General features: G+C 43.8%; 1 protein-coding gene across 2 annotated transcripts; it reads left to right on the forward strand.

The window, feature by feature from the left end:
* The first annotated feature begins 50,926 nt into the window (after positions 1-50,926).
* On the forward strand, positions 50,927-218,173 carry LOC143815530 (amine oxidase [flavin-containing] A-like). 2 transcript variants are annotated; one of them, XM_077294819.1, is made up of 15 exons: positions 50,927-51,082; positions 87,298-87,392; positions 109,269-109,406; positions 113,872-113,976; positions 121,628-121,719; positions 124,138-124,279; positions 129,436-129,585; positions 133,749-133,908; positions 144,847-144,943; positions 156,135-156,188; positions 158,518-158,575; positions 185,472-185,569; positions 188,408-188,519; positions 212,322-212,384; positions 217,853-218,173. In XM_077294819.1, exons 1-15 carry the CDS (start codon positions 51,037-51,039, stop codon positions 218,018-218,020), a joined length of 1,578 nt encoding a protein of 525 aa, XP_077150934.1. In that variant the 5' UTR covers positions 50,927-51,036; the 3' UTR covers positions 218,021-218,173. The 2 variants fall into 2 exon arrangements, with proteins under 2 accessions (XP_077150934.1, XP_077150935.1); XM_077294820.1 differs by lacking the exons at positions 212,322-212,384; positions 217,853-218,173 and adding an exon at positions 189,176-189,408 and having other exon boundaries at positions 50,933-51,082.
* The last annotated feature ends 540 nt before the right edge of the window (positions 218,174-218,713 follow it).

A 218,713-nucleotide genomic window follows, 5' to 3' on the forward strand; every position in this document is an offset into this window, starting at 1 on the left:
ATACCGTTCATTTTACCACAAAGTGTACTTGAAAACGGGAAAAAATTCTAAGTGAGGTGAAACAACATTTTTATTAGTACCATTTTGGGATAGATGTGACTTTTTGATCACTTGTTACAGCATTTTTTTGTGGAATTGCTGTGAACCAAAAAAAAAATTAATTTTGGTGTTCTTGATTTTTTTCCGTTTACGGTATTTATCAATCAAGTTAATTATTTTTATATTTTAATAGATTGGACTTTTTTCAGCAATACCAAATATATGTATTTTTTTAATTTTTTTATATCTTTATATTCACTGGGGTAAAGGAGTGTGATTTGAACTTGTATTTATTTATTTTTCATATTTTTTCAAACTTTTTTTTTACTTTCTACTCATTTTGTTAGTCCCCTTAGGAGCTTTGAAGATGCAATCGCTTGTGCTATATGGAGCGATGCTGAGGCATAATGTAGAAATCACAGTCTCTTTGAAGTTCTGCCACAGGCAGGGTTTCAAAGGAGTTCCATATTGACAGTCACGGGGGTCATCAGTTGACACCCGACTGTCATGACACAACATCGGTGACCTGCGATCACGTCACGGGCATGCCGATGGGCAGAAGGACACTCACACTCGTCGGCACAAGTTAAATGCCACTCTCAGATATTGATAACGGCATTTAACAGGTTAACAATACTGATGAGTGAACGTGCTCGCCACTACTCGGTACTCGCCCGAGTATCACTATGCTTGTTAGGAAGGCAGAGGAGTCTATGTGCACATATCCACATCAGTGCAAGGCATGCAGGCACTATATGTGTGTGTATAGATCTCACTGCTTACCTCGAAAAACTCCATTCCTGTCTGCTGCTGCATATTATATATATGTACTGTGCGTAGCTGCAGGTATCCGTGGCTATTTTATTAATTTTTTTGCACCTTATACCTGCTAATTTTAATAGACAGCAATCCATAGCCCCCTTTTTTCTACATTTATTTGCTTGGTCACACTGCAGACTACAGCCAGGTCATTGCAATAAAAGACAGTGAAGATCTGACAATTAAAAAAAAAACATTTTTGTCCCAGGCATCAAATGTGAGTGCGCAGAAAAATCTGGTCTTTTTTTTGGGTTCTATATTATTTTTTGAAGTGTCTTACAACATTTTTGGACACCATTTTGCGGTCCAAAAAATCTGTAGCTGGCCCAAAAACATTTAGCTACAGTTCTTATATTTATCACTGTGATTTGTACGCCACACGCATCGCATATCATTGCGCTAAGTATTATACAATTTTAATACTCCAATTTTTTTTGTGTCATAGCCTACTTATTGACACAATTTTGGTGGGCCAAAATAAATCAAGGCCACATTTTGATTAGTCTGTTATCTCCGTCTGACGCCTGGTCTATCTGTGGTGTCCAAATCCTCGCATTGCAGGCATACATTGCATTTTTTGGTCTGCTAGCCTTGGTCTATGCAGTATTTTGTGGTTAAAAAAAAACGCCACATGTTGAAACAGTCTGTTATCTCCGTTAGACGCTCGGTGTATCTGTGGTGTCCAAATCCTTGCTTTGCAGGCATACATTGCATTTTTTGGTCTGGTAGCCTTGGTCTATACAGTTTTTTGTGGTTAAAAAAATATTAAAAAAAAAACAGGCCACATATTGAAACAGTCTGTTGGTATCTCTGTCAGATGCCCGGTGTATCTTTGCAGGCACACATTGCATTTTTTGGTCTATACAGTCTTATGTGGTTAAAAAATATTTTTAAAAAAACAGGCTACATATTTAAACAGACTGTTATCTCCGTCAGATGACCAGTGTATCTGTGGTGTCCAAATCCTCGCTTTGCAGGCATACATTGCATTTTTTGGTCTGCTAGCCTTGGTCTAAACAGTATTTTGTGGTTTAAAAAATTTTAAAACAAAAAACAGGCCTCATATTGAAACAGTCTGTTATCTCAGTCAGACGCCCGATGTATCTATGGTGTCCAAACCCTTGCTTTGCAGGCATACATTCCAGGCTTTTGTATGCTACACTTGGTCTCTTCAGTATTTTTTGGTTATAAAAACTGAAAAAAATACAGGCCACATATTAAAACCGTGTGTTATCTCCGTCAGACACCTGGTCTATCTGTGGTCTCCAAATCCTTGCTTTTCAGTCATACATTCCACTTTTTGGTCTGCTATTCTTGGTCAATACAGTATTTGGTGGTTAAAATTTTTTTGCAAAATCCAGGCCACATATTGAAACAGTCTGTTATCTCAGTCACGTCTGGTCTATCTGTGGTCTCCAAATTTTTGCTTTTCAGGCATACAGTCCAGATTTTGTCTGCTAACCTTGATGTATGCATTATTTTATGGTTCAAAATTTTTTACAAAATACAGGTGACATATTGAAACTGTCTGTTATCTCAGTCACACGTCTGGTCTATCTGTGGTTTCAAAATCTTTTCTTTTCAGGCATATATTCCAGTTTTTGGTCTGCTACCCTTGGTGTATACAGTATTTTGTGGCTCAAAATTTTTTACAAAATACAGGCCACATATTGAAACAGTCTGTTATCTCAGTCACACGTCTGGTCTATCTGTGATGATGGTGGCCATCCCAAGGTACTCAGTCCCCAGTTGCCACTATTTCTCCCAGTGTGCCATATGGGTATTACACCAGCACGTGTCCCACAACATTACCTGTGCCCTCAATAATGCTGTTACTGGGAAAGTCCACCTAACCACGGCACATGGACAAGTGTTGTGGGTAGGGACGGTACATCTCACTGACTGCACACTGGGATAACATAGTGGAAGCTGGGACCCAGTCGGACCTTCAGATGGAACACATCCTCCCCACGCCGAGGATTGCGGGCCCTATGTCAATCAGGGTTGCCCCCACAGTCTACAGCTCCTACACCTCCTCCTCTTCAGCCTCCATCTCTGAAATGAGCACATCAAGCAGAAGCTGGAAGCACTGCAGCACTGCCTCAGGCAAGCGGCAACAGGCTGTGCTGAAGCTAATCTGCATAGGTGACAAACCGCACAATGCAGAAGAGTTGTGGACAGCACTTAAAGAGCAGTCAGATTTTTGGATGACACCACTGAAACTACAGCCAGGTATGTTCATGTGTGACAATGGTCAGAAACTGGTGGCGGCTCTGAAGCATGGTGAGCTCACACATGTACCTTGCCTGTCCCATGTGCTTAACCTCATCGTTCAATGTTTTCTCAAAAGATACCTGGAGCTGCTGCATCTGCTAGTGAAAGTACTCTGCCTGTCTGCCCATTTTAGAAAGTCACCTACAGCATCAGCCGCCCTTGCTGTGCTTCAGCAGAATTTGCAGCTTGTGGCTCACTGATTGGTGTGTGATGTCCCCACGCATTGGAACTCTACACTGCATATGTTGGAAAGGATGTGTGAGCAGAAGAGGGCAGTTGTTGACTACCAGCATCAACAAGGCCGTCGTTATTCAGTTCAGACTCCACACATAAGACCACAGGAGTGGACATGGATGTCAGACACATGTACCATCCTCCAAAACTTTGAGGACTTCACCAAGATGGTGAGCGGTGATGATGCCATAATTAGCATCACCATCCCGCTTCTCTGCATTCTGAAAACCTCTCTGCTCACAATTAAAGAGGATACATTTCAGGCGGAGCACGAGGACATAGAGCAAGGAACCATACAGGGTGATTACAATCAGCCCAGCATCATGTCGTCCCAACAAGCATTGGTAGATAATGAAGAGGAGGAGGAAGAACAGGAGTTACTTTCATGCGCTATAGACAGTACTACAAGCACAGCTGTCATACTGTCTGTTCAGCATGGATGGCCTGAGGACAGGGAGAAGGAGGAGGATGAGGAGGAGGAGGACAGCATGGTCAATCATCCTGTTGGTGAGGACACAGAAGTCTTGCCTGTTGGCAGTCTGGAACGCATGGCTGACTTTATGTTGCGCTGCTTTTCCCTTGACCATCGCATTATAAAAAAGTTTGGTGACACTCATAACTGGTAGGTGACACTTCTAGAACCACGCTACGAAGAGAACTTCAAATCTCCTCAAATCTTCAAATGGCAGACAGGTGTACTAAAATGTTGCAGTACCAGGGGTCCCTTGTAGCGGAATTACTTAAAAAAATTCCCATCTGTGAATGCTGGCAGCAGACGTCAGAGTTTGTTGTACAACCAAAGAGTCCAAGAGAGAGAGACAGAAGTTCAATCCAGCACAGGCAGGGGAACAATGGCAAAGTTCTGGGACAGTCATCTCAGACCCTTCCATATTGCCGCATCAGAGGCAAGGGGTGCTGTCACAAGAAGTGCAATGTTTGGGAAGATGCTGAGAGAGTACCTTGCAGATCGTACAAACGTCCTCCATGATTCCTCTGTGCCTTTTAATTATTGGGTACCCAAGCTGGACACATGGCATGAACTGGCTCTCTATGCCTTTGAGATTCTGGCCTGCCCTGCTGCTAGCGTTCTGTCAGAGCGGGGTTTTAGTGCTGCTGGTGGAATTATAACAGATAACCTCATCCGTCTGTCAACTGAAAATGCTGACAGACTGACTCTTATAAAAATGAACAAGGGCCGGATTGGGCAAGACTTCTGTACACCACCAAATGAAAACAGTGAAACATAACCTCAAATAGATTGTCTTTTTTGTGGAGGTGTATTCTTATGCACCTCTTCACAACCACACATGGGTATACGCTTCTTGATTTGGTCTGTTTGGTGTTATCCTCCTTCCTCAACATCTCATCATCTACCGCCACTAGATGACCAGGGTTGACGTGTTCCTTGCTGCTACAGCCTGTCCAATTCTTGGCAAGGGTGTCTGTGATGCCCATAAAATATTTTTTAAAAATGTACCCCTCATGGGGAAATATTTGTCAGCCCATGCACTTAGTGTATGTGCATTACAAATCTAGGAGACCCTGTTGTGAATTTGGTTTCTGGGCTCCCCCGGTGGTTACTGGTGGTACTGAACTTGTGTGCTTCATCTCCTCTGTTCACCTGTTTCCATCAGGATGTGGGAGTTTCTATTTAGCCTTGCTCCTCAGTCATTTCTATGCCGGCCAACAATGTTACCAGAAGCCTTTCTGTTGCATGTTCCTGCTCCTAGACTACTATCAGCTAAGTTGGACTTGTAGTCCTAAGATTGTTTTGCATTTTTGTTCCAGTTCTCTGTTTTTGAATATTTCTGAGGCTGGAAGCTCTTGTGAGCTGAAATTGCCACTCTGGTGTCATGAGTTGATATTAGAGTCTTAAAGTAATTTCAGGATGGTGTTTTGAAAGGGTTTTCAGCTGACTGTGAAGTTCCCTTTTCTGTCTTCCTACTATCTAGTAAGCGGACCTCAATTTGCTAAACCTATCTTCATACTTCGTATGTCATTTTCCTCTAAAATCACCGACAATATATGTGGGGGCTACTGTCTGCCTTTTGGGGAAAATTTCTCTAGAGGTAAGCCAGGTCTGTATTTTCCTCTGCTAGGGTCAGTCAGTCCTCCGGCTGGCGCTGGGCGTCTAGGGATAAAACGTAGGCACGCTACCCGGCCACTGTTAGTTGTGCGGTAGGTTTAGCTCACAGTCAGCTCGAGTTCCCATCTTCCAAGAGCTAGTCCTTTTGTATGCTTTACTACGGTCTCTTGCCATTGAGAACCATGACAGTTTGGCCAGCCTAGAGTTAAAATAATTGGCAGAAGAAAGGAGAGAAAAGAAGTCTGCAGAGAATTTTTTTTTTTTTTTTTTCTGAGCTTGCTCATTAGTTGATTCACTTGCATCTCTGCTTACTGCAGCCTTCGTCTCTCTCTCCTTCTAATCCTTGAATGGTTCTGATTTCACCTGATTAAAATGGATCCTCAGAGTTTAGCTATTGGTTTGGATAATCTCGCTATGAAGGTTCAAAGTTTACAGGATTTTGTAATTCATGCTCCTATATCTGAACCTAGAATTCCTTTACCTGAATTTTTCTCCGGGGATAGATCTCGCTTCCAGAATTTCAAACATAATTGTAAATTATTTTTGTCTCTGAGATCTCGCTCCGCTGGAGATCCTGTACAGCAGGTCAGTATTGTAATTTCCTTGCTCCGGGGCGACCCTCAGGATTGGGCATTTGCTTTGGCACCAGGGGATCCTGCGTTGCTCAATGTGGATGCGTTTTTCCTGGCTTTGGGGTTGCTTTATGAGGAACCTCATTTAGAGATTCAGGCTGAAAAAGCCTTGATGGCCCTGTCTCAAGGGCAAGATGAGGTTGAAATATACTGCCAAAAATTTCGTAAGTGGTCTGTGCTTACTCAGTGGAATGAGTGCGCCCTGGCGGCGAATTTCAGAGAGGGTCTCTCTGATGCCATTAAAGATGTTATGGTGGGGTTCCCTGTGCCTACAGGTCTGAATGAGTCCATGACAATGGCTATTCAGATTGATCGGCGTTTGCGGGAGCGCAAACCTGTGCACCATTTGGCGGTGTCTACTGAGAAGGCGCCAGAGATTATGCAATGTGATAGAATTCTGTCCAGAAGCGAACGACAGAATTTTAGGCAGAAAAATGGGTTATGCTTCTATTGTGGTGATTCAACTCATGTTATATCAGCATGCTCTAAACGTACTAAGAAGGTTGATAAGTCTGTTTCAATTGGCACTTTACAGTCTAAGTTTATTCTATCTGTGACCCTGATTTGCTCTTTATCGTCTATTACCGCGGACGCCTATGTCGACTCTGGCGCCGCTTTGAGTCTTATGGATTGGTCCTTTGCCAAACGCTGTGGGTTTAATTTAGAGCCTCTGGAAGTTCCTATACCTCTGAAGGGTATTGACTCCACGCCATTGGCTAGTAATAAACCACAATACTGGACACAAGTAACTATGCGTATTAATCCGGATCACCAGGAGATTATTCACTTCCTTGTGTTGTATAATCTACATGATGTGTTGGTGCTTGGATTGCCATGGCTGCAATCTCATAACCCAGTCCTCGACTGGAAAGCAATGTCTGTGTTAAGCTGGGGATGTCAGGGGACTCATGGGGACGTACCTTTGGTTTCCATTTCGTCATCTATTCCCTCTGAGATTCCGGAATTTTTATCTGATTATCGTGACGTTTTTGAGGAGCCTAAACTTGGTTCACTACCTCCGCACAGAGATTGCGATTGTACTATAGATCTGATTCCGGGCAGTAAGTTTCCAAAGGGTCGTTTATTTAATCTATCTGTGCCTGAACATGCTGCTATGCGGGAATATATTAAGGAGTCCTTGGAAAAGGGACATATTCGTCCTTCGTCATCTCCCTTAGGAGCCGTTTTTTTCTTTGTATCTAAAAAAGATGGCTCTTTGAGGCCGTGTATTGATTATCGGCTTTTGAATAAAATCACGGTTAAATATCAGTATCCTTTGCCACTGCTTACTGATTTGTTTGCTCGAATAAAGGGGGCCAAGTGGTTCTCTAAGATTGATCTTCGTGGGGCGTATAATTTAGTGCGAATTAAGCAGGGGGATGAGTGGAAAACCGCATTTAATACGCCTGAGGGCCATTTTGAGTATTTAGTAATGCCTTTTGGTCTTTCAAATGCCCCTTCAGTCTTTCAGTCTTTTATGCATGACATTTTCCGTGAATATTTGGATAAATTTATGATTGTGTATCTGGATGATATTTTGATTTTTTCGGATGACTGGGACTCTCATGTCCAACAGGTCAGGAGGGTTTTTCAGGTTTTGCGCTCTAATTCCTTGTGTGTAAAGGGTTCTAAGTGTGTTTTTGGGGTTCAAAAGATTTCGTTTTTGGGGTATATTTTTTCCCCCTCTTCCATTGAGATGGACCCTGTCAAGGTTCAGGCTATTTGTGATTGGACGCAACCCTCTTCTCTTAAGAGCCTTCAGAAGTTTTTGGGCTTTGCTAATTTTTATCGTCGATTTATAACTGGTTTTTCTGATGTTGCTAAGCCGTTGAATGATTTGACTAAGAAGGGTGCTGATGTTGCTGATTGGTCCCCTGCTGCTGTGGAGGCCTTTCGGGAGCTTAAGCGCCGCTTTTCTTCCGCCCCTGTATTGCGCCAGCCTGATGTTACTCTTCCTTTTCAGGTTGAGGTCGACGCTTCAGAAATCGGAGCTGGGGCGGTTTTGTCGCAGAAAAGTTCCGACTGCTCCGTGATGAGACCTTGCGCGTTCTTTTCTCGTAAATTTTCGCCCGCTGAGCGAAATTATGATATTGGTAATCGGGAGCTCTTGGCTATGAAGTGGGCTTTTGAGGAGTGGCGTCATTGGCTTGAGGGGGCTAGACATCAGGTGGTGGTATTGACCGACCACAAGAATTTGATTTATCTTGAGTCTGCCAGGCGCCTGAATCCTAGACAGGCGCGCTGGTCGTTATTTTTCTCTCGGTTTAATTTTGTGGTTTCTTACCTACCGGGTTCTAAAAATGTGAAGGCGGATGCCCTTTCTAGGAGTTTTGAGCCTGATTCCCCTGGTAATTCTGAACCTACAGGTATCCTTAAGGATGGAGTGATATTATCTGCTGTTTCCCCAGACTTGCGACGGGTCTTGCAGGAGTTTCAGGCGGATAGACCTGATCGTTGCCCGCCTGGTAGACTGTTTGTTCCGGATGATTGGACCAGTAGTCATCTCGGAGGTCCATTCTTCTGCGTTAGCTGGTCATCCTGGAATCTTTGGTACCAGGGATTTGGTGGCTAGGTCCTTCTGGTGGCCTTCCCTGTCGCGAGATGTGCGAGGTTTTGTGCAGTCTTGTGATGTTTGTGCTCGGGCCAAGCCTTGTTGTTCTCGGGCTAGTGGATTGTTGTTATCTTTGCCTATTCCGAAGAGGCCTTGGACTCACATCTCCATGGATTTTATTTCTGATCTCCCTGTTTCTCAGAAGATGTCTGTCATCTGGGTGGTGTGTGACCGTTTCTCTAAGATGGTCCATTTGGTCCCCTTGCCTAAATTGCCTTCCTCATCCGAGCTGGTTCCTCTGTTTTTTCAAAATGTGGTTCGCTTGCATGGTATTCCGGAGAATATCATTTCTGACAGGGGAACCCAATTCGTGTCTAGATTTTGGCGAGCGTTCTGTGCTAGGATGGGCATTGATTTGTCTTTTTCGTCTGCTTTCCATCCTCAGACTAATGGCCAGACCGAGCGAACTAATCAGACCTTGGAGACTTATTTGAGGTGTTTTGTGTCTGCGGATCAGGATGATTGGGTTGCCTTTTTGCCCTTGGCGGAGTTTGCCCTCAATAACCGGGCTAGTTCTGCCACCTTGGTTTCTCCTTTCTTCTGTAATTCGGGGTTTCATCCTCGTTTCTCTTCCGGTCAGGTGGAGTCTTCGGATTGTCCTGGAGTGGATGCTGTGGTGGAGAGGTTGCATCAGATTTGGGGGCATGTGGTGGACAATTTGAAGTTGTCCCAGGAGAAGACTCAGCAGTTTGCCAACCGCCGTCGTCGTGCTGGTCCTCGTCTTTGTGTTGGGGACTTGGTGTGGTTGTCTTCTCGTTTTGTCCCTATGAAGGTTTCTTCTCCTAAGTTTAAGCCTCGGTTCATCGGCCCGTACAAGATATTGGAGATTCTTAACCCTGTGTCCTTTCGTTTGGACCTCCCTGCATCTTTTTCTATTCATAATGTCTTCCATCGGTCATTGTTGCGCAGGTATGAGGTACCGGTTGTGCCTTCCGTTGAGCCTCCTGCTCCGGTGTTGGTTGAGGGTGAGTTGGAGTACGTTGTCGAGAAGATCTTGGACTCCCGTGTTTCCAGACGGAGACTTCAGTATTTGGTCAAGTGGAAGGGCTACGGTCAGGAGGATAATTTTTGGGTGACAGCCTCTGATGTTCATGCCTCCGATTTGGTCCGTGCCTTTCATAGGGCTCATCCTGATCGCCCTGGTGGTTCTGGTGAGGGTTCGGTGCCCCCTCCTTGAGGGGGGGGTACTGTTGTGAATTTGGTTTCTGGGCTCCCCCGGTGGTTACTGGTGGTACTGAACTTGTGTGCTTCATCTCCTCTGTTCACCTGTTTCCATCAGGATGTGGGAGTTTCTATTTAGCTTTGCTCCTCAGTCATTTCTATGCCGGCCAACAATGTTACCAGAAGCCTTTCTGTTGCATGTTCCTGCTCCTAGACTACTATCAGCTAAGTTGGACTTGTAGTCCTAAGATTGTTTTGCATTTTCGTTCCAGTTCTCTGTTTTTGAATATTTCTGAGGCTGGAAGCTCTTGTGAGCTGAAATTGCCACTCTGGTGTCATGAGTTGATATTAGAGTCTTAAAGTAATTTCAGGATGGTGTTTTGAAAGGGTTTTCAGCTGACTGTGAAGTTCCCTTTTCTGTCTTCCTACTATCTAGTAAGCGGACCTCAATTTGCTAAACCTATCTTCATACTTCGTATGTCATTTTCCTCTAAAATCACCGACAATATATGTGGGGGCTACTGTCTGCCTTTTGGGGAAAATTTCTCTAGAGGTAAGCCAGGTCTGTATTTTCCTCTGCTAGGGTCAGTCAGTCCTCCGGCTGGTGCTGGGCGTCTAGGGATAAAACATAGGCACGCTACCCGGCCACTGTTAGTTGTGCGGTAGGTTTAGCTCACAGTCAGCTCGAGTTCCCATCTTCCAAGAGCTAGTCCTTTTGTATGCTTTACTACGGTCTCTTGCCATTGAGAACCATGACAAGACCCGCTCCTTTACATTGGGCCTATTTTTTATTGAGGCCTTCTTCAACATCTCATCATTCACCGCCACTAGATCACCAGGGTTAACATGTTCCGTGCTGCAACAGCCAGTCCAATTTTTGGCAATGGTGTCTATTGTTAGGGCTAGCGGAATGCATCGAATAAATAGATGAAGTTATTGGTGCGTTCGCAGCCCGGGGTCCACTGTGCAGGAGGAACCTGCTGCTAGCAAATGGCACTATATGGCGGTATAAGCAAACTCAGTTGCTTCACGGAGTCGCCGACAAAAGAAAGCACTGTGCCCTGTTAGACTCACAGGAGTACACAGCTAACTGCTGAGCTGATAGCAGTCAGTGGTCTTGCACACACACAAACTCCTCACCGGAGGTGCTGGTATACTAGGGGCTTATTTCAGCCGGGACCCTGAATACATACACACAAAACTCCTCACCGGAGGTGCCGGTATTCTAGGGGCTTATTTCAGCTGGGGCCCTAAATACATACACACAAGACCACACTGGCGCAAAGCACATAACATAGATTGATACTAGCATATGGCCGTGCGGTCATGCGAACCTTTTATAGCTAGTAGAACAAAATTCCACTGGTGCATATAAAGGTATCTCCAAAGGGAAAAATCCCACTTTGGTAGACCAAACCACATAACTCTGGACACTCCAAAACTACCATAGATCCTACACAAAACTAAAGGAGTGTATTGTCCAAACCAATTATAATAAAATCAATATTTTATTAATAGATACAAAATTCTCATAATAATAATCAATATATAGAAACAAACATGAAAAGGCACAAACGTCAACTCATGTGGAGAAAAAGCACTACAACTGTAAAAACAGAATAGGTTGATGAACTAGTCAACAGGGGTGTCTCTAATATATGCAGCACTGCCCTATACAGTATGATCTAAGTATAGCCTAGTGCACATGGTAAAGCATAAATCTAGATGTCAGTATTTCCACATATATCATGGGCATAAATACCCCTCAATCCAATAGTGCACAAGATAAGGTATAAAGAGTAACAGAAAATCCCTTTAACCCCTTCATGACCTTGGGATTTTCCATTTTTCCGTGTTCGTTTTTCGCTCCCCTCCTTCCCAGAGCCATAACTTTTTTATTTTTCTGTCAATTTGGCCATGTGAGGGCTTATTTTTTGCAGGACAAGTTGTACTTTTGAACGACATCATTGGTTTTAGCATGTCGTGTACTAGAAAACGGTAAAAAAATTCCAAGTGCAGTGAAATTGCAAAAAAAGTGCAGTCCCACACTTGTTTTTAGTTTGGATTTTTTGCTAGTTCACTAAATGCTAAAACTGACCTGCCATCATGATTCTCCAGGTCAGTACGAGTTCATAGACACCTAAAATGTCTAGGTTATTTTTTACCTAAGTGGTGAAAAAAATTCCAAACTGCTAAAAAAAAAATAAAAATAAATAAAAAAAAATTGCGCCATTTTCCGATACTCGTAGCGTCTCCATTTTTCATGATCTCCGGTCGGTTGAGGGCTTATTTTTTGCGTAACTAGGGGGCGTTTTTAATGATTCCAATTCGGTGCAGATACGTTCTTTTGATCGCCCGTTATTGCATTTTAATGCAATGTTGCGGCGACCAAAAAAACGTAATTATGGCGTTTTGATTTTTTTTCTCGTTACGCGGTTTAGCGATCAGGTTAATGTTTTTTTTTTATTGATAGATCGGGCGATTGTGAACATGGCGATACCAAATATGTTTAGGTTTGATTTTTTTTTATTGATTTATTTTGATTGGGGCAAAAGTGGGGTGATTTAAACTTTTATATTTTTTTTATTTTTTTCACATTTTTTTTAACTTTTTGTTTTAACTTTTGCCATGCTTCAATAGCCTCCATGGGAGGCTAGAAGCAGGCACAGCACGATCGCCTCTGCTACATAGCAGCGATCTGCTGTTCGCGGCGGGTTCAAAACAGGTGACATGTCCCGGCTTTGATGTGGGCTCACAGTGGAGCCCTGCATCAAAGCAGGGGAGCTGACCTCGGACGTACTATCCCGTCCGAGGTCAGTAAGGGGTTAAAGACCGTTCATCTTACCCATGTTAGTATCTGCCAGTGTGTGCTCCACAGCAGCCCTGACGTGCGTTTCGTAAGGGTAAGATGAACGGTCTTTAAAGGGATTTTCTGTTACTCTTTATACCTTATCTTGTGCACTATTGGATTGAGGGGTATTTATGCCCATGATATATGTGGAAATACTGACAGAGGCGGGAACTCGACCCCTAACATTACCCCCCTCCTAGGGCCCCCTCCTTGGACCCCGCTACGCTCGAAGGCAGCAATGAGCTGCGGAGCCTGAATGTGCTCAGCAGGCTCCCAGGACCTGTCCTCAAGACCATAACCCTTCCAGTCCACCAAATAAATTTTTTTTGCCAGGTACCACCTTGCACCGATGTCCCAGCAGATGACTCGGAAAACCGGGACATGTATACGGGCTTCAAGAGGGACACATGAAAGGTGTGGCGGAAGGGCCAGACGGTAGACCACAGGGTTAACTTGTTTGACTTCATTGAAGGGGCCCAAGTAACGAGGTGCAAACTTAGTGGACTCAACTCGCAGCCTGATGTTATGGGCGGAGAGCCACACTAAGTCTCCAGGAGCAAAGGTCGGAGCGGGGCACCGATGTGCATTGGCGGAGGACCTCATTCTCTCCTTGGAGGCCCGAATGGCATCCTGAGTACGGTCCCAAATGTCCCGTGCCTCCACAGCCCAGTCTGCCACCCTGGAGTCGGCAGAAGACACGGACATAGGCACAGGAACCCGCAGATGCTGAAGGTAGTTAAGGAGGAATGGGGTCTGTCCAGTGGAGTCAGCTACAGCATTGTTCAGCACAAACTCCACCCATGATAGCAAGGATGCCCAGTCATCCTGCCTGGCTGAAACAAAATGTCACAGATATGTGACCAAGGTCTGGTTGGCCCTCTCTACCAACCCATTCGTCTCGGGATGTTATGTAGAAGAGAGATTCAACTCAATGCTGACAAGACAACAAAGCTCTCTCCAGAACCGAGACGTAAACTGGGGACCCCGGTCACTGACAATTTTGTCCGGCATACCATGTAGGCAGAAGATGTGTTTTATAAACAACGCTGCCAAAGCCCATGCAGAAGGTAGCCGTGGAAGCGGCACCAAGTGCACCAATTTAGAAAAATGGTCGGTGATAACCCAAATGATGGTGCAGCCATGAAACTTGGGTAAGCCCACCACAAAGTCCATCCCGACCATCTCCCAGGGCCTGTCTGCCACCAGTAAGGGATAAAGTAACCTAGCTGGCCGTTGTCGAGGATACTTATTTTTGGTGCAGGAGACACATGCCCGAAAATAATCTCCAATGTCACGGACCATATGCGGCCACCAGTATGTCCTCGCCAGCAGCTCAGATGTCCTCTTTATCCCAAAATGTCCACACACCCTGGACGAATGAGCCCAAGAGAGAACCTCTGGTCGCAAATTAGTAGGTACAAAAGTCTTGCCCGGAGGCACTGACTCTAGTGAAACTAGAGCCACGGTTCTCAGGCTCTCAGAAAGGGCAATAAGCCTAGGCTCCCCTTCCTCCTCATCAGAAGACACAACTGAGTGAGAGAGAGCAGAGAATGTTCTTCTCCCCAGAGAGATAATTGTTATGATCCGGTGACCTTGGAGCCGCATGAAACTTTCTCTGGAGTCGTTGGAACCTGTACTGACCGCAAATCCTGAACTAACACTGCAACTAGAAGTAGCCGTGGGGTGTGCCTAACAAACCCTAGACACCTCGACACAGCGGAGGACTAAATACCCCTATAGATAGAAATAGGAATACTACCTTGCCTCAGAGCAGACCCCCAAAGGATAGGCAGCCCCCCACAAATATTGACTGTGAGTAGGAGAAGAAAAGACAGGTAGAAAACAGGATTTAGCAAAAGAGGCCACTCTAGCTAAATAGGAAAGGATAGGACAGATTACTAGGCGGTCAGTAATAAAACCCTTTCAAAAATATCCACCGCAGATAATACCAAAAATTCCACAATCTAACTAAAGATGTGGAATGAATATCTGCAACCCCAGAGAATCCAACAAGACTAAGAAAATACTGACACAATCTAAGCTGGACAAGAAAACACAAAGAATAGCACTGAATAATGAAGCACACAGCATGTGTGCCACAGAAAAAAAAAACAGACACTTATCTTTGCTGATTTGGAAGAAAGGCAGGAGGAACAAGGCAGAGGTCAACACCTCCCAACAACAATTGACAACTGGCAAGGACTAATGAATCCTGCACACCTAAATACCCCAGTCAGAACTGCAATCAGCAGACACACCTGACCAGGACTGCAACCCAGGGACAACTGCATTACCACCTACTACCATCGGAGGGAACCCAAAAGCAGAATTCACAACAGTACCCCCCCTTGAGGAGGGGTTACCGAACCCTCACCAGCGCCCCCAGGCCGATCAGGACGAGCCAGATGAAAGGCATGGACCAAATCAGCAGCATGGACATCAGAATCAAAAACCCAAGAATTATCCTCCTGGCCATAACCCTTCCATTTGACAAGATACTGAAGCCTCCGCCTCGAAAAACGAGAATCCAAAATCTTCTCAACCACATACTCCAACTCCCCATCAACCAAAACAGGGGCCGGAGGATCAACAGAGGGAACAACGGGCACCACATATTTCCGCAATAAAGATCTATGGAAGACATTATGGATAGCAAAAGAGGCCGGAAGCGCCAATCGAAAAGACACCGGATTAATAATCCCAGAAATCCTATAAGGACCAATAAACCGAGACTTAAACTTAGGGGAAGAAACCTTCATAGGAACATGACGAGAAGACAACCAAACCAAATCCCCAACCCGAAGCCGGGAACAAACACACCAACGGCGGTTAGCAAAACGTTGAGCCTCCTCCTGAGACAACACCAAATTGTCCACCACATGAGCCCAAATCTGCTGCAACCTGTCAACCACAGAATCCACACCAGGACAGTCAGAAGGCTCAACCTGCCCAGAAGAAAAACGAGGATGAAAACCAAAATTACAAAAAAAAGGCGAAACCAAAGTAGCCGAACTAGCCCGATTATTAAGGGCAAACTCGGCCAATGGCAAAAAGGCCACCCAATCATCCTGATCAGCAGACACAAAGCATCTCAAATAAGTCTCCAAAGTCTGATTAGTTCGCTCGGTCTGGCCATTTGTCTGAGGATGAAATGCAGAAGAAAAAGACAAATCAATGCCTAGCACAAAAGGCCCGCCAAAACCTAGAAACAAACTGGGAACCACTGTCGGACACAATATTCTCCGGATTACCATGCAAACAAACCACATGCTGAAAAAACAACGGAACCAACTCTGAAGAGGAAGGCAAGTTAGGCAAAGGCACCAAATGAATCATCTTAGAAAACCGGTCACAAACAACCCAGATAACCGACATCCTCTGGGAAATCGGAAGATCAGAAATAAAATCCATAGAAATATGCGTCCAGGGCCTCTCAGGGACCGGCAATGGCAAAAGTAACCCACTAGCACGGGAACAACAAGGCTTAGCCCGCGCACAAGTCCCACAGGACTGCACAAAAGAACGCACAACACGTGACAACGAAGGCCACCAAAAGGATCTACCAACCAAATCTCTGGTACCAAAAATACCAGGATGACCAGCCAACACAGAACAGTGAACCTCAGAAATCACTCTACTAGTCCATCTGTCAGGAACAAACAATTTCCCCACAGGACAGCGGTCAGGTCTATCAGCCTGAAATTCCTGAAGAACCCGCCGTAAATCAGGGGAAATGGCAGAAAGGACCACCCCTTCTTTCAAAATGCCGACCAGTTCAAGGACCTCAGGAGAATCAGGCAAAAAACTCCTAGAAAGGGCATCAGCCTTAATATTCTTAGAACCCGGAAGATACGAAACCACGAAATCAAAACGGGAAAAAAAACAAGGACCGTCGAGCCTGTCTAGGACTCAGCCGTTTGGCAGACTCGAGGTAAATCAAATTCTTATGATCGGTCAGGACCACAATACGGTGCTTAGCTCCCTCAAGCCAATGTCGCCACTCTTCAAATGCCCACTTCATAGCCAACAACTCCCGATTGCCGACATCATAATTGCGTTCAGCAGGCGAAAACTTGCAGGAGAAGAAGGCACACGGTTTCATCAAAGAACCAACAGAATCCCTCTGAGACAAAACAGCCCCTGCCCCAATCTCAGAAGCGTCAATCTCAACCTGAAACGGAAGAGAAACATCTGGTTGGCGCAACTCCGGAGCAGAAGTAAATCGTCGTTTAAGCTCCTGAAAGGCAGAGACAGCCGCAGAGGACCAATTCGCCACATCAGCGCCTTTTTTGTCAAATCGGTCAAGGGTTTAACCACGCTGGAGAAGTTAGCAATGAAACGGCGATAAAAATTTGCAAAAACCAAAAATTTCTGAAGGCTCTTCACGGATGTAGGTTGAATCCAATCATGAATGGCCTGAACCTTAACCAGATCCATCTCCATAGATGAGGGAGAAAAAATAAAGACCAAAAAAGAAACCTTCTGCACCCCAAAGAGACACTTAGACCCCTTCACAAACAAAGCATTGTCACGAAGGATCTGAAATACCATCCTGACCTGTTCCACATGAGACTCCCAATCATCGGAAAAAATCAAAATATTGTCCAAATGTACAATCAAGAATTTATCAATATAAGTCCGGAAGATATCATGCATGAAGGATTGAAAAACAGATGGAGCATTAGTGAGCCCGAATGGCATCACAAGGTATTCAAAATGGCCTTCGGGCGTATTAAACACAGTTTTCCATTCATCACCCTGCTTAATACAAACAAGATTATATGCCCCCCGAAGGTCAATCTTCGTAAACCAACTAGCCCCCTTAATCCTAGCAAACAAATCGGAAAGCAAAGGTAACAGGTATTGAAACTTGCCCATGATCTTATTCAAGAGGCGATAATCAATACAAGGTCTCAAGGAGCCATCCTTCTTAGCAACAAAAAAAACCTGCTCCCAACGGTGAAGAAGATGGCCGAATATGCCCTTTCTCCAAAGACTCCTTAACATAACTCTGCATGGCGGTATGTTCAGGCACAGACAGGTTGAAAAGTCGGCCCTTAGGAAACTTACTGCCTGGAATCAAGTCAATGGCACAATCACAGTCCCTGTGCGGTGGAAGGGAACTGGACTTGGGCTCATCGAATACATCCTGAAAATCAGACAAAAACTCTGGAATTTCAGAAGAGGAAGAAGAGGAGATTGACATCAAAGGAACATCATTATGAACCCCCTGACAACCCCAACTAGTCACAGACATAGACTTCCAATCCAACACAGGATTATGTACCTGCAACCACGGAAAACCCAGCACGATAACATCATGCAAATTATGCAACACCAGAAATCGACAATCTTCCTGATGGGCTGGCGCCATGCACATGGTCACCTGTGTCCAAAACTGGGGCTTATTTTTAGCCAAAGGTGTAGCATCAATCCCCCTTAAAGGAATAGGGTTCTGCAAAGACTGCAAGGCAAAACCACAACGCCTAGCAAACTCAAAATCCATTAAGTTCAAGGCGGCGCCTGAATCCACAAACGCCATGACAGAAAATGATGACAATGAGCATATCAAGGACACCGATAACAGAAATTTAGGTTGTACTGTACTGATGGTAAATGAACTAGCGATCCTTTTTGTCCGCTTAGGGCAGACTGAAATGACATGAGAAGCGTGCAATTAGGCATTCAGGACCTGAAATTACGTCACGGCTTGCTGTGATTGGTCGCGTCGCGGTCACATGGGCGGCACGCAACCAATCACAAGCCGTGACGTAATTTTAAAATGCGTGCGTTTCCTGCCTCCCGTGACATCACGGCTTGTGATTGGTCGCGTCGCCCATGTGACCGTTACGCGACCAATCACAAGCCGGAACGCAATTTTAAAATCCTGAATGCCTAGAATTAGGCATTGAGGACCTGAAAATTACGTCACGGCTTGCTGTGATTGGTCGCGTCGCGGCCACATGGGCGGCACGCGACCAATCACAAGCCGTGACGTCACGGAAGGAAGTAAACGCGCGCATTTTAAGCAAAGAGCGCTGCCGGTTCCCTCGGTGAGGTCCAGGCTGCGTCGGAGAGGTGAGTATAGCAATATTTTTTATTTTAATTCTTTATTTTACACATTAATGTTGTTTCGATACCGATACCCGATACCACAAAAGTATCGGATCTCGGTATCGGAATTCCGATACCCGCAAGTATCGGCCGATACCCGATACTTGCGGTATCGGAATGCTCAACACTAATTGGGACATAGCCTCCATTTCTGGGAGAGAGAGGGGATAGACCCGTCCCCGAGGAGGTTCTGCTCCAGGCATGAGATCAATAGGACAGTCATAGGGGCAGTGAGGCGAAGTGTCTCCACAGCCTTTTTGGAGAACACGTCTGCATAGGACCAATAGCACTTGGGAAGGGAAGTAAGATCTGCGGGTATCTCAGTAGTGGTAACCTGAACGCACTGCCTCACACATCTGCCCTTACATGATTCACTCCAACCAAATATCCTCCCAGAGGTCCATTCAATATGTGGGGAGTGGAAACAGAGCCAGGGTATTCCCAGCAGAATCTCGTCTATTCCATGACAAGAAGGGAAATAATCTCCTGATGGGAAGGGGACATGGATAATGTGAAAGGGATAGTCTGATGTGTGATTTGTGAGGGCAGTGTCGACCCATTCACTACTCGAACAGTCACCGGTTTGGCGAGCATCACCAGAGGTATTGCGTGGCGGTGAGCAAAGGCAGAGGACATGAAATTCCCCTCTGCTCCTGAGTCCACACAAAGCTCGACTGTTAGAGTGGATGAGCCTAAAGTGATTGTCCCTTTAAAGGACAGCTTGGAGGAAAATGTCACTGTGTCTAGTGAACCTCCTCCAATGGTTACTAGACACGATCGTTTCCCGACCGCTGTGGACATTTATTAGCATAATGTCCTACCTGTTGGCAAATATTACAAACCATGGGTACTCGAGCGGCCCGAGACTTAGGTCTCACTCGAGAAACCTCCATGGCCTCTTGGGACTCGGACACCTGAACGGAAGATTCTAGAGGTCTGGCGAAGGTGGGAGCCAGCCGGAACCTCTGCCTACACTGGGCCACTCTAACCTCCGCTCGTTAAAATGGAGGTTGATGCAGGTAGATATTATAATGAGCTCCTCCAGTGTGGCAGGAATCTCCCTGGTGGCCAAAGCGTCCTTCACATGGTCTTCCAGTCCTTTCCAGAACACCGGAACAAGGACTTTATCTGGCCACTCCAGCTCTGAGGCCAGAGTCCGGAACTGGACGGTGAACTGGCTGACCATGGACGAACCCTGTGTTATTGCCAACAGTTGGAGCGCCGTATTGTAAGTGACACGAGGTCCTAAAAACACCTGTTTCAGAGAGTCCAGGAAGAGAGGAGCACTCTGCACCACATGATCATTGCGCTCCCACAGCAGCGTTGTCCACTCCAACACCCTGCCCGACAAAAGGGATAAGATAAAACCCACTTTCGCCCGTTCCGTAGGAAAGCGTGCAGTCAGAAGCTCTAGATGTATGGAGCACTGACTCACAAATCCCCAACATTGCTTACTGTCACCAGCAAACTTGTCTGGAAGCGGGAGACGGGATAAAGTCGGAGCAGGGGTGGCAGAGGACAAACTGGCTGCAGCCACACTAGCACCCTGAACAGCGACTGCAGTAACATCCACAGCTGAGGTTGTGCGTTCTAGAGCTGCCAACCTACCCTCCAGCTGCTGGATGTACCGCTGTAGACGCTGATCATCTGCCATTTCCTAGCCAGATCCTGGCGCTAGTATTCTGTTAGGGCTAGCAGAATGCACCGAGTAAATAGATGAAGTTATTGGTGCGTTCGCAGCCCCGGGGTCCACCATGCAGGAGGAACCTGCTGCTAGCAAATGGCACTATATGGCGGTATAAGCGAACTCTGTTGCTTCACAGAGTCGCCGACAAAAGAAAGCACTGTGCCCTGTTAGACTCACAGGAGTACACAGCTAACTGCTGAGTTGATAGCAGTCAGTGGTCTTGCACACACACAAACTCCTCAACGGAGGTGCTGGTATTCTAGGGGCTTATTTCAGCCGGAACCCTGGATATATACACACAAAACTCCTCACCGGAGGTGCCGGTATTCTAGGGGCTTATTTCAGTCAGGGCCCTAAATAAATACACACAAGACCACACTGGCGAAAAGCACATAACAAAGATTGATACTAGCACATGGCCGTGCGGTCATGTGAACCTTTTATAGCTGCAGCAACTTCAGAACCTTCCCAGAGGGATCAATGGGAGGCTGCCACGGAACATGAGCAACTTCAGGACCTTCCTAGAGGACCAATGGGAGTTGCTGCAGTACCTGAGCATGTGACAGTTGATCTCCAATGAGAGGTCTCTGGGCATGCTCAGAAGGGGAAAAGTAGGGCTTAGTCCCAAAGACGTCTGCTTGCTGCTGACCAGTAATGGCTACAATGGCAAAAGCTGGTAAGGCAGCAATAACCCTTTGCACAGTATCAGACTGAGCGAGACGCTGGGACCGATGCTTCCACTGAGCAGGCTCCACTGCGGCAGGAAAAGAATGGGAGACCGCAGCAGAGATGGCTTGAGATTCCCCCTGTGCAGAGGAGGGAACTCGACCCCTAACATCTATGATGCCCCCCAAATTTTTTTTTTAAATGTACCCCTCCATGAGGAAATGTTTGTCAGACAATGCACTTTGTGTATGGGCATTACAAGTCTAGGAGACCCTCTCCTTTAACCCCTTCACGCCATGCGCCGTACTAGTACTGCGCTGCCGGCACTGTATTTGTGCCAGCCGCAGTACTAGTACGGCGCCGCGGTGATCGGGTGCGGGTGTCAGCTGTATATGACAGCTGACACCCCGCAGCAATGCCCATGATCGGCGCTAGCGCCCATCGCGGGCATTTAACCCCTCTGATGCCGCTGTCATTAGTGACAGCGGCATAGAGGGGGATCGCGCAGGGACGGGGGCTCCCTGCGCTCTCCCACCGGAGCAACGCGATGAGATCGCGTTGCTCCGGTGATCCAGAAGGAGTCCCCGGATCCAAGATGGCCGCAGGACTCCTTCCGGGTCATAAAATGACCTGGCTTGCCGGCGCCTGCAAGAGCTGCTGAGAGTAGGCGCTGGAAAGCCTCCTAAGGTTGCCTTTCAGATCGTTGATCTGACAGAGCGCTATGCACACTGTCAGATCAACGATCTGATGTAATACAGTGATGTCCCACCCTGGGACAATAGTAGAAAGTTAAAAAAAAAAATAGAATGTATAAAAAAAAAATAAAAAAATCCCCAAATAAAGGAAAACAAAAAACATTTCCCAGTAAATCCATTTATTTATGTAAATTAAAAAAAACAATAAAAGTACACATATTTGGTATCGCCGCGTCCGTAACGACCCGCTCTATAAAACTATCCCACTAGTTAACCCCTTCAGTGAACACCGCAAAAAAAAAAAAAAAAACAAGGCAAAAAACAAGGCTTTATTATCATACAGGCGAACAAAAAGTGGAATAACACGCGATCAAAAAGACGCATATAAATAATCATGGTACCGCTGAAAATGTCATCTTGTCCCGCAAAAAAAAGGATACAGCATAATCAGCAGAAAAATAAAAAAGTTATAGCTCTCAGAATAAAGCGATGCAAAAACAATTATTTTTTTTATATAAAATAGTTTTTATTGTGTAAAAGCGCCAAAACATAAAAAATTATATAAATTAGGTATCGCTGTAATCGTACTGACCTGAAGAATAAAGCTGCTTTATCAATTTTACCACACGTGGAACGCTATAAACGCCCCCCCCTAAAAGAATTTCAGGAATTGCTGGTTTTTGTTCATTCCGCCTCCCAAAAATCGGAATAAAAAGCGATCAAAAAAATGTCATGTGCCCGAAAATGTTACCATTAAAAACGTCAACTCGTCCTGCAAAAAACAAGATCTCACATGACTCTGTGGGCAAAAATATGGATAAATTATAGCTCTCAAAATGTGGTGATGCAAAAACTATTTTTTCCAATAAAAAGCATCTTTTAGTGTGTGACGGCTGCCAATCATAAAAATCCGCCAAAAAAAATGCTATAAAAGTAAATCAAACCCCCCTTCATCACCCCCTTAGTTAGGGAAAAATAATAAAATTTAATTTTTTTTATTTATTTCCATTTTCCCATTAGGGTTAGGGTTAGGGTTAGGGCTAGGGTTAGGGTTGGGGTTAGGGCTATGGTTAGGGCTGGGGTTAGGGCTAGGGTTAGTGTTGGGGTTAGGGTTTCAGTTAGAATTGGGGGGTTTCCACTGTTTAGGCACATCAGGGGCTCTCCAAACGCGACATGGCGTCCTGTTGTGAGCTCTGTTTTCAGGCGCCCTCTTGTGGTCACTGGTGGTATGGTGTGACTTTTGCTTTGGGCTCCCCCTGGTGGCTTTGTCTGTTATCCTGCTGGTCTCTGGCTATCAGCTGGTTCGTTATCCTCCGGGAGGTTCCTATATAGCTCTGTTTTACTTCCACTTGTTGCCAGCTGTTGATGTAATCAGTGCTACTCAGATTCCTTCTGACTACCTTGCTCCCAGTCCATCCAGGATAAGCTAAGTTTTGTTTGCTCATTTTTTGTTCAGCAGTGTTTATCATGTTTTCTTGTCCAGCTTGCTAAAATGTAATGCCCTCGCTTGCTGGTTGCTCTAGTGGGCTGAGTTTCTCCCCACACACCGTTAGTTGGTGTGTGGGTTCTTGAAATCTCAGGATAGATATTTTGTAAGGGTTTTTATTGATCGCATAGACCCCTGCTCTATTTTCTGCATTCTAGTACTAGTGGGCCTCTTTTGCTGAATCTGATTTCATCCCTATGTATGTGCCTTCTTCTTACTTCATCGTTAATATTTGTTGGGGGCTTCTATATCTTTGGGGATTATTTCTCTGGAGGCAAGCGAGGTCTTTCTTTCTCTTTAGGGGTAGCTAGTTCCTCAGGCTGGCTCGAGACGTCTAGGAATTTTTTAGGCACGTTCACCGGCTACCTCTAGTTGTGTTGGATAGGTTTAGATTTGCGATCTGTCCAGTTATCTCCCTAGAGCTCGTCCTTAGTTTATTCACTTGCTGGTCTATTTGTGATCCTCAGCCATTAAGGATCATAACAGCGTCCGATCTCAATTCCAGCCAATTCTGCTTTGAACAAGTAAAACAGTGCTCCTTCCCTTCCAAGCTCTGCCGTGCGCCAAACAGTGGTTCCCCCCCATATACGGGGTATCAGCGTACTCAGCACAAATTGGACAACAACTTTTGTGGTCCAATTTCTCCTGTTACCCTTGGGAAAAAAAATGTGGGGGCTAAAATATCATTTTCGTGGAAAAAAAAATATTTTTTATTTTCACGGCTCTGCGTTATAAACTGTAGTGAAACACTTGTTGGTTCAAAGTTCTCACAACACATCTAGATAAGTTCCTTGGGGAGTCTAGTTTCCAATATGGGCTCACTTGTGGGTGGTTTCAACTGTTTAGGTACATCAGGGACTCTGCAAATGCAACATGATGCCTGCAGACCAATCCATCTAAGTCTGCATTTCAAACGGCGCTCCTTCCCTTCCGAGCTCTGCCGTGCACCCAAACAGTGGTTTCCCCCCATGTATGGGGTATCGGCTGACTCAGGACAAATTGGACAATAACTTTTGTGGTCCAATTTCTCCTGTTACCCTTGGGAAAAAAAAAATTGCGGGCTAAAACATCATTTTGTGGAAAGAAAAAATTATTTTTTAATTTTCACGGCGCTACATTCTAAACTTTAGTGAAACAATTGGGGGTTAAAAGTGCTCACCACACATCTAGATAAGTTCCTTAGGGGGTCTTCTTTCCAAAATGGGGTCACTTGTGGGGGGGTTTCTACTGTTTAGGCACATCAGGGGCTCTCCAAACGCGACATGGGTTCCGATCTCAATTCCAGCCAATTTTGCGCTCCTTCCCTTCCGAGCTCTGCCATGCGCTCAAACAGTGGTTTATTCCCATATATGAAGTATCAGCGTACTCAGGACAAATTGCACAACAACTTTTGGGGTCCAATTTATCCTGTTACCCTTGGGAAAATAAAAAATTGGGGGCGAAAAAATCATTTTTTGTGAAAATTAATATGACTTTTTTACAGCTCTACATTGTAAACTTCTGTGAAGCATTTGGAGGTTCAAAGTGCTCACCACACATCTAGATAAGTTCCTTAGGGGGTCTACTTTCCAAAATGGTGTCACTTGTGGGGGTTTCCACTGTTTAGGCAGGGGCTCTCCAATCGGGACATGGGTTCCGATCTCAATTCCAGCAAATCTTGCATTGAAAAGTCAAATGGCGCTCCTTCCCTTCCGAGCTCTGCCATGTGCCCAAACATTGGTTTACCCCAACATGTGGGGTATCGGCGTACTCAGGACAAATTGTACAACGACTTTTGTGGTCCAATTTCTCCTGTTACCCTTGGTAAGATAAAACAAATTGGATCTGAAGTAAAAATTTTGTAAAAAAAAAGTTAAATGTTCAATTTTTTTTAAACATTCCAAAAATTCCTGTGAAGCACCTGAAGGGTTAATAAAATTTTTGAATGTGGTTTTGAGTACCTTGAGGGGTGCAGTTTTCAGAATGGTGTCACTTTTGGGTATTTTCTGTCATATAGACCCCTCAAAGTCACTTCAAGTGAGAGGTGGTCCGTAAAAAAAATGGTTTTGCAAATTTTGTTGCAAAAATGAGAAATCGCTGGTCAACTTTTAACCCTTATAACTCCCTAACAAAAAAATTATGTTTCCAAAATTGTGCTGATGTAAAGCAGACATGTGGGAAATGTTGTTTATTAACTATATTATGTGATATAACTCTAATTTAAGGGCATAAAAATGAAAAATTTGAAAATTGCTAAATTTCAATAATTTTCGACAAATTTCTGTTTTTTTCACAAATAAATGCAAGTCATATCGAAGAAGTTTTACCACTATCATGAAATACAATATGTCACGAGAAAACAATGTCAGAATCACCAGGATCCGTTGAAGCGTTTCAGAGTTATGACCTCATAAAGTGAGTGAGTTTTTAATGAGGCCCTCCTCAACATCTCATCATCCACCGGAACAAGATCACCAGGGTTAACGTGTTCTGTGCTGCTACAGCCACTCCAATTTTTGGCAAAGGTGTCTATGATTCCAATAAAATATTTTTTTTGAATGCACCCCCCCATGGGGAAATGTTTGTCAGCCCATGCACTTAGTGTATGAGCATTACAAGTCTAGGAGACCCGCTCCTTTACATTGGGCCTAGTTTTTAATGAGGCCTTCATCACTGTTTCATCATTCTCCACCACTAGTTCACCAGGGTTAACGTATTCCTTTCTGCTACAGCTAGTCAAGTTTTGGGCAAAGGTGTCTATGATCCCCATAAAATATTTTTTTTAAAATGTACCCCCCATGGGGAAATGTTTGTCAGCCCATGCACTTATTTTATGGGCATATCGAATCTAGGAGACCCGCTCCATTGTAATGGGACAGGTTTTTTTAGGAGGCCCTCCTCCATGTTTCTTCCAAGGGGGGATTGTGTTGCATGCAAATTTGGGTCAAGGCGACCCTTGCATTCAATGTATAAGGAAACAGTATGGCAGGACCAACTGAAGAATGTGAAGTGGGTTTTCCTGTGGCCATCCAGTATCTGGGTTCAAAGGCTTATTGGCGTGCATATGACTTGGTAGCATGGCAGGCCTTGCAGTCAATACATAAAAAAACAGTATGGGATTACAAAATGAATAATGTGAAATGTATTTTCCTGTGGCCATCCAGTACCTGGGTTCAAAGGATTCTTGGGGTGCATATGACTTGATAGCAGGGCAGGTGTTGTGAAATTGGATTCTGGGCTCCCCCGGTGGCCACTTGTGGAATTGTACTTGTGTGCATCATCCCCTCTGTTCACCTGCTCCTATCAGGATGTGGGAGTCGCTATATAACCTTGCTCCTCTGTCAGTTTCATGCCGGTCAACAATGTAATCAGAAGCCTTCTGTGCATGTTCCTGCTACTAGACAACTCCTAGCTAAGTTGGACTTTTGTCCTTGTGTGTTTTTGCATTTTGTTCCTGTTCACAGCTGCTGTTTCGTTACTGTGTCTGGAAAGCTCTTGTGAGCGGAAATTGCCACTCTGGTGTTATGAGTTAATGCTAGAGTCTTAAAGTAATTTCTGGATGGTGTTTTGAGAGGGTTTTCTGCTGACCATGAAAGTGCCCTTTCTGTCTTCATGCTATCTAGTAAGCGGACCTCGATTTTGCTAAACCTATTTTCATACTACGTTTGTCATTTCATCTAAAATCACCGCCAATATATGTGGGGGCCTCTGTCTGCCTTTTGGGAAAATTTCTCTAGAGGTGAGCCAGGACTGTCTTTTCCTCTGCTAGGATTAGGTAGTTCTCCGGCTGGCGCTGGGCATCTAGGGATAAAAAACGTAGGCATGCTACCCGGCCACTTCTAGTTGTGCGGCAGGTTTAGTTCATGGTCAGTATAGTTTCCATCTTCCAAGAGCTAGTTCTCATATATGCTGGGCTATGTTCTCTCGCCATTGAGAATCATGACAGTTTGACCGGCCCAAAAAAGGGTTAAATTACTGGCTGAGAAAGGAGAGAAAAAAGAAGTCTGCTACAATTTTTTTTTTTTTTTTTTTTTTTCCTCTAGTTCTGAGTGTGCTCTTAATTGAATCACTTGCTAGTTTGCCTATGCTGCAGCCTTCCTCTCTTTCTCTCCTTCTAATCCTTGAATGGCTCTGTGTTCACCTGTTTCAAATGGATCTTCAGAGTGTAGCTACAGGTTTGAATAATCTCGCCACAAAGGTACAAAATTTGCAAGATTTTGTTGTTCATGCACCTATGTCTGAGCCTAGAATTCCTTTGCCTGAATTCTTCTCGGGGAATAGATCTCACTTTCAAAATTTTAAAAATAATTGCAAATTGTTTTTGTCCCTGAAGTCTCGCTCTGCCGGAGACCCTGCACAGCAGGTCAGGATTGTAATTTCCTTGCTCCGGGGCGACCCTCAGGACTGGGCTTTTGCATTGGCACCAGGGGATCCTGCGTTGCTCAATGTGGATGCGTTTTTTCTGGCCTTGGGGTTGCTTTATGAGGAACCTCATTTAGAGCTTCAGGCGGAAAAGGCCTTGATGTCCTTGTCTCAGGGGCAAGATGAAGCTGAAATATACTGCCAAAAATTCCGCAAATGGTCTGTGCTTACTCAGTGGAATGAGTGCGCCCTGGCGGCGATTTTCAGAGAAGGTCTCTCTGATGCCATTAAGGATGTTATGGTGGGGTTCCCTGTGCCTGCGAGTCTGAATGAGTCCATGACGATGGCTATTCAGATCGATAGGCGTCTGCGGGAGCGCAAACCTGTGCACCATTTGGCGGTGTCTACTGAGAAAACGCCAGAAAATATGCAATGTGATAGAATTCTGTCCAGAAGCGAGCGGCAGAATTTTAGACGAAAAAATGGGTTGTGCTTCTATTGTGGTGATTCAACTCATGTTATATCAGCATGCTTTAAGCGTACTAAGAAGCCTGACAAGTCTGTTTCAATTAGCACTTTACAGTCTAAGTTTATTCTATCTGTGACCCTGATTTGTTCTTTGTCATCTATTACCGCGGACGCCTATGTCGACTCTGGCGCTGCTTTGAGTCTTATGGATTGGTCCTTTGCCAAACGCTGTGGGTATGATTTGGAGCCATTGGAGGCTCCGATACCTCTGAAAGGGATTGACTCCACCCCATTGGCTAGTAATAAACCACAATACTGGACACAAGTGACTATGCGTGTTAATCCGGATCACCAGGAGGTTATTCGCTTTCTGGTGCTGTATAATCTACATGATGTTTTGGTGCTGGGATTGCCATGGCTGCAATCTCATAACCCAGTCCTCGACTGGAGAGCTATGTCTGTGTTAAGCTGGGGGTGTAAAGGAACTCATGGGGACGTACCTTTGGTTTCCATTTCATCATCTATTCCCTCTGAGATTCCTGAATTCTTGTCTGACTTTCGTGACGTTTTTGAAGAACCCAAGGTTGGTTCACTACCTCCGCACCGGGAGTGCGATTGTGCCATAGACTTGATCCCGGGTAGTAAATACCCTAAGGGTCGTTTATTTAATCTGTCTGTGCCTGAACACGCGGCTATGCGAGAATATATAAAGGAGTCCTTGGAAAAGGGACATATTCGTCCTTCGTCATCTCCCTTAGGAGCCGGTTTTTTCTTTGTGTCTAAGAAAGACGGCTCTTTGAGGCCGTGTATTGATTATCGACTTTTGAATAAAATCACGGTTAAATATCAATATCCGTTACCACTGCTTACTGATTTGTTTGCTCGTATAAAGGGGGCCAAGTGGTTCTCTAAGATTGATCTCCGTGGGGCGTATAATTTGGTGCGAATCAAGCAGGGGGATGAGTGGAAAACCGCATTTAATACGCCCGAGGGCCATTTTGAGTATTTGGTGATGCCTTTTGGTCTTTCAAATGCCCCTTCAGTCTTCCAGTCCTTTATGCATGACATTTTCCGCGATTATTTGGATAAATTTATGATTGTGTATCTGGATGATATTCTGATTTTTTCGGATGACTGGGACTCTCATGTCCAGCAGGTCAGGAGGGTTTTTCAGGTTTTGCGGTCTAATTCCTTGTGTGTGAAGGGTTCTAAGTGTGTTTTTGGGGTTCAAAAGATTTCCTTCTTGGGATACATTTTTTCCCCCTCTTCCATCGAGATGGATCCTGTCAAGGTTCAGGCTATTGGTGATTGGACGCAACCCTCTTCTCTTAAGAGTCTTCAGAAATTTTTGGGCTTTGCTAACTTTTATCGTCGATTTATTGCTGGTTTTTCTGATGTTGTAAAACCATTGACTGATTTGACTAAGAAGGGTGCTGATGTTGCTGATTGGTCCCCTGATGCTGTGGAGGCCTTTCGGGAGCTCAAGCGCCGCTTTTCTTCCGCCCCAGTGTTGCGTCAGCCTGATGTTGCTCTTCCTTTTCAGGTTGAGGTCGACGCTTCTGAAATCGGAGCTGGGGCGGTGTTGTCGCAGAGAAGTTCCGACTGCTCCGTGATGAGACCTTGTGCCTTTTTTTCCCGTAAATTTTCGCCCGCCGAGCGGAATTATGATATTGGGAATCGGGAGCTTTTGGCCATGAAGTGGGCTTTTGAGGAGTGGCGTCACTGGCTTGAGGGGGCCAGACATCAGGTGGTGGTATTGACTGACCACAAAAATTTAATTTACCTTGAGTCTGCCAGGCGCCTGAATCCTAGACAGGCGCGCTGGTCGTTGTTTTTCTCTCGGTTTAATTTTGTGGTGTCTTACCTACCGGGTTCTAAGAATGTTAAGGCGGATGCCCTTTCTAGGAGTTTTGAGCCTGACTCCCCTGGTAATTCTGAGCCCACAGGTATCCTTAAAGATGGAGTGATATTGTCTGCCGTTTCTCCAGACCTGCGGCGGGCCTTGCAGGAGTTTCAGGCGGATAGACCTGATCGTTGCCCACCTGGTAGACTGTTTGTTCCTGATGATTGGACCAGTAGAGTCATCTCTGAGGTTCATTCTTCTGCGTTGGCAGGTCATCCTGGAATCTTTGGTACCAGGGATTTGGTGGCAAGGTCCTTCTGGTGGCCTTCCCTGTCACGAGATGTGCGAGGCTTTGTGCAGTCTTGTGACGTTTGTGTTCGGGCCAAGCCTTGTTGTTCTCGGGCTAGTGGATTGTTGTTACCCTTGCCTATCCCGAAGAGGCCTTGGACGCACATCTCGATGGATTTTATTTCGGATCTGCCTGTTTCTCAGAAGATGTCTGTCATCTGGGTGGTGTGTGACCGTTTCTCTAAGATGGTCCATCTGGTTCCCTTGCCTAAGTTGCCTTCTTCTTCCGAGTTGGTTCCTCTGTTTTTTCAAAATGTTGTTCATTTGCATGGTATTCCGGAGAATATCGTTTCTGACAGAGGGACCCAATTCGTGTCTAGATTTTGGCGGGCATTCTGTGCTAGGATGGGCATAGATTTGTCTTTTTCGTCTGCTTTCCATCCTCAGACTAATGGCCAGACCGAGCGGACTAATCAGACCTTGGAGACATATTTGAGGTGTTTTGTGTCTGCGGATCAGGATGATTGGGTTGCTTTTTTGCCTTTGGCGGAGTTCGCCCTCAATAATCGGGCCAGCTCTGCCACCTTGGTGTCCCCGTTTTTCTGTAATTCGGGGTTTCATCCTCGATTTTCCTCCGGTCAAGTGGAATCTTCGGATTGTCCTGGAGTGGATGCTGTGGTGGAGAGGTTGCATCAGATTTGGGGGCAGGTGGTGGACAATTTGAAGTTGTCCCAGGAGAAGACTCAGCTTTTTGCCAACCGCCGTCGTCGTGTTGGTCCTCGGCTTTGTGTTGGGGACTTGGTGTGGTTGTCTTCTCGTTTTGTCCCTATGAGGGTTTCTTCTCCTAAGTTTAAGCCTCGGTTCATCGGCCCGTACAAGATATTGGAGATTCTTAACCCTGTGTCCTTCCGTTTGGACCTCCCTGCATCCTTTTCGATTCATAATGTTTTTCATCGGTCATTGTTGCGCAGGTATGAGGTACCGGCTGTGCCTTCCGTTGAGCCTCCTGCTCCGGTGTTGGTTGAGGGTGAGTTGGAGTACGTTGTGGAAAAGATCTTAGACTCTCGTGTTTCCAGACGGAAACTCCAGTATCTGGTTAAATGGAAGGGATACGGTCAGGAGGATAATTCTTGGGTCACTGCCTCTGATGTTCATGCCTCCGATCTTGTCCGTGCCTTTCATAGGGCTCATCCTGATCGCCCTGGTGGTTCTGGTGAGGGTTCGGTGCCCCCTCCTTGAGGGGGGGGTACTGTTGTGAAATTGGATTCTGGGCTCCCCCGGTGGCCACTTGTGGAATTGTACTTGTGTGCATCATCCCCTCTGTTCACCTGCTCCTATCAGGATGTGGGAGTCGCTATATAACCTTGCTCCTCTGTCAGTTTCATGCCGGTCAACAATGTAATCAGAAGCCTTCTGTGCATGTTCCTGCTACTAGACAACTCCTAGCTAAGTTGGACTTTTGTCCTTGTGTGTTTTTGCATTTTGTTCCTGTTCACAGCTGCTGTTTCGTTACTGTGTCTGGAAAGCTCTTGTGAGCGGAAATTGCCACTCTGGTGTTATGAGTTAATGCTAGAGTCTTAAAGTAATTTCTGGATGGTGTTTTGAGAGGGTTTTCTGCTGACCATGAAAGTGCCCTTTCTGTCTTCATGCTATCTAGTAAGCGGACCTCGATTTTGCTAAACCTATTTTCATACTACGTTTGTCATTTCATCTAAAATCACCGCCAATATATGTGGGGGCCTCTGTCTGCCTTTTGGGAAAATTTCTCTAGAGGTGAGCCAGGACTGTCTTTTCCTCTGCTAGGATTAGGTAGTTCTCCGGCTGGCGCTGGGCATCTAGGGATAAAAAACGTAGGCATGCTACCCGGCCACTTCTAGTTGTGCGGCAGGTTTAGTTCATGGTCAGTATAGTTTCCATCTTCCAAGAGCTAGTTCTCATATATGCTGGGCTATGTTCTCTCGCCATTGAGAATCATGACAGGCAGGCCTTGCATTCAATGCAACATTTTTTCAGGAAGCCCTCCTGTACCTCTCGTGAAGGGGGTATTGGGGTGCGTCGCAATTCTTGGCAACCCAGCCACTTACTGCATAGGCAATAAAAGCATAGGAGACCCACTGTTTAATAATGGCCCTTTAAGAATATTAATACCGCCTGATGCCCCTCTAAAAATAGGCTTTGTGAATTTAAGAGTCCCTCCTTCATAAATGAAACAAGATGGGTCTCCTTATGTGTCACACAACACATGGCCAGCTAGGGTTGTTAAATGTTACAATAACATTTCCCAGTGAATGCATTTGTATTGGTTGAAAGCAATGTTAAAGTTGAAAAACCCATCAAAAATGCTGTGTGTGAACATAGCCCTAGTGGTGGAGGAAAATTTTGGTCTGGGTTTAATTATTTTGCCTTATTTACATTACCCTGGAAAGGTGTCATTTTAGCAGTGTTTCCATCATTTTCAGACGATTTTAGACCTTAACAGGACCCCCGGGGGGGATCACGGTAAAAATGCTTGGATTTCCCATAGACTTCTATTGGGCTCGTTGCTCGGGTCGAGTACCCAAGTATTCCAATTTGCTCGACCTGAGCAACGAGCACCCGAGCATTATAGTACTTACCCATCACTAGTTAACAACCGAGGGCTCCACTCCGCTACACCCGCAATTGTTTGCAGCAGGTTCTGGCTGTAATACATCCATTGCTTGCAGGGTATGTGGCTGGCTTGCTGCGTGAGCCTGCTCCATACACCTGCTTCCGAATTGCGCCATGTGTTTACGGTGCATGTCATGAAAGAGTTAACATAAAACAACACGTGCCCAATATAACCTATGCTGCTATGCTTATGTCTATGTTTTGGAGAACAGGAGGAGGTGTCATTCAATGCTCTGCTGAAGGAAGTTTGATGGCAAGGTGAAATCAACAGTGTTTTATTGTAAAGGTTACGTATGGTTTCCAAAATAACTTCCATTCCCTGCATTGTGTCACACACAACCCTATTACATGAGCGGTTCTGATACTTCTTTACTAATCATTTATGATGGATAAGACCCTATTGCACTCTTCCATTTCTTTATAGTGCTGTGCTTATACATATAAGCAATTTGAAAATGGTATACTACCTGTAGCAAATGTGCCACAAGAGGTCCAAACTCTCTGTGACCCACCACCACAATGCCGGTTTGCCTAACTTCTTCCAGGTGGGTGTGTAAGGTGAGGGATCAAAAAGGATCAAACACCTTTATTTGAGTGTTTATACTTTTGTAGGAATTTCTGTGTATAATTTTTGGAGTTTTTTCTTTCCCTGGCTTATTATTTTGTATTCGTTTTTATGCGTTAACTTTATAAAAATATTTTTAATATTTACTGCTGGAATCTACAGTAGATATGTATTATTCCTTGGTGTTTTCGTGATATATTTATCTAGTGTCTGTGTCTAGCATTACAATTTTCTTTGGACTATTGTGATTGAGTATAATAGATGTGGACTAGCCAAGGAGTGCCACTTTATGTTTGTTCAGTGTAGGGATAGGAACACACAGCTCACTCCACTTAGAGATTGAAGAAAAAGGCCTAATTTGACTGTGGTGTACCAATTTCAGCACTCAAACAGATTAAACATAGCAGTGCTAGTCTCTGTATGTGAATATTAATCCATAGATGTAAGTGATACTGCATATAGGGAAGTTCTGTAGCTGTATAGTCACTCAACATGACCGAATTGATTGATCTGAGATTTATTGCAGCAACAACACCATAATGACAGCTGGGTCCCAGTGATGAAAAGTAAAGGGGCAGACTCAGTTTTGGCACACGGAGCCTTCGTTGAAGCTCCGCGTAACAGCCATACAGTTCCAAAGGAGTCCCTCTACCTTTTCTGTGATGTGCTGGTGACAGCATAAATGCATGCCACTCCCCAGGAGGATATTGGAAGTGGAGCTGCGCCTGAAGGGGATCACAAGAGGTAAGTATGAAAACTTTTTTTTGTTAATAAAATGAATTAAATGGGCTTGGGGGGAGCAAGTGATGATGAATTCAGGATGTGGGATGGACAGTGAATTTAGGAGGGTGAGAGCAAATAATGATTAATTGTGGGATGGGGACAGCAAATGATGACTTTGGGAGGGTAGGGAGAGCAAATAATGATGAATTCAGGGTGGGGTATAGCAAATTATATTGAATTGATTTTGAGGGTGGAGAGAGCAAATAATGATGAATTGGGGTGGGGGACAGGAAATGATCAATTGAGGGTGGAGGGTGGGGGACAGCAAATAATCAATTGAGGTGGGGAGAGCAAATAATGATTAATTTAGGGTGGGGGACAGCAAATGATGACCTGAGAGGACATGACATAATGAATTGAGGTGGAAGGAGGCATGTAAATATTGATTGGAGAATCGGGAGGTACAGAGTGGGGGTGTTGAGGATGTAGGAGTGTTACTGGTAATAAATGGGGGAAAAGTACAGGTTCTAATTAATTTATATATTTATTGGGTAGGGAAAGTGGTTATTTATGGTTGGTTGGGGGCACAGAGATGCATTACAGTTTATAATTGGAATGGTATGTTGCATAAAAACTAATTATATATTAATGGTGGGTGCACGTTTGTATGTAGCTGTGCAGTATATAAGTTGGGGAAAAAGTGGGGAATGTGCTCTGGAAACAGTGCTCTAGGTAACTGCAGAGACGAGTCTCGGCTGGAAGAAGTGATGGTGGTGTGCGCTGGATGAAGAAGAAAAGCAAAGTCAGTGTGTTACCTGTACGCTGACACTATACACTGTATACTATATACAAAGCTCCGGTATATAATGTCACTGATGTTCACTGTATTACCTGTACACTATATACAGATCTCCTGTATATAATGCCACTGGTGATCAATGTATTACCTGTACACTGACACTATATTCAGAACTCCTGTGTATGATGTTACTGGTGATCACTGTATTACTTGTACACTGACACTACATACAGAGCTCCTGAGTATAAGACCCCTGTATTACATGTACACTATACACTATACGCAGGGCTCCTGTGTATAATGTCAATGGTGATCACTGTATTACCTGTACACTATATACAGAGCTCCTGTGTATAATGTCACTTTTGATAATATTATTATCGTGTCTTGTTTATTAATGATCAGTATTGTAGTATTCAGTCACTTTGTGGTGGTAATATGTGGTCTGGTCATGGTGTGGTGGTATTTATTTCTTTTATATGGTATTATTCAGTCACTATCTGGTGGTAATATGTGTCCTGGTCTTGGTGTGGCGGTGTTTGATTCTCTGTATGTGGTATTATTCAGTCACTAGGTAGGGTTAATATGTGGTCCGGTCAAGGTGTTTTGGTATTTGTTCCTTGTATGTGGTTTTATTCCATCACTATGCGGTGGTAACATGTGGTCCGGCCATAATCTGATTGTATTTGTCCCTTGTATATGGTATTATTGGTCATTTTAAAAAATTTAGAGTTCTGGATATTTTAAGAAATATTTAACCCCTCTCTGACCTCAGACATACTATTCCGTCCATGTGACCTGGGACTTAATTCCCATGGCCGGAATAGTACATTATTAGCGATCAGCCGCGCACACGGGGGGTGTGTGGCCAATCGCGGCTGGGTGTCTGCTGATTCTCACAGCTGACACCCGGCACTAAGTGAAAGGAGCTGTCACGGACCGCTCCCGAGACTTTAACCCACGGAATACTGCCATCGAACACGATCGCAGCATTCCTGGAGCAGGCAAAGGGCTGACAGCCCCTCAGCCTTGGGATCAGAGACCACGCGGCATGACGTGGGGTCCCGATTGCTCCCATGGTAACCTGATGTCGTCATGACGACATCCTGGTTACCAGAGCTGAGAAACTTCCTGTCATGCCCAGTGCATGTTAGGAAGTCTCTCAGGTCAGTGTGGACCCACAAGCGTTTTTGCTTCTTATTACACCTTTTGGAATCTTTCTGATGTTTTTTCTTAAAAGCTGATATAAATATGCATATATTGTAGGGGTTCATAGTCTCAGATAGCAACTTGAAACACAATGCCACAAGGTTTTTAATATCACACACAGAATAATGATTACTTTCACTGGTTGTACAGTACCAAAACAAAACCATGAACATAAAATCCCTAGCCTTGCCCTGTTGCTACCTAAACAATACAGACCCTGGCTACCCAAACACGGCTAGTCTCAGTTTAGTCACACAAAACAGCTATCATCCATAGGAACCAGTAATACCAGATGAAGGCACGCTCGTGGAAATACAAGTAGGGAAAGTGGAAGCATTGCTTGTTTGAGGTACAGTTTCTAGTCTTTTGTACTTTTGCTTTATTTATGGCTTGTTTTTCTTTTGGGTGGGTACTATTTTGCCCTAGCATCTTTGTACATGCACTAAGCACTTTAATATGTGAGTTTGGTCTGCACTAGCTCCTAATAGAAAGTTTTTTTCATGGTTCAATGCCTATAAATTTCCAAGAGTAATTGCATTAGTTCTGACCTTTGTCTATACGCTGCCAACCTGTGGTGCCTCCTGTTTTCATTGATTCTAGGCCACTATTTACCCATCCCCCTTTTTAATATCTTTGTATTTGTATTATTCAATAAAAAATTGTGTTTTTATACTCAGTTAAGTGTGCTTGTCATGATTCCGTTGTCAGGTGTCCTGAGACCATGGGCACCTTACTTGTCCTTAATGCTAGGGGATTACTTCTGATGATGAAGATGCTGGGGCCACATACCTTGCCTTAGCTCCTGAATCCGTCCTCAGTCTGTACCCTTCCCTCACCCACAGAAGAGGAGAGTGGTAGTGTACTGTAATACACCACCCATGCTAACAAGTTAATACCAACAGGGGTAGCAAAAAATACCAAACATACAATATTTTGCACTCCCGTGCGGTCGCCACAGACCTCAAATCGCCGCATGCAGACACATCCGCATACAATGCATGTCCCTGCATACCCAATGTTAAAGATAGGCACGCAGGGAAACGCAGGATGCAGGCGGCAGTAGGCGGAGCCTGGGCGGAGCTTCACGGAGGAAGCAAGGAGGAAGTAGCTGCCATCTGCAGCTCACAGCAATGCAAGTGTGAAACCAGCCTAAGCACTGCATGATTCAATAGGGCCCCAAGATCTAGAGGACAGTTCCAATGTCAAAGTAAGGGTAAATAAAGTCTAAAGTGGCATCTTTAGGGGGAGATATAATCTATGCAAAATATGCCAGATTTAAAAATAGATTATTTTCTCACAAATGAATAAATATATGTAAAAATGTTTATAAGATCACAGTGTGAGTTTGGGAATACCCCTTTAACGACTTTTGTATCTATACTGAGTATAGATATTCATGCATGCTCTCCTGAAGGCCAAAACAATGATTGAATAAGTTTACTCAATTGCTCTTTAAACACACACAATGTGTGTTTTTTTCCAGTTTACGACAGTCTTCTGGGCTCAGTGCCATGTTGTACAAAATGAAAAGCATCAGAGTGGTTTAATTGTGGTTTAATAATTGTACTGAACCACACAACATGAACGGATTCTTACTGTTTGCAACGTTTTGGTTCCATGGCAACTCACAAGCTAGATGACATTGGACAGGTTGAATATATTTACCAATAACAACACAGAATACATACAGCCCTGTGAATGATGAGTGTTACCATGGTGACACCTTATAGAAAACTAGGCTGGTGGATAGGTGTTACACAATTTCTCTGCCTTTTATGTAAAGCAGTAATACAAACTAAACCTGTATAGTATACAGCACTATGCTTGTGTGTTAAAACACCTTTATTGCAGGATTTTAGATACTTATTGATTACACTTCTGTTTCGCATCTATAGCAGATAATGTAATATGCCTTTTGACTAGAGAATCGGTTTGCATACTGCTGAGACACATTTCCTTAAGATATGTAACCAGGCCCATGATTCTCAATCATTAATTTACAAAATAAAATATCATATTAAAAACGATATATAACATACGAGAGTTTTTTATTGTTCAAAACCCTGTATTTCTTACAGACCCCACCTAGAGGGCAAATCGCTCTACGAGAGTTGAGTCCTCTAAATTAAGATTTAAAATACACAATAACTTATTGTGAGTGTCTCATTGTTTTTTTTAATGAGGATTGGATTAATAAAGTTTTATATGGAAGTGAATAAATTACTGGGACAGACTTATTCTGACAACCAGTAATATAATGTCTTGTTTTGTGATGTTAAATTCGCACCAATTTTGTATATTGACACATATTGCTATGTCTCCTCAGGTATTTTGTAAACCTCATACTGCACAAATAAGTTATTTTTTATAACACACCATCCACCTTCTTGTCTCTTAAAAGGGAACCCGTCACCTGCAGAAATGCTATTTTCATGTTGATATAGTGATAATCCCCATGTAAATAGTGTTTTAACCATGTTAGGCTGGTTTACTGAAAGCACAGCTACAGGGAAAAAATAGTTATATTCTCCCTGCAGCCGCTCCAGTCTCCTGGCTGGGCTATGGGAGCTGTAACAGTCACCACTCAGTACATGGTGAGTGTGCTGTAATCACTCCCCGCCACTTTGACTGACAGCCAGTTCTGCACACAGTTAAAGTACAGAGGAATGTTCATGGTTCTCTCACCGCCATGGACTTGCGAGACAGGGACGTGATGCTAACACTTTACAAAGCGTTAGTATGTTTGGAATAAGTGCGTCAGTTCTGGACAATAGTTCACAGTAAGGATTCCCTTGAGTCAGAAACGGTACAAAGAAAAGCCACACAACCTAGGAGAGGCATGTAGATTCACTGGTACAAGGAAAGAGTAAATGTATTTCATTTATTTAGTCTTGAAAAAGAGACATCTATGGGGAGACATGATTGAAGGGAATCTGTCAGCTGGATTTTGCAACCTCATCTGAGAGTAGCATAATGTAGGAATAGAGACCCTGATTCCAGCGATGTATCACTTAGTTTACTGGGTGCAGAAGCTGTGATACAATCAGAGTTTTTAGATGTAGCATATTGTAGAGCTCAGAAGCCTAACCCCACCCACAGCAGAGCTTTCTGTGTACATTGTATATTGACAGTGGCTGCTATCCAGCAGTGGGAGCGGAGTTAGACCAGAATTGGAGAGGGCACCAATTTAGCAGTGATTATTTCCTGCTGATAAAACACTCATTGTTTCAAAGCAATGACACACAGCCCAATAAGTGACACATCCCTGAAATCAGTGTCTTAATCTCTACCTCATGCTATCCTCAGATTACATAGCAAAAACCTGCTAACAGGTTCCCATTAACTAATAAATTCAGGAAAATGGTTCATACAGAAAAATTAGGTCAAAATCTGTTTCATGTAAACCCCCGTGAAAAGATAAGAGGGCATTTCCTACAACTGGAGGAACAAAAGTATCCAAAAGACACAAGGCTTCTTTATGATGAGAACTTTTAATCTTTGGAGCAGACGACCTCAGGAGCTGCTCACAGCAGAAATCATTGATTCAAAGAAAGCTTACATGATTTCTAAGAAGAAAATAAGATAAATTCTTATGTAAATGTATCCAAGAAGTATCGTTTCTCCTTGCAGAGAGTGACATGTTAAGCATGTCAAGGTGAGGAGACTTAAAACCGCAATACTCCTCTGGGAAATATGCAAATTGTCTCTTCAGAGTGGAAGAGGACTAGAACTCTAGTGCCATCTATTGGAAGTAGCAATCCTAACAGTCAATGTCGACCCTTTACCGAGCCTTGTCACATTACTTAGGATAAAAGCCAAACCAGAATTGAGGTGCCGCAGCTCTTCCCCTGTACAGCGGTCACGTGGGACCGCTCATTAAACTTATGAATATGGACTCCACTCCCATAGGGGTGGAGCCGCATATTCATTTCTCTAATCAGCGGTGCCGGTGACCGCTGATAGAGGAAGAGGCTGCGGCACCCGGAGACCAGCTGTCTGGGGGAAGGAGCGGGACGCCGGGAGCAGGTAAGTATCGCATATTTACCTGTCCATGTTCCATACGCCGGGCGCCGCTCCATCTTCCCGGCATCTCTCCGCTCTGACTGTTCAGGTCAGAGGGCGCGATGACCCATATAGTGTGCGCGGCGCCCTTTGCCTGATCAGTCAGTGCGGAGAGACACCGGGACGGGACGCTGAGAAGCTGCAAGCAAGAAAGGTGAGTGTGTTTTTTTTTTTTTATTGCAGCAGCACTAGCGTTATATATGGCACAGATTTATGTGGAGCATCTATGAGGCCAAACTGAACGGTGCAGAGCATATAGAGAACAGATTTATAATGAGCATCTATGGGGCCAAACTGAACGGTGCAGAGCATATAGGGCACAGCTTTATAAGGAGCATCTATGGGGCCAAACTGAACAGTGCAGAGCATATAGGGAACAGATTTATAATGAGCATCTATGGGGCTAAACTGAACGGTGCGGAGCATATAGGGCACAGCTTTATAAGGAGCATCTATGGGGCCAAACTGAACGGTGCAGAGCATATATGGCACAGCTTTATAAGGAGCATCTATGGGGCTAAACTGAACGGTGCGGAGCATATATGGCACAGCTTTATAAGGAGCATCTATGGGGCCAAACTGAACGGTGCGGAGCATATATGGCACAGCTTTATAAGGAGCATCTATGGGGCCATAATGAACGGTGCGGAGCATATATGGCACAGCTTTATATGGAGCATCTATAGGGCCATAATGAACGGTGCAGAGCATATATGGCACAGCTTTATATGGAGCATCTATAGGGCCATAATGAATGGTGCAGAGCATTGTATATGTGGCACAGCTTTATATGGAGCATCTATGGGGCCATAATGAACGGTGCAGAGCATTCTATATGGCACAGCTATATATTGATAATATATGGGGCAATAATCAATGGTATAGAGCATTATATATGGCACAGCTTTATATGGAGCATCTATGGGGCCATAATGAATGGTATGGAACATCTATTTTTATTTTTGAAATTCACCGGTAGCTGCTGCATTTTCCACCCTAGGCTTATACTCGAGTCAATAAGTTTTCCCATTTTTTTGTGGCAAAATAAGGGGGGTCGGCTTATACTCGGGTCGGCTTATACTCGAGTATATACAGTATATAGCCAGCAGCTTTTGTTTTGGCCAAAAGATTTTGTAAGGGTATGTGCACATGCTGCTGATTTTGCTGCGGATCCGCAGCGGATTGGCCACTGCAGATTCTCAGCAGTTTTCCATGCATTTACAGTACCATGTAAACCTATGGAAAACAAAATCCGCAGTGCACATGCTGTGGAAAAAAATGCGTGGAAACGTAGTGTTGTTTATTCCGCAGGATGTCTTTGTGCGGATTCCGCAGCGGTTTATACCTGCTCCATAATAGGAATCCGCAGGTGTAAAACCGCAGGTGAAATCAGCACAAAAACCGCAAAAAAAACTTGGTAAATCTGCGGTAATTCCGCAGGAAATCCGCAGTGCGGATTACCTGCGGATTTACCAAAATCAGTCCGGAAAAATCTGCAGAGTAATCTGCAGCGTGTGCACATAGTCTAAGCCACCAACACAGCAAGGTAGACTCTTTTGGCCAAGCTCTACTCTACTCTAAACTACTAAACGTTTGTTAAAATATGCAATACAATTAAGGTATATTTTTATTTATTTTTCAATTTCTAAAATGACCAATAATATCACATGCAAGGGACAAATACCATCGCACCATGACCAGACCACATATTACCACCACATGGTAACCAATAATACCACATACAAGGAACAAATACCACCACACCATGACTGGACAACATATTACCACCACATAGTGACCAATTAACAGCACATACAAGGAACAAATACCGCCACACCATGACCGGATAACATTACCACCACATAGTGACTGAATACTACAATTCTGATCATTAATAAAAAAAGCACAATACTAATATCACCATAAATGCCATTATACACATCTGTACTTAGTATACACAGGAGCTCTGTATATAGTATATAGTGTAGAGGTACTACAGTGATTATCGGTGACATACACAGGAGATCTGTGTACAGTATCAGTGTATAGATTATACAGTGATCAATGACATACACAGGAGCTCTGTAAATAGTGTCAGTGTAAAGATAATACAGTGATCACTGGTGACATTGTACACAGGACCTCTGTATATGGTATACAGTGTATAGCATCAGTGTACAGTGTTATGATCCTAGTGGCTGAGGATCACAAAACGGACTAGCTAAGTTTATGAACATAGACACGAGCTCTAGGGAGGTGGTAACTGGACTGACCGCAAACCTGATCCTAACAAACACACTAAAGGTGAACGTGCCAAAAATCCTGGACGTCTCGACGCAGCCTGAGAAACTATCTACTCCTGGAGGGAAAGTAAGACCTCACTTGCCTCAAGAGAAATCACCCCAAAGATATAGGAAGCCCCCAACAAATAATAACGGTGAGGTAAGGGGAAAACACAAACGTAGAAATGAAAACAGATACAGCAAATGAGGCCCGCTAATACTAGATAGCAGAAGACAGATAGGGAACTGTGCGGTCAGTAAAAAACCCTATGCAAAATATCCACGCTGAGAATACAAGAACCCCCACACCAACTCACAGTGTGAGGGGAGAAACTCAGCCCCCTAGAGCTACCAGCAAGCAAGGAAATCACATATTAGCAAGCTGGACAAGAAACAAAAATAAACCAAGAAACATATGACCACTGATGGTCAAAAAATGAACCAAGCAAAACTTAGCTTCTCTTGAAGAGACTGATAACGAAGGACTGCAGGAGAGCTCCAAAATAGCACTGAAGACATTGACAGCAGGCAACAACTGAGAGTCCAGGTGAACTAAATAGGAAACCAGCTAACAGATAACGAGACAGCTGATCAAGCCTCAGACCTGCAGAATGACACAAAGAGCCACCAGAGGGAGCCCAAAGAGAGCACTCACACAGTACCAGTTGTGACCACAAGAGGGAGCCCAAAAACAGAGTTCACAACCGTACCCCCCCTTGAGGAGGTGTCACCGAACCCTCATCAAAACCCCCAGGGCGATCAGGATGAGCCACATGGAAGGCATGAACCAAATCGGCCGCATGAACATCAGAGGCGACAACCCAGGAATTATCCTCCTGACCATAGCCCTTCCACTTAACCAAATACTGAAGCCTCCGTCTAGAAATATGAGAATCCAAGATCTTCTCCACCACATACTCCAATTCGCCCTCAACCAGCACCGGGGCAGGGGGTTCAACAGAAGGCACCACAGGCACCACATACCTCCGCAACAAAGACCTATGGAACACGTTATGAATGGCAAACGACGCTGGGAGGTCCAAACGAAATGACACCGGGTTAAGGATTTCCAAAATCTTATAAGGACCGATGAAGCGAGGCTTGAATTTAGGAGAGGAAACCTTCATAGGAACATACCGAGAAGACAGCCATACCAAATCCCCAACAAGAAGTCGGGGACCCACACCGCGACGGCGGTTGGCAAAGCGCTGAGCCTTCTCCTGTGACAACTTCAAATTGTCCACCACATAGTTCCAAATCTGTTGCAACCTATCCACCACAAAATCCACCCCAGGACAGTCAGAAGGCTCAACCTGACCCGAGGAAAAACGAGGATGAAAACCAGAATTGCAGAAAAAAGGCGAAACCAAAGTAGCAGAACTAGCCCGATTATTAAGGGCAAACTCGGCCAATGGCAAAAAAGTCACCCAATCATCCTGATCAGCAGAAACAAAACATCTTAAATAAGTTTCCAAGGTCTGATTAGTTCGCTCGGTTTGGCCATTCGTCTGAGGATGGAAGGCCGACGAAAAAGACAAATCAATGCCCATCTTAGCACAAAAGATCCGCCAAAATCTGGACACAAACTGGGATCCTCTGTCAGACACAATATTTTCAGGGATGCCGTGCAAGCGAACCACATTCTGAAAAAATAGAGGAACCAAATCGGAGGAGGAAGGCAACTTAGGCAAGGGCACCAAATGGACCATTTTGGAAAAACGATCACACACCACCCAGATGACAGACATTCTCTGAGAGACTGGAAGATCCGAAATAAAATCCATGGAAATGTGCGTCCAAGGCCTCTTCGGGACAGGCAAAGGCAAAAGCAAACCGCTGGCACGAGAACAGCAAGGCTTAGCCCGAGCACAAATCCCACAGGACTGCACAAAGGAACGCACATCCCGCGACAAGGAAGGCCACCAGAAGGACCTAGCCACCAAATCTCTGGTACCAAAAATCCCAGGATGGCCTGCCAACACTGAAGAATGAACCTCGGAAATAACTCTGCTGGTCCATCTATCTGGGACAAACAGTCTCTCTGGTGGGCAACGGTCAGGTCTATCCGCCTGAAATTTCTGCAGCACTCGTCGCAAATCTGGGGAAATGGCAGACAAAATCACTCCCTCTCTGAGGATACCAGCCGGCTCTGAAACTCACGGAGAGTCAGGCACAAAACTCCTAGAAAGAGCATCAGCCTTCACGTTCTTCGAACCAGGCAGGTACGAGACCACGAAATCGAAATGGGAGAAAAACAACGACCAACGCGACCAACGAGCCTGTCTAGGATTCAGCCGCTTGGCAGACTCGAGATAAATCAGATTTTTGTGATCAGTTAAGACCACTACACGATGCTTAGCTCCCTCGAGCCAATGTCACCACTCCTCAAATGCCCACTTCATAGCCAACAACTCCCGATTACCAACATCATAATTCTGCTCGGCAGGCGAAAACTTTCTTGAAAAGAAAGCACAAGGCTTCATCACAGAGCAATCAGAGCTTCTCTGCGACAAAACAGCCCCTGCTCCAATCTCAGAAGCATCAACCTCGACCTGAAAAGGAAGAGAGACATCAGGCTGACACAAAACTGGAGCCGAAGAAAACCGGCGCTTCAGCTCCCGAAAGGCTTCCACGGCCGCAGGAGACCAATTAGTCACATCAGAACCCTTCTTGGTCAAATCCGTCAAGGGTTTAACCACGCCAGAAAAATTAGCAATGAAGCGACGGTAAAAATTAGCAAAACCCAAGAACTTCTGAAGACTCTTAACAGATGTAGGCTGAGTCCAGTCATGAATAGCCTGGACCTTGACTGGGTCCATCTCAATAGTAGAAGGAGAAAAAATAAAACCCAAAAAGGAAACCTTCTGTACTCCGAAGAGACATTTTGAGCCCTTCACAAATAAGGCATTAGCACGCAGGACCTGAAATACCATCCTGACCTGCTTCACATGGGACTCCCAGTCCTCAGAAAAGACCAAAATGTCATCCAGATACACAATCATAAATTTATCCAGATATTCTCGGAAGATGTCATGCATGAAGGACTGGAACACAGAAGGAGCATTAGAGAGTCCAAAATGCATCACCTAGTACTCAAAATGGCCTTCGGGCGTATTAAATGCTGTTTTCCATTCATCCCCCTGCTTAATGCGCACAAGGTTATACGCACCACGAAGATCTATCTTGGTGAACCAACTGGACCCCTTAATCCGAGCAAACAGATCAGACAACAATGGCAAAGGATACTGAAATTTGACCGTGATTTTATTTAGAAGACGATAATCTATACAAGGTCTCAGAGAACCATCCTTCTTGGCCACAAAAAAGAATCCTGCACCAAGAGGGGAGGAGGACGGGCGAATATGTCCCTTCTCTAAAGACTCCTTTATATAGCTCCGCATTGCGGCATGTTCTGGTACAGACAAATTAAAAAGTTGTCCCTTAGGGAACTTACTACCAGGAATCAAATTTATAGCACAATCACAATCCCTGTGAGGAGGCAGGGCACCGGATCTGGGCTCATCAAATACATCCTGGTAGTCCGACAAAAACTCAGGGACCTCAGAAGGAGTGGAAGAAGCAATTGATACCAAAGGAGCATCGCCATGAATCCCCTGGCAACCCCAACTTGACACAGACATAGCTTTACAATCCAGAACTGGATTATGGGCCTGCAGCCATGGCAGACCCAACACGACAACATCATGCAAATTATGCAGCACAAGAAAGCGAATCACCTCCTGATGCACAGGAGTCATGCACATGGTCACTTGAGTCCAATATTGAGGCTTATTCTCAGCCAATGGTGTAGCATCAATTCCCCTCAGTGGAATAGGGAATTCCAAAGGCTCCAGGACAAAACCACAGCGCCTGGCAAACGACAAATCCATCAGATTCAGGGCAGCACCTGAATCCACAAAAGCCATAATCGAGTAGGATGACAAAGAACAAATTAAAATAACAGAAAAAATGAATTTAGGCTGCATAGTACCAATGGTGACAGGTTTAGCGATTTTTTAACGCGCTTAGAGCATGCTGAGATAACATGAGTTGAATCACCACAGTAAAAGCACAACCCATTTTGACGTCTATGATTTTGCCGCTCAATTCTGGTCAGAACTCGGTCACATTGCATAGACTCAGGTCTCTGTTCAGAAAACACCGCCAGATGGTGCGCAGATTTGCGCTCCCGCAAACGCCGATCAATCTGAATGGCCAAAGCCATTGAGTCATTCAGACTTGCAGGCGTGGGGAACCCCACCATAACATTCTTAATGGCTTCAGAAAGACCTTCTCTGAAATTTGCAGCCAGGGCACACTCATTCCATTGAGTAAGCACCGACCATTTCCGAAATTTTTGACAATACACCTCAGCTTCATCCTGGCCCTGAGAAAGAGCCAGCAAGGCCTTTTCTGCCTGATTCTCAAGATTAGGTTCCTCATAAAGCAGTCCAAGCGCCAGAAAAAACGCATCCACATTCAGCAATGCAGGATCTCCTGGCACCAGAGAGAAAGCCCAATCTTGAGGGTCGCCACGTAACAAGGAGATAACAATTTTAACTTGCTGAGCGGAATCACCAGAGGAACGAGGTCTCAAAGATAGAAATAATTTACAATTATTCTTAAAATTCAGAAACCTAGATCTATCTCCAGAAAACAACTCAGGAATAGGTATTTTAGGCTCTGACATAGGGCTATGGACAACAAAATCCTGAATGCTTTGCACCCTTGCAGCAAGATGATCCACACTAGAAGTCAGACTCTGAATATCCATGTCTGCAGCTGAACACAAAACCACCCAGAGATTAAGGGGATGAGAGAAGCTGGACAGACTGCAGCAAAGGGAGAGGAAAAAAAAAAAATTGTACTCAGGGCTTCTCTTATCCCACTTCTGCGATGCATTAAACACTTTTCGGCCTGCTGTACTGTTATGATCCTAGTGGCTGAGGATCACAAAACGGACTAGCTAAGTTTATGAACATAGACACAAGCTCTAGGGAGGTGGTAACTGCACTGACCGCAAACCTGATCCTAACAAACACACTAAAGGTAGCCGGTGAACGTGCCTAAAATCCTGGACGTCTCGACGCAGCCTGAGAAACTATCTACTCCTGGAGGGAAAGTAAGACCTCACTTGCCTCAAGAGAAATCACCCCAAAGATATAGGAAGCCCCCAACAAATAATAACGGTGAGGTAAAGGGAAAACACACACGTAGAAATGAAAACAGATACAGCAAATGAGGCCCGCTAATACTAGATAGCAGAAGACAGATAGGGAACTGTGCGGTCAGTAGAAAACCCTATGCAAAATATCCACGCTGAGAATTCAAGAACCCCCACACCAACTAACGGTGTGAGGGGAGAAACTCAGCCCCCTAGAGCTACCAGCAAGCAAGGAAATCACATATTAGCAAGCTGGACAAGAAACAAAAATAAACCAAGAAACATATGACCACTGATGGTCAAAAAATGAACCAAGCAAAACTTAGCTTCTCTTGAAGAGACTGATAATGAAGGACTGCAGGAGAGCTCCAAAATAGCACTGAAGACATTGACAGCAGGCAACAACTGAGAGTCCAGGTGAACTAAATAGGAAACCAGCTAACAGATAACGAGACAGCTGATGAAGCCTCAGACCTGCAGAATGACACAAAGAGCCACCAGAGGGAGCCCAAAGACAGCACTCACACAGTAACATGTCATGGTTCTCAACACACAGAGAACATAGTTGAGCATACAAAAAGGACTAGCTCTTGGAAGATGGGAACTCGAGCTGACCGTGAGCTAAACCTATCACAACAACTGAAAGTGGCCGGGTAGCGTGCCTACGTTTTATCCCTAGACGCCCAGCGCCAGCCGGAGAACTGACTGACCCTAGCAGAGGAAAATACAGACCTGGCTCACCTCTAGAGAAATTTTCCCCAAAAGGCGGACAGTAGCCCCCACAAATATTGTCGGTGATATTAGAGGAAATTGACATACGAAGTATGAAAATAGGTTTAGCAAAATTGAGGTCCGCTTACTAGATAGAAGGAAGACAGAAAAGGGGACTTCACGGCCAGCTGAAAACCCTATTCAAAATTCCATCCTGAAATTACTTTAGAACTCTAATATCAACTCATGACACCAGAGTGGCAATTTCAGTTCACAAGAGCTTCCAGTCTCAGAAATATTCAAACACAGAGAACTGGAACAAAAATGCAAACAAACTTAGGACAAAAATCCAACTTAGCTGAAAGTAGTCTAGGAGCAGGAACATGCAACAGAAATGCTTCTGGTAACATTGTTGGCCGGCATAGAAATGACTGAGGAGCAAGGCTAAATAGAAACTCCCACATCCTGATGGAAACAGGTGAACAGAGGAGATGACAAACCCACGTTCAGTACCACCAGTGACCACCGGGGGAGCCCAGAAACCAAATTCACAACAGTAACAGTTGTGACCACAAGAGGGAGCCCAAAAACAGAGTTCACAACAGTCTCCATCCTGCCCCTATTTCTCTATCCTGCCCCTGAGTTTCCATCCTGCCCCATGTCCGCATCCTGCCCCATGTCTCCATCCTGCCCCTGTGTCTCGATCCAGCCCCTTTGTCTCCATCCTGCTCCCTGTCTCCATTCCTGCCCCCAGTGTTTCCATTCCTGTCCCCTGTGTTTCCAGTCCTGCCCCCTGTTTCCATTCCTGCCCCCTGTGTTTCCATTCCTGCCATTTGTGTCTCCATTCCTGCCACCTGTGTTTCCATTCCTGCCCCATGTTTTAATTCCTGCCTCCTGTGTTACCATTTCTGCCCCTGTGTCTCCCATCCTGTCCCCTGTGTCTCCATCAAGCCCCCTGTGCCTCCATTCTGCCCTGGGCCACTTTCAATAAAAAAAAAAACGTTCTCTTTACCTGGCCGTGCTCCAGCACCGACTTCCACCCCAGGCATTTCAAGAGCATACTCATCGGCAAATGACAATGACATCATACGCCGGCGATGTGCGTTCTGACATCAGCTGCCAGCCTCTGATTGGCTGGCAGCTTTTAACTATTGCCGTGCGGACACCGGTTCAGTTACTGCACCAGCAGAAGCCTGCCACTGGGGCCCGATTAGTGGAAGAGAGGGAGCCCGATGCAGGTCCCCTCTGTTTATCAGACCCCATACAGCAGTCAGGGCAGTAATGCCCTGATGGTGGCCCTGAGTCTATGGAACTTCGTTCTGAAGCTCCATAGACTTACATTGTAGTTGTCTGACCTAGGTATAGGGGCGAAAGACTAATCAAACCATCTAGTAGCTGGTTCCCTCTGAAGTTTCTCTCAGGATAGCTGTCACGCTCCAGAGAGCCAGTTTTATCCGGTAAAGCAAATGATTAGAGGTTTTGGGACCTAAACAATCTCAACCTGTTCTCAAACTTTAAATGGGCAAGAAGCCCGGCTCACTGGCCTGGAGTCAGGCGTGGAATGCGGGTGCCCAGTGGGCCATTTTTGGTAAGCATTGAACCGGCCATTCTGCAGAGCGGTGACATCACTGAGAAGAGGAGAAAAACGGTGCTGGACACTGGAGAAAGCAGTGGTAGGAGAGTATATTAATAAGCTAAATTACATGCATATATACACACATTTAATGAATAAAAAAAGTATTATGGAAGTGCTTTATTAAATCGACACTAAGGAATTATTTTTTTTTTAGGCAGAAGGGTCTTGCATTCTGGTTGTATATACACCCCTTCCCTTTATCCTCTTTCATCCTTCCGTCGATCTTAATAGATGTGTTTCTTTTTTCAATCATACTGACTATTTAACTGTGTCATATTTTAATGTGTATATTTCAAAAAACAAAATTTGTCTTTGCAAATGGCAATTTCATCCAAACGAGCCACCGAGTGGCATGTGATAGTCAATACATACTAATTTGCTTCTAAAGGTACATAGATTTTTTAACAAAGCAGTTTAATCCTAAGCTAAATTCTACGTATACATTACATCCACTTCTATGTCTAGTTTAAGAATTTGCTGTCATTGATAAATGTCTAATAGGATTTCTTAAATCCTATTTCATATATAACTTTTGGTCTACAGTGTCTTTAATTGCATGATCATTTCAAGAGAAACATAATCAATGTGGGGAAGCTGTGAATGTTAATCATTAACCACGGATTCACAATAGGGTTCACTGAATAAAATCTCACATAACCTGATGATTTTAAGCAAACTAAGCATTTACATGGGATTTCAAATGTTGCACCAGAGCAGTTAACATACTCTATAAATTGCTTATATGGGCAAGCTTCCAGATCCACGCTTCCTTCTTACGCCCACTTCTTTAGCAACCAATCCCAAATCTCTGTGCTCCTAAGCTGTAAGGAACTGGCTGTAAAAGAGCAATAACAGGGACTCCACTCCCTTCTGAGAGCCTCAGCCTGGAGAAGACACCCGTGCATTCTAACCAAGGCTCCTGGGGAGAGAAGAGCAGGGACATGAAGGACACGTACGATGTGATTGTCATTGGAGGAGGCATTTCAGGTCTGTTGCATTGCAATTTTAATGAATTAATACTTGTGGCTTCTAATGATTTTATAATGAATATATATACATAACCCTCCACTATAAAAAAAACTTAAGTCCTCAAATCCCGTGTCACAGACTTTTCACTCAAATTGTCCTCCGAATTTGCACTGATGGGTGGCAAAACCCCCACACAGCTGTAGGCAGATGGGGGATTCTAGTTTGGTTTTGTATCCTAAGTGTTGTGGCAAGGCTGTTTAACCCATTAACGACCAGAGGTATTTTTGTTTTTGTGGTTTCATTTTTTACTCCCCTTCTTCCCAGAGCCAGAACTTTTTTTATTTTTTTGTCCAAATGGCCATGTGGGGGCTTGTTTTTTGCAGGATATGTTATACTTTTGAATGATACCATTGGTTTGACATATTGTGTACTGGAAAAATGGGAAAAAATTCCAAGTGCGGTGACATTGCAAAAAAAAAAGTGCAATCCCACAGTTGTTTTTTGCTTTTTTTTTTACGATGTTCACTAAATGCTAAATCTCACCTGTCATTATGATTCTCCAGGTCATTATGAGTTCACAGATACCAAACATGTATAGGTTCTTTTCTCTTTAAGTGGTAAAATAAAATTGCGTAATTTTACAATACCCATAGCGTGTCCATTTTTCATGATCTGGGGTTGAGTGAGAGCTTATTTTTCGCGTGCTGAGCTGACGTATTTATTGGTGCCATTTTGGTGCAGACACAATCTTTTGATCGCCTATTATTGCATTTTAATGCAATGTTGCGGCTATCAAAAAAACATAATCCTGGCGTTTTGACTTTTTTTCTCATTATGCTGTTTAGCTATCAGGTAATTTTTTTTTATATTAATAGATCAGACGATTCTGAATGTGGTGATACCAAATATGTGTATATTTGATTTTATTTATTATTTTGAATTTTTTTACAATATTTTTGAAAACTTTTTTTTGACTTTTTGCATGCTTCAATAGTCTCCAAGGGGACACTAGAAGCTGCAGTACTTTGATCTGCTCTGCTACACACAGGCAATGATCAGATTTGCTGTGTGTAGCAGAAAAGCTCACTTGCTATGAGCGCTGACCACCAATTGGTGCTCATAGCAATCCGTCAATGACAACTATAGAGGTCTGCAGGAGATATCTTGTTGTCTTGTTGTCATGCCAACCCATCAGTGACCCGGGATCATGGGATTGGGTCATCGATGGGCAGGATTTGTTGCGTTTCCATGTGGTCGGCTGGCGCGTCAAGACGACGTATCGGCATACATCTGCATGTCCTGCTTATCTAATGTTAAAGGTAGGTAGGAGGCATGCAGAAGTAGGCAGACCTAAACGGAAGAAGTGCGGAAGTGGGTGGAGCTTCACGGAGGAAGTACGCAGCCATCCGCAAAGCCCCGGTAGGCAAGTGTGAACTTAGCCTCAGATACCTAAGTTTGCCAATGGTAAAGATTTATCTTTTGTCTATATCACAGCCCAGGGGCAGATAAAGACAGAAGAGGGCACTTGTGCAACAAAATATGGCTCATTTACAGACCAATAATGTGTCTGTGACAGAATCTGCTTGCTTCTTTGGAGGCAGAAGTGGGCCCCCTTACACCTTGGGCTCCTGTGCAGCTGCACAAGTTGCACCAATGGTATGTCATAGCCGAAGAGTTCGGTGAAAGCAGCATTGGTGTGTACAGAAGGACATTCCCAGGGACAGTTCTCATGCAAGAAACGTTCTGGTCACTGAGGCTGGTGCTGCTGACTTCATCCTGGAGTCAGCGCAATACAGTATCTGGCTCTGTCTTAATTATTTCATTAATCATTTTTTATTTTTTTATTTTTGTTTTTTCCTCCACTTTTAGAAGAGCTATAACATATAAATTCTTCTATGGATACAACCATGTGAATCAACAGCTGTTTTGTTGGGGATGAGATGTAGTAAATGACACCGTTCATTTTACCATATATTCTACTGAAAAATAGTAACAATTTTCCAGTAAGGATGAAATGGAGAAACAAATATAATTCTTCCATCAAACCTGTATAGTTTTGTACTTTTATTTTGCTGGGTTTAAGTACATTTAGATCTTTATAAAAAAAATGCCTATATTGTTTATTTTCCATTGATGGGTTGTGTGTAATGCCTTTCTCTTTCCATGGTTGGTCATACTTTTAGTTGGTGCCATTTTTGAGTATATTCATTTGGAATGATTTTATTGCATTGTAATTAAAAAAAAATGCTTTTACCATATGGATTAAATAATTTTACATAGTTACATAGGTTGAAAAAAGACATACAGTACCAGAGCAGCAGCGATGTGAGCAGTCAGCGGTGCGGCGCGGCTGGATGACATCATTCAGCGCCATGGGAGTGGAAGGTGCTGGCTGCTATGAGGGAGTGCATTGAAAGATGTTTGTGTGTGTAGTGATGGAGAAGGCAATGATGGGGGTGGGGTAACCATGTGTGGCCATTATACTGTATCCAGCATCATGTGGAGCCATTATACTGTACTCAGAATCATGTGGGGCCATTATACTGTACGCAGCATCATTTGGGGCCATTATACTGTACCCAGCATTGTGTGGGGCCATTATACTGTATGGAGCATCATGTGAGGCCATTATACTGTATGCAGCATCAGGTGGGGCCATTATACAGTATGCTGCATCATGTGGGGCAATTATACTGTACAGAGAATCTTGTGAGGCCATTATACCATATGCAGCATCATGTGGGCCCATTATGCTGTATGGAGCATCACGTGGGGCCAGTATACTGTACGCTGCATCACATGGGCCAGTATATTGTATGCAGCATCATGTGGGGCCATTATACTGTATGCAGCATCATGTGTGGCCATTATACAGTATGGAGCACTATGTGTGGCCATTATACTGTATGCAGCATCAGGTGGGGCCATTATACAGTATGCTGCATCATGTGGGGCAATTATACTGTACAAAGAATCTTGTGAGGCCATTATACCATATGCAGCATCATGTGGGCCCATTATGCTGTATGGAGCATCACGTGGGGCCAGTATACTGTACGCTGCATCACATGGGCCAGTATATTGTATGCAGCATCATGTGGGGCCATTATACTGTATGCAGCATCATGTGTGGCTATTATGCAGTATGGAGCTTCATGTGTGGCCATTATACTGTATGGAGCACTATGTGTGGCCATTATACAGTATGGAGCATCATGTGTTGCTATTACACAGTATGGAGCGCTATGTGTGGCCATTATACAGTATGGAGTATCATGTGTGGCCATTATACAGTATGGAGCATCATGTGTGGCCATTATACACTATGGAGCACTATGTGTGGTCATTCTACAGTATGGAGCATCATGTAGGGCCATTATACAGTATTGAGCATCATGTGTGGCCATTATATAGTGTGGAGCACTATGTGTGGCCATTATACAGTATTGAGCATCATGTGTGGCCATTATATAGTGTGGAGCACTATGTGTGGCCATTATACAGTATGGCATATCATGTGTGGCCATTATACAGTATGGAGCATCATGTGTGGCCATTATACAGTATGGAGCATTTTGTGTAGCATTATACAGTATGGAGCACTGTGTAGCCATTATACAGTATGGAGCACTGTGCGGCCATTATACAGAATGGAGCACTGTGTGGCCATTAAACAGTATGTAGCACTGTATGGCAATAATTTTTTTTGCTTAGAATTATTGTTTATGAAGCAGTGTGATCAGCAGTGCTAAAGGGGTGTGGTTGTGGCGGGATATGGGTGTGACTAGTTGTGAAGTGGGTGTGATAAGAGGCGAGGCCTAACATTTGCTGCAAACTTTGCCCCTCTTTCACTTCTTCAAAAGTTGGGAGGTATGCAAACATGACACAGGTTCTTTGTGCTGCAAATCTGGAGTTAAATGTTTACCTGGGTTTTGTATGCTGCTGGTAAATAAAGTGAACGTGTGCAAAGTGCAATGAGTACAAGTTAGCAGAAAGATTTCATGCAGCATTATCTTATCTGTTTTGCATTTATGTATCGGCCCTAAGCAGAAGTTCATATGTGCAGAGTGCAATGAGTGCTGGTTTACTGTACATGGAGATTTCATGCAAGTTTATCTTCTTTGCTTTGCATATGTGTACTGCCTCTGAGCATAGTTGTCTGATGAAGAGTGTATTGTATAAAGGAGTGAAAAAAAGGTGATATACCTGATACAGTACTTGTCCCGATTATGAATACAGTAGAATAGGAGTTGCGTCCCTCAGCTTTTGGGACATACATACTGTATGTATATAGCATTGTAAAGATGATATAACAACAAAAAGATAGATTTTTATGTGGGAATTGCAACTGCAATGGGATATTTCATCTCGGTGCTAGATAAATTATTTTTTAATGGATAAATTACTGTTATATATATATATATATATATATATATATATATATATATATATATATATATATGAACCAAGTCTAAAGTGGAAAACTGTACAAGATCTGAAAAAAACACTGTTTTTGAATGTTAGACTAGAGCGGCAATAAAACCATTATGTCCTAAGCTACATATAAAAAAAACAACCAACAATAAGCAACCTCGTATCCAACCATACAGGCGCCTATCCACCAATCAAACTTGAAAAACGAGAAACAAGCCGTAGCCATCCCAAACATCTAAACGCAACAGCAACCCGGTAATGTGTATATTCAGAAACTGATGATGGAATATTGTGTGCTACAGCATAAGGGGACAGAAAACAGAACAACACATAGGGAGGACACGGTAACAGTGAAAAATGTAACACGACGTGCTTTCTTAAATTAAGCCCAGATGGTAAGGAAAGAAGGTGCCATAAATTTACTTATTTATTTACATTTTCAACAATTGAAAAAATGTAAAGTATTAATGTTTTAATTTTTCAAAAATATTATCATTTGTTTTTATATAGGTAAAATATGAAAGATAATGTAAAAAAAGTTTAATATTTTCCACTTTTAAACACTAGGAGAGCACATGCTGAAATTTGTCATGAAAGCCTGGTGTAGTGTTAGCTCACAGTATGACTGCAGCAAATTGGGAGAGGGTGTGTGTGTGTGTGTGTGTGTGGGGGGGGGTGGTCTGCACCCATGTGTGTGTGACCTTAAGGTACCTTCACACTGAACAACTTAACAACGATATCGCTAGCGATCCGTGACGTTGCAGCGTCCTGGATAGCGATATCATTGTGTTTGACACGCAGCAGCGATCAGGATCCTGCTGTGACATCATTGGTCGGAGCTAGAAGGCCAGCACCTTATTTCGTCGCTGGATCTCCCGCAGACATCGCTGAGTCGGCGTGTGTGACGCCGATTCAGCAATGTCTTCACTGGTAACCAGGTTAAACATCGGGTTACTAAGCACAGGGCCGCGCTTAGTAACCCGATATTTACCCTGGTTACCAGTGTAAATGTAAAAAAAACCAAACACTACATACTTACATTCTGGCGCTTACAGTGCAGGGAAGCAGAACGCCGGGGGACCCGACAGACACCGGAATGTAAGTATGTAGTGTTTTTTTTTTTTTACATTTAAACTGGTAACCAGGGTAAACATCGGGTTACTAAGCGCGGCCCTGCGCTTAGTAACCCAATGTTTACCCTGGTTACCCGGGGACTTCGGCATCATTGGTCGCTGGAGAGCTGTCTGTGTGACAGCTCTCCAGCGACCACACAGCGACGCTGCAGCGATCGGCATCGTTGTCTAGATCGCTGCAGTGTCGCTAAATGTGACGGTACCTTAACTCCTCTCACTTTGGTGTTTGCAAAAGGATAAGGATAAATGAAGTTTAGGACAGTGAGGGTGGTTTCACACTTGCGTTTTTGTCTGCAGCGTTTTTTGAACAAAAAACGCATGCGTTTTTTCCCTATATTTAACATTGAAAACGCATGCGTTTTTTTGTACGCGTTTGGTCGCGTTTTCAATCGCATGCGTTTTTTTACTGCATGCGTTCATTTTCAGAAATGCTACTTGTAGTATTTTTGAGAGGCGTTTTTTTGCCGCAAAAAAAGCATGCGTTTTTTTACGGCAAAAAAATGCATTGCTGTCTATGTAAACGCATGCGTTTTTAAGCACATGCGTTTGTTTGCGTTAAAAACGCATGCGTTTTTATAGAAAAAACCCAGAAAACACACTGAAAAGTCACCCACCACCAAGGTGATAAAGGGATCCAAACCCTAACCCTAACCCTACCCCTAACCTCACCCCTAACCGTTTAATGAACATTTTCTGACAGTCATAGCCCACGTATTTCAGTGCCACGTATTTCAGTGCCACGTATTTAAGTTCCACGTCTTTCAGTGCCACGTCTTTCAGTGCCACGTATTTCAGTGCCACGATATTTCAGTGCCACAATATTTCAGTGCCACGATATTTCAGTGCCACGTATTTAAGTGCCACGTCTTTCAGTGCCACGTATTTAAGTGCCACGTACTATAAATACTATAACTACGTGGTTATACGTGGCACTGAAATATCGTGGCACGTAAATGCGTGGCACTGAAATACATGGCACTGAAATATCGTGGCATTTACGTGAAATGCCACGTATTTCAGTGCCACGTATTTCAGGTTAGGGTTAGGGTTAGGGGTAGGGGTAGGGTTAGGGTTAGGGGTAGGGTTAGGGTTAGGGGTAGGGGTAGGGTTAGGGGTAGGGTTAGGGTTAGGGGTAGGGTTAGGGTTTTTTGTTTTTTTCTTGTTTTCTTGTGTTTTTCTATAAAAACGCATGTGTCTAAAAAACACATGCGTTTTACCGCGTTTACATGCGTTTTTTCACACATGCGGTTTTTTTAAAAATGCATGCAGATAAAAACGCAAGTGTGAAACCAGCCTGAGTGTTGTGGTGTTGGTGAGTGCAAAGTGATACTGACAAGTAGACAGTATCACCAAGGAGGGCTTGCAGCATAAATTCTGTTAGTTGGTGTTGCTGTTGTATCATAACATGGGGTTAGATACTTGAAATAAGTACGTGAACACTAAGGGTACGTTCACACAGGACTTTTTTGCTGCGTATTTTTGCTGCGTTTTTTTATGCTAATTTTCAGCTGCTTTTTACAGTACCAGCAAAGCCTATGAGATTTCAGAAATCTCATGCACACACATTGGGTTTTTGTTTGATCAGTATTTTCTGCTTTGCTGCGTTTTTTGGACATAGGGCATGTCACTTCTTTCAGCGTTTTTGCTGCGTTTTTGCAGCGTTTTTTCACCCATTGACTTGAATGGGTGATGGAAAAAACGCTGCAAAAACGCATGTAGCATTATTTGCTGCGTTTTTTGTGCAGAAAAATCATGGCCAGCAGGAAGTGATTTCACAGCCAAGAGCTTAGGGGTGTGGTTAGTGAGGTGTGAAGAGCCATTGTGAGCCATTGTGAGGTGTGAAGAGCCATTGTGAGGTGTGTAGAGCCATTGTGAGGTGTCCTGATTGTGATCTATTGGGAGGGAGTTCCTGGTAGTGAGGTGTGAAGAGCCATTGTGAGCCATTGTGAGGTGTGAAGAGCCATTGTGAGGTGTCCTGAATGTGATCTATTGTGAGGGAGTTTCTGGTAGTGAGGTGTTAGCCATTGTCTTGGTATAGGAGGATGAGCATTAATGTTTCCCAACTAATCATGGAGGTAATATTTTTTTTAATTTGTGATATGTCTATTAGGGTTGAGCGAAACGGATCGTTCATTTTCATAAGTCGCCGACTTTTGGCAAAGTCGGCGTCTCATGAAACCAAGCCGATCCCTGTGTGGGGTCTGCCATGCGGTACGCGACTTTCACGCCAAAGTCGCGTTTCAATTACGCTAAAAGCGCCATTTCTCAGCCAATGAAGGTGGACGCAGAGTGTGGGCAGCGTGATGACATAGATCTCAGTCCCCACCATCTTAGAGAAGGGCATTGCAGTGATTGGCTTGCTTTCTGCGGCGTCACAGGGGCTATAAAGGGACGTTCCTGCCGACCGCCATCTTACTGCTGCTGATCTGAGCGTAGGGAGAGGTTGCTGCCGCTTCTTCAGAAGCAGGGATAGTGATAGGCAGGGTACATAAAGCTACAAACCGCTTGTGCTGTAGCGATTTCCACTGTCCAACACCACCTTTTGTTTGCAGGGACAGTGGAAGCTACATTTTTTTTTCCTCAGCGCTGTAGCTCATTGGGCTGCACTAGAAGGCTCCCTGACCCTGATGTTGCTGTGCCTGTGTGTACGCCGCTGTGTAAACCAACTGCTTTTTTCAAAGCACAAATCCTGTTTTTCCTTCCTTTCTGCACAGCTACCTTGTGTGTTTGTCCATACTTTTGTGTGCAGCAGTCCTTTTTATAGCTGCCTGCCATACTTTTCTGAGATAACTGCAGGGAGATAAATATTGGCAAGTCTGCCTCCGTGCCATTGCTGTGGGTGGCATCTGTCTCTCATTGTGTGGCACCGAAAACCACTGTGTAATACTTGGCCATTTTTTTTTTTGTGGGTACATTCTCCCTTTTCAAAAAAAATAATTAGTGGGAGATAAATATTGGCAACTCTGCCTCTGTGCCAGTCCTGTGTGTGGCATCTGTCTCTCATTGTGTGCCACGAAAACCACTGTGTAATACTTGGCCATTTTTTTTCTTTTTGTGGGTACATTCTCCCTTTTCAAAAAAAAATAATTAGTGGGAGATAAATATTGGCAACTCTGCCTCTGTGCCAGTCCTGTGTGTGGCATCTGTCTCTCATTGTGTGCCACCGAAAACCACAATGTAATACTTGGCCATTTTTTTTTTTTGTGGGTACATTCTCCCTTTTCAAAAAAAAATAATTAGTGGGAGATAAATATTGGCAACTCTGCCTCTGTGCCAGTCCTGTGTGTGGCATCTGTCTCTCATTGTGTGCCACCGAAAACCACAGTGTAATACTTGGCCATTTTTTTTTTTTTGTGGGTACATTCTCCCTTTTCAAAAAAAATAATTAGTGGGAGATAAATATTGGCAACTCTGCCTCTGTGCCAGTCCTGTGTGTGGCATCTGTCTCTCATTGTGTGCCACCGAAAACCACTGTGTAATACTTGGCCATTTTTTTTTTTTGTGGGTACATTCTCCCTTTTAAAAAAAAAATAATTAGTGGGAGATAAATATTGGCAACTCTGCCTCTGTGCCAGTCCTGTGTTTGGCATCTGTCTCTCATTGTGTGCCACCGAAAACCACTGTGTAATACTTGGCCATTTTTTTTTTGTGTGGGTACATTCTCCCTTTTAAAAAAAAAAAAATAGTGGGAGATAAATATTGGCAACTCTGCCTCCGTGCCATTGCTGTGGGTGGCATCTGTCTCTCATTGTGTGGCACCGAAAACCACTGTGTAATACTTGGCCATTTTTTTTGGGGGGGGGTAAATTCTCCCTTTTAAAAAAAAAATAATAGTGGGAGATTAAGATTGGCATTTCTGCTTGAGTGCTGGTCCTGTGTGTGCCATCTGTCTCAAATTATTGGGGCACAGAAAACCTAGTGTGTAACATTGGGCCTGATTTTCCTTTCAGTGTCAGGCACCTATAAAGGTATATATAAATCCTACAGAAGTTTGAGTTCACCTTTTAAGTTGTTTTACAGTAACAAATAGCGTTACTTTGGTTACGTTTTGCAAACAATGAGGAAGTCTAGTGGAAGAAGTCGTGGCCGTGGGCGGTCATTGTCAGCTGGTAATGATGGTAGTGGTGGTGGAGCATCAGGTGGTCGTGGTAAAAGCAGTACAGCACCTAAGTCTCGAGTTGTTGAGCCAGGTTCGTTGTCTGGCTACACAAGGCCTCGAACGCTCTCTTTTCTGGGAGTAGGAAAACCACTTTTGAAGCCGGAGCAGGAGGTACAAGTATTGGCTTTCATTGCTGACTCTGCCTTTAGCTCTTTCGCCTCCTCCTCGGAAAGTGTCAAATGTCAGAGCAGTGCATCGTCAGTGGATGCTCCTGGTCAGGAACAAGTCGCTTCCTTGTGTCCTTCACTAAAAACAACAGTGAAGGATGCGTCAGTCGACACAACAGGTTACTCCATGGAGCTCTTTACACATACTATTCCTGGGTTACACAGTGAAACAGTTAACAGGCTATGCCCATTAGAAGTTGAATCGGACATGGAGTGCACAGATGCACAGCCACAGCCAGATTACTATGCTGTTCCTTTGACTCAGACCAGAACATTGCCCTCGCAGTGTACTGAGGCAGAATCAAAACCAGCGGAGACTATGGTGCTCCGTCACGAACGCAATACCACCGGCTTACACGGTGACACAGACGAAGTTGCACACAACATAGAAGAGGAGGTCATAGATGACTCAGTTGTGGACCCCGATTGGCAGCCATGGGGGGAACAGGGTGCAGGCGGCAGTAGTTCTGAAGCGGAGGAGGAGGAGCCGCAGCAGGCATCAACATCACAACAGGTTCCATCTACCGGGCCCGTATCTGGCCAAAAACGCGTGGCAAAACCAAAACCAGTTGGAGGACAGCGTGGCCATCTGGTTAAAGAAGCTCAGTCTGCAATGCCTGAAAAGGTATCCGATAGTAGAAAGAGTGCAGTCTGGCATTTTTTTAAACAACATCCAAATGATCAGCGCAAAGTCATCTGTCAAAAATGTTCAACTACCTTAAGCAGAGGTCAGAATCTTAAAAGTCTAAATACAAGTTGCATGCATAGACATTTATCCACCATGCATTTGCAAGCCTGGACTAACTACCAAATGTCCCTATAGGTTGCAGCACCCTCGGCCAATGAAGCTAGTCAGCAACGCTACATCCCTTCCCTCCCTGTAAGCCGACCATTTCCCACACCACCTGCAGTATCTGTGCAGCTTTCGTCGCCAGGCCAAAGCAGTCAGGGAATCACCAGGTTAGTAGTAGGAAACACTGCATGTAGGGTACCGGCAAGAATACCATCTCCAACCCTCTCTCACTCACCCATGTCCACCGGCACCACCGCTAGTTCCACGATCTCCAGCTCTCCAGTCCAGCTCACCCTACATGAGACTCTTGTTAGGAAAAGGAAGTACTCATCCTCGCATCCGCGTACACAGGGTTTGAATGCCCACATTGCTAGACTAATCTCATTAGAGATGATGCCCTACCGGTTAGTTGAAAGCGAAGCTTTCAAAGCGCTGATGGACTACGCTGTACCACGCTACGAGCTACCCAGTCGGCACTTCTTTTCTAGAAAAGCCATCCCAGCCCTCCAACAGCATGTTAAAGACCGCATCGTCCATGCACTCAGGCAGTCTGTGACTACAAAGGTGCACCTGACAACAGATGCATGGACCAGTAGGCATGGCCAGGGACGTTACGTGTCCATCACGGCACACTGGGTGAATGTGGTGGATGCAGGCTCCACAGGGGACAGCAATATTGGGACAGTTCTGCCTAGCCCACGGTCAAGGAAAGAGTTGGCTGTAGGCGTTCGCCCCCCCTCCTCCTCATCCTCCTCCTCATGCAGAAGTGAGAGCTCGTCCACAGACCGCAGTCGCACATCCACTCCATCCGCAGCTGCCACTGTTGCACACCAGGTGTGCCATTATGGGACAGCTAGTGGCAAGCGTCAGCAGGCTGTATTGGCAATGAAGTGTTTGGGCAACAACAGACACACCGCGGAAGTTCTGTCCGAGTTCTTGCAGAATGAAACTCAGTCATGGCTGTGCACTGTACATCTTGAGGCAGGCAAGGTAGTGAGTGATAACGGAAGGAATTTCATGGCTGCCATAGCCCTTTCCCAACTGAAACACATTCCTTGCCTGGCTCACACCTTAAACCTGGTGGTGCAGTGCTTCCTGAAAAGTTATCCGGGGTTACCCGACCTGCTCTTCAAAGTGCGCAGACTTTGCTCGCATATCCGCCGTTCGCCCGTACACTCCAGCCGTATGCAGAACTATCAGCGGTCTTTGAACCTTCCCCAGCATCGCCTAATCATCGACGTCAAGTCCTTCAGTGTTTTGAGGAATGCACACGGCTGGTTAGTGCAGACAACGCCATAATAAGCATGAACATCCCCCTAATGCGTCTGCTGATGCAAAGTTTGACGCACATAAAGGAGCAGGCGTCTGCAGCCGAGGAAGAGGAAAGCCTTGATGACAGTCAGCCATTGTCTGGTCAGGGCCGTGTAGAGGACGCGGTAGCGGGCGAAGAGGAGGAGGAGGACGAGGAGGATGATGGGGATGAGTACTTTTTGAATGAGGAAGCTTCTCCTGGGCCAACAGAAATTAGTGGCATTGCAAGGCCGGGTTCTGTTTTTTAAAGGGAGACAAGTGACATAGATTTGCCTGTAACTGCCCCTCCAACCAGCACAACCGCAGATTTGACAACTGAAACTTTGGCCCACATGGCGGATTATGCCTTACGTATCCTCAAAAGGGACACACGCATTATTAAAATGATGAGCGATGATGATTACTGGTTGGCCTGCATCCTTGACCCTCGCTATAAAGGCAAATTGCAAAATATTATGCCACATGAGAACCTCGAACAAATATTAGCAACCAAACAAGCTACTCTTGTAGACCGTTTGATTCAGGCATTCCCAGCACACAGCGCCGGTGATGGTTCTCACAAAAGCTGCAGGGGGCTACATGGCAGAGGTGTTAGAGGTGCACAGATCAGAAGTGGCGTTGGACAGAGGGGTTTTCTAACCAGGTTGTGGAGTGATTTCGCAATGACCGCAGACAGGACAGGTACTGCAGCATCTATTCAAAGTGACAGGAGACAACATTTGTCCAGTATGGTTACTAACTATTTTTCATCCCTTATCGATGTTCTCCCTCAACCGTCATTCCCATTTGATTACTGGGCATCCAAATTAGACACCTGGCCTGAATTGACAGAATATGCATTGCAGGAGCTTGCTTGCCCAGCAGCTAGTGTGCCATCAGAAAGAGTATTCAGTGCTGCTGGTTCAATATTAACCAAAAAAAGGACTCGTCTGGCTACCCAAAATGTGGATGATCTCACCTTCATTAAAATGAACCACTCCTGGATTTCAAATTATTTTGCCCCACCTTTCCCAGCTGACACCTAGCTTTCCTATAAAAATTGCTTGCTTGTGGACTGGTCTTACTGAGTGTTCCAATCTCTTAATTTGCAGCAGCTGTTTGTCCAGCATACGACATGTTTACACCTCCCCCAATGGGAAAACTGCCCCCACGGGGCCGTGTTCTCGCCACTTGGCGCAAGCACCCGTTACAGTGCTGTTTGTCTGAAGAGGTGGGTGTGCCCGCTTTTGGTCGACGGCACTGCCACTGGGTCCCTCATAGTACAATGTAGTGTCTCTGGCGGTGGTGGTGCGCACCCAACGTCAGACACACCGTTGTAACATGAGGGGCCCTGGGGCGGTACCGCCGGCCACAAGAGAGTTCCCCCCCCAGCTCAACTGTGCTCTACCACGTTCAAAATTATCTCGCACAGCTCCACCAATGTTTAGTCTATGCGCTGACATCATTCAATGCCTGGCACTGACAATACCAATTTGTTGACATCTATGATGCTAGTTAAAGTAGTCTGGGTCAGTGTCCTATATTGACACCAGTAAATAGTAATTTACTGCCAAATTACTTTGTCATAAACTCTGCAGATGAGCCCACCCCTGTACCTAAGCATGCCACCCTTTTTTAATTTATTGTTGTTTTGCGAGACATTAACATCTATTTATTTTTTGGGAGTACTAACTGTGTCAGACACTCCTTGCAATACTCCTCCACTGACCACAATGCTGCCTGTGTATCCATGTAACCGATTTAAAACTGCCATGAGCCTATTGTTTGTTATGTTAGGCCTTTGTTAGCCTGTCTGCGGTCCCTACTTGCAATACTCCTCCACTGACCACAATGCTGCCTGGAGTGCCTGCCTGTGTATCCATGTAACCGATTTAAAACTGCCATGAGCCTATTGTTTGTTATTTTAGGCCTTTGATAGCCTGTCTGCGGTCCCTACTTGCAATACTCCTCCACGGACCACAATGCTGCCTGGAGTGCCTGCCTGTGTATCCATGTAACCGATTTAAAACTGCCATGAGCCTATTGTTTGTTATTTTAGGCCTTCGTTAGCCTGTCTGCGGTCCCTTCTTGCAATACTCCTCCACTGACCACACCAATGCTGCCCGTGTACCCCTGGAACCTATTTAAAAGTTCATAGAGCCTAGTTATATATTTTATTTACTATTAATAAGGCCATGATGGAGTACGCTGTACCACGCTACAAGCTAACCAGTCGACACTTCTTTTGCGAGAAAAGCCATCCCAACCCTCCACCAGCATGTAAAAGACCGCATTGTCTATGCACTCTGGCAATCTGTGAGTACAAAGGTGCACCTGACAACAGACGCATGGACCTGTAGGCATGGCCACGGAAGATTACGTGTCCATTACGGCGCAATGGGTTAATGTGGTGGATGCATGGTCCACAGGGGACAGCCTACTAAGTCTGTCTGCAGTCCCTAATTCAAATTGTCCTCCACTGTCTAAATCTGAGCTTCAACCTTCTGGCTCTCATTAAGTGCTGTTTTTTAAAAACTTGGTGGTTAGGGCCTACTAACGGTGTCTGCCGCTCCCTGGTGTTTGTCCTCAACTGAATAAAGCTGAGCTTCAACCTTCTGGCTTTCGGCCTATAGTATCAGATATTAAACTGCATTTGGCCTTCAACTTTGGTTACGGCCTACTAACGGTGTCTGCCCCTCCCTGGTGTTGACCTCCACTGTATAAAGCTGAGCTTCAACCTTCTGGCTCTCATTAAGTGCTGTTTTTTAAAAACTTGGTGGTTAGGGCCTACTAACGGTGTCTGCCGCTCCCTGGTGTTTGTCCTCAACTGAATAAAGCTGAGCTTCAACCTTCTGGCTTTCGGCCTATAGTATCAGATATTAAACTGCATTTGGCCTTCAACTTTGGTTACGGCCTACTAACGGTGTCTGCCCCTCCCTGGTGTTGACCTCCACTGTATAAAGCTGAGCTTCAACCTTCTGGCTCTCATTAAGTGCTGTTTTTTAAAAAACTTGGTGGTTACAGCCTACTAACGGTGTCTGCCCCTCCCTGGTGTTTGTCCTCCACTGTATAAAGCTGAGCTTCAACCTTCTGGCTCTCATTAAGTGCTGTTTTTTAAAAAACTTGGTGGTTACAGCCTACTAACGGTGTCTGCCCCTCCCTGGTGTTTGTCCTCAACTGAATAAAGCTGAGCTTCAACCTTCTGGCTCTCATTAAGTGCTGTTTTTTAAAAACTTGGTGGTTAGGGCCTACTAACGGTGTCTGCCCCTCCCTGGTGTTGTCCTCCACTGTATAAAGCTGAGCTTCAGTCTTTAGGCTTTTGGCCTAAAGTATCAGATATTAAACTGCATTTGGCCTATTAATGTGTTTGGGCCCTTAAAACAGTGTCTGCTGCTCCTGGGTTTGCTACTCCACTGAACAAAGCAATGCCGCCTGTTTAGTCCTGTTACCAATTTTGAACTGCATTTAGCCTACTTTATTCTTTGGCCCTATATCTGTTTCCTCCTCATCCTGCCCATTGCCCAGCCACTGCTAGATGAGTCTGCTGGTACATTGACCTAGACCACTACATTCCCCTTGCACTCTACACAGTCAGAATCTGACCCTGCTGAAAGTAAGGTTCCCCTTCCCGCATGTTATAACACCTTACACAGGGACAAAGAGGAAGGTGCAGATGAAAGTGCAGGTTCCTTGATCAGGTGGGGGGGCATACTCGTTGGCGACGTCACTGGCACAGGGCCCCTCAGAGTACGCAAAAGTGTCGCTGCTGGTGGGAGGCGCCCCCGCCATGCAAACACACCGCTGTACTTTGAGGGGCCCTGTGCCAGTGCGAACGAGTGGGCCCCCCCTGCTTGCTCAGGATCACAGCACTTGCAACGTTGAATTACTTACCTCTCCCTGCTCCACCGCCGTGACGTAGTCCACGATTCCTGGGCCCACTAAAACCTTGAACCAGCCCTACCCCCCACAACTTTTGCCAAATGACCCCCAAGTTCCAATGAACAACTATTATTATAAAGTTAATTAAGATTGACAAGCTTCAGAAACAAGAATGGATGTTTTTGGCATTAAAATGGGCACTGTAGGCGTTTTCCTGGCCTCCACTCACTGCCGACTATGCTTCCCCATTGACTTGCATTGGGTTTCGTGTTTTGGTCGATCCCCGACTTTTAGCGATAATCGGCGGACTGCACTCGACTCGACTCGACTCTGGACAAAGTCGGGTTTCACAAAACCCGACTCGATCTTTAAAAAATGAAAGTCGCTCAACCCTAATGTCTATCTATCCGATTGTTTGCAATGGTACACTTTGCGATGCTCATGTGCTGTTATGTACATGTTCATGTGTTGTGCATGTGTATGTTTGTATCTTCCTTGTCATGAATGTTGGCTTCATTTCATCTTGCATTTGGTAATTACTTTTTCATTTATTTTTCCAAGGTGGAAGCAATGCCTGTAATTTGGGATGTAGCTTGCCCAAACTACAGTGATCGTCAAAAAAAGGCCGATGCATGGCATGTAATTTGCCGTAAATTGTTCCCCCGCTGGGATGAAGGTGATGCTAAGCTCCACTGGGGTCACTCAACTTTATTATCATGCACAAATAGACAAAAAAACGCACCAAAACCGCACAAAAAATGCATCTATTATAAGCAGCTGAAAATTGGCATAAAAAACGCAGCAAAAATACGCAGCAAAAATACGCAGCAAAAAAGTCCTGTGTGAACTTACCCAAAAAACGCACCAAATACGCACCAAAAAAATGCACCTAAATTAGCATAAAAAAACGCAGCAAAAATACGCAGCAAAAAAGTCCTGTGTGAACTTACCCTTAGAGTAACACAAACCGGATTTAGATACATTAGATATGCAGTATCTAATGTATGAAATGCGTGACTCCGCTCTGTCTACTTTTATGCGAGCAGTGGTGTAATGTGCAATCCCGCTCTGTCTACATCTATGGGAGCAATAGTGTAGTGTATGACCCTGCTCCGTCCACTACATTACTACTAACATAGAAGTAGACAGAGCGGGATCACATATTACACCACTGCTTCCATAAAAGTGGACAGAGCAGGGTCACACATTACACCATTGCTCCCATAAAAGTGCAAGGAACTGGAGCTGTCTGCTTTGCCTTACCTGGTTATTAAAAATAGGGGCCACCACACACCATTTTTTTACATTTATTCCTAGAAAGCTGCCGGATACCTTCCAGCTATTTCTCTATTTCTCTGTAGCTATCTAAGCTATCTATCTATTATATATCTATATATCCATCCCTCTATCCCTTTAACTAAGCCCTTTTTCCTCAACTAGCTTTAAACAGCATTCAGTGCTGTACAAAAATGCAGGTAAAAACGTGGTAAAAATACAACATGTGCACACAGCTGGGAGACTTTAAGGTTACTGGAGTTCCCAGCTACTGGGACACCTGAAGGCTGTGAACTAAGGTTACAGCAATTCCACCAAGTCACTCGGACTGCCGGTCACAGTGCTCTGTGAGGTTTCCAGGATTCATAGCCTCTAGGTGTTTCAGGAGCTGGGAGTGCCTGTAACCTTAAAGGCTCCCTTAAGTTTTCCGGGCCTCATAGCTGCCGCGAAACCCAGTGGCTGTGAACTCTGGTAAGTTAACAGCCAAAATGTCTAGTTGTAGCTGTGAGGTTTGGAAATCTTAAGGAGAGACTTTAAGGCTGCTGGAGTTCCCAGCTGCTGGAACACGTGGAGGCTGGTAATTAAGGTTCCAGGAATTGCACCAAGTAATGCGGACTGCCGGTCACGGTGCTCTGTGATGCTCAGGTGATTGTGAACTAATGTTACTTTACTGATGTCACTGAGGTTACATCAGTTCATAGCTTGCCAGTATCGTGTAATTACACAGAAAAAAATGTTTCTAAACATTTTCCCTGTAAAATACATTTTATCTTCGTTTTGCATGTTTTAGTTTCAGTCTGTAAAAGTGGCGTAATACTCTGGCAACATTGTTCCCAGCAGCGACCTGGGAGTCAAAGATGTGCCCGAGGGTCTTCTCCATGGTGTTCCCATTCCATTTTAGCCGTTTCTATCCATTTCAGCTATTTTCAACCCCCTCTCTACCCAGACCTCCTGGCAAGATCTTTCAGAAAAATGCTTGAGTTTCCCCCAAAATAGCAAGTCAAACCCCCTTTGTCACCGCTTAGTTAGATAAAAATAATAAAATCAAACAATTGTAATTTTTTCCATTCTTTGCAGTTAGGGTTAGGGTTGGGTTAGGATTATGGCTGGGGTTGGGGTTAGGGTTGTGGTTAGAGGTAGGGTTGTGGTTGGGATTAGGGTAAGGGGTGTGTTGGGGTTAGGGTTGGGGTTAGGGCTATGTTAGGGTTGGAGTTAGAATTGGGGGGTTTTCAAAAGAAAAAAAAATGATGATGATAGGATGGCTAGTGTTGAATGCAGAGGGGTATCTAGCCTTTCCTGCACCCGGGGCCAAGGGTCAGTTTGGCGCCCCCCCAACCTCCCCCATTTGAACCTTAACTCTATTGAAACTGTATGACCAAGCCAAGGTACATTCCTGAATCCCCATAATGTTAAAGTAGATACCAATAAAAGTAAAATTAATTGAGACATCAGTAGGTTAAGTGTTTTTGAATATCCATATTGAATCAGGAGCCCCATATCATCCTGCATAAAGGTTAATAATGGCCCCATAAGATCCTCCATAGACACATTTGCCCAATATAGTGCTGCAGAAACGTTGATTATGGCCCCATAAGATGCTCCGTAAAGATATTTGCGCCATATAGTGCTGTAGAAACGTTAATTATGGCCCCTTAAGATGATCCATACAGATACTTGCCCCATCTAGTGCTGCACAAATGTTGATAAATGGTCTACTAACCTCCCTAAATCTGACATTTCCCTCTCCGTGGGTGGCACCATAATAACACCTAGGCAGCAGGCACACTGTCTGGGTGTCATGTTTGACTCCGATCTCTCCTTCACCTCCCACATACAATCTCTTGCCCGCTCGTGCCGCTTACACCTAAAGAACATCTCTAGAATCCGCCCTTTTCTCACCATGGAGACAACAAAAACTCTCACTCGCCCTAATCCACTCCCGCCTGGACTACTGTAACTCTCTTTTAATTGGCCTCCCCCTCACGCGACTTTCCCCTCTCCAGTCTATCCTTAATGCAGCAGCCAGGGTCGTCCATCTGGCTAATCGTTACTCGGACGTGTCCGCTCTTCGCCAGTCATTACACAGGCTGCCCATTCATTACAGGATACAATTCAAAGTACTTGTTCTCACCCACAAAGCTCTCCACAGTGCGGCACCCCCTTACATCTCCTCCCTCATTTCTGTCTATCGGCCTAGCTGACCGCTGCGCTCTGCAAACAACTTTCGACTAACCTCTGCACTAATCCGTACCTCCCACTCCCGACTCCAAGACTTCTCCCGTGCTGCGCCAATCCTCTGGAATGCTCTACCCCAAGATATTAGGACCATCCACAACTTGCATAGCTTTAGGCGCTCACTCAAAACTCATTTGTTCAGAGCGGCCTATCACGTTCCCTAATCAGTCATTTTATGTTTGTGTGTGTGTGTAGCCCATTCACTATCTCACCTACCCCCCACCCCCTGAAGATGGCTGGACCATCATTGTAAATACATCATTGTAAATACACACCTGTACTTTGTATCTCCCCACCTCATTGTAGATTGTAAGCTCTCACGAGCAGGGTCGTCTTATTTTGCTTTATTGCTGTATTGTTAACATTGTTACCTATGACTGTTGTGTTTGAAACTGTTAAACTGTAAAGCGCTGCGGAATATGTTGGCGCTATATAAATAAAGATTATTATTATTATTATTATTATTATTATTATTAATGGCCCCATAAGATGATCCATACAGACACTTGCCCCATATAGTGCAGCAGAAACGTTGATTATGCCCCATAAGATGCTCCATACAGGCACTTGCCCCATTTGCTGTTGCTGCGAAAAAAAAAAAAAAAAATCTCATACTCACCTCTCCGTCGCTTTTTTTTTAAGCTAAAATACACCGATCCAGCAGGTTTTACGATGTGTATATGTCTCCCGTCCACAACTCCCAAGCAATTGGGAAACTGACAAATTTGTACAAATTTGTCTGCAATCTCCAGCCAACTCTCCGTTGTGGGATGTGGTATAAATTCTGCATGTAGACAGTCCCACAATGCACGGCAGGTGTGCTTGACAATTCTGGATATGGTGGAAATCCCAAGTCGGAACTGGAAACGGAATAAAAAGAACCTAGCACTCAACTTGATGCTTTAGAGTGAATTTTTATTGTAGTGGTACTCAAACGTTTCGGTCCTACACCTGGACCTTCGTCAGTAACGTACTGTAGAGTATAGAGGGGGGACCAAGGGGTCAGTAGACACACAGGAGCGGCGTGAATAGCATCGACATCAAAAAATGGTCCAATGTATCCAGGACTTATAAGCAGGAGAAAAACCCCCAAGAATCTAGGCTGGTGAGCTCCCCCTATGTTTGGAAGTAGGGGACCCCCCTTAAAAAGACCAGTGAAGGGTAAAGTACATACCGTACTGTAGAGTATAGAGGGGGGACCAAGGGGTCAGTAGACACACAGGAGCGGCGTCTGTGGATGTGCAAAACGATCCCCCGGAGGGATATGTAAGATATGTAAAACGGTAGGTGGATGTGAAAAAGGGACATGAAGGATTGCTCATACCTTATATGAGAACCAAACCGGGGCGGTACTAAGGGTGTGCAAACAGAAAGAGCAGAGGGTTGGTTACCTCCTCGCCGTGGCACAGAAGAACAAGCTGAGTGCTAGTGTGACAATTACCTGTGGAGACCGTGACAGCTGAAGACCGGTGCAGACGCGGATTCCACCGCTGGTCTGCCGGTAAGGAGTATAATCGCCGTGATATGGAGGTGGGGCGGGACTGTCAGTGCCGGAGAACCAATCAGCGGGTGACGCCGCTGACCGGAAGTGACGTCGCGCGGTAAGGAACCACACAGTGCGGTTACATGCAGAGATGTGCTGCGTGATGGGCGGAAGTGACGTCCAGTTGTCAGGGTAACAGGGCATCGCACAGTCTCAGGTAACCAGTAACAAAGCGCTATAGTAAAATATGAAGCATGGATGGACACAAGTGCAGGTACATAACAGGATGAATGGACCTAGAGCAGGGGTGCCCGTATAGGATTTTCTGTAGAGGGTGAACGAAATCCATACAAGTGGTGGTCCTACGTTCTATTGTTTTGCCATGTGCCTCGGTGTGAAAAGTGGACTTGGTCCAACGTGACATGCGGAAGTGACACAGATTTCAATACAGTCGATTCTAATGGCAAGAAAGAAAAGCAGAGTTAGCAAATCGTAGGTATACATTATTTAGACGTATATAAACAATAGGATGACTGGAATACACATAAACCAGTGGGTAACATCAGAACATATGGAACAGGCAACAAATGGGGTAGTACATCATCAAATAAAAGAGGCAAGATTATAGTCTCTATTAAGTCCCAGTGGATGAAGTGTTTCCAATGTATGGATCCAAAATGCCTCCCGTCTTTTAAGACGGGCTACCCGGTCACCACCTCTCCTGAAAGGGGGAATATGCTCTATGACTTGGTATTGTAGCTGGGAGACAGTGTGGCCCTGATTGTGGAAGTGGAGGGGAACGGGTAACAATAAATTCTTGCGGCGGATCGTCGATTTGTGTTTAGACACACGGTCTCGTATGGGTTGCGTAGTTTCCCCTATGTATAAGAGTCCGCAAGGACACTTGATTAGGTATATAACCCATGACGAAGCACATGTGAAGTAGTCTGGGATATGAAATGACTTGCCGGACCGGGGATGGTGAAAGGAGGAGCCTTTCAGAACATTGTGACATTGGGCACAATTAAGGCATGGGAAGGTCCCCTTGCGTGGATTCTGCAGAAACCGTTGGCGAGGAGTGGACGAACCTGTTCCCAGATCCGCCCTAACAAGGGAGTCCCTGAGGTTGGGTGGGCGTCTAAAACAGGGGAGAAAAGGATTCTGGAATTCCGGTATTTTGGGGTACCCCTTAGATAATAGGTGCCAATGTTGGCGTATTGACCTATGTAAGATGTACGAGAACGGATGATATGAGTGGACAAATGGGATCCGGTTAGAGGCTCTGTTGGATCGTGGGGTAGATGGGGCTGCAGCTTTTAAGCCAGTCGAAGAGCACCGTTAGCAACTGCTATATGGCGGATTTTGAGGAGAGTCTGATATACCCTCACCCACTTGTCCGCGACAACATCATTATGTGGAAACGGTACATCGATGATGTGTTCTGCATATGGGGGGGCTCGTTGGAAGCCCTAACGGTGCTCTTCGACTGGCTTAATACGGCCTGGCCCGGAATTTCTTTTACCATGTCCCATAGTACAACACAGATCAACTTCCTGGACACCCTGGTCATACTCCAACCTGATGGCTCCATAACCACTGATCTCTACACGAAAAGTACTGACCGCAACAGTCTGTTGCACTTCACAAGCTTCCATCCTCCTGCCACTAAAAATTCAGTACCCAAGTCACAATTCCAAAGAGTCTCCAGGATCGTGTCCGATACAAAACTTAAACCTGTACGCCTCCAAGAGATGGCCACTAAGTTTACCCAACGGGGTTATCCACCCTCGGTACTGGAAAAAGCTGCAGCCCCATCTACCCCACGATCCAACAGAGCCTCTAACCGGATCCCATTTGTCCACTCATATCATCCGTTCTCGTACATCTTACATAGGTCAATACGCCAACATTGGCACCTATTATCTAAGGGGTACCCCAAAATACCGGAATTCCAGAATCCTTTTCTCCCCTGTTTTAGACGCCCACCCAACCTCAGGGACTCCCTTGTTAGGGCGGATCTGGGAACAGGTTCGTCCACTCCTCGCCAACGGTTTCTGCAGAATCCACGCAAGGGGACCTTCCCATGCCTTAATTGTGCCCAATGTCACAATGTTCTGAAAGGCTCCTCCTTTCACCATCCCCGGTCCGGCAAGTCATTTCATATCCCAGACTACTTCACATGTGCTTCGTCATGGGTTATATACCTAATCAAGTGTCCTTGCGGACTCTTATACATAGGGGAAACTACGCAACCCATACGAGACCGTGTGTCTAAACACAAATCGACGATCCGCCGCAAGAATTTATTGTTACCCGTTCCCCTCCACTTCCACAATCAGGGCCACACTGTCTCCCAGCTACAATACCAAGTCATAGAGCATATTCCCCCTTTCAGGAGAGGTGGTGACCGGGTAGCCCGTCTTAAAAGACGGGAGGCATTTTGGATCCATACATTGGAAACACTTCATCCACTGGGACTTAATAGAGACTATGATCTTGCCTCTTTTATTTGATGATGTACTACCCCATTTGTTGCCTGTTCCATATGTTCTGATGTTACCCACTGGTTTATGTGTATTCCAGTCATCCTATTGTTTATATACGTCTAAATAATGTATACCTACGATTTGCTAACTCTGCTTTTCTTTCTTGCCATTAGAATCGACTGTATTGAAATCTGTGTCACTTCCGCATGTCACGTTGGACCAAGTCCACTTTTCACACCGAGGCACATGGCAAAACAATAGAACGTAGGACCACCACTTGTATGGATTTCGTTCACCCTCTACAGAAAATCCTATACGGGCACCCCTGCTCTAGGTCCATTCATCCTGTTATGTACCTGCACTTGTGTCCATCCATGCTTCATATTTTACTATAGCGCTTTGTTACTGGTTACCTGAGACTGTGCGATGCCCTGTTACCCTGACAACTGGACGTCACTTCCGCCCATCACGCAGCACATCTCTGCATGTAACCGCACTGTGTGGTTCCTTACCGCGCGACGTCACTTCCGGTCAGCGGCGTCACCCGCTGATTGGTTCTCCGGCACTGACAGTCCCGCCCCACCTCCATATCACGGCGATTATACTCCTTACCGGCAGACCAGCGGTGGAATCCGCGTCTGCACCGGTCTTCAGCTGTCACGGTCTCCACAGGTAATTGTCACACTAGCACTCAGCTTGTTCTTCTGTGCCACGGCGAGGAGGTAACCAACCCTCTGCTCTTTCTGTTTGCACACCCTTAGTACCGCCCCGGTTTGGTTCTCATATAAGGTATGAGCAATCCTTCATGTCCCTTTTTCACATCCACCTACCGTTTTACATATCTTACATATCCCTCCGGGGGATCGTTTTGCACATCCACAGACGCCGCTCCTGTGTGTCTACTGACCCCTTGGTCCCCCCTCTATACTCTACAGTACGGTATGTACTTTACCCTTCACTGGTCTTTTTAAGGGGGGTCCCCTACTTCCAAACATAGGGGGAGCTCACCAGCCTAGATTCTTGGGGGTTTTTCTCCTGCTTATAAGTCCTGGATACATTGGACCATTTTTTGATGTCGATGCTATTCACGCCGCTCCTGTGTGTCTACTGACCCCTTGGTCCCCCCTCTATACTCTACAGTACGTTACTGACGAAGGTCCAGGTGTAGGACCGAAACGTTTGAGTACCACTACAATAAAAATTCACTCTAAAGCATCAAGTTGAGTGCTAGGTTCTTTTTATACAGTTCAAGAAGGTGTGGGAACCTACCTTAGCACCTTCCTTTCCAGTAGTGCACACGGCAATTTTGTATGGGAACTGGAAACGGAGTGACAAAAAGGATTCTCCAGTTGCAAGGAATCTGTGAAAAAAAAAGTCAAAAATTAGTGCAAAATACCAGTAATAACTTTACAGTTATAAGTCAGCTTTAACAGTTGGAGAGGAGATACAATAAAAATAATATTTAAAAACTATCAGCAACAACATTACAGTTATAATTGTGCTTTAACAGTAGGAGATACAATAAAAATGGCTTACCGAAGAGTCACCATCAGACGCTCTGCCGGTGAAACGGAGAAGCAGCAATAAGTATCACTTCTTGCGATGAGGTGTCCAATCCATTCCACAAATACGTCAAAGTTCTCCGCTTTGATCCGCAAGTAGCTGAAAAACTTCTCAGGGTTTCCTCATAGCTCCATGTATAAAGTTGAATAGACTCCCCGCGTCATTCTCTGTGCTGTGGTGGGGTGTATCCACAAACACCGTCGCCGCTGACGCATGATGCGCTGCTGTCTCTCTCGCTCCTTCTCCAGAACAATCGCTTTTAAATGATTTGCCTCCACAGTAAAATCCACATTAATCTTCATAATCTTCGCAATAATGTCTTCCATCTTGCTCTCCAACCACTTGCTCTCCAACCTATCAAAGATGGGCTGTAGGAACGCAGGATATTTTGTTGGCCTGTTATGGCATTTTATTTCAATGTTGTGGTGAGCAAAACAACGTAGTTCTGACATTTTGTTTTTTCTTGTAACTCTGTTACCGATCGGATTATTCTACTTTAGATTTTGATAGATCAGAAATACCAAATGTGTATTTATTATTATTTATTTATTTTATTCTTTTTTTATAATTAAAATATTTTTTTACTTTTATTTTATACAATAGTCCCGTTAGGAGACTTGAAGCTCCAATCATCCTTCAGCCCTGTTATATGTCACAGGAATCATCATCATGAGCCACAGGCTGAAATTCATAGGAGATCTGCAATGACAAGAAAGGGGGTCTTCTGCAGACCCTCGGCTGCCATGTAAACTCATTAGCACCCCTCTATCACGTGACGGAGCACAGATGGGCGGGTCTTATGACGTGCATCTGGTTTAAGTGAGTTAAATGCCGCTCTCAGAGATTGACAGCGGAACTTAACATATTAACAGCCACAGGTGGTTTGCGATTCCACCAGCGACTGTTTTGGGCACATGACAGCTGATCAAAGGACATCCAAGGTCATAAATGGGTTAATAAAGAGATTAGAAAGAATCGTTTATAGAATGTACCATTTATGACGACTTTGTTTCCTGTTTTTAACCAATTCTTTACCTATCTGCATATAGTGTTCCCCAGTCCCTGCTTCTGGAACTTAAGTATAAGGATGTTATGTGGTACAGTATCAAGTGCCTTTTCAAAGTCCACAAAAATCACATTAACCGTATTACCTACTCTACATCCAGATTTGCACTCAGCTCCTCATAGAAACCCAACATGTTAGTTAGACACAGAAACACATGGGCCACTTGCACATTGAACAAGTCTGTAGGAACCTGTTCACACCACCAGAAAACTTGAAGACACAAAAGAGCACAGTGAGGTCAAAAATACTCTGTTGTAAAAAAAAAAATCACAGTAATCAGCAAGTGCTAGTCAAAAGATGTAAGGAAAACAGGGTATTTAGTTGATACGTTTTTTTGCAAAAAAATGTATACTAAGCTGCTCCACCAAATCGTCAAGGTATACCCTTATAGAGCAGTCCTAACTAATGTATAGAATCCCTATCTGATGTATTTAAAACCTGATCATCTGTATAGTACCTGTATAAGCAGGGTTCAGAGAAGGACTATCCATGTGGACATGCAGGATGGAACAGCTTAAATGCAAATGACCCACAGAGGAGTGTGTTATGACCCCAATGGCGAGGGTCTCAGAGGAACGTGGAAGTCTGCAGAATACAAAAATCCAGCTCATAGGGCAGTGGTAGCTGGGTTGACCATATATCTACTCCTAACGCCAACACTAGAAGTAGCCGGGGATCATTCCTACGTTGATTCTAGATGACACGCTCCAGCCGGAGAATCTAGCTACCCCTAGCAGAGGAAAACAAAAGACCTTTCTTGCCTCCAGAGAAGGGGACCCCAAAGCTGGATAGAAGCCCCCCACAAATAATAACGGTGAGGTAAGAGGAAATGACAAACACAGAAATGAACCAGGTTTAGCACAGAGAGGCCCGCTTACTGATAGCAGAATAAAGAAAGGTAACTTATATGGTCAACAAAAACCCTATCAAAATCCACACTGGAAATTCAAGAACCCCCGAACCGTCTAACGGTCCGGGGGGAGAACACCAGCCCCCTAGAGCTTCCAGCAAAGGTCAGGATATATATTTGGAACAAGCTGGACAAAAATACAAAACCAAAACAAAATAGCAAAAAGCAAAAAGCGGACTTAGCTGATATAACTGGAACCAGGATCAGTAGACAAGAGCACAGCAGACTAGCTCTGATAACTACGTTGCCAGGCATTGAACTGAAGGTCCAGGGAGCTTAAATAGCAACACCCTTAACTAACGACCCAGGTGCGGATAAAAGGAATGACAGAAAAACCAGAGTCAAAAAACTAGTAACCACTAGAGGGAGCAAAAAGTAAATTCACAACAGTACCCCCCCCTTAGTGAGGGGTCACCGAACCCTCACCACGACCACCAGGGCGATCAGGATGAGCGGCATGAAAGGCACGAACTAAATCGGCCGCATGAACATCAGAGGCGACCACCCAGGAATTATCCTCCTGACCATAGCCCTTCCACTTGACCAGGTACTGAAGCCTCCGCCTGGAGAGGCGAGAATCCAAGATCTTCTCCACCACGTACTCCAACTCGCCCTCAACCAACACCGGAGCAGGAGGCTCAGCAGAAGGAACTATAGGCACAATGTACCGCCGCAACAAGGACCTATGAAATACATTGTGAATAGCAAACGACACAGGAAGATCCAGACGAAAAGATACAGGATTAAGGATTTCCAATATCTTGTAAGGCCCAATAAAACGAGGTTTAAATTTGGGAGAGGAGACCTTCATAGGAACAAAGCGGGAAGAAAGCCATACCAAATCCCCAACGCGTAGTCGGGGACCCACACCGCGGCGGCGGTTGGCAAAGCGCTGAGCCCTCTCCTGTGACAACTTCAAGTTGTCCACCACATGATTCCAGATCCGCTGCAACCTATCCACCACAGAATCCACCCCAGGACAGTCAGAAGGCTCCACATGACCCGAAGAAAAGCGAGGATGGAAACCAGAGTTGCAGAAAAAAGGCGAAACCAAGGTGGCGGAACTAGCCCGATTATTAAGGGCAAACTCAGCCAACGGCAAGAATGTCACCCAATCGTCCTGATCAGCAGAGACAAAACACCTCAAATAAGCCTCCAAAGTCTGATTGGTTCGCTCCGTCTGTCCATTAGTCTGAGGATGGAAAGCAGACGAAAACGACAAATCAATGCCCATCCTACTACAAAAGGATCGCCAGAATCTGGAAACGAACTGGGATCCTCTGTCTGACACAATATTCTCAGGGATGCCGTGCAAACGAACCACGTTCTGGAAAAACACAGGAACCAGATCGGAAGAGGAAGGCAGCTTAGGCAAAGGAACCAAATGGACCATCTTTGAGAAGCGATCACATATCACCCAGATAACGGACATGCCCTGGGATAGCGGAAGATCAGAAATGAAATCCATGGAGATATGTGTCCAAGGTCTCTTCGGGACAGGCAAGGGCAAGAGCAAACCGCTGGCACGAGAACAGCAAGGCTTAGCTCGAGCACAAGTCCCACAGGACTGCACAAATGACCGCACATCCCTTGACAAGGAAGGCCACCAAAAGGACCTGGCCACCAGATCTCTGGTGCCAAAAATTCCCGGGTGACCTGCCAACACCGAGGAATGAACCTCGGAAATGACTCTGCTGGTCCACTTATCCGGGACAAACAGTCTGTCAGGTGGACAAGACTCAGGCCTATCAGCCTGAAATCTCTGCAACACACGTCGCAGATCCGGAGAAATAGCTGACAAGATAACTCCATCTTTAAGAATACCAACAGGATCAGCGACTCCAGGAGCATCAGGCACAAAGCTCCTAGAAAGAGCATCGGCCTTCACATTCTTTGAACCTGGTAAATACGAGACAACAAAATCAAAGCGGGAGAAAAACAATGACCAGCGGGCCTGTCTCGGATTAAGGCGTTTAGCAGACTCGAGATACATCAGATTTTTGTGATCAGTCAAGACCACCACACGATGCTTAGCACCCTCGAGCCAATGACGCCACTCCTCAAATGCCCATTTCATGGCCAACAACTCCCGATTGCCCACATCATAATTTCGCTCGGCAGGCGAAAACTTCCTAGAGAAAAAGGCACAAGGTTTCATAACAGAGCAACCAGGGCCTCTCTGCGACAAAACGGCCCCTGCTCCAATCTCTGAAGCATCCACCTCAACCTGAAAGGGAAGTGAGACATCGGGCTGGCACAAAACAGGCGCCGAAGTAAACCGGCGTTTCAACTCCTGGAAAGCCTCCACGGCAGCAGGAGCCCAGTTAGCTACATCGGAGCCCTTCTTGGTCATATCCGTCAAAGGTTTCACAATGCTAGAAAAATTAGCGATAAAACGACGGTAGAAGTTAGCGAAACCCAAGAACTTCTGTAGACTCTTAACTGACGAGGGCTGAGTCCAATCAAGAATAGCTCGGACCTTGACTGGGTCCATCTCCACAGCAGAAGGGGAAAAAATGAACCCCAAAAAGGGAACCTTCTGTACACCAAAGAGACACTTTGAGCCCTTGACAAACAAAGAATTTTCACGCAAAATTTTAAAGACCAACCTGACCTGCTCCACATGCGAATCCCAATTATCAGAAAAAACCAAAATATCATCCAGATAAACAATCAAAAATTTATCCAGATACTTCCGGAAAATGTCATGCATAAAGGACTGAAAAACTGAAGGCGCATTGGAGAGCCCAAAAGGCATCACCAAGTACTCAAAATGACCTTCGGGCGTATTGAATGCGGTTTTCCATTCATCACCTTGCTTAATGCGCACAAGGTTGTACGCACCACGAAGATCTATCTTGGTGAACCACTTGGCACCTTTAATCCGGGCAAACAAGTCAGACAACAGCGGTAAAGGATACTGAAATTTGACAGTGATCTTATTTAAAAGCCGATAATCAATACAAGGTCTCAAAGATCCGTCCTTTTTTGCCACAAAAAAGAATCCCGCACCAAGAGGGGAAGAAGACGGACGAATATGTCCTTTCTCTAGAGACTCCTTGATATATGAACGCATAGCGGTATGTTCAGGTACCGACAGATTAAACAGTCTTCCCTTAGGAAATTTACTGCCTGGGATCAAATCTATAGCACAGTCACAGTCCCTATGAGGAGGCAGTGCACTGGACTCAGACTCACTGAAGACATCCTGATAATCAGACAAATACTCCGGAACTTCCGAAGGCGTAGAAGAAGCAATAGACACAGGCAGGGAATCCCCATGAATACCACGACAGCCCCAACTTGAGACTGACATAGCCTTCCAGTCCAGGACTGGATTATGGGTCTGTAACCATGGCAGCCCTAAAACAACCAAATCATGCATTTTATGTAAAACCAGGAAACGTATCACCTCGCGGTGTTCAGGAGTCATGCACATGGTAACCTGTGTCCAATACTGCGGTTTATTTGCTGCCAATGGCGTAGCATCAATACCCCTAAGAGGAATAGGATTTTCTAATGGTTCAAGAGTAAAACCACAGTGCTTAGCAAATGACAGATCCATAAGACTCAGGGCAGCACCTGAATCTACAAACGCCATGACAGGAAAAGACGACAGTGAGCAAATCAAAGTTACAGACAGAATAAATTTAGGTTGCAAATTACCAACGGTGACAGGACTAACAACCTTAGCTATACGTTTAGAGCATGCTGAGATAACATGTGTAGAATCACCACAGTAGTAGCACAAGCCATTCCGGCGTCTATGAATTTTCCGCTCATTTCTAGTCAGGATTCTATCACATTGCATTAAATCAGGTGTCTGTTCAGACAACACCATGAGGGAATTTGCGGTTTTTCTATCACATTGCACCGAATTAGGTGTCTGTTCAGACAACACCATGAGGGAATTTGCGGTTTTGCGCTCCCGCAACCGCCGGTCAATTTGAATAGCCAGTGCCATAGTATCATTCAGACCTGTGGGAATGGGAAAACCCACCATAACATTCTTAATGGCTTCAGAAAGGCCATTTCTAAAATTAGCGGCCAGTGCACACTCGTTCCAATGTGTCAGCACGGACCATTTCCGAAATTTTTGGCAGTACACTTCAGCCTCGTCCTGCCCCTGAGACATAGCCAGCAAGGCCTTTTCTGCCTGAATCTCAAGATTGGGTTCCTCATAAAGTAAACCGAGCGCCAGAAAAAACGCATTAATATCAGCCAATGCCGGATCTCCTGGCGCCAGCGAAAAAGCCCAATCCTGAGGGTCGCCCCGTAAGAACGAAATAACAATTTTTACTTGCTGAGCAGAGTCTCCAGATGAACAGGGTCTCAGGGACAAAAACAATTTACAATTATTCACAAAATTCCTAAACTTAAACCTGTCTCCGGAAAACAGTTCAGGAATCGGTATTTTAGGTTCTGACCTAGGATTACTGATAACATAGTCTTGTATGCCCTGCACACGAGTAGCCAGCTGGTCCACACTTGTAATCAAGGTCTGGACATTCATGTCTGCAGCAAGCATAGCCACTCTGAGGTAAAGGGGAAGAAGAAAAAAAAAAAAAAAAAAAAACTCAGAATCTTCTTTCTTATAATCCCTCTTCTGCAATGCATTAAACATTTAATACTGGCCTGGCAAACTGTTATGACCCCAATGGCGAGGGTCTCAGAGGAACGTGGAAGTCTGCAGAATACAAAAATCCAGCTCATAGGGCAGTGGTAGCTGGGTTGACCATATATCTACTCCTAACGCCAACACTAGAAGTAGCCGGGGATCATTCCTACGTTGATTCTAGATGACACGCTCCAGCCGGAGAATCTAGCTACCCCTAGCAGAGGAAAACAAAAGACCTTTCTTGCCTCCAGAGAAGGGGACCCCAAAGCTGGATAGAAGCCCCCCACAAATAATAACGGTGAGGTAAGAGGAAATGACAAACACAGAAATGAACCAGGTTTAGCACAGAGAGGCCCGCTTACTGATAGCAGAATAAAGAAAGGTAACTTATATGGTCAACAAAAACCCTATCTAAATCCACACTGGAAATTCAAGAACCCCCGAACCGTCTAACGGTCCGGGGGGAGAACACCAGCCCCCTAGAGCTTCCAGCAAAGGTCAGGATATATATTTGGAACAAGCTGGACAAAAATACAAAACCAAAACAAAATAGCAAAAAGCAAAAAGCGGACTTAGCTGATATAACTGGAACCAGGATCAGTAGACAAGAGCACAGCAGACTAGCTCTGATAACTACGTTGCCAGGCATTGAACTGAAGGTCCAGGGAGCTTAAATAGCAACACCCTTAACTAACGACCCAGGTGCGGATAAAAGGAATGACAGAAAAACCAGAGTCAAAAAACTAGTAACCACTAGAGGGAGCAAAAAGTAAATTCACAACAGGAGTGGTGGACTCCCCAGTCTTGTAGAAACAAGAGAACAATTATAGAACCAGAAACACATGGGCCACTTGCACATTGAACAAGTCTGTAGGAACCTGTTCACACCACCAGAAAACTTGAAGACACAAAAGAGCACAGTGAGGTCAAAAATACTCTGTTGTAAAAAAAAAAAATCACAGTAATCAGCAAGTGCTAGTCAAAAGATGTAAGGAAAACAGGGTATTTAGTTGATACGTTTTTTTGCAAAAAAATGTATACTAAGCTGCTCCACCAAATCGTCAAGGTATACCCTTATAGAGCAGTCCTAACTAATGTATAGAATCCCTATCTGATGTATTTAAAACCTGATCATCTGTATAGTACCTGTATAAGCAGGGTTCAGAGAAGGACTATCCATGTGGACATGCAGGATGGAACAGCTTAAATGCAAATGACCCACAGAGGAGTGGTGGACTTCCCAGTCTTGTAGAAACAAGAGAACAATTATAGAACCAGAAACACATGGGCCACTTGCACATTGAACAAGTCTGTAGGAACCTGTTCACACCACCAGAAAACTTGAAGACACAAAAGAGCACAGTGAGGTCAAAAATACTCTGTTGTAAAAAAAAAAAAATCACAGTAATCAGCAAGTGCTAGTCAAAAGATGTAAGGAAAACAGGGTATTTAGTTGATACGTTTTTTTGCAAAAAAATGTATACTAAGCTGCTCCACCAAATCGTCAAGGTATACCCTTATAGAGCAGTCCTAACTAATGTATAGAATCCCTATCTGATATATTTAAAACCTGATCATCTGTATAGTACCTGTATAAGCAGGGTTCAGAGAAGGACTATCCATGTGGACATGCAGGATGGAACAGCTTAAATGCAAATGACCCACAGAGGAGTGGTGGACTCCCCAGTCTTGTAGAAACAAGAGAACAATTATAGAACCAGAAACACATGGGCCACTTGCACATTGAACAAGTCTGTAGGAACCTGTTCACACCACCAGAAAACTTGAAGACACAAAAGAGCACAGTGAGGTCAAAAATACTCTGTTGTAAAAAAAAAAATCACAGTAATCAGCAAGTGCTAGTCAAAAGATGTAAGGAAAACAGGGTATTTAGTTGACACGTTTTTTTGCAAAAAAATGTATACTAAGCTGCTCCACCAAATCGTCAAGGTATACCCTTATAGAGCAGTCCTAACTAATGTATAGAATCCCTATCTGATGTATTTAAAACCTGATCATCTGTATAGTACCTGTATAAGCAGGGTTCAGAGAAGGACTATCCATGTGGACATGCAGGATGGAACAGCTTAAATGCAAATGACCCACAGAGGAGTGGTGGACTCCCCAGTCTTGTAGAAACAAGAGAACAATTATAGAACCAGAAACACATGGGCCACTTGCACATTGAACAAGTCTGTAGGAACCTGTTCACACCACCAGAAAACTTGAAGACACAAAAGAGCACAGTGAGATCAACTAAATACCCTGTTTTCCTTACATCTTTTGACTAGCACTTGCTGATTACTGTGATTTTTTTTTTTTACAACAGAGTATTTTTGACCTCACTGTGCTCTTTTGTGTCTTCAAGTTTTCTGGTGGTGTGAACAGGTTCCTACAGACTTGTTCAATGTGCAAGTGGCCCATGTGTTTCTGGTTCTATAATTGTTCTCTTGTTTCTACAAGACTGGGGAGTCCACCACTCCTCTGTGGGTCATTTGCATTTAAGCTGTTCCATCCTGCATGTCCACATGGATAGTCCTTCTCTGAACCCTGCTTATACAGGTACTATACAGATGATCAGGTTTTAAATACATCAGATAGGGATTCTATACATTAGTTAGGACTGCTCTATAAGGGTATACCTTGACGATTTGGTGGAGCAGCTTAGTATACATTTTTTTGCAAAAAAACGTATCAACTAAATACCCTGTTTTCCTTACATCTTTTGACTAGCACTTGCTGATTACTGTGATTTTTTTTTTTACAACAGAGTATTTTTGACCTCACTGTGCTCTTTTGTGTCTTCAAGTTTTCTGGTGGTGTGAACAGGTTCCTACAGACTTGTTCAATGTGCAAGTGGCCCATGTGTTTCTGGTTCTATAATTGTTCTCTTGTTTCTACAAGACTGGGGAGTCCACCACTCCTCTGTGGGTCATTTGCATTTAAGCTGTTCCATCCTGCATGTCCGCATGGATAGTCCTTCTCTGAACCCTGCTTATACAGGTACTATACAGATGATCAGGTTTTAAATACATCAGATAGGGATTCTATACATTAGTTAGGACTGCTCTATAAGGGTATACCTTGACGATTTGGTGGAGCAGCTTAGTATACATTTTTTTGCAAAAAAATGTATCAACTAAATACCAACTAAATAAGGAAATTACATCTTTTGACTAGCACTTGCTGATTACTGTGATTTTTTTTTTTTTTTTTTACAACAGAGTATTTTTGACCTCACTGTGCTCTTTTGTGTCTTCATGTTAGTTAGACACGACTTATTCTTCATGAATCCATGCTGGCTGTCAGTTATTATATTATTCTCTGCAATATATTTCTGCAGGTCATCTCTTATAATCCCCTCAAAAACTTTGCACAATACTGATGTCAGACGTACCGGACGGTAGTTGCCTGTAGTTGCCTGTATCCACCCTCTTACATTTCTTAAATACCAAGTGAGCTATCCTCCAATCCTCTGGCAGCAACAGAGAGTGTCTTCACCACATAATGTGGGACGTTCTGATATGTTGTACCTGCTCCAAATTAAATTGTAAAATCTAAATACGTACATTAGAGAAGTACCATGCAGAACACTCTTATGTATCTAAGCAGAACTCTCTTTGTTATATCATCAGTCAGGGTTTAAATAGGTTTATAATGGACATACATTGTAACAATATAATCGGCTCAGCTTATCTCTACATATATGCTGGCATTAGCATACATACATCTAATTGGTTAAAGTTAATAATGTCGACACCCAGCTGAAGAGTTTAGGTGTGGTACCTCTTACTTTCACTTTGCTACGTTATCTCTAAGTCCTGTTAACGAAATTCCTGAGAATCCATTTTGGAGAGAAATGAGATGCATGTAGAACAACCACAATGGAGTCAGGACAGATAAATTAATCCTGCTCTCACAAGAGTCTAAGAAGATGAAAAACAGTGGTCTGTCCAATTACTGAACTCAATTCCCTCAATGTCTGTGGATGAGGATACACATGAATGATCACACCCTAGCTACTGGTATGGGAACCATTTAAAATGTCAATGTAATTGATGATTCATCTTATAACAAAACTAAACTGCAAAAGAACAGAACAAGTAGTACCAAACATGGAAGCAGTCGGTATCAGATAGAAATAAACTAGTATCTACAATTACAGAATCCCATAATGAGACTAATATGTATTGTGGAACATCACCTGCATACGCAGGTAGATACAAGTACACTGTCTCATTAAATCTTTTGCTGGTTTATTAGACAGGTGGAATAAACCAATGTGAAGTAAAAATAAACATGGCCCCTTGGGCAAAACAGAAAAAGAAACAAAACAAAATTGTATACAGTCTCTGCAGCTGCTGGGATCCGCCAGCCCGGTTCCAAAAACCACTTCTCCAGAGCTGCCGGCTCCAGACTCACTGAACACCGAATGCCTCTGGAGGCCTGGTGGCCAACCTCCCACCTAATCTATGGTTGCTCACAAAAACTCAGGCCTTAAAATGGCCGATTAACCTATCTCAACACATAGTGTGCTGGAGGAAACTTCTGGGTTTCAGATCACTGAATAGCCTCAGTGAAACGTATCTCCCCTCCAGCACTTTGCCAGTGACTTTGTCACAGTATCTACAGTACTACACAATAAATTATCTGAATTACAGTACACTACACCAAATACTTCACATTTCCTAATTGTTCGTGAATGTGTAAAGTTTGTAATTGGTTTTGTCTATTTTTTTCAGGCCTTTCAGCTGCTAAACTGCTGGCAAAGGAAGGACTCAATGTCATTGTGTTGGAGGCTCAGGACAGAGTTGGTGGACGAACACATACTATTCGGGTGAGGTATTATTGGTTTAACTGCACATATTCAGTTTTTTTACTTAAAATAAAAATTTTGAAACCCATGAGTTTTGCGGTTTATGGAACTAATGAGAACAATCATGGGCACTTTACATGGCAGAAACGCGGCACATTTTTCTTTGTTCACTATGTGCGATCCATTAAGTGGATGTGTTATAAAAATCCCTGTTTATTTTTTTTTCCTGTAATAACAAGTAATGCTTAATACTGGCTAAAAACACAGAACACACAGCGAATTTTAAAAAAAACTGCATGTTGTTTCAATAGTTTTTAATTTGTTTTGTTTTTTATTCTTTTTTGCTTATGGTATATTCACACAATGGGTATTATAGATATGGGAACATATTCTGCTCAAAATCCACATGAAAAGCCTCTTCAAATACTCTCAAAATAAACTTCCATTTCATGTTAAATGGGAAAACTATGCCCATATTTCACATGGTGCAATCTTTTTATTTCACGTGGAAAAACAAGCAGCATGTGAATTCTTTACGCAATTCTGCTTGAAAAATAAACCCTATTTAAATCTGACTACTCAATGTACTGAAGCAGAAAAAACAACAGCACAATCCCCCTCCCCAAAAAAATTGTATGTTTTTTTAAGTACTTTATATGTAGATTTTTAATCCAGAAAAATCCATGTCGAAAGCTTCCATGTGAATATAAACCTAAACACTTATGGATGATTTATCAATGTAGTCACAAGAGTTTTGTTGCAATGTAAAATCATGTTACTAATTTGCAACAGCTGCTGCTGTTGATCCTGGTCTCTGTTTACAAACAGCCAGCATGTGACTACTGCTGTCAGTCAGTGACAGCAGCAGTCATGTGCAATACTATTTGCATCATTGTTAAGGGCCCAAGCGAGGTAGTCATGGATGAACTGCTGCTTCCACTTGCTCTGGAACTCTGCATAAAACATGTGCCCCCGTCTTGGTGTGCTGCTGTGTGTGGGGTACATCACACTTACTCCTGGCTCACAGGCTTTCATTGGCTCCAGGTTTTTCTCTTCTGGAACCTTGGCAGCAATCAATCCAGGGGACACAGGATTCGTAAAAACAATCTAATTTTTACTTGACAACTGGCAGTCTTTACAAAACGACATAAAGGATAAGGCCCGATGGATTGGTGACTTTCCAACAGGTACCGGACAAAACTTCAGCCCTGGTTCTCCACATGGGTAAAGTGTCCCTCTTGTTAACTTCTCTAGCACTAGGAATTCTTCTCCAACACTAGCAGTGCACCCAGATTGCATCACCTCCCACCTCTTAGAGTTTGAGTCGATCTTTCCCTGTAACTTCACAGACCTTGACATCCATCTCGAGGTTTCCAGGTCAGCAGACGGATTCACATGGAAGGGTTCTTTGGCCATCCACTGCACTGAGTATTAGGCCCACTTTGCCCCTAGCAACCTAGTGCCTGCGACTGCTGCTGTCACTTTGCACAACTCCTCTCCATTGAACTATCACTTCCTGAACATGGCACTAACTCTTAGTCCCCGATCCACAAACTGGGCATATCTAGGCTAGACTGCAGCCCCAGTGGGTGTTACCCTTGACAACATGCATTAATACAAAACATTTAACCATTTGGGGTATCAAGGAGTAGGACATCACCACCACCATTCCTACATCATTGCTCAGTGATAAAACCAATTATGACAGTTGTATGGCACATGGCCACTGCAATTTCTGATTGGCTGAAAAAAAATCACATTCCAGTTTGATGTAAGCAAAGACCAGGTGCACCACTGGAGTGGTCAGTGAGAAACCGTTATGGGTAAAATAGGTTTTTCATAACATCTTCAGCTGTTTATATATATATATATACTAGATGGCAGCCCGATTCTAAAGAATCGGGAGTCTAGAATCCATATATACTTTATTTATTCAAATGTAAGAATAATACAATTAATAAATAATAGTAAGAAAGAACAAAAAATGGCTGCACTCACCAGCTCTTGACAATTCTTGACAGTACGGCACATTTCTGATTGGTCGCTCGCGGCAGGCGGCAACCAATCAGAAAAGTGCCGCGCACCACGAAGGCATATATCTTTGTCCACCCTGAGCGGGTGTAGGACGCTGGTGACGTCACTTATCTCCAGACATTATCTCCGGACAAAGCCACGGAAGTTGGCACAAATTGCCGGAAGTAGTATTCTAGGCAATTATATATTAGATTTTAATGTTATCAGTGTTTACCTTTGAACGTTTATATTGTATTGTCCTGTCACCAGCCATGTGTACGATTATCGGCCGAAAGCCTCTCTGGAACCAATAATCACCCCATGTAAAGGTATCTTTATAAGTTAAAGATTCAGAATACTATGACTTTTATCATATCCTGAACAGTCAAGTTTTTTATGAACCGTTAAGGTTTTCTGGTTGAAGTAAAAAAAACTCTGAGTGTTTACAGTTTGAAACCATAAAATGTTGAAAAATTATGTCATTCTTGAGTATATCACTCAATGGTGCTCATAAACGTGTCAAATTTGATCTATAATATACTTTAATATACGTTACTTTAATCTTTAATATACATAAGAACAGGGCCCCAGACGTGATATCACACAGGGAGTCTGAAACACCGCACAGTGGTCCAAAATATCGCTGTGCTCTGCCTGGGGCCCCATATGCTGCCTGGGGCCCCTGTGCTCTGCCTGGGGCCCCATATGCTGCCTGGGGCCCCTGTGCTCTGCCTGGGGCCCCATGTTCTGCCTGGGGCCCCTGTGCTCTGCCTGGGGCCACTGTGCTCTGCCTGGGGCCCCATATGCTGCCTGGGGCCCCTGTGCTCTACCTGGGACCACTGTGCTCTGCCTGGGTCCCCATATGCTGCCTGGGGCCCCTGTGCTCTGCCTGGGGCCCCATGTTCTGCCTGGGGCCACTGTGCTCTGCCTGGGGCCCCATAGGCTGCCTGGGGCCCCTGTGCTCTGCCTGGGACCACTGTGCTCTGCCTGGGGCCCCATATGCTGCCTGGGGCCCCTGTGCTCTGCCTGGGGCCACTGTGCTCTGCCTGGGGCCCCATATGCTGCCTGGGGCCTCTGTGCTCTGCCTGGGTGTAGGACACTGGTGACGTCACTTATCTCCGGACATTAGCTCCGGACATTAGCTCCGGATATTATCTCCGGACATTAGCTCCGGACAAAGCCACGGAAGTTGGCACAAATTGCAGGAAGTAGTATTCTAGCAATTATATATTAGAGAGATATATATATATATATATATATATATATATATATATATATATATATATATATATATACACACACTGTATATATACACTGCTCAAAAAAATAAAGGGAACCCTTAATCAACAGAATATAACTCCAAGTAAATCAAACTTCTGTGAAATCAAGCTGTCCACTTAGGAAGCAACACTGTTTGACAATCAATTTCACATGCTGTTGTGCAAATGGAATAGACAACAGATGGAAATTATTGGCAATTATCAAGTCACCCCCTATAAAGGAGTGATTCTGCAGGCGGGGACCACAGACCACATCTCAGTACCAATGCTTTCTGGCTGATGTTTTGGTCACTTTTGAATGTTGGTTGTGCTTTCACACTCGTGGTAGCATGAGACGGACTCTACAACCCACACAAGTGGCTCAGGTAGTGCAGCTTTTCGAGGATGGCACATCAATGTGAGCTGTGGCAAGAAGGTTAGCTGTGTCTGTCAGTGTAGTGTCCAGAGGCTGGAGGCACTACCAGGAGACAGGCCAGTACACCAGAAGACGTGGAGGGGGCCATAGGAGGGCAATGACCCAGCAGCAGGACCGCTGCCTCAGCCTTTATGCAAGGAGGAACAGGAGGAGCACTACCAGAGCCCTGCAAAATGACCTCCAGCAGGCCACAAATGTGCATGTGTCTGCACAAATGGTTAGAAACCAACTCCATGAGGATGGTCTGAGTGCCTAACGTCCACAGATGGGGGTTGTGCTCACAGCCCAACACCATGCAGTACACTTGGCATTTGCCACAGAACACCAGGATTGGCAAATTTGCCACTGGCGCCCTGTGCTCTTCTCAGATGAAAGCAGTTTCACACTGAGCACATGTGACAGACATGACAGAGTCTAGAGACACTGTGGAAAGCGATCTTCTGCCTGCAACATCCTTTAGCATGACCGGTTTGGCAGTGGGTCGGTAATGGTGTGGGGTGGCATTTCTTTGGAGGGCTGCACAGCCCTCCATGTGCTCACCAGAGGTAGCCTGACTGCCATTAGGTACTGGGATGAGATCCTCAGACCCCTTGTCAGACCATATGCTGGTGCGGTTGTCCCTGGATTCCTCCTAATGCAGGACAGCGCCACATGTATGCAGTCCTTGACCAGCCGGTCGAGGGTGCATACTGCTGTGCGAGATGTGAGCACATTGTGCATTTGGAAACCCAGATACTGGATCTAAATGTGCAGCTGGCAACACTGAGATCCATAGACAATATGGAGAGGAGTCTTCTGCTCACAGAGCAGACGCTCAATGGGATAGATGAGGAGGGGGATGGTAGGATGGAGCTGCAGGACAGTGTGGCAGTTAGCTGGGTGACAGATAGAAGGCGGGGTAGAGGGAAGAGTACAAGGGAGGCTAGTCCTGATCTGGCACACCCCAATCAGTTTGCTAAGTTGGCAGATGAGGGGGGTGCCAGTACAGGGGTAGCACTGCTGCAGCCAGGCATGTCCTCTGAAAGCCGGAGGAGTGACTGCTCCAGTAAGGGGGGAAATAGGAGAGCAGGGCAGGCCAGACAGGTGCTGGTAGTGGGGGACTCAATTATTAGGGGAACAGATAGGGCAATCTGTCACAAAGACAGGGATCGTCGGACGGTGTGCTGCCTACCTGGCGCTCGAGTCCGACACATCGCTGATCGGGTGGACAGATTACTGGGAGGGGCTGGTGAGGACCCAGCGGTCATGGTGCACATTGGCACAAATGACAAAGTTAGAGGTAGGTGGAAGGTCCTTAAAGATGATTTCAGGGAATTAGGCTGCAAGCTGAAAGCAAGGACCTCCAACGTGGTATTTTCCGAAATACTGCCTGTACCACGTGCCACGCCAGAGAGGCAACGGGAGATTAGGGAGGTTAATAAGTGGCTCAAGAATTGGTGTAGGAAGGAGGGGTTTGGGTTCCTGCAGAACTGGGCCGACTTCTCAGTTGGCTACAGGCTCTACGCTAGGGACGGGCTGCACCTCAATGGGGAAGGTGCAGCTGTGCTGGGGGAGAAAATGGTTAGAAGGTTGGAGGAGTGTTTAAACTAGGGAATGGGGGGGAGGGTATTCATTTTATAGGAGGGGAAGATAGTGCAGATAGAGACCTGGGCACAAATAAGGAAGTTGGGGGTGGCGGTGGCATGGGGGGTGGGGTTAGAACAGTTAGTAATTTAAGAAAGAATAGAGGTACAGAGAGTAACATCAAGTGCATGTATACTAATGCCAGAAGCCTCGCCAACAAAATGGATGAATTAGAACTAATGTTGTTGGAGCATAATTATGACATGGTGGGGATATCTGAGACGTGGCTGGATGAGAGCCATGACTGGGCTGTTAACTTGCAGGGCTATAGCCTGTTCAGAAATGACCGTACAGATAAGCGAGGGGGAGGGGTGTGTCTATATGTAAAATCTTCCTTAAAACCCATCCTGCGTGATAATATAGGTGAATTTAATGAAAATGTAGAGTCCCTGTGGGTGGAGATAAGGGGAGGGGGAAAAAATAATAAATTACTGATAGGGGTTTGTTATAAATCTCCAAAACTAATGGAAGCAATGGAGAATATCCTCGTAAAGCAAATAGATGAAGCTGCGACTCAAGGAGAAGTCATTATTATGGGGGACTTCAACTACCCTGAAATAGATTGGGGAACAGAAACCTGCAGTTCCAGCAAAGGTAATCGGTTTTTGACAACTATGAGAGACAATTACCTTTCACAACTGGTTCAGGACCCAACAAGGAGGGGGGCACTGCTAGACCTAATATTAACCAACAGGCCAGACCGCATATCAAATATAAGGGTTGGGGGTCACTTGGGGAATAGTGATCACAAAATAATAAGTTTTCATGTATCCTTTAATAAGATGGGTAGTAGGGGGGTGACAAGGACACTAAACTTCAGGAGGGCAAATTTCCAACGGATGAGAGAGGATCTTGGTGCAATTAACTGGGACGATATCCTGAGACACAAAAATACACAAAGAAAATGGGAGACATTTATTAGCATCCTGGATAGGACCTGTGCACAGTATATACCGTATGGGAATAAACATACTAGAAATAGGAGGAAACCAATATGGCTAAATAGAGCTGTAAGGGGTGCAATAAGGGACAAAAAGAAAGCATTTAGAGAATTAAAGGAAGTAGGTAGTGAGGAGGCATTAAATAAATACAGAAAATTAAATAAATTCTGTAAAAAGCAAATCAAGGCAGCAAAGATTGAGACAGAGAGACTCATTGCCAGAGAGAGTAAAAATAATCCCAAAATATTCTTTAACTATATAAATAGTAAGAAACTAAAAAATGACAGTGTTGGCCCCCTTAAAAATAGTCTGGGTGAAATGGTGGATGAGGATGAGGAAAAAGCCAATATGCTAAATGACTTTTTTTCATCAGTATTTACAAAAGAAAATCCCATGGCAGACAAAATGACTAGTGATAAAAATTCCCCATTAAATGTCACCTGCTTAACCCAGCAGGAAGTACAGCGGCGTCTAAAAATAACTAAAATTGATAAATCTCCGGGCCCGGATGGGATACACCCCCGAGTACTGCAGGAACTAAGTACAGTCATTGATAGACCATTATTTTTAATCTTTAAAGACTCCATAATAACAGGGTCTGTACCACAGGACTGGCGTATAGCAAATGTGGTGCCAATATTCAAAAAAGGGGCAAAAACTGAACTCGGTAATTATAGGCCAGTAAGTTTAACCTCTACTGTGGGTAAAATCCTGGAGGGCATTCTAAGGGATGCTATGCTGGAGTATCTGAAGAGGAATAACCTCATGACCCAGTATCAGCACGGGTTTACTAGGGACCGTTCATGTCAGACTAATTTGATCAGCTTCTATGAAGAGGCAAGTTCCGGACTGGACCAAGGGAACCCAGTGGACGTAGTATATATGGACTTTTCCAAAGCTTTTGATACGGTGCCACACAAAAGGTTGTTACATAAAATGAGAGTAATGGGGATAGGGGAAAATATGTGTAAGTGGGTTGAGAGCTGGCTCAGGGATAGGAAACAAAGGGTGGTTATTAATGGAGCACACTCGGACTGGGTCACGGTTAGCAGTGGGGTACCACAGGGGTCAGTATTGGGCCCTCTTCTTTTTAACATATTTATTAATGATCTTGTAGGGGGCATTCAGAGTAGAATTTCAATATTTGCAGATGACACTAAACTCTGCAGGGTAATCAATACAGGGGAGGACAATTTTATATTACAGGATGATTTATGTAAACTAGAAGCTTGGGCTGATAAATGGCAAATGAGCTTTAATGGGGATAAATGTAAGGTCATGCACTTGGGTAGAAGTAATAAGATGTATAACTATGTGCTTAATTCTAAAACTCTGGGCAAAACCGTCAATGAAAAAGACCTGGGTGTATGGGTGGATGACAAACTCATATTCAGTGGCCAGTGTCAGGCAGCTGCTACAAAGGCAAATAAAATAATGGGATGTATTAAAAGAGGCATAGATGCTCATGAGGAGAACATAATTTTACCTCTATACAAGTCACTAGTTCGACCACACTTAGAATACTGTGCACAGTTCTGGTCTCCGGTGTATAAGAAAGACATAGCTGAACTGGAGCGGGTGCAGAGAAGAGCGACCAAGGTTATTAGAGGACTGGGGGGTCTGCAATACCAAGATAGGTTATTACACTTGGGGCTATTTAGTTTGGAAAAACGAAGACTAAGGGGTGATCTTATTTTAATGTATAAATATATGAGGGGACAGTACAAAGACCTTTCTGGTGATCTTTTTAATCATAGACCTGAGACAGGGACAAGGGGGCATCCTCTACGTCTGGAGGAAAGAAGGTTTAAGCATAATAACAGACGCGGATTCTTTACTGTAAGAGCAGTGAGACTATGGAACTCTCTGCCGTATGATGTTGTAATGAGTGATTCATTAATTAAATTTAAGAGGGGACTGGATACCTTTCTGGAAAAGTATAATGTTACAGGGTATATACACTAGATTCCTTGATAAGGCGTTGATCCAGGGAACTAGTCTGATTGCCGTATGTGGAGTCGGGAAGGAATTTTTTTCCCCATGGTGGAGTTACTCTTTGCCACATGGGTTTTTTTTGCCTTCCCCTGGATCAACATGTTAGGGCATGTTAGGTTAGGCTATGGGTTGAACTAGATGGACTTACAGTCTTCCTTCAACCTTAATAACTATGTAACTATGTAACTAAGACCTCATGTGGCTGGAGTGTGTCAGCAGTTCCTGCAAGATGAAGTCATTGAAGCTATGGACTGGCCCACCCAATCTAAAGACCTGAATCCGATTGAACACATCTAGGACATCATGTCTCGCACCAGCCACTAACGTCACGTTGCACCACAGACTGTCCAGGAGTTTGCGGATGCTTTAGTCCAGGTCTTGGAGGAGATCCTTCAGGAGACCATCCGCAGCCTCATCAGGAGCATGCCCAGGCATTACATTGAGGTCATATAGGCACTTGGAGGCCACACACGCTACTGAGCATCATTTCCTTGCTTTGAGGCATTTCCATTGAAGTTGGACCAGCCTGTAATTTGATTTTCCACTTTGATTTTGAGTATCGTTTCAAATCCAGGCCTCCATTGGTTAATAAATTTAATTTCCATTAATGATTTTTGTGTGGTTTTGTTGTCAGCATATTCAACTTTGTACAGAACAAAGTATTCAATGAGAATATTTCATTCATTCAGATCTAGGATGTGTTATTTGAGTGTTCCCTTTATTTTTTTGAGCAGTATATATATATATATATATATATATATATATATATATATATATATATATATATATATATATATATATATATATATACACACTAGCTGAAGAGCCCGGCATTGCCTCGGCATAGTAAATATCTGTGGTTAGTTATAGCACCTCACTTCTCTTATTTTCCCATCATGCCTCTCATTTTCCCCCTCACATCTCTCATTTTCTCCCTTACACCTCTAATTTTCCCCCTCACTCCTCTCATTCCCCCCTCCCTCCTCTCATTCCCCCCTAACACTTGTCATTTTGACCTCACATCTGTCATTTTCCGATCACTCCACTATTTTCCCTCACACCTCTCATTTTGCACTCACACCTTTTCATTTTCACCTCACACCCCTCATTTTCACCTCACACCTTTCATTTTCCCCTCCGTATATACATGTTTGTCATCTCCCTTATATATAGTATACACCTGTATGTCATATCCTGTATATAGTATATATCTGTATGTCATCTCCCCTGTAAATAGTATATACCTGCTGTATGTCATCTCCTCCTGTATATTGTATATACCTATGTGTCATCTCCTCCTGTATATAGTATATACCTGTATGTCATCTCTTCTATATATACTATATACCTGTATGTCATCTTCTCCTATATATAGTATATACCTGTATGTCATCTCCTGTATATAATATATACCTGTATGTCATCTCCCCTTTATATAGTATATACCTGCTGTATGTCATCTCCTCCTCTATAAACCTATGTGTCATCTCCTCTTTTATCTAGTATATACCTGTATGTCATCTCCTCCTGTATAAAGTATATACGTGTGTCATCTCCTCCTGTATATAGTGTTTACCTGTAAGTCATCTCCTCCTGTATACAGTATATACCTGTGTGTCATCTCCTCCTGTATATAGTATATACCTGTGTGTCATCTCCTCCTGTATATAGTATGTACCTGTATGTCATCTCCTCCTGTATATAGTATATACCTGCGTGTCATCTCCTGCATATAGTATATACCTGTGTGTCATCTGCTCCTGTATATAGTATATATCTGTGTGTCATCTCCTCCTGTATATAGTATATACGTGTGTCATCTGCCCTGTATATAGTATATACCTGTGTGTCACCTCCTCCTGTATATAGTATATACCTGTGTGTCATCTCCTCCTGTATATAGTATATATCTGTGTGTCATCTCCCCTGTATATAGTATGTACCTGTATGTCATCTTCTCCTGTATATAGTATATACCTGTGTGTCATCTCCTCCTGTATATAGTATATACCTGTGTCATCTCCCCTGTATATAGTATATGCCTGTGTGTCATCTCCCCTGTATATAGTATATACCTTTGTGTCATCTTCCCTGTATATAGTATGTACCTGTATGTCATCTCCCCTGTATATAGTATATACCAGTGTGTCATCTCCTCCTGTATATAGTATATACCTGTGTGTCATCTCCCTGTATATAGTATATATGTGTGTGTCATCTCCTCCTGTATATAGTATATACCTGTTTGTCATCTCCCCTGTATATAGTTTATATGTGTGTGTCATCTCCCCTGTATATATGTGTATTTATTATGTGTGGCGCATTTTGAGTATGTGCAAGTTTTGTGTGAGGCAACTTTTGCATGTGTTGCAACTTTTGTGCATGTGGCAATTTTTCAGCGTGTGCAAGTTTTGCGTGTGGCGAGTTTTCCATGAGGTGAGTTTTGCACGTGTGGTGAGTTTTGCGTGAGCCTAGTTTTGCATGTGGCGAGTTTTGTGTGTGGCGAGTTTTGAGTGGCGACTTTTGTGTTTTGACTTTTATGTGGCGAGGTTGGTGTATGTGTGGTGAAATGTGTGCTGAGGGTGATATGTGTTCAAGCACATGGTAGTATGTGGTGCATTTTGTGTGTGTGTTCATATCCCCGTGTATGGTGAGTATCCCATGTCGCGGCCCCACCTTAGCAACTGTACGGTATATACTCTTTGGCGCCATCGCTCTCACTCTTTAAGTCCCCCTTGTTCACATCTGGCAGCTGTCAATTTGCCTCCAACACTTTTCCTTTCACTTTTCCCCCATTATGTAGATAGGGGCAAAATTGTTTGGGGAATTGGAACGCGCGGGGTTAAAATTTTGCATCACAACATAGCCTATGACGCTCTTAGGGTCCAGACGTGTGACAATTTTGTGGCTGTAGCTGCGACGGTGCAGATGCCAATCCCGGACATACACACATACACACTTACACACATACATTCAGCTTTATATATTAGATATACCTGTAAGTCATCTCCCCTGTATATAGTATATACCTGTATGTCATCTCCCCTGTATATAGTATATACCTGTATGTCATCTCCTCCTGTATATAATATATAGCTGCATGTCATCTCCTCCTGTATATAGTATATACATGTATGTCATCTCCCCTGTATATAGTATATACATGTATGTCATCTCCCCTGTATATAGTATATACCTGTATGTCATCTCCTCCTGTATATAATACATAGCTGTATATCATCTCCCCTGTATATAGTATATACCTGTATGCCATCTCCTCCTGGCTGTCAATTTGCCTCCAACACTTTTCCTTTCACTTTTTCCCCATTATGTAGATAGGGGCAAAATTGTTTGGTGAATTGGAACGCACGGGGTTAAAATTTCGCCTCACAAAATAGCCTATGACGCTCTCGGGGTCCAGACGTGTGACTGTGCAAAATTTTGTGGCTGTAGCGACGACGGTGCAGATGCCAATCCCGGACATACACATACATACATACATACATACACACACACATTCAGCTTTATATATTAGACTAGCTGTACTACCCGGCTTCGCCCGGGGTAATAACTGCTGTTAGCAAAATAGAATGTGTTAACAAAAATTTATTCTGCACAAAAAAAACACAAAACAAATAGATAGAAATGTAATTATTAAAAGGCAAAAACTAAGCTAATAGAAGCATTTTACAACATATATTTCAACACCAGAGATATTCCACACAGATTTAACTAAATTGGCCAAATAATGTGAAGTAATCTTCTACTACTTATTCGAGAGCCTTTTGATAAACGACATTCTTAGTTTTTCCTTCAGGTGCAAAGACAAACAGAGTTTTGGCTGTTCCAACTCTTGAACAGGCCACAAAAAGTTGACCATGAGAAAAGCATGGAGATTGTAAATCTAAGCTAGCTGAAGAGCCCGGCGTTGCCTGGGCATAGTAAATCTGTGGTTAGTTATAGCACCTCACTTCTCTTATTTTCCCATCACGCCTCTCATTTTCCCCATCACATCTTTCATTTTCCCCCTCACATCTCTCATTTTCTCCCTCACACCTCTCATTTTCCCCCTCACTCCTCTTATTTTCCCCCTCACTCCTCTCATTCCCCCCTAACACTTGTCATTTCGACCTCACATCTGTCATTTTCCGATCACTCCACTATTTTCCCTCACTCCTCTCATTTTGCACTCACACCTTTTCATTTTCACCTCACACCTCTCATTTTCACCTCAGTATATACATGTTTGTCATCTCCCTTATATATAGTATACACCTGTATGTCATCTCCTGTATATAGTATATACCTGTATGTCATCTCCCCTGTATATAGTATATACCTGCTGTGTGTCATCTCCCCTGTATATAGTATATACCTGTATGTCATCTCCTCCTATATATAGTATATACCTGTATGTAATCTCCTCCTGTATATAGTATATACCTGTGTGTCATCTCACCTATATATAGTATATATCTGTGTGTCATCTCCCCCTGTATATAGTATATACCTGTATGTCATCTCCTCCTATACATAGCATATACCTGTATGTCATCTCCTCCTGTATATACTATATACCTGTAGGTAATCTGCTCCTGTTTATAGTATATACCTGTGTGTCATCTCCTTCTGTATATAGTATATACCTGTTTGTCATCTCCTGCTGTATGTAGTATGTACCTGTATGTCATCTCCTCCTCTATATAGTATATACCTGTGTGTCATCTCTCCTGTATATAGTATATATCTGTGTGTCATCTCCTCCTGCATATAGTATATACCTGTGTGTCATCTCCCCTGTAAATAGTATATACCTGTGTGTCATCTCCTCCTGTATATAGTATATATCTGTATGTCATCTCCTCCTGTATTAGACCTCGTTCACACGTTATTTGGTCAGTATTTTTACTTCAGTATTTGTAAGCTAAATTGGCAGCCTGATAAATCCCCAGCCAACAGTATGCCCACCCCCTGGCAGTATATATTAGCTCACACATACACATAATAGACTGGTCATGTGACTGACAGCTGCTGGATTCCTATATGGTACATTTGTTGCTCTTGTAGTTTGTCAGCTTATTAATCAGATATTTATTTTTGAAGGATAATACCAGACTTGTGTGTGTTTTAGGGCGAGTTTCGTGTGTCAAGTTGTGTGTGTTGAGTTGCGTGTGGCGACATGCATGTAGCGACTTTTGTGAGATGAGTTTTGTGTGGTGACATGCGTGTAGCAACTTTTTGTGTGTCGAGTTGCATGTGACAGGTTAGTGTAGCAAGTTGTGTGCAGCAAGTTTTGCGCATGGCGAGTTTTGCGCATGGCGAGTTTTATGTGTGGTGCCTTTTGAGTATGTGCAAGTTTTGTGTGAGGCAACTTTTGCATGTGTTGCAACTTTTGTGCATGTGGCAATTTTTCCGCGTGTGCAAGTTTTGCGTGTGGCGAGTTTTCCATGAGGTGAGTTTTGCACGTGTGGCGAGTTTTGCATGTGGAGAGTTTTGCGCGTGGTGAGTTTTGAGCGTCGACTTTTGTGTTTCAACTTTTATGTGGCGAGGTTGGTGTATGTGTGGTGAAATGTGCGCTGAGGGTGGTATATGTGTTCGAGCACGTGGTAGTGTGTGGCGCATTTTGTGTGTGTGTTCATATCCCCGTGGTGGTGTGGTGATTATCCCATGTCGGGGCCCCACCTTAGCAACTGTACAGTATATACTCTTTGGCGCCATCGCTCTCATTCTTTAAGTCCCCCTGGTTCACATCTGGCAGCTGTTAATTTGCCTCCAACACTTTTCCTTTCATTTTTTCCCCATTATGTAGATAGGGGCAAAATTGTTTGGTGAATTGGAAAGCGCGGGGTTAAAATTTCACCTCACAACATAGCTTTGATGCTCTCAGGGTCCAGACGTGTGACTGTGCAAAATTTTGTGCCTAATAACAAACAGATAAACGCATACAATTGGAGGAATGCCACATAATATAGATAAATAACTACCAGTGTAGTAAATACAGAGCATTCACACCCAAATCATTGGACAGATCCGGACCCACCAGTAATCACCAATTCAACCACAAGAACATTGGTGGAAAAAGTCCATACATAACACAGATTGATACAAAATAGAAATACCTTTATTATTAAAAACATACATATAAAAGACCATAAGACAGGGGCATGACTAGAATGGGCGATGAAACCAAGCACATCACAGGTGAAGAACCACACATGCTAAAGGCATATCATAAGCGCAAGTGCGCAGCACAAGTTAAATACCGTGACCGCATGTCAGTACAACGTACCAGAAGTCTGTGAACCAAGCCACGTGTGGACCTCACACCCTCCCCGACGCGCGTTTCGGAAGCGCTAAGCTTCCTTCCTCAGGGGGCGTGCCCCACAATGTGCCAATACAGTTTATAAGCAGACGGGACCGGATGTAGACACGAATGTGAGAGGCTGAAGACACACCTCTCTCCGGTGCTGACATCACCGCTGACGCGGATACACATGGGGCCCCATGTGACCACAATAACAGACGGCGAGCAGCAGCGGATCAGAGGCGGGACTATACAGCGTCGCTACACCAGTAACCATGGTGAGTGTGGGGAAGCTAACAGTGCCTCACCGCGAATAATAGCTCGGCACAATCTGCAGCACCGAGTGTAACATGCGCATAAAGAGGCAACAGACAGTATGGAAATATAGACAATAACCATATAAATACCCACATACATTTTGCAAAGTTACACAGAATGAACCCATCCATTATCTATAGAATACAAGCCATATATATGCTCATACACAAATAACCCAATATAGGGGAAATAGAAGATGACAGACAGTGCATATATAAATAAATCAATAACATCCACAAATAAATATAATTCATATGTGCATATATGCAGAGAATAATAACAAATAAGACCAGATATGGCTAGGACATTTTTGTCATAGCAAGTGGTGCAGAAGTACATATCATTCATCTTCCTCTTCATAGCTTGATAGTAATTCATAGGCATTCAAAGGCAACAGAGTAGGCAAAAAGTCACTAAAATAAGAAAAACACATAAAGAGTAAATAAACAGATAAAATAAAAATAATAATAAAACCACAGGATGTGAATGTGCATCACCGCACATATAAAGCATCAGCAAGAGGACCCCAGAAAGGGAGCAAATGAGAGACACTCATTAAGACCATTGGGATGAACAGTGTTCAGAGCCCAAATCCACCTGGTCTCGAGTTGGGACAGACGCTTTGATAATCCACCACCACGAATATTTATTTTCAAGGATTCAATACCGCGCACCTTCAGGAGGGTGTCATCACAATTATGAAACTCCCTAAAATGGCGCGGTATTGTTTTAAGGGTGGATGTGTCCTCGTGAGTAGCTGCCGCAGATATCCCCAGTACGTGCTCGCGAACACTCACCTTAAGTTGGCGTGTGGTTAACCCAACATAAATAAGGTTACACGGGCACGTAGCATAGTAAATTACGTACCTAGTGGTACATGTGATGCGTTGGCGAATACTGAAAGATTTCGTACCTTCCGCGTTGGTAAAACTATCGCATCGTACAATGTTGGGACATGCGACACATCTACCACACGGAACACACCCACCCCTAATAGGAAATTTATCCAAAAAGGTGGGAATCACCTGCTCAGGATAATGACTAGAGACCAAATGGTCTCTTAGATTTTTTGCCCTCCTGAAAGCTATTGATGGTACCGGAGGGATCAACTTCTTAAGGACAGGGTCCACCTTTAGGATCGGCCATGCTTTTTGCAAGATGGACCGTACACTGTCAGAACGGGAACTAAAAGTTGTTACAAATCTCACAGTGTCAACCACCTTCCGCTCAGGTGCATTGTTGTAAAGGAGACTATGGCGGGAAGCATATTTGGCACGATGGTACGCTGCCTTAACCATCCTATGGCCATAGCCGCGTGTATAGAAGCGTTGCTTAAGCTCCTCAGCTCTGGACTCAAAGTCACCATCAGACGAGCATATTCTGCGGAGCCGGAGAAACTGGCCCACTGGCACAGAGCGAATCATGTGTTTGGGATGACCCGAGGAGGCGAGTAATAATGTATTAGTCGCCGTCTCTTTCCTAAAGATGTCAGTCTGTAATAAACCAGAATAGTCCCGTCTGATGGTGACATCCAAAAAATTCAAGGACTGACTGTCAAAAGTAAAAGTCAGATGTACATTGAGGTCATTGCTGTTCAAAGTCCGGATCAATTCCTCAAGGTCGACGGAACTGCCCTGCCAAATGAAGAAGATGTCGTCAATGTACCGTGTCCAAAAGGGGACACGGTCCATTAACCCCTGTTCACCTGACAGGAAGAGATCCCTCTCCCACAGCCCCAGGAAGAGACCGGCATAGGCAGGCGCAAAGGCCGCGCCCATAGCGGTCCCCTGGAGCTGAAGGTAGAAGGACCCCTTGAAGACAAAAAAATTGTGAGTGAGAGTGAACTCAAGAAGTTCCAGCAGAAGTTCTCTAAGGCCAAGTGGTAAAGAAGAAGTACCCAAGTAATACCGTACAGCAAAAATGCCATCCTTATGCCTGATGTTAGTGTATAGAGATTCAACATCTGCTGAAACCAAAAGAGAATCACTCTCCAGACACAGTCCATCGACCCTGCGCAAGAGATCACTTGTATCCCGCAAGTAGGAGGGGAGGCTCACTACAAGAGGTTGGAGGTGGTAGTCAATCCACTTGTTAATATGGTCCAGGAAGTTCCCTCTGCCAGACACGATAGGTCTACCGGGCGGTGAGGAGGCACTCTTATGTATCTTAGGGAGGAGATACAGTGTGGCAATAGTTGGTTCAGGGACTACCAAAGCCGATGATAGTTCTTTTGTAATAATGCCGTTAGAGAGGGCCCGTTTAATAATAACATCTAATTGACCACAATATGCTGAGAGGGGGTTATACGTAAGACGTCTATAACACGTAGTATTATTTAGTTGGCGATATACCTCCCTCTCATACATACTGGTAGGCCAAAGGACCACATTCCCGCCTTTATCGGCAGGTTTAATCACGGTATTAGGCAGTCCCTGTAGATAATTTAGTCTCAACCTCTCCTCCCGTGTGAGATTATCATTAACACGAAAGTGTGGTATTTTGTATAAGTCCTCCATCACCACCCGGACAAACAAATCGATACTGGAACAAGATGATAGTGGAGGGAACTTAGTGGACCGTGGACGAATGGAGGGTGGAACCTTACCTCCTTCACCTATATGTTCACTGGCAAGTTCCTCGAGTATCCTTAGAGCCTCCTGTTCCTCTTCTGTCGGGAATAAGGAAAGCAAGCTGTTAGTGTTAAAGTATCTTTTGAACAGCAATGACCTCGCGAAAATGTGCAAGTCCTTGATAGTGGAAAATAAGTCAAAACCAGCGGTGGGAGAAAAAGACAAGCCTCTCCCCAATAAAGATAAGTCAGTGGCAGACAGCAGATGCGAAGTTAAATTGATCACCTTATTATCTTTATATCCCCCGGAGAATGATTTTCTTTTATAGGGATGGTAGGCGTGGTCACGAAGTCTCACAGCCCCCGAATTTTCAGCCGCCGATCCTGATACAGAGGGTGGTATATGTGTTCGAGCACGTGGTAGTGTGTGGCGTATTTTGTGTGTGTGTTCATATCCCCGTGGTGGTGTGGTGATTATCCCATGTCGGGGCCCCACCTTAGCAACTGTACAGTATATACTCTTTGGCGCCATCGCTCTCATTCTTTAAGTCCCCCTTGTTCACATCTGGCAGCTGTTAATTTGCCTCCAACACTTTTCCTTTCACTTTTTCCCCATTATGTAGATAGGGGCAAAATTGTTTGGTGAATTGGAAAGCGCGGGGTTAAAATTTCACCTCACAACATAGCTTTGATGCTCTCAGGGTCCAGACGTGTGACTGTGCAAAATTTTGTGCCTGTAGCTGCGACGCCTCCAACACTTTTCCTTTCACTTTTTCACCATTATGTAGATAGGGGCAAAATTGTTTGGTGAATTGGAAAGCGCGGGGTTAAAATTTCACCTCACAATATAGCCTATGACGCTCTCGGGGTCCAGACGTGTGACTGTGCAAAATTTTGTGGCTGTAGCTGCGACGGTTCAGATGCCAATCCCGGACATACATACACACATACATACACACATACAGCTTTATATATTAGATAAACAGATGAAGATGTTATGACAAACCTATTTTTCCCATGACGGTTTCTCACTATATATATATATATATATATATATATATTTTGGATAACCCCTTGAAGACCAGATGTACATTTCATCTGTGCACTTAGCTTAAAGTATACATTGAGAACTTGTCACGACTTATACTGTAACGTGCCCTTAGGACCCAACTAACCAGATGGAAGCCAAAAGTGTGTTTTAATCACCTCTGTCTGGCAGGTGTGCACAGGCAAATTGTTTAACTGGGTAGAAAGTGAAAAAGAATGTGCTTTCCTATAAAGAGACTTGTTATACAATTCTTCACTGTGGGTCCCTATGTGGGATGAATGCCTTAACCCCTTTCTGGCATTAGACATACTATTCCGCCGATGTGACCTGGGACTTAATTCCCATGGACGGAATAGTACATCATAGGCAATCAGCCGCGCTCACGGAGGGGAGCGTGGCTGATCATGGCTGGGTGTCAGCTGATTCTCACAGCTGACACCCGGCACTTTAACCCCCGAAACACTGCGATCAAACATGATAGCAGCGTTCCGGATCCGGAAGAGGAGCTGACATATTTGAATTAAAAAAAATCTAAACAATAAAAGTACACATATTTAGTATTGCCGCGTCCGTAAGACCCAACCTATAAAACTGTCCCACTAGTTAACCCCCTTAGTAAACACCATTAAAAAAAGGCAAAAAAACAATGCTTTACCAATCATGCCGCCGAACAAAAAGTGAAATAACACGCGATCAAAAAGACGGATATAAATAAACATGGTACCACTGGAAAATATAAAAAAGTTATAGCTCTCAGAATAAAGCGATGCAAAAATAATTATTTTTCATGTAAAATAGTTTTTATTGTATAAAAGCGCCAAAACATAAAAAAGATATAAATGAGGTATTGCTGTCTTCATACTGACCCGAAGAATAAAACAGGGGAAACGGTATAAACGCCCTCCCCAAAAGAAATTCATGAATTGCTGTTTTTTGTTTATTCTGCCTCACAAAAATCGGAATAAAAAGCGATAAAAAAGTAATTAGCCCGAAAATGGTACCAATAAAAACATCAACTCGTCCCGCAAAAAACAAGACCTCACATGACTCTGTGGGCCAAAATCTGGAAAAATTATAGCTCTCAAAATATGGTGATGCAAAAACTATTTTTTTGCAATAAAAAGTTTCTTTTAGTGTGTGACAGCTGCTAAACATAAAAACCCGCTATAATAGCCTGCTATAAATAGTAAGTCAAACCCCTTTATCACCCCCTTAGGGAAAAATAATAAAATAAAAAAATGTATTTATTTCCATTATCCCATTAGAGTTAGGGCTAAAGTTAGTTTTAGGGTTGGGGCTAAAGTTAGGATTACAGTTAAGTTTAAGGTTAGGTTTGGGATTAGGGTTAGGGTGGGGATTAGGGTTAGAGGTGTGTTGGGGTTAGGGTTGGAGTTAGAATTGTGGAACTTCCACTGTTTAGGCACATCAGGGGCTCTCCAAACGCGACATGCCTTCTGATTTAAATTCCAGACAATTCTGCGTTGAAAAAGTCAAATGGTGCTTCTTCCATTCCAAGCCCTGCCATGCGCCCAAACAGTGGTTTAGCCCCCACATATGGGGTATCGGTGTACTCAGGACAAAATGCGCAACATGTTTTGGGGTCCAATTTCTTCTGTTACCCTTGGGAAAATAAAAAATTTGGGGCAAAAATATCATTTTTGTGAAAAAAATAAGATTTTTTATTTTTACCGCTCTACATTATAAATTCTGTGAAGCACTTGGTAGCTCAAAGTGCTCACCACACATCTAGATAAGTTTCTTAGGGGGTCTACTTTCCAAAATGGTGTCACTTGTGGGGGGTTTCTACTGTTTAGACACATCAAGGGCTCTCCAAATGCAACATGGCATCCGATCTCAATTTTAGCCAATTTTGCTTTGAAAAGTCAAACGGCGCTCCTTCCCTTCTGATTTCTGCCATGCGCCCAAACAGTGGTTTACCCCCACATATGGAGTATCAGTGTACTGAGGACAAATTGTACAACAATTTTTGTGGTCCAATTTATCCTGTTACCCTTGGTAAAATAAAACAAATTGGATCTGAAGTAATTTTTTTGTGAAAAAAGTTAAATGCTAATTTTTTTTTAAACATTCCAAAAATTCCTGTGAAGCACTTGAAGGGTTAATAAACTTCTTGAATGTGGGTTTGAGCACCTTGGGGAGTGCAGATTTTAGAATGGTGTCACTTTTGGGTATTTTCTATCATATAGACCCCTCAAAGTGACTTCAAATGTGATTTGGTCCCTAAAAAAAATGGTGTTGTAAAAATGAGAAATCGCTGGTCAAATTTTAACCCTTATAACTTCCTAACAAAAGGTATTTGAAGAAAGGTATTCAGAGCAAAGAGCTTGAGACCAACAACCCTCTCCATCACGAGTATAATATTTATTTACAGTAATGTACAATACAGCTTGTATTCCCATCTCTAACTTTTATAGCAAGTCCTCAGGATAAATGGTGAATAATTAGCAGATGCTGGTGTCACCAACGAGACTTGCATCGATTTTTAGAAATGGACACTGATGTGCACCACGGTCACTTGAGAGGTGGTGGGCATTTTAATTTCTGGCTAACTCCAGAACTACTAAGGAACTTGCCCCTCAGACCATGTGGGGTCATCACAACAGAACGAGACCCCAATAAAGCAATCCTTATCTAAGAACTGGATCAATATTTATGGACATAACTGTTTATCACCCATGGTAATTCTGCTTCATGTCACCTGTCTTATCCATGGTTTTTCCCTTTTTTTTTTTTTTCTATGCTGTGCATGAATATGTGATTCTTCAGAATTTGTTTTAGTCTTTGCCTGATGAAGAGACCTGTGTAGTCTCGAAAGCTTGCAATTTGTTACCATCTTTTCAGTTAGCCATAAAAAGGTATCAACCACTGAGGACTCTCAATTCTAAATATTTTTCTATATTCTGGCTAACACGGTACCAAGATATATATCTTTCCTGTTGCTAACTCCATTCATTTTTATAGGAATTCCTAATAATTTCTACTGACAGAAGCGATTGACAGGACCCAGTTCTTAAGATACAAGAGGATCCTATTGGTGTGATCTGCAATTACCATACTTTCTCTGGAATATATTTTATGAAAAAACAAAAAACAAATAAAGGGTGAATTCACATGTTTCACATTTGTCTTATTAATATCTGTCACTGACTCGTTCATCTGAGCTGGATCTGCAAAAATCAAAATTCAGATGAATGGAACTTATTTTCAGATTCACATTTCTGCTCTAATTTGCTGTGTATGAATATACACCCATACTTGTTTTATATGCTGAAACTTTTTATTAAACAATCCCATATATGAACATACCTTTGTGTGATAAATTATGAGTTTGCTAAAGTAAACTTAACTCTTTTATCCTCTTTTTTTTAAGAACAAGGAAGTTCAATATGTGGATGTTGGAGGTGCTTATGTGGGACCTGCACAAAATCGTTTATTACGGATGGCAAAAGAACTCGGTGTGGAGACGTATAAAGTATATTTAAATGGTCATCTCCTTCAGCATACAAAAGTAAGACAAGCAATGGCAATAAGTGTCATTGTATAATGTTATCGTATTCATAACAAACGGACATTGGAAAAGAGGTGCTTTGCATCTTTGCATATTCAATTCATGGGTAATAATGGTGAGCAAGCAGTAAGGCAGTTACTTCTGTCTGTATACATGCATGATATTATGCAGGCATGAACATATTATAAGATCCAATTTATTGTTTAGTGCTTTCCATAGACATTGCTCAGGTCCTAAAAGATCAGGGGCCCAAGCCCTAAAGTGCGTGTCTCCCCATATGACCATCCCATAATTTAAAAGAGGATCCATACATATACAAGTACAGTACACCACCGTTGCTAACCAAAAATACATTATACAAATACCAATATGATCAAAATTACTAATACAAAAGGCCAAAATAATATGGCTACACAACGTCCCCTACCATTACCACTACACAGTGAATCTAATGCAGATCACATGCTTTTCCAGTCTTTTCTATCTGGTTCAGATCTCTTCTTTCAGCCACGACTCGTCTGCAGAGATTACTACAAAGACACATTTAACTTTTCACATTTCCAGCACTGTCCCCATCTAGTCCCAACCTAATAAAAACTCCCCAGTCTGTGTGCACCTGCAGCTTAGAACAGTTATCCCAATATTTAAAAAATTGTGTCCCCCAAAAAATTAAATGGTGTCTTATAGAAAGTTTTAATGCCCCTACTGTACTACCTAGAAAGTTATAAGGCCCCGTCTGCTCCTTTGAAGGATATATGCAAATTGCCTCTTCAGAGAAAAAGAGGACTCTATAGCGCCAACTGTTGGAAGTAGCGATCCTACAAGTCACAATCAACCCTTTAACGAGTCGTGTAATATGACTTAGGATAAAAGCCAAATCAGTATCTCAATTCGCAGACACGGTGTTTCGGGCTGTTGGCCCTCGTCAGTGCGAAGCATGAGAACTACAGTAATTTGGCTAGGTGAGAGTCTCTGGACTGGGGTCTAAGTGGTAAGGTTTCTCCTTATGGAGAGTGACATACCAGCTCTGGCTTGTCAAGGTAAGGAGGCTTGAAGGACATAATATCCCAAGTGCCCTCTTCCAGCAACAAATACCCTTGAGTGTCCACTTAAAGTTAGCAATGCCCCCCTGAAAAAATAATGGAACCAGAATGCCCCAATCCAAAATAATAATGCCCCATTTACATCAAATAATGTCCTCTTAGGTCCCACACAGCTCTGTATATACAGTATGATGGTCCTACTGCTTCCTATAAACAATATAATGGCCCCAAAGCCACTTATTATACATTGAGTATCCCAGAGTTCCCTATTTATAGTAAAATCACTACAGAGATGCCTATATACAATATGATGCCCCAACATCTCCCTATAGATAGTATTATGTCATATCTGCCCCGCCATATATAGTATGAAGCTCTACAGTTTCCTATATATAGTATGAAGGTGCCCAAAGCTCCCCACAAATAGAATGATGTCTCGGCAATCCCCTATATATAATATGATGGTCTCCACAAATCATTATTACAGATATTATGTCCCCCACAGAACCTTATATATAGTATGACGATCCCACAGCCCCTCTCTATATAGTATCATGTCCCTACAGCCCCCTATATAAAATATGATGGCCCCAAAGCCCCCTTATGATGGTCCACACAGTTCCTCTATATATAGTATTGAACATAAATGTACAAAGGAACAAAACACCAGATGTGTTATATGTATCAAAATATAAATATTTAGTGGTGTCGGTATGGGCAAAGAATGGAAGAATCACTCGGATTAACAGAAGAAACCAAAGGGGAAAGAGAGCCGAGGCATGGTTGGATAGATAGATAACAGGACAATAAATAGAATATACATGAAATGCCTTTATTAACAAGTACATGGGCGAGCGGTGGCATGCAAACAATAGAGATAAAATATGTCTAAAAATACTTAGGAAGGTAGTGCAACACCCCAGGTAACCAGTTGTTGCAGTGATGTTGCCTTCCCTTCAGGGAGGGTGATATCATGCTTGGAGGCAAGGGAGATTCTTTCTATCAGGTAAGGCACTCGCATTCAACAGATCTGAATCTAGGCCAGAAGGGGGAGCTCAGGACCCGGATTCAGGGGAGCTTCCTTACACTTTATGTATCCTGGTCTGGAGGAGGAGCTAGATAGTCTGAGGGAGACAGTGGAGGAAGACAGTTGGTCTTCAGGAGAGCAGAAGGATGTCTGGAGCAGATGTAGGGGCCAAGCAGCCACGAGGGAGCTGCTGCCCCTGGAAAGAGTGAGAAGCAGAAGGAGAGTTGAATTGTGGAGGAGCTTAGAGGGAAGAAGCACAGAGGAGGAAGAGGCTCAGCAGGGGAACAGCGGAAGGACACCCTGGGAGCCAGAGTGCAGAACCGGGTACCAGGAGCCCAAGGCTATAGTGGGACTCTAGGACACTTAGCAGAACCGGAGAGCATAGGACTGTATGTCAATTGCCTGCATCAAGTCTGAGGTGAAGCAGTAACTTTAGAGCCCGGGGCATGATAGAGTCCCTATAAACAGGCTCGAACTGCCTATAGTACAGACATCTCTCTTAGGACAGGAGAGAGGGGACTTGCACTGAGCTTCAAGCGGCAGGGACCTAACCAACTAAACAGCGCAAGTAGGAAAGGCTTATGGACCTCACCTGGGAGAGGGATCTCCTATTGCCTCCAAGCCGGCTGGACCACAGCTACCCTGCACTTGGTACCATGGACTGAGGACTGCTACCATCAGTAAACCAGGTACAGACTTTGCAAACCTGTATCCTCGTTCTTTGCTGATTTATCGGCTTACACCATCTTGCCATACACTTGGGAAGCCCTGGGGACCCCGCTTCACCTGTGGGAAGCTGTTGTGAATATGGTTTCTGGGCTCCCCCGGTGGTCACTGGTGGTACTGAACTTGTGTGCTTCATCGCCTCTGTTCACCTGTTTCCATCAGGATGTGGGAGTTGTCTATTTAGCCTTGCTCCTCAGTCATTTCTATGCCGGCCAACAATGTTACCAGAAGCTTTTCTGTTGCATGTTCCTGCTCCTAGACTACTATCAGCTAAGTTGGACTTGTAGTCCTAAGTTTGTTTTGCATTTTTGTTCCAGTTCTCTGTGTTTGAATATTTCTGAGGCTGGAAGCTCTTGTGAGCTGAAATTGCCACTCTGGTGTCATGAGTTGATATTAGAGTCTTAAAGTAATTTCAGGATGGTGTTTTGAAAGGGTTTTCAGCTGACTGTGCAGTTCCCTTTTCTGTCTTCCTACTATCTAGTAAGCGGACCTCAATTTGCTAAACCTATCTTCATACTTCGTATGTCAATTTCCTCTAAAATCACCGACATTATATGTGGGGGCTACTGTCTGCCTTTTGGGGAAAATTTCTCTAGAGGTAAGCCAGGTCTGTATTTTCCTCTGCTAGGGTCAGTCAGTTCTCCGGCTGGCGCTGGGCGTCTAGGGATAAAACGTAGGCACGCTACCCGGCCACTGTTAGTTGTGCGGTAGGTTTAGCTCACAGTCAGCTCGAGTTCCCATCTTCCAAGAGCTAGTCCTTTTGTATGCTTTACTACGGTCTCTTGCCATTGAGAACCATGACAGGAAGCGTCACCATCTTGCTCCATACAACCACCCTAGAGGACCCCTTTAAGCAGCGTCGGTTCCCACTGACCGAACACCACAGGTGGCATCACGAACAATAGACTTTACTCATAATCCCTTAAAGACCTTCCCCTTTAATTGCGCGCCCAGGGCCATGGACCAAGTCGAAGCCATAGTGACATCCCTTTAAGTACCAGACCGGTACCGAGTACCCCACGGCCCAGGCAGGCGACTCAGTAGGACAACACAGCAGCAGATATTAAAGACAATAGTATCATACCTCTGAACGTATCAATAAAGTGCAATGTACCAGCAGCATAAGGAAGTACACATATAATCAGGGGTAAACAATAGAACACTGCTGCCGAAAATGAAAGTGCAGAGAAGCCTAGATTGATACACGTGATGTATGACCACAGGACCTATGGTATAGACATATAGGTAAAAGCTAACCAAGATGTTATAAGGAGTAAATAATATGGTCAAATTCAAAGTTGTAAATGCATCTAGAGGTTAGTAAGGAAAAATGTCCTTAGAAGGGTAACTTGCCACGGTGGCATCATATCAGTAGGTAGCCTGTGGTGGAAGTCATGGATTACTCATGATGTACAGTAAGGCACCTATGTAAATGCGGGTACATACCAAGTAGCTGCTGTGTGCACAGACCGCAGCGCCAAACCCCGACACGCGTTTCGGACCAGACCTTCTGCTATAGGTGGTGAGACACTGCTCTTGAGTGTATGTGCCCAACAGTGGGAGAAAACGCAGTGTGTCCCTAGTCAGAGCTTGGCTACATTGTATGTGGATCAAACCATAGAACATTTTTACTTACGATAAAAATATGTTAATGCATCTTTATTTTCAGGGTAAATCATACAAATTTCAAGGAGCTTTTCCACCAACCTATAACCCTCTGGTTTTATTGGATTATAACAACTTCATGAGAAGTATGGATCACTGGGCGAGTGAGGTATGATACTGTTATTTCTTGGTCTGTATGTAAAAAGTTTGTTTGCATTTACAAACATTGTAGTTAGAAGGTTTAACCCCTTAGTGACCGAGCCAATTTTTGACCTTAACCCCTCCGGTGGTGAACCCACACCTTTTCTGGGACATGACAGATGATCTGATCAGCTGACATGTACCCTGAACAGCCACCGGTGAAATCGCGATTCACCCGCGGCTGTTAACATGTTAAATGCTGCTGTCAAACACTGACAGCAGCATTTATCATGGATGTGCAGGAAGCATGTCATTCCTTCCTCACATCGGCGCCTGTGTCACATGACTGTGGGTCGCCGACGGGTTGGCATGACAACCTGGGGTCAGGAGAAGACCCCTGTGGTTGTCATTACTGAATTGCTATGAGCGCCACCTAGTGGTCAGCGTTCATAGCAAGTGAGCATTTCTGATACATAGAGCAGGGCTGCAGCCTTGCTCTATGTTTTAGAGGCGATCAGACAAGTGCAGATTCTAGTCTCCCATGGAGGCTATTGAAGCATGCAAAAAGTAAAAAAAAATGTTTTTAAAAATATTAAAAAAATGAAATAATATAAAAGTTCAAATCACCCCCCTTTCACCCCATTCAAAATAAAACAATAAAAAAATCAAATATACACTTATTTGGTATTGCTGCATTCAGAATTGCCCAATCTATTAATGTAAAAAAAAATAATCAAATCGGTAATCGGTGTAGTGAGAAAAAAATTCAAAACATTAGAATTATAATTTTTTGGTCGCTACATCAGTGCAATAAAACGCAATAACGGGTGATCAAAATAACGTATCTGCACCAAAATGATATCATTAAAAATGTCAGATTGGCACTCAAAAAATAAGCCCTTAGCCGGCCCCAGTTCCTGAAAAATGGAGACGCTACAGGTCTCAGAAAATGGCAACTTTTTTTTTTTTTTCCAACTTTGGAATTTTTTTTCACCACTTAGACAAAAAAGAACCTAGACATGTTTGGTGTCTATGATCTGGAGAATCATAATGGCAGGTCAGTTTTACCATTTAGTGAACCTAGCAAAAAAGCCAAACAAAAAACAAGTGTGGGATTGCACTTTTTTTGCAATTTCACCGCACTTTTTCTCTCGGCTTTTGTTACACGACATGGTAAATCCAATGGTGTCGTTCAAAAGTACAACTAGTCTCACAAAAAACAAGCCCTCACATGGCCATTTTGACAAAAGAATAAAAAAGTTATGGCTCTCGGAAGAAAGGTAGCAAAAAATGAAAATGCAAAACCAAAATTACCCCTGGTCGTTAAGGGGTTAATGACTGAGCCAAATTTTACAATTCTGACCAGTGTCAATTTATGAAGTTGTAGCTCTGGAACATTTTAACGGATTCCACTGATTCTGAGAATGATTTTTTGTGACATATTGTACTTCATGTTAGTGGTAAAATTTACAATAAGTATTGGGAGGTGTTAGTGTGATAAGGAGGGTATTAGCTGCAAATAGAACAACACCACAGAGCTGTCACAATGTATCTTAATATATACTTACCTTGTAATGTCTTCATATCCTGTTCCGTCCAGATGTTTCTGGATCCCAGAATTCCAAGTGGTGGAAGTACACCGACTGCCATATTGGGATGCCAAAGTGATGGGTGTCTCAATATGGAACCAGCCTCTTGCGCGGTACCACCAGCGGAACACCGTCACACCACACACACACACAAACAAACACTGTATACGCCGTACACACCAGACACAAACACACACTGTATGTGCCGTACTCACCACACACTGTATATGCCATACGTGCCACACACACACACACTGTATACGCCGTATGCAGCCTCTTGCGTGGTACCACCAGTGGAATACTGTCGCGACCACGCTGTCGCCGGGATTAGCCGAATGATTCACTGACCGCCGCCATCTTTGTACAGGAGGAGCGCATGCACAGTTTTAATTTGACCACCGCTATCTGCACAAAGATAGCGGCGGTCTGATCTACTGCGCCTGATCCCGGCAGCAGATGCGTGATGTGTCTACAGGCAGAGGAAGCCGGTCACATTAAAGGGGTTTTCCCACGAACAAAAGTTCATTTTAAAAATTGTCTGTGTCTGACCCTGTACGGAGCATGCCACATCTCCTTGGCAGGGAAGCAAAAGAATATATTGACATTACAGCAGGGGATCATGGAGGATTCATTTTGTCAGGTTAAATATTCCACTGACTGTTATTAAACAACTAGCTATTGAACCCGTTCTACGCCCGGGTGGCGAGCATTTATATTGGTATATGGTCTCCATCCTGGTATGTGCTGCTCCCATCTTGCTCTCCCATCCTGTCATGTGCTGCTCCATCCTGCGCCCCCATCCTGTCATGTGCTGCTCCATCCTGCATCCCCATCCTGTCATGTGCTCCTGTAGCGCCCCCACTGCCGCAGGGCCGAGGGGTACCCGGTACCGGGCCTCTGAGTCTCTGCTCTGGGGTTGTCACGGTGGCTAGACCCGGTCCGTGACCCTGCTGAGGGGCGTACAGTAATAGATGTGGGTAGATGATGGTGGTGTGAGGCTGTAGTGGTGCGGTGCGATAAATAACGAGGACACCAGGTTGCAGTCTCTTTACCTCTTTACTGAAGATCTCTGGGTCCTCAGTCCGGAGTCCAGATAACTAGGCTGCGCAAGTCTGGCCGGTCCAATGGCACCTCCAGAGTTTTCTTAACAGGTGGAAATCGGTGCCTTCCTTCTAGCGCTATGTGTTGCGGTCCTTCCCTGCTGTGCTTACGGAAAGTCCCCACAACTGTTGTGTCCATTTCTTAAGTTCCCTCACAACTCGATTAGATAATGTTCTGCTAATTCTCCGTCCCTCCCTGATGTTACGGTTAGAACGGCACCCGTTTGACGGGTAGGCTCGGAGCTCTTCCGGGACCCTAGAGTCGCCCCTCTCCACTAGTTGCCCCCCAAGACTGCATAGGTGATTTAGGTGAGACAGCCCGCCTTAGACTGACTGTCCTGCCGCTGTTTAGAGTATTGCTTGAAGCTGAATATTGTAATACTCCCTCGGCGTTCCGGCCGCCGGTTGTGCGCCTCAGTAGGATGTTGCCTCGGTCTTGCAGCACGACCCCTACTGGTATTCTCCTTCTTGCTTTGATCTCGTTTCTCACTCAGCACAATCTATCTCGCTTCCAATCCCTTCTTGGGTACCGCCGCTATACTGAGCAGGCACGGTCCCGTTACGTTCGCTCAAGTTGCCCAGTCTCTGTCAGGATCCCACCCCTGACAGAGACCCTACCGAATCTTCTCCCGCAACACCCTCTGCCACAAGGTGTTGCCTGGTTCCAACCCAGTCAGCTTTCTGTCTAACTTCCTGCCTGACCCCCAGTTTTACCAGTATGTGGAGAGTGGCCTAATGAATAGAACCCTTAGCTCCCCCTGGAGGCCCGGCGGTGAAATGTATTGGTGTCTGTGATACCTGATCAGATGAACTCCTTCAGTGCCATCGGACGTACCACAGCTCCCCTTAGTGGCGGAGCCACAGTACTGCAACGACCAGGACTCTGGGGCGCTGCACTCCCATCCTGCGTCCCCATCCTGTCATGTGCTCCCATCCTGCACCCCCATCCTGTCATGTGGTGCTCCATCCTGTGTCCCCATCCTGTCATGTGCTGTTCCATCCTGCGCCCCCATCCTATCATGTGCTGCTCCCATCCTGCGCGCAGAGTGCGGGTGGCTGTGCAGAGTGCAGGCGGCTGTGCAGAGTGCGGGTGGCTATGCAGAGTGCGGGCGGCTGCACGTGGCTGTGCTGAGTGCGGGCGGCTGCACGTGGCGGTGCTGAGTGGGGGCGGCTGTGCTGAGTGCGGGCGGCTGTGCTGAGCGCGGGCGGCTGTGCTGAGTGTGGGTGGCTGTGCTGAGTGCGGGCGGCTGTGCTGAGAGCGGGCGGCTGTGCTGAGTGCGGGCGGCTGTGCTGAGTGCGGGCAGCTGCGCGTGGCGGTGGTGAGTGCGGGCGGCTGCATGTGGCGGTGGTGAGTGCGGGCGGCTGCGCGTGGCGATGGTGAGTGCGGGCGGCTGCGCGTGGCGGTGGTGAGTGCGGGCGGCTGTCCGTGGCAGTGCTGAGTGCGGGCGGCTGCGTGTGGCGGTGCTGAGTGCGGGCGGCTGTGGTGAGTGCGGGCGGCTGTGGTGAGTGCGGGCGGCTGTGTGTGGCGGTGGTGAGTGCGGTCGGCTGCGCGTGGCGATGCTGAGTGCAGGCGGCTTAGCGTGGCGGTGCTGAGTGCGGGCGGCTGAGTTGGCTGTGAGTGCAGGCGGCTGAGCGTGGCTGTGGTGAGTGCGGGCGGCTGTGCGTGGCGGTGGTGAGTGCGGGCGGCTGTGCGTGGCGGTGGTGAGTGCGGGCGGCTGTGCGTGGCGGTGGGGAGTGCGGGCGGCTGTGCATGGCGGTGGCGAGTGCGGGCTGCTGTGCGTGGCGGTGGCGAGTGCGGGCGGCTGTGGTGAGTGCGGGCAGCTGTGCGTGGCGGTGGTGAGTGCGGGCAGCTGTGCGTGGCGGTGGTGAGTGCGGGCGGCTGTGCGTGGTGGTGGTGAGTATGGGTGGCTGTGCGTGGCGGTGGTGAGTGCGGACGGCTGTGCGTGGTGGTGGTGAGTGCGGGCGGCTGTGGTGAGTGCGGGCGGCTGTGCGTGGCGGTGGTGAGTGCGGGCGGCTGTGCGTCGCGGTGGTGAGTGCGGGCGGCTGTGCGTGGCGGTGGTGAGTGCGGGCGGCTGTGCGTGGCGGTGGTGAGTGCGGGCGGCTGTGCGTGGCGGTGGTGAGTGTGGGTGGCTGTGCGTGGCGGTGGTGAGTACGGGCGGCTGTGCGTGGCGGTGGTGAGTACGGGCGGCTGTGCGTGGCTCTGGTGAGTGTGGGCGGCTGTGCGTGGCTCTGATGAGTGTGGGCGGCTGTGCGTGGCTCTGATGAGTGTGGGCGGCTGTGCGTGGCTCTGATGAGTGTGGGCGGCTGTGCGCGGCTCTGGTGAGTGTGGGCGGCTGTGCGTGGCGGTGGTGAGTGCGGGCGGCTGTGCGTGGCTGTGCTGGGCGCCGAGTGCTGGCAGCCTGAGCAGGTGGGGACACCAGCGCGCTGGGGGGGTCAGGTGCCGGAGTCGCCGCTAGCTCAGACCCCCGGCACTTGCTATATTTACCTGTCCAACGTTCCACTCCTACGCGTGGCTCCATCTTCCAGGTCCTCTGCCTGTTCAGTCAGAGGGCGGCGCGCATTAAGCGCGTCATCACGCCCTCTGAACCATTCAGTTCAGAGGGCGCGATGACGCGTTAATGCGCGCCGCCCTCTGACTGAGCAGTCGCAGGCGGAGGATGGAGCAGCGCGCATCACTGGAACGGGGACAGGTAAATATCACATACTCACCCTCCTGGCTTACGCTTACGCATACCGCGATCTCCTCCTGGGAGCGTCACTCTGTGGGGTCCAGACTGCGCCGGCGCTTGCTCAATCTATAAAGGCTTCGGACAGAGTGACGCTCCCAGCGTTATATTATAGATATTTTACCTCTCAAAATGGAGAAGTCAGCACATGGGGAAAGAGAGAGTGTATAGGTGGGTGAGCACATGGGGGGAGAGATTCTCAACGCTGCAAAGCCTGCCCTCATCGTGATATTACCGCCATCCCGGTGCGATTGCATCGGGCCTCCATCTAGTAATACTATGAATAGGAATCAGTAATTGCGCTACAGGTACCTTCTTTATAAATGTGATATTATTAATATGAGTTAATAAATGAGATGGATTGGGATAATTAAACACATGTATTCCAAGCAGTAGAGCAGTAGAAATGGCCGAGTCACGTGACCACCTAAGTCACCCAGGTTCTGCTGGCTCCAGAGATGCCGTAGGACTTTATCGCTTTGGAAGATTCATCATCATATAGTTACCACAAGTCTCTATCTTGTGAGGTATACCCACCGACAACCCTACATCTTCTGTAATCAGAAACGGAAAGGCGCCTCAGCCGATTGGAGAAAGGTAAAATCCTGCTACCGAAAATTAGCAGCCTCATAAGGAAGGTACCTGTAGCGAAAATACTGATTCCCATTTATAGTGGAAAAATTTATTCGATATGACTTGCGCTTATTTATGAAAAAAAATGGAAATTTGCAAAAATTTTAAAAATTTGGCAATTTTCAAACTTTTAATTTTTGCGCCCATAAATCAGAGAGTTGTGCCACACAAAATACCGCAGTTAATAATTAACATTTTCCACATTTCAACATTACAACAGCACAATTTTGGAAAACATTTTTTTGTTAGGACGATATGAGGGTTAAAATTTGACCAGTGATTTCTAATTTTTCCAACAAAATTTACAAAACCAATTTTATAGGGACCATCTCACATTTGAAGTGACTTTTGGGGGTCATTATAACAGAAAATACCCAAAAGTGACACCATTCTAAAAACTGTACCCTTCAAGGTGCGCAAAACCACATTCAAGAAGTTTATTAACCCTTCAGGTGCTTCACGAGAACTAAAGCAATGAGGAAGGAAAAAATTAACATTTAACTTTTTTCACAAAAAATTTAATTTAGACCCAAACGTTTTTATTTTCATAAGGGTATCGAGAAAATGGACCGCAAAATTAGTTGTGCAATTTCTCCTGAGTATGCCGATACCTTTATTGTGGGGAAAACCACTGTTTTGGCACATGGCAGGGCTCAGAAGGGAGGGAGCACCATTTGACTTTTTAAACACAAATATATCTGGAATCGGGCACCATGTCACGTTTAGAGACCCCCTGATGTGCCTAAACAGAGAAACTCCCCAATTCTAACCCTAACCCCAACACACCCCTAACCCTAATCCCAATCCTAACCCTAACCACAACTCTAACCCCAACACAACCCTAACCCCAACCCTAAAAAGCGGCGCTGAGGAATATCTACCCTTAACTGCCGCAGTTAAAAGGCATACTGGCGGTCATTAAGGGGTCAAAGGGGCATCCCCGTTTCCAAGTTCTTATCCCAATATGTAGCAGGTATAATAATAATAACATTAAGAAATACCTCCAATTAGACATGTAGTGTAATATACTACTCATATTCGCTGTTTCACTTACCCCTTGTGCAGGGCATTGCAGTAGCTTAGTTATCCATGACCACTAATGTTGCATCTTTTTCACACTGTGGTTTGTTAGTATTGCGCTTAAGATTTCCTATGCTGAGTAAAATTTTAATAAGCACTACCAAGAAAATTTATATTCCAAAAATCTTTCCAAGTATGTGTGTAGTGTAGTGTGAGTGCAATAAAATACTCACTGATGGTCATTTCCCCCAGCTTCCAGTGTCTCTCCTTTCCTCTTCTGAATCGCATGACTTCAATTCCGACTATCACACTGAGGTTGTGTTATCTAGAAGTCACTTGTATAATGTAAGTCTATGGAGCGTAATTTTTAGACTCATTAATTTACATTGTAAAAGTAACTTCCAGTTTACACATAAATCCCAGTGTGATCCAACAAGTCATAATAGAAGTCGCATGAGTCAGGAGAGGACCGGAGCCGTGCTGGAGACTGGGGAAGACGACGTTCAGTGAGTATTTTATTGCACTTACATTATACTACACTCATATTTAGACAGGTCTAGGGAATACAAATTTTCTTGGGAGTGCTTCTTTAATGTTGATATTGCTGTCAGATTCCTGCAGATGCACCATGGAAAGCTCCTCATGCTAAAGACTGGGACAATATGTCAGTGAGAGCATTCATAGACAAAGTATGCTGGACAAGGTAAGCTTCTTTTAGGGCTAATTATTGCAGTGCATATAACACTAGATGACTAGGGAATTATAACTTTGCACAACATAGCTACAGTGAATTTTCATTTACAGATCAGCACAAAGGGCAGAGTATTTGAAGAAAAATGTTTCGACCTGCATTTCTATATCTCTTCATCTATCTCTGCGTAAAAGATTGGATTATTGAAGGCAAAAATTCCGAGGTGTGCGGACGGCACTAGGATGTGTGGCTATATGTTTCCTTTATTGGCACCGAGGTTCGTTGGTCTCACACAGCAACAACGATGGCAGGCATAAACGGGGGTGCTCAACGTATAATATCAAAAATCGTCCATAAAGAAACAAGAAGAGATGTGGCACTCACCCTTCAGCACTGCTTGATTAATATCCTTTATTCATCTTTACAATAAAACACGTGTCATGTGGAGAGGCGGCTGGGATCGGGAGACAGGATAAGGAGGAAAGGAAAGGACGACGGCCGTTTCGCGCTTATGCGCTTCCACGGGTCCACTTCGCGAAACGGCCGTCGTCCTTTCCTTTCCTCCTTATCCTGTCTCCCGATCCCAGCCGCCTCTCCACATGACACGTGTTTTATTGTAAAGATGAATAAAGGATATTAATCAAGCAGTGCTGAAGGGTGAGTGCCACATCTCTTCTTGTTTCTTTATGAAAGATTGGATTATGTTTTTTCCTTCAATGAAAGCTTCTATTCGAAGACACTGGAGCATTGGCCTTAAATATGGAGGCTTATGCTGAAAAATGGCAATTGAAGTGTAATTTAGATAAATGGAAGGTCATGCACTTGGGCAGAGAAAATAAAATGCATAATTGTGTACTAAATTGTAAAACACTGGGTAAAACTGTCACTGAAAAAGACTTGCTGTATGGGTGAACGTCAACCTCAACTTTAATGACCAGTGCCAGGCAGCTGCTGCCAAAGCAAATAAAATAATGGGATGCATTAATAGAGGCATAGATTCACAAGAGCACAGTTTGGCCTCTATACAGATCACTAGTGCGACCACACTTAAAATACTGTGTACTGTAGTCTTCGGTGTATAGAAATTACATGGCTGAACCCTAGCGGGTGCAGAGAAGAGTGACCAAGGTTATCAAGGAAATGAGTGTATTGCAATACTAAGACAGGTTATCAAGGTTGGGGTTATTCCATTTGGAAAAATGAAGACTTTGGGGCGATCTTATTACAATGTACAAATATATGACAGGACAGTACAGACATCTTTCTAATGATAAAATGATATTTTACACCTAGGTGACATCTAGTGGAAAGAAGGTTCAGTAATAACCACAAATGCTGGTTCTTTACTGTAAGAGCAGTGAGACTGTGGAGCTCGCTGCCATATTATGTTATAATGAAAAAAGAAATAAATAAGCTCATCATGCCAATGTTGTTCAGAATACATAGGAAAGTTGATGAATGGGTGAAAATTCCTACTTGTGATGCTCAGATATTGTAGAACTGTCGAAGAAAAACGGTTTTCGGGTACTTCCATCAATAAAATTAGCCCTTTTATTAGAAACTAGACTGTGGCCCGATTCTAACGCATCGGGTATTCTAGAATATGCATGTCCCCGTAGTATATGGACAATGATGATTCCAGAATTCGCGGCAGACTGTGCCCGTCGCTGATTGGTCGAGGCAACCTTTATGGACATCATCGCCATGGCAACCATTATGACATCTACGTCGATACTGTGCCCGTCGCTGATTGGTCGAGGCGAATTCGCGGCAGACTGTGCCCGTCGCTGATTGGTCGAGGCAACCTTTATGACATCATCGTCGCCATGGCAACCATTATGACATCTACGTCGATACTGTGCCCGTCGCTGATTGGTCGAGGCCTGGCGGCCTCGACCAATCAGAGACGCGGGATTTCCAGGACAGACAGACAGAAAGACAGACAGACGGAAAAACCCTTAGACAATTATATATATAGACAATTATATATATAGATTAATTTAAAATCAGGAGGATCCATCATGAGGATAAAATCTTACCGTTCATTATGACTAATGATGTAGTGTACGCCATAAATGAGTAAGACTTTATCTTTATGATGTATCCTGCGGTTTTTAAATTAATGTCTAAAAAGTGGTTAATTTATGGACTGAAGTTCCCCCAAAAAAGTTTTCTTCATCGTTTCTGTGATCCCCATGACAGATTCCCATTAAAGCTGGTTCATTCGCTTTATTCATTTTTAAAAGTCAAAGTAATATAGTTGCATGATGTTAAGAATAAGATGACAGTGGAGCATTTATGGCTTTTCCATAGGTCTTGGAGGTTCAATTTATTAATTTATTAAATATAATTACAAATACTTAAAAAGTGTTATTATTGCATTTATATTAAATTTATATATATATATATATTTGATATCTATTTGAACAGAGCAGGAAGGCGTTTTGCAGAGTTAATTGTGAATTTGGTTGTTACTGCTGAAACACAACAGGTTTCTACACTGTGGTTCCTCTGGTGTGTAAGGATCGGTGGTGGAACTGCAAGAATGTTCTCAATTGACAATGGTGCGCAGGTAAATTTTTCATATTTACTTTTTAGCTTAGTATAAAAAAAAATACATTATTGAATGTTTGCATGCAATGACGTATCAAGAGTGTTATGGTCCTCAGAGGAAACTTTGGACCTTAGCACCTACCAGAATGTTGTTCAGATGTTAGGGCCCCTGTACTAATATCCAAGTCTTGGTCCCAATCTTGTAATAAAGTTTTCCATCCTGTAATAATGTAATAATGATCCCCAACCTGGCCTCTATACTGCAATAATGGAGTTTGGAGTTTCCAGAAGTACAAGGTGTTCAGTGCTCAGAGTCATAACCATGATATGGAAGGCTGAAACCCGACAACCACTGAGCAAAATACCTAAATTTAATTGACTGAGAAATATCTGAAGACAGATCAGATGGATGGGTTTATGGCTGGATCGGTAATGGTCATAGATTTCCTCATCGACTTGGAAGCCAGGAGGATGGAGGTGGGGTACTACTATGGGCGGGTAGAGATAAGCTAGTTTGCCCTTTTCACATTGAAGATAGACTAAAAATCAACTCCCAAACCTACTGTTAGTTTTTAGAAGACGCTTTCTTCAAACAGTGGTACAGGAAAAAGTCTGCATCTTTCAAGAAAACCTTTATTTTTATGCTGTATAATGCTCCATTGCATGCATCAAAGAATGACACTGCTTAGCTACCTAGTAAAAGCCTAAAACATAAAAATAATGTCTTGGCCCCCTTTCTCATCTAACCTAAACTGGCACCCAGGATAAAGAAGAAGAGTTATGAGAATTGCAAAAAGCAGATTTCTTTGGACAAAAAGCAACAGATGCTCTTTCACCTGAGTTATTTCTGTTACAAAAGTCATTTGTTTTTTTTTTTATTGAACATGTAACCAAGTAATTTTAGTAGTTTCCAGACTCTTGCCAGGAGCTACAGAGATAAAATCAAATCAATAAAAAAGTGCATAAGTGTGCAATAAAATGTTATCTATGTTATAAAAAATGCAGGGAGATTATATGAATAGCATAATGGTTTACTGTTAACTGGGGAGATAGGGTAAGATATGTGCTCCCAGAAGTAAGGGTACTGTCACACAGTGGCACTTTGATCGCTACGACGGTACGATCCGTGACGTTCCAGCGATATCCATACGATATCGCAGTGTCTGACACGCAGCAGCGATCATGGACCCCGCTGAGAATCGTACGTCGTAGCAGATCGTTTGAAACTTTATTTCGTCGCTGGATCTCCCGCTGTCATCGCTGGATCGTTGTGTGTGATAGCGATCCAGCGATGCGTTCGCTTGTAACCAGGGTAAACATCGGGTTACTAAGCGCAGGGCCGCGCTTAGTAACCTGATGTTTACCATGGTTACCAGCGTAAAAGTAAAAAAAAAAAAACCGTACATACTCACATTCCGGTGTCCTTCAGGTCCCTAGCCGTCTGCTTCCCGCTCTGACTGACTGCCGGCCGGAAAGTAAGAGCAGATCATAGCGGTGACGTCACCGCTGTGATCTGCTTTCACTTGACGGCGGCACTCAGTCAGAGTGGGAAGCAGACGGCAAGGGACCTGAAGGACACCGGAATGTGAGTATGTACAGTTTTTTTTTTTTTACTTTTACGCTGGTAAACAGGGTAAACATCGGGTTACTAAGCGCGGCCCTGCACTTAGTAACCCGATGTTTACCCTGGTTACCCGGGACCTCGGCATCGTTGGTCGCTGGAGAGCTGTCTGTGTGACAGCTCTCCAGCGACCACACAACGACTTTCCAACGATCACGGCCAGGTCGTATCGCTGGTCGTGATCATTGGAAAGTTGCAGAGTGTGACAGTACCCTAAGAGGGTGCTAACAAACCACTCTTTAAGGGTATTTAGATAGGGTAGGATATCTCAATTGAAAAAAAATATTCTATTAGTTACACAACAGCCAGTTTCCAAAGATTCACAAGTTTTCTCTGACTAGACATTCTTTAAGTTTAATGGAAAAGACAATTAATTTAAAAGCCTCATTGTGGCAACATGATATCGCGTTTCTACTCATGCAAAGATAGGCGGAAACAAAAGGTTGTTAAGAATTCAAGGTGACCTTAGAAGACTCATTTGGCTGACAGCAATCCCCCATACTCATGGAAATGCATATTGGACTCACTACCGAGCTTCGTGTGTCTATAATATAAAGAAGGAATAGAGTCAGTCAAGCATCGATCATCCTTCACTTCATACCCATTAGATAGATGGCTAACCCAAGCTGACATATATCTGATATGTAATGCCACCTTAATAAATGTTTTGCACAGATTATAGTCCCACTTAGTAAAAATCATGCACTAAAGCTCATTTTAATTCAATACTTTAAAGACCTACCAGCCACTTAATTGCAATGAATAAACGTTACTAGAGATTAAAAGTTTTAAAGAAAAACCCATGAGATATACTGTTTTAAATCAGACAGCAGTGGAATCAATGATGTTGGCAGCAAATGCTAATGATGTGTTCTGTCAAGTACCTGCACACATCGTCTGTCTGCCAGCAAATTATTAATGCTCATTGGATCATGGCAATAATGATAACTTGTAATAGCGTTAGCATTGATTTTCTGGTGCTCAATAAAGCTATGCTTCAATAAAGTTTAATGTGTAAATGTGGCTGTATCTTTAAATTACATCTAAAAGCTATTTCATTGTTAACCTTTGTGCTGAAATCAATGTTTTTTATACTCTCATAACAGTGGAAAATAAAGTATCCCTTCTGATATGTTTCATATCACAACAGACGAAAATATGTGGCCTTTAGTGATGAGCGAATATACTCGTTACTCGAGATTTCCTGAGCACGCTCGGGTGTCCTCCGAGTATTTTTTATTGCTCGGAGATTTAGTTTTCTTCGTCTCAGCTGAATGATTTACATCTCTTAGCCAGCCTGATTACATGTGGGGATTCCCTAGCTACCAGGCAACCCCCACATGTACTTATGCTGGCTAACAGATGTAAATCATTCAGCTGAGGTGATGAAAACCAAATCTCCGAGCATTGAAAAATACTCGGAGGTCACCCGAGCGTGCTCGGGAAATCTCGCGTAAAGAGTATATTCGCTCATCACTAGTGGCCTTTGATTAGATCTTTTTTTTGTGCCAAAAGGCCAACAAATTATGTGCCTTATGTGCTTGAAGGGAGACAAATCCAGAGATGTTGCAGATCATGATAGCATGTCTAGGCCACCTAGGTTGATCACTGTAACAGGAAGATGTGGCTTGTTATTATTGTTCCCGGGGCACTTTAGAGAAATGGGCGTATCACTGGTTTCATAACCAAATCACTTTAATGCAGAGCTTTAGTGTTCCTGAATCCTGAAGTGAAGATTAACGAGGTCCAGTTACCATACACTATGCCATACCGCACTATTATCCCAGAAGTAGATGTGGTGCGACATTCCCTCATGGAGGACTGTTCATGGTGTTTCCCACTTTTCTTCCACTTGTCCGTATATCATTGCATCCAAGACAAAAGCGGGACTCATCGCTGAAAAAGGTAAGACTTTCATTCTAGCCTGCTTTGCCATCTTGCTCAGCATAATTATAGCCTTTGAGAGCACTGGAGTGAAATGAACGAAGAGGCCTTCAAGAGGGAACATCACATCACTCCAATTCCCAGGATTATGGTGTGGGGTAATATAATGTACAGTACTTGGACCTCTCCGATCTTCATTACAGGTATTCCAACAGCATATTTTTACATTGATTTCTGGTGAAGTCACTGTTTTTCAAGATAAAATTGCCAGGCCACATGTTCCTCATGCTACTATGAGCAGTCTGCATGTCCTAAATCTGCTGTCATGGCCTGCAGTGTCTCTGGATTTGTTTCACATCGAGCATATATGGGACATTATTGGTTGACAATTGCAAAGAGAGCTGCCAGCAGTAGATTTTGATGGTTTGCTAGCCCAAGTGCATTTGGCGTGGCAGAGCGTTCCTCAGACAACCATTAATAATCTCACTAATGACATGCAAAGACGTGTATTTCTGCGTGTAGCGCTCATACTAGACACTGAAAATATGATGTTTTGACTTGATTATTTTCTCTTGATTTTTTCATCATTTACATATCATTTACTTATCTATTAATCCTGTGATTCTCATAATTTCACGACTTGGTGTTGGAATTTCATTGCTGAGCAGTAGAGTATATACTGTAGAATATTTATTGAATGCAAAATGTACCGTATTTTTCGCTTGTAAGACGCTCCGGATTATAAGACGCACCCCAAATTTTGAGGAGAAAAATAGGAAAAAAATTTTTAATAAATTGGGGGGCTTATAATCCATGCGTCTTATTGCTTACCAGGGGTTGTGGCTGCAGTGGATGAGGGTCCCAGGGTCGTTGCTGGAGGCAGGAGTGGAGCATTGCTGCAGGCTGGGATGAGGGGGTCTGCAGGGGGGCTCATGTGCTGCAGGGGGGCTCCTGTGCTGCAGGGGGGCTCCTGTGCTGCAGGGGGGCTCCTGTGCTGCAGGCTGGGATGAGGGGGTCTGCAGGGGGGCTCCGGTGCTGCAGGCTGGGATGAGGGGGTCTGCAGGGGGGCTCTGGTGCTGCAGGGGGGCTCCGGTGCTACAGGGCTGTCTCCGGTGCTGCAGGGCTGTCTCCGGTGCTGCAGGGGGGCTCTGCCGACATTTTGTGAAAGGCCAGAGCCCCCGGCAGTTCGTTCGTGCTTTCCTGTGCGGTGGACTTCGGGAAAATGGCCGCCGGGAGGCGGCGCATGCGCAGATGGAGATCTTGGGACCAAGATCTCGAGAGATGATATCTCAGCCCTGAAATCTCATCTCCCGAGATTCCAGCGGCCATTTTCCCGGAGTCAGTCATACAGGAAAGCGTGGACGAACTGCCGGGGGGCTCTGGTCTTTCACAAAATGTCGCCAGAGCCCCCCCCCCGCAGCACTGGAGCCTCCAGCATCACCCGGGGCAGCAGCGGACAACCGCAGCAGCGGTGGCGGGTGGCAGCGGACAACCACAGCAGCGTTGGCGGACGGCGGCGGACACCCCCTCATCCCAGCCTGTAACGGTAAGCGGTATATCCGCTTTGTAAGACGCACCCCCATTTCCCCCCCAAATTTGGGGGAAATAAAGTGCATCTTACAAAGCGGAAAATACGGTAACTATGTTTCTCAATTTGCCTTTGCTTTTAGGAAAGAAAGTTTGTTGGAGGATCTGGGCAGATAAGTGAAAAGATAATGGCACGTCTCCAGGATCGAGTGAAGTTAGAGAGACCCGTGATCAGGCTGGATCAGTCTGGCGAAGTTGTCATTGTAGAGACATTAAATCATGAAGTCTATCAGGTAAATGCAATAAACTATGTATTAAAATATTTTCACTTTTGGACATGTTATCTATGTTTTCAATATATTCCATTCTATTCTAAACAGAAATTTACATTGCATCATATGTTTTATAAAAAAAATTTGAAACATGAAAAACTGTGTACAGGATTAATAGCTTTGCATTAAGCCCGTGCACCGCACTGTGCCCATGCTCAGACCAATTATTTGAATTTACTGGGACTTATGAATTTTATAAAATATTACATAAATTCAAATGGCATTAAATCAATTTGATAATATCTAGCACTGACCTGACGAATCATGTTGTCATGTCAGTTTTATGTCGCAATGAATATCAAAAAGCAGCACTCAAAAAACAATAGCAGAGTTTGTAAATATTTTTGTCATTTCACAACACTTAAAATGTTTCTCCATTTTCTAGTACATTACTGTGTATGGTAAAATGAATGGTATGAAAAAAGCACAACTTGTCCGCCAGAAAACAAGCCCTAATATATAGTGGGGGAAATAATTATTTGATCCTTTGCTGATTTTGTAAGTTTGCCCACTGACAAAGACATGAACAGTCTATAATTTTAAGGCCGGCCTCACACTCAGTGTATATAAATACGGTCCGTTTATTACGGCCGTAATACGCAGAAAAGTCCCCAAAATAGTGGTCCGTATGTCATCCGTAGGCAGGGTGTGTCAGCGTATTTTGCGCATGGCATCCTCCATATGTAATCCGTATGGCATCCGTACTGCGAGATTTTCTCGCAGGCTTGCAAAACCGACATCTAATGGATTTATGTGCTTAAATGTTCGCAAAAACATATATACAGTATATATATATATATATATATATATATATATATATATATATATATATATATATATATATATATATATATATATATATATATGTCATTGAGACACATATATATATTCTGTATTTATATTTAATTCAGCGCGATATATGTGAACAGCCGGTAATTCAATTGCCGGCTTCTCATTTCTCCTTCCCAAACCTGACAGGATATGAGACATGGTTTACATACAGTAAACCATCTCATATCCCCTTTTTTTTTGTATATTCCACACTACTAATGTTAGTAGTGTGTATGTGCAAAATTTGGGTGCTGTAGCTGCTAAAATAAAGGGTTAAATGGCGGAAAAAATTGGCGTGGGCTCCCGCGCAATTTTCTCCGCCAGAGTGGTAAAGCCAGTGACTGAGGGCAGATATTAATAGCCTGGAGAGGGTCCACGGTTATTGCCCCCCTGGCTACAAACATCTGCCCCCAGCCACCCCAGAAAAGGCACATCTGGAAGATGTGCCTATTCTGGCACTTGGCCACTCTCTTCCCACTCCTGTGTAGCAGTGGGATATGGGGTAATGAAGGGTTAATGCCACCTTGCTATTGTAAGGTGGCATTAAGCCAGATTAATAATGGAGAGGCGTCAATTATGTCACCTATCCATTATTAATCCAATTGCATGAAAGGGTTAAAAAAACACACACACACACAATATTAAAAAGTATTTTAATGAAATAAACACACAGGTTTATACAGGTAATATTTTATTGCTCTCTCAATCCACCTGAAGACCCTCGCTCGGCAAAATAATAAACCAACAATATACATACCTTCAGACGAGCTGTCACGTCCCACGAAGTAAATCCATCTGAAGGGGTTAAATCAATTTACAGGCAGGAGCTCTGCTAAAGCACTCGCTCGTGCCTGTAAACCCCGGGTGCTGAAAGGAAAGCTGGGTGATCTGTACTTACATTGAGTCGCGGTGAGGCCCCCTCTGCAGGATGAACTCATATGAACTCGAGCGTGGGAACTTTTCCAAGGCTGCAGTTCATGAGAACATCAGAAGGTACGTATATTGTTGGTTTATTATTTTGCCGAGCGAGGGTCTTCAGGTGGATTGAGAGAGCAATAAAATATTACAACAACCTGTGTGTTTATTTCATTAAAATACTTTTTAATATTGTCTGTGTTTTTTAACCCTTTCATACAATTGGATTAATAATGGATAGGTGACATAATTGACGCCTCTCCATTATTAATCTGGCTTAATGTCACCTTACAATAGCAAGGTGGCATTAACCCTTCATTACCCCATATCCCACCGCTACACGGGAGTGGGAAGAGAGTGGCCAAGTGCCAGAATAGGCGCATCTCCCCGAGGCCAATCATCTGTGCCTTTACAGCCTTAGGCTACTTTCACACTAGCGTTAACTGCATTCCGTCACAATGCGTCGTTTTGCCGAAAAAACGCATCCTGCAAAAGTGTTTGCAGGATGCGTTTTTTCACCATTGATTAACATGAAGCGACGCATTTGTGACGGATTGCCACACGTCGCACCCGTCGTGCGACGGATGCGTCGTGCAGTGGCGGACCGTCGGGAGCAAAAAACGCTACATGTAACGTTTTTTGCTCACGACGGTCCGCTTTTTCCGACCGCGCATGCGCGGCCGGAACTCCGCCCCCACCTCCCCGCACCTCACAATGGGGCAGCGGATGCGCTGGAAAAATGCATCCGCTGCCCCCGTTGTGCGGCCGAGCCTGACGCTAGTGTGAAAGAAGCCTTACTAGGCACTGCTCCTAATAGCCAGATTCCTACTCCACACTGATGAGGGGCAAACACCCCGAAACAGCTGTCTGTGGATGGATACCATGCTTGGCATAGGTGGTTTTCCTGTATTGGATGTTTTCCTTTATTGGATGCTGCCCTTCCCGTGGTTGTTCCTTCCCAGGGAAAGGCCTGGCTATTCACTGCTTGCGTTGAGAAACACGTGATGGTGTCTCCGCAGATATTCTACATGCATGCGCAATACGGTGACAAACGCAGCATGCTGCGATTTTCTACGGCCGTACAAGACCGTATAATACGGATCAGTAAAATACGGCTGATAGGAGCTGGGACATAGGGAATCATTGGGCTGTGTGTAATGCGTATTTTACGGACGTAGATTATGCGCTCATACGTCCGTAAAACTCGCTAGTGTGAGGCCGGCCTAAGGGTAGGTCAATTTTAACATTGAGAGATATAATATCAAAAATAAAATCCAGAAAATCACATTGTATAAATTATATAAATAAATTTGCATTTTGCATTAATAAATAAGTATTTGATCCCCTGCCAACCATTAAGGGTATGTGCACACGTTGCAGATTTGCCTCTGGAATTTTCTGTGCGGATTCTGCTTCTCTTGGCAGAAAACGCAGGTGCAGATTTGATGCGCTTTTCTTGCGGATTTTGTGCGGTTTTCCTGCGGATTTTGTGCTGATTTCATGCATTTTTACCCCTGCGGCTTTCTATAATGGAATGGGTGCAGAAAAGCTGCAGATCCGTACAAAAGAAGTGACATGGTCCTTTTTTGAATCTGCTGTGTTTTCCCTGCAGATTTTTCCGCACCATTAGCACAGCATTTTTTTGGGCATTGATTTACATTGTACTGTAAATCACTTGCAGATCTACAGCAGATCTTCAGGAGTTCTGGCTCCTACAGACCAGTTAGATGCTCCTAATCAACTCGTTACCTGCATTAAAGACAGCTGTCTTACATAGTCACCTTTATAAAAGACTCCTGTCCACAGACTCAATTAATCAGTCAGGATCTAACCTCTACAACATGGGCAAGACCAAAGAGCTTTCTAAGGATGACAGGGACAAGATCATAGACCTACACAAAGCTGGAATGGGCTACAAAACCATAAGTAAGATGCTGACTGAGAAGGTGGCAACCTACCCTTAAAACTAAAGACTGTACATGTCTTTGTCAGTGGGCAAACTTACAAAATCAGCAAGGGATCAAATACTTATTTCCCCCAATGTAGCTTGGATGAAGAGGAGGAAAAAACAATTGCACAGAAGCAAAAATTGGCCACAGCGGGAAGGGGTTAATATACCCTGCTTGAAAACTTATTGCCAGATTTCCCCACAGATTATTGATGATTGCTGAGTTTGAGTCCTATGAATGTGACATTACATAACTTGCTTTTGGTTAAAGGTTCTTTATATGTACAGTTTATCCAGAGCAGACAATGTCATTAAAAGTTCACAGTCAAGACATCAGTAAAGTCAGGACCAGTTCCCTCTAATTGTTAAAATCCGATCCTGTAAATAATATAATCGGTGAAAGTGCAAATTTGTTTTTTTTCTCTTTCAGAGCAAATTTGTCATCAGTGCTATACCACCAGTACTGACCACAAAGATTCATTTTAATCCTGAGCTACCATCAGTAAGAAACCAGCTAATACATCGTCTTCCAATGGGATCTGTGATCAAGTGCATGGTCTATTATAAGGAAGCCTTTTGGAGGAAAATGGGTAAGCATTCAATTCATTTTGCCTGTATGGACTCAACATATTCTTCAGCACTGCACACAGTTTGTGATGACTCATTAGTTCTTGCTCCAAAGTATAATAGAGCAAATTGTATAAGAAAGCAAATGACCTGCCAGTAAAGCTACAGAAAGTCTTCTAAGACCATACATCAATATTGAACAAACCATATACCGTAATCGTAGTTAACTGGAGAAAATTGATGCAACTAATTTCTTAATAAAACACAAATTGTCTTGATTTATTATTATCCAGGAAATAATAGATGATGTAAATCTTAAAATAAAATAATATTAAAACTAATCCTGCTTCACCATACCAGTTTCCAGCATCCCCATATGTTCTCTTGTTAATAGCATGATGTTATATAATATGTCACATAAAAGCTATGAGCATAAATATATAAAAGTAGAGAAAAAACTATAATAAAAATGTAATACTGTACATTCAAATCTAATTGTTCCTATATAAATCCATATGAGACTACATCTCAATATAAAAATAATAAAAACGATATTGTAGAGACAAAAAGTAAACTTCAATGGCTGCCACAAGCGTTACTAGGGCCATACAAGCATAGAGGCACAAGTCTCCCCATATTCGCCATTATGCCAAATAAAATAAAGCTTTAAAAACATACAATTATATTATATATACAGCTCTGGCAAAAATTAAGAGACCACTGCAAAATGTTCAGTTTGTCTGATTTTTCTCTTTATTGGTATATTTGAAGTAAAATATAAATTGGTCTTTTATTCTATAAACTTCTGACAACATGTCTCCGAATTTTCAAGCAACACATTTTGTATTTTTCTTCTGAAAAAGATAAATGGTCTAAATTAAAAAAAACAAACAAACAAACAGTGCTTTCAGACCTCAAATAATCCAAAGAAGACAAGTTAATAATCATTTAGGAACAACAATACTAATGTTTTAACTCAGGAAGAGTTCAGAAATCAATATTTTGTGGAATAACCATGATTTTTAATCACAGCTTTCATGCGTCTTGGCATGCTTTCCACCAGTCTTTCACACTGCTTTTGGTGCAAAAATTAAAGCAGTTCTTCTTTTGTTTGATGGCTTGTGACTATCCATCTTCCTCTTGATTACATTCCAGAGGTTTTCAATGGGGTTCAGGTCTGGAGATTGGGCTGCCCATGACAGGGTTTTGATGTGGTGGTGGTCTCTTAATTTTTGCCAGAGCTGTATATGTGTTAACAATTATACTTCTATACAAAGACTATATACGGTAATCCTTACATACCTGTTCCAAACAAATCCCACTTTACAAAGCCAATATTGCCAATAATACCACAGTACTAAGCTGAAAGAATACTGCCATACCATGATAACAACCACTATCATAACATAGTGAGTAAATATTGCTTCTACAGAACAAAACACACTGTACAAAAGCAATTTTACCAATAATATTACTATACACCGCTATATACTATATACCACTAGAGAGTCACTAAATTGCACTACCAAACTATTATGGAAAAAACTTACATTGACTATCCAGTGGTAAATACTACTTCTGCAGACTGTGTAAGTGAGTACAGTACAGTTATATAGTGACTTACAGCTGATGTTATTTCTTGTTGGAGTCATCCACTTTTCTTGATTTTTCCAACCCACCCACACTGCCATGATGACTTCACTGTCATGATCTCAATGGCAAGAGAACATAGCATAAGCATATATAGGAACTAGCTCTTGGAAGATGGGAACTGAGCTGACCATGAACTAAACCTAACGCACAACTAGCAGTGGCCGGGTAGCATGCCTACGTTGATTCTAGATGCCCAGCCCAGCCGGAGGACTAAATAAAGCTAGCAGAGGAAAATATTAGTCCTAGCTCACCTCTAGAGAAATACCCCGAAAGGAGACAGAGGCCCCCCACATGTATTGGCGGTGAGTTGAGATGAAATAACAAACGTAGTATGAAAATAGGTTTAGCAAATTTGAGGTCCACTTACTACATAGCAGAAGACAGAAAGGACACTTTCATGGTCAGCTGAAAACCCTATCAAAAACACCATCCAGAAATTACTTTAAAACTCTGGCATTAACTCATAACACCAGAGTGGCAATTCCCGTTCACAAGAGCTTTCCAGACACAGTAACGAAACTACAGCTGTGAACTGGAACAAAATGCAAAAACAAACATGGACAAGAGTCCAACTTATCTAGTAGTTGTCTAGGAGCAGGAACAAGCACAGAGAGGCTTCTGATAACATTGTTGACCGGCAAGCAACTAACAGAGCAGCAAGGTTATATAGCGACTCCCACATCTTGATGGGAACAGGTGAACAGAGAAGATGAAGACACCAGTTCAATTCCACCAGTAGCCACCGGGGGAGCCCAAAATCCAAATTCACAACAGTACCCCCCCCTCAAGGAGGGGGCACCGAACCCTCACCAGAACCACCAGGGCGATCAGGATGGGCCCTATGAAAGGCACGAACCAGATCGGAGGCATGAACATCAGATGCATTCACCCAAGAATTATCCTCCTGGCCGTATCCCTTCCACTTGACCAGATACTGGAGTCTCCGTCTGGAAACACGAGAGTCCAAGATTTTCTCCACAACGTACTCCAACTCACCCTCAACCAACACCGGAGCAGGAGGCTCAACGGAAGGCACAACCGGTACCTCATACCTGCGCAATAATGACCGATGAAAAACGTTATGAATAGAAAAGGATGCAGGGAGGTCCAAACGGAAGGAAACAGGGTTAAGAATCTCCAATATCTTATACGGGCCGATAAACCGAGGCTTAAACTTAGGAGAAGAGACCCTCATAGGGACAAAACGAGAAGACAACCACACCAAATCCCCAACAGAAAGCCGAGGACCAACACGACGGTGGCGGTTGGCAAAAAGCTGAGTCTTCTCCTGGGACAACCTCAAATTGTCCACCACCTGCCCCCAGATCTGATGCAATCTCTCCACCACAGCATCCACTCCAGGACAATCCGAAGATTCCACCTGACCAGAGGAAAATCGAGGATGAAACCCCGAATTACAGAAAAACGGGGACACCAAAGTGGCAGAGCTGGCCCGATTATTGAGAGCGAACTCCGCCAATGGCAAAAAAGCAACCCAATCATCCTGGTCAGCAGACACAAAACACCTCAGATATGTCTCCAGGGTCTGATTAATCCGCTCGGTCTGGCCATTCGTCTGAGGATGGAAAGCGGACGAAAAAGATAAATCTATGCCCATCCTAGCACAGAATGCCCGCCAAAATCTAGACACGAATTGGGTCCCTCTGTCAGAAACGATATTCTCAGGAATACCATGCAAACGAACAACATTTTGAAAAAACAGAGGAACCAACTCGGAAGAAGAAGGTAACTTGGGCAGAGGAACCAAATGGACCATCTTAGAAAAACGGTCACACACCACCCAGATGACAGACATCTTCTGAGAAACAGGCAGATCTGAAATAAAATCCATCGAGATGTGCGTCCAAGGCCTCTTAGGAATAGGCAAGGGCAACAATAATCCACTAGCCCGAGAACAACAAGGCTTGGCCCGAGCACAAACGTCACAAGACTGCACAAAGCCTCGCACATCTCGTGACAGGGAAGGCCACCAGAAGGACCTTGCCACCAAATCCCTGGTACCAAAAATGCCAGGATGACCTGCCAACGCAGAAGAATGAACCTCAGAGATGACTCTACTGGTCCAATCATCAGGAACAAACAGTTTATCAGGTGGGCAACGATCAGGTCTCTCCGCCTGAAACTCCTGCAAGGCCCGCCGCAGGTCTGGAGAAATGGCTGACAATACCACTCCATCCTTAAGGATACCTGTGGGCTCAGAGTTACCAGGCGAGTCAGGCTCAAAACTCCTAGAAAGGGCATCCGCCTTAACATTCTTAGAACCCGGTAGGTATGACACCACAAAATTAAACCGAGAGAAAAATAATGACCAGCGCGCCTGTCTAGGATTCAGGCGCCTGGCGGTCTCAAGATAAATCAAATTTTTGTGGTCAGTCAATACCACCACCTGATGTCTGGCCCCCTCAAGCCAATGGCGCCACTCCTCAAAAGCCCACTTCATGGCCAAAAGCTCCCGATTCCCAACATCATAATTCCGCTCAGCGGGCGAAAATTTACGGGAAAAGAAGGCACAAGGCCTCATCACGGAGCAGTCAGAACTTTTCTGCGACAACACTGCCCCAGCTCCGATCTCAGAAGCGTCGACCTCAACCTGAAAAGGTAGAGCAACATCAGGCTGACGCAACACAGGGGCAGAGGAAAAACGGCGCTTAAGCTCCCGAAAGGCCTCCACAGCATCAGGGGACCAATCAGCAACATCAGCACCCTTCTTAGTCAAATCGGTCAATGGCTTAGCAATATCCGAAAAACCAGCAATAAATCGACGATAAAAGTTAGCAAAGCCCAAAAATTTCTGAAGACTCTTAAGAGAAGAGGGCTGCGTCCAATCACAAATAGCTTGAACCTTGACAGGATCCATTTCAATGGAAGAGGGGGAAAAAATATATCCCAAAAAGGAAATCCTCTGTACCCCAAAAACACACTTAGAACCCTTCACACACAAAGAATTAGACCGCAAAACCTGAAAAACCCTCCTGACTTGCTGGACATGAGAGTCCCAGTCATCCGAAAAAATCAGAATATCATCCAGATACACAATCATAAATTTATCCAAATAATCGCGAAAAATATCATGCATAAAGGACTGGAAAACTGACGGAGCATTAGAAAGACCAAAAGGCATCACTAAATACTCAAAGTGGCCCTCGGGCGTATTAAATGCGGTTTTCCACTCATCCCCCTACCTGATTCGCACCAAATTATACGCCCCACGAAGGTCAATCTTAGAGAACCACTTGGCCCCCTTTATGCGAGCAAACAAATCAGTCAGCAACGGCAATGGGTATTGATATTTAACAGTGATTTTATTCAAAAGCCGATAATCAATACATGGTCTCAAAGAGCCGTCTTTTTTTGACACAAAGAAAAAACCGGCTCCTAAGGGAGATGACGATGGACGAATATGTCCCTTTTCCAAGGACTCCTTTATATATTCTCGCATAGCAGCATGTTCAGGCACAGACAGATTAAATAAACGACCCTTTGGGTATTTACTACCCGGGATTAAATCTATGGCACAATCGCACTCTCGGTGCGGAGGTAACGAACCAAGCTTGGATTCTTCAAAGACGTCACGATAGTCAGACAGGAACTCAGGAATTTCAGAGGGAATGGATGATGAAATGGAAACCACAGGTACATCCCCATGAGCCCCCTTACATCCCCAGCTCAACACAGACATAGCTCTCCAGTCGAGGACTGGGTTGTGAGATTGCAGCCAAGGCAATCCTAGCACCAAATCATCATGTAGATTATACAGCACCAGAAAGCGAATAATCTCCTGGTGATCCGGATTAATACGCATAGTTACTTGTGTCCAGTATTGTGGTTTATTATTAGCCAATGGGGTGGAGTCAATCCCCTTCAGAGGAATAGGAGTCTCCAAAGGCTCTAAATCATACCCACAGCGTTTGGCAAAGGACCAATCCATAAGACTCAAAGCGGCGCCAGAGTCGACATAGGCGTCCGTGGTAATAGATGACAAAGAGCAAATCAGGGTCACAGATAGAATAAATTTAGACGGTAAGGTGCAAATGGAAACAGATTTACCAAGCTTTTTAGTGCGCTTAGAGCATGCTGATATAACATGAGTAGAATCACCACAATAGAAACACAACCCATTTTTCCGTCTAAAATTCTGCCGCTCGCTTCGGGACAGAATTCTATCACACTGCATACTCTCTGGCGACTTCTCAGTGGACACCGCCAGATGGTGCACTGGTTTGCGCTCCCGCAAACGCCTATCGATCTGAATAGCCATTGTCATGGACTCATTCAGACCCGCAGGCACAGGGAACCCCACCATAACATCCTTAATGGCATCAGAGAGACCCTCTCTGAAAGTCGCCGCCAGGGCGCACTCATTCCACTGAGTAAGCACAGACCATTTACGGAATCTTTGGCCGTAAATTTCCGCTTCATCTTGCCCCTGAGATAGGGACATCAAAGTTTTTTCTGCCTGAAGCTCCAAATGAGGTTCGTCATAAAGCAACCCCAAGGCCAGAAAAAACGCATCCACATTGAGCAACGCAGGATCCCCTGGTGTCAATGAAAAAGCCCAGTCTTGAGGGTCGCCCCGGAGCAAGGAAATCACAATCCTGACCTGCTGTGCAGGGTCTCCGGCAGAGCGAGATTTCAGAGACAAAAATAATTTGCAATTATTTCGAAAATTCTGAAACCCGGATCTATTCCCCGAGAAAAATTCCGGCAAAGGAATTCTCGGCTCAGATACAGGTGCATGACAAACAAAATCTTGCAAATTTTGTACCTTCGTGGCGAGATTATTCAAACCTGCAGTTACACTCTGAAGATCCATTACAAACAGGTGGACACAGAGCCATTCAAGGGTTAAGAGGAGGTAAGAAGCAGCTAGACAGCAATTAAGGGCTAGGCAGCAAAACTCTGAGGGGAAAAAAAAAAAAATTTTCCCTTCAACACTTCTTTTTCTCCTGCTTCAGCCCAAACAATTAACACTTTGCGGGCCGGTCAAACTGTCATGATCTCAATGGCAAGAGAACATAGCATAAGCATATATAGGAACTAGCTCTTGGAAGATGGGAACTGAGCTGACCATGAACTAAACCTAACGCACAACTAGCAGTGGCCGGGTAGCATGCCTACGTTGATTCTAGATGCCCAGCCCAGCCGGAGGACTAAATAAAGCTAGCAGAGGAAAATATTAGTCCTAGCTCACCTCTAGAGAAATACCCCGAAAGGAGACAGAGGCCCCCCACATGTATTGGCGGTGAGTTGAGATGAAATAACAAACGTAGTATGAAAATAGGTTTAGCAAATTTGAGGTCCACTTACTACATAGCAGAAGACAGAAAGGACACTTTCATGGTCAGCTGAAAACCCTATCAAAAACACCATCCAGAAATTACTTTAAAACTCTGGCATTAACTCATAACACCAGAGTGGCAATTCCCGTTCACAAGAGCTTTCCAGACACAGTAACGAAACTACAGCTGTGAACTGGAACAAAATGCAAAAACAAACATGGACAAGAGTCCAACTTATCTAGTAGTTGTCTAGGAGCAGGAACAAGCACAGAGAGGCTTCTGATAACATTGTTGACCGGCAAGCAACTAACAGAGCAGCAAGGTTATATAGCGACTCCCACATCTTGATGGGAACAGGTGAACAGAGAAGATGAAGACACCAGTTCAATTCCACCAGTAGCCACCGGGGGAGCCCAAAATCCAAATTCACAACACTTCACTCTGCAAATTTTGTAGCCCAAAAACAATTTACTTCTCACATTTCCAGCATCATCCCCACATATCCCCAACCTACATAAACTACCCATTGCACTGTTACCCCCAGTTATGTGGCTCATGTAATAATGCCTCTTGACTGTCCCAATCAAGGAATAATGATCAAGGACCATTTGGATATTTATACCATCCTTACAGTGCTCTAAAACCTTACACTAACTCCACCCACAAAGTATGTCTTGACGCTGGCACTGATGTCATGACGTAATTTTATATTGCATGTGCCTCAGCATTCAGTAATGAATGCAGTGAGCGTGTGCCCACAGACCAAGAAGAAATTGAAAGCCCAGTGGCCCTCAAAACAAAGCTGCTTACCCAAGCCCTGCTGTCCCCAGGAATTCGCTGAGGGCCAGAGAAAAGATAATTGTGGGTCGTAAATGGCCCATGGGCTTGAGGTTCCCCACCCCTGCCTTAGGCTGGGTTCACATTGCGTTATGGTCGTCCGTCTAACAGACTACGTTACACCGCGGCATAAACGCGGTGTAACGTAGTCCGTTACGGCTGCCATTAACTGCAATGTCAGACTCATCGCTAGCGCACGCCCATAATGGGCGTGCGCTAGGGATGTTCCGTCATTGAGTGACGGACCCTGAGACGCGGGCTGCAGCGTTTCCGGGTCCGTCACTGCTAGCGCAGATAGAGCTAGCAGATGCTCTATCTGCGCTAGCGGGATGTAACGTCGGCACTTGCGTTAACAGCAGCCCGTTACTGTATGTGCTGAATGGGCTGCTGCTAACGCAGTGTGAACCCAGCCTTACAATAATAATGCTTGATTAGTGCCCCTCCAGCAATAATACTCCATTTACTCCATTAGTGCCCCATCCATTAATACGGTTTCTTTGGTGTTCCCTCCATTAACAATGTTCCATTCTCAGTGCACCCTACAGTAATAATGCTTCATTAATGCTGCCTCCATTATTAATGCCTTTTAGTTCTCCTTTCAATTACTTCAGTATTAATGCCCCCTCTACTAATACATTTCTATTAGTTTATTTGTGCCTATTGGAGAAAAAATGTCCCTTTAGTTTCCCTTCCATTAATAATGATCTATTAGTGGCCCCTCTGATAATAATTTTCCATTAGTGCCCCCTCCAGAAATAATTCTCTTAGTGCCCCATCCAGTAAAATTTTCCATAAATGCTCCCTCCAGAATTAATGCTCCATTAATATACCCCCCAGTAGTAATGTTAACCGTCTAGTAATACCCTAGTAATAATAATCCATTGGTGCCACCTGCAGAAATAATGTTCCATTAGTGGGCCTTACAGTAATGTTTCATTAGAGCCGTCTCCAGAATTAAGGGTCCATTATTCCCCCAACAGAAATAATATCCCCTTCACCAGTAATAACTTTTTAATTGGTGCCACCCTCAGAAATAATGCTCAATCAGTACCCCTCCATTAGGAATGCTCCATTATTTTGCCCTCCAGTACTAATCTTCTATTAGTTCCCCTGCAGTATTAATATTCCCTCCTCCAGAAATAATGTTCCATTAGTGCCCCCTCCAGAGTTAATGCCCCACTATTCTTCCTCCATAACTAATACCCCAATAGTGCTCCCTCCAGTAATAATACTCCATTAGTGAACCCTCCAGTAGCACTGCCCCATTTTTGGCAATATCAACACCCCTAATGGACTCACTCTTCCTCAGGAGTAAAGAATGTGGTTATTATGTGCAGGTTCAGATATTTACTGCCTAGGAATAGAAAGAATACCAAAGAAAATGAAAGTATAGATAGGTATTTATTACATTGTTTTTGTTTCAGCCAAGGGCAAGGTAAGTGGAGGCTGACAGAGCACATGGATGGTGAAACCCATGCTGTTAGGTTTCACCATGTGCTCTGTAGAGGATCTATAGTAATTGTAACAACTCTGCTGGCATCACTGCATGGCCTCCCATCCCCCACCTGCATTACACTCAAACTCACTTATTTCTCTGGGCCTTGTTGTGACTTCTCTCTGCTGCCAGCTCCATGCTGTGTGCCTCGTGTCTGCTGTTTGCTCTGTGCATGCTCTGTCTGTAAAGGGGGGCGGCACCGGCAACTCCTGTTTCTTATAGAGACTGTGTGCACCTTGTTAAGGTGTCCCTGGCCAATCGCCATGAGGCTTCCTGTATTTAAGACATCCCCACCCATTGGTGGGGGCCTGTGCAACTTATTCCCTCAGTCAGTTCTTAGCTGCTGAGGTGATAGGCCTTGTCTCTGTTTGCTCGTATGTCCGCCACCCAGGGGGCGTTGTACCCTGGTCTGTTTTCTGTGTAGCCACCCAGCGGGGCTTTGTATCCTGGCCTATGTCCGCCACCCTGGCTTGTGTCCATGTTTCTGTCCCTTGTCTCGTTCCTGACTCTGTCTTAGTCTAGTCTTGTTCCTGTGTCTGTTTATATCCCTGTCTTGCTTTGCACTCTGTGTCTTGTTTTGCTCTGCTTTCGGCTCCGCTCTCTGTGACCTTGCTTTGCTCCTTGCTCTGCACTCTGTGGCTTTGCTCTCAGCTCTGCTCTCTGTAGCTTTGCTGTGCACTTTGATCTGTACTCTGACTTTGCTCTGCACTCTGTGGCCCTGCTCTGTAGCTCCGCTCAGCTCTCGCTCTGCGGCTCTGCTTCTTGTGGTTCTACTTTGCTCCGCTCTTTGCGGTTCTACCTGGCTCTGCTCCTTGCGGTTCTACTTCTCCCGCTCTTGGCTCCGCCTCCTGCGCTTCTGCATTGGCTCCACCTTCAGCTCTTGGCCCCGCCTCCTGCGTTTCTGCGCTTGGCTCCGCCTTTTGCGTTTCTGTGTTTTGCTCCTGCGCTTGGCTCCGCCTCCTGCATTTCTGCACTTGGCTCCGCCTCCTGCTCTTGGCTCCACCTCCTGCGTTTTGTGTTTTTGGCTCTAGCTCCTGTGCTTTTGCTCTGCGTCCGCTCTTGCGGTCTTTCTTTACCTATTCTTAAGTCCTCCTGTCTGAACAGGTTCTTGCCTGTTTTACATACCTGCCTGCAGACCGGTCCCTACCGATTCTTCCAGTGTACCAATCTTGTCCACCTGTCCCACCAGAGAGCCAGCCGTACCTGCCTGCCCACCAGAGAGCCAGCCGTGCCTGCCTCCCTGCCATTGTCTCTGTTGTACCCGTCTGCCTGCCTGTGTCCCAGCCGTGCCCACCTGTCTGCCAGAGTGCCAGCCGTTCCCACTTGCCTGTCTATGTTCCGTTCCCCGGTGGGATCAGCAGCCACAGCCAGACACCACCCTGGAGTGTTACCTGGTAGCTTCCTATTGCACAAGTCTAACCTCACCATCAGAGGCTCCAGCGAACACCTAGGAAGCTACTTAGTTACGCCCCTTCCAGGGTAGTTTGGTCTGTGGTCCAGTGGGGCCACACCCCCGCACGCCCGCGCCAACCAGTATCGGCACATGTGTGACAGTAATGGCAGGTACATCATTCATAAAAAGGGCTAGCATACATTTCTGTGACATCCAAGGATACATATATGGAATTTTATTAATACAATAAACTGTGAATCCCTTTTTTTCTATATCTAATAAGGATGCTGTGGATGTATGATGATTCAAGATGAGGATACACCAATAGGATTCACGTTGGATGACACTAAGCCTGATGGTTCTGCACCTGCTATCGTAGGGTATGGATTAATGAGTAGTGAAATCATTTCAACATATGAAGTACAGGTTGAAGCTGCAAAATGCACAATATAAACTATCATTTCATTATTTTAACACAAGTCTAAATGTAACTTAAAATATCTACATACAGATATGATAACTTATTATTTTGTAGTAATCTTGAAATATAGTTTGTACTTATTAGAGGGGTCCTTTAACTAAATACCAGTGACGTTATGTCTCTTTCCAAGGACTCCTAACAATCATCTTAAGGCCTCATTTAAACTTTTGATTTTTCAATGTACAAGAACCCCCCCCCCCCGATAAATCTGATCAGACTCGGATCACAGTTTGATCTGAATGTGATACCAGTGTCATCAGATTTTCTCGTCTAGAGAAATTTAAAAAATAAATTCTCCACCTTTTTTTGTTCTGACAGTCTATGAAAATTGCACTGCATTTGTATGTCTTCCAAATATGGTCTGATTTTTTTCACGATCCCATTCACACACATTGGTGATTTTGATCCAACCCTTGGATCAAAATCGGACATGTCTCTGCAATTTTCCGAGGACTTCTCGATCCTCGAAAATTTCACAGATGTGTGCATGGCTCCATAGACTATCACAAGTACGAGTGCCATCATGAATAATGAATAGCACACAAATATAAAAATCAGACATGTGAATGATCTGCGCGGACACCCGGTAATAAGCTCAGTTTCCCTGTAGCAGGGTGTATTAAGCGTTTCCCACTGCGTCCAATTTTCATTTTTGTGGTATGGGGTTTTCCTTCCCTTTTTCCAAGAGTCATTACTTTTTTCTGTAGTCCTAGGCATATGAGGGATTGTTTTTTGCATCACGAGTTGTAGTTTCGAATTACACCATGAATGTTACCAATGGGCAGTAAATGTGTAAAAAAAAAAAAAAATACAAGTGTTGTGAAATAGTGTAAAAAAACATTTCCACCTTTTTTATTTGTGTTTCATTTTTAAAGCATTCGTAGAGCCAAAAAATGACCTCATTTTACAAGTCAGTATAATAGTGATACCAAACATGTATGTACGTGTTTTAATTCTAATAGCTATTTTAAAAAATTCTGAACTTTGCAAAAAAATTGGTTTCTGTCACTATATTCCAAGACCCACCAGTTTTTTATTTTTCTGTCACTGGAGGTTCATAAATACTTTTGTTTGTGCTTAGCTGTAGTTTTTTAATGCTATTTTGGTTAGTTTTTATTGTATTTTTGTGGGATGTGCATAGAACAAAAAGTGGCAATTTTGTTATTTAAATTTTTTTTTTGACATTTAGCTTGTGGATTAACCCCTCCACGACATGCCCCGTACTAGTACTGTGCATGTCGTGTCTCCCCCTTTGATGTGGGCTCCTGTGGTGAGCCCACATCAGTCGCGACATGTCAGCTGTTTTGTACAGCTATGTGAGCGCATCGCGATCCACCTGCCGCTATTAACCAGTTAAATGCCGCTGTCAAGCGCTGACAGCGGCATTTAACTACCGCTTCCGGCCGCACGGCCAGAAATGCGCGCATCGCCGACCCTGTCACATGATCGGGGGTCAGCGATGCATCGGCATAGTAACCAGATGTCTCCTTGAGACCTCTATGGTTACTGATGCTGGTGTGCTGTGAGCTCCACCCTGCAATTCAGCTACATAGCAGTGATCCGATGATCGCTCCCATGTAGCTGAGCCGATTGAGTGGTGCCAGCTTCTAGCCTCCCATGGAGGCTATTGAAGCATGGCAAAAGTTAAAAAAAAAAGGTTTTAAAAAATATGAAAAAAATAAAAATATAAAAGTTTAAATCACCCCCCTTTCGCCCCATCCAAAATAAAACAATAAAAAAAATCTAACATACACATATTTGGTATCGCCACGTTCAGAATCGCCCGATCTATCAATGAAAAAAAAGCATTAACCTGATCGCTAAACAGCGTAGCGAGAAAAAAATTCAAAAAGCCATAATTACATTTTTTTTTGGTCGCCGTGACATTGCATTAAAATGCAATAACGGGTGATCAAAAGAATGTATCTGCACAAAAGTGGTATCATTAAAAATGTCAGCTTGGCACACAAAAACAAGCCCTCACCTGACCCGAGATCCCAAAAAATGGAGACGCTACGGGTATCGAAAAATGGCGAAAAATTTTTTTTTAGCAAAGTTTTGAATTTTTTTTCACCACTTAGATGAAAAATAACCTAGACATGTTTGGTGTCTATGAACTTGTAATGACCTGGAGAATCACAATGGTAGGTCAGTTTTAGCATTTAGTGAACCTAGCAAAAAAGCCAAACAAAAAACAATTTCACCACACTTGGAATTTTTTTCCCGTTTTCTAGTACAAGACATGGTAAAATCAATGGTGTTGTTCAAAAGTACAACACATCCCTCTAAAAATAAGCCCTCATATGGGCATATTGACAGAAAATTAAAAAAGTTATGGCTCTGGGAAGGAGGGGAGCGAAAAACGAAAATGCAAAAAAGGAAAAAGGGCCGCGTCCTGAAGGGGTTAAACTCTTTTATATTTTTAGAGATTTGATTCCAAATTTTATGCTTTATTAATACTACTTTTTTTTCTGCTTTTAATTTATTTTTTAGTCCCCATAGGGAACTTGAATTTGTAATCTATTATAGTATTGCAATACATTGGACAAATCATAATCTGCAGACTGTTATAGAGCTTCACAAAACTATTGTCTTGGCAGCGACAGGGCCTGCAACCAATGATGCAGGCAGGATCATACGGCTTAAATGCTGATGTTAGTGACTGACTTTTAGGGTACATTTCCACTGCCGAGAGACAAATCGGTCCGTAATCTGGACCGAAAAAACGGATGTAACGTATGCGAGTGTCATGCGAGTGTCATGCGAGTGTCATGCGATTTTTAATCGCATCATCCGTATGACATCCGTATTGCTGTCCGATTTTTACGCACCGGTGTCCTTTGAAAAGCCGGCAAATCAGCGCCGTGTACAGTAAAATCACACTGACAGGTTAGAATAGAGTAGATATATGCACATAGAATGTGTATATATACATATATACATGTCAGTGAGACACCTATATATGTATATTTATATTTAATGCAGCGCTAGATAGCATAAAAGCCGCTAATTCAATTGCCAGCTTTTGCGCTCTCCTTCACAAACCCGACATATGAGACATGGTTTACATACAGTAAACCATCTCATATCCCCTTTTTTTTTGCATATTCCACACTACTAATGTTAGTAGTGTGTATGTGCAAAATTTGGCCGCTGTAGCTGCTCAAATAAAGGGTTAAATGGCGGAAAAAATTGGCGTGGGCTCCCGCGCAATTTTCTCCGCCAGAGTGGTAAAGCCAGTGACTGAGGGCAGATATTAATAGCCAGGAGAGGGTCCATGTTTATTGGCCCCCCCCCGTGGCTAAAAACATCTGCCCCCAGCCACCCCAGAAAAGGCACATCTGGAAGATGCGCCTATTCTGGCACTTGGCCACTCTCTTCCCACTCCCTGTAGCGGTGGGATATGGGGTAATGAAGGGTTAATGCCACCTTGCTATTGTAAGGTGACATTAAGCCAGATTAATAATGGAGAGGCGTCAATTATGACACCTATCCATTATTAATCCAATTGTTTGAAAGGGTTAAAAAACACACACATGATTTAAAAGTATTTTAATGAAATAAACAAACAGGTTGTTTTAGTATTTTATTGCTCTCTCAATCCATCAGCAACACCCTCGCTTGGCAAAACAATAAACACACAATATACATACCCTCTCTGATGAACTGTCACGTCCCACGAGGTAATCCATCTGAAGGGGTTAACTAATATTACAGGCACGAGCTGCGATAAACCACTTGCTCGTGCCTGTAATCCCCGGGTGCTGAAAGGAAAGCAGAGTGATCTATACTTACATTCAGTCGCGGTGATGCGCCCCTGCTGGATGTTCTCATGAACTGCAGCCTGGGAACTTTTTCCCACGCTCCAGGTCATATGAGGACATCCACCAGGGGGCGCATCACCGCGACTGAAGGAAATGTAGGTCATTGACCTACATTTCATTCATTCGCCGGGGATTACAGGCACGGAGCACAGCTGCATTTGCAGGGCTCCTGCTTGTAAATTATTTTAACCCCTTCAGATGGATTACTTCGTGGGACGTGACGGGTCAGCAGAAGGTATGTATATTGTGTGCTTATTGTTTTGCCAAGCGAGGGTCTGCAAATGGATTGAGAGAGCAATAAAATATTAAAACAACCGCTGTGTTTATTTCATTAAACTACTTTTAAATCATGTGTGTGTGTGTTTTAACCCTTTCAAACAATTGGATTAATAATGGATAGGTGTCATAATTGACGCCTCTCCATTATTAATCTGGCTTAATGTCACCTTACAATAGCAAGGTGGCATTAACCCTTCATTACCCCATATCCCACCGCTACACGGGAGTGGGAAGAGTGGCCAAGTGCCAGAATAGGCGCATCTTCCAGATGTGCCTTTTCTGGGGTGGCTGGGGGCAGATGTTTGTAGCCACGGGGGGGGCCAATAACCATGGACCCTCTCCTGGCTATTAACCCCTTCCTGACATCCGACGTACTATCCCGTCGAGGTGGGGTGGGCCCGTATGACCGCCGACGGGATAGTACGTCATACGCGATCAGCGGCGCTCACGGGGGGAGCGCCGCCGATCGCGGCCGGGTGTCAGCTGATTATCACAGCTGACATCCGGCACTATGTGCCAGGAGCGGTCACGGACCGCCCCCGGCACATTAACCCCCGGCACACCGCGATCAAACATGATCGCGATGTGCCGGCGATGCAGGGAAGCATCGCGCAGGGAGAGGGCTCCCTGCGGGCTTCCCTGAGCCCCCCGCAGCAACGCGATGTGATCGCGTTGCTGCGAGGGTCTTACCTCCCTCCCTGCAGCTCCCAGACCCGGATCCAAGATGGCCGCGGATCCGGGTCCTGCAGGGAGGGAGGTGGCTTCACAGACGCCTGCTCAGAGCAGGCACTGTGAAGCAGCCTGCACTTTCCTCAGATCGGTGATCTGTCAGAGTGCTATGCAAACTGGCAGATCACCGATCTGTATTGTCCCCCCCTGGGGCAAAGTAAAAAAGTTAAAAAAAAAATTTTCCAAATGTGTAAAAAAAAAAAAAAAAAAAATATTCCAAAATAATGAAAAAAAAAATAAAATATTATTCCCATAAATACATTTCTTTATCTAAATAAAATAAAAAAAACAATAAAAGTACACATATTTAGTATCGCCGCGTCCGTAACGACCCAACCTATAAAACTGCCCCACTAGTTAACCCCTTCAGTAAACACCGTAAGAAAAAAAAAAAAAAAACGAGGCAAAAAACAACGCTTTATTACCATACCGCCGAACAAAAAGTGGAATAACACGCGATCAAAAAGACGGATATAAATAACCATGGTACCGCTGAAAACGTCATCTTGTCCCGCAAAAAACGAGCCGCCATACAGCATCATCAGCAAAAAAATAAAAAAGTTATAGTCCTGAGAATAAAGCGATACCAAAATAATTATTTTTTCTATAAAATAGTTTTTATCGTATAAAAGCGCCAAAACATAAAAAAAATGATATAATTGAGGTATCGCTGTAATCGTACTGACCCGAAGAATAAAACTGCTTTATCAATTTTACCAAACGCGGAACGGTATAAACGCCTCTCCCAAAAGAAATTCATGAATAGCTGGTTTTTGGTCATTCTGCCTCACAAAAATCGGAATAAAAAGTGATCAAAAATGGTCACGTGTCCGAAAATGTTACCAATAAAAACGTCAACTCGTCCCACAAAAAACAAGACCTCACATGACTCTGTGGACCAAAATGTGGAAAAATTATAGGTCTCAAAATGTGGAGACGCAAAAACTTTTTTGCTATAAAAAGCGTCTTTTAGGCTGGTTTCACACTTGCGTTTTTATCTGCATGCGTTTTTTTAAAAAACGCATGTGTGAAAAAACGCATGTAAACGTGGTAAAACGCATGCGTTTTTAGACGCATGCGTTTTTATAGAAAAACACAAGAAAACAAACAAACAAAAAAAAACCTACCCCTAACCCTACCCCTAACCTGAAATACGTGGCACTAAAATATACGTTTATATACGTATATAAGTGCCACGATATTTCAGTGGCCACGTATATAAGTGCCACGTACTTAAGTGCCACGTACTTAAGTGCCACGTACTTAAGTGCCACGTACTTAAGTGCCACGTATTTACGTGCCACGTATTTACGTGCCACGTATTTACGTGCCACGTATTTACGTGCCACATATTTAAGTGCCACGTACTTAAGTGCCACGTACTTAAGTGCCACGTATTTACGTGCCACGATATTTCAGTGCCACGTATAACCACATAGTTATAGTATTTATAGTACGTGGCACTGAAATACGTGGCACTGAAATATCGTGGCACTGAAACACGTGGCACTGAAACACGTGGCACTGAAACACGTGGCACTTAAATACGTGGCACTTAAATATGTGGCACTTAAATACGTGGCACTTAAATACGTGGCACTTATGACTGTCAGAAAATGTTCATTAAACGGTTAGAGGTGAGGTTAGGGGTAGGGTTACCGTTGGGATTAGGGTTAGGGGTGTGTTTGGGTTAGGGTTTCAGGTAGAATTGGGGAGTTTCCACTGTTCAGGCACATCAGGGGCTCTCCAAACGCGACATGGCGTCCGATCTCAATTCCAGCCAATTCTGCGTTGAAAAAGTAAAACAGTGCTCCTTCCCTTCCGAGCTCTCCCGTGCGTCCAAAAAGGGGTTTACCCCAACATATGGGTTATCAGCGTACTCGGGACAAATTGAACAACAACTTCTGCGGTCCAAGTTCTCTTGTTATCCTTGGGAAAATAAAAATTTGGGGGGCTAAAAATCATTTTTGTGGGAAAAAAATATGTTTTATTTTCACGGCTCTGCGTTGTAAACTGTAGTGAAACACTTGGGGGTTCAAAGTTCTCACAACACATCTAGATAAGTTCCTTGGGAGGTCTAGTTTCCAATATGGGGTCACTTGTGGGGGGTTTGTACTGTTTGGGTACATCAGGGGCTCTGCAAATGCAACGTGACGCCTGCAGACCAATCCATTTAAGTCTGCATTCCAAATGGCGCTCCTTCCCTTCCGAGCTCTGTCATGTGCCCAAACAGTGGTTACCCCCCACATAGGGGGTATCAGCGTACTCAGGACAAATTGGACAACAACTTGTAGGGTCCAATTTATTCTGTTACCCTTGTAAAAATACAAAGCTGGGGGCTAAAAAATCATTTTTGTGAAAAAAAAAAAGAATTTTTATTTTCACGGCTTTGCGTTACAAACTGTAGTGAAACACTTGGGGGTTCAAAGTTCTCACAACACATCTAGATAAGTTCCTTGGGAGGTCTAGTTTCCAATATGGGGTCACTTGTGGGGGGTTTGTACTGTTTGGGTACATCAGGGGCTCTGCAAATGCAACGTGACGCCTGCAGACCAATCCATTTAAGTCTGCATTCCAAATGGCGCTCCTTCCCTTCCGAGCTCTGTCATGTGCCCAAACAGTGGTTACCCCCCACATAGGGGGTATCAGCGTACTCAGGACAAATTGGACAACAACTTGTAGGGTCCAATTTATTCTGTTACCCTTGTAAAAATACAAAGCTGGGGGCTAAAAAATCATTTTTGTGAAAAAAAAAAAGAATTTTTATTTTCACGGCTTTGCGTTACAAACTGTAGTGAAACACTTGGGGGTTCAAAGTTCTCACAACACATCTAGATAAGTTCCTTGGGAGGTCTAGTTTCCAATATGGGGTCACTTGTGGGGGGTTTGTACTGTTTGGGTACATCAGGGGCTCTGCAAATGCAACGTGACGCCTGCAGACCAATCCATTTAAGTCTGCATTCCAAATGGCGCTCCTTCCCTTCCGAGCTCTGTCATGCGCCCAAACAGTGGTTACCCTCCATATATGGGGTATCAGCGTACTCAGGACAAATTGGACAACAACTTTTGGGGTCCAGTTTATTCTGTTACTCTTGTAAAAATACAAAAGCTGGGGGCTAAAAAATCATTTTTGTGAAAAAAAAAAAGAATTTTTATTTTCACGGCTCTGCGTTATAATCTGTAGTGAAACACTTGGGGGTGCAAAGCTCTCAAAACACATCTAGATAAGTTCCTTAGGGGGTCTAATTTCCAAAATGGTGTCATTTGTGGGGGGTTTCAATGTTTAGGCACATCAGGGGCTCTCCAAACGCAACATGGCGTCCCATCTCAATTCCAGTCAATTTTGCATTGAAAAGTCAAATGGCGCTCCTTCCCTTCCAAGCTCTGCCATGCGCCCAAACAGTGGTTTACCCCAACATATGGGGTATCTGCGTACTCAGGACAAATTGCACAACATTTTTTGGGGACCAATTTCTTCTCTTACCCTTGGGAAAATAAAAAATTGGGGGCGAAAAGATCATTTTTGTGAAAAAATATGATTTTTTATTTTTACGGCTCTGCATTATAAACTTCTGTGAAGCACTTGGTGGGTCAAAGTGCTCACCACACATCTAGATAAGTTCCTTAGGGGGTCTACTTTCCAAAATGGTGTCACTTGTAGGAGGTTTCAATGTTTAGGCACATCAGGGGCTCTCCAAACGCAACATGGCGTCCCATCTCAATTCCAGTCAATTTTGCATTGAAAAGTCAAATGGCGCTCCTTCACTTCCGAGCTCTGCCATGCGCCCAAACAGTGGTTTACCCCAACATATGGGGTATCTGCGTACTCAGGACAAATTGCACAACATTTTTTGGGGACCAATTTCTTCTCTTACCCTTGGGAAAATAAAAAATTGGGGGCGAAAAGATCATTTTTGTGAAAAAATATGATTTTTTATTTTTACGGCTCTGCATTATAAACTTCTGTGAAGCACTTGGTGGGTCAAAGTGCTCACCACACATCTAGATAAGTTCCTTAGGGGGTCTACTTTCCAAAATGGTGTCACTTGTAGGGGGTTTCAATGTTTAGGCACATCAGGGGCTCTCCAAACGCAACATGGCGTCCCATCTCAATTCCAGTCAATTTTGCATTGAAAAGTCAAATGGCGCTCCTTCCCTTCCAAGCTCTGCCATGCGCCCAAACAGTGGTTTACCCCAACATATGGGGTATCTGCGTACTCAGGACAAATTGCACAACATTTTTTGGGGACCAATTTCTTCTCTTACCCTTGGGAAAATAAAAAATTGGGGGCGAAAAGATCATTTTTGTGAAAAAATATGATTTTTTATTTTTACGGCTCTGCATTATAAACTTCTGTGAAGCACTTGGTGGGTCAAAGTGCTCACCACACATCTAGATAAGTTCCTTAGGGGGTCTACTTTCCAAAATGGTGTCACTTGTAGGGGGTTTCAATGTTTAGGCACATCAGGGGCTCTCCAAACGCAACATGGCGTCCCATCTCAATTCCAGTAAATTTTGCATTGAAAAGTCAAATGGCGCTCCTTCCCTTCCAAGCTCTGCCATGCGCCCAAACAATGGTTTACACCCACATATGGGGTATCAGCGTACTCAGGACAAATTGTACAACAACTTTTGCAGTCTATTTTCTCCTGTTACCCTTGGTAAAATAAAACAAATTGGAGCTGAAATAAATTTTGTGTGAAAAAAAATTAAATGTTCATTTTTATTTAAACATTCCAAAAATTCCTGTGAAACACCTGAAGGGTTAATAAACTTCTTGAGTGTGGTTTTGAGCACCTTGAGGGGTGCAGTTTTTAGAATGGTGTCACACTTGGGTATTTTCTATCATACAGACCCCTCAAAATGACTTCAAATGAGATGTGGTCCCTAAAAAAAAATGGTGTTGTAAAAATGAGAAATTTCTGGTCAACTTTTAACCCTTATAACTCCCTAACAAAAAAAAATTTTGGTTCCAAAATTGTGCTGATGTAAAGTAGACATGTGGGAAATGTTACTTATTAAGTATTTTGCGTGACATATGTCTGTGATTTAAGGGCATAAAAATTCAAAGTTGGAAAATTGCAAAATTTTCAAAATTTTCGCCAAATTTCCGTTTTTTTCACAAATAAACGCAAGTTATATCGAAGAAATTTTACCACTATCATGAAGTACAATATGTCACAAGAAAACAATGTCAGAATCGCCAAGATCCGTTGAAGCGTTCCAGAGTTATAACCTCCTAAAGGGACAGTGGTCAGAATTGTAAAAATTGGCCCGGTCATTAACGTGCAAACCACCCTTGGGGGTGAAGGGGTTAATATCTGCCCTCAGTCACTGGCTTTACCACTCTGGCGGAGAAAATTGCGCGGGAGCCCACGCCAATTTTTTCCGCCATTTAACCCTTTATTTGAGCAGCTACAGCGGTCAAATTTTGCACATACACACTACTAACATTAGTAGTGTGGAATATGCAAAAAAAATTAGGGGATATGAGATGGTTTGCTGTATGTAAACCATGTCTCATATCATGTCGGGTTTGTGAAGGAGAGAGCAAAAGCCGGCAATTGAATTAGCGGCTTTTATGCTATCTAGCGCTGCATTAAATATAAATATACATATATAGGTGTCTCACTGACATATATATATACACATTCTATGTGTATATATCTAGTCTATTCTAACCTGTCAGTGTGATTTTACTGTACACGGCGCTGATTTGCCGGCTTTTCAAAGGACACCGGTGCGTAAAAATCGGACAGAACTCGCATGGTGCGAGTGCTGTGCGATTTTTTTTTTTTTTTTTTTTTTTTTTTTTTTCTCGCACCCATTGACTTGCATTGGCGAGTCTCGTCCGAGACTCGCAGCAAGCTGCGATTTTTTTTCTCAGTCCGATTTCGGCCGAGAAAAGAATCGCAAATGAAAAGACACCTATTGAATAACATTGGTCCGAGTGCAATCCGATTTTTTTTTTTTTTATCGGATTGCACTCGTCCGTTTTCCTCGCCAGTGGAAATGTACCCTTAGGGGCAGATACCGGTTTTGTAACACAGCTAGTATCTGTCCTATGAATAGCTCCTGTGCCTGCTTCTCACACTCTGACCCACTCAAACATGTATATACCCATCATTCAGCATTAAGGTATTCAATATAAAGGTCCTTGACTGTTTCTAATTTGACTCGCAACAAAAATATGGAAAGATAATCTAAACATTTTTTATACATTCAATTGCTCTATTTAATTGTCATTTTTCTCATAGATTCATTTTGTCAAGGAAAGCATCATTATTTGCAAATCTGAGCAAGGAGGAAAGGTATTTTTGGTTTGGGTATAATATAATGCAAATCATATTGATGAGTCGTAAAATTGTTTCAAAGGAATTGTCTCCTTTCAGAATTGGTAATTGTAAAAGACAAGAATTAACACTACCTGGCTCTAGCACTATCTCTTTCCTGCTATCCCAGTCTCTGTAGTTTGTCTTTAGCGCTGAGCTCAGTGGCTTTGCCTGTGTTGGAGCCCCTAAACTCTCTGATTGGCAGAAAATGCTATTGGCATGATGTTAATTCTGCATACTGACACCATTGATTGGGGCAGTGGCAAAGAGCCAGCAGTGGCCCGAACCAGGGAGGGTAAGAAATATTTGGTTTGTTTTTGTATAACTACTGCAACTGATAACAGAATGCTTTCTGAAAGGCAGAAGCAATTCTGGGTTTTACTGCAAGTGGGGCAAAAATTCAGTTTGGTGCATCTGCTATACATAGCTTAAGTGGTTTTAGTAATCATCATGTGACCACTCATATGCGATTTGCATACATACATTTATGTTCCGAATGGCTGCTCTTCCTAATTCTATTAATGTGAAGTAAAAAACTACGATCGCTGAATCATTGAGAGAAGCAGAAAGAGAAGCTAATTGTGTGACTGTATGAAAATCGTATATGAGTAGTCATGTGATGAATGTTGGAACCAGCAAGCAGAAAAGAATCTTGATGGAGAGTATATTACATGCTGCTAGGATTAGGCATGTAACAGTGCTTGATTTCATAATTAATTCATCTTACACGAATACAGTTGTAGTAACCCTTACCTTATCAGACAGCACAATACTTTATTCATGTCGCCATGTATCATGTTATCTGATAAGTTTTGGATTATATGTGTTCAGGATCAGTTTTAATCACAGAAATTCATTCCTAGAACCACTCACAGTACAGGAATACATTATCACAACCATCAGCAGTACATACTGTAAAAAACAATACTACAACCACCGACAGTGCAAAAATAAATCACCAAAACCACTATTAGCACAAAAATTCATCCCCAGAAAATCAGTAAATGAATACATCAAACTTAGTACAGCAATAAATTCTAATGTCCTTTCAAAAATACATTACATCACCAGAACCACCAAAGTTGCAGAAATGCAGAATTACAGCCACCATTAGTACTGGACTACAACACCAGAACCAACATCAGTACAGGAATACACCACCAGAACCACCATCAGTACATGACTAAAGCACAAAACTTGTACATTAATCAATTGTAATGTCAAGTCGGAAGTACACTACAAGAACTACCATAAGTACAAGAATACATCACCAGTACCACCAACAGTACACCAATACAGCAGCACAACTATAATTAGTACTAGAAGACATCACCAGAACCACCATTAGTTCATGAATACATTACCAGAACTACCATCTGTGCATAAATACAGAAATCATGCTTATGACAGTGATCAATTGTAATATCAAGTTAGCCTTATATACAATTGTATCGCATGAACCTAAAACACCGAGTATATCCATTACCATAAGTGAGAAGGTACTTGGAGTTGGTCTTACCAACCATCATCAGACTATAGATCATACAGGAATTAAAGTACTCATGAGACGCAGGCACAACACAACTATACATCCAGCTGTCTTATAGGTGACATCTTCTCTGACTGGAGTCATTCTCTTTCTTTTCTTCTCCGTCTTGTCCAAATGCCATGATGAATTTTCACATCCACAGCTCATCTCTGCAATCTTTTCTCTGGTCTTCTGTGGCACACTCTGACACATTGCCCTTAAAAATAAGTGTTATTAAAATGGCACAGAATACAAATATCTGTTCTTTGCTGTGCTCCTGAATAATTGTCCCTCACTTTGCACCCTGCACAAAATATAATACCCATAATATGCCTCTTATGCTACATTGTCCTCTTCTATAACGCCTCCACACTGTCCTCTCATTTCCATACTGGGCTCCCTCTTCACACTGTCACCTCACACTGTATAACCCATATACTGCCCATTTTTTAGATTGTACCCCCTCCTCATACTCCTACCCACTCTGTACACTCTCCCCTCTATACTGTACACTCACACTGCTCCCCATGCTGTCCCCTCTATACTGCCCCCCACACTACCCAATATCTATCCTGGGCCACCTCACACTTTTCTATTCTACACCTTAGCCTCCTCCCTCCACCCTTCCCAGAAGAAACCTTTAGTGCTTCCAATCTAAAGTAACAGATATAGTCATTGTTTTATAGGCCTAATTCAGATATGAATGCAATTACAAAAACAGTGTTTTCAGAAAGTCACAAGTAACTAAAATCCAAGATCTAACAAATGTTTTCTCATTAGGAAAAGAAAAATATGTGAATACTATGCCAAAGTAATGGGAACTGAAGAAGCTTTGCATGTAAGTTATTACTGCCAAATGTAATAAATGTACAGTAAATTGCAAAATAATCATGAAATCAATCATTAGTAAATCCAGCTCCAGTTAAAAATTATGTAAAGTTCAAGTTTATTCTATCAGCAATAAAATCAAATTAGTGAATAAAATAATTGTAAAAGAGAAACACATAACCTATGTGTCTCAAACCTGGCCACTGTGTGTTCTTACTTAGAGATGAGTGAATATCTTCGGTTCCCTCCTTATTCGACAAGCTACAGCCCTCACCGAAGAAGCTGCATCGAGAACCCGGCTAACTGGAGCGCTCCCGATGATCAGCTGTTCCGAGCCACAGCTGCATGTGTGGCGGCTGTGTGACAGGCACAGCACATGTATGGAGAGCCTGTGTGTTGTCTCTGTCTCACAGCCGCCACATAGGCAGCTGCGGCTGTCAGAGATTGACATTGGTATTTAACCGATTAACAGTCACTAGCGGAGCTCCGCTATACCTGTGGCTGTTAGAGGCAGATGACGTCTGATTGACTGCTGAATAATACAGGTATCTTCTGAGCACGCATCAAACATAATAAACAGAATGTGACAAGTAATTTCTTTAACCCAGATAATGGACAGAAACATGATTATTTCCGTCCTACTGAAAAGTAAATAAGACATGACATAAAACAAAGTAGGATATAAGTAGTAGAGCATAGGGACCTTTCGTCAAACTCAATTTGACAGGTGGACACGCCCCTATCAAAGTGTATCAAAGTGTGTAACCCTACCCCTCCCTGCCTGCTGACAGCAGCTGTGTGCCTGCTCCCCCTCCCTTTTTGATATAGTTTAATTTGTTAATACAGTGAATATTATCCCAGTAAATGTTTTATATTAGTTGTTTATATGCTATATTAAGAGTAGCCTTATTTGATAACCCACTGGGAGAATGAGGCTGTGTTTCTGTAGCATTATTCTGCTGTGAGCTTGAAGGATTCTAGTACTATAATTGCTAACAGCTGCTAAGAGTTTGTGATGGGGATACAAACATTCCACTAGCTAGCACCTGTTAAAATGTATCTGTACTGATCACTAACCAGACAGCCAGGCTTTCCGTGTTGGAGATACAAACATTCCACACAAGCAGTGTTAAATAGGCATCATACGAATGCCGTAGTGAGTATAAAATGTATTAAATTGATTACTGATACTCTTCCAACAAATTGATAACGATATCATAAGTGTATTATTTTATTTATAGCCCCAGTAATATTTATTCTCTTTTATTGACATTTTCATAAACCTATAGTCCCAATAATATTTATTTGACCAGCAGATAATTAATTCAAATCGCATAAAGACATTTTCATAAACCTACAGGTCCGATAATATTTGTTTGACCAGCAGATAATTAATTAAAAACGCATAAAGCGTGTTAAATAGACAGCGCACGGACACCGCAGTGAATCAAAATGTATTAAATTGATTACTGATACTCTTCCAACAAATTGATAACGATATCATAAGTGTATTATTTTATTTATAGCCCCAGTAATATTTATTCTTTTATTGACATTTTCATAAACCTATAGTCCAAATAATATTTATTTGACCAGCAGATAATTAATTAAAAACGCATAAAGCGTGTTAAATAGACAGCGCACGGACACCGCAGTGAATCAAAATGTATTAAATTGATTACTGATACTCTTCCAACAAATTGATAACGATATCATAAGTGTATTATTTTATTTATAGCCCCAGTAATATTTATTCTCTTTTATTGACATTTTCACAAACCTATAGTCCAATAATATTTATTTGACCAGCAGATAATTAATTCAAATCGCATAAAGACATTTTCATAAACCTATAGTCCCAATAATATTTGTTTGACCAGCAGATCATTAATTAAAAACGCATAAAGCGTGTTAAATAGACAGCGCACGGACACCGCAGTGAATCAAAATGTATTAAATTGATTACTGATACTCTTCCAACAAATTGATAACGATATCATACGTGTATTATTTTATTTATAGCCCCAGTAATATTTATTCTCTTTTGACATTTTCTTTTCTCTTTTATTGACAATTTGATACAGCTACAGTATTTATATAGGTAGGACCCTCTTTTATTGACAGTTTGATACTATAAACAGTACTGATCTTACAAAATAAATATCAATGCTGCATCGTACAAAATAAATAGCACGATGATTACACATCATTACACTTCTTATAATGCGCACATTATGTATGCGGGCCATGTTACAACACCCGCAAGTATGAAGCGTGGTGTTTTTATACGTTTATAAAAAGCAAAGACACGGTAATGTAAAAATGTAAAAGATTTTTATTGTAAAATAAACACATCTCAGAGACATTTCAATGATTCTTGCAGAGTATTGTTACAGTATTTTATTTTCCCGGTGTTACTTTTGTTCATGTATTACCGGATTCTTCTGCAGTTGTGATTCTCACCTTTCTATATAAACAGTGCAATAATTCACACCCACGGCCAGTTTTCCGTTAAAAATATGAATATTATTGAATATAATGTTTTACTTATGTTACAGTTTTATTTTTTATTGATTTATTTATTTTTTTCTGATGCTACTTTTGTTCGTGTATTATCGGCGGCTTCTTCAGTTGTGATTCTCACCTTTTCTATATAAATATGGGGCAAATGAATTGTCCAGTGCCAGCATAATTTTCAGCGTGGCCAGGGGTTGTGTTTAACTATCCTTTTAGAGTGTCTAGTAGTTTTATATTCTTTGTATGATATATTTCTACACAAAGCTTCAAAACTATTTTGTAATTTATAATGTATCACAGTAGTTTCATATGAAGTTACATCTTAGGCTCTGTTCAGACTAATGTATTATCTGTAGCTTAAAATAGAGCCAAATAGCTACTTTCAAATCCGGACACACACCGTTGATTTTAACGGGGTCTAAGGGGATTCTATCAAGCTTTTCCACATAACAGTTATGGAAAGAATAATGCTACAGAATTGGCAGCTCCAGTTATAAAACAAAAATGATGAAAATTATCCTTGATGATAATGTGAAAAAGTCTTATGCAGCAGGTTTATGTATCTCTACAATAAACACCATGTGTAGAAATTTGGTTCTAGAACTTGTTGGATTAGTGAATATAATAACGCTTGGCATATTTTATAACATACAGCTAATGATTCATGCCTTTAACTTGTATGTAACTGGTTAGTGTTACTATTACCCTCTAACATGGGGTCATGGTTCTGCATTTTCTGAAGAGTTGTGTTTCATCTCCATCTTTCTTTAATTCTACATTATTTTATCACATATTAATTTCACAGCTGTCTGTGCGGACTATTTGCACACAGCCTTCTTGAATTCAATGTTTGTAGATTTTTCTGTCATGGGAAAAAAAAAAAAAAGTGTACAAAGTTAAAACATAATTAAAATAAAGAATAATGACCTAGCTTGTTGTTTGGGTGATATTGTAAAATCATTTACTGTTTCTACTACTTGGCAATTGTTACACTCAGTTATTTTTATTTATTTATTTATTTATTTTTTTTTTATTTTTTTCCCCTTGGATTTGTTAGTCATTACAATTATTTCTGCTCCCAAGATAGGGTTTTAGAGTCACCAAGTAACATAAATGTGCAGACTCCTGACTATTACAATTACAAAACATTCAAAGTTTGTTTCTCCACTTTTTGCAGATAATAAATCTTAATTTCTTTATAATTTGACTTTTAGTTATAGTTTGTTTCAGCTCTTTGCCGTTGTATGTATACCGTAAATTTTGCTTCCTTTCAGTGAATAATATAAGACAAATTATTTTTATTCAAAGAAATCTAACTTATGTATACTTTTAAAGCTTTGTTACACTTCTATCCAGTCTACACCATGCTGTGCAGCATAAATACATGTGGTCTTGTAGTATGGTTTTGGTTTCTGTGAACTGTCGCAAACAAAACATATAAGGTAGCACGGCACAAGATGTGAGCGTACCAGCAGCTCACTGAGCATTACCGCCGCACTCATGGCCAATTCTCTTTGCAGCTTCTGAATGTACACAATTCTCACCCATGGAGAGTTTTCCTTTAAAAATATGAATATTGTTGAATATAATGTTTTACATATGTTACAGTATTTTATTTTCCATGCAAAAATCCATCTTTGTGTTGTGTGTGTTCTGTATGTTGTGTGTATATGTTTGTTGTGTGTGTTGTATGTGTTGTGTGTGTTCTGTATGTTGAGTGTGATGTGTGTGACGGCCTCCATGTTGTGTGTGTATGTTTGTTGTGTGTGTTGTATTTGTTGTGTGTGTTGTATGTGTTGTGTGTGTTCTGTATGTTGTGTGTGTATGTTTGTTGTGTGTTGTATGTGTTGTGTGTGTTCTGTATGTTGCGTGTGATGTGTGTGACGGCCTCCATCAGCACAAAGATGGATTTTTGCATGGAAAATAAAATACTGTAACATATGTAAAACATTATATTCAACAATATTCATATTTTTAAAGGAAAACTCTCCATGGGTGAGAATTGTGTACATTCAGAAGCTGCAAAGAGAATTGGCCATGAGTGCGGCGGTAATGCTCAGTGAGCTGCTGGTACGCTCACTAGTGTTGAGCATTCCGATACCGGGATTCCGATACTTGCCGCGTATCGGATACCGGAATCGGAAGTTCCAAGATTCAAAATGCAGAAATTCAGCCAATGAGAATGATTCCAAGTGTGGGCACATCCTGTTTAGCATGGAGGGCATGAAACTACTGGCAAGGCTGTGATTGGCTGCTGAAATGATGTCATGATGCAGTTTAAAAGTCGCTGGCGCCATTTTGCGATCACTCTGCTGTGAATTCAGTTAGTGACAGGACGCTGTTTGCTGACTGAGGGACAGTTTAGAGATAGCGATTTGCTTCTTTGTGCTTTCCAAAGGCTAATTTAGCAACCGCCGTGTTCACCTCCTATTCACCTTGCTTTTGCCTTGTAGCGCTGTTTTCACAGCGATCTGCAAGGTCTGTGTGTGTGTGTGTGTGAGTGCAGCCCACTCTCTAGTCTGAGTGCAGCCACATAGGCCATCCATAGCTGGTTGTATTCAGTTCAGGGAGGGTGGTTCATTGCCTCATACTGTTCTTTTTTTTTTTTTTTTTTTTCAAGTAGTGTAGTCTGCTGCTAATTTATTCAAAAAAATCCTATTAGTGTCTTTCCACCCGTCTCCAGCTAATTTGTGGAAAAACACTACATAGGATAACGTAGAGGAGGGTTTTTGGGCCTTGCAGCGCCGTTTACGGCTGTCTGCACGGTCTCCGTGTGACTGCAGCTCGCCCTGTAGTCTGTGAGCAGCCATAGCCTGGTTGTCTCCAGCTCAGGGTTCTTCACTGCGTCATACCGCCAAATCAATTTTCACTTTGTTTTAAGTAGTGCAGGCTGCTGCACATTTTTTCAAAAAATTCCTATTAGTGTCTTTCCACCCGTCTCCAGCTAATTTGTGGAAAAACACTACATAGGATAACGTAGAGGAGGGTTTTGGGGCCTTGTAGCGCCGTTTACGTCTGTCTGCACGGTCTCCGTGTGACTGCAGCTCTATCTGTTGTCAGTTCAGCCCCCAAAAAATAAATAAATAATAAAGTTCACCAAACACACCAGTGACACCACTTTACATTTGTGTAGGCCACATTAGCTCATATTAAAGTCTAGTCCACACTTTAGAAAATTAGTGTTTCTTATACCTGTTAGGAGGAGTTGTTCAGGAATAAGCACACAAAGCCGTTAGTACTTTTCTGCTTATCTTTATCAGTCAACCAAGATGAAGAAGGCAGTGAGTAAGGCACGTGGGTGCGGAGCAGGGAGGGGACGTGGGGATTCTGTGCCTGCTGCGGGCACCGGTGACTCATCAGCACCCACTTTCACCAGGCAACAGTCGTTCATGCGCAGCTTTGTGTCAGAGCGCCGTACACCGCTGCTGCGTGAAGAACAAATTGAAGCTGTTGTTGGATGGATGGCAGCTAATGCATCAACTTCAATTAGTGCCACATCCTCTCAGACACAGAGCACTGGAGAGCAGCCATCTGTCTCTTCACCACCTGCCAAATTGCCCAGGCAGACAGAGAGCCCAGGACAGGAGCCGTCTCTACTTCTGTTCTCTGAATCTCTTGGCTTGGAAACAGGGGGCCAGCCAAGCAGCATTGGAGAAATGGAAGAAGAGGCAGGGTGCAGTGATGCCCAACAGCTTTTTCTCTCTTCCTCTGAAGAGGCGGGTGGGCCAGTGGCTCCGGTCACCACATCGCAGGCCGCATCAGCTGATGATGACACTCAGGTGCCACTTACTGGTGCGTGCTCTGCTGCTGAGACTACCCAGGAGGAGCAGCTGGGGGCAGAGGGTAGTGTAGATGATGAGGTCCTTGACCCATCTTGGCGTGAGGGACAGGAAGGTGGTGGGAGCAGCTCTGAGGAAGAGATTCCCCGTACGGCCCAAAGAGGGAGAGGGAGGGGGAAGACTGCGGATCCTGCAGCCTCCGCTTTGGCACCCGTTAGGAGCATGTCTCTTCCAAAAGCCAAAAAGGGCGCTCCCAAGACTTGCAGTGCCTGGTCCTTTTTTGACACAGTTGCAGATGACATTTGCTATGTCAGATGCAAGGTGTGTCATCAAAAAGTCAAAAGAGGTCGAAATGTCAGCAACCTCAATACCTCCAACATGTGGAAACATGTGCGCAACAGGCACCCGGCGGAGTTAGAAAAACACACTGAAGAGCTAGGCCAACCAACAGCGGCAGCTACCACCTCTTCAGCTCGTGTTGCCTCTTCCTCTAGCTCACACGCAGCTGTTTCGGCTTCCTCCCAGGATCGCCGTGGAAGAACCTCTGGCCCTGTTGTCCAGAGACCCGCTGTAATTCCACCCGCAGCACCACTTTCCCAGTCATCCACACACTCCCAGCCCAGTCTACAGCCATCGGTAGTACAGGCATGGGAGAAAAGGCGGCCTTTCTCGTCAAACCACCCACGAGCACAGGCTCTGACTGCAGGCATTGCCAAACTTCTGTCACTGGAAATGCTGTCATTCAGGCTGGTGGAGACTGACAGCTTCCGTGACTTGATGTCATTGGCAGTCCCACAGTACAATGTGCCCAGCCGCTTTTACTTCAGCAGGCAAGCCGTCCCTGCCCTGCACAAGCATGTGGAGGGACACATAAAACACGCGCTACTGAACGCCGTCAGTAGCAAGGTCCACCTCACCACCGATGCGTGGACCAGTCAACATGGACAGGGGCGATACCTTTCCCTCACTGCCCATTGGGTTAATGTCGTTGAGCCGGGTACAGACCGTGCGAGTGGCGCAGGACGTGTCCTGCCCACTCCAAGGATTGCAGGAATCCATTCTGTACGCATTGACTCCTCCTCTTACACCAGTTCCTCAGAATCATCGCTGCAGGAGCCGTCACAGTCCACCTCCACATGGACCCGTGATGAACGTGTACCTGTTACGACCGACATGAGCACAGCCGTGGCCAAACGTCAACAGGCCGTCTTGAAATTAATTTTTTGGGGGAATCGTAGCCACACAGCGCAGGAGCTCTGGAATGCCATCAAGCAGGAGAGCGATGTGTGGTTTGTGCCAGCGAATCTCCAGCCAGGCATGGTAGTGTGTGATAATGGCCGAAATCTGGTGGCAGCTCTGGGCCTCGGCAACCTCACTCACATCCCATGTCTGGCACATGTGCTCAATTTGGTCGTGCAGAGCTTTTTGAGGGACTATCCGGATCTTGATGCACTGCTGCACAAGGTCCGCCTAGAGTGTGCTCACTTGCGGCGTTCCAGCACGGCAAAAGCGCGCATTGCGGCTCTGCAGCGCCGACACCGCCTGCCGGAACATCGCATCATATGTGACCTACCTACCAGGTGGAATTCCACGTTACATATGTTGGAGCGGTTGTGTGAGCAGCAGCAAGCTGTAATGGAGTACCAGCTGCTTCAGGCGCAATGAAGTCGCAGTCAGCGCCGTACAGACTTCACAACCACAGAGTGGGCCACTATGAATGACGTCTGCCAGGTTTTGCGTCCCTTTGATTATTCCACGCGGATGGCGAGTGCAGATGATGCACTAGTCAGCATGACTGTCCCCCTTATCTGCCTGCTTGAAAAATCACTGCAAGCGCTAAGGGATGATGTTGTGGAAGAGGTGGAGGATGAGGATTCACCATTTCCATCATCTTCTGGACAGTCAGCGCCACGTGGTTCCTCACAAACGCGTAGGCAGGGGACAGTTTGTGAGGAGGATGAGGAGGAGTCAATGGAGGAGGAAGACATCCGTCCAGAGGAGGGAGTTACCGAATTGTCCAGTACTCAGTGTGTACAGCGAGGGTGGGGTGATGACGAGCGGGCAGAGATCACGCCTCCAGCAAGGGACAGCATTTCTTGGGCAGTTGGCAGTCTGCAGCACATGGTGGATTACATGCTGCAGTGCCTGAGAAACGACCGCCGCATCGCCCACATTCTCAACATGTCTGATTATTGGGTGTTCACCCTCCTCGATCCTCGCTACCGGGACAACGTAGAAAGCCTCATCACACCGTTGAACCGGGAGCGAAAAATGCGGGAGTACCAAGACACACTGGTCAATTCCATCATCTTCTCCATTCCAACTGAGAGAAGTGATTTAATCCCACTGGGGGCCTGGGATCCATGGACATGCGCAGTGCATATCTGAACCTCCACCTCTCACTCATCTCCCTATGGCTTCTTCAGACTGTTCGGTGTCAGCTGGTCCCTAATAGCATGCCACGGCCGTGACACCGCACAGTCTTAAGAAGCCGTAGGGAGGGGAGTGAGAGGCGAGGATATGCACTGCGCATGGCCATGGATCCCAGGCCCCCAGTGGGATAAAATCAGAAGACACTGCGAGGCGGGCTCTCGGCCAGCGCGGCCGCACAGGCGCAGCCAGCCTGACACCAAATGATGTCAGAAGATGGGCAGCGCTAAGTGTGCCTGGCCAAGGGATAACATAACAGCGCAGGCTCCGGGACGGAATCAAACTACGCTGAGGAGCCGGGGCGCGGCGCCGGGGGGGTAGGAATGACGGCTGTGCTGCGGCATATTACGAAGGAAAGTCCCACCTCCGGGACGGTTTCACGGTTTCAGGGGACACATTTTATAAGTGTTTAGTTCTGTGTTTGCAAGGAGCATAATGAAAAGAGCCACCTTTTCCTTTTGCATCTTTTGTGCTGCACAAGCTGGCTCTTTCAGCTACAAACGCCTTGGGGGGGGGGGTTAAAGGTTCCCTTTCGACTTTCTCAGGCTTCGGCCTACATTGTGTTCCTCTGCTTTTCCACCTGTCCCTGGGCTCCAACACCGCCAGTTGCCGTCCAGAAGTGCTGTATGCACAGTCAACAGTCCCTCCTCTGTTATTGGGGTTCAGTAACGTCAGCTGTTCCCCAGCTGTGTGTGTGGCAATCCCTCCTACCTCCTCCTACCTCCTCCTCCTCCAACTGTCCCTGGGCTCCAACACCGCCAGTTGCCGTCCAGAAGTGCTGTACGCACAGTCAACAGTCCCTCTTCTGTTATTGGGGTTCAGTAACGTCAGCTGTTCCCCTGCTGTGTGTGTGGCAATCCCTCCTACCTCCTCCTACCTCCTCCTCCTCCACCTGTCCCTGGGCTCCAACACCGCCAGTTGCCGTCCAGAAGTGCTGTACGCACAGTCAACAGTCCCTCCTCTGTTATTGGGGTTCAGTAACGTCAGCTGTTCCCCAGCTGTGCGTGTGGCAATCCCTCCTACCTCCTCCTACCTCCTCCTCCTCCACCTGTCCCTGGGCTCCAACACCGCCAGTTGCCGTCCAGAAGTGCTGTATGCACAGTCAACAGTCCCTCCTCTGTTATTGGGGTTCAGTAACGTCAGCTGTTCCCCAGCTGTGTGTGTGGCAATCCCTCCTACCTCCTCCTACCTCCTCCTCCTCCACCTGTCCCTGGGCTCCAACACCGCCAGTTGCCGTCCAGAAGTGCTGTACGCACAGTCAACAGTCCCTCCTCTGTTATTGGGGTTCAGTAACGTCAGCTGTTCCCCTGCTGTGTGTGTGGCAATCCCTCCTACCTCCTCCTACCTCCTCCTCCTCCACCTGTCCCTGGGCTCCAACACCGCCAGTTGCCGTCCAGAAGTGCTGTACGCACAGTCAACAGTCCCTCCTCTGTTATTGGGGTTCAGTAACGTCAGCTGTTCCCCAGCTGTGCGTGTGGCAATCCCTCCTACCTCCTCCTACCTCCTCCTCCTCCACCTGTCCCTGGGCTCCAACACCGCCAGTTGCCGTCCAGAAGTGCTGTACGCACAGTCAACAGTCCCTCCTCTGTTATTGGGGTTCAGTAACGTCAGCTGTTCCCCAGCTGTGTGTGTGGCAATCCCTCCTACCTCCTCCTACCTCCTCCTCCTCCACCTGTCCCTGGGCTCCAACACCGCCAGTTGCCGTCCAGAAGTGCTGTACGCACAGTCAACAGTCCCTCCTCTGTTATTGGGGTTCAGTAACGTCAGCTGTTCCCCAGCTGTGTGTGTGGCAATCCCTCCTACCTCCTCCTACCTCCTCCTCCTCCACCTGTCCCTGGGCTCCAACACCGCCAGTTGCCGTCCAGAAGTGCTGTACGCACAGTCAACAGTCCCTCCTCTGTTATTGGGGTTCAGTAACGTCAGCTGTTCCCCTGCTGTGTGTGTGGCAATCCCTCCTACCTCCTCCTACCTCCTCCTCCTCCACCTGTCCCTGGGCTCCAACACCGCCAGTTGCCGTCCAGAAGTGCTGTACGCACAGTCAACAGTCCCTCCTCTGTTATTGGGGTTCAGTAACGTCAGCTGTTCCCCAGCTGTGCGTGTGGCAATCCCTCCTACCTCCTCCTACCTCCTCCTCCTCCACCTGTCCCTGGGCTCCAACACCGCCAGTTGCCGTCCAGAAGTGCTGTACGCACAGTCAACAGTCCCTCCTCTGTTATTGGGGTTCAGTAACGTCAGCTGTTCCCCTGCTGTGTGTGTGGCAATCCCTCCTACCTCCTCCTACCTCCTCCTCCTCCACCTGTCCCTGGGCTCCAACACCGCCAGTTGCCGTCCAGAAGTGCTGTACGCACAGTCAACAGTCCCTCCTCTGTTATTGGGGTTCAGTAACGTCAGCTGTTCCCCAGCTGTGTGTGTGGCAATCCCTCCTACCTCCTCCTACCTCCTCCTCCTCCACCTGTCCCTGGGCTCCAACACCGCCAGTTGCCGTCCAGAAGTGCTGTACGCACAGTCAACAGTCCCTCCTCTGTTATTGGGGTTCAGTAACGTCAGCTGTTCCCCTGCTGTGTGTGTGGCAATCCCTCCTACCTCCTCCTACCTCCTCCTCCTCCACCTGTCCCTGGGCTCCAACACCGCCAGTTGCCGTCCAGAAGTGCTGTACGCACAGTCAACAGTCCCTCCTCTGTTATTGGGGTTCAGTAACGTCAGCTGTTCCCCTGCTGTGTGTGTGGCAATCCCTCCTACCTCCTCCTACCTCCTCCTCCTCCACCTGTCCCTGGGCTCCAACACCGCCAGTTGCCGTCCAGAAGTGCTGTACGCACAGTCAACAGTCCCTCCTCTGTTATTGGGGTTCAGTAACGTCAGCTGTTCCCCTGCTGTGTGTGTGGCAATCCCTCCTACCTCCTCCTACCTCCTCCTCCACCTGTCCCTGGGCTCCAACACCGCCAGTTGCCGTCCAGAAGTGCTGTACGCACAGTCAACAGTCCCTCCTCTGTTATTGGGGTTCAGTAACGTCAGCTGTTCCCCTGCTGTGTGTGTGGCAATCCCTCCTACCTCCTCCTACCTCCTCCTCCTCCACCTGTCCCTGGGCTCCAACACCGCCAGTTGCCGTCCAGAAGTGCTGTACGCACAGTCAACAGTCCCTCCTCTGTTATTGGGGTTCAGTAACGTCAGCTGTTCCCCTGCTGTGTGTGTGGCAATCCCTCCTACCTCCTCCTACCTCCTCCTCCACCTGTCCCTGGGCTCCAACACCGCCAGTTGCCGTCCAGAAGTGCTGTACGCACAGTCAACAGTCCCTCCTCTGTTATTGGGGTTCAGTAACGTCAGCTGTTCCCCTGCTGTGTGTGTGGCAATCCCTCCTACCTCCTCCTACCTCCTCCTCCACCTGTCCCTGGGCTCCAACACCGCCAGTTGCCGTCCAGAAGTGCTGTACGCACAGTCAACAGTCCCTCCTCTGTTATTGGGGTTCAGTAACGTCAGCTGTTCCCCAGCTGTGTGTGTGGCAATCCCTCCTACCTCCTCCTACCTCCTCCTCCTCCACCTGTCCCTGGGCTCCAACACCGCTAGTTGCCGTCCAGAAGTGCTGTCCGCACAGAGCCAAACACCTCGCCAATGTGTTAGTGGGGTTCAGCACCGCCAGCTGTTCTCCTGCTGTGCAGCCGGCAACGTGTACTGCGACCGCCACGCAGGCACAACAAGTTAAATTTAAGGGAACCTGTCCCCCCCCCCAGGCGTTTGTTACTGAAGGAGCCACCTTGTGCAGCAGTAATGATGCCAAGGGAAAAAGTGCCTCTTTTCGTGGTGCTACTTGCACATGCTGATCCTAACACTTATTAAAAGTGTCCCCTCCTACCGTGATACCGTCCGGTTGGTGGAACTTTCCTTTGTGATGTGACGCAGCACAGCCGTCATTCTTACCCCCTTGGCGCCGTGCGCCGCCTCCTCAGCGTTGTTTGAATCAGTCCCGGAGCCTGCGCTCTTAGGTTAGCCCTTGGCCATGCACACATTTTGCGCTGCCCGTCTTCTGACATCATTTGGTGTCAGGCTGGCTGCGCCTGTGCGGCCGCGCTGGCCGAGAGCCCGCCTCGTACTGTCTTCTGATTTAATCCCACTGGGGGCCTGAGATCCATGGACATGCGCAGTGCATATCTGAACCTCCACCTCTCACTCATCTCCCTACGTCTTCTTCAAACTGTGCGGTGTCAGCTGGTCCCTAATAGCATGCCACGGCCGTGACACCGCACAGTTTGAAGAAGCCGTAGGGAGATGAGTGAGAGGTGGAGGTTCAGATATGCACTGCGCATGTCCATGGATCTCAGGCCCCCAGTGGGATTAAATCAGAAGACAGTACGAGGCGGGCTCTCGGCCAGCGCGGCCGCACAGGCGCAGCCAGCCTGACACCAAATGATGTCAGAAGACGGGCAGCGCAAAATGTGTGCATGGCCAAGGGCTAACCTAAGAGCGCAGGCTCCGGGACTGATTCAAACAACGCTGAGGAGGCGGCGCTTGGCGCCAAGGGGGTAAGAATGACGGCTGTGCTGCGTCACATCACAAAGGAAAGTTCCACCTACCGGACGGTATCACGGTAGGAGGGGACACTTTTTATAAGTGTTAGGTTCAGCATGTGCAAGGACCATAATTAAAAGAGCTAAGTTTACCTTTTCCAGCATTAGTGCTGTACACGATGGCTCTTTCAGCTACAAACGCCTGGGGGGGGGGGGTTAAAGTTTCCCTTTCAACTTGCTCCAGTGCAGGCTTCGGCCTACACTCTGCTCCCTCTCCTCCTCCTGCTGACCCTGGGCTCTAACACCGCCAGTTGGGGCCCAGATGTGCTAGCTGCACAGAGCCAAACACCAGCCAATGTGTCAGTGGGGTTCAGCACCGCCAGCTGTTCCCCTGCTGTGCAGCCGGCATCGTGTCCTGCAAAAGCCACGCAGACACAAGAACTGAAATTGAAGGGAACCTGTCCCCCCTCCCCCAGGCGTTTGTACGTTTTTAAGGCCACCTTGTACAGCGGTAATGCTGCATGTGTGCAAGGTGGCTCATAAACGTATTCTCCTCGCACATGTGGAACTGAAAACACGTCTGAAATGTGTCCTCTGTGTGACCATTTAACCGTCCCGGGGGTGTGACTTTCCTTTGTAATGACACGCTGCAACCCCCTTGGTAGCGCTGCCCGTCTTCTGGCATCATTGTTTGGCTGCCTGTGCCTCTGCGGCCGCCCTGACCCACACAACGCCCCTCGGTGTCTTATTTCTTGGGACTGCGAGGGTGTGATTGATGGGCATGAGCAGTGCATCACTTCGCCTGTCCCTCATCTCCTTCCGCCTTCTTCAGACTGTGCGGCTTCATGGCCGTGGCATGCGATAAGGGATCAGCTGACGCCGCACAGTCTGCAGCGGGTGTAAGGACCCGAGTGCGAGAGGCGAACATATGTGCTGCGCCAGGCCATGAATCACAGCCGCGCAGTGTTTTAACAATGTTAAGACACCGCGGGGCTGGGATTCATGGTCATCGCGAACCGCAGCGGCCGACATTAAATGAGGTCAGAAGATGGGCAGCGCTAACAGCGCTAGGCCAGGGGATAACACGACAGCGCAGACTCCTGTACAGCAAATAACAACGCTCAGGAGGCTGCACCCAGCACCAAGGTGGGATTCTTGACATCTGTGCTGCGTCTCATTACAAAGGGAACTCGCGCCTCCAACACAGTTTGACTGTATAAAGGGCTAAATGTTATACGTGTTTCATTCAGCGTGTGCAAGGAGCAAAATTAAAAGAGCAACCTTTGACTTGTGCAGCACTACTGCTGCATAAGCTGTGGCTCTTCTACTTTGTAACCCCTGAGGGGGGGTTAAAGGTTACCTTTGAAATTGGTTCAAGTAGGCTTCGGCCTACACTCTGCTCCCCCTGCAGAGCCCGGGCTCCAACACCGCCAGTTGGGGCCCGGTACTGCTAGCTGCACAGAGCCAAACACCAGCCAATGTGTCAGTGGGGTTCAGCACCGCCAGCTGTTCCCCTGCTGTGCAGCCGGCAACGTGTCCTGCAACTGCCACGCAGGCACAACAGACCCAAAGCTGCCGCCAGTGCAGGCTTCGGCCTACACTCTGCTCCCCCTGCAGAGCCCCGGCTCCAACACCGCCAGTTGGGGCCCGGTACTGCTAGCTGCACAGAGCCAAACACCAGCCAATGTGTCAGTGGGGTTCAGCACCGCCAGCTGTTCCCCTGCTGTGCAGCCGGCATCGTGTCCTGCAAAAGCCACGCAGACACTTGCTCTTGTACCTTCTGCTCCCCATCCTGGTTCCAGTACCGTCAGCTGGTTCCGGGCAGAGCCTTTGGCTTAGGTGCCTCCCTCTGGGTATCCGAGTTCCACCAACGTCAGGTGGTCCTGGGTAGTGCTTTCAGGCACGGGTACCTCCTGCTTAGTAACCAGGTTCCAGTAACGTCAGCTGGTCTTCGGTAGTTCCATTGGCTCTTGGACCTTCGGGTAGCCATCCAAGTTCCAGTTCCATCAGCTGGTTCTCGGCATTTTCTCAGCCTTCTTGTACCTTCTGCTACATTTCCAAGTTCAAGAGACTAAACACGATGACCCGGAAGACCACCCCTAAGATGACGACGACGACGACACCAGAGACGACAACCACCGTGATGACGACGACCCTGGAGACGACGACCCTGAAGACCACCCTGATGACGACGACCCCGGAGACGACGACCCTGGAGACGACGACGACCTGGAAGACCGAGAAGCAGAAGAACAAGAGGCTGCAGAACAAAGAGCAGAAGAACATTAAGCATAACACTAAATATCAGAGCAAAAAATATTATCTAAATTATAAGCAGAAGAAGACTAAGCAGTGTATGGGGGTGAGTCCGTTCCTCCTCGTGGTGCCCCTGGATAAAGCCTGATGCTGCAGGCCAAACTGAACGCGGACAAATGTAACTGTTTTGTGACAGGCAGAACGGAAGGTGTAATCTTCAAACTTTTATAGATAACAACTACGGGAATGCCTGTCACAAATAAGAATATGATGAAGAAGTAGAATATGATGAAGATAATAGTAAAATAAAAAGAATATGAACAATGTAACCAAAAAAATAATAGGTAGAAGATGAAGAAGAAGATGAATAAGGTGAAGAAGTTGATGTCAAAGAAGCTGATGATGAGGATAATGAAGAAGAAAGTGTGGGAGAAGTAAAAAAGAAGGTGAAGGGCGTGGAAGTAGTGAAACATCAATATCTGACAAAATTAAAAAAAAATTAACATAGTCAAAATCTTTCTACCGCCGAACGTCATAAAAAAAAAAAAAATCCTGCTATTCTATTACATTGGGCTAAACCTCTGTGCCTTTAATGTCTCCGCCACGTCCCCCAATACATCCTACATTATTCTTAGTTGTTTTCCTTCATGTAGAATGAACCTACAAGTTTATAAAGGGTTTATTTTAATTCCGATATTTTCGTCCCATTGACTTGCATTGGGATCGGGTATCGGTATCGGATTAGATCCGATATTTTGACGGTATCGGCCGATACTTTCCGATACCGGAAAGTATCGCTCAACACTAACGCTCACATCTTGTGCCGTGCTACCTTATATATTTTGTTTGCGACAGTTCACAGAAACCAAAACCATACTACAAGACCACATGTATTTATGCTGCACAGCATGGTGTAGACTGGATAGAAGTGTAACAAAGCTTTAAAAGTATACATAAGTTAGATTTCTTTGAATAAAAATAATTTGTCTTATATTATTCACTGAAAGGAAGCAAAATTTACGGTATACATACAACGGCAAAGAGCTGAAACAAACTATAACTAAAAGTCAAATTATAAAGAAATTAAGATTTATTATCTGCAAAAAGTGGAGAAACAAACTTTGAATGTTTTGTAATTGTAATAGTCAGGAGTCTGCACATTTATGTTACTTGGTGACTCTAAAACCCTATCTTGGGAGCAGAAATAATTGTAATGACTAACAAATCCAAGGGGAAAAAAAAAAAATTAAAAAAAATAAATAAATAAATAAAAATAACTGAGTGTAACAATTGCCAAGTAGTAGAAACAGTAAATGATTTTACAATATCACCCAAACAACAAGCTAGGTCATTATTCTTTATTTTAATTATGTTTTAACTTTGTACACTTTTTTTTTTTTTTTTCCCATGACAGAAAAATCTACAAACATTGAATTCAAGAAGGCTGTGTGCAAATAGTCCGCACAGACAGCTGTGAAATTAATATGTGATAAAATAATGTAGAATTAAAGAAAGATGGAGATGAAACACAACTCTTCAGAAAATGCAGAACCATGACCCCATGTTAGAGGGTAATAGTAACACTAACCAGTTACATACAAGTTAAAGGCATGAATCATTAGCTGTATGTTATAAAATATGCCAAGCGTTATTATATTCACTAATCCAACAAGTTCTAGAACCAAATTTCTACACATGGTGTTTATTGTAGAGATACATAAACCTGCTGCATAAGACTTTTTCACATTATCATCAAGGATAATTTTCATCATTTTTGTTTTATAACTGGAGCTGCCAATTCTGTAGCATTATTCTTTCCATAACTGTTATGTGGAAAAGCTTGATAGAATCCCCTTAGACCCCGTTAAAATCAACGGTGTGTGTCCGGATTTGAAAGTAGCTATTTGGCTCTATTTTAAGCTACAGATATTACATTAGTCTGAACAGAGCCTAAGATGTAACTTCATATGAAACTACTGTGATACATTATAAATTACAAAATAGTTTTGAAGCTTTGTGTAGAAATATATCATACAAAGAATATAAAACTACTAGACACTCTAAAAGGATAGTAGTTACACAACCCCTGGCCACGCTGAAAATTATGCTGGCACTGGACAATTCATTTGCCCCATATTTATATAGAAAAGGTGAGAATCACAACTGAAGAAGCCGCCGATAATACACGAACAAAAGTAGCATCAGAAAAAAATAAATAAATAAATAAAAAATAAAACTGTAACATAAGTAAAACATTATATTCAATAATATTCATATTTTTAACGGAAAACTGGCCGTGGGTGTGAATTATTGCACTGTTTATATAGAAAGGTGAGAATCACAACTGCAGAAGAATCCGGTAATACATGAACAAAAGTAACACCGGGAAAATAAAATACTGTAACAATACTCTGCAAGAATCATTGAAATGTCTCTGAGATGTGTTTATTTTACAATAAAAATCTTTTACATTTTTACATTACCGTGTCTGTCATGAATCCCAATGGCTAGGGATAGCACAGGACAAGCAAGGTACAAATATATAACGGACGAGCTCTAGGGTGATGGAACCTGGGCTGACCGCTGCCCTACGCCTGACAAACGCAACTAGAGATAGCCAGGGAGCGTGCCTACGTTGGTTCTAGACGCCACGCACCAGCCTAAGAGCTAACTAGTACTGCAGAGAAAATAAAGACCTCACTTGCCTCCAGAGGGATGAACCCCAAAAGGTATAGTTGCCCCCCACATGTATTGACGGTGAAATGAGAGGAAGGCACACACATAGAGATGATATATATAGGTTTAGCAAATTGAGGCCCGCTGTAAACTAGAAAGCAGAACGATACAAAAGGGGTCTGAGCGGTCAGCAAAAAACCCTAATCAAAAAAACCATCCTGAGATTACAAGAACCCATGTGCCAACTCATGGCACATGGGGAGAACCTCAGTCCACTAGAGCTACCAGCTAGCATAGAGACATAATAAGCAAGCTGGACAAAAAAACCAAACAACTGAAAATCAGCACTTAGCTTATCCTGAAAGATCAAGGAGCAGGTAGGCAGGAACAAAACAGAGCACATCTGAATACATTGATAGCCGGCAAGGGAATGACAGAAAGGCCAGGTAAAATAGGAAACACCCAGCCTCTGATGGACAGGTGAAAACCAAAGGCCGCAACCCACCAAAGTCACCCAGTACCAGCAGTAACCACCAGAGGGAGCCCACAAACAGAATCCACAACATTACCCCCCCCTTGAGGAGGGGTCACCGAACCCTCACGAGAACCCCCAGGGCGATCAGGGTGAGCTCTATGGAAGGCGCGGACCAAATCAGTCGCATGAACATCGGAGGCGACCACCCAGGAATTATCCTCCTGACCATAACCCTTCCACTTAACCAAATACTAGAGTTTGCGTCTGGAAACACGAGAATCCAAGATCTTCTCAACAACATACTCCAATTCTCCCTCCACCAGCACCGGAGCAGGAGGCTCAACCGAAGGAACAACGGGCACCTCATACCTCCGCAACAACGACCGATGGAACACATTATGAATAGCAAACGATGCTGGGAGATCCAAACGAAAAGATACAGGGTTAAGAATCTCCGAGATCCTATAAGGACCGATGAACCGAGGCTTGAACTTAGGAGAAGAGACCTTCATAGGGACAAAACGAGAAGACAACCACACCAAATCCCCAACAAGAAGTCGGGGACCCACGCGGCGACGGCGATTAGCAAACTGCTGAGTCTTCTCCTGAGATAACTTCAAATTGTCCACCACCTGATTCCAAATCTGATGTAGCCTGTCCACTCCAGGACAATCCAAAGACTCCACCTGACCAGAGGAGAAACGAGGATGAAACCCCAAATTACAAAAAAAAGGAGAGACCAACGTGGCAGAACTAGCCCGATTATTAAGAGCAAATTCGGCCAGTGGCAAAAAAGCAACCCAGTCATCTTGATCAGCAGAAACAAAACACCTCAAATAAGTTTCCAAGGTCTGATTAGTTCGCTCCGTCTGGCCATTCGTCTGAGGATGGAATGCAGACGAGAAAGACAACTCAATGCCCATCTTGGCACAAAACGTCCGCCAAAATCTAGACACAAACTGGGATCCCCTGTCAGAAACGATATTCTCCGGAATCCCATGCAAACGAACCACGTTCTGAAAAAATAAAGGGACCAACTCAGAGGAGGAAGGCAACTTAGGCAAGGGCACCAAATGAACCATCTTAGAAAAGCGGTCACACACAACCCAGATAACGGACATCTTCTGTGAAACCGGGAGATCAGAAATAAAATCCATGGAAATGTGCGTCCAAGGCCTCTTCGGGATGGGCAAGGATAACAACAACCCACTGGCCCGAGAACAGCAAGGCTTAGCTCGAGCACACACTTCACAAGACTGCACAAAGGTACGCACATCCCTAGACAAGGAAGGCCACCAAAAAGACCTGGCCACCAAGTCTCTAGTACCAAATATTCCAGGATGACCAGCCAACACAGAAGAATGGACCTCGGAGATGACTCTACTGGTCCAATCATCCGGAACAAACAGTCTTTCTGGTGGACAACGATCCGGTTTATCCACCTGAAACTCCTGCAATGCACGTCGCAAGTCTGGGGATACGGCGAACAATATTACCCCATCCCTAAGGATACCAGTAGGCCCAGAGTCTCCAGGAGAGTCAGGCACAAAACTCCTGGAAAGAGCATCTGCCTTCACATTCTTTGAACCTGGCAGGTATGAAACCATGAAATTGAAACGAGAAAAAAACAACGACCAACGAGCCTGTCTAGGATTCAAACGCCTGGCAGACTCAAGGTAAATGAGATTCTTGTGATCAGTCAAGACCACCACACGATGTTGAGCACCCTCAAGCCAATGACGCCACTCCTCAAATGCCCACTTCATGGCCAAAAGCTCCCGATTACCCACATCATAATTGCGCTCGGCGGGCGAGAATTTTCTAGAGAAGAATGCACATGGCTTCATCACCGAGCCATTAGAACTTCTCTGTGACAAAACCGCCCCCGCTCCAATCTCGGAAGCATCAACCTCAACCTGGAAAGGAAGTGAAACATCTGGTTGACACAACACAGGAGCAGAAGAAAACCGGCGCTTAAGTTCCTGAAAGGCCCCCACGGCCGCAGGAGACCAATCAGCAACATCAGCACCCTTTTTAGTCAAATCAGTCAAAGGTTTAACAATACTGGAAAAATTAGCAATGAACCGACGATAAAAATTAGCAAACCCCAAGAACTTCTGTAGGCTCTTAACAGATGTAGGTTGTGTCCAGTCACAAATTGCCTGAACCTTGACGGGATCCATCTCAATAGTAGAAGGAGAAAAAATGTACCCCAAAAAAGAAATCTTCTGGACTCCGAAGAGACACTTTGAGCCCTTCACAAACAGAGAATTGGCCCGCAGAACCTGAAACACCTTCCTGACCTGTAGAACATGAGACTCCCAGTCATCAGAAAACACCAAAATATCATCCAAATACACAATCATAAACTTATCCAGATATTCACGGAAAATATTGTGCATAAAGGACTGAAAGACTGACGGAGCATTGGAGAGTCCAAAAGGCATTACCAAATACTCAAAATTGCCCTCAGGCGTATTAAATGCGGTTTTCCACTCATCACCCTGTTTTATCCGCACCAGATTATACGCACCGCGAAGATCTATCTTAGTGAACCACCTAGCCCCCTTAATGCGAGCAAACAAATCAGTCAATAATGGCAATGGATACTGATATTTGACTGTAATCTTATTTAGAAGGCGATAATCTATACAAGGCCTCAGGGAACCATCTTTTTTTGCCACGAAAAAAAAACCTGCTCCCAGAGGGGACGAAGATGGACGAATATGTCCCTTTTCCAAGGACTACTTAATATAATTCCGCATAGCAGTATGCTCTGGCAGTGACAGATTAAATAAACGACCCTTAGGGAACTTACTGCCAGGAATCAATTCTTTAGCACAGTCACAATCTCTATGAGGAGGGAGCGAATTGAGCTTAGGCTCCTCAAAAACATCCCTATAGTCAGACAAAAACTCAGGGATCTCAGAAGGAGTAGATGAAGCGATTGAAATCGGAGGTGCATCATCATGAACCCCCTGACATCCCCAGCTTAACACAGACATTGTTTTCCAGTCCAGGACAGGATTATGAGTTTGTAACCATGGCAGACCCAGCACAAGTACATCATGTAAATTATACAGTACAAGGAAGTGAATCACCTCCTGATGAGCGGGAGTCATGCGCATGGTCACTTGTGTCCAATACTGCGGTTTATTCATAGCCAATGGTGTAGAGTCAATTCCCTGCAGAGGAATAGGAACTTCCAGAGGCTCCAGACTAAAACCGCAGCGTTTAGCAAATGACCAATCCATAAGACTCAGGGCAGCGCCCGAATCCACATAGGCATCAACGGAAATGGAAGACAGTGAAAAAATCAGAGTCACAGACAAAATGAACTTAGGCTGCAGAGTACCAATGGCAAAAGATTTATCAAGCTTTTTTGTGCGTTTAGAGCATGCTGATATAACATGAGCTGAATCACCACAATAAAAACACAATCCATTTTTCCGCCTATAATTTTGCCGTTCACTTCTGGACTGTATTCTATTACATTGCATAGTCTCAGGTGCCTGTTCAGAAGACACCGCCAACTGGTGCACGGGTTTGCGCTCCCGTAAACGCCGATCAATCTGAATGGCCATAGCCATAGACTCATTCAGACCTGTAGGCATAGGGAACCCCACCATAATATCCTTAATGGCCTCAGAAAGACCATTTCTGAAGTTTGCAGCCAGGGCGCACTCATTCCACTGAGTAAGCACCGACCATTTCCGAAATTTTTGACAATATATTTCCGCTTCATCATGCCCCTGAGAGAGGGCTAATAAAGCCTTTTCAGCCTGAATCTCCAGGTTGGGTTCCTCATAGAGCAATCCCAATGCCAGAAAAAACGCATCCACACTGAGCAATGCAGGATCCCCTGGTGCCAATGCAAATGCCCAATTCTGAGGGTCGCCCCGCAGGAAAGATATTACAATCCTGACCTGTTGAGCAGGGTCTCCAGAGGAGCGAGATTTTAAAGAAAGAAACAATTTACAATTGTTCCTGAAATTCAGGAAGGTAGATCTATCTCCAGAGAAGAACTCTGGAATAGGAATTCTAGGTTCAGACATGGGAGTGTGAACAACAAAATCCTGTATGTTTTGAACTTTTGCCGCGAGATTACTCAGGCTGGAAGCCAAACTCTGGACATCCATGTTAAACAGCTAAGATCAGAGCCATTCAAGGGTTAAGAGGAGGTAAGAAGCAGCTAGACAGCAATTAAGGGCTAGGCAGCAAAACTCTGAAGGGAAAAAAAAAAAAAAAAATTTCCCTTAAACACTTTTTCTCCTGCTTCAGCCCAAACAATTAACACTTTGTGGGCCGGCTATACTGTCATGAATCCCAATGGCTAGGGATAGCACAGGACAAGCAAGGTACAAATATATAACGGACGAGCTCTAGGGTGATGGAACCTGGGCTGACCGCTGCCCTACGCCTGACAAACGCAACTAGAGATAGCCAGGGAGCGTGCCTACGTTGGTTCTAGACGCCACGCACCAGCCTAAGAGCTAACTAGTACTGCAGAGAAAATAAAGACCTCACTTGCCTCCAGAGGGATGAACCCCAAAAGGTATAGTTGCCCCCCACATGTATTGACGGTGAAATGAGAGGAAGGCACACACATAGAGATGATATATATAGGTTTAGCAAATTGAGGCCCGCTGTAAACTAGAAAGCAGAACGATACAAAAGGGGTCTGAGCGGTCAGCAAAAAACCCTAATCAAAAAAACCATCCTGAGATTACAAGAACCCATGTGCCAACTCATGGCACATGGGGAGAACCTCAGTCCACTAGAGCTACCAGCTAGCATAGAGACATAATAAGCAAGCTGGACAAAAAAACCAAACAACTGAAAATCAGCACTTAGCTTATCCTGAAAGATCTAGGAGCAGGTAGGCAGGAACAAAACAGAGCACATCTGAATACATTGATAGCCGGCAAGGGAATGACGGAAAGGCCAGGTAAAATAGGAAACACCCAGCCTCTGATGGACAGGTGAAAACCAAAGGCCGCAACCCACCAAAGTCACCCAGTACCAGCAGTAACCACCAGAGGGAGCCCACAAACAGAATCCACAACACGTGTCTTTGCTTTTTATAAACGTATAAAAACACCACGCTTCATACTTGCGGGTGTTGTAACATGGCCCGCATACATAATGTGCGCATTATAAGAAGTGTAATGATGTGTAATCATCGTGCTATTTATTTTGTACGATGCAGCATTGATATTTATTTTGTAAGATCAGTACTGTTTATAGTATCAATAAAAGAGGGTCCTACCTATATAAATACTGTAGCTGTATCAAATTGTCAATAAAAGAGAAAAGAAAATGTCAAAAGAGAATACCGTATTTTCCGGCGTATAAGACGACTGGGCGTATAAGACGACCCCCCAACTTTACCAGTTAAAAAATAAAATCTTCTTAAAAGTCGGGGGTCTTCTTATACACCCTATGTCGTCTTATAGGGCCGGTGAATATGTGCCTTTTGGGGGGGGGGGAGTGATCCTGATGAGGACGAGGGGGCGTCTCACAGGAAAGTGAGTATCCCCCATTACCTTATCATAGCGCTGCAGCGTGGGGTCTCTGTGCTGGGAGCGGCGGCTGCTGTGCTGTGCTGTGCTGTGCTGTGCTGTGGCGGCTCCTCTTCTGCAGTGTGGGGCCTCTGGTGCTGTGGGGCGGTGGCGGCGGCGTATCTTCATACAGTCGGGGCTCCTCCGGCATCTCAAAGACTGGAAGCCCCGCCGGCAACTCCATGGGTACAATGCGGTCAGGTGGCCTCCGGGAAAATGGCCGCTGCTCAGATTCAGATCTCGTCCCGAGATCTCGGGAGACGAGATCTGAATCTGAGCAGTGGCCATTTTCCCGGAGGCAGCTCAATAGGTGCGATGCGGTGGCCCGGCCGCTGGGGGCTGCGCATGCTCAGATTCAGATCTCAACGAGATCTGAATCTAAGCAGCGGCCATTTTCCCGGAGGCCAGCGCATTGTACCGATGGAGTTGCCGGCGGGGCTTCCAGGCTGAGATGCCGGAGGAGCCCCGACTGCATGAAGATACGCCGCCGCCGCCACCGCCCCACAGGCCCCACACTGCAGAAGAGGAGCCGCCACAGCACAGCAGCCGCCGCCGCTCCCAGCACAGAGACCCCACGCTGCAGCGCTATGATAAGGTAATGGGGGATACTCACTTTTCTGTGAGACGCCCCCTCGTCGTCATCAGGATCACTCCCCCCCCCACCCACCATATACACCCGGCGTACAAGGCGATTCCCGGCGTACAAGACGACCCCCGACTTTTAAGAAGATTTTCAGGGGTTAAAAAGTCGTCTTGTACGCCGGAAAATACGGTAAATATTACTGGGGCTATAAATAAAATAATACACTTATGATATTGTTATCAATTTGTTGGAAGAGTATCAGTAATCAATTTAATACATTTTGATTCACTGCGGTGTCCGTGCGCTGTCTATTTAACACGCTTTATGCGTTTTTAATTAATGATCTGCTGGTCAAACAAATATTATTGGGACTATAGGTTTATGAAAATGTCTTTATGCGATTTTAATTAATTATCTGCTGGTCAAATAAATATTATTGGGACTATAGGTTTATGAAAATGTCAATAAGAGAATAAATATTACTGGGGCTATAAATAAAATAATACACTTATGATATCGTTATCAATTTGTTGGAAGAGTATCAGTAATGAATTTAATACATTTTATACTCACTGCGGTGTCCGTGCGCTGTCTATTTAACACGCTTTATGCGTTTTTAATTAATTATCTGCTGGTCAAACAAATATTATCGGACCTGTAGGTTTATGAAAATGTCTTTATGCGATTTTAATTAATTATCTGCTGGTCAAATAAATATTATTGGGACTATAGGTTTATGAAAATGTCAATAAAAGAGAATAAATATTACTGGGGCTATAAATAAAATAATACACTTATGATATCGTTATCAATTTGTTGGAAGAGTATCAGTAATCAATTTAATACATTTTATACTCACTATGGCATTCGTATGATGCCTATTTAACACTGCTTGTGTGGAATGTTTGTATCTCCAACACGGAAAGCCTGGCTGTCTGGTTAGTGATCAGTACAGATACATTTTAACAGGTGCTAGCTAGTGAAATGTTTGTATCCCCATCACAGAAACTCTTAGCAGCTGTTAGCAATTATAGTACTAGAATCCTTCAAGCTCAAAGCAGAATAATGCTACAGAAACACAGCCTCATTCTCCCAGTGGGTTATCAAATAAGGCTACTCTTAATATAGCATATAAACAACTAATATAAAACATTTACTGGGATAATATTCACTGTATTAACAAATTAAACTATATCAAAAAGGGAGGGGGAGCAGGCACACAGCTGCTGTCAGCAGGCAGGGAGGGGTAGGGTTACACACTTTGATACACTTTGATAGGGACGTGTCCACCTGTCAAATTGAGTTTGACGAAAGGTCCCTATGCTCTACTACTGATATACAATTTTACTTTAAGGAGTAGTGGTAACGATTTCATGTTTCTAGCGGAGTTTCTCTTAATGTTCACATCCACTGACATGTTGCTTTCTCGCAGTCTTTCAAGACTACAGGCTAAGGAGAGAGAAAATTCCCTGCAGTCTATTTTCAAAATAATCCTACACTTAAATAATATAAGATGTGATTATTACATTAAAGAGACGATTGTTATCAGTGTTTTTATTTTTCAGGTCACAAAGTAATAAGTGATTTCTCCAAACGTCCTCTTTTTTTCTAAATAAAGTGAAAGGGCAGAAAGTGTTAGGGTGCTTTCACATTGCGCTTTGTCACATTTGTTGGTCCTGTAGGGGCTTACTTCTGAACCCCATCCCCTGGAAAAATACAGGTGTATGCGCCGATGGGACCATAGACTATAATAGTGCTGGCAGAGTGAAAGTGCGCTCTGGCGTGCATCATTTTCGATCGTGTACGCCTAGTGGAGGTGGACATAGTAGACCGCATCTAGGTGTCCGTCTCCAGTAGGCGTATACACTAAAAAATGATGCACTTCAGAGCGCACATTCTCTCTGCTGGCACCATTATAGTCTATGGCCCCATCAGCGCATACATTCATATCCCGTTTTGTGGGGGGTTCGGACGTAAGCCCCGATGGGACAAAATGTAGTGTGAAAACACCCTTACTATGAGTGGATTCCATGTCACAAGATCCTGCTGTATGGGAATGTTGTGTTGGGCGCTTTTTATTTTTCCTCTTTGTTTAACTATTTGTAAACTATTCTGATTATTTTTTCATAGCCAGTGCACTATGAAGAAAAGGACTGGTGTAAAGAACAATACTCAGGAGGATGCTATGCAGCGTACTTTCCCCCTGGAATTATGACTCAATTTGGAAGGTATGTATGCATAGAAGTTGAAATACACCTGATAATATAACTGATTACTTATTCTGCTCTATCATCATTTAAAGGGAATATATCATCAGATTTTGGCTACCTAATTTGAGATAGAGACCCTAATTCCAGTGATGTGTCATTTACTGGGCTCCTTGCTATAGTTTTGATAAAATCACTGCTTTATCAGCAGATGATTATCACTAGAGGACTAGTAAACCTGTTGCCATGTAGTCATTATATGAGCTCTGTAAAACCCTGCCTCCAACACTGATTGGCAGCTTCCTGCCTATTCACAGTGTACTCAAAAAGCTGCCAATCAGTGGTGTGGGCAGGTTATACAGAACTCAACATGCAGAGAACTGGGAGAGCTGCAGCAGATAAAAACAGGGATTTTATAAAAAACTACAGAAAGCATCCCAGTAAGTGGAATCAAGGTCTATACCATTGCATCATGTTGCTCTCAGATGGGATAGCAAAATGCTGGTGATAGATTTTTTTAAAAATTCTATGATATATGTATTTTCTAGATTAGTGAACATTATGCTAACCGCATAATCTCTACTAATCTATTTAATGTGCTAGAGTTTAGCCATCTGTCTATTTAAATTGAGAGATTGATAATGTTAACATTTATTCCAGAGATCATCCTCTGCTAATAAACTTACATATAGACATACCTGTGCATTATGTATTACACGACACCTGTTGTCTCATATGTCCTTCATAACCACTGTAATTACAGTATTACATTAAAAGAAAACCATATATATATTTACTGTATGTACACACATGCACGCATGTACCGTATGTGTGTGTGTGTATGTGTATATATATATATATATATATATATATATATATATATATATATATATATATCAGTATGTCCCAGTTTATTGTTATATTGCAGGCTTTGGGCTTGAAGAGCTCAGTTTAACCCCTTTCCGACATTGGATGTAATAGTTCGCCAATGTCAGACTCCCTCCATTTGATGTGGGCTTTGGCAGTGAGCCCACATCTTTACTGACACATGTCAGCTGTTTTGAACAGCTGACATGTGCCTCTAACAGCCGCAGGTGTAATTGCGATCCACCTGCGGCTGTTAACTAGTGAAATGCCTCTGTCAATCTCTGACAACGGCATTTAACATGCACTTCCGGCAAGTGCGCTGGAAATCCCGCCCATCGGTGACCCCGTCACATGATTGCGGGTCACCGATGGGTTGGCATGACATCAGAGGTCTCCAGCAGACCTCTGTGGTTGCTTCTGCCGGATTGCTATGTGAACAATTCTGCTACATACAGGCAATCTGATCATCGCCTGTATGTAGCAGAGCCGATCGAATTACGGCGGCTTCTAGTCTCCCATGGAGACTATTGAAGCGTGCCAAAAGTGAAAAAATGTTTTAAAATATAAAAAAATTAAGAAATATAAAAGTTCAAATCATCCCCCTCTCGCCCTATTCAAAATAAAACAATAAAAAGAAATCAAACACACACATATTTGGTATCACCGTGTTCAGAATCGCCCAATCTATCAAAATAAAAAAATAATTAACCCGATTGTTAAACAGCGTAAGGAGAAAAAAAGTCTAAACGCCAGAATTACGTTTTTTTGGTGGCTGCAACATTGCAATAAAATGTCATTACAGGTGATCAAAAGATCGTATCTGCACCAAATTGGTATGATTAAAACCAGTAGTTTGGCATGCAAAAAATAAGCCCTTGCTCAACTCGAGATCACGAAAACTGGAGACGTAACAGGTATCGGAAAATGGCGCAATTTATTTTTTTTAAAAATTAGAAATTTTTTTTCACCACTTAAATAAAAAAGAACTTAGACATATTTGGTGTCTATGAACATGTAATTACCTGGAGAATCATAACGGTAGGTCAGTTTTAGCATTTAGGGAACATGCTAAAAAATAAACCCAAAAAACAACTATGGAATTGCACATTTTTTGCAATTTCACAGCACTTGAAATTTGTTTCTTGTTTTTGAGTACACAACATGGTAAAACCAATGGTGTCATTTAAAAGTGCAACTCATTTCACAAAAAAACAAGCAGGGGAGAAAAAAATGAAAATGCAAATCCAAAAGTACCTCTGGTCATTAAGGGATTAAATTTGATAGTACAGGTTCCTATCTACAAACAATGCCTTGTCATGATAGATGGCCACACAGCAACTGATAAATTAATGTGCAAAGAACCTTCATTCTACAAATCTTGTGTAAAAAGATGAGCAAATCTTTCATTTACCAAAGTTTTCTTGGCAACTCAGTTCGTGGAAAATAAATTTTCCACAGATCAAAAGGACTCTAAAGCCTTTAATAGTCATAAAAATTGTGTATGGCACATCTGCTTTTACTGTGCTGTCAGACACTGTATGTACAGTTTCTTCAGTATTTTATGGAATTCTCCCTATTTTATGGCTGAGCTGTCAGTTGTAATGTCCTCTCAATATCCAGATTAACTATAATAATAATGCACAATGGCAGTGACCAAGTTTTGGCAATTCAATCAAAGTAAACTGAAAACTGTTCACATTTGCTGTATTAAGCAAATTATGAAAAATTAGAAACAAATTTGATTTGTTCAAATCAATTTGCTCATCTCTAATAGTATATGTAGCAGTCATGCAGTTCAAAATTCACACATTTAATGCTGATATAAATCTTATAGCACTCAGTGTGCTGCTGTACTTGTTTGTTTGTATATTATTGCAATCGCAGCAGCTTGCACCAGTTCAAATGTGGCTCATTTTACATATATATAAGCAACTACTCATTGTAATAAAATTGTGGATATGAACTTTATGTATATGTCATATGTTCCCACAGTGTCATTCGAAAACCTGTTGGAAAGCTTTACTTTGCTGGTACAGAGACGGCTACAGAGTGGAGTGGATACATGGAAGGTGCTATAGAAGCTGGAGAAAGGGCAGCCAGAGAGGTGAAGTAAAATTGCATGTTTGCATGTAAATAGTGAAAGGGATATTGTGCAGCAGCTCCTGTTGTGCAGATTAAAGAGAACCTCAGAGGTTTGTCATTAATGTCAAAATCCCCAATAACTCATTTGACTATCTTTGTCAATGTATTATATTGCAATTTATAACTCGTCAAAAACATAATTTCTACTTTGAGCTATCTTGTTGAAATTGCTAAAAGGAAAAAATACCTTTCTTGTAATTTGGAAAGTACAGAATTGTTATTTGAAATTCCAAACTTCCAATAAAACATCAACAAAACAATAACTGGTACTAAACAAATATACCTCATTCCTTAAATGAGCACTTCAGCACAAAAATATTTCTTTTGCATATATAATGCATCATAAATTAAAAATCTTGTTCAAAAATGTTTTGAAATTTTGAATTTTAGGCTCCATATCTTATCATCAACTATTGCTTTAAGCATGAGACTACCATCATTTTATAGACAATCACCTTGGCTATCTCATACATAAATTTGACTTGCAACTATTTAACATGTGATCAGTTATGCAGATTCTTGTCATGTCACTGCATTGATACTGTTACTATAAATTACAACCTGTTCTCACATTCCCTAATAGATTAGTGTGTTATTAAATTTATTCCCAATCGAAAGGTCATTGGTTTGAGTCGAGGAGCAGCCAGAAAGAAAATATCCCAAGAAAAGAGAAACAACATAATCCAGGTCATCGATAGAGGTCCCTCAGCCAAGAAAATTGCCAAGCTGCTTCATGTGAGTGCCTTGATAGTTTAAAGAATATGAAAAGAAGTCCATTCATCCACTCAAAAATCAAGAGGTGGACATCCAGGAAAAATATCAGAGTCAACAAGTCATCTCATCACAAGGTCTATCAGTCCTGGCGCAACAATCACGGCAGTGGAAATGGCTCTTATGCTTCGTAATAGTGAGATCATGGACATCTATGCCAGCACCATGCGACGCACGTTACACAAGTCTGGAATGGGGACTTGAAAGAAGCCTTGACTTTAATATCATTATAAGAAGTATTGGTTTGAGTTTACAAAAAAGTACAAAGTGTGGACAGTAGAAGATTTAAAACGGGTGATTTGGAGAGATGAAACAAAAGTCAATAAACTAGGCTCTGAGGGGTGCAAATGGGTCTGGAAAAAACAAGAGGAAAAGGAACTAGCAGATCAAGTAATTGAAGGAACTGTCAAGTTTGGTGGAGGAAGCCTGATGATATGGGGTTGTTTCGCAGCCAAAGATATTGAATACTCGACCATGAATGATGGAGGTCTCAATGCTGAGCTATATGTGAGTATCCTACAAGAATAGTTACTTCAAACTTGAGTGTTACGGGTATAAAAAGGACAACATAGTATTTCAGCAGGACAACGACCTGAAGCATACATCAAAATTGGTAATGAAATGGTTCAATGACAATGAAGTAGAGGTGCTGGATTGACCCTCATAGTCAACAGACCTCATCCCAATTGAACACTTGTGGGTAGAGTTGAAGAACAAGCTATATATATCCAAGTGAGTCGGACAGTATGCACCAACTTTGGGAACGTGTAGAAGAGACCTGGGATCAGATTTCTGTAGGGCTGCCATCACGGAATTACTGCCCTTACTGTTGTATGGTGCACGGTGAGCGGAAGTAAAGAAGGGGGAGCCCCGATTCAGTCTGGTTCCCTCTCATGCTTCTACTCACTTGGCCCTAGGGTATAATAGAACATTTTGTGCCAGCTCACCACCACTGGTGGTGCACAGAGACTTTCTAGAGCTACACAAAACAGCTGTGCAACTTCAAGGGAGTCCCTCTGCCTCTTCTGTGATGCGCTAGTGACTGTGCATATGCAATGACGTCATTGTGTGCATGCCCCACTTGCCAGGAGGATACCTGAAGTGGAGCTGCAGGGTATCGTATGAGGGATGAGTAAGGCTACTTTCACACTAGCGTCATGCACTGCACGTCGTTATGCGTCGTTGGAGAAAAAACGTATCCTGCAAAAGTGCTTGCAGGATGCGTTTTTTTCTCCATTGACTTGCATTAGCGACGCAGTGCGACGGACCGTCGCCACCAAAAAACGTTGCTTGTAACGTTTTTTGGTGCGTCGTTCCCATCTTTTCTGACCACGCATGCGCGGCCGGAACTCCACCCCCTCCTCCCCGCACCTCACAATGGGGCAGTGGATGTGTTGAAAAACAGCATCCGCTGCCCCCGTTGTGCGGCGCTTGCACAGTATGCGTCGGTGCGCTGCAACGTCGCATTGCGACGTGCAGTGCACGACGCTAGTGTGAAAGTAGCCTAAGATGTTTTTCTTATTTAATTAAATTAATTAAATGGGTGTGGGGGGGGAGCAAATGTTTATGAACAGTGTGGGGGTGGGAGAGAGAGAGGGGACATGACATAATGAATTGGGGAGGAGGGGGGCATGTAGACATAATATATCAGGAGATCGGGAAGTACAGAGTGGGGGGCATTGGGGGTGCAGGAGTGTGACTGGTAATGAATTGGGAGAATCATTTGGACAAAACAAAAGCTGCTGGCTATGGTGATTGGTAAGGTCGTGGTGCAGAAGTGGAGATTTTCTAAGAGTTGGTGGTGGAACTGTGGAAGGTTCTATGGGTGGAGGCAGAGCTGGGGTGAAGCCTGGGCGGAGTTTCAAGGGGCCCCAATGCTTTTGCCAGTAGTGGGCCCTGAAATTCCTGGTGGCAGCCCTGGATTTCTGCATGCTTGAATCTGATTGAGAGCATTCCCAGAGGTATTTAGGCAGTGCTGAAAGCCAAAGGTGGTCTAGATTTACAAAATTGCAACAAAATAATACAAATTAAAATTTAGATGTTTATGAGCAAAACAGTAACAATGCTGTGATATGACAAGATGCTAAGTAGTTGCAAGTTAACTTAATATATGATGTAGTCAAGATAATTGTCTATAAAATGATGGTAGTCTCACATTCAAAGCTGTAGTGGAAGGTGAGAAGTGGATTGAGGAAATTCAAAGTTTAAAACACTGTTACCCTTTTTCTTGTCAGTGTACAAGAGAGCACTGATATTGTAGGTGAGACAGGTGTATACATTACACAGGAGATTCTTGTGAATACATTACATAGTACATACTGGGACTGCTGAATGCATCACATAGGATGCAATGAGACTCTGCTCTATACATCACATATGATAGTCAGCTTCTGCTGTATACATCACATAGGATATAATGATACTCTGCTGTATACATCACATTGGATACACTGAAACTCTTTATATACATCACATAGAATACACAGAGACACAGCTGTATACATTGTGTAGCATACACTGAGGCTCTGCTATGTACATCACAGGAAAATATTGAATCAAGATGGCAGGCAACCTTAACATAGCACATCAACTAAAATAGATATGCATAAAGCATAAGCACAAACCTCTAAATTAATGTTCTTTAATAATAGCCTAAGCTGCTCTTTATAGGCTTTTTTGGGGGGAGAAGGGGGTAGAGGAATGTGAGATGGGGTGGAATTTAGAGTGCTTCTTTTGTGATATGATCTTTTAAGGTATACAGTGGTTTGCGAAAGTATTCAACCCTTTGGCTTTTTACTTATTTTGTCACAAGTTGTGTTTAAATATTTTTTTAATCCGATTTGTGTGTGATGAATCAGCACTAAATAGTCTAAGTTGGTGAAAAATATAGGCAGAAATTAAATTTATGAGATCAAATAACTAAAAATTGGCATGTGCATATGTATTCACCTGTTTTGCTATGAAGCCCTTAAAAATTTCTGGTGCAAGCAATTAATAATTCACATGCTTAGTGAAAGGAAGCTCACCTGTGTGCAACCTAAGTGTCATATGATCTGTCAGTATATGCACAACTTTTCTGAGAGGCCACAGAGGCTTCAAGACCATTAAGCAAGATTTATCACTAACCAAACAACACCATGAAGACCAAGGAGATCTCTAAACAAGTCAGAGACAAAGTTGTTAAGAAGTACAAATAAAAAATATCCCAATCACTGATGATCCCCCAGAGCACCATCAAATCCAATATCATCAAATGAAAAAAACATGGTACCACAGCAAACCTGCCAAGAGAGGGCCTCTCACCAAAACTCTCAGCCCAGGCAAGGAGGACATTAATCAGAGAGGCAGCACAGAGACCAAAGGTAACCCGGAAGGAGCTGCAGAGTTCCAATGCAGAGACCTGAGTACCTGTCCATAAGACCACAATAAGCCGTCCACTCCATAGAGGTGGCCTTTATGGTAGAGTGGGAAAAAAAAGCCTTCGCTTATGCACAAAAATGGTAAGACTCATTTTGAGTTTGTCAAAAGACATGTGTGAGACTTCCAAAAATGTATGGAGGAAGGTGCTGGGGTCAGATGAGACCTAAATTTTACTTTTAGTCCACCAAGGAAAATGCACAGCTCATCACTCCAAGAACACCATCCCCACAGTGAAACATAGTGGTAGCAGTATCATGCTGTGGGGATGTTTTACAAGAGCAGGAAAAATGGTCCTAGTTGAGGGGAAGATAGATGGTGCGAAATACAGGGATATTCTTGAGCTAATCCTGTTTGTCTATATTCTAGCAAGAGAATGACCCAAAGCATACTGCTAAAGCAACACTGGAGTAGTTTAAAGGGAAACATGTAAATATTTTGGAGTGGCCTACTTAAAGCTTAGAGTTTGTAGTCAGACTTGAAGATTGCTGTTCATCACAGGAAATCATTTAACTTGAAGGAGCTGGAATAGTTTTGCCTTGAGGAATGCTCAAAAATTCCAGTAGCAAAATGTAGAAAGTTCATAGAGACTTAAGCCAAAGTGACTTGCAATGATTACTAAAGGTGGCTCTACAAAGTACTGACTTTAGGGGGATTGAATAGTTATTAGTGATCAGTGAATAGTGAAATATTTAGATTCCAGGAAATCGGCAAGAATAATTTCCAATATATGTGTATTCGTACTTAATAACGAATCCAATGCAAGTGAAAGGGAAAGCCGAATATTTTTCTTCTGGACCCAACGAACAGGTATGGGGGCATGAGAAAAAATCTGAAATGGATGGGAAAGAGCAAAAACCAAATGGAAACAGCGTGGAGGATGCCTGCATGCCTTTCTGGTTCACATATGGTATCGGGGAATAATGTTGTCAGACTATTTTGCTGGTTTTATGGATTTTTACAAAGACCTACCCAGCCAAACCAAAATAACATTTTAACGTGAAAAATGCTAAGAAACGTTACTTCCTTCATAATTACATGTATATAACACAACATTTTTTTTTAAAAAACTATACCTCACTTTTAGCATATGTTCACATGGAGCATTGTGGTTTCACTTTTTACTTTAACATTTGTGAGGTCTCTCACTCCTACATTTGGGAGGTCTTTTGCAAATTAGTTAGCAAGATAGTGAAATACATATTCCCCATCCCTTTACAATGCTATTTCAAACATGCCCATTTGAATTTTGCGACAATTAACCCCTTAAACCCCAAGGGTGGTTTGCATGTTAATGACTGGGCCAATTTTTACAATTCTGACCACTGTCCGTTTATGAGGCTAGAACTCTGGAACTCTTGCATGGATCCTGGTGATTCTGACATTGTTTTCTCATGACATATTGTACTTCATGTTAGTGGTAAAATTTCCTTGACCTTCCTTGTGCTTATTTGTTAAAAAAATGGAAATTTGTCAAAAATGTAGAAAATTTCACAATTTTCCAACTTTGAATTTTCATGCCCTTAAATCACAGAGATATATCACACATACGTCATATGTCATACATACAATACTTAATAAGTAACATTTCCCACATGTCTACTTTACAGCAGCACAATTTTGGAACCAAAATTTTTTTTCGTTAGGGAGTTACAAGGGTTTAAAGTTGACCAGCAATTTCTCATTTCTACAGTACAACACCATTTTTTTTAGGGACCACATCACATTTGAAGTCACTTTGAGGGGTCTATATGATAGAAAATACCCAAGTGTGACACCATTATAAAAACTGCACCCCTCAAGGTGCTCAAAACCACATTCAAGAAGTTAACCCTTCAGGTGTTTCACAGGAATTTTTGGAATGTTTAAAAAAAATGAATATTTAACTTTTTTTTCACAAAAAAATTATTTCAGATCCAATTTGAAATTTGACCCCAAAAGTTGTTGTACAATTTGTCCTGAGTATGCCGATACCCCATATGTGGGGGTAAGCCACTGTTTGGGCGCATAGAAGAGCTCGGAAGGGATGGAGCGCCATTTGACTTTTCAATTCAAAATTGGCTGGAATTGAGATAGGACACCATGTCTCATTTGGAGAACCCGTGATGTGCCTAAACAGTGGAAACCCCCCAAAAGTGACACCATTTTGGAAAGTAGACCCCCTAAGGAACTTATCTGGATGTGTGGTGAGCACTTTGAACCCCCAAGTGCTTCACAGAAGTTTATAATGTAGAGCCGTAAAAATAAAAAAATCTTATTTTTTTCACAAAAATGATTTCTTGCCCCCAATTTTTATTTTCCGAAGGGTAACAGGAGAAATTGGACCCCAAAAGTTGTATTGCAATTTGTCCTGAATACGCTGATACCCCATATGTGGGGGTAAACCACTGTTTGGGCGCATGGCAGAGCTCAGAATTGGAGGAGCGCCATTTGACTTTTCAATGCAAAATTGGCTGGAATTGAGATAGGACTCCATGTCTCGTTTGGAGAGCCCCTGATGTGCCTAAACAGTAGAAATCTCCCAAAAGTGACCCCATTTTGGAAAGTAGACCCCAGATGGAACATATCTAGATGTGTGGTGAGCACATTGAACCACCAAGTGCTTCACAGAAGTTTATTATGTAGAGCCGTAAAAATAAAAAATCGTATTTTTTTAACAAAAATATATTTTTGCCCTCAATTTTTTATTTTCCCAAGAGTAACAGGAGAAATTGGACCTCAAAAGTTGTTGTACAATTTGTCCTGAGTACGCTGATGCCCCATATGTGGGGGTAAACCACTGTTTGGGCGCATGGCAGAGCTCAGAAGGGAAGGAGTGCCATTTGACTTTTCAATGCAAAATTGGCTGGAATTGAGATAGGACGCCATGTCTCATTTGGAGAGCCCCTGATGTGCCTAAAAGTGGAAACCCCCCAAAAGTGACACCATTTTGGAAAGTAGACCCCCTAAGGAACTTTATCAATACACTCTTAAATCACTTATTTAATAGATCACATGAATTGATGAGGCAATAAATTCCTCTACTAGACATAAGATAACACCACAGCCCCAAAAATATAAATTGAAGAGGAAAGAGGATACATTGCAAAAAATTATAAAAATATAAATATTATTGCAGAATACTTAAAAACAATTAAAATTCCAAGCATGGGAACACAAACCAAGTGATATGTTAATGATGATGTGAATATACACTCCTGTATAAGATCAACATTGCAGACAAAAAACCTTTTTGAAGGTGGATATTTAAGTAAAAATGTGAAGGAATTACATAACACATCCTACCTAAAAAAATAAAATAAAATAATTAATCAATAAATAATTCAGCAGCTTTCAGATATAAGTGTATGTGCATAAATTTAATTTGAAGAATTTTATCTAAATTATTATATTACTGAACAGAAAATTTTTTTTATGCAAAATAAATGTCTGCTTGATGCATCAAGATCAAAATTCAACAATAGTTCCACAGCTCTTCAATATTAAATGCATATGCATATATAGAAGCTATAAATCCTATTGCCGAAATTGAAAGAGAGCATCCAAAACAAAAGCAAGTCTATTGAATGCAAGTGAATATACTTACAAATGCTGATGTGCCTATAAGATGAAGATAGAAGTTAGAAGTGGAAATGGCGTGCCCTCTGATCAGTGAGGACAGGTGTAGGCTGAACCTGGATGCTATCCAGTTGGCTCATAAATTCATAAGAAACAGCCGCACACAAAGTCTTGGAATTTTTCAAATGCACAAAAGGAGTAATTTATTGTATTCACCACAGAAGTATAGCGAAGTTGAGGTAACGTTTCGGCCCCGTAGTGGGCCTTTGTCAAACCTCACTTGTTGTAGAGATAATAGAAGAAGGTATGGTAGAAAAGGACCCCGCAAGACGGGACAGACAATTATGATGAGCAGGCTCCAAGAAGGGCACTTGGCGATGTGTGGAGTAATTGGAGGTCAGAGAAGGGGAAGCGATCCCAGTCAGGACTGCGGGTCCGGGTTGTTGTTGGAGTCCCTGTGGTGATGTGTCACCACAGGGACTCCAACTTTTTGGAGCCTGCTCATCATAATTGTCTGTCCCGTGTATGCGGGGTCCTTTTCTACCATACCTTCTTCTATTATCTCTACAACAAGTGAGGTTTGACAAAGGCCCACTACGGGGCCGAAACGTTACCTCAACTTCGCTATACTTCTGTGGTGAATAAAATAAATTACTCCTTTTGTGCATTTGTATAAGATGAAGATAACGCATCACCACCCCGGATGACGCCGTTTCGCTAAAGTGAAGTTTAGAACGTAGAGCCGTGAAAATAAAAAATCAAATTTTTTCCCCAAAAATTATTTTTCAGCAACAATTTTTTTATTTTCACAAGTATAAAAGGAGAAATTAGACCCTAAAAGTTGTTGTCCAATTTGTCCTGAGTACGCTGATACCCCATATGTCGGTGTAAACCACTGTTTGGGCGCATGGCAGAGCTCGGAAGAGAAGGAGCACCGTTACTTTTTCAATGCAGAATTGGATGGAATTGAGATTAGACATCATGTTGCATTTGCAGAGTCCCTGGTGTGCCTAAACAGTGGAAACCTCCCAATTCTAACTCCAACCCTAACCCCAACACACCCCTAAACTTAATCCCAACCCTAACTACACCCCTAACCCCAACATACTTCAAACCCTAATCCCAACCCTGACTACAACTCTAACCCCCGAAAAAACCCTAACCCTAATCTCAACCCCAACACACCCGTAATCCCAACACATCCCTTACTGTAATCCCAACCCTAACCATACCCCTAAGCCTGACACACCCCTAACCCAACCGTAAACGTAATCCAAACCCTAACCCCAACTCTAGCCCCAACCCTAACTTTAGCCCCAACCCTAACTTTAGCCCCAACCCTAACCCTAACTTTAGCCCCACCCCTAACTTTAGCCCCAACCCTAACTTTAACCCTAATGGAAAAATGGAAATAAATACATTTTTTTATTTTATTATTTTTCCCTAACTAAGGCGGTGATAAAGGGGGTTTGATTTACTATTTATAGTGGGTTTTTATAGCGGGTTTTTATGTTTGGCAGCTGTCACACACTAAAAGATGCTTTTTATTGCAAAAAATATTTTTTGCGTTACCACATTCTGAGGGCTATAATTTTTCCATATTTTGGTTCACAGAGTCATGTGAGGTCCTGTTTTTTGTGGGACAAGTTGACCTTTTTATTGGTACCATTTTCGAGCACATGACATTTTTTGATCGTGAATTTCTTTTGGGGGGCCTTTTAACCGTTCCGCATTTGGGAAAATTGATTAAGCAGTTTTATTCTTCGGGTTAGTACGATTACAGCGATACCTCATTTATATTTTAAGTTTTGGCGCTTTTATACAATAAAAACTATTTTATAGAAAAAATAATTATTTTTGCAGCGCTTTATTCTGAGGGCTATAACTTTTTTTATTTTTTTGCTGATGACACTGTATGGCAGCTCATCTTTTGCGAAACAAGATGACGTTTTTTGGCAGTACTTTGTTTATTTATATCTGTCTTTTTGATCGCGTGTTATTCCACTTTTTGTTCGGCAATATGATAAAGCATTGTTTTTTGCCTCGTTTTTTATTTTTATTTTTTACAGTGTTCACTGGAGGGGTTAACTAGTGGGTAGTGTTGAGCATTCTGATACTGCAAATATCGGGTATCGGCCAATATTTGCTGTATTGGAATTCCGATACTGAGTTCCGATATTTTTGCGATATCGGATACCGGAATCGGAAGTTCCCATAGTGCAATTATGCACTATAATGGAGTGTGGGCAGTGCGTGGGCAGACTCTGTGTGTGTGTGTGTGTGTGTGTGTGTGTGTGGGGTCTGTGCGTGCCTGCCGGGGCTCTGTGCGGCGTGCCAGGACTCTGTGCAGCGTGCCGGGCGCCTGTGCGGCGTGCCAGGGCTCTGTGCGGCATGCCGGGGCTCTGTGCGGGGCTCTGTGCAGCGTGCCGGGGCTCTGTGCAGCGTGCCGGGGCTCTGTGCAGCGTGCCGGGGCTCTGTGCGGCATGCTTGGGCTCTGTGCGGCATGCCGGGGCTCTGTGCAGGCTGCCGGGGGTCTATGAGTGTGTGCAGGCATCGTCCGATGGGACTACAAGTCCCATTGGACGATGCCTGCAACAGTGACAGTGATTGACACATTAGCCAATGATGGGACAGTAGTAGTCCCATCATCCAGCTAATGTGTTGAATGCAAAAAAAATACTAAATACATACAAAATACGTACTACATACATACATACTAACTACATACTATATACTATATACATACTGCATACATACATACTACATACATACATAGATACATATTACATACTACATACATATTACATACTATATACATACTACATACTACATACATACATACTACATACATACTACATACATACTGCCTACTACATACATACTACATACATACTACACACATAAATACTACATACATACTACACACATACATACATACATACTACATACATACTACATGCATACTACATACATGCTAAACTGCCACTAAACTTCTATCTCTCACTTCCTCCTTCGGCCTCACTCAATGGTCTTCTGCAGCCACTCACAAAGATGGTCACACACTGGACCTCATCTTCACCCGCCTCTGCTCCCTATCTAACCTCTCTAACTCACCTCTTCCTCTCTCTGACCACAACCTTCTCATATTCTCTTCCCTCTCCACTCCCTGTCTATAATCCCCACCCCACAAACTTTCACACCCTTGCAGAAATCTTAAACATCTTGACCTACATTCATTCTCTGAATCCCTCCTCCCTTTCACAGACATAAGTTCCTTACACAATGCGGATGACGCTGCCGCTCTATATAACACCACAATAGCTGTAGCTTTGGAATCTGCTGCCCCACTTACACATACCAAAGCTCACAACCCTAAACAGTTATTCAACACCTTCAATTCTCTCCTCCGTCCCCCAGCACCTCCTCCCTCCCCACTTATCTCAGCTGAAGACTTTGCCTCATTTTTCAAGCAGAAGATTGAGAACATCAGAGTCAGTTTTGGTCAACATCCCCCAGAGCCCTTCCTCCCGACTTCCCAGCCCTCCACCTTCAAAACCAACTTCTCCACCATTACAGAAGATCAACTCTCAAAATCGCATCTCACCACCTGTGCACTTGACCGGCTCCCATCCCACTTCATCCCAAACCTCACCACAGTCTTCATCCCAACCCTAACCCATTTCTTCAACCTATCACTAACAACTGGTGTTTTCCCCTCAAGCTTTAAACATGCCTCCATCACACCTATCCTCAAAAAGCCCTCTCTTGACCCATCCTCTGTATCTAGCTATTGCCCTATATCACTTCTCCCTTATGCCTCCAAACTACTGGAACAACACGTCTACCTTGAACTGTCCTCCCATCTCTCTTCTTGCTCCCTCTTTAACTGCTTACAATCTGGCTTCTCGTCACACCATTCCACTGAAACTGCCCTAACTAAAGTCACCAATGACTTCTTAACCGCCAAGAGCAAGCGACACTACTCTGTCCTCCTCCTCCTCGACCTGTCGGCTGCCTTTGACACAGTGGACCATTCCTTATTATTACAGACCCTCTCATCCCTTGGCATCACAGACTTGGCCCTATCCTGGATCTCATCATACCTAACAGACCGGACATTCAGCGTCTCCCACTCACACACCACCTCCTCACCTCGCCCCCTATCTGTCAGAGTCCCACAAGGTTCAGTCCTTGGGCCCCTGCTCGTCTCCATTTACATCTTTGGCCTGGGAGAGCTCATAGAATCTCATGGCTTTCAGTATCACCTCTATGCTGACGACACACAGATCTACAACTCTGGACCCAGATATCACCTCCCTACTAACCAGAATCCCTCAATGTCTGTCCACTATTTCATCCTTCTTCTCTGCTAGATTTCTGAAACTTAACATGGACAAAACAGAATTCATCATCTTTCCCCCATCTCACGCGACCCCCCCCAATGAACCTATCAATTACAGTGCATGGCTGCCCACTCTCCCCAGTCCCACAAGCTCACTGCCTCGGGGTAATCCTTGATGCCGATCTCTCCTTCATACCACATATCCAAGCCCTTTCCACTTCCTGCCGACTTCAACTCAAAAATATTTCATGAATTCATACATTCCTCAACCAAGAATCTGCAAAAACCCTAGTCCATGCCCTCATCATCTCTCACCTTGACTACTGCAACCTCTTGCTCTGTGGCCTCCCTTCTAACACTCTCGCACCCCTCCAATCTATTCTAAACTCTGCTGCCCGACTAATCCACCTGTCCCCCCCGCTATTCCCCGGCCTCTCCCCTCTGTCAATCCCTTCACTGGCTCCCCATTGCCCAGAGACTCCACTACAAAACCCTAACCATGACGTACAAAGCCATCCACAACCTGTTTCCTCCATACATCTGTGACCTCGTCTCCCGGTACTTACCTACACGCAACCTCCAATCCTCACATGATCTCCTTCTCTACTCCCCTCTTATCTCCTCTTCCCACAATCGTATACAAGATTTCTCTCGCGTATCACCCCTACTCTGGAACCCTCTCCCAAAACACGTCAGACTCTCGCCTACCATCGGAACCTTCAAAAAGAGCCTGAAGACCCACCTCTTCCGACAAGCCTACAACCTGCAGTAACCACCGATCAACCAAACCGCTGCATGACCAGCTCTATCCTCACCTACCGTATTCTCACCCATCCCTTGTAGATTGTGAGCCTTCGCGGGCAGGGTCCTCTCTCCTCCTGTACCAGTTATGACTTGTATTGTTTAAGATTATTGTACTTGTTTTTATTATGTATACCCCTCCTCCCATGTAAAGCACCATGGAATAAATGGCGCTATAACAATAAATAATAATACTACATACATACTACATACATACTACATACATACTACATACATACTACATACATACTACATACATACTACATACATACTACATACATACATACTACATACATACCGTTCATACATACCGTTCATACATACCGTTCATACATACCGTTCATACATACCGTTCATACATACCATTCATACATACCATTCATACATACCATTCATACATACCATTCATACATACCATTCATACATTACATACATATAGACATACAGTACATTAAACATAGATTTCATACTCACCATCACTTGTCACTTTGTTCCCCGAAGCCAGTGTCATCTGTAAAAAAGATTAAAATAACAAACAACCAATATACTCCCTGCCTGCAGAATCCACGAGTGTCACACGACGATCTCCCGTGGAGAACGGCAGCATCAGCTGATGCGACCGCTCTCTAGGGGTGTAATAATTATAGGGGATAACTCAGGAGACTCTTTGCGTGGAGCAAGACAACTACAGGACACAGTTTTATAAGTGGTAAATTCTATATTATCACACGGTGATTCAAACAGGTGAAGAGAGAAACTCAAGTCCACAACACTTGGTGTAAATATTAAGCGCAGCTTAGCAGTCTATAGGAAACTTCAGAGGAAAATGCAATCAAGCAGAAAGTCTATGAAGCACAGTTATTCTTGAGGATACTTGACATGAATAAATCCTTGTCTTAGTCCAAACACAGATAGATAAGCTTATAAGGCAGTTCAAATCATATCTTAGCTCAACCAGGGAGGCCTGATTAATAGTCTCAGGTTTTTGCAGAGCAGAAACAGCTTACATGTCCAGAAAATGCAGATGGAAGTAAACACGAGCAGCAGAAGAAGGAGGATTACTGGAAACTGGTGTATGCAGCAGAAACTCAGAGCAGAGTAGCAGGATCACCACACAGGTTCACAGGAGCAGGTATATAGCCAGGGAGTAATCAGAGGTCAGGAGCTGGATGCAAGGCAGAATACTCTAGCACAGACTGAAGGCTGGGGTGGAGTTTTATAGCAGGAAGACACAGTGCACATGAGACCAAAGACGCCATCTTGGAAAAGGGCAGTAATGCACAAAAGGTAAAAAATGTTCAGAGTCCTGACAAGGGGCTTCAGGAATACAATGACGGGAGGAAGGTATCCTTCCGCCCTGTATTCCTCCACCGCTGTAAAACAAACAGTCCCTAGTCTCACTTTTGGCATTGCTGTGTGAGAAATTTTCCCAGGCAGAAATTGCCATAAAGTGAGATTTTGTCCTAAGGTAACCTCTCAGTGATGCACTGCAGGAGCCATTGTCTCCTGTCAGTGTGTCACTGAGGGTCCTATAGAGCAGTGACATCACCCGATGTCACTGTTCTATAGGGGAGATCGTCATGGGACACTAGTTACTAATTGGACTATGGCGGACAGGTAGTATATGGTTTATTATTTTACATTTTTTGCAGGCGCTGAAGTATGGTAAGTATGGTTAAATGAAGAATATTAAAATACTTTTTTCTAATGTGTGTGTTTTATTAACCCTTTATTACTATTACATCTTAGATGCGCCATTACCGGGGCGGCTGCGCACTGGTATTTGTAGCCGGGGGGCCAATATCCATGGCCCCTCTCTAGGCTATGAATATCAGCCCGCAGCTGTCTGTGTAGCCTTTCTGGCTATAAAATATAGGGGGACCCAACGTCATTTTTTGGGGGGGTCTATAGGACCCTCAGTAACAAACTGACAGGAGACAATGGCTCCTGCAGTGCATCACTGAGAGGTTACCTTAGGACAAAGTCTCACTTTATGGCAATTGCTGCCTGGGAAAATTTCTCACACAGCAATGCCAAAAGTGAGACTAGGGACTATTTTTTTTTCAGCGGCGGAGGAATACAGTGCGAAAGGATACCTTCCTCCCATCATTGTATTCCTGAAGCCCCTAGAGAGCGGTCACATCAGCTGATGCTGCCGTTTTCCACGGGAGATTCTCGTGGGACACTCGTGGATTTCTGCGGATCAGGGAGTATATTGGTTGTTTGTTATTTTAATCTTTTTTACAGATGACACTGGTTTCGGGGAACAAAGTGACAAGTAATTGGTGAGTATGAAATGTATGTTTAATGTACTGTATGTCTGTATGTGTGTATTGTATGTAATGTATGAATGTATTGTATGTAGTATGTATGTAGCATGCATGTAGTATGTATGTTTTGTTTTGTTTTTGTTTGTTTTTTACATTCAACACATTAGCCAGATGATGAGACTACTACTGTCCCATCATTGGCTAATGTGTAAATCAAGTCTCACAGAAAAACAATAATCAAGGAGTAATCAATTTACTAATCTTACAGAACAATACCCCAAAAATACTAAAAAATATCTTTATTGACAATTGTTAAAAATAAGTGCATACAAAACCATCACCAAGATAAACACTTGAAAATAGAAAACCACCTAGGGGGGGTGCCTGTCCCTAGTGGCCTATTACTTATCAGTACCCTACCTACCAGCGGAGGTTGGCACCCTGATCCTGCACAATGGCGCCCCCGCTCACCGTCGGCTGTCCCTTCTAACTTGATGGACCCTATCAGGGAAGGGAAAGAAGGATGTAATGTGTGCTATAGTAGGGAGAGTGGAAATGTATAAATGGATACTGTCCCTTAGTCTTACCCTACCTGGCAGCGGGGGTTGGCACCCTAAATCAGCATAATGGTGCCCCCACTCCTCGACGGCTGTCCCAATATTGGTAACCCTAGCGAAAAGAGTCAAAAAACCCTTGATGTTGTAGGGTACTGCACAATGTGAGAGCGTAGTGAACAAAAAAAAAACAAAAACAAAACAACACAACACCACAAAGGGGGTTTCTAAAGGATACAATGATCTAAACAACAATTTATCCAATTGTATGCTGTATTATACAATCTCTAGGTTGTCCCAAATGTAACAGTCTTTAGGCTGTCTTAGGTGCAGCAATTCAGCCTCAAAAATACATCATATATTGCACAGATAAACATATGCTAGAAGACCAAGCCCCAAAGTGATGTCTAGGTTCACGCGCTTTTACAAAAATCACAATGGGATCATGAAGCAAACATACTTGTTTCTCTGGCTTCAGAATACTATGACCCACATTTTGTCAAAGGAGGAAAATCTCTCAATTTGACAAAAACTCACATTGTAATAAATAGACATGAAAAACAGTCTCATAGTTCATCGATCTCATAGCTCTGGCTCGACGCGTTTCTCCTCCCAAAAGAGGTTCATCAGGAGCATATTTAACAGTAATTTTAGAGACCACTACTTAGCTTTCTGTTGTCCATCAAGATGCAGGACATGCACAGCGGGTATGTACGCCTCAGATCCAGTGCCTGAAATCAAGTGTCAAGGCTGCCCTATAAAGACTCAACTAACTAGCAAATGTAACGCACCTGAGTCCCCCTGTGCGCGTATACATGTGCGATAAACTCCACGCTGACAATGAGCTATGCCCATTGTGTCAATTCCTTATTCGGCATCCAGGTTCCCTACCGGAAGCTTGTATCTACGTAATCTGGCGCAGCCCACTTGAATTTTGGGCTTTACTAGCCATCATCACTATGTCCACTGCCATGTCATTATGCGGCCCTTGTAATTTGTCAGGCCTCTCAACATGCACCACTTAAGAGGGTCATGAGGAGGTGGAGTACAGTGATGCCCAAACGTTTGAGCCCCCACGACCAGAAGAAAGCCACAATGGAGAAGGTCAATTCTTGTCTGATGAAGTGGATAATAATTATGACGCAGAGTTGCTATGAAGTCAGCCTAAAATCACAACTCAGAAGGAGGATCAAATTGAGGAATTGGAAGATGACATGATTGATGATGAAGCCACTGATCCAACCTGGCATGGCAAGCACAAGAAGTGCAGACAGGGATGGATCCATAGCACAAAATGAGGCAAGATAAGGTAATGGTTTGACCAGAGGGAGAACTTGGTCAACTGTTCTACAGAACCCCCCGCACTTGGCTAGATAATAGGCCAAGGGTGCGTTGTTCCCCTGTATGGCAGTTTTTTCATGAAATTCCTTCAGACAAAACAACTGTAATTTGCATCGTCTGACAAACCAAGCTAAGAACAGGCAAGAAAACTACCAACCTGAGCACCATCAGCATGTAAATGCACATGGCAGCCAAGCACCCCAGTAGGTGGGTGAAATGCCTGGGTACAAAATCTTTGTCTGATGGTGAAACCACTGCTCTTTACCCTATGTTATGGCCTTCCAAATCTGCTGTCCATGAAGCAGGCGCTGATGCCTCCTGCCCACAACTTGCAGTTGCACAGACACAGCAGTCAGCAACCACATCCAATTCATTGTCCCAGCACAGTGTTCACTTGTCCTTGCACCATACGTTTAACAGAAAGCAGAAATATCCATCCACTCATAGGCAAAAACTGTAAATCCTCACATTGGCTGATTGGTAGCCCTGGAAATGTGGCTGATTCGACTTGTGGGAACTGAGTCTTTCCGCGACCTCTTGGCGGCGGCAGCACCACAATACTCGATTCCCATCGTACACTATTTTTCACAGTGTGCCGTCAATGCATTACATAAGCAAGCATGTGTTACATAATAACAGCCATACGGTGGCAAAGCAATCACAGGGAAGGTCTACTTTACCACAGACACGTGGACAAGTTTTTGTGGACAGGAATGCTACATTTCCCTTTTGGCACACTGGCTGAACCTGATGGAGTTTGGGACAGAGTCAGAGGCTGGGATATCACACATCTTACCCACAGTCCCAACTTCCATCAGGATTTCAGTCTCCTCGTATTACAGTTCCTGTTGCTACTCCTCCTCCTCACCAAAATTTGCCTCCCCATCACTCCTGAGCTGGGAGGGCTGCAGTACTGCCTTGACGAAGTGGCAGCACGCTCTGCTGAAGCTCATCTGTTTAGGTAATAAAGCTTATAATGCAGCCGAGCTGTTGAAGGTGATAAATGAACAGACCAATCAGCGGCTCTCCCCGCTGAACCTCCAACCAGGTCTGGTTGTGTGTGATAATCGGTGTAATTTAGTGGCGGCTTTAAAGCTTGGCAAGCTGGTAAACATGTTCCATGCATGGCCCATGTGCTAAACTTGGTTGTATAGCATTTTTTAAAAACATACCCTGACATGCCAGACAAACTTGCCAAGGTATGGCGTGTTAGCACACATTTGCGAAAGTCATCTCAGGCATTTGCCAGACTAGCTTTGCTGCAGCAGTGCATTAATTTGCCTTGTAACCGACTGATTTGTGACCTGCCCACACGGGTCATAATATGACCTTTATTAATAATAATAATAATAATAATAATAATACATCATAATAATTTTATTTTTATAGCTCCAACATACTGCGCAGCACTTTACCTTTTAGCGGGGATTTGTACAGACAATAAAAGACATTACAGAATATCAATAATCACATAAACAACAGATACCAAAAGGTATGAGGGCCCTGCTCGCAAGCTTACAATGTATAAGGAAATAGGGGAGACACAAAAAGTGGATGGTAACAATTGCTTTCATTGTTCTGACCAGTAATAATATAAGAAATCGGGTATTCATGTAATGCTGCATGAACAGGTTACAAACCAGTATATGTAAAAGCACAGACACAGAGGGCTATTAAATGCATAAAGCGTGTGAGAACAAGATACAGTTGTAGCCAAAAGTATTGACACCCCTGCAATTCTGTCAGGTAATACTCAGTTTCTTCCTGAAAATGATTGCAAACATAAATTCTTTGGTATTATTATCTTCATTTAATTTGTCTTAAATGAAAAAAACACAAAAAGAATTGTCCAAAAGCCAAATTGGATATAATTCCACACCAAACATAAAAAAGGGGGTGGAAAAAAGTATTGGCACTGTTCGAAAAATCATGTGATGCTTCTCTAATTTGTGTAATTAACAGCATCTGTAACTTACCTGTGGCACCTAACAGGTGTTGGCAATAACTAAATCACACTTGCAGCCAGTTGACATGGATTAAAGTTGACTCAACCTCTGTCCTGTGTTCTTGTGTGTACCACATTGAGCATGGAGAAAAGAAAGAAGACCAAAGAACTGTCTGAGGACTTGAGAAACCAAATTGTGAGGAAGCATGAGCAATCTCAAGGCTACAAGTCCATCTCCAAAGACCTGAATGTTCCTGTGTCTACCGTGCGCAGTGTCATCAAGAAGTTTAAAGCCCATGGCACTGTGGCTAACCTCCCTAGATGTGGACGGAAAAGAAAAATTGACAAGAGATTTCAACGCAAGATTGTGCAGATGTTGGATAAAGAACCTCGACTAACATCCAAACAAGTTCAAGCTGCCCTGCAGACCGAGGGTACAACAGTGTCAACCCGTACTATCCGTCGGCATCTGAATGAAAAGGGACTGTATGGTAGGAGACCCAGGAAGACCCCACTTCTTACCCCGAGACATAAAAAATCCAGGCTGGAGTTTGCCAAAACTTACCTGAAAAAGCCTAAAACGTTTTGGAAGAATGTTCTCTGGTCAGATGAGACAAAAGTAGAGCTTTTTGGGCAAAGGCATCAACATAGAGTTTACAGGAGAAAAAAAGAGTCATTCAAAGAAAAGAGCACGGTCCCTACAGTCAAACATGGCGGAGGTTCCCTGATGTTTTTGGGTTGCTTTCCTGCCTCTGGCACTGGACTGCTTGACCGTGTGCATGGCATTATGAAGTCTGAAGACTACCAACAAATTTTGCAGCATAATGTAGGGCCCAGTGTGAGAAAGCTGGGTCTCCCTCAGAGGTCATGGGTCTTCCAGCACGACAATGACCCAAAACACACTTCAAAAAGCACTAGAAAATGGTGTGAGAGAAAGCATTGGAGACTTCTAAGGTGGCCAGCAATGAGTCCATACCTGAATCCATAGAACACCTGTGGAGAGATCTAAAAAAGGCAGTTTGGAGAAGGCACTCTTCAAATATCAGGGACCTGGAGCAGTTTGCCATAGAAGAATGGTCTAAAATTCCAGCAGAGCATTGTAAGAAACTCATTGATGGTTACCGGAAGCGGTTGGTCGCAGTTATTTTGGCTAAAGGTTGTGCAACCAAGTATTAGGCTGAGGGTGCCAATACTTTTGTCTGGCCCATTTTTGGAATTTTGTGTGAAATGATCAATGTATTGCTTTTTGCTTCATTCTCTTTTGTGTTTTTTCATTTAAGACAAATTAAATGAAGATAATAATACCGAAGAATTTGTGCTTGCATTCATTGTCAGGAAGAAACTGAGTATTATCTGACAGAATTGCAGGGGTGTCAATACTTTTGGCCACAACTGTACAAGGATGCTGGTTATGAAGAAATTTTTTTATTGGTAACACAGGGATAGTTAAATAAATGTGCTGAGGCGGTAGGCATTTCATATATTGGCAAGACTTATAGAGCAACAGAGAGGTGTCTGAATTCCAGCTTCTCAATGCCTGACGGAGTAACACTCAGCCCGCACACATAGCAACTGCCAACTGGGTGTGGATCGATGACATTTATGAGGTTCTTCAAAACTTTGAGTACTGCACCAAGATGGTGAGCGCTATTGTCAGCATAACCATCCCGCTACTCTGTTTATTAAAATGTTCGCTACAGAATCGCAAAGAGGAAGCTTTGAATGCCAAGCAGGTGGCTATGGAGCAAGATTTTACAGTGGCTGATTCCACACAGCCCAGCCTCACACAATATTCTCAAGCCACAATGGGTGATAACGAGGAACAGGAGAAGGAGGATGAGGAGGAATAGAAAATTTTAGTCGGGGCTACAGAGGGGAATCTCAAACCCAGTTTCTTCCTTGTCCAGCATGGATGGCCTGAAGTGGAGGAAGAGGAGGAGGAGGCTAAGCCTCGTGAGGAGGAGAGAATGATTAGTGTTCTTCCTTCGGAGGACACCTGAAGTTTGACTCTGTATAGTCTGCCACACATGGCAGAGTTGTCCAGATGTCTTTCCCATGACCCTTGCATGAAAGACATTTTGTTCACCATGAAATACTGGCTGTGCACCTTTCTTGACCATGGCACAAGGAGAAAATTGCTTCTCTCATGTCGGAGGCAGACGGGACATTTTCAGTGCATGCATGCCAGAGGGCCATTGTGGAAGACTTGCTGAAAAGATTACTCTATTGACAGAGGTACTGGCTCTTTTCACCCACAAGGATTACAGGGGAGGGCCATGCACATCAGGTGCAACTCAGCGGGGGGAAATGTCCACAAACTGGGCAATTTTCATGAGACTGTCACATCAGCAAGGGCTATCTGTCGGTGTAACTATGACAAAGAGGCAGAAGTTGACCAAGATGGTGAAGGACTACTTAAGTTACCATACCAGCGTAATTCCTTATTCTTCAGTGCCCTTTAACTATTGGTTGTCCAAGCTCCACATTTGGCCCGACCTCTCCTTCTACACCTCGGAGGTGCTGCCATGCCCTGCTGCAAGTGTGTTGTCTAAGCGGGTTTTTAGTTCTGCTGGTGCAATCATAATGGATAGGTGCACACACCTGTCAATGGAAAATGCAGACAGGCTGACTCTTCTACAATTGAACAAGGTCTGGATTTACTGCGTCTTTGTAAGCCTTATGGATGACAGCAACATGATGTAAAAGCAGCCCAAAAATTTTTGGGGGGAAGCTGTCTTAACATTCACCCCTTACCATCCAAACCCATTTTGTTCATGAAATCCTCTCCTCTTCCTCCTTCTGCTGCTTTTGCAACAAGTACTTAGTGGTCATGTATGTATACCCTATGTGGCTAATGTATTGTACTTTGCGAAAACTTGGCACATTGTGCAATGGTGAAACTTGTTCTCCCTATCGATTGCCTGGCTGACACGACACACTCCAACACATAGGAGTAATGAAGATTATTGCCCCTGCTAAATTGTCACATAAGATTATCTGGACCCGGATTGTTCCAATCGCACAACTGCTAAATAAAGATAAGCTATTTTTTAAACCAATAGAAAATTATGATTTTTTTCAATTGCCTTGCTGACACACTCCAAATGCAGAGCAATGAAGATTATTGCCAATGCTAAATTGTCATGTAAGATTATCTCTACCCAGATTGCGCCAGTCGCACAACTACTAGATAAAGAAATGCTATTTTTTAAACAAATACTTTTTGGGGTGGATTTTTTTAATCACCTTTATGAGGCATACCAACAGCAGACTCATGGAATTAATGGGAAAAAGTGACATTTCCGTAGCTCAAGAGGTTTTGCGCCAGTTGCACAACTGCTAGACAAATATTAAGTATTTGAGCAATAGATAAGGAATATTATGCAGCAATTAGATTAAAGAATGGATGTTACTATATATTGGCACTGACGAGTATTATTTTGTGCTAAAAAAAACCAAAATGCTAGACAGGAATATTATGTAGCTCCCAAAAAATTGGTTTTGTATATGCTGTTACTACCGAATATTTATTTCGCTCTACAAATAGATGATTTGTATATTATGGTAGTGGATGAAACCCTCCCTATTTCCCCTAATCCCACAGTCTGTAATATTAACTATTATGCAACACAGTGTAAAATAGCAGAGAGCTGCAGCTTGTACTTGCAATGATCAGAACACACACCCAGATGTCTGCCTTTCACCCACCCTCCCTCCTAATAAATCTCTCACACAACTGAAATCCCCGCCTAATAAACAAGTAATATAATTTGTTCACGATCTTCAGCTCTTAAAAGAGCTTTTTGGAATGAATAAACGCTCACTATAACCTCCTATCTCTCTCCCTACACTACTTTCACTGTCCCTATGCTCAAACCTACGCTGTTTCCGGCTGCAATGTGCGCAAGATGGTGCCGGCAGCCTTTAGATAGTTCCTATGATGCTGGAAGGCCAGCCAATTATAGTAATGCCACACCAAAGATGGCACTGGCATTAATGTGATTGGCAAGCCAGCCCAGCATGTTCATTGGCTGCAAATAAAGCACCAAACATGCTGGACGGGTCACTCGAATATATCGAGGCGAATACCTAACTAATCGCCGAGCAACGAATAGCCCGAATACCATACTATTCGTGCAAGTAACGAATAGTGCTGAATGTATTCGCTCATCACTAATAGTTATGCATACTGAAGTTTTCAGTTATTTTGTCTTATTAGTTGTTTTCTTCACAATAAAAAAAACTAAATGTTCACAGTTGTAGACATGCTCTTTACATGAACTGATGGAAACCTAAAAAAACAGTGAAATTCCAGCTTTGGAGGTAGCAAAACACAAAAAATTCCAAAGGGGGGGGGGGGGTGAATAATTTTGCAAGCCATTGGGTCTGACAAATATTTTATTGATTGCAAGGACATAAAATGTTCCATTTCACGACACAGCAAATATTAATGTTAATCAGTTGTTGATATATACAGTCTCCCAATTTAATATGTTTCCCTTGAGTGCGTTCTGTTTTTCAGAAAGGGTGGTGTTATCTCAATACAAATTTTGCTCTTGCTTTGCTTATTAGGCTCATTAGGCTACAATGCCTAATTTTATATTATTTATGCCTGTGACTGATTTCTACTAACTCCTGAACTTAATTATAACTATATCAGGTAAAACACTCGATTTATTTTAAAACAGTTTGAAATGAAGAATCTAGTTAATCAACATAAGATAATTGATACAGAATTTTAGTCTCATATAATGTGTCCTTGCAGATTATGTGCAGGATGGGACTAATCGGAGAGAACCAGATATGGGTCCCAGAGCCAGAATCTGTGGTATGTATAACAATAGAAAAAGAAGAATGTACTCTATATTGCATGACAAAATGATAGATAAATAGATAAATTCATTGTTTATCTATTTATAATCATTCTACAGGGTTTACTACCTTCCTATGGCTTTTAAAATAAGTACACAACAGTTACTTACATACAGTATTTTCATTGGATCTAACATTAATCTTCCCTGTGGATATATATTCTCATTCTAGAGATCCCAGTTGAACAGTAAAACATATAAAACATGATTTTACATGTCTTTTATGCTTAAGGGAGTATTTCATCAATGGAGAAAAAAAAAGAAAAGAAGCACTGAATTTATGTTTTTTTGTAATATTGATTTTTGTTATAAATCATTTCCCTTATATGTGATTCAGTATGATTATTCTCTTCGATATATAGTACTATGAAAAACTTTTAGGCAAGAATAATACGAGAAAAAATGCTTTAAAAAATAGAAGTGCTAATAGTTTATTTTTATTAATTAATCAAAAAACGAATAAAGAAATAAGAAATCTAACGAACATCAACATTTAGGCATATGACAGGGAGGTTGTTTCAGACATCTTGGAGAACTAACTACAGATCTTCCATCTCTTCATATAATCCCAGGCAGACTCAATGATGTTAACCCCTTAACGACCAGAGCTATTTTTGGAATTGCATTTTCATTTTTTGCTCCCCTTCTTCCCAGAGCCATAACCTTTTTAGGTTTTGGTCAAAATGGCCATGTGTGGGCTTGCTTTTTGCGGGACGAGTTGTACTTTTGAACAACGTCATTGTTTTTACCATGTCATGTACTCAAAAACGGGAAAAAAATTCCAAGTGCTGTGAAATTGCAAAAAATCCCAGATCTCACTCTGCACATGTGCCGCCTCTGGTGGCCATTTTCCTGGAGGCCACCGCATTACAGCAATGGAAGTGCGGGGGCTCCGGGCTTTCACAAAATGTTGGCGGAGCCCACGCACCACCGAACATCACCGAAACTGCTGCGCACCACCTTGGGATGGATGTGCGGTGGCTCCGGAGTTTTTACAAAATGTCAGCGGAGCCCCAACACCACCGAGCATCTCTGAAATTGCTGCGCACCAGCTTGAGACTCCTGGTAACTACATCCAGACTATAAGACACATCCCCATTTTCCTCCAATATTTTGAGGGAAAAAAGGGCGTCTTATAGTCCGAAAAATACAGTAGATTGTATTGTGGTAATAATATTGTCACAACGCCTGGGTATTGCTGCTTCAGGGGAAACTGCACCCAGCAGCAATGAAGCTGGACTAGACACTGAGTAACTAACCTGATCACCAACGGGACCTTACACATGTCACAGAGTGATCAGGTAAAACAACAGGACCTTAGACATGTGACAGAGTGGGAGGAGATCAGGGGGCAGAGCCAGACGCCTGGAGGGGACACAGAATCAAAACTTCGGGATAAGGCATCCACCTTTACATTTTTAGACCCTGGTCGGAACGTAATGGTAAAATGAAACCGGGAAAAAAAAAGTGCCCACCGAGCCTGTCTGGGGGTCAATCTCTTAGCGGATTCGATATAGGAGAAATTTTTATGATCAGTGATGACCGTAACAGGATGAACAGCCCACTCCAAAAAATGCCTTCATTCTTCGAAGGCCATTTTAATTGCCAACAATTTCCTGTTGCCGACATCATAATTTCTCTCAGCCGAAGAGAATTTTTTAGAGAAAAAGGCACAGGGTTTAATGTTAGTAAGGGTGGATGGGCCCTGAGACAACACTGCCCCCACCTTCGAAGCTTCGACCTCCACGATAAAAGGTCTCGACGGATCGGGTTCTATCAACATGGGGGCTGAAGTAGAACATTTCTTCAGTGTCTGGAAGGAATTTTTTGCAGCCACGGCTCAATTTTTTACCTCTGCCCCTTTGAGAGTAAGGTCCGTTAAGGGTTTCACTGCCCAAAAATCGCTACAACCACTTCAGGTCATGAGGTTGCACTCAATCAGAAATGGCCTGAACCTTCCCCAGATCCATGCAGAACCCCTCCCCAGATACAATTAATCCCAGAAAAGACAGTTCTTGCATAAAGAATGGACACTTCTTCAGCTTTGCATATAAATGGTTCTCCCTGAGTCTCACCAGAACTGTATGAAGATGGTGTAAGTGAGACTGACTGTACTCTGAGTATATCAAGATGTCATGCAGGCAAATGACAACATAGTGCCCAATAAGGTCAGAAAAAACAGCATTAATGAAACTCAGGGGCGTTAGTGAGACCGAAGGGCATAAACAAATTTTCAAACAAGCCCTCGGTAGTCAGAAACGCTGTTTTCTATTCATCTCCCTCTCGAATCCTTATCAGGTAATAAGCCCCTCATAAGTCAAGCTTAGAAAACCTTTTGGCCCCAGTGAGTTGATTACATGAATCAGGAATCAGAGGAAGAGGATATGTGTATTTTACAGTAATCTTATTCAGTTCCCGAAAGTTGAGGCACGGTCGCAAGTCACCATCTTTTTTCTTCACAAAGAAAACCCCGCTGCAACGGGTGAAACAAAAGGCCGAATATGCCCCTTGTGGAGACTGTCAGTGATGTACTCTTTCATGTCTTGGCACTCGGGCCCAGACAAATTGTATAAACAAGCCTTGGGTAATTTGGCTCCTGGGATTAAATTAATAGCACAATCACCGGGTCGATGTGATGGAAGCGCCTCGGCCTCACTTTCGGAAAACACGTCTTTGAAGTCTTTCAGGTACTCCGGAATACCCTCTAGACCAACAGACGACACAGATACAGACTTTATCGGGTTAACAAAAGGTCCCAGGTTACAACACGGACCATTATCCTTACATCTCCATTGAGTGATCTTCCCCGCCACCCAATCAATGGCAGGATTGTGGCGTTGCAGCCAAGGCATTCCCAGTACCAGTCCTGCAGGCAGATTATTCAATACAAAACAACTTAATTGCTCCACGTGAGTGGAACCCACTTTTAAAGAAAAAACATCAGCTTTGAAACAAATTCCATCATGGGTAAGAGAGGACGAATCAACAGCCACAATTTTAACAGGGATTTTCAGCCTAACTGTCCCTATCTTATTACAAGTCACAACTTGGGCATCAATTAAATTTATGGAAGAACCGCAGTCAACAAAAGCAGTGGTCACCACAGGACCGTCAGCAAGTTCCAATTCCACCTGGAGCACTATTTTTTGTAAGCGAGAAAAATGTACTTGGGAGTCTGGACAACCTCCTGGATTGTTGCCCAGACTCAGTTGTTTCTCAGACGGTTTCACAGAAGAAGGGCAGGATGGACAGTTCCTTTTCCAATGTCCAGAGGCTCCACAGTAAAAACACAGTTGTGCCAAAGCATCCTTCAGACGTTCAGACAGACCCATGCGGAACAACCCCCTCAGGGCTGCGTCATTCTAAGAAACTTTGGCTGCCCAACACCTAAACTCGGAGCAGAACCATTCAACTGAGTGTTTCCCCTGTGTCACACTCATCATCATATCCTCTGCCAGATGCACTCTATAAGGCTCATCATATATGTGCCCCAGAGACTCAAAAAACAGGTTCACAGACATACTTTCAGGAGCAGAGGAAGAGAGAGAGAAGGCCCATGCCTGCGGGGACCCCCTTAATAAGGACATAACTACCCCCACCCTCTGCCTTTCATTTCCAGAGGCCTGGGGACGCAACTAAAAAAACAACTTACATCCCTCCTTAAAAACCCTGAACAATTTTTTATCCCCAGAAAAAGTGTCGGGTAATTTTACCGGTGGTTCGGGGTCTGTTAAGGATACATCACAGGGACCCCCTGACGGGACCGAAATGGAGCAGACATCTGTAAAGCACCTGCCACATCTCTCTGCACCTGTTGGAGAGAGTGGACCAGGGCTTGCTGTTCCACAGACAACTTCTGCAAAAGCTGGAAAAGCTCATTTACCTGTCCTGTGAGATCCTGTACTGGGTCCATGGCATACCAACACCCTACCACCAGGGAGAAAGACTGTGCAGTCAGCTATAATGTCATGACGCCCAGGTATTGCTGCTACAGGGGAAACGGTACCCAGCAGCAACGAAGCTGGACTAGATGCTGAGTAACTAACCTGATCACCAACGGGACCTTACACATGTGACAGAGTGATCAGGTAAAACAACAGGACATTAGACATATGACAGAGTGGGAGGAAATCAGGGGGGTGGAGCCAGACAACGGGAACAGCGAAGGGACAAGCATAAAAGAATGGTCAAACAAACAGAGGTCGTAACCTGGAGATAATGAGATACCAGCAGGGAGAGTCAGGGAATAGTCAGAAGCCATGCCAGGGGTCAGTAATCCAGGAAAATTAATTGAGTAAAGCATGGAAAGCAAGAACATTATGCAAGTAGACTGAAGTAAACCTATAGCTGACAAGGATACCAGGTCAGGAGCGAGTATAAATAGCCCTCCCATCTTGAAAGAGAGGCTAACAACATTAACCCTGAGAGAAGAGGACATTAACCATGTCCTAACCATGACAAATATCATTTGTTATTGAGAATTTTATATATTAAGAAGAATTGGATGGTAGTAGTAGAGAAGCTTATTATTAACTCTTTCCTGACGAGGCCAGTTTCCCTTTTTGCGCTTACATTTTTTCCTCCCTTTCTTTCCAGTACCATAATTGTTTTATTTTACTGCCCAAATAGACATATGAGGACTTGTTTTTTGCAAAATGAGTTGTACCACACACAGTGCGCTGGAGAACGGGAAAAAAATTCCAAATGATCCTCCAATATTATTCTCCTCATTAGTACAATTATGAAGATACCAAACATGTCCAGTTTTTATTATTGTATTTTAGTGAATACAAAAATCAGAAGTTTTTAAAAAAAAGTTTTTTGCACTGTGTTGCCATTTTCTGAGAACCATAATTTTTTCATTTTTTTGGTCGATAGACCTGTGGTAGGGCTTACTTTTTGTGGGGCTCGTCAACGTTTTTATTGACACCATTTTGGGAGAGATATGACGTTTTGAACACTTGTTACAGCATTTTTTTGTGATATTGCAAAGACCAATGCAATGTTGATGTTTTCAAATTTCTTTCTTTTTACTGTGTTTACAAGTCATGTTGATTAATTTTTTATTTTGATAGATCAGTCTTTTTTTGGATGATACCACATAGGTGTATTTTATTGTTATCTTTATTTTTAATTTGGGAAAGGAAGGGTGATTTGAACTTTTATTTTTTTTTATTTTTTCATATTCTTAAGACCTTCTTTTTTACTTGTGAATGTATTTATTAGTCTACCATAGTATTACTGCATATAGTAAAAATGAAGGTCTCCTTTGAAGCTACTTCATTATTAGGACCAATGTTATCTAATTATTTATACATTGATAATCATATCCTAAAAGACGTATATAATCGTATCCTAAAAGACGTATATAATCATTTAAAACTAATTTAATGAGCAACTTTCTAATTGTATTTCCTCACTATAGGATGTTCCAGCTCTGCCAATTTCAACAACCTTTTTGGAGCGAAACTTGCCTTCTGCTCAAGGTTTCCTTAGATTCATTGGCTGCACCACCTTCTTAGCAACAGCTGCAGCTGGAATTCTAGCCATCAAGAAGGGATATCTAAGCTTTAAATTAAATTTTATATCTTAACTTGATATAAAAATGTTTATTTACCATGACATCATACTCTAAACTAAAGCTGGCAGGCAGCTACTCCTCTATTTAGCATTGGAGATTTTAGCACAGAGTATTGTAGTGGCCACAGTACAATACTGTATTGTAATAAACACATTCAATCACTACAATAATTTTATTTGTTATTATTTCTGTGAAAAACTTTGACCAAAATCTTACATTTGTTTTTCAATATTCAACTCATAATCATCAGAAAATAGCTAATGAAATACCGAGGCTAAGACAGATATAGATAAAATAAGTATAATTTTATTAACAATAATAATGCGTAAAAACATATATAAAAAAGACAAGGGAATTTTCAAAGATACAAAATAACCAATGGTCACATCTATATAAGGGTCCAAAGTATCATAGGACTATGCAGCTACAAAGAATATATATACTAGTGCATCATAAATTATCCACTATGGTAAAGATATATTTAAAATGTATATTATTTCAAGTATAGGTGGGCCAAGCTAAGCACAATTGCTAACCAAAAAAGATTTAATTCTTATGGACTTCAATGTATAATCTCCATGTATATGGAAAAAGTTTTAAAGTGTCTAATGCTGTGCAAACTATTCACTTTATTTCCATATATACCTGGACATTCCATATATTTCTACCTGATAAGGTGCTTTGTGCTACATAGCAATGCCCTTA

Source organism: Ranitomeya variabilis, chromosome 3 (genome assembly GCF_051348905.1).
Source record: "Ranitomeya variabilis isolate aRanVar5 chromosome 3, aRanVar5.hap1, whole genome shotgun sequence".
Lineage (NCBI taxonomy): Eukaryota > Metazoa > Chordata > Amphibia > Anura > Dendrobatidae > Ranitomeya > Ranitomeya variabilis.

Excerpts from the sequence above, each read along its gene's own strand:
- LOC143815530 (XM_077294819.1), top strand. The coding sequence starts at position 51,037 with ATGAAGGACACGTACGATGTGATTGTCATTGGAGGAGGCATTTCAG. Across the intron at positions 144,944-156,134 it reads TCTGCACCTGCTATCGTAGG|ATTCATTTTGTCAAGGAAAG; the intron begins GTATGGATTAAT and ends TTTTTCTCATAG. Across the intron at positions 212,385-217,852 it reads TCCCAGAGCCAGAATCTGTG|GATGTTCCAGCTCTGCCAAT; the intron begins GTATGTATAACA and ends TCCTCACTATAG.